General features: G+C 43.1%; 9 protein-coding genes across 10 annotated transcripts; all 9 read left to right on the top strand.

The window, feature by feature from the left end:
* The first annotated feature begins 55,613 nt into the window (after positions 1–55,613).
* On the top strand, positions 55,614–128,932 carry ASIC4 (acid sensing ion channel subunit family member 4). The gene is made up of 10 exons (XM_053471668.1): positions 55,614–56,189; positions 124,294–124,438; positions 124,955–125,082; positions 125,911–126,070; positions 126,394–126,450; positions 127,150–127,303; positions 127,492–127,583; positions 127,829–127,908; positions 128,106–128,210; positions 128,419–128,932. The coding sequence occupies exons 1-10, from the start codon at positions 55,614–55,616 to the stop codon at positions 128,530–128,532; spliced, it is 1,611 nt and encodes a 536-aa protein (XP_053327643.1). The 3' UTR covers positions 128,533–128,932.
* Positions 128,933–138,610: 9,678 nt separating this feature from the next.
* RETREG2 (reticulophagy regulator family member 2) lies at positions 138,611–143,393 on the top strand. The gene is made up of 10 exons (XM_053471754.1): positions 138,611–138,705; positions 139,180–139,682; positions 140,012–140,118; positions 140,383–140,413; positions 140,613–140,757; positions 141,013–141,097; positions 141,186–141,317; positions 141,599–141,693; positions 142,048–142,183; positions 142,495–143,393. The coding sequence occupies exons 2-10, from the start codon at positions 139,408–139,410 to the stop codon at positions 142,968–142,970; spliced, it is 1,482 nt and encodes a 493-aa protein (XP_053327729.1). The 5' UTR covers positions 138,611–138,705; positions 139,180–139,407; the 3' UTR covers positions 142,971–143,393.
* A 6,606-nt stretch (positions 143,394–149,999) lies between these two features.
* Positions 150,000–157,645, top strand: ABCB6 (ATP binding cassette subfamily B member 6 (Langereis blood group)). Its single transcript, XM_053471372.1, has 19 exons — positions 150,000–150,528; positions 150,871–151,008; positions 151,100–151,283; positions 151,503–151,595; positions 152,186–152,378; positions 152,605–152,726; positions 153,465–153,574; positions 154,091–154,156; positions 154,515–154,640; positions 154,723–154,799; positions 155,049–155,112; positions 155,515–155,600; positions 155,701–155,758; positions 155,890–155,994; positions 156,260–156,434; positions 156,640–156,752; positions 157,018–157,112; positions 157,251–157,319; positions 157,443–157,645. Exons 1-19 carry the CDS (start codon positions 150,010–150,012, stop codon positions 157,597–157,599), a joined length of 2,550 nt encoding a protein of 849 aa, XP_053327347.1. The 5' UTR covers positions 150,000–150,009; the 3' UTR covers positions 157,600–157,645.
* A 1,986-nt stretch (positions 157,646–159,631) lies between these two features.
* On the top strand, positions 159,632–165,755 carry CNPPD1 (cyclin Pas1/PHO80 domain containing 1). Its single transcript, XM_053471435.1, has 8 exons — positions 159,632–159,849; positions 161,233–161,335; positions 161,889–161,970; positions 162,213–162,333; positions 163,240–163,368; positions 163,498–163,559; positions 163,818–163,935; positions 164,468–165,755. The coding sequence occupies exons 1-8, from the start codon at positions 159,751–159,753 to the stop codon at positions 165,122–165,124; spliced, it is 1,371 nt and encodes a 456-aa protein (XP_053327410.1). The 5' UTR covers positions 159,632–159,750; the 3' UTR covers positions 165,125–165,755.
* A 2,822-nt stretch (positions 165,756–168,577) lies between these two features.
* On the top strand, positions 168,578–178,508 carry TTLL4 (tubulin tyrosine ligase like 4). The gene is made up of 19 exons (XM_053471188.1): positions 168,578–168,624; positions 171,434–172,843; positions 173,129–173,238; positions 173,457–173,517; positions 173,812–173,927; positions 174,285–174,395; positions 174,534–174,610; positions 174,839–175,033; positions 175,199–175,281; positions 175,495–175,623; positions 175,716–175,838; positions 175,926–176,024; positions 176,191–176,325; positions 176,523–176,660; positions 176,983–177,082; positions 177,334–177,544; positions 177,722–177,789; positions 177,959–178,035; positions 178,295–178,508. Exons 2-19 carry the CDS (start codon positions 171,516–171,518, stop codon positions 178,443–178,445), a joined length of 3,312 nt encoding a protein of 1,103 aa, XP_053327163.1. The 5' UTR covers positions 168,578–168,624; positions 171,434–171,515; the 3' UTR covers positions 178,446–178,508.
* A 3,991-nt stretch (positions 178,509–182,499) lies between these two features.
* Positions 182,500–189,881, top strand: PRKAG3 (protein kinase AMP-activated non-catalytic subunit gamma 3). Its single transcript, XM_053471175.1, has 13 exons — positions 182,500–182,639; positions 183,253–183,292; positions 183,771–183,877; positions 184,433–184,514; positions 184,836–184,894; positions 185,349–185,394; positions 185,770–185,824; positions 185,914–186,040; positions 186,461–186,626; positions 187,067–187,104; positions 187,765–187,911; positions 188,689–188,782; positions 189,793–189,881. The coding sequence occupies exons 1-13, from the start codon at positions 182,610–182,612 to the stop codon at positions 189,813–189,815; spliced, it is 1,014 nt and encodes a 337-aa protein (XP_053327150.1). The 5' UTR covers positions 182,500–182,609; the 3' UTR covers positions 189,816–189,881.
* Positions 189,882–192,781: 2,900 nt separating this feature from the next.
* On the top strand, positions 192,782–202,991 carry SLC23A3 (solute carrier family 23 member 3). Its single transcript, XM_053471704.1, has 12 exons — positions 192,782–192,934; positions 194,017–194,168; positions 197,360–197,451; positions 197,905–197,978; positions 198,742–198,923; positions 199,089–199,209; positions 199,300–199,495; positions 201,351–201,604; positions 201,808–201,913; positions 202,131–202,298; positions 202,383–202,478; positions 202,682–202,991. Exons 1-12 carry the CDS (start codon positions 192,836–192,838, stop codon positions 202,921–202,923), a joined length of 1,782 nt encoding a protein of 593 aa, XP_053327679.1. The 5' UTR covers positions 192,782–192,835; the 3' UTR covers positions 202,924–202,991.
* Positions 202,992–204,152: 1,161 nt separating this feature from the next.
* NHEJ1 (non-homologous end joining factor 1) lies at positions 204,153–246,796 on the top strand. Its single transcript, XM_053471792.1, has 8 exons — positions 204,153–204,170; positions 205,387–205,585; positions 206,072–206,281; positions 207,333–207,471; positions 207,953–208,011; positions 243,928–244,036; positions 244,352–244,476; positions 246,456–246,796. Exons 2-8 carry the CDS (start codon positions 205,400–205,402, stop codon positions 246,534–246,536), a joined length of 909 nt encoding a protein of 302 aa, XP_053327767.1. The 5' UTR covers positions 204,153–204,170; positions 205,387–205,399; the 3' UTR covers positions 246,537–246,796.
* A 10,557-nt stretch (positions 246,797–257,353) lies between these two features.
* Positions 257,354–282,085, top strand: IHH (Indian hedgehog signaling molecule). 2 transcript variants are annotated; one of them, XM_053471079.1, is made up of 4 exons: positions 257,546–257,969; positions 271,309–271,570; positions 273,600–273,771; positions 274,658–276,010. In XM_053471079.1, the coding sequence occupies exons 1-4, from the start codon at positions 257,673–257,675 to the stop codon at positions 274,881–274,883; spliced, it is 957 nt and encodes a 318-aa protein (XP_053327054.1). In that variant the 5' UTR covers positions 257,546–257,672; the 3' UTR covers positions 274,884–276,010. The 2 variants fall into 2 exon arrangements, with proteins under 2 accessions (XP_053327055.1, XP_053327054.1); XM_053471080.1 differs by lacking the exons at positions 273,600–273,771; positions 274,658–276,010 and adding an exon at positions 280,994–282,085 and having other exon boundaries at positions 257,354–257,969.
* The last annotated feature ends 6,273 nt before the right edge of the window (positions 282,086–288,358 follow it).

The following is a 288,358-nucleotide window of genomic DNA, read 5'->3' as shown; positions in this document are numbered from 1 at the left end:
ACAATGATCTCTGCAAAAGAGCTCCAATAACAAATAACTCCAATAATAATGAGAAATGTTAAATCTGAAGTAAATACAGCTATTTACTAAGAATCACTTACCGGCAGGGATGTTTCTACAGGTGCCCCCCACCCATCACATTCACTAGCTTGCCAACATCGGAGAGTATCTGGTGCCCCCTACCATGATGTATTCTTACCTTGGCCAACTAGGCCTATGGTGGTAGATTAGGGTGGAGGTAGTTACAGACCAGGGTGGGAGATTGCCAGCCGCTGGACTTACTTGCCCTAACTCCTAATGCGATAGATTTATTAGGATGTACCTAATAAAGTGGCCAGTGAGTGTATATATATATATATCTATATATCTAGGGTATATATAAATACTGTCTATATATAATTTAATATATAGTATATATATATATATATGTGTGTGTGTGTGTGTGTGTATTTGGCAGAACAGTGCAGAAGACAGAAGTATTTAGTTATTCCCTACAGACACACACCTGAAAATTGCAAAGGCTGCAAGAACAAACTGAAGTAATTTCACATAAAAAAAATATATGTCGGTCAGCTATTACTAGAAATAGAACATTTTTACATATCCACGTTGACCTTTTATGGAAAAAGAAATTACATTTGTGCCTCTGGGGATGATCCAAGCTGGCTGTAAAGGTGTTGTATAAAAGCAGGTGGTTTTCCATCATTTCCAGTGACTTGACTTCTATAGGTATGCATAGTCTTACCCTATAGATATAGAGGCTGCAGCCGCTCTCATCTTCTGTTGCCCTTTAGTAAGATCCGAACATTGTCATCCTCACACCCAAATGCAGCTTGTCAGCGGCGTCACGTTAAGCTCTTACTTCACGCTCACCTCCATGTATATTGATTTCTTGGACTGTTTTAATCATTTCATTGAATCTCCCGTCAGTCTTGACCTCCCTGATCTTACGTGGGATGAACAGATCGTCCTGGATTATCCCAGCAGTCAAGGGGTGGTAGCACCCGAAAGCCATCCTTAAATGTACATAAACCAGAAATTTGCTGTATATTCGTTTTTAGATTCCTGGCTTGGACTTGATGAGGCGGACTGGTAGGGGGGCTGCTTATCATTTCACATATGGGCCAAGTTTTACAGATTTACATTTATTTGCCCCAGGTCAGTTTTAGCCAAGCTGTTCTGGTCCATTGATATGCAAGATGCGTTATCTAACAGTAATTATTTGCTGCTCTCATACCGGCAGGGCAGGATTCCCCATATGCCTATAGTGATTGTAGACTGGGAGTCAGGGCAGGATTCCCCATCCGCAGTTATTGTAGACTGGGAGTCAGGGCAGGATTCCCCATCCGCAGTTATTGTAGACTGGGAGTCAGGGCAGGATTCCCCATCCGCAGTTATTGTAGACTGGGAGTCAGGGCAGGATTCCCCATATGTCTGCACTAACCTGCACTAATTGTAATCAAATTACTCTCACTTCCGAGTTGCTCTTTCCTTTGCAGTACCTCTTACTCACACCAGACTTATGTCTAGAAGTTAGTGTTGCTTTAAGTCCTTCCACGATAGTGAACGGAACCTTTACAAAGTGAGACACGATTTCATAAAGATGGCACTGCATATAAACATATTCAACTTTTTAGGACCCAGGTGATTTTGGAGGCTTGAATCATAGCATGTTAGGGAGGTAGGTATAGAATGTTACACATATGTACAATATCATACATCCCTTCTGTGGATGTAAAGAGACAGTCGTGACTATTTTTCAGTGAAGCAAGAGACTGGTAATTGTTTAGGTTCTTTTGGATGAAAGCGTTGCATGCATTATACTCGCTGAGAGTGTGAAATACTGTCTTTTATTTATACATCTCTACCATAGACCTTTATACGAGCTGACACCTACATGAATCTCATTACCATTCACTGCTTTTTAAGGTTCTATTTAAATGTAAATAACATTATACAAAAGTTTAACACTTCCTGCTAAGAGACAACAATCACTGATAAAACCCAATATTACATGTTGTCATATTTATAATTTATAAAATTAAGCCAAGTGCTACAAGAGAATTATTTTGAAAAATAAGGTAGCGATATATACCTAGGATATATATATATATATATATATATATATATATATATATATATATTGCATATATACCGTATATTTATATATACCGGTATATGTTATTGTATTTGTTTAGAAGATATTTAAGTTAACTATGGACTATTTAACCTGATAGAAGCTATGATATGTGCCGAAAGGCCACAGAACGAGCAAATGAATGAATGAATGAATGAATTCATCATCCCTTGCCTTTACAAGATTGTCTGAACCTGAAAATCAGCAACAATCAGCAACTTAACAATATGAGAGGGATAACTTACTGGAGAGGAGTAATCACGCTGAGAAGAAAAGGATGTTAAATTGGCTGCTCCCACGGTAAATACGTGGCAGATGTGCTTTAAAGGAAATTAATATAGAGCAAGTTGGAGAGGAATTCTCCTTTATGAGCCCCAACGCAAGCCCCCATTGACATTAACACCATAGTCATTGCGTGATATGTCCTGCATCACATCATGTCCTTCTTCCAATCTACGTTCAGTTCGCTTCCAGACTCTCTACCGAGAGCGAATTGGTTCAGCACCTTGGACAGCGTTCTGACTCATTTTCTGTCAAGCCGTGAAGGAAAAACATAACGTGTATTTGTTCTTCAATGATAAAGGTGCACAGAGTCCTAAGCATCTATGGATAATCTAGCTGGTGTTTTTAAGTAGCAACTCCTATCAAAATAAACCACCCCTGGGGTCCCTATACATCAGATTCTTATACTACCCGGATCTTTAAATGGAAATTGTGCGCAAAAGACAAACGAGGCCTAGGTGAGTTTAAGCGTGTAAAATCTATACTGTTACCGTTCCTTTTGATGGATTCGGTGCCAATCTCACTTCTGATAACAGCACTCAAGCTCCCGCTCGAGAGGATGTTCGAGAAAAAGCAAAATTACCGCTCCCTTTGCACTTATTGTGATGATTTTGGTAACTAACATCATGATATTACAGCTGTGCCCATCAAATAGCTCCGTGACAAGGGACCCTACACTTTATTTAAAGTATCTAACATAATCTTCAAAGACTGTTTCGTAACACAGAAGGCTTCTTGTAGGATTCTCATGTGTAAAATCACAAAAAATGGCAAATAAACAGAAGTTATCATGGTTATTTTAAATCTAATTTATTAATAGCGCACCAGTGTATATATTTTGTGTCTGCCTGTAACACAGTGCTGTGAAACAAATTTAAGCATATATTCATTACCATTCAAAAGTTTGGGGTCACTCAGCTGCTTTCATGAAAAACAAGGACATTTCTGACTGTAACATAATTGCTAAAGGGTTTTCTAACCATCAATTAGCCTTTTAAACTTAAACTTGGATGAGCGAACACAACGTGCCATGGGAACCCAGGAGTGATGGGAGTGATAAAGGGCCATTGGAACACAGGAGTGATGGGAGTGATAAAGGGCCATTGGAACACAGGAGTGATGGGAGTGATAAAGGGCCATTGGAACACAGGAGTGATGGGAGTGATAAAGGGCCATTGGAACACAGGAGTGATGGGAGTGATAAAGGGCCATTGGAACACAGGAGTGATGGGAGTGATAAAGGGCCTCTGTATGCCTATGAAGAGATTCCATTAAAAATCATCAATTTCCAGCTACAATAGTCATTTACAACATTAACCCCATCTGCTCTGGATTTCTGATCCATTTCATGTTTTTTTAATGGACAAAATGTACGTTTCTTTAAAGAAATCACTAAGTAACCCCAAACTTTTGAATGAGTTAATGTATAAATAAAGAGAAAATATGAAAAATCGGCTTGTCATTTGCTTGTTTAACCTAAAATCCACAGGCAAAGCATATTCTGTTGTTTATATGCAAAATAGCGCGTCCGTTACACACATATGTTGCCGTAACTGTGTTGCCCACGCCTAGGAAACAAGATGTTTAGAAGACCAGTCATTTATTTTCTCCCCTGCATGTTTAGTGAATATAAGCGTATAAAATGACTGCTGCAAAAATAAAACAGCTCAAGCTAATGTCTCCTTTTTGTCCTTCCATGCCTTTTTTTGTCCCTTTTCTCCCCCCATATCTGCTTTTTTGTTCCCACTGCCTGTATCTTATCTGCCTCTCCTCTCTCCTCTCTCTACGATATCCCCATCCTTTCCCTCTCCCTCTCTTTAGAGGAGCTGGAATAAATTTGCCTTCTTTGCCGGCCGGCTACAGAGCACGTCTCACCGCTGACATTATTTAAAGACGTACGCTGGGGAAATCAGCCAAGAGCCCTCTGATAAAGTGACCTGTTATTTATATTATACAGATACATTTAGTTAAGGTATAGCGGGGATCTTGCAGGATAGCATGAAGAGGTGGGACTTCCAAGCGTTCACACTCAGCCGTGTATATCTTGTGATGTATTTGCACGTCACATACTCTGTTCTGCACAAATTAGGATTCCCTAAAGCGGTTTAAGTTATAGAGAATAAAGCACACGATCAGATCTTAAAACCGGATGGATGTGCTCGTTCCACTTGAATGTAAGCGCTTTTATAACTAAATTAAACTCCACTACTGATACTGTTGAATGTCCAAAGCCTTCCCAGAAATTACTCTTAAATCATGGAACATTTTGCCTCGTTCATCATTTTTTCTGGAAACACCATAATCACCATATGACACAAAAGCAGAAACTGATATGTTGTTGCTATAAAAAATCGTGAGGATTAAACGTTTCTGTGTTGTTTATGTGATTAAAACATTAGAGGAAGGAACGCAATAACGGATCTGCTAAAGTTTCTTTGTTTAACATGCTAGAAAGTGTAATTAATGTTCTACATAAGTGGAACTTCAGCTTTAATACATGCTCTCTTATGTACGGCTAATTCCCTTGGAGAACGGTGTGCCAAATATGACACGAGACAAGGACCCTCAGCCGCTCTGAAACATCCTTAGGGTTTAGTTTAAAGGGTTTTTGCCCAATCTTCCAAGAACACTTTTTACATGTAGTTCCACATAAGGCCACAAGGGGAGCACAGAACACCACAATACCGTATAGAATATAATAGAATCACAATAGTAGCTGATGGGGAGATTCATGTGACTTCATTTAATGTATGTGTCTTGATTTATCACTGCCTGCTGAATTAATTCTATAGGCTAAAGTTGGGTGAATTGATTTTTGTCTCTCGTGGGATAATCATCGCTCTCTTTGTAATTCTTACCTTTTGCAAGGACCTGGATGTTTAATGGGTTGCTCATGGACTGCCTTGTTTTGATGAATTAGTAATTGCTTATTCTGTGTGTGACGATTTGGGTTTTGAGTAATTTGGACCATGAACAATTTGAGTGGGGCAGGTAAGCATTCATGCTGGAAGTTTAACCCCCACCTGGCACTTACCCAGTTAATAAAGGTGCCCATCACAGTTCGCATGAGATCATAACATTTTGATTTTTAAACTTGGGCTGAAAATAAATTTTTTAGTTATTTTCTGGGCTGTATAATGGAGGAGAAAGCCCTTTATAAAGCACCTGGCCCCTTTTTTAATTTAGCTTATTGCCCCCCTGATGTCCTGATTGGAGGCAGAATTTTACCACCGTAAAACCACCTTTATGTAACTCTTGACATTAAGCTCGGCTTCCCTTGTTTCCGGTGCTGAGTTTAGGTTTTGTGCTCTGAACTCTGGAGCCGTCCACTTGAGAAAAATAGGGAAAAGAACTCTGTGACCTCCAGTGCTCTAATACAATACATTTACAAGGCTTTTAGCCATAAGCAAAGAAAGTGCAGAAAAGATGGAAATGGTTAAAAAAAACCACTGCCAGAAATGAGCAGAACATAAGCAGGAGTGAACAATTCCCATCAAATGGTGTTCTGGGTATAACTCTGCCATCCGCCTCATACAAGATGCCGCCATTCAGGTCTACGCTTCTTACTCTCCAATTGGTCTCCTTTCCATTCCACATCTTCTTAGCTCCCTTTTGTGCTCTTTGGTGTCTCCATTCCCTAAGTGATGTCATCTCTTCCCAAGTTATGTTATCCTGAAACCTTCACACCTTTGGTTGGGTATAACAGCCCACTCTGGATAATGCCACCTGAGGTCATGACCTTAAAGTACTGCCAGCGGGACAGTTATGAGGTCATCATACTGACATCACCCAGCAAAACAACTGAAATACTTAGAAATAACCAATTCCCACCTCCCCTTGGTTAGTCCACAAAGCCAACAATGCCCGGTGGCTGAGGAACATTACGCATCATGTAATTTGCTTTTAATTATAGCCCTGGTTATTTTTCTATTATCTTTCTTCTGTAGAACCCCGTTAATAATATACGTTTTAGGAGGCGTTTATTCCCGCACACCGTACATCAGTACCTGATCTTTAACGCCACGAGGCTCGCTTATTCTCCAGCTCACATTTTCATATCCAATATATTTATCTAAAGAGGTGCGTGACCCCTGTCATGGTGTAATTCCTATAATCCATTCGTCTCGCTAACCTTTTTCCCCGGAGCCTACCTACCTGCAGTCTCCCGCCACCCATTTAAACCATTCTTCTTTTTCGTTCTTTTATTCTTCTGCGGTGCGCGATATTTACAGTTTTTGAAAATTCTTTTTAGTAGAACTTTGCCTTTATTCCCAAATTCTACAGACACATGCCCAACGTACTTTTATAAACGCCGAGAGTGCCGTATATCAGAATTGCAGACTGGCAGACTTGGCACTAAAATTATGTTAAAAGAGCGATTTTTAATTTGTCTTTCAGCGAAAATTTATCGCACTATTTTGCATCAATTTCGCTTGTCCAACGACAGCTATTAAGTTGAATGATTTTCGTACACAGCAGTTATTTGAATGAGAGGTACGGAGTCCTGCATCGGGGAAAGTGTTGTCTATACATTTCACATTTTTTTTTTTTTTTACAGCATTTTGGTTTATTCTGAGCAATTCCTGCCGGGACTATAAAAAATATAGATTATGCACATTTCGGTTTTGCCTTGCATAGTCTAATGGAATTTTCTCAAACTGTGACCGAAGATGATTGACTTAATGACGCTGACGGGAAATTGCTCCCCGAGAAGCTTTAGGTAGATGAGTCTAGGATCCCCAGACTTCATCCAGAGGCAGAGCGTCGCCTACGTCAGCCGTCTACATGCGCAAGGTCAAAATTTACTGCTCACATTTCTGTTTTTGGATGATACCTTCTAAATTCAGGCTCATCTCCCATTCTGAGTTCTGATCCCCACCCCCACCCCCTCGATCTCATTGCCAAACTCCAGGCTCCGTTAACGCGCCGTATCCTTCCTATGCTGAACGATTTTGCTTTGCAAACAGCTCTGTCATTTGGAATCCCCCGGCTCATATGTCACCGACCTGCTCCGCTTTAGGAAATATTACCTACTCCTCATTTCCATATTGATGCGTTGTCCCCCGTCTGCCCTGCGCTTTGCATGAATAATGTCACCCCCTCTGCCAGACAGATGATTTTTAAAGATTATTTATTATTAAAAAAGGAGCAAAGTGGGACGCTCCATTTAAAATACAAACACATTTTTTATGACTGCTATTTCCCTCGGATCGTGTTTCCTTTTACCCCGGCGTTATTGCAGAGGCTTCGGCTTGTAGGCATTAGATTAGATTTTAGGAGTTGTTCCATTTTTTTTAATGAAAGGCCCCGCAGACGTTGAAGCACCTGCAGTTTCTAAGACGCGTGGAAAATGGATTTGCATTTCTAAATATCTGTCCGTTCCGTATTGCCGTTTTCTTAGGAATTTCTAACAAGTAAACATGTTGGTTTTTTCTTATCCATGTCTTTAGAAATCTCTGTGAGAACCAAGCTTTGCGGCTACTTGTGACCAACAGGATCACGATAGTCCTGCTATACGTGGATCCTCCAGACAACGCGCACTTACCCACGCGAGATCTTATATCTCCACATTCATACATGTCCTGTATGTAACCTTGGACGAGTCCTTGCTCCCTAATACTGCTTTTAATATATTTTAGATTACTAGATGTGCTCGTTTGTAAATCAGCTGCGTGATCTGTACTCCAGCTGTCTGTATGTTATGTTTCTATTTGGAAAGGCGGTAGGCAAGTGGAACAGTCTCCCAGCAGAAGTGGTAGAGGGTAAGACGAGACCGACGACTGATGTATGGAACACAGATCCTTGTGCTAAATAAGTTTAAAGTCACCTAAACAAGTACTTATCTAATATATACAAATGTAATAGAATAATTGCATGGGGTACTTAAGAATGCATTATTATTAATTTAGAAAAATGGTATCGTTATCCTTTAATGACATTGTCGTGGAACTGTCTGCAATTCTGCTTGCACAAGATATAGGTTTTGTCATTTGCTTTATAGTAGCACTGTAAGCAGTGTTTAGGTGACAGAGCCCTGTATTGTCATCTAAACCCATTTAACTTCCATCAGTAAGAAACCATTGGGTCATCTGCCGCTATCTATCTGTGCCAGATCATAGAGGGGCCAAACAGGTCCGCATTTCATATAGAAACACTCCGCAGGGCACAAAAATGCGTGGAGGGTCTAACATCAATAAAAAGGAACAACCATGTAAAACCCCAATAATTAATAAATATTATTATTAATAAATATAATAATAATAATAGACTGGCAACGATAAGTCCTGTATAACCCACCTTGTATGGCCCTTCCATCTCACCTTTTCTAATGATCCTTCTCCCCGCCATGTAATAACCTACTAATGATTTAACAGCCTGATTATCTGCCAATCACTTTTCAATCCACAGAGCTGATCCCCCTTTCTTTTCCCAAGTGAGGCAGAGACAAAGTGAGTTAAGAGGCATGGTGACACTTTTCCTCCCTCCTTGTTCTCGTTCTGGTTGAGTTTTCTTTTATTGGAATCGACGTTGAGACAATTATGTGTAACAGCTATTAGTGTAAAAACGGCTTTTAAGAAACTTTGCATTTAAAAATGGATCCCTCGCTATTGTTCTTCTGTTGCTGAGGCTTCGAGAAGATTGTCTGCTTCTTTGCAATTCAGATTGTAAACTTCGGAAAGCCCGTGCCTGCTGCTATCCTCTGCTCTCCGCTGAATATCAGGGAGAATTAAGAGGAACAAGGGCACCTTTTGTTAAGAAGGAAGACAATGGCAGGTTATTTAATGCTTTCCGCCTGCTCCCCCGACACTCACTTCTCAGCCCTCCGCATCTCTTCTCTTAATGTGATGTATCTGGGTTTTAATAATTTACAGCCCATACAATCTGTTCCAGCGTGAGTGTGCGTGTGTGGCTGCTCTGTGGATGTGGGCATTGCTTTTAATGTTTTGTCCTTCTGTGCCTTTCCCCCCTTTATTTCTAATGCACTTTGTATAAGCCCACATACATTCTCGCAGTAGTAGCATCTTACAGGCAGGATTATGTCTTTACCTAATTATCTAGGTCCAATTAAACCTAACGAGCGGAGGAATCATCTATTACAGTTCTCATGAACTAGAAACTGGTATTGATTTTATGAAGAAAATCATTTTTTGGCACAACAGAAAACAATCAATACTTGCCTTTTCCTTGAGACTGGGGTATAACGCCAATGGGAGTGCTGAGAGTTATACTCTTATATCAGATGCAAAGTCCCATGTGCAGGTCTAGGATCTCTCCAGGTTTGGCCTGGAGTCTCAGAGTGAAGCCCTGCTTTCCCCGGTGTCTCCAGGTCAGTTTTGTCTTTCCTCAGGAAGGAGAGTGGTGTTTTTCCATGCACACCTACTCCCTGCCCACCTACTCCCTGCCCACTCCCCACCTACTCCCTGCCCACTCCCCACCTACTCCCTGCCCACTCCCCACCTATTCCCTGCCCACTCCCCACCTATTACCTGCCCACTCCCCACCTACTACCTGCCTACTCCCCACCTACTCCCTGCCTACTCCCCACCCGCCTACTCCCTGCCCACTCCCCACCTACTCCCTGCCCACTCCCCACCTACTCCTTGGCAATTCCCCTCCCACTCACTAAAGGTTATCCCACCTCTCCATGCGCACCAGGTAGCCTACTCTTGGAAGTTCTCAAGGATGCCTATGTGGCTTGGTTTGAGGATTTCTCTGGGGCTAATCACGTGCTAGCAAAGGATTATGGGAGTTATAGGTTAACAACAAGTGGAGACAAGTCAAAAGTACCCCGCCAATAAATAAATTGTTTCTTATTCGGAACCGTCAGTTCATTATTTGTTCACTTTTACGATAGTTTTTGGAAGACTTGGAGTTAATTGTTGAGCTAAATGTCCTAGCGCCAGGATTAGCACCGGATCAAACTGGATTCTTTGAAGGTTATGATGTCTTTTATTGAACAAACATAAAAGTTATTTATAGAGGTTGTTACATTGTAGCTTTTAAAAACCACACACACTGTAGAAGTCAGCATGAAGAGTCATATGTAGCTTTCAAAGCTTTCTTTACCACGCTTAATCTTCTTCTGGGTCTGGTAGCCCCCCGGCAGCCCTCAAGCTGTTTGGGCATATAACGCGCCATTGTTTTAAATGAGGATAAACTATTCCCGGCATTAACACATTTCTTCATGTTTATAAATATCTTCTTTTTACCTAATTTCACCTTTTTGGGGTAATTGAATTCACAAACCAAGTGAATGGTTCTCAGTTCTCACCTTCTAGTACACCAGGGGCACCATGGAGGTCTCAGCAGCCTATGAGGTTTAGGGAGGGGGGTCCCAGGGAACCCCATAGTTTTGATGGCCCCATCCGGCCCCTGTCTGGTCACCCGTTTTTCCTGCTGTAAAGACTCAAACGTTAATCAGTCGTTGGTCTCGTCTTAGATTCAGGAGCCGTATGTCTATCCCATGCATGTTTAATACCCTCACTGTATTACCCTCTACCACTTCTGCTGGGAGGCTGTTCCACTTACCCCTAAAACTGAACTGTCCTTTACAGGGGTGCCAATTTTTAAGCCTGTCTTTTTCATGGCCATAAAGCCAAGACCACCAGCAGAGCCCAGTTAGAATTAAAGGAGGTGTTTGTTGAACTGATCGTAATGTAACATTTCCTCAGCATCTATAGAGCCAAATATAACGTAGCAGGACTATGGAAGGGAGCGGAGGAGGAAAAACTGATAGTTGAGAAAAGTGTGGGACGGCGTTCAGCATTCCGACTCCAAGAGTTCTATTAAGACTAGAGCGTTAATTATTAATGGCTAAATCCCTATTTAGGAAACATGGAAAATGTTTCTTGTTTTTTTTGTGGCCATTGTCCGTATTCCAGATCTGCAAACAGGTTTTTCGATTTGTATTCCGTGCAGCCGTGTTTGCGGCCGAAAGTCCGCGCTGCTCTACTTTGCATATAGACCATAGAATCGCCTGCTTGTCTCGGAATCACCGCACACGTGAACACGGGCATTATTTATTTCCATTGTATTGTTAAAAGCTTGGCGCTCCCTAACGATTCGGGGGCATCCCCTCCTGCTTTCATCCCTTTTATCCCTTCTTAGTCAGTCCTTTCCTATTGTTTGTTTGTTTATTTTTTTTTACACTTGTTTGGCAAAATCAGGAATAAAGACACAATATTCCAGATACGGCGTCTTTACTGGGATTTCACTCTGCTGGGAAGGTAACTCAGCAAGCGAGCCGCCTGCTCCACGCAGATAAAATCTCTTCTTTGTGGACGGAGATTGGCTTTTTATCACTCTTCTCTTTTTTTTTCCGTACCCCCCCCTTTCTCCTCCCAGGCAGAGCCGTGGGCCGGAGCGGTTATCCGGCTAAAAGGAATGAGAACATTTCCCTTCCTGCCATGTAATCAAAAGCAAAATAGCTCAATGCTATCAAATAGCACACAGAAGGCAGACGCTAAGCTGCGGCGGCCGGAGAGGCCATCCCGTCTCAACGCAGGAACGCCGCGCTGGCCTTCGTGAGATGGTTTTTAAACTGACTGCAGCACATCGCAGCAACTGCTCCACAAAACCTGTTGCATAAACAAGGCATCTATATACGAACCGAAAAAAGCTGAGAATTGGCCTCAACTCATCTGTAAAATTGTATATTATTATTATGCAGAACTGCGCATGAACGGTTCAATTACACAGCCACGTTCCTGGCGATCAAACCGAATCTTGAATTCCGTATTGACTTCCAAACCAGAGCGGCAGTAAACCTACAGATTGCGTGAAAAGCCGCCTGCGTAGGTTCATCCCTCACAGGCGTCCTACAGGCTTCAAGCCCTTTGGTGAGCCGTGCCTCCTGTACACTTATTCATGAAACATATAGGTTAACGAACATATAAAAAGTGCAAGTCCAGCCACGCGGCCCAGGAACAAAGCAACTGGAAAACCCGCTTGGCAAGAAACACATTCAATAAAGTCCTGCATCAAATACACGTAAAGGAAAAAAAAACCACATGAATGGAGCAAAGAAAGGATCCAGTCTGGTAGTGTTACTTGGAATTGCAGCCTAAATCATGAGTGACCCCCTTGTCAGCACCTTTCCTGGTGGCGCCGTAACAGATCCATTGCAAGGTGTATAAATAGTGATAGGAATAAAGAGTGTGAAGCTATAGAGTCCTGCGTACTTTGATAAGAATTATCCTGCGAAATGTAACGTTAAAGAGTGAGTGGTGTTACCGGCCTTTTCTATCATGGGATATTAATGTGGATCTCATTTAATTCAATGGCACAACACATGTTATTACATCAACGCATGCAGTATTTATCGATCTCATATTCATTAAATCACATTAATGGAGGTGCTAATGCTATCCCTACGTGGGGACGTTCTAATGGGTTCTTCAAGTTCACGATGGATGTGACTGTAATGAAACACAGAATGCTTTACAGGATAAAAGTATCAGCAAAGACTAAAGGATCACAACATCTATAACATGAGAGAGAAGAGAGAGAGAAATGGGAGAGAAAACATTTAAATTACTTAATGAGATTTAACAAAAGTACAGGAGGAGAGCAGGAGACCAGAACCGAAAACCAGAGGGTCAGAGACTTGTGTGATGTAAGGAGGTTTTATTTCACTGGGAGGATGGTAGATAACATGCGCGGGATAGACATACGGCTCCGGAATCTAACGCAAGACCAACGACTGATTAAGGTTTGAGTCGTTACAGCAGGAGAAACGAGCGACTCGACTTGATGGCAGATCGGCCCCCATCTGGCCCCCATCTAGTCGCCCGTTTTCCCCTGCTGTAAAGACTCAAACCTTAATCAGTCGTTGGTCTCGTCTTAGATCCAGGAGCCGTATGCCTATCCCATGCATGTTTAATACCCTCACTGTATTACCCTCTACCACTTCTGCTGGGAGGCTGTTCCACTTATCTACCACCCTCTCTGTAAAGTAAAACTTCCTTTAATTCCAATTACCTTTTTATGAATCAGATAAAGTCTTTTTGCGGATGCGTGCATTTGTATGACTCAGCTTTGAGGTCTATGAAGTTCGCCCCATTTCACTCCCTCGGCACCTGCTGGGGGAAGCGAATCCCCCCGGAGCGCCGTATACTTCAGTGTATTTGCTCACACCTGCTCCTGCAGCCATATGTTAGGAGAGTCCGGCGGTGACGCTCCCTCGCGTCGCACACAATGTTCCGATTCTTTATGTGGCTAAATGGAGCTTAAAAGGCGCGCTGACATTTTTTTGCCTGCAGGGGAAGTATACGGCGCGATGACAGAGCAGATGTCTGCCGGGGAAGAGGCGATGCTGAACTTGCAGGCAGAAGCCGGGACTGGATTCAGGTGCAGTAAGTGAACTTATGAGACCCGTCAGCCGGAGATTATCCAAGTACAGAGCCCTGTCAAAACTCGTGAGCAATGGAAAAGTCATGCCTGTATTTTTCACTTTCTCTGTAAGAACCATCGTTTCTGGGTTTTTTTTCTCACAACCTTTTTAGTAGAGATATATCAGAGATATATTTATACCTCCCAGCTGCCCTGATTTCAAGCATGACAGTCCCGCCAAGCTGTTTTACTGTCCTGCTTCTTTGGGCAGCGGAGGTCATGATCAGAGGATCCCCCCTGACCGGCTCTGACCGAGCTGTAACATCTATTGGAAAAGCAAATACAAGAGATTTAAAAGAATAATGGGTTTTATTTACACAATATTTGGGGTTTTAGGGCTGTAGACCCCAGCAAGCATTCTGAGCGCCTACAAAAGGGATGAAAGAGGGACATCAGGGATTTGGGTGCAAATAAGGACTGTCTCTCCTAAAGAAGGACACTTGGAAGGTATGCATGGATGGAAAGTGATAGATTTAGTGCTGATATTGAGCAGGACATCAGGCTTGTTATTGATTTGGGCTTCACACCTAGGTTGGGCTCTTGCTAGGACTATGTGCACCCCCGCCATCGCTCTCCCTTCTGTGGCAGAAGACATATGATGTCACGCCCCGCTATCCTGTTTTTCGAAACAAAGTCAATATACTTGAATATATTCTGTAAGGGTTAAAGGTTTACATGTGTCAGCCGCGGAAAACGCGCAAAGTCAGCATCCCCTGACAGCGATTGACTGCCCTGTGTATGTGTCGGCTGTCAGTTTAAAGGTACAGTGTTACCTAATGAGCACCGGTCCCGTCTGTGCATTATATTTACCATCTGCTTCCTCTAACAAACAAATCTGTTCTCTGCTAAATATTCCCAGCTTTATTTTCCACTTGCAAAATCTACAATACCTGCCAACTGTCCCGAATTTAGAGACAGTACATGGTCTAGTTATTTTTTCTCTGGTAGCTATGGATAATATACAGCTGAACCTACTTATAGATTACTATTATGACTTATAAACCCTAAAACAAGATAACCGGAAGCTAGCCACATTCTCAGTATGGGTTTGTAATAAGACATCTGTGTTAAAGTAAGGATATTCCTTGAACCGGTGCCCTTAGTGATACTATCACAGTTCCCAGAGGGCAATTTCAGATACAGAGGGGTATTTTAGATGTCAGTGGAGTACGTTGTTAGACACGGTCATGTTTTCAGGGTTAGGATCATGTTTTCAGAATGCATGATTACGTTTCATGATCTTAGGGTACAGGGACAGGGCATGGTCCGGGGGGGGCAAAAAAAGATCTGAATGAATCGAACGTTAGGGTGTTGAGAATCATGGAACGGTTGATTGTTAAGGTGCTCTGATTCATTGACAACATTTCATGATGGGGACATAACCAAATCATATTCTCAGGATCCCAGACTCAAGTGATCCTCAAGTGTACGGCCAGATTGTCAGGATTACCCGAGCAATAATGCCACCTCAGGACCTCCACCTGGAGCTGGAACTGCATACATACATACATACATACATGTCCTTGGAATCATCATTCAACAAGAGCCAGAGAACCCCAGATCAGCCAAAAGGATCTGATACTTCTAGATGCCTTACCTGTTAGAAGACTATTAAAAAGAATTCCTTCTCGAACACAGGTGATCCAATTAACACCTGGTTGATTTCTTGAAGCACATGTTTAGGTCTCTGATATAAAGCATCTCGATTCATTCTTGATAACTGCAGTCTAAGCCAAACCTTCTGTGACTTCATTCTAGATTCATTGTGCATGACCAATACTCAGTGTAAAGCTCCCATATGTATTAGTTATATAGGCATCTGCCACTGGGTAAAGCTCATCCCGGAAATCCCGGTAGAGACAGGGAGAATATATTTTTACACGTTGACTCAATTTGAAACTTTTTTTTTTTTTACCAAAGTAAAGACAATGATAGCCCATCACCCAGCACAAAGATGTCCCTTCATAGAGTAAAGCTGGGGCTGTCCAGCTATTGATGAGCAACAGGTCCTATGATCTTCCCTAGAGCTGCAGGTTGTCTAGAGAATTCTTCAACTCATTCTTTGTTGCCCTTTTGTAATGGAAGCAACAAAAACAATAAGAAAACATGACAAGTTTTTTTTCTTCTCATGTTCATGGGCACGTTAGGAGACACTTTGCTATTGTCATCGCAGAGCAGCTGGTGACATTAAAATAAAGGCAGTCATCGCAGGAATCATCTCGGAAGGATAAAGTAAATATAAACAACTAAAAATGAAGCTTCCAGATTGAATTGCAATTTTACAACAACAACAGATGGAGATCTTGTGTTTAAATGATATTTTTAGCTAAAATACAGGTAACTCTTATAGGAGTGAGAATGAGATAGCGTTACGTGTAGTAGAAAACTTTATGTCTTGACAGAATGTTCGGTTTAAACCTGGAATTATCTAATGCAGATAACACCCATGTGTCTTAATGTCACAGAGAGTTCCCCGAAAGGACTCCCCCTGCCTTCAACATTCCGACGGAGCGCATGAAAAGTGGCCACAAAGATTCCAACTTGTATTATTGCACATCAAACGCCAACGAGTTCTTCCTGGGGCTGTGCCGGCATAATGAATAGTTAAACATGTGAGTTTTGAATGTCATCTCGTCTACGCATCATCATCCTGCGTTATGCAGGGACAGGAGAGGCGCCATAGAATAGTGAGGTTGGTGAATTGAAACGTTGATATAACCTGAAAAACTCATTAAACAAAGAAGAGGGCATCCTACTTCTTGGTTCCATCACCTACATTGGTTCTTCCATGACCCAGGTGGTGGTAATGGAGCTGGGAGGTCTGTGTCGGCCTCTCTTGGAATAGCTTGGTGGGTCCATCGACTAAAAGGTAACGGTATATGATTTAATAAGCCACCGCCATCAGTGTCAATAACTAAGGACCAACAACAGACCAGAAGAAGAGACGTTCGTGCCAAAGGAGGGCTCACTGCTCAAGTATCAGAGAAAGCTGATGTTTCCACACATCTTATGGTCATCACAAAACAAAGCCATCAAAGACACAGCTGGATAGGAAGGGGTCATTTAAAAACAAAACATTGTCTTGACAGCAGAAGGTTAACGGGCGACATGTAACTCTGGCGTCATTGGTCACTTGGTGACTCGGTGAGTGGATTTTATTACAATGTAACATTTTTAGATAGAGTTTTGTTCTCATTAAAGTAATTGTCTGGTAGCAGGCAGTGCCTTTATCTTCAGTACGGAATGCGATTATTTGTCATTAATCCTAATTTCAAAAAAAGCAGGAAAAAAATGTTCAAAGTGTTTAACCCATTCCTTCCTAAACACTATCGTCCTCCACGTGCAATAAACATTTTAATGCGCCTGGACAGTATAGGTTCCGGAACTTTTGTATTGCGTTGCTTTCTTCCCTGGCACTCAAAAAGTTAATAAAAATTCCTTTTGTAAAAAAAAAACTTGTTTTGCTTTCTTTGCAAACAATCTAATATTTTAAAACAATATTATATAATAAACAGAGCTTACTGTTTAAACTATATAATAAACCATTGATGCATACAATATAGTGGCCAAATTACAGGTTTGTGTGTGTTTTGTTTAACCCTGCGCTGATTGCAATATCAGCATGCCAAATATTAATTTGCATATTTGTTCCTTATGTGATCCTGCATAGGCAACGGACTTTAGTTTTATTGAGTCTCTCGATCTATACATACGCAAATTACACATTATGGAGATCATTTCATGTAATCACTGTTTAGGTTGCGGAATCCCTTGAAGAGTCACGGAGCAAAGGAACCATTAACAATGAGATATTTGTACAGTATTCATATTTATTCACCTATAGAATCAATAGTGCATTTTAGACTCAAAGCCAAATGATGATCACACAGCATAAAATATGAAGCTTCATTAGCAGCTTTTATAGACTCTTTGGTTGTGGTTTTCTTTGTAAAGTTATTTCTGGGGTGTTTTTCATGCAAAACCCTTCAAATACTTTAGAAGCACCGCTTTATATATCCGGCTTGTGTTCTTTTATTGACAGATCTGTACATTTTCACGGAAACAATTGCGCAATCACAGTTTTGTGCATTTTTTCTCAAGTTTTCATGCCCGGGATTCCTTTGTAAACCGAATCGCCCCCCCATGAAGAGTTTGATATTCAGCATATTCCTCACAAGACGCTTTCCAGCAGGATTTTCCTGCCTTGATTCCCTTTCTTTTCCATCCACAAGTGACAAATTGCACTGATTTATGGAAACACGCGAGGGTATTGTCCTTTGGGCAGAGAGAGGGGTTTTTCCTCCTCTGAGAAAATTAAAAGGATTGTAAGAAATTCCTTTTTTTTAACCGCTTTAGTAGAAGGATTGACTTAACAAAGGTCTGGCTCGACGGACAGGTGCGGCTCCAGTATCGGCTGCTAAGGAGTTAACCCTGCGTGTTCTCCTGCTCCCGCAACAGTAATTGTCAGCGTGCCCCTGCATTATGAAGCCTGGCGGGCAGCAGGTGTGCGTTACAGAAAGTCGTTTGCAAAGATGTGGCCTCTTTATCATCTCCATCTCCTTCAGATGGCGCCGGCGGGTCTCTGGAACATGACTGCAGAGCCGGCGAGGTGATTTGTCCTCATTGGAGGCCTGAGCAAGAGGCGCTGAGCTGCTCGCGAGAGGAGCCTCCATCCCTCACCGAAACACATTAGAGATGAGACCGTGCGCAGTTCCTCATCTGTTCTATTAAGGCCGCTCGCCTGCGCGAGCAGAAGACACACAGAGTGACCTCAGAGACTAGAGGTGGCTCCATCGAGGCAGATTTAGGTTAAAATAATCACTCTTAGAGGCTATTTCCATTTTCCAATCATTTGCAGACGCGAAACCCACCGCTTGTTTTCCAAACAGGAAAATAGCAGATATGATGGCACATTATTGCAGAAACTCCCATAATCTGGCAGCTCAGGTCGTTCTGTAATATTAGATTTTCTGTTGAAGGATCTTATTCCTGGATTTTCTGCACTGACCAAAACACACAAAAAGCTGCTAAATTCTGATGGGATCCGATGATCCTATAAAGTAAGCAGCCATGAAAGCTGTATCACAAGGTCACCTGTTCTCGGAGGGAAATTGGCATTGTTTGTAAAAATATTTATTTTAAATGTTCACTGTGAGGAAGCTGACGTCTGTGGCAGAAGGTGGCACATCTAGCGTTATATAATCAATTGCCTTTCCTGAAGGTCTCTCCCTTCTCCTCCTGCCACCCTTACAAAACGTTCCTAAACCAATCAACAACAATCAGCAACTTAACAACAGAGGAGAAACGGGGAGGAAGAATCGCGTGAATCCTAAAATCTGGAAGTTTAGACGGCTGTTCACATAAGCTGGGTTCCAAACTCAAATTTATTACATATTTGAATTGGTAAAGACCATGTGTTTGGTTCATTTTGTGTATAAAACAATAAGATAAATAATTTGGGGAATAACAGATCTGCTTTAATGTTCCACAGTGATACAATTTGGTGAGCGCAGAAATCATTATTACTCATGCTCTATTCTGGGTCACTATTCATTTATTGGGAAAGCTGTCCATTTTTGCCCAGATGATGACTAAGTGCCATCATTATAAGGTGCTGGGGCAGAAAAACTGAACAAAATTAACTCATTCTTTTTCAAATGATGTTTAGTAGAAGCGAGACCAACATGATAATAGAAATAATAAATATATATATATATACAGGATAATATAAAACATACAATATTGTACCTGCATCACTAGTGTTTATTCACTTAGTATTTTGTTGCTACCTAAAGGATTTATCAAACCTAGGAATGTATGGATTCCACCCTGAGAATTAAGGTTTTTATTCCAGTTTTGGGGTTAAATGGGCAGATTCTATGGGTTACATTGGCAGGAGCTCGCACCATTATACAATGGACAATGTGCAAGTATTTGGTCCTTTCACGTCCCAAACATGCTTTTGTTACTAGTATGATAAAATGTAATCGGTGAAAAGTTAGAATGTCTGGTATTAAAATTGGGAAAGCACCATGACGATTCTTTATGGTGGGCTATTAAAGGGACAGCATTGAGAACCCATATTGGCTTATCTAGAAAGTTTTTACTGTAGGTATTGGGGGCCACAAACTTGCCCTGGTAATAACCTGGTAGTAACTAGGGCAAGTGGGATGGGTAAACCCAACGTTCCAGGTGTCTAATAATAATAAACAGGCTGGTGTATTGAATTGTTTGTAAAATTACAGGACACAAGTTCTTCTGAACCCTCTGGTTCTCAAAGGGTTAATATATGATATAAATTATACGTTGTCATTTTTTTGATAGGAGTCTACAAATGATCCCTTGGGTCCCCTTATCTTTTTTATAATCGGGGTTTCTGTAGATCTCTATTGTTACAGCCTTGGATATAATTAATATAATTAATATAAAAAACAGTTACTTTAAAGTCAGATTTGCATAGGCTCAGGGACGCAATGCAGCAGTCCTTGACGGGATGTATTTTATAGGTGATAAAGATGTCGCTTTGGGTTTGATTCACTTTTTCCTCTGTCCTGATGATAAATTAGGTCTCAGAAAAATATGAGAGCGAAAAACAGGCCTGAAATTGAACTCCCCTTTTTTTTCCTGTAAAATTGTTGTCGGGGACAAAGAGGTGGAATTTTCAGAGATCTGCGTACATTCTATGCAAAACCCCTCGGCAAGGGTTAAAATGCCTTTTTTTCTTTTCCACACGTGGAAGGTCCGTGTCTGGAGCTCAATTAAGTTAAATGCCCCCTTTTTTTTATTAGAGATAAACTTTATGGTAGGTCGTAAGGCATAGTGGGAAAGAGTAATTACAATCATTTTATGATGAAGACTTGTGATTAAGCTGTCATTTTTTTCTAGCTGTATTAACAATAATACAATGATAATATAATATAATTGTGTTCATAGTCAATGTTAAATTCTGTACCTTTTTTTTCATAATCTTTCTCTAATTCTGTTTTTAGTCCTTGTCTGAAATTCTCTATTCACCATCTTTAATGTAGTATTGTTTCAATATTGTATCATAGTTGTTACAGCCGTAGTGTAGCGTTCCCTGCATATTTGATGCTAGTTATAGTTTAAAACAGGGTTTTAGTTTTTTTTTTGGAATGCAATAACATTATAATTTGTGGAATCCATATATTTACTACTCTTACTAAATCCCCTTCCCTTAAAGGTGCTGTTGTCTCTACACTAATGATTTTAACAATTTTGGAACTAAATCCAACGTTAGAAGCGCATTGTTTCTCAGGGTCTCCAGGTCACTTTCCTTCTTCTCTAGGAAGGGGTATGGCGTTTGATCGTGTCTGCTCCACGCACACTTCCCTCCTACTCCCTACTCACTTAAGACTGCCTAGGGCCAAAACTATCTCCATGGATGCCTAGCACCACATCTTCTATAAGGCACTCCATCATAAGAGAGAGAACGTACCATGGGAAGCCCCTAGGTATGGAAGTTGGGTTTTTGATATATAATTTATTGTAATCTGTAAACACCACTTCGTTGGTTTCATTCATATACAAAGCTGTAAAATGCAGGAATGTAGACGTGCAGATTAGATTGTAGCGACCCATCTTGCCTTTTATGTTTCTCTCTCTGCTTCTCTGCTCCGACCCTTCCTTCTCCCTTTGTAAGCTGATTGTCCTCTTATTCTCTTACATATTTCTTTATATCCCCTTTCCCCCAGCCCTGTTTTCTTGCTCAGTTTCATGCCACACAGCTGTTATATCTATTCTTTATGTGATCACTTTCTTCCCTCTATCCCTTTTTACCAGACTCACGTCTCCCTCTATGTTTGTGACTTGTTTAGCTGGTAGATAATATAAACCTCTCAAACAATGCACCGGAGAGCACAGAATTACAGTTCTGAACTTGCAAACAATGGCTGTGAGCCTATGAGTCTGTGCTCGGAGGGAAGACACAGCATGGATACAGTATTGGAAGAGACCAAAGGCTCGTTCTAAGCATTTCCCTCCTTTGCTGCGACACCAGCAGAGTAGCCAGAATCATAAAGGTTGCGCCCGTGTGCCGGTTGCCTCCATACGGTGTATTGAAACCCACAACAGCTTCATAGTCCTGGCAGGGCATTCAGTACCAATGCCTGATGTCATTCGGCAGCTGGCCCCCTTTTGGGTGGAAAATCAATCGGGGAACTTGGATAAAAGACTAAAGATGTAAGAATTCCCTCGACTCAAGAACAAAGCAGTTTGCAACTGTAACTGTGGCTTAAACCTTTGTTTGCAACTGACTTGTTTTTATTTTCTTCCATGTCTAGTACTGGAACCGTACAAGAAGTGAGCTTAAATACATTATTATCTATATAAAGTATTCTTCGGCTTGGAACAAAGTTTGTTCTCACAAATGAGTTTTAAATATAATATTCAACATTTTAAAAATACAATGCGTCGTTGCTTTCGTGTGCTCCCTGCAACAGTGAAGGTCTTTCAGTGGCAATAAATGTTCATCTCATTCCTGCAGCATAGATCGGCCCCTGCTTAGGGCCCAATGCTGGAGTCTAGCTTGGTACATCATGTTTTATCAATGTTTAATACTGAAGTTCTATCCCCTCACCTAAAAAATGAAGATAATATGGCTACTCCCGTGGCTTACGTATACAAAGCATTTCTAATACATTTATATCTTATTTTGAGCTCTAAACTCCATTGCTTGGGTTTGCTTAGCATACAGAAACATTAAATGCTGGATTAGGGAAAAGTGATAAATTCTCTAAACAATTTGTCTCACTGCTTTTGTTTGTTACGATTTTCAAAAAGTAGTAGGAAAGAAACAAACTCCAGTAAATCTTACAAAGAGATTTGTGGCTTGTAGGAGAGTGGTGAGTTTAGTGAACATGGTTTATATGAATATCATGCTTAGGCTGATGTTAGAGAATGCCACCTTCATCAGGAGTTCTCACATGAGGGCATCGCTGCTGAACTGCTTTTGTTGATGGTGTTTTATGATTATAGTATTATTATTACTTTAGTTGTAATTCCTCAGGGAGCCACTAGGAGCGCCAGAGGAAAAAGTCTTCTCAACATTTCAACTGAGTGGATCCTTTTCATGTTTCTCCTTCTAAGGATGCCCTGCATATTAATTGTCTGTAAATACATTTTGGACAGGACCGGATAGTGCATAGTGAGCAATGAGCATGTCTAATGCCAAAATTTTGGGGGATGCACTGTTACCGCTTTCATGCGGGCCAAATTCTGTCACCTCTTCCCTGACCTTCAGCCCAGGTTGTGCAATAGTACCCTTTCCCAAAGTTGGATCAGAGTTTCCAAATCCTCCATACCTCTTTCCCGTGTCACTTCATTCTCTGGCTTTCGTACACGGAGGCTGATAGATCGCACCAATAAATCCCGCAGTGTGTAAGCGGTAATATCCAATATATTTTCAAATATAGTTCAATTATTTTTCACATATATCATCGCAAAATTGGTCTGGCGTGAGGCAGAATTAAGGTCTGTGAGCAGAGTGGGGAAACCTTAATGAGTTTTTTCTGTGTGATATTATGCATGAGGTCAAGCAGGACACAGAGGTGGGGAGTTTTAGACTGCGATGGCCGCAGCAAGCAAAGCAGAGCTCTGAGCCGTCTCTGGCTGCGGTCCCTGCAATAAAACCCCAGCTTCGCATTAGCATTTGATGCCGTCCTGTCTAATTCTGTTATCCTTATATTGACTTCCCTAAGCTGTTGGCTAACATAAAATTGCTTGCATTTGAATGTTCCTCGCACGGCTCTGCTTAATCATTTTATCCATGGCCTCTGAAACCTCTGCGGTAAATCTGGCAACTTTAAAACCACACCTAGCAGCCAATACAGTTAAAGGGGAACTATCCCATTATGGATTATCCGCAATCTTAAATCTAACCCCTATATTAAACCTATTAAACATGTCTATTTCCCTTTTGACTTAAGTCATAATAAATATTCTTTCTCTTCTTCTGTATGAAGGAGTTGCCGTCTTGCCGCTAGCTCATGTTTTCATACCTTCCAAGGTCCCAAATGGCCAAGGTGGCAACTTTTAGGTCTTATCCAACCTCTCTGCTCAATAAAGATTGTCTGAGGTTAGCCCCTAGGCATAGCTAACCTCACGCATGGATGGCTAACCCTGCCTTCGCAGTCTTTGATATGGCTTATTGTTATGGTCTGGCTTTAGCCAGGTATGTATTGAAGCTAGCCACCTGGAGAGTTCAAGAGGGCCAAGCGATTGTCATATTGTGTTTGTAAAGCGAGTCATATTGTATTTCAAATGTCTAATTGTGTGCTGTGTTAACATCTTATAATCTTTTCTGCATACATACCTGTGCTTTTTCTGCTTGACTGTAACACTGGTTTTGTCTAGTGATTTAGAGGTACGCATTCGTCGTACCAGGGGTTCTGTCACAGTCCCAGCCTCAGTTCCAGTTCACCCGAGTCTTCCTTGGTGCTAAACTAAAGGGGACGTTGGGTTCCATGAGGGAGACGAAGAATGGAAGCACAGGAAGGAAATAAATGTGAATGAAGTCTAAAACACAACAGATAACCCTCCAACTCTCCAACATCAGGTCCTCTGACCCTTATCTCCAGCACAGGCTGAGGTTCATGGACATTGTAACTCAAAAACATCTGAAGAGCTACTTATTGGCTTCTGCTACCCTAAATGTTAATATTTTCCAAGTCCCAAAATCTGCTGACGTTCTGCACATTTCCAGACTCGTTAATATGAATCCAGAACAGATCCCCTTTGCAAATGCTAGGTGGGGATGAAGGCTGACATTTTAGGGTGCTTGTAATCCAGGAGTTTGTGCTGCCAATAAAAATAAATGCATTTCCCAAAATTATAACAATGAAGTAATTTAAGAAATAGACCCCAAGTTCATGCTTATTGAACAACCAACAAGAAAAGGTTGCCAGATACTTATATGTTTTAATCTGTAACAAATTATATGCAGTGTTGTTACTAAGTATCACTGGACTAGGTGATACTAGGAGAACACTCAGTTAAACCTGACCTGTTGCTTAGCCATACTCAGCATCACTATGACTGCAGCATGAATGCAACGGCAAGCATTCTCCCAAATACACATTGCTATTTCATTACCATTATCCGCAGTTATAAGATCACCTCTCCAAGTCCCGTCTTCCCATATATAATATCATCTATCTCTTCGTCGAAGCGCTCAATCTTCCTCTCCTGTCTTTGTTTTCCGGTTCTCTCTCCACTCTGTAGATGTGCAGACAGACAGGCTCTGAGACGGACGTAATTCTTCAGCTCGGGGTGCTGTGATTACTGAGGGCAGGACCGCGTCTTTACAGCCTCTATGAATATTTATGTAATTTGTGCAGCATTGCCTGGGCTATTGAAGATGGAAATGTCAGGGGACTCATGCCTTTAGTTTATCTCTGCCCTCAAGGCCTATCTATGCTCTGCCCTCTTGTCAACCCCATTTAAGGGTGCGAACACATCATGTAATGCGGGGGCTTCATGGCGGGGTGGGGGGTGTGTGTGTAAGTTTTAAGATTTACATATGATAATGAAAGTATGTAGTGCCATTTAAAATCCCTCTACAATGCACTTATACTGAGGTTCCTTTATTTAAGTGTGTGACACGAGCCTATCATCTGGTTACATTGTCTCCACCATATAGATGACCCGTAAGGCCGCTAGCCTTAACATTTGAATGCATAGTAAATATATTGATTCATGTCTGCATTAGAAAAACAAATCCTCATGGTGGGGTTGGCTTCAGCGAAGGCTGTCTCAGTTCCCATCCATGGAAAAGAAAAACCTGCCTACCACGGTCCTTACAGGAGTCCTATTGGGCTGCTCTTTGGCAGGGGTGGCAATTTGCCGTCCATGGCATGTTTTTTCACGATAGATTAGTGGAGTTAGAGAAGCGTTTCTGCACATCTCTTTCTCTGTGAACCTACTTGCAGTATTCTGGTCTCTTGGTGCACTTCCCCAAAAGGGTGGAGCCACAGGGACAGCCTCTCCCGTGTTTCTCCAATCGGTGGAAGCTCCACCCTGTTGCAAAAGTGCACCGGGCAGTCAATTTCATGGAGGGCAGACGAAGAAAGAAGAAGCAGATGAAGATAGAAGGCAGAAGAACAAGAGGAGGCAAGAGAAGTAGCGTAGCTGCAGGAAAGGAGAGAGGGACACAGAAGCAGTCAGGAAGACACTGAGAGAGCATGAGAGTGCAATGTCTTGGGCCGGCCTGGTCTTGCTGGTGCACCATTTACTATCACCAAAATTGAGCCATGCTGGGCTTTTAACTTTTTTAACGCTTACTATCGACTACTAGCACCAACATAGGTGCCCCGATCATATAAGATCACTTAAGTCTCTTTAGAGCCACCTTTAACTTGGTGACAAGCGTGTGTTCTTTGTGTCACCTTCTGGTACTGTTGCTATTACACCTGAGAAGTACAGAGTGAGCCATACAAAGAGATAAAGTGCTTTCTCTGGGCTTTTTCTATGGTAATTTAGGGTAGATGTTTTTTTCTTTTTTTCACCCACATTCAGCCCTTTCGGCACTAGCTGCATTTTTGTCAACATTGCTCTTTCCCCCCACTCTATTATCGCTGTCCCTTATTAAGACTGTGAACATTTTGCAGCGCAGCAAAAATATCAGGAGCCGTGCCATCGACGCACAATTAGCTTAAATACATGATAGCAATTTGTCACACTAAGGGACAATGGGCAAGGAGATCCCCAGCTCGCTGCAAAGATGTACTGCAATAACTTCTATTAAAAGAAAGGAAATAAAACATGTTCCTAAATGACCCTTTGATTGAATGAGAAAACCTGGACGCGATTACATGCTTTAAGGCAATGTTCTGCTTTCATTGCAGACGTACAGACCTCTTCGTTCAGTTATTATGACTTTCTCTCTCCAGTCGAGTTTAGGTGACCCCTCAACAACAGTACAGGTTCCAGGTGCGATGGCATGCGCATTATTTTGGGTACTCTGTAAACGGTCTACATCTAGAAGTTTATTTGTATCAATAATAACATGATAGGGATTTTGAGAAGGGAATGTGGCCAGCGGCAAACTGTAACGTTCCATAAACATTTGGAAAATGGTTCTTTTCTTTGGAACTCTGGGGTATATTCCCATCCCGCTGATGTGTCTCTCACTCCACTGCTGGCTGCTATCTCATAGATACGACGGTTATCAACTAGAATGTTCACCAAAGTAAACTCAACCGCAGTGAAGATGGCTGGTGAAAAATTGGGCTTTGATGAATTGGAATGTAAACCCTTTTGAATCCACCGTATGTGAGTTGGACCATCTATGGGGTGCACTGAATACGGCACTGGGGGGGGTTATGCTCAAAGAGCAAAATATGTTTTTTCTATGAGACTAACCCTTCAAATTCAGACTCTGTATAATAAGAACTGCTCTGGATTCTCATATAAATGTTAGCAATTAGCTAGAATGTAAAACTTATCCGTAATGACAAAGCTCTGCTGCCAGTAGGGCTCTGCTACCCAAGATGTTAGAAAGCCCTGCACGTTATAATAAACCAGCCTGCTGGTCACTCACAGGAGCCGTAAATTCAAATCCAATTTCCTTTCTCCAGAAACCCCGCCATCTGTGCCCTGGGCTCAAACTAAGAGATAAACGGAAAATAAATATATTTGGTTTCTATTTGTGTTTCCATGATATGTTTGGTCAGTGCATTGTTCGGGAGAATGACCTTTATACAACGTATATATATATAAATATTATTTTAAGTACTGCAAGGTCTCATTAGATTAGATTATCATTGGTTGTATCACTATTTCTTTGTCGCAGTTTAATTTTTTGGTAATAGGTGGAAACACGGCAGGGGCTGCAGTCAGAAATATTAACATTTACGTAGAATAGGAAATTGCATTTCTTGATCGTTGGCAGGGGTGAAATCACGATGGAGGCTATTCTCAACATATCACCAATGGTGCCAGTTCATGAGTGAGAGCCTCTTAAGGCGTTGCTCAAAAAAGAAATCAGTCACCGGAAACGAGTTGTCAGATGCGATGTGTCATAAAACTGAGACCGGTACTAATAAATCACTTTTGTTATTATGATTATTATTGTGATTTCATTTGTTTTGTAGTTATTCAGATTTTTCTTTCTAACATTCATCAAACCACAGCCAGGGCTAATCCGTAACCTTCCCTGAATGTATTATGTAATGAATGCTGTGAGTGGACCCTACTTATGACGTATGCAGATTCACCCACATGGGTCAGGGCAGTGCTCTCGCATCTCCCCAATCCCGTTATTGAGAAAAATAAAACTCTATTAACACACCGGTCTGATCCTGCCCAGAAGGAGAGTCCAGAAACAAAATGCAAAACTTCCGACAATGTCTTCATTAAACATTGTTTTCAAAATCTTCTCATTTGCGTCACCTGTGAGATCCTCCAAACCAAAACCAACTGAATCCATGCTGGAAAGTAAGGTAAGGCTGATTTCCTCCGGCCATTCAGGAGAACGTAATAATGACAAACTAGAACACGGATAAATGTGGACTGAAGAGGACACCTCCGAGCTCTCTCTGGTGACCTGCTGACACTGGAAAACCCAACAGTAATATCAACTTAACGGTGCCTGAAGGCAGCTAGAATTCTTCATAAAGTCCTTGTGCTTGGGGGAGGACTGTATGATATTCGCCGGTACCTGTGGGAAAGCACAGTAGGTAGAACAAAATTTAACAAAGCAACATGGGGTTATAAAGAGCGATTCTGGGCCGCGGAGCTGACTGTGGAGCAATTTCTATAGCAACCCATGGAAAGTTCTACCTCTGTTGGAATGCTGTTGTTAAGGAAGTTTTACATCGTTATTACTCTGTTCTACGTTGTGTAAATTCTATTCGTCCCTTTAATAGGAAATAAACTTGTTGATGCCGTAACATAAAATAACATCTCAAACTATTTGTGTGTCTAAATTAAGAAAGCAAAATGTGTTAAAAATACATGAATAGAAACTAAATTTTCCAACTTGGTTCAAGAGCTGTAAAAATGTATAAAAAGAGCTGAGAAGGGACCGTGGGGAGGAAACGCTTTAAAGACATTTGCCTTTATGATGCTCGTGGGAGCGCTTGTTTAAAAACAGAAAGTGGGCATAATAATGAATGAGGCGTAACGACGATGGTAAGATGGACCTTCAAACTCCAGCTTTAGTCAATAAATCCCTACGATATAAAAAAAATAATAACAGCGTGGACTTCTGGGTATGAGGTTCTGATCCGTGAGAAATGACGCGCTCGGGGTATTATCCACATGGGCTGGGCGCGCGTCTGTGTATGGTTTTGCATAAGATCTTCTAGACCTTTGGTAACGGGGCTTGGCTGTAATGTAAAGTCTATCTAGTTTTCTAGTCTCTCTCGCAAATAATGGGCACAACCTGCTTGGGGACCTCAGGGCTTGACATGGAGGTAAGCAATGCATATGTGTTTATGTTCTGAATATAATCTGCATGCGGGAAGGCAAGGTGGTGATCCCCCCCCCTCCAAGCAGAACATGACCAATCTTTTGTACTGAATTTCTGAAATGTCAAATTTCCATAAAGATGATACACGAGAGCCGTAGAACATGCATTCAATTACAGAGTAAAAGCGGCAGCTCAAGCTGCCCCCCTCCTGCCACCGTTTTTGGAGCTTGCCAGCTATTTAACCCTTTCATGAGTTCTATTCCGAGGCCATGTAAGGCTAGCACCCATCGCTGACAAAATACCGCCTAAAATCCAGGCTGTAGCCTGCATCGTATGACCTGGAGCCTTCATCAGGTATCACGCATGCATTATAAGCCAGTTAGCCACATTACACCCCACACTAGCATAGCTGCTTCTCATCTAGCATAGATTAAGTTATGATACAATTTCACTTAAATATTACATTTTAAAAGAACCAGAAACTAATTTCCTGCATAGGCCCGCTATGACATCACTCACCACACAATCATCACTTATTTCACTTGGCAGTTATTACTTCACAGATGTGGCTGAGGGTCACTTGTCCTTCATCTACAACCTTTGCCAGGAACCAGTTTCTGGTTTTGCCTATTGAAAATCCATACCGCTTACCACCTATACAGACAGGGCTATGACATCAACATATACATTATACTTACATCATGGTCTGGTTGCAGCTTTTTTAACCTCTGATGGTTGGCGCTGGCATCTACTGATGGCCCTGTGGAGTCCGCTAGGGTCTCAAAGATTTTTTAATCCCTTTCTTATTCCTCTTTAAACCTCTAATCCCAGAACATTGAGTAAAACGCCAACCTCTGGCAAGCAATGAGTTACCTTCAACAGGCAGAAATGGCTTTAGTGAATCAGCCTTTTCTTTCAAAATGCTCTTTGGTAATATTTATTTTATCAAGAGATTGCATTATACCTTCCAAAAACAAATCTATTTACTGCATTCCTTAAAAGAAAGATAAAAAAAGGGTCCAGAATGCGTAAGAAAAAAAGAAGACAGCAGAAGAGTATTCAAAAAAGTCGGACACTCGCGCTTGGCTACGTGTCACTTTTGGCAGGCTCCCTATGGCCCAATTAGACCCCAAGGCCAAGATATGACCAGAGAGTTAACTTTGTTGATTTTTTTGCCGGATCTTCGCGTCCTGCTATATCTGTTCAAGACGAGGCTTCATTGATCGGAGAGAAACTGGTTAAATAACCATTCGAGATTCTCAAAGTGAATTTAAAAGGACAATATAAATCAGCGGCTCATTGCTATACTGCCAGCATGTGCTATTCACAGCCCTTCAACACTTTCTCAAGACTACCCTTAAGCCCCCCAAGCAGAGGCAAGAAGGGGTTGAGAAGGGACAATAATTCTCGGCATTATTCCTCTGTCCTAATTTATATCCGGATTCATTCTTGTTTTTCTAGCGCTTTTCCTTTTTTTCTCATCTGTTATTTATATTGATTTTTCTTTATTATCGATTTTTTTTCTTGATCTTTTTTTTTCTTTCTTGTTTCTCACTGCACAGAGCCTGTAGTGAGAGTGGCCGAATGTGGGCCGTGGGCCACTGTTCCAAATAAAAGACCATTTTTCCCCATTGTCATAAACTACCCACTGAGTGACAGAGGGCGCGGCAGCCCTGTTTCACGTGACTTTAACTACTTTACACGTCAAACATGTGCCTGGCGTTTTAATACTCCGTGCACGTACATTAAAAAATGCAAAACATAAAGTGCCACGTTCCTCGCTATGATCGACTTGCCTGTCCAAAATCAAATAGAATTATAGGCGCATTAAATATATATTAAACATTGATCTTTACCTTTAATTATACAGCTCAGTACAGTAAATAAACCTATAATATTATTTACAGACTAAAGTGAGCAATAGAAATGTATTAAATCCCATTTCTCAGGATCAGCGTGATTGTTGCTGCTCTTTTTGCTGCTCACCTTTGTTATTATCCGACTGGATCTGGTAGGCAACATTTCAGAATAAGAAACTAAAAAGATGTTAGTTTTGCCTCCTTTTGCCACTTTCTTCCCTAATTAAAGCATAATGGTAACGTTTGTAATCGTTCAGCACTTTGTGACATTGTATCCGGTAACAATAGAGTTAAGGAAACACAGGGAATAAGTATCATGTCTCCAAGTTTGTGTTGATACATGTTGTGCCATAATGCGAACAGGTAGTACAAGACGAGCAGTCACAGTAATACAAGTAAAAATCAGGGGGAAAAAAGATACAAAAAGATAAACAGCAGATCACCGACTTCTTTTTGCACATTAAGCGTCTGCCGGAATCCATTCGTGGAATACACGGCAACTGACTGCGGCTGTGGAGTATATCGCGATACGCACCATACAGAAATGTACGGGCTTCTACAGAACAATGCCCCAAACAAAAAGTCCTCGCTACCCCACTTTCTTCTCTTCAAAAACTTTTTATTTCAGGACAACACAAAATATACAGAGCATCAGGAAAAATACAGGCGTCCATTTATCCAACGATGAAAAGCGGTGTGGTCCATGTTCTGCCCAAAGAAGAAAGCTCTGGACGTCCCGATACACAGCAAGAGATACATTCAACAAGCTCCCTTCCACCAATAAAATGCTCTGCCTGTTTAAGGAATATGTTGTCTTAACTGAGGTCCTAGGAACCTCGAACTTCAACAAAAACTCAACCCCCCCTCCAGGGTGTTACCCTTACCCCCCCATACTGGCTACCGCACCTTTAAAAAAATCAGTTATATCTAAGCGGAATATCTCCCAAACAACTACTGATTGAAAAACAAAACTATTCTATAGGTATTTTGGTAAATAAATGTTATTTCTTGCTGTATTCTCCTCTTATATATACAGCATTTGGTAGAGCATCTGGAGCTTTAACAACATCACACATTGCAGCCTCTAGATATGAAATAACAGTTATTAAAACAATACCTAATTATGTCATATTAAAATATAATGCCGTTTGTATGATTCTCGCTCTGTTATCTGAGCCCTAATCTATTAAACACCCCGACTCCTTATCATACTGCCTGTGGGAAACAATAGAATTACTCAGTCGTAATCACCTAAATAGACACAGTGACTAATTATTGTCTATGGAGCGACAGACTTCATTAGCATCGCCATAAAGCATCAGCTCAGTGTGGTGTTTGAGCCGGGAAAGTCAACCAAACAAAATGGGATGAAACCAGGTTTTTGTTAATGCTGACCAGCATTACTTTATACAGCGCTGAGGTTTTTGCTCATGGAGAAAATGGGTTTTGTTCTGCTTTCCCTTTAAATAAAAGTTACAATGTCAATGATTGTTAACAATATTTAAGAAACATGCTAACCCATTGAAGGCTTGTGCAATATATACATTTCTTTTCTGGTTCATTCACTCACTTTTACTTCTGTTGCTCACATGTTAAACTTATAACCTTCTCCTCCCCACTTTTGGTGCTATTACTGCCTTACTCTTTAACCAGGAGTTCATGTTGCAGTAAAGCACTCATATTGGGAGCCCTTTCTGTACATGCACAACGGGGTCCAGTTTGACCCTCGTTCACAGCGTCCGCCGAGTCAGCGTTGGAGCTGACCGATTGTAACTATATGACTTGGCCGGAGAAGTGCTGCTGATAAATTTAATTTTACACATTTAGAGATTTTGATGACATTTAACCTAATTTAATTATTATCGCTTCCAATGAAAACCTTTTAAAAACTATGCATACATTACCGGGAACTCAATGCAATGTGACATTTTTGGTGGATGGGGAATATTTAATCAAATCCATATATAAGCACGGCTGTGGAAAAGGAGCCAAAAAGCCAAAGCTTCACATTAATCAATAAAACATAAAAAAATCTATATACTTCGGCAGTTTTAAGGTGTTTTAATTAAATGTTTGCACTTCGTCTATATTACCTGCCTCTTGTCTTTAGGAGATCATTTTTTAGCAATATGCAGCTTTCATCCCCTTCTTGATTGGCTACTTAGATTTTTTTAATCATTTTAAAGCTGCGTGAATTGTTTTATAGCTGATACCAGGATCATGAGAGAAGAGGCAGATTATATATAAAAGGTTAAAGGGAAACTCCCAGCAAATGTTTTTATTGCTAATATCAGGTTAAGAAATAGCCATTTGTATAAATTCTGCCCAATCTACTAGACAAACACCCTGACTCCTACTGACTCAGACTCATACTGCCTGTGGGAAACAATAGAATTGCTTAGTCTTAACCACCCAGCCAGACACTCTGACTAATGAAAGTCTATGAAGGAACGGACTTCATTAGCATTGCCATAAAGCATCAGCTCAGTGTGGTGTTTGAACAGGGAAAGTCACCCAAAATATCACATGACTGACAGCAACGGCGGCTCCAGATCTGCAGATAAAGGGGGTTTATTGGGACTAAAAAAGAGAAAAACAGGTTTTGCAATTAACATTAACTTATGTTATTTTCATTTATTTATTTTTCACCTTACTTTGAATGACAAGAAATGACCGGCATGTCATTTAGAGAACGCCACGTGTAAAAATATCTTTGCGTTATATAATCAATCGTATTGACCGGTTCAGTCTGACTGTTGGCACATTTTTTGGGTGAAATTAATCATTAATGTCATGTGTTTAGCTCTATAGATTGATAAAAGTAAAATTCCAGCCGTTGCTCCGTGGATTATGGATCAGTTATTAAGCTTAAAACAGAATAGCTAAAGTCGGAGTAAGCGAGGATCACGGTGGAATTGTTTTGCTGCAGAACAAGAGAAATCATTGATCGGTATCGCTTCCGTTCCTCGGTTTTCAAGGTGTGGTGTTTGAGGCATAAATCATCGAGTTCAGGGGAACATCATTTGTAATTGACAAACCCCGGAACTTTCAGAAAAAATATCTATTGCTTAGAAATACTAACAAAATAGAAAGAATACGGGAATTGAATTGACAACCCAACGGCGGAAAGCTTGGAGGTCACCGTTCATTCATCAACAACTTCAGAGGGCACTCGTAAAAATCACATCTTTAAGGATGTCCTCCTGGAAGAAAACATCTGTTAAGGGATAACAATGCTTCCTAGCTCGAATCTACACAAGAATACAGAAAGAGAGCGCTGAAAAGATAAATCAGAGGTTCTTACGTGGAACAGACAGCACTTCTTTAGTTTGGGTCTAATCTCAGACCTTCTGGGGAATGATTATAGCATATATATATATATATAGGGGATTTCTTTAAGAAGACAAATAATAACCATGGTGGAAAATGATTTTTTTTTTGTTTGCAGAGGAAAATTGTTGCAACCCGATGAAATGCTGAAAAGAGAGAGACAAATGTGGTCTTAATAGACCACATGATCACCGCAAGTGTAAAACGCTTTTATCTACTCTTAAAGTTACAAGAACATGAACAAAAAACATGTGAATTTCAAAAAAAAAACTGGCATTAGAGATCTTTCATACAGAAATGGCCACGTTGTAACCCATATTAAAAGGATGACATTTAAAACGCCCACAAAGCCCCCTTCAGCGCTGAGATTTGACCAGATGATGGCCCCCGGCACAAGGGTTTCATTTTCTTTGCTAGCTTTGGCTTGAGATCCAGGTCACTATAACCTCCCATTAATGTCTCGACATCAATGCTCTCTCTTCAGCTGCATCAAACCTTTGGATTTCTAAGAAAATAAAGTGTCTACTATTTAGTGATTGAAAAATCAAAGAGAAATTCTGAATTTTCAGAATTTCACCACCAATAACAAAAACAACATGTTTTATGGTATGTTTACTCAACCAACTATGGACTTTTTCATTTATTTAATCATCAAGATTGTAATATAGGGGTCCTTTAAGGAACCCCTGAGTTTAGCCTAGTTAAACACTGGGATACTCTCAGAAATATCTTACATTTCACACTTCAGTATGAAAGAAATGGACTTTACAATAGAACTGTGCTGTTTAAACCGCTTTAATGAGCGCCCCTAGTGGCGGAGTGCAAGTAATACACATAATTATCCATCAAATAAGGAGCTGGATTGAACTTCAGAGATACATTAAAAAACAATGAATTTAATAGCGATCTTCACAGATTGTAAAGGAAAAATAGTTTATAAAACAATAAATTAGCCCTGATTCTTAAACAGTTTTATTTATTTTCATTGGAATCAATGACTCGATTGCTAGTTAATTGCTTGTGAGAGAATGATCTCTGGCATTGCATCCGGTCCTTTTATATCATAGGCCATGTTGGGTTTTAAATACCATCTTCGTGATAAAGGAATGGAATATTTTTTTAGGGCAAAGTACCCCCTCTAGTGGATTCACGCAAACACTTACCCCACCATGAATATATTTAAATCATGTGCTTATTCTCACTAATACCCATAAGGATAATAAGACCCCCCCCCATGTGTTCCGTCCATGTCTTTAGATACAGTTCAGCTGTCGTGTATTGGCATGTACATTTCGAGAAAAGGCTAGAAGCGTTTTGTCTCTATCTCTCGTTGACCAAACAGCCGATCTATATTTGTAGAGATGACTTATAGATTCAATGCAAGGGGGGAGGACTGTGATAGGGGAAGAGTTATTGGCTTCTATTGATCTCCCGCTGACCCCTTAATGCAGAATCATTGACAAAAGCTAAAGGGTTGTTGGATGGGGAGGTTGAGTCAAGGGAAAGGAGACTTTTTTCTTGGTCGTAACATAGGTTAAGATATATTTGCTAAAAGACGTTGAAGACTAATGATAAACCAAAGATTAAAGTACGTTGACGTGATCTTCGGGTAATCGAGATATTTCTTCAATGAGTAGAGTCTTTGTCTTGTGAGAACGGAGAGTTATGATATCCTTGTTGAACGTGGTTACGTTGCCCAATATATATCTAAGCTTTTCTCGCTGTGTTTGCATCAGTTTGTCAGGGCCACAGAAAAATAATTTGTAATTATTATTAATTGGAAGATACCCGGGCCTGTTTTTTTGCCAACGGCACCAGACTCGGAATTTAGAAGGGGTGGAAATAATATTTATAACTTCTCTTGCATCAGTGGCCCTCGGAAAGCCAGCGGTGGAATTCATTTGCATCAAATCAATACGTATAATCAAGACAACATTGTAAAAGCCGTCAGTGAGAAAGAGCCGTTGCGTTGTTACTACTGTAGAGCGCTCTTCTGGCAGAATCTTGTGTGATTTTTCCTTTATATGTAATTGTGTTACAGGTTTGCCCAGAAGGGGAAAACTCAGATCCAATCTGAAAGAAAAAAAAAAGAAAACAGAAAAGTGAACGAGGCAGAGGATGGAGGTGAAAGAGGCATTTTATATTAACCCTTAGAGTGAAAGACGGGATTGAAATGCGTTACTTCTCTAGCAGAAACGTAACATAACCCTAGTACACAAGATTAAGATAAAGACAACGGTGGATTAGAGTTTAGTTTTCCCTAGGGGGCACCCCCGCAAGCCCCCGGGACCTACCTTACTGGCCCTCATTGCCTTTACTGGTCTGGTACCTGGTTTGCAAGTGGAAATGTTAGGATATAAATACTGGTATATTAGAATTTGGTGTTGCCGTAGGCTCTACCCAGGGCAAGAACCCCAGAAGCCCCCCATGACCTACCCCAGTGGCCATCAATCTCTTTACTGCTGCAATAGATGATGGAGGGTATAGAGCGTCATAGTCCTAATGTGTCAGATGGGGAGATCGGCCCTTGTAACCGGCTCCTTGGCCTAACTGGATAGAGAGACAACTCTTTCTCATCTTTCTTCTAGTATGCTATAGACCGGGGCTCTGTCGTCGACCTGTATTTTTGCGTGTCGGTGACCACCAACCACCTCCCATAGTGCTACCCTGTAGCATGTGTGATGTATAAACTCAGAAAAGGAAATCAGTTAATTATCTGAGCTTATACATCTCCCATAATGCAGGGGTGCACTTCATAGGTGATCAGCAACATGTAAGCATTAGGAAAAAAATGCTGATATGGCAATCCTATACCCACAGCTATGTGGAGTCAATAAGAGAAAAGAAAATGGGGAAATGCTTCAGCTTTACTAGAAATACCCCAAAGATGCCGTGTATCTATTATGGAAAAATGTTACAGAAAGCTGAGGAATTTTACTTCTTTATAATGAATTAAAATATAAATTGACCAATTATTTCAGCGGGCGCGATTGGCTTCACGAGGTGCTGGCTTCGTAGTACTGGCTTTTGGAGGATATCAGTAATCATCATACTGTTTTGGTCGTTGATATGTGGAAGTTCGCCGATGTCGTAGTTTTGCGAATCATTCCGCGTTTCTCGAGGTGACCTGATGTGAAATGCAATATGCGTGAACCCATTCTGTCATCTGTGCTCGCAACTCATCCCAGAGGTTAACGGGATCCTTCCAAAGTGCGTTTGTTTGCCTATAAACTCCGCCGCTGCTGCTGGTGCTGAACACCGGAGCCTTTACAAGGTCAGAGATACCTATTTCTGAGGACAAAAGGCTCCAAATAAACACAGCGTCCGCTCCTGACACCGCTACATCGGATTTCATGTTTCTAGAATTCTTGATTCAATCTACGGTGTAAGCGACAACCTGAAAAATATTTCTCAACCACGGAAACACAGAACCTGCCGGCCCCTGGTCGGCCCCCTTCGGCCCCGTCTAGTCTGTCTTTTTTCAACTGTCATGAGGCTGTGATCAAAAACAAAAGTTTAAAAATCAAGTAAACACACTCAAGCTGTCTGTAAAGGGTTAAAAACCCAAAAGGGTTTTGAATTTTCCTTCAATTCACCCTTTTAAAGACTCTTTTATACGGCTGCCCTAGCTAAAGTTTGAAGTTTGAATCAGTTTGCACCAAAATAAGTAGACTGCAATAAATCTGACGTATTAGAGTGTAAGCTCCGGTGTCTTTCTATATAATACTTTTTCACCCATTCTCAACATGAAACCTGAAACGCTCACAGATTGTTTGACATAATAGAAAAGGGGACATCGGGGGGCGATGGAGAGACGGGGTTTAAGACCAAACGAGGAAGGCTTGAGAGATATGCATTATTGTGTCTTTCAGGGTTGGAGAACCCTGTCATATGTATAACATCATGGCCTCAATGGTCGGTTGGGTTGTACGGCGTCCACGAGGCTTCTCTGCGCTGTGCTTTATGATCCAGTTTTAATGGTTGTCAGTTTAATGTATACAGAGCAATATTCATTTTTTTGATGTTTTTCAATTGGATCTTAATGATTAATCTAGCTTTATTTAGCTCTTTCATTTTAGCATTGATCAAAGTAACATAAAATCATTGGAAATTCATTGTTTTTCTATGTTTTCAACCCTTAACTCTCAGCATCCTTCCTGCAGTAATGGAAGAAAATGCAGTCCCCACGCTGGCCGGCTGGACGTGGATTTAATAGGATTTATTTTCAGGTGCTGCGCATGCGGCAAAAGCGGTGGAAATGGGGCATAGCGCCATTAGAATGTCTGTGATGTCACAACACTGTCATCATAATATGAGCAAAACGTGATATCACTACCCAAATATGTGCAATAAAGGATCCTAAAACAACCCTCCACGTTCACATTAAAGTAACCAATGTTGCTATATATATATATATATACGGTATATATACTGTACACACACACACACATATATATATATATATATATATATATATATATATTTACACAATTATTTCACATTACAGCCATGGCCACAGTAAATATGAAAGCCTTTTTATTGCCCGTTGGGGTTCATGGAAGGGTCCTCTCCCATTTAGGGACCCTGAGGAATCGCTTATGTTGCCTTGTGGTTTAACCAACCTGAGGGCCTTTGAAAGCTCCGCGTAATAATTGCATTTCCTCGTTTAAGGGGTATTAAAGAGAAAACTTAAACCTCCCAGTTAAACCAGCGTGTCGGTTAAAGGCTTTTTAGAAGCCGTGCCCTTAAACGCACCGGGTCCCTGACTGTCTCAAGCTCGATGCATCCATCATTCATTTTTAGATAAATGGGGACCTGAGTTGCTTCCCAAATTGCGAGCCCACACGCTCTTTGCGGTTACTTATGTTCCACCACATCCCGTTAGGGCCGCGGAGCTCGGGAGCCTTGCGGGAGTTATATATCGGTCCATTAAAAGACTGAAATGTTGGCCCTATAAAGTAACTTAATAACACTGTAAAAAGAAGCTTAAACACATTGAGGTTCATTTTTAATGTTTGGTGTTTTGGCTTCTCCTGAGGAATAATCGTTTCATTTTTTTTCTCTGCCGTTTAAGCCTGAAGGACACACATCAGAGGACAATTCTGATTTAAACTTCTTATTTTAAGCCAAGTTCCAATTTATAGCTCGCACACACGTTTTACCTTCCTGCAGATTCCTCTATCAAGTTTAATACAAAAAAACGTTCAGTGATCCATCCTAGCTTCAGAAAAAGCACAAAGAGGGAGCTTATAACTAATCCAGTCAGGATAGGAATTGTGTCTTTAGACTTGCCTATAAACTACCCCGGATGTCGTAATCTAATGAGTCACTGCATTAAAAAACACATTCATTTGTGGCGTACTTGACCATAGAAGGTGGTACGTTGATTTATATAGGAGGACTCCTTTGCTGCTTCTCACTGTTCTGCTGCCGTTCTGGAGCTGCAGCTTCTTCAGAAAGTTACTTACATTCTGGGGAAGCTGCAGCTCCAGAACGGCAGCAGAACAGTCAGAAGCAGCAAAGAAGTCCTGCTATGTAAATCAATAAGAGTGCTTTCTGCACATGAGCATAGGGGGTCTTGTTAGACTCTGCACCCTTTAGCTGACAAGTGCCCACGATGGCCGCAGAGTCCTTTTAAAGAGTTAATTAGTTTTATGCTCGGTCAATAACTGTTTCCAAAAACAAAATTCAAGCTCCTTTCCATTAGATTCCCCTTCGGTAACTTCAAGCTGGGGGGGTTCATATTGGTTACCAAGTCTTCTTATCTTGAAGATATCAAAACATTTTTTCCTAAAGTTCAGAATCAGTTTGGGGGGAAAAAGTTAAGAAAAAAAAACTTTTTTGCTTAGAAGAGATCCTAAAAACCTTTTTTCTTTTTAAGTCTAGACCGGATATATTGAAAACTGAATCTTAAAGTCTAATAGATTGTAAGCTCATGAGGGCAGGGGCCTCGTGCCCGCCTGTACCTGTATGTCTGATTGTCCATAGTAAGATATTAAAGTAATAGAAACATAGTATCTGCCGGCAGATCGGCCCCATTTGGCCCCCGTCTAGTCTGCCCAGTTGTTAATCAGTCGTTGGCCTCGTCTTATTCTCAGGAACAGAGAAATGGGTTCAAGGAATTTTAACAGAAAACAAAACACTAGGATCTCATGTAGACCCCAAAATCGATACTAAATGGACTTGAAGTAATCAATCAGCTTTTGTACAAGAAATCAATATTAAATACGACCAGGTGTCCTCGACTTCGCGGCACGGAAAAGGTCACGCCATGCACGATATGTCATATCTGAACAATGACATCACTGAGTCAGTTAAGGTGTTATCTTTTGCGAGGAATGTGATCGGAATAAAAGGCTACATTCATTGATTCTTTTATTGTAAATTGTTTAAAGAGCTCGCTATCCGGTAAACACGGCGTTCCTTTTTTGTATTTTCATTTGTTTGGTTGGGGTCCCTCCTCGTTTTTGGACATTTGAATGAATTAGTGAAATTGGCAAAATGTGTAAAAACTTGCACAAGTCTACCACCTTGCCCCAACCACAGGTGGCAATACCTCTCAAGTGACTCAAGTCCTTATCCCCCCATGTGCCCTTCTCTCCCCCCGTCAAGCCCCTCTCTCCTCCCCTGATGCCCCCTCTCCTCCCCCTGATGCCCCTCTTTCTCCCCTGATGCCCCTCTTTTCTAGGAGCGCAGAATGTTTGCTGGGTATGAGGGGATCGCAGGGTTCTACAGCCCTAAAAGCCCCGATAATGTGTATAGAAACAGCAGAAAACGGCTTTATAAATTAAACGGGGTAAATAAACCCCATTATTCTTCTTGAACATTCTTTCTAAACAACGATCAATAGGTCACAACAGCACATAAAAACCACACCCCTGACCACACCCCTGACCACACCCATAACCACACCCAGTCACACCCATATGACACAAGTGTCCCTTCTTGACATGTTGGGGGTATGTATATAATATTTCTCCAGGGATAAGGATATAAATTTAATCCTCTTTTCTAGAATATATTCTCAAAAAAAAACCCTTATTTTGCGAAGTTCTTAACCAAAGTTAAAGATCTGTTTAGAATACTGACTTGCAAGTTTTTGATCCAAAATGGTATAGATTTTTTTTTCTCCAATTAAATTAATATTTCTTTACCATTATCATCCCGCTCACATACCTCGCAGTGAAATCCTCCACTCGTCATTCTCCTTTGGAGAAATTTCAGGAGTAAAATAATATTTGCTGGCCTCATTAAATTACAGCCTCCAGATGACCTGATGAGCTTCAGGTTTTGTAATGAGATTGGGGAGTTCTGAATAATAAAAAAAAATATTGGCGGAGATTTTCATATTAACTCCTTCACGGCCAGAACCCATGTTATAAAACCTGCATGCCGGGACTCACAACCAGACGGTATACGCATTTCACTTTTTTTTTTTTTTAGTTTTTAATATTTTTGACACCGCGTCTGTTCGCAGCGGAAGAAGTGAATGTGGACACGGAAGAGCTCCGCGGGAATCGGGTGTATTTAGGAATGGGGAAAGGTAGCAGTCGATATTTCCTTCTTGCATTGTAGTCAGCTTAGAAAAATATATACTCTCGCAGAAATTTAATAAGGAAAAAAACTAAAAAGTCAATGTTTTTTTGTAGACATAGTTCCTAGATACTGATTCTCTTGAAAGCAGCGGCTTCCTTAACAACTTAAAGATACTGTAGCCAAATCATCTATATTCAAGAAGGAAATATATAAACCATGGTATAACATTAAGAAAAATGTATAAGTAAGAAAATGCAAATCTGATGAAATTCGTGCAGAATGTTAACAAGTCCACAAACCTTTAAATTTTCCTTCTTTTTGATAAAAAAAATGTTTCTTTTCCCTTTCCTAATATTTATAAAATAAATTAAAAAAACTACATATGCATTCTGGAAACCTGCTTTTCATTAATACCATGGGAACAGCCATCTTAACTTACTGTTCTTAAAATCTGCATAATTATTCCTCCCCATCAGGTTATCTCTCCCCTATTGTCATGTTGCTGGTTGTTGTTGATTGGCTCAGGCAGCCTTTGTGGGGAGGAAAAGGGAGAGAACATCCGGACAGGGAATTGATCGTGCTAGCCCTGCCACATTCGGCTTCCATTAGGTCCTACTTTGAAATAAAACATCTCAAAAACGTTTAAACTGATTGAAAAAAAACATGCGCAGGCTATAATTATATAAATTACTTGGATTATCATAAAATATGTGACTGTGATAGTTTAAAATTCATAATAACATTTTTGTCTTAAACAGTGGTAAAAATGTACCAATTTACACCATCCCAATATTTTTACTTAGATACAGGATAAAAAGTTTGTTTTTTTTACGATTTTTGTTTAAATTAGTGGCTAGTGGGAAGAATTTTCTGTGCCCTCCTATGAGAAAGAAAAATATCTCCTGGATGGAGACTGAAGTAGCCATCGGCACGGATCCCAAAGTACAATGAACCTCTTTTCAAAGCTTTTGTGACATTTAGGGAATTTTACAATAATCGGCGTTAGACAAACTACGTAACGCACATACCGCACAGAAACGATTTAATGTAAATATCTGTATTTTTATGATTAAATTATTATAAAGTAATAATTCCTTATCTATACGTAAAAAAAAAAGTTTATTTATAGAAATGTATATAGAATGAATATATTATAGGTGAATAATAACATTTAGTCATATTTATTTATATATAATGGGCGCGGTGACACCAGTTAATAATCATATTAATAAATATTGGAACCGTCAGTTTTTTTTTTTATGTCCTCATAAATTTTTTAACTTGTTAGGTGCCAGAAAGGTTTTGGCATAGACGCCCCGGACCCCCCAAAAAGTGAAATCTTCATATCCGCGCGTAACCCAGATTGCCCCGCTGTGTTATCTTTAGCCAGATGGCGGCAGTGATGGCTGCGTGGAAGGATGTGTCGGGAACGTGTCTGTCGGGGGGTTCGGTGGTGGGATTTAGCCGGCAGGTTGCCAGTCAGTGTAAGTGAGAGATAAGTCTCTTGGACTGGGAACAAAGCAGGATTGCTGGCAGAGAAGCGCAGAGGGAAGGCTTTGGAAATCAGGAGGGTGCAGGCTCCATGAAGCTCCCCAGACAGAGTCACGCGTAACGAGATCCGAGCCAACAGGGAGGCTGAGCTCACGAGGCTCACGCTGAGCCGGCTACATTTATATGTAGAGAGGATATTACTGACTGGGTACTGACGAGATAACGAAAGAACTGGGGAGGAAAATGGCAGGAGCGAGGGAGTAACAATCAGACCGAATACTAGAACAATGTGAGAAATGGACAGGGTCCTCTTTAATATTATTATTATTTATTGTTTTATATAGCGCCATCAAATTCTGTAGCGCTGTACAATGGGAGGACAGGACATAACAAGTAGTATGTAACATCACAATTTGATTTACAGAAACAACAGGTGTGGAGGGCCCTGGTCAAAGGAGCTTGCAATCTAGAGCTAGTATCAATTTGTATTTGAATGTATGGACTGTAAGAAGCGCTCGCTCTATAAATAAAAGATCATTGGAATAATAATATAAGAATATAAATTAAAAAAGAGAATGGAACTTGGGATAGAAATGTCACGGAGACCGTTCAGTTATTAACCCTTTAACACACCTCCCAACATTTTCAAATGGTCAAAGAGGGAAAATGATGGGGGGCATCGCATGTATAGGGTGGGGCTTTACCAAGACTATTTATGTGGCATTGTGACCCACTGATATTTGTGTAATTGAGTAAATATTAGTCATTTATAAGTAACTACAAGAGTAGTGGCAAACCATTCAGTGCCTTGGGTAGTAGGGGCAAGACAGGTTGCCCTTAGATATTAACATAAAGGTGATTGTAGGCTGTAAGTGCTTGCGAGTTCACAAAAATGCAGATTTCTAGCAGAAAAAATAGCCTTTTTTAAATTAAGAATCTCAAAAATAATTATGCTGGTTGACAAATAAAAAGCGTTAGCTATAGATGGTATTTATGAATTAATGTCGTTAAACTGCCAGCTTTGGGGGTGAATCAGTCTATACTTTAACATGAACATGTAACATGCGCGTTCAATGAAAAAAATATCGTGTTTTCTCTTTTTCCACTAAGATGTAAATTAGAGAACTCTCAGAAGCCGCCATTCCAAACGTCGTGCCTTCGGAAGAAAGTTCACGGTCCTAGGTTTCTAATGGAATTAATAAACTGCTTTTATCCAGCAATTTTCAATAAACATTAAATAAAAATATCAAATAAAAAGAATTTAATTAAAATGAAACTTGGGCCTTTTAATGGGCTTTCTCACACGTTAAAGGGGCAGAGTAAAAGTGATAACCTGAAAGAATAAGCGTCCCTTGCAGGATAATATAAACGCCCATAAAGTGCAGACAGATGCTTCATTAAAAAAATAGCTAATAAAACTTTAAAATATGTTTTTGTATGAACTGGCTGAGCTCTCCTAGGCAGCTCCAGCGCTGGCCCGGCAAGCGGTCCGGTGGGATCTGATGACTACCTCCGTGCTAATCTGATCAGGTGAGTGAAATGACAGACTGTGGAGAAGGCTTCCTGCTTCAGCTCTGGAGCTGCAGCTTCTCCCTAAGGTAAATATGTTTTTTTGGGGGGGGGGCCCAGGTTTAAAGAATGCACATTCAATGACTTACAACGTACTTCTTTTTTTCGGATCGTAACATAATTATTGAGCACAACAAGGCACACAGAAGAAATAACGGACAATGACAAGAAACTTTTCCTGCACGATCATTAAGTGGTAGATATTATCATGAATATACAATATATTTGTGTGTTTATCCATGAAGAACAAGTCAAAACCTTTGGATGACAATCAAAGGACAGTCACAACACGCCAACAGCGCATGACATCATACATCAATTACGCAACAGGCTAAATTCTATTCTTACTAGCAGACTAACAATCAATAGCCACAATCACATTAATAATATGTGTCTCTGAGCTCGAGGACGCTGAGTAACTGACTTCTTTAGCCACATACTCACTAATTAGCGAGATCTGTAGTTACCTAAAAGAGCATTAAGCTCCTTCGGAGAGCAAGTGGCTCCTTGATCGGTTTAAGAGTGGGATAAGATAGCAAATTATCTGATCAATAAGCTCTCACTCCAATTACTGGGATATTTGTGTATACCAAGGCCGGTTAACATGCATTTTTAAACTTTCAAAGATGCTTAGCCTGCCTTCGGACCTTGTAATGTTTAGCCCAAATTGCTTGAGTTTCTGGCTGGCTAAGCATCATGGGAGTCGCGGTATAGCAAGAAGCTGGCGAGTCTCGCATTACTCAGATCTTACTGTAAACACTTTCCATATTAATATGTTAATGGGACCAAAAATGACAGGTTAATTAGGTCAATCCCAGTAAAGAATTTCAAGGAGCCGGTAAAAGGACTCCCCGCTGAGTGGATGCTGGGAGGAGAGGGAGGCAGAGAAGCCGTCCCTGAGCCCACCTGCTGGTTCATGAACTGATTCCGCTGCGTGATCAGGATTTCAGCAGATTTACCAAGTTTGGAATAATTGCATATAAATTCCACGCTACAAAGAGATCAGTTCTAAATTAGCTGATTGGACCCTAAAGTACTGGGGGGCCGCATGAAGGTACAGTGGGTACCCAAGGTCCAGTACTGACTATTGCATGGAGACTTGAAGCCCCTCTCTCCTCCCCTGATGCCCCTCTCTCCTCCCCTGATGCCCCTCTTTTCTAGGAGGTCAGAATGTTTGCTGGGTATGAGGGGATCGCAGGGTTCTACAGCCCTAAAAGCTCCCGATAATGTGTATAGAAACAGCAGGAAACGGCTTTATAAATTAAACTTTATTATTCTTCTTTTAAATGCCCCACTCAGTCACACAAATACCCAGCAATGGGGGATAAAGTCACATAAAACATTTTGATGATCCAACAAGGTAACTTTTTCACTTTGAAAATCATCATCGCTGCCCGTTATGTGGAACGAGAATCGAGTTGCAGAATAAGTTTGTAATTGTTTGGTTGGTTGTCACTGAATGTGGCAGATTCAGGAAGACCGGAAATGAGACGATCTCGGCTTCTAATGTACCTTTAATTGGTTGTCTGAATTGACATGTAGAATAATAACGGAGAATCGATGTTAATTCCATAGACAACTCATTCCACCAGGGAGCAAACTTCCATCCACATCCGTACCAGCACATAGTTAGGACGAGCCAATGTATCTTCCTTCCCGCTTCTCTCGCCATCAGTGCACGCGGCAACTCATTTATCTTTCATAACAGGTATTGGTAGATAAGTGGAACAGCCTCTCAGCAGAAGTGGTAGAGGGTAATACAGTGAGGGTATTAAACATGCATGGGATAGACATACGGCTCCTGAATCTAAGACGAGACCAACGACTGATTAAGGTTTGAGTTGTTACAGCAGGATAAACTGGTGACTAGACGGGGGCCGAATGGGCCGATCTGCCGACAGATTTTCTAAGTATTGAATTATTACAGAACATCAAGGGCCCAGTCAATATATTTCTGAGCAGTCACTTGTTGAGAAATACTTCGGCCCCTGGGTGACTCGTTTCATAACACAGGCGATGCACAGATATCTATTTGCCACAGAAAAGAGGGTAACTCTGGTAGTCGGGGGAGGTCACAGACATATCTTTGCCTCTCTGATAAATCTCCCGTCAGTCCGTCACGCTATGAGTGATATGAGATGCCGGGGGCAGCGTATTGATACATTAACACAAAGTGTTTGTCACGTGCAAATCAATAGGGAGATTGAGGACGCGAGTACACGAGAGCAACCATGACAAAGAAAAAACCCTGAACGCAGAGGCAAAACCGCATCTCGTTCCTCGTCAAGTGAAGGACTCGTCTGCTTCCCTGCCGGACACGAGGAGAGTCTACCTTCTACCCATTAACGGCCAAAACCAAAGGAGATCCATGAGAATAAGATACATAGTAACAGTGAAAAAAGACCAAAGTCTATCAAGTCCGTCCCTTCTACCTCCCTCCCTGGTTTTGATTAAGCTATTTGGGGGGGGGGGGGATTTTGTCTCTTTGGGGAAAAAAATCCTTTTTGACTCCAATCAAGAAGCTCTAAAATATTAATTCAGTGCATTCCCGGTGAATGCCATTAAAAACCACCTATTAAAGGCATGAATATTGGGATCCTTGCTTTGTTTTGTGTCCTTATTGGTTATTATTCTAGCGACAACTCGGGAATCTGAATTTTTATGCTTTTTTATGCTTTTTAGGTTGTGTGCTTCTCTATTTCTTTTGTCTATTTTTGGCTCTAAAATATTAATGTTTATTCTGTTATTTTTAGTCCTGTATGTTCCGCTTTTTACCATTTTTGAAGGCATCCGTTGTGTCTGATAGAACCACCTCTCTTGACCATGAATATCATACCTTTGTTGCACTCGCTGTAAAGAATCCCTTCCCGTCCTGCTGTAGGTCTCGCTTTTGAGGGCAGAGGGGATCACGGTCCAGTTGGGGAGATCCTGACCATCCCGGGGCAGCTCGGACATCAGTGGAGGTCTGTTGCAGCGTAGACCTCCATTGCAGATTCCACATGGCCTCCTCGCGATGCTCTGCAGCTAAGTAAGGTGTTGGGCGATGTCATTCTGACCATGCCTATCTCAGGATGACTTCATCCCCTTAATGTCATCCATGAATATATCACCATATTGTTCAAATGCTTCAAGAGGAGCACCGGGGTGTAGGAACGTGTGTGTGCGTGTCTTGGAGTAACTTTATGACCTCTTGCCCAGATCTTCGTTGTAGGCGGCTGCCTAGGGCTCTGATGACCTATTAATTGTCATTTATGCAACTGCTTAAGTTATTTAGAGCACGTCGATAGTATTTTATTGACACAGACTAATTTGTAACTATATTTACTGCTGCGCAAACACAAATTATTGCGGTTTTTAATGCTGTAGGGTTCTGTGATTTAAAAGGCTGTCACATTTAAAGGGGAACTGCTGCCAGAAGAGCTTTTAGCGCAAGTGAATTTGTTTATTGAAACTACCTATACCTTGCGCTTTTTGTTTGTCGATCAGTTTAAATGTTTTGGAAATACATGGTGGCAACCTGTGGCAAAACCAGATCTATGTAATTCATTTTCTGGCCTTTAGTAGTTTCCAGTCTTCCACCCTTACAAAGGCTGCCTGGACCAATCAGCAACAATCAGCAACTTAACACCAGAGCAGAGATAACCTAACGGGGAAGAATAAGCAAAAGGAAACAGCTTTATACACGCGGTTTCATGAAATAATTCCGGATATTAATATAGAAAACTCCACTAGTGGCCTCCAAGACTAAACTCATCCAGGGGGTTTGAAATGTATCTGAATTCTGTGTAATTCCTCCCCATCCCTTTCACCATTAGTATCAGTTACCGGGGGTATGAGTTTGAGAAGTAATGCCACGAAGACCTGGCAGGCACTGGAGTTGTCCAATCGCGCGTTAAATAATAGGCGCATTAAATAGATAACGTGTTTTGCTATTCAGTAGCCTCCTTTTAATATCACATTAAGTAACACGCAATGCATCATGTTAATAGAGATTGTAACATCCACTCTGGCTGTGTGGGAGCCTCGGGGAGGACAGGAGAGGAGGATAAATGCACCTTTTTACAGGGCAAAAAAAAAAAAAAGATCATGGCGTTTAACCATTTCGCTGCCAGATCCTGAAGTTTGCAGCTGTTTTGGCATCCAAAGGGATTTTTCAAAATATCGTTCAGGAAAGAACTCCCACAAAGCTCAGCCAGCACCCTAAAAGGTACAAAGTATGCCCACGTCTAGCTTTGTATGATGAGTGTTGAAGAGAGAGGACCCTGAGTCTACTGAATGATATCAAAGAAGTAAAAAAAAAGAAAAGAAATCTACATCGGAAGAATACAGATGCAATTAAGCAGCCTTAAAAAGCAGCGTTAAAAAAGAATAAGTAAATCGATATCTTATTTACACAGACCGGACCTTGTCTGTGTATCAATGAGATGGCAATGTCTGTATGGATTTAATGTTCCTCCCCTCCTGCTTCATCCACTCCTAACTCTTTCTGCACCAGAAGCGTCTGATCTACAAGCGCTTAAGGAGTTAACAGTCTCTCTGTCCAGACTCTTTAAATATAATTCTGAATACATTGTTATCTGTCTGATCAGCACATCCATCCCCTCACCAGGAAATACCATCCTATCTAGAAACATAGAACCCGCCAGCAGGTCGGCCCCATTCGGCCCCCGTTTAGTCGCCCATTTCTCCTGCTGGAAAGGCTCAGACCTTAATAAGTCGTTGGTCTCGTCTTAGATTCAGGAGCCGTATGTCTATCCCATGCATGGAAATTGGTTCATAGATTAAACGGGGTAAATAAAACCCATTCTTCTTCTTCAACGTGCCTCGGTTACATAAGCAGCTTTAAAAATGCCAGATTAAAAAGTTTTGATAAAGCCCTGCCCCAGCCACACCTCTAACCACACCCCTTAAAACAAATATGCCCATTCTCAACCAATCAAAATGTTAGGAGACCTGGCAATATACTGTAGAGAGGCAAAGAGTGATATCTACAAACAAAATTTATGGCTAAAGTGGCTCTACAGGTAAAAAGTAACATAAATCAAAACAGCGTAATACGACAAACAGCGTTAACATTTTTTAACAGATCATGTGGATTTTATATCTTTGAAATACTTGTAATAAAACATTTAAACAAATCTACTGAATGTCTTTAGGCACACAATCTGAAAAAATTGTTAACGCTGGCATTATACACATAAATAATATTAATAAACAATAATAATAATAATGATAATAATAATAAACAATAATAATAATCATAATAATAATAAACAATAATAATAATGATAATAAACTATTTGTATTAATAATAATAATGTATTCATAATTAATAATAATAATTAATAATCATTAATAATAGTCATTTTTTTTGCTCTATTTATTTTGGGGGGGCATGGCTACTTTACTTTAAGGAGACCCCAGCAATCTGGTTTTCTGGCCTCAGATTTTCTACTTAATCTATGCAGCGTCCATTATACATATGTACATAATCAACGTGATTTCTTTTAAATGCCAAGAATAATCCTTGCAAATGCCAGTACGACGGATCGTAAGACACGGAGCTCTCCAGCTGATTTTTTTAGACCGTTATCAGCGGTAGTTTTTATAATCACGGTTTGAAGCCGGCTCTGACGACAGGGCTTGAATTCACAGACACTGTTAAATTCAAATGCGAAAAGGGCTATATCGCACCAGAAGCTGTCAGTGGCGGAATATGCTGAATTATGGATGCGTATAATACGTGCGAACTTCAATTTTAACTACAACATTGGGTGAAATTACGCGTGTGAATTATGCACAAGTGCATATTACATTTGAGATTTTATGGGACAAATTTCTGCGCAGGAGAACATTAAGCAATTAATCAGACATTGAGAAAAATCTTTGCCCCGAAGATCTGCCCCGTAAGATCATACTCAACACATAAGGCTCACCTAACACAATCCCATACAGGATATAAATGGAACTGCCTCCCAGCAGAAGCGGTAGAGGGTAATACAGTGAGGGGATTAAACATGCATGGGATAGACATACGGCTCCTGAATCTAAGACGAGACCAACGGCTGATTAAGGTTTGAGTCTTTACAGCAGGAGAAACAGCGACTAGACTGGGTCTTATCTTTATGCTATGATATAGGAGCCTGGCAGGATTTTTTTTATCGTCTCTAAACTGTATGTTGATGCATCAAAGCCTTTTTAAGAATGGATCTTCCTGCAGAGATGTAGATCAATCAATAGGGGGATCATTTTCAATAACCTTATCTCCTTTTTTTCTTTTTTTCTCCCTATTCACGCCATGACGTTTTTATCACTCACTGAACAGTCGGCCATCTTTCCGGGCCAAGACTGGAAGCCCAGCAAACCCATCTCTCCCTTTTTCGAAATCTGAAGACAATCAATGGATCAAATTATCTTCAAACTCAGATAGTTTCAGGTCTGCAAAGGTCTTCTTCTTCCAACCTTTGATGGAGACTTCACTCTTCTCCTTTAATATATATTAGGACCATAAATGAGAAAACCATCCAATGAGATAATTCGTTTTAATGCTTTAACATTTTATTCTTTTCCAGATGCAAAAAAAAATTAAATAAAATTTCTCCAAAACAATGACGCTTTTATAAACCAAATTTGGCAATCCCAAAAGCCGAAATGCCAAAAGCCAAAATGGCGGGCGGTTCCTACAACAACTCAAAGCCGGAGAGCGTTTTCAAATTTCAACCCTAGACGAGGCTACGTGGCATTATTCTAGTAAATATTTATTTATAGCGAATCTTGGAAATAAAGGAATGAGTTCAGTTTAACACATTTTGGATGAACTGAGCTTGTTTCAGGATTTTTTTTAATTTTTTTTTTGGCAGCAAGCGAGTTAATCAGAAACACATAATTAAAAACAAAAAAAAAATAAAAATAGGCACCATAGAAAAGGAAGGAGAGAGAGAGGGGGGGATATGCGATAGGAAGAGACAGCTAGGAATATCGTCAGCCAAAAATAGAATAAACAAAACAAGAATACAACAGCGGGGGTGGATTAAAATATCGAAAAGGAGGGACGAGAAGTTGAATCGGTAAAAGGTCATCGATATGTCGCTTTCACTGTGAGAAGGATTCACGGCTTATGATTGGTTATAAATCCGAGCTTGTCACAGATCGACATTACTCTGATGTACATACTACATACATGTATATCTTATTATACATGGATAGGCAGCTCCTAAAACCCCCTCTGATAAAGCCTCCCATTTTGGTATTCATGATTTAGGCTCTGGAGGGCCCCCTCGCTTTTATGGGGGACACTACCGCTCACGCCTACAGGATTTGTTATTGTGGGATAGTCTCTTATGCAATTTAGTCAAGTTTTTGGGAAATTGTCTACCTCTTTTAAAGAGGCTGTCTCACTGCCAATATGATCAGCCCATGGGGACCCACACACATTGTAATTGAACAGAGGTCTCGCTCTTGACCATACACCCGATCATTATGGGGTGTTTTCCTTCTCTTTCTTATTGCCGCTCATTTGTTTTGGCGATATTAATAGCGTTTGCATGTAAGTTGGTAAATTCCTCCATTTTCTAGCCCATGGTAGAAAATTGCACCTGAGGAGGAGGCTTGGGTTTTTAGGAGGCCTGTAAGGACCAAACACAATCTTTTCTGCACTAAAATGTCCCTGCCTTAATGATATCAGAAAGTAAGTGGTCAGGTTGAAGTCTCTATTCAGGGGCAGGATCAGGCTTAGCACCTGGCTGGAGGAAGACAGGGATCGCTGTGTCGAATTGCAGACCACTGTCTTCTATAACCTTGGACTTTCTTTTTGGCACCATCTGAAGACACAACTGGGACGTAGTACCAAGAGGCAATCAGGATCAGCGTCAAAGTCTATGCCAGGGGTCAAAGCCAGAGAACTGCAATACTCTGCAAAAAGGCTGGGAGCATGTTCAGGTTAAATATGCCCTTGATTGAGGGAATGAGGGACATGTGTGAGTCAGGAGCAGGCAGGCATCATATGTCCATGGGGAAGCACAGACTCTCACAAACCAAAAGCCACCTGGTGCTGTAAGGTTAGGTGTAATACCTTCCATACGGAGGGGTCACTGGTTCAAACTTCCATGGCTCCTGACAGTGAGTGTTAGATTTAGATAAAGAGTAGTTGGTGGTAAAAACCTCATCAACGTTAAGGATTAGTTTAGCCTTTTTCACAAGAAAGAGATACATGGCTTTACTATTGTTCCATTCCTATTGTCATCGGTAAGTCTTACTGACCTACGCCTACTGGTTATGAGTTGCACTCATCTGAAGGCATCCACTTATTGAATGTCTGTAACACTCGTACACTCGATCGTATTCATTGGAGTTTCTCCCTGTTGTAGTTGACCTTATTGATCAGAGGAAGGGCATAGTCTTGAGTGCCATTAAGTCCGGAGTATTATTTTTATGGGTCTCATTGATCCATGTACTGTTCGACTAGTACTAAATCTTTTTAATTCTTAGAAAGAATGGTTCTCTGGGTACATTAAGTTCACCGGCAATCAGGACCAGCAACTCAGAGCGAGTGTCATTGATTGGAATGCTACTTCTTTACCGTATGGAGTGAAGCCTTAATGGGGAGCTCCACTCCCGTTGTGAACCTAATTCACTGGAGCGTGTATTCTCGAACTGAGTGTTGTTAATTGCTGGAAGAGCTTTCTTTAGAGTGAGGTCCATTCAATTCAGTTTCGGTCTGTGCTAAACTCTCCGAACTCCATTGTTTTGGCCCTTGTGAAGTTGGCTGGAAGCGAATGTCACTCATTGTAAGAGCGTTGCTTCTCTCTCTATATTGAGTCTCTCGCATTTGAAGACAGTTCTCTTACTTTATACGGTCTCTCGTGCTGCTGAAGGGCATTGCTAGACAGCTGCTGTCATCTCAGATAAATCTGCGATTCACAAAATTATACCTCACAGGAGACAGACATTTTCCCTTAAAGTATTATTTATTTAAAAAAATATATATATATTTTTTAAAAAATTATAGTTTAGCCGGCAAGCGTCTCTCCAGCTGGTGTTGACATTTCAATGACATGAAGCAACATTCGTTCAGACGTAGGCTGGCTGAGGGTAGTTAGAAGTGAAGTTTAAGAACAATCCCTAGTATCTGTAATTATTATATTTCTCTATCAATTTTATCACACAGTCCCAAAAAGTCTATCGCTAGTTTATTCGCTCAGCCTCTGTCTCTTTACTGAACACGTAGAGTATCAAGAAAAGGTGGAAAAATCAGGACAATGCCCGAAACTAGACATTAACCGCTTATGAAGCAGTGATTAATATATTAGTATGCCTAAAAAATACAAAAGCTGCTTAACTTTTTGTTTTGTTATATTTTACTTTTTTTTTTCTTAAAATCCTAGAGTTTTTTAAATCACGGGATACAGTGCTCTGCAGAAATTGTTCCATTCTATACCCCTTTGGAGACCTCGGACCATTGAAATTTTCTGTGCAATTAAACTATTTTTAAGCTAAACTCTGAAAGTTTGATCATCATAGGCATCCAGAATGTCAGTAGCAAGAACTTTTCTTCTTTGTATACAATTTAATTCTATCAATTCAACGAAAGAAAATGTAATTCCCAAGGTAAGCGTGATTTAAAGCGCGTGTATGGACTTATACTACATCTTTATTACGCTTTACAGGTATTTAGCGCATTCGACCCCTAGCGAGGTCTGTAATTCTCACAACCTTTATGGAAAGCAACAATATTTTATTCTTGGTGATTTCAACGTTGGAGTCAGATGAAGACCGAACTTTCTCGTCTCCGAATGTTCATCATTTACAGAGGGCAAATGTGAATTAGATGGGAAAGAGAGATGAGCGGGCATCAGAGACAGAGGGATGTGGTGGTACCAAGCTTGAGGTTGGCACTGATCCTATGAGCTGCCAGCGAGGGCCAGGCTACGCCAGTACAGCTATTCTAACAAGTACATAGCGTGAGTCTCGGGCTCACTCCGCCTGCCTGCTCCTCGCTGCCCAGTGCTGCTTAAGGCATTTCATTCAGAATTAAGCTGCTCTCTCCTCTCTGTCTCTCTCTCTCTCACACAAACATACTCTTCTACATTCTACTCCCTCCCTCTCTCCCATGTAATATGGGCATCCCTTTCCCTCCCTGAGAGAGAGGATTGTCTCAGCTCTCGTTTAAAGGCTCGTGGTCTACGCTGAGTGAGAACACACCAAAGAAGACAAAATTTTCATCCTTCTCGCAGCTCTGCCTGCCGAGATAAGCGAAGTCACCGGGAGACGGACCTTTAAGGAGAGAAGGACCGCACAGGCTACATCCGACACAACGAGCGGAGAGACCCACCGGCTTTCTTTATTTTTCTTCTCTTTTATTTTTTCTTACATCTTTGGGTTTCTTCCCTCTGTTTTTTCTGGCACTGTGTGTTTTGTTTTTTTCTTTTGGGTGGGGGGGAGCACACGGAATAAGACGTGGGGTGCAAAGAGGATAATTCTGTACTTTTTTGGGGGTAAAAACAGAGTGATCCGGGAAGCCGAGAAGGGGAAAGGGGCAAAGGGGTTGCCCCAGGATCTCGGACGCCCCTTGTCTCCCCAAACTTGATTGCCAATGCCCATCGAGATAGTCTGCAAGATTAAGTTTGCAGATGAAGATGGGAACCAGAAGGAGAAGGAGGAAGGTGAAAGCGAAAGCTTGATTGGGGACGAGATTCCTGTTGTTGGAAGGGACTTGGCAGGTTTTGCTAGCACAAGTACCCTGCACGGCCTGCGGCATATCTTCCGAACGGGCAGATTGGGCATCAAACAGACTCTCTGGGCTTTGGCATTCTTGGCGTCGCTGTTATTCTTTCTGTACCAGGCAGCCAAATGTGCCTTGTTTTACCTCGAGCACCCACATGTCACTGCCTTGGACGAGGAGGTGATGAACGAGATGATGTTTCCAGCGGTCACCATATGTAACATCAACCGTTTCCGGCACTCGGCTCTCACCGATGAAGACATTTACCACTTGGCCAATTTGACTGGACTCCCACCAAAGGACCGGGATGGACACAAAGCATCGGATTTAATGTACCCCGACCCTGACATGCTGGACATAGTGAATCGGACTGGGCACCAACTGGGAGAGATGCTAAAAAGCTGCAACTTTAGTGGGGAAAACTGCACTGCTCAAAACTTCTCGGTGGTGAGTCTCCGTTTATCTCACTTATTGCCTTTCCTACACAAATGCATGAGATTTACAGTCTGCAAACAATTATATATGCAAGGTTTCCAGTCCCTGTGTGATCGATGGAGGGTCCCAGTACCCCCCAGTGAGAAGGAAACTGTCACTGGGCTGTCAATCTACTGAAGTCTGTTCCCCGATAACATCATTCTGACAGGATCACTGCAGAGGGGACATGGAGAAAGTTAGATTGTGAGATCAGACGGGGGATTCTAGCGCTTTAGATACATTTTATCATTGGGTCCCTTATGAATTCACTCCGATAAATGATTATCAAAGCTTTTAACCCTTTATCTCTTAAACGAAATCCACTAAAAGACCCCTTTGTGCTTGTGAGGGTCAGCGATCGTTCACCGGCTGCAGAATGTTGACAAGACTATCAATTAACTCTCGATTTCGGTTCCTCTACATGTTCCTGCGCTAATTAAAGATGGAAAAAAGAATGTATGATGTGGATGAAATCCCTGTTTTAGGGGATTAATTAGATGACATATCCATTATTTTTTTGCTCTTGCTTAAGTTATAATTTTTTTTTTTTTTTGCTTAAGTTATACGTTTCTATAAGATTACATTAAAGAGTTCATGAAAACAGCGTTGGGGATACATTATTAACCCTCGAGTGTCACATTGCTGTGCAAGCACCTAGCACTTTAAACTTTAACCCTTTATGTCATGAAAGTCCTTGCAGCATTCAGCAGTCATCCCTGCCCTGGTGGCAGCCAAGTGGTTAATTTGTTTCACAGATGATTCTGTTAACCTGTTGTGGTTGTTAAATCTGAAGCTACCCACCGGAGGGGGGCAGAATCTTAAAAAAAGAAAATGTTACCGTGCAGGTGAACGAGTGTCCGAGGGACTTTGATATTTTAGTGGCACGGAAATCATCCACCAGGCCAACAAAACACAGACTCTGAAAACGTTTATAATGCAGATTAAATCAACGGAACTCTTTTTAACCATTTGTTTGCCTTTTGCTACAAAAGAATATGTAGTGGGGCATTGGTGTCTTTATAGCTATGCGTTTTTTTGTCGCAAAACTGAATAAAATGTTGTTTAGCTTTAAATAATAACGTAGATTCATTTTCTGATGTGGGCTTTGTGTGTAATATTGTGAGCGTTACACAGGTCATTAGTTAGATAGGTTTATTCCACTCAGTCGGACAGACGATATTGACAAAAGGGAATGGGAACGCTGCAGCGGCAAATTTGATAAATGCCTTTTGAGGTGCACTGCGCTTTCAAAGTGTTGATATTCTTCAATTTACACGATAATTCATCTAGAACAAACAGATGGACAGTTCTGAGACACTTTGCCTAAACTGTAGGTCAGATATATGTCGCCGTATGTTTTTACTTGCAACTGTGGTGAACATAAACAGTTACCAATAAGAGTCCAAAAAATTAACTCTTTTGTTGCTAGCATGGGGTAAGAAACCATAGTGGCCAGCAAATGGCGCCGTTGCGTTGGTTGTATATGCAGGGTGATGCTACAGCTCCTTCTTGTGGTGTTTTGGGGTATAGCAAGCAACTTTTAGAGAGCCCAGAAGCTGTGGGGTACATTGATTATAATTATATATTTTTGGTGCCGACAGATTTGATGATGCACACTATGTTATATAGACAATAAAAAATATAAGCAAGCATCGATAGCGGGTGTGAAGGGCAGGGGTGAAGGGCCCTTTTAGCCTCTAGTTAATTGGTATTAAAAAAATAATATAAATATAAATATGTTTAGAGTTGGTGTTTGGGTCATCAAGTGAGCCTGATCTGCGTAGTAATGGTTTCTTTGATGCATCTGGGTTGGATTTATTAAATGGAAATACCTTGCAGAACTGACGTGAGATCTCTGATTCATATGTTAGTAAATCTCTCCCGCTAGCACATTAGGCATTGGCTCAACTTACCATGCATCATCCGGCTTACATATCGGGGAAAAAGTCAATTGTTTAACCGGTTTTTTTTTAGAATTTTGTCTGACATTCTAAAAAAAAAATAAGAAAAAATCATTTTAATCCATAAAAATATTGGTTCTGTTTGTATTGATTTGCTGTGCGTCGGTGCTGATTATAAATGCATTGGATGCACAAGCCAACACTCATTGCTCATGTTTCATACGACAAAGAACAGCTATAGGTAACAAAAATACTGAGCGCTTTGCCAAAGGGGACACCTCCATCAATACAGACCTCCACGTACGATCGTTTTCTATCGCCTGTGTGTTCGCTCGGAGTATACGTTTTCCTTTTATTTGTTTAGTTAAATATGAAATTTACTATATTCCTTTAAAAAATGTTGCGGCCACCGAACGTGCAGCTTTTACTGACCAGGGCAGCAGATGGGAGGCTGAAAATCAGCAAATAAAAACCAACGTCAAGGAAATAGATGCCTACGTTTAAGAGAGATGAAAGCCGAAATGATAAAAAAAGGAGGATTTTAACTATTGAATTGCCAGAGGATAAGTAATGTATCCCGGGCTCTTTATATTCCAGACCTGGCCGACCCAGCTATTATCCATAAGGCTTATTCACTAAGCAGCTGTTTGGGGAGAGGTTAAGAAAATAAAAAAATCTCATCTTGCCGAATAAAATGTGTACGGCCACTTTGTCCCATTCTTACAAGAAGAAGTCACTTGACTGACCCGTATTATTGCCTAAAAAATACACATTTTTCACAACTCACAAGCAAATACGTGTCTGTGTTACCGAGGAGTTTATTGGGGAAAATGACAAAGAAATATGTTAAATTATCCCTGAATTGTTCCTTTTAGTTGACAATATATGTTATTTTTAGAGAAAAACAGTACATGATTTTTAACTGGTCCCAGATGATTAAAATTGCGTTTCTTGATATGGTTATGACATGTGGTCAACATTATGACATCATAAATTAGCTTCTTTGTTTATATGATTTGGGTTGGAATTAAACATCAGAGCCCGTTTTGACTCAAAATCCAATGAGGGTCTTTAAGATTTTTATCTGGTTTTATCAGATTGTTCTTCTTTCTTTATAAGAATAGAAAAGTTTTAGAAATAATTAGTTAGGGTCAATTGCTTCCCTAGCAGAATTGTATCACAAAACCCACATGGTTATCCGCTAAAGACCCTTCTACTTAACCCTCCTTCTGTTGGGAGCTGGGATATAAACAAAAGGAGCAAAATTAATTAATGGATCGTCTCAGGGAAGAGAGGATTCGAGAAAGTCGAAAACCAGATATCGATATAAAAATGTCCCTAACCGGCACTGAAAAGTCACCCAAAACAACCTAGTGGAGGTTCTTTCATTTTTTGATGGAACAATATTGTACCAATCACAAACCAATGAAATAAAGCTCTTGTTCCACTTGTTTCATTTTGTAGGCTTATAATATAGACATGTCAGATAAATAAAAGCAGCAACTCCTAACACTCACAGGCAGCGCAGGGGGTCATTCTTAGGAGGTGGTTTAGTTTACATTCATTTTTCCAATACAGTGAACATTTTTAATGGCATTGACCGCCTTTTCCTAGATTCCGGCACGGCACTGAATTAGTTAATCCGGTGCCTAGCGTGACTATTATAGGCATCAGCAGAAGTTTCCAATCCATAGTCCTTCCCTTGGGTAGAAAGATTCAGCTCCAGATCAGCCAGGGGATATTAACAACAGCGCACCCCTGCCTGGAGAGGAACTGCAGATTCCAGCATCCATCCGCTCCAGCGGGTAACTCACCCCCCAGGAGACTGGAGACTGGGGGTAGATGCCGGAGGGGAAATTCTATTTTTTTTAGTTTTTCTATTAAGAGCTTTTTTTTTTTTGCCGTTGCCTGAACATAGAAGAATAAAATGCCATTTTTTCCCCACCTCTTTTAGTGATGGCCTGTGGAGCATTATTATCCTCCTGACCAACGAGGGGTTAAATATATACATATTGCATTAAGTACTAGTTCCATGTTTAATGTACATGCGCAGAATCCAAAAATAGTTGACCTGCGGCGTCCTGCTGCTGCAAACTACATTGACTTCATTTTTGATTCACGAGAATCCTAGACCACAGCACCTGGATTAGCTGTAATTTGCATGGAGGCTGACTGAGGATCATGAGAATTGTAGTCCACTACATTTGGAGTTTTTTTGTTTAAATAATAAAAATTAAATTAATTATTATTATATTATTAGCGTTTGTCCATTACCCAGATCAAATAATTTTAAAGTACTTCTAGTTACACCGCGACTATCAACCTTTTAGGACTGCAAGCATCCGAGGGAAGTATCAGACTTTGTTCCTGAGTCTCAGGGTTTTTACCCCAATCTCAGGGTGAGGGGCAGGTTCATAGGGTCACATAGTTTGGAGCCGATTGCTACATATTATACTCTGATTTAATTAGATCTGAGAATTTCAGTTAGTGCTCCCAAGCGTCTCTCTTCTAGGAGGAATGGTCCTTCTTTGGGCTCCTAATCCAAGTACCCATCTTCCCTCCCCATTGCCCTTCAGAATGTTTGCTGGGTATGAGGGGATCGCAGGGTTCTACAGCCCTAAAACCCCCCAAAATGTGTATAGAAAAAGCAGGAAACGGCTTTATAAATGTGATTATACTAACCCCCAGCTCCTGAAGCTGCCCCTGGGCCGGGTATAACGCTAGGCCAGCGTGGTGGGCCATGTTCACTCAGGCCCAGCAGGTTGAGTCTGAGCACTGGAAAATGACATCATTTCCTGGCGCTCAGACACAGGCGGTGTGTGAGGACCATGAGGGAACAAAAGAGCTGGCACAGGCCTACCCCTTCCTGAGCTGACAAAGGTAGGGGTGAGTATGTGTGTTAGTATGTTAGCGTGTCTAAGTATGTTACTGTATGTGTGTTAGTATTTTAGCGTGTCTAAGTATGTTATTGTGTGTGTTTATGTTAGTATGTGCGTGTAAGGATGTTAGTCTGTGTAAGTATGTTACTGTGTGTGTTATTATGTGTGTGTTAGTGTCTACACCCCTGGAATAAAACATGTCCCTCTTTGGCCATTGGAAGGGGACGGCATCAGATCCTTTTTGCTTTGTACTTTTTAGGCTCTTGTCAAAATGAACCTATTACGTGATACCCGCGTTGGCCATTACGAAGCGTACATATTTATGCGAAGCGCGACGGCCTTTCGCGGGGAGATCTGTTTGCTTTGTCCTCTGACATGTTTGCTGAAGACGGTATTTATTACGCAGCGGCAGTAAAGACGGTGATATTGCAGGACGCTCGTCCTCCTCGGGCAGTTTAATGGCACGGGTGATGATCTTCCTGTCTTTTTCTCTGCATACATTTCTGAGATATCCTCTGAATCTGAAGGTTCCCCCTGCTGAGCCGGAGAGAGAATTCAATCAGATACCCCCCCCGGCCGGCCACTTACCTGGAGAGACTCGGCTGAACCCTCGTCTGGAGTGGCACGTTTCCCTGCTTATGACATCCCCTTTCCACTCTCTCCCCAGCTGTGAGAGTTGCGCATGCTTCTCCGTATGGTCATGTACAAACCCAGCGTTATTAAAGCAGCGTGATAGCATTGCTGTGCTGACGGCTGGGATGTGACTTGGGTAATATGCGCTTCTATTTTCTGATAACTTTTTTTCCAAGAAAAATGTGTCTATTTGAAAATTGCCAAATTTAAGACAATGAAGACTTTTACTGCTGGAAAGATTACTTTTGGTAAAAGCCGGGCTTCAAGAACCGCAAGTGCCCAGGAGCGAAAGACGTTTCTTTTTCTCTCTTCCAAGCCGAGCGGGTGTTTCATTGAATAGGATTCTTATTTATTCATTAAAGAGGGAGTTTGGGGGAGAGCTGAACATTTCGGTTTCCCCCTAAGGCTTCGTCTCTCCTGTGGAATGGCGAAGCTGGCCCTGCATAATGTATAGTAGAAGAACGCTCCCTGTTCTAAGGATACATTATACTGGCCAATCTCTTAACATTTTTCCTTAGGTTACCATCATGGTGGCTTTATTTTAACTTTTTTTTAAGTATTTTTTTCTGGGGGGGCACAACTAGTGCCCATAAATGCGGTCCAGCCTCCCTGACTTGTCACGGGGCCCCTCATTGGTCCTCATAGCCTTCTACATGTGTCTGGTGCCTGGCACATTTTGGGGCCAACGTGCTATGAAGTTGGCCAACATCAATCAAAATGACCAATGCCTGTGTAAGCCAATGAGGCCCGATTCTCAGAGCCCCCACCATGGCCAACAGTGTGCTCAAGGTACATCCAAACCCCAAGTCCATTCGACATTCTCCTCCCGCTGCGCATGTATTAGAGACAGATTCCCTGAATCACCAACGTCCGCCATCTTCCCTCATACTGAACGCACCTTGGAGCTGTTCATACACATCACAGCCAAAAATAATTCTTGCGCATTAGTAAATTACCTCTTGGCTTTCCCTGTCCCCTCTAAGATTTATTCCACCCCCACTTTCCCCGTCTTCCAATCCCACATCCCTCCCTGGACATCTCTCATTCCCTCTGGTCTGCTTTTCCTATATTTTTCCCTGTAATTATATATTTCATACATTTATTCCTCTTCAGTCATTCATTTTTTCCCTGTCTCATTCCCTTCCCTCGTTAGCTTATCTGGAATCCAACATCAGCACAAAAATTAACCATTTCAGTAACAAGCTGGGGGCTGCCAACCCTCCTGGCTCCCACAGGGTTAAAATACCCGCACAGCACGTTAATCAGCTCACAGTCGCTGCCCTGACTTGTGCAGAGCAGGAGCCGGCGATAATGCCAAATTAAATCTTATTAATTATAATAATTGTCAGCTTGGCCTTTTCCTTTGTTAATTAAATAATTATGGGGCTATTGTTTGACAAATAAAATCGTATCATTACGCTTGTTCGCAAGATAAATATGGGTTTAATAGTTCGGTTCACCCACCTTCCTGTTCAAATGTATACTCGATACTCTAATACGGCTTCACAACCTGCTCATGGATACCCGGTATTAGTCCGTGAATAAGCAATATTTTGTGGTTCCAGCAGCTGCTGGACTAAAGAGACCTGCCTCCTTCTATTGGGGTGCATGCACAGCTGGCAACACTCCTGAATTTACATAGAAAGTCCCAACAATTGGGCTTCTGTTCCAGATGCCCTTGAAAATGTCTTGTTCGTTGTCAGCGTAGCATACAGGTCCGAATCCAGCTGGAATATGATATCATGCTATTGTCCACTTATTGTAGGCAAGGCTGGGTATGATGTCACTTGCCCCAAGCGTGGGGCATTAGAAACTTGGTATGTGAATGCAGCCCAAATTCATGCATTGGGAAGCCTGGCAAGGGGGCATCAGGGTCATTGCCTCTTGAGCTAGGATTGCCTCATCAGCCAATTTTTCCAGGACATCAATTAATTACCTATCCACGGCAAGGATCATCTAAGAATTATCTTAAGTAACTGACTCCATTCTCTGACTTTATCCACCCCACATACTGCAAGACGCTGGATGAAAGCATGTGAAATATATGTGGGTGTCACAACAAAAAAGATTATCGATGTGCCAAGATTGTTGCCAAGACAGACTTTTCCTTTTTTCCCAAATATTTTAACTTGCAGTGCCACTCGTATCCAGCAGGGGGTCAAGCGCAAGGTTTAGGCACCATTGCACCCTGACTGGCTCCTTACTATGCTCCTCCTGTGGGTTTTGTCCTTTTGGCGACTCTGTGTGGACAGGGTTAGATGCCGTTTTGATATTCTTGCCCCCACCAGTTACATATTGCCAAATCATTTTCCCGCTGTTCACATTGGTTCTTAATATTAACATCTCCTGGAACTTTGTGATTCTTTTTTAATCTCTTCTTTCTCTTATTAACTTTTATCATTCCTGCCTCGAAAGATTCTTCCTGCCAACGCGCTCTTCTTTCTAGTCTCTTCTTTCTTGTCTTCTGCTGCAGACCTCAGTTCCCTCCTTCTTACCTTCTTATCTTTTGTCTCGTCTGCAAGGCAATCCTTCTCCCTCTCAGAACCCATTCTTCGTCCTTTATTCCGGCCGGTAGTCTCGGTCTAATCACCGGCTCGTGTTTCTCTGCACCATTAATATCCCTGTTGATAGCAGCTCATTCCATTTCGTTTTGGGGATATTTCAAGAGTCCGCAGCACCATCGGAATTGCCAGCCATTCCCCTAAAAGCAAATCCATGCCAAGACTTATTCTGCACCCAGAACAGGTGAAGAACAAGCAGAGTAACTCTGTGTCATCCGGGCAGAGACATGTCTACATACCACACGCTATTCAATAATCATGGATTCACAAACCATGTGCCACACAAGCAGTTATAGTACATTTGGCTCCATCTTCAAGACCTTAATACATTGTATCCGGATAAATGACATAAAACAAACAAAAGAATGTATTATTTTTGGGATTCTTTCCTTTTCGCCCATTTTCTGTTTTCAAACAAGTAAAGGTTACTAGATTAATTGCAACACAAAAAAAAACCAATGTTGCAATAGATGTTGATTTATAAAACACCAAGGTTTTCATAGAGAATGTTCAATATTTGATGCATAAATAATTATATTTATGTGATATGCGAAAACCACAAATTGAAACATGTTTACACTGAATATTGTACCAATACTAAAAAATAGATATAAGGGGGAGGGACTTAATCAGTAAGAGGTGTGGTCAAAATAGGGTGTTTCTAAGGGCGGGGCATCACCACAGGGGGGCAATGGCTTTTTGTGGCCTGGGGCCCTGGATGGTCTCAGTCCGTCCCTGGTGTTTATAGATTAAAATAGGCAATGTACATGAATTAAAAACTCCCCCTATGTGTATATGAATTAAAAACTCACCCTATGTGTATATGAATTAAAAGCTCACCCTATGTGTATATGAATTAAAAGCTCACCCTATGTGTATATGAATTAAAAACTCACCCTATGTGTATATGAATTAAAAACTCAACCTTTGTATATACCTTCGGATCTGCTAATATCTTCCAATTAAGTTATCTCTCTCTCACAGTTAAGTTGCTGATTGATGTTCATTGGTTTGGGCAGTCTTTGTATGAGCGGAGGGGGGGGGGTCTTTATTGGAGCTCTTTATTTATGAATAAAGTATTTTTGGCCATGTCTTCAGACCTAGGTAGTATACATGGTATTTTATATGAAATGTTATACTGAGTTAAGCATTCAGAGAAGTGGGATACACTATTCCCTGACACTGCCGGCCATAGGAAGCAGTCGTGTCAATCGGTGACGTGGCGCGTGAATATGATGAAAGGACTCACAATGTGCGGTAAGGAAGGCCTGGGGTTTAGCGATGTGAAAAATGAATAGTCCAGATTTTCAAGGCGAGAATTAAATCCAATTAATTTAAGGGGTGTTAGGTTAGCTTAGTAATGATGCTCTGTCATTTCTCAAGGAGCTGTCACCAGATGACAGATATAAGGTGTCCTATGGGAGTGCTTAATTAACTAGGCAAATGAGCTGTGAGCATGTTAACGAAGAGATTATTAGCTTCTGGTACATGTTTGTTAGTGGAGGGGGGTGATTTTCATTGGGAGGAGAACACAATGCAAGTAGGTAAACAACAGAGATACACGTTCATACACATACACATTCTCTCTAACCAGGTGCCCTTAGGGGGGCAATAAAGGGCTGAAGCCAATCGAATCTCTGTAAGTTTGTAGCCCGACTTATTGAATTAAATTAATAACTGAATTTATGTTTGTCTATATACAGTATGACTGCTTGGTTTATCCATAAATACAAGGAGGGAAGTGATATGTTTTTCTGGCGCAAAATAAATAAAAGTGGAGTAATTACCATAGCAACCAATGCTCTATAGAAATAACGCAAAATAGACCTGTTTTAATAAAGTCAGATTTATTCGTTTTTATTTCTGAAAATAAGTTTAATGAAATAAAAAAAATTCCCAGGTAAAACACAAACTAAAAAAATAGCCCTCTTACCATTTGGTTATTAGATGCAGTTCTTATGGAGGGACAGCACTTAGTTAACGGGGCGTCGAAGCCTATCTCCCTTTCCAGCGGCCACTAATGTGGGAAAGAATATTTTAGGATCCAGTTACATTTATGGCTGCCTGTCTCTGGGGGTAGTCACAACGTGGCATCTCCAAGAGAGGAGTGCATGCCCTTTCGGTGGGAGATTATTTCCCCGGGGTAATGAGAGTGGGTATCACTGTATGCGGCGAGTTCATCGGAGGAAGACACATCTCTCTATCCCTGATTCCCATCAGGACTGTCTGCTAATTACATGTAATGATTAGACTATAAAAGCCTTTAACAGCTTATCTGCCACTAATTTATTAGGCTGTAGGAGACAAGCGGCGCTCACCTTTTGGAGATTCCCATCAATGCTCAGGGCGATTTCAAGCTTTGACTGCCAAAGGCATATACATTATTATTATTTATTGTTTTATATAGCGCCATCATATTCTGCAGCGCTGTACAATAGGTTTTGTGTTGTCTTCCATATCATCAGTCCAAGAATTACATTTTATTAAATTTAATTCATAGCACCGAAGAACGGTATCATGTGTTTGTCCACACAAAAAAATATATAAAATATATATATATATTCTATGGACTATCCATCTTCTCTTCCTGTCCTCGGGATCTGCATGATTATTTTCCCATTAAGTTATCTCTTCCCTGTTATTAAGTTGCTGATTGTTGATTCAGGCAGCCTTTGTAGGAGAGGACATTGATCATTTATACGTTTGCTGTATGGAGACACATTATGGAGACATTGTATCGTGAAAGGAGATATAACCCCAATAAGCAGAGAGTAGGAGTATGCCTGTGTTCTCTGTACATAGAGCCATGTAATAGTTTGAGATTTCCTGCCTGTGCTGTGAGTGATGATGTCATACAGCGGCTACATCACTACACGCTTCAATCCACAATTTAAACACACGGGGTTATCTATCATCACAGAGTCGGGGAAATTATGTACATACAGAATATGTGAGGAATTGCTTCACCATGAACTGTTTCTGTGTAGCAAGCAAGAATGCATGAATACATGAGCCCTGGACGAATCCCAAGGACGTGGTTTATGGATTGTAGTTAACATTAAAGGAATTCTTTCTAAATTGCCATGCAAGGTCACGTGAAATCTATGTGCAGTTTTAAATTTGCCAAGTAATCAAACTATAATACAAAATAATACAAAATTATATTTTATATACTATAGAAAACAGTATTTGTTGTTTCTAAAATGGAACTCAGGCTTTAACGTATTAAGTTAACTGTTACAGTACTAAAAAAAAACTACCAATAATATGTAACAATAAAAATATGTGGTGACATCTCTAAATCTGCTTACCTAGAATAATCAATGTTATTTAATGCACAGAAGAACATAAAACACAATTCAATGTATGGGTTAGTTTAAGGCTGAGATCTGCCATCCATCACATCCTTCACTTAACGTACCCCAAACTCGTTTTGTGCAGAGGCAGCCTCGCACTTAACGGTGAAATGAATTATTCCTGCGTATTATTGTGTACAGTTGGCCATTTTACCCCAGAACGCCTATAGATTCCCCACGTTACTGACGCCTACATGTAAAGTGCTGCCCCCTGCAGTATGTGGGATGTATAACCTCGCAGACAGGAATCAGTTATACCTCCCACATACTACAGGGGGCAGCACTGTAAATGTACTGGTAGATGGGGGGGCTAAACACTAAATGGCTATTTAATGTAACAGAATCCCCTATATATGTATCTGTTGGGCGCATGCTGGTTTCTTGCTCGGTTGTATAGACCGCAGAGCTTTCTGCTACGACGATCACTAGTAAATGGAGCACAGTTTGCACATTATTTTGCATTGAGTTATGACACAGACTGTTATCCGATGAGATCTAGTAAGCAATCCTCATATCTGGGAACTTTCCAGGTTTCACCCAGAGTCTCAAGTTAAAGCTCTGCTTCCCTGGGTCTCCAGATCAGCTCCTTTTTTCAGACAGGAGAACGGCGTTTGCCCCTACCCACTGTTACCTACTTTCCACCCTCAACAAATAAATATTGTCTGGGGATAGCCCCATCTCTACACGTGGGTCGAAGAAGAGGGAAATTTCCCGGCAGCCTACCTTGGAAGTTCCCAGGCACGGCTATCTGAGACCAAACTCAGCCAGGTACTAATCAAGTGTTCCCTCATCATAAACTCCGCCACTCAGTGTGGCCCTATGCTGTTTGCATCGGCCCTTCTTCCTCTCAAACCCCTATGGGTTCTGGTTATTAATATGAACAGGTTGTACATTAACCCCTTAATGGAAACTACATGCATGTTGACGTGAGAACATAGCAGGGATTGTGGGTCATCCCTCTCGCCTTAACGTCCTCCTTATAGCATCTTACATTAATATATTAATATATTTAGGTATAAAGCACATACATAGCTTTAACCGGCAGCGTCCTCTTAGTATAAATAGTAACTTCTATAGTTGAGTTACGCGTTTGGTGCTCCTTTCTGTAAAGGCACATTATATACAGCGTGGAATCGTATACTGTGTGCCTATAGCTAGAGAGCGTCATGCCCGGAGATCACTAACACCCCGCGGAGTTATTATGTCTTTCGGCTCCCTTCCCCCTTTTGCTATAAAGCATTCTAATTATTGTTTTCACTTTAAAAACTATTAAAGAGTCGCGCGTATTGGATACAGAACCAGCATGCGTATGTTTTGTGAAAACAAGAATTACAATTGTAGCTTCCGGAGCAGCGTGTTGGTCGTTTTTCTGGCCGTGAACGTGTTAAACGTGTGGAAATCCGAAAGAAGAAAAGCTACTTTGGGGGGGGGGGGCGTAGAGACAAATTTCTGGGATCCCTAGCCTGGCGGGTATGAAATTTGACTTCTTTGGAACTTGATTGTGATGTTGAGTCCGATAGAGGTACATGAATAAAGACGTTAGGGGGAGAAGCGATTAGACTCAGAGGAACCTCACGCGGATCTCTCCTCCTGACTCATGCGGATGGAAAGACGTGGATTTTAACTTATACATCAAAAGCTAGAAAAAAAAAAAACAAAAACAAAAACCACAACTGAACAGCAGGTGCCATGTTCAAAGGGCTACCCCATTCTGGTAGTCAATAAAACTCCTCAAAAGGGATCCAGGTCGGCATTCTCCTCCCTTCCTATTGGAGGAAAGTAAAATATAATTGGAAGAGATTATCCATTCTCAGTGAATTGGGGAGATCATGCAGGGTCACATAGATTGGATCCCCGAAGACCAGACTGCCTTCAATGGTGAGATACATGCTTGTAAGTCCATCAAAGGAGAACTTCATCTCCAGAAGCTTAGAGAATGATCACAGAGATACACAGCGTTTTACCCGATGCGATCTGAAGATGTACAACGTGTCCCACTGATTCTACAGCCAACCAACTCCTAAAACAGTCCAGCTAAAAGGAAGACACAGGACGCCGACTTGTTTAGCTTCTGCCTTTGTGTGGTTTAGGATATCTCCAGGATATCTGTCCAACTGGTCCTCCAAGGACCTTCCAGATGCCTAATAATAATCGGTCAGTTAAATCTGCTGTGCGTAGGATCGGTTTATGTGTTTATGAGAGACACGCTGGGTGTCTGACAAATGCTGATACTTCCTTATAATGTTTATTCGAAGAGAAAATATCATTAAAGTATTATCAGAGAAGAAATGAGATTAGCTCTTAGTGCATTTATCTTCTTTTTCGGTTCTTCATTGGAGTTTAACGCTCGTTAATGAACTTGTTAATATTCTTGGGCAACAAAAGCAATATTTCACTTTGGGAATTGGGACTTGACTCCCCCCCACGTTACTGGAGGGTAGTAAATCAGGTCATTAGGAGATAGTTAACTTAGATGGTAGAATTCTCTTCCACGGGTCGAGGTCAGGAATGGATTTCTGTAAGCCTAAGCAGAAGAGCCATGTTGGACCACATCCAATGCGGTTAGTCATGGCGCCCGTCATATATCCACTCAGGTTAACAATTCCTCGAAACAATTCTTTAATAATGAAAACATTTTGTGTTGTTTTTTGGTGATTAAACCTTTCTACAAAAGAACAAAATGAGATACACAACTGTCTCTAAATGCAACCTGATGCCCGCGGGGGCCAGCATGGCCAGAGTGGGCCCTGACTGGGCTCCCGAGTAGGGCCAGGCTTTGGAACCAGTTTGGGTAAGTCGGGTGTGGGGTTTAGGGGGTAGTTATTTAAGGGGTTGTGACATGAGGTTTAGGGTGTCACAGCCGGGTGGGTAGCTTACCAGGTATCTTGTGGGTGTGAATGCTCTGGAGGATAGCGTTTGGCGGGGGGTCCCGGTAGGTGGTGCTGGGAGCCTCAGGTTTGTGTCTTGTCCGACCCTGTGTGGTGGTTCCTGATAGACTTTATGGTTTTTGTTAATTATTTATGTTTATTGATGTTATTTATTATATTTATGTGTTCAGTTGGTAGTCCTTGCCCTGTTAACGCAATGAGGTGTCGGGCCTAAGGTTGCGTGGCAATGACTTGGTTAATAAATAAAATTGGCTGTGGTGTTATTGGGTTAAGGTAAATTGGACGGGGGGCCGGACTGGAGATTGGGGGTACTTCAGTCATTTATTTTCTTGTTACTGTCTCTTTCTGTCCTGACTGTAGCGTCTCGTTCTCTGTACACTTGCTGCTTTCCTCCCTAACCTCATTCTTTTCTCCCCATCTGTATAGTCTCTCCCCCGTCTTTACCCGTTCTCTCATTATCTCTCTGTTTATTTCTCTCCCCCCTTCCTCCTTTTCATCTCTCCGTGGTTTCAGGCTGTTTTATATTTCATAAGGAGAAAGAGACAGACCTATTTTAAACAATTATTGTTTTTTCCACCTGGATGAACAGAACGTGTTCATTTTTTTATGTCTGTGTTATTGTATAAACATTCTAAACCCTTCTAGATAAACTTCTTAGACATTACCTACCAGCATCCCTCCCGTAAGTAAAGGGTTACACACTAATTATGCTAATCGGGTCTGTATCACATAGCTTCATGTTTCACATCCTTTCTTCTCTAGAAATAGAATTCTCTACCTAATAATCCCAAAGTTATTATTTTTAAACAATTAGTGCTCTTAAGGGTCCAATAAACTCTATTTCCTTCTGAAATTACCTGGAGCTGCGGTAACCCAGGCCGTCTCCGACATACTCTTAGGGGTAAACATGCCACCAGATATACAAAACTGACAAAGAAAGCCAAAAGTGTTTTCATTTCATGTATTTAATATGTATTTTTATATTAACATATTTTAAAGAGGGTTGTGCTCTTAATTTAGTGAACCTTAAGCCGTTTTATAGGGGACAATACCAGCCGCTCCCTGATGACCTGTTCATAAATAGGACTCAGAACAGAACAAGAGGTCATCCATTTAGACTCAAAGAAAGGAATTTACACTTTAAGCAGCGGAAAGGGCAGTAAAGATATGGAATCCGCTCCCCGCAGAGACTGTGCTTACCCCCCCACTTTGCGGCATGCGGGCAGGAAGTCTCGCTGGTCTCGCTAGGACGTACCACTGTTTAAGGGGGGAATGGGCAGGGAGTGGGGCATGTCAGAATGTCGATCTCGCGACCCAGAGTTTTCCCGTGGCATCTCTGAGACCCGGAGAAGCAGCTCTTCTCCCGGAGTATCCGGGTAAACCCAGAGAGTTCCCAGTTATGATATACTAAGGATGGGATTAGTTAGAGGATGTGGATCCAGTAAATCCGATGCCAAGAAGGAATTTTTTCGGTTTTTGAGGCACAATTGGAAATCGATTCAATGTGCGGGTTTAACCTTCTGTTGAATGAACGGCAACATTGACCTTGATCACATTCAACCTGTGTTGGAATAGCCGGCAGAATCTGTCAAATGCCAACGACACATCAAAACTAACATCACAAATATACACAGATCAAAACTAACATCACAAATATACACACATCAAAACTAACATCACAAATATACACACATCAAAACGAACGCGACTCTGACAAACATACCCCAATCAGCAATGATGTGACAAACGCACAGCGATCCGCTCTGATGTGACAAATATTCAGTAATCAGCATTAATACGATGGAGCTGATCCTAGCGGCGCTGATCTGGCAAATGTAGAAAACTGTAAAATAAAGTGTTCGTTATTATAATTAGCCGTCCATGAGGATGGAACCAATAATATATATATATATATATATATATACATACAGTATATATATATTTATACACAGGCATTTGCACGCCTCTTATGAATGAGAGACCTTCTTTTCCCTTGCAGTTTTATAGAGTTGTTAATAAAATAGGTTGCATGTTTTGCTCCTGGCCATGATGTACCCGGTTGGCGCATGTCTGGTGTCTCCGTCATTAACACTCCTTTTTTGCCAGTCCTAGCGCTAATATAGTCGCCTCTACAAATGCCACCAAGCACATTATTATCCTCGAATAATAAAAGAACTGCCCGCCGGAATGTCAGAGTAACATCACTTTCGTCCCCTTCGTCCGCCAAAAGCTAAGCATTTCAAGATATCAGTTTTGACATCATTTCGTTTGACATCTCAAATAAAGAACTGCAAACATATTAAAGGTTTCAGGGGCCATTTAATTATCTGCCGGAGTAGTTGTAAGATCGCATTATCCATCGGAAAGAAGCAAATCATACAATATTAATCTCCCATTCAACAAGATCCTCTGTATACAGCTCACTAAACTCTGCACTGACACGCGGTCGTTTGCAAGGCTACCAAAGGGTTAACCTCATTCTCGCCAATGATGGAATCCAAATCCATTTTTAGCGGGCGACAATAAATAACGTCAACGGAAGCGCATCTGTTTTATTTGAGAAGAAAGGGTCACTGGTTAAACAATTATTGATTGTTATTTTTAATGACAAATTAGGTTTTTTTTTTTCCCTTCTCCGCCTCCGCTGTGCGAATTTTGAAAAGTAGCCAAACATATTAAGGAATTGAAGATATTTATCAAACTCTCGCCGCGTTAGCAGACTCCGTGAAATGTGTCGGCTAGATTATCCTAGATGGTGGGTAAATTATCCAGATCTCTGCAGGAGGGGGAATCCAAAAAACTGTTCTGGCTGCATTAAGGACGAGCAGAAAAAATAAAAACAGGAGAATAAATTGGATTTGGGTCATTTTAATACACGGCTCGGCTACATTTGTTTCCCGTGTTTTTCACATTCTATTAGTTGACTCCCTTTTTATCGCGGCTATAAAATTGAAGAGCTCATCAGGCGACGCGCAGAAACAATAGCGCCGTTTAGGAAAGCCGGTGGCCGCACGCTCGGGACCAGATGATTGCGCAGGACTTATTGAATATTGCTGAGAATTACAATGATTTACGTGGAAATGTTGTTGCTTGTAAAGCCTGGTTACCTTTTTTGCGATTCCCAGACCATGGGCTGATCCAGAGTCTGATCTCCAGATCAAAATTGGGTGTTTTTTTACAGAATGGAAAATGTTTTTAGGAGTATCCTGCAGTCTTTACGTTGTTAATCAGAAAGTAACGAAAGGCCGTTTCATATTTTTTAATTGTGTTTTGATTTCAAGAGAAATACCAGAACATTTTTACAAGCATTGTGTTTTCTTTTTAAAACACTTGTATTTTTTCCCCATAATATAATGTTTTCAGGCAGCTGTGTATTAGCCATTTGTATATGTCCTTGTTTTCATTGGAATCACCCAGTCTGACCCTCTGACTAATGAAAGTCTATGGAGGAACGGACTTCATTAGCATTGCCAGAAAGCATCAGCTCAGTGTGGTCTTTAAGCAGACAAACGACTGACAGCAATGGCGGCCTCCAGGGGGTGCAATTGCCCCATTTCTCCTCTCCTGGATCCATACATGTTCCATACATTGTCAAAAAGGCACTTCTAACCACTGTGTATAGTAAAGAGATTTTTTTCTGCTGTAAAGACTTAAACCTTAATCAGTCGTCGGTGTCGTCTTAGATTCAGGAGACTTATCTGCCACCCTCAACATCGGATCCCTATTATATTTTGGACACAAAAGGGTTGTACAGGAAGGGTACCAGTAATTTTGAACATGTGATATATCATAAAACACTGGAATCACATCTAAAACTATAATGCAGATAGACACTGTCAGAAATGAAGGAAATTGGATATTATCAATTGCAAAAAAAGGGAAGTTAGATTTTTAGGTTTTTTTTCATCCCCCGTACCGAGCGTTTATTGAATATGTAACGGAGTTATTGTAAAGGGATAATATAACTTCACCGCTTTATCTAAATGATATCTCATGTAAGAATAACGCAAGGAAAGTGTGAATTAATCATCTTTTTTCAATTGAGTAGCCACGGCGCATCAAACACAATTTCCAGGCTTTGTCAGAATCTAAAAAAAAGAAAGGGTTAATTCATAATTGAATAAATTAACCTTTCCTCTTTTTGTAAAAAAAAATGAAGCCCTCTGCATGATTGTTTTAATCTGTGGGTTAATTACGCAATTAATATGTGAAGAGTTTAGAAGAGTGACGTTTAATTGAAGAAAAAATGTAACATTTTTGAATGCTTTGTTCTGACCTCTTAACCCTTACATTTCTGGCCTTCTTGCTGCACAAAGAATAATGATGATTATCACCAGGGCACAATTAATATTTTATTTTGGGGCATCTCTTTCTTCCATGTGTAACACTCAGGGAACGGGGAAATTCTTGATTTGTTTTCAATGAGCTTCTTGTGTGGCAGTATCTCACATGGGAGTAACTCTTACTTGCATTATTATTGGCCATTATGACCATGCATGGTCAGGCATGCTGTCCCCCCATGAAATGACTCTTCACTTTGCCACGTGCCACCGGGAGTAGCTTTGATTGACTCCCACAGCATCTTATTATATAATAATATTATTTATTATAGTATTCTTTTTATGTACTGTATGTTGTGCGAGGGGGGTCTCTAGCACCTTCAGCTTGTCTGAGACGCTATTAGGCATTTTCCGGACGAGCTTCACCTTCCATCTCTATAACCGCCTCCTTGCAGCTGGTGATAAGACTGAGGTCCGCCAGGCGTCCCCGGAATCAGTCGCGTGACTTTGATGTGTAATAGTGTGAGAGCTTAGGGCTTGGGGGCACAATTTGCCACACACACAGCTCCCCTCCTGTTCTATTACAGATACAAACACTTCTCCCCGAGGGTTCGAGGGAAACAAGAAGGTAAGAGACAGAACGAGGAGGACAGACACTGCGCCAAGCAGAAGAAACAGGAGGACGTGACATCGAAAAACAGTGCCGAAAAGTCAAGGACGTCAACGAAAGACAAAGTAGGGCATAAAAAGAGACTTGGGAAAATGTGATAGGAAAGAATATGAAATAAAACAGAAAAGAAAAGGAGAACAAACATCTACATATCAATAGACCAGGCTGTACATGACAGAAAGCAATTTGGGGGGAAAAGGGTCAGATTTGTAATTGACCCATATTATTTTAATTTGTATATTCTGTGTTGGTTCCACCAAACTGTTCCCACTCGCCTCCCCCCCCCATAAGGAATCTGTTTATATCACCGTCCTATTAATAGGATAATTAAAGTACCGACGGGTCTGATTATAAGCTGAAATGGAATATTTAATTACAATTAGAAGTTGAATTAACCGACGCCATGTGATTACAATGTAGCGCACGAGGCAGAGACATCCTGTTCCGTTCAAACAGCGGTTCAGATCCGGCTGATGTTTCGGGAGATCGGCCCCAGGCTTTTCTTTTGGGAAGCATTTTTTGGCCAATCTGCAAAAAAAAAAGTTTGAAAATAAGAACGAAATAAGAAAAATAGCAATTATAATAGGCTGGAGGGGGGGTGTAAGCTCAGCTAACATTTATCACCAATAAAATAATAAGCAAAAGGAGAATTTTCCTACAAATTAATAAATCCGTGGTTCAGAGGTGGCGCTACTTTATAAGCAGATTAAGAAGCTGCCTAGGGGCCCCGTTATTGTAAGGCAGACGATGCGGACTGAGTGAGACACGGATTCCTCCTAAACTTATCTCGTTATAACGTATCTTGTTCCTAAACAGAATATTGATTATTTATTCTATTTCTTTGCTTACTTACATTTTTCTCCTAATTTAGATGATGGGGCCCCTTTACATTTTTCTGCTTAGGGCCATTGTATGTATGATTGAAAAATAGACCCCCCTAATGTTTACAATGAAATGCAGGGACACTGGTATTAAGTGTTATATATACAATATTCTATACGGGGTATTCTAGACAAGGCCAACTAGGTCCTGTGGAGTGGAAGCTGTTTGGGGCGATGGGTGCTCTGCCCAACGGGCCGGTTGGGAAGATTAGAGGTCTCCTTCCCCAACCCATTTATACAATGGAGGTCTGGGCTTGGCCAACAAAGCCTTCATCGTATTCCTTCACTGGTGGATCTTCTAAGGGGATACAGAGGGCCCTTCTTGCATGAGAAGCCCACCAAGGTTGCCCCTTCATAACGCAGTGGGGTTTATACACTAAAGGGAGTGTTTTTTTTCTCCAGTGGGAAGGGTTGAGCTGGCCCTGTGTAATGTATAACTCAACGGGTGAGAAGAAATCTCATTGATTTAGCTCTACATTACACAGGGGTTCTGGCAGCGGAAGCTTCTTGAGAACGGACCTCCGTAATGTATAACGAAGTCAAGGAGCTGGTTTTTGTTGGAACGCCCTTTGGAACGGCTTCACGTATGTTCCTTCTGTCCTATGCCATTGTGATTGCAGCCCATGATGCTGCGGTTAATATCGTAAGCTCGAGCTTGATCGCTTTATTATCGTTATACTGCATTATGAGGTAACGCTGTCAGAGGTTTTACTACTCCTCTTTATTAAAGGTGGATATAATAGAACTAACACAGAGTTATTATCGCTATGCAGCATTAAACATGTTTCAAATTTGCTGAGCATTTAAAATCCACAGTTAAACCCTTAATATATGATCAGTAATCCGGAGGGTATAAATAACAGTCCTTCCGCTCTGAAAGTAAAGCAAACTGATCTGCCTTCTGTGCTTCTTTACTTAATGGGTACGTTGCGGGGAATAGATGGATGGATGGATAGATGATAGATAGATAGATAGATAGATAGATAGATAGATAGATAGATAGATAGATAGATAGATGGATAGATAGATAGATAGATAGATGGATGGATGGATAGATGATAGATAGATAGATAGATAGATAGATAGATAGATAGATAGATAGATAGATACCTATATGTATTTATATTAAACGTGCAAATGGGCCAAAAATGATTCAGACAAATTTTGTCGGCTCATGTTTGGCCCGTTCCTTTTCGGACAACGAATTCCGCTTTCTGCCCATCTCTTTTCTGTCTTCTGTCTTCTTATTTTTTCTTCGGCCGCATCTCTGCAGACATGACCGCAAAAATGGCGGCGCTTCCAGGAACACCCAATCGGAGTAGAGGGCATCCCTGGAAGCTCCTCCATTTTTGTGGAAGTTCAGTGGGAGGTCATGTCTGCTGAGACGCGGTCGAAGAAAAAAGATGAAGACAGAAGACCAAGAAGAACAAGCAGATGAAGAACAAGAATATGCCAGAATATGTGCAAGACACGGAAGCGGTCAGCGGAGAAGGTAAGGAGACATTCAGAGAACATGAATGAGTGTGTGAGAGTGAATGAAAGAGCCCACGAATTCCGAAGGAAAATTCAGAGCTCTTAGCGTGTGTTTTGTTCATTTCGGACATTCATATGAATTGCTAAAATATGCACATTCCCGTAAATAGTAATTTGTACGAATCCGAATGCACAGGTCTAATGTATATATTTATATATGTAAGAATGTAGCATATAATTAAAAACTTACAACTGCTGTTGTTTTGGTAATCGTGTAACACAAATTGTGAGGAGTGTTCCTTCAATAGCAAAGGATACATTGATAAAGAGTTAGAAATGGTTACATTCGGTGCAATTTACCCCTTTTTCCTCCTACCCTTTATCTTAGAAACCCCTAAAAAATCCATCCACCGGCTGCGAGCTGCCCACTAGTGGGGTATTATAAGCTGAACCCGACTCTAATGCTATTGGTGCCGCGTCCTCAAAGTGCTTTATACAGAAAGAGTAAAATTAGTAAAAGTGCGAGCGCAGGTGATGTAAGTTGTGGGGGAATGTTATACCCCCCCCTCTTTTTCATAGATTGACTTTAAGTGCTCGCATTAAAATCAAAAAGGGAAGAAAAAAAATCAGGCAGAAAAAACTAATTGTTCTTTAATTAGTTTGCCAGCGTGACAGCGGCTGCCGGGAGGAGGGGAGCCAACAGGGCTCCAAACTTCAAATCCGCTTCCTAACAAGGGGATTAAGTGCTTTAACCCTCCGATGACTGGAAACTGGCGCTTGATGAAACTCCAGGCGTACGAAGTGAGATCTGCCCAGAGCAGCGCCTTGATACATAGGGGCGCTTTATTCCGCAAGCGGGGAGCGGGAGACGCCGGTGAAGCGTCGGGGGGCGAGGAGGTGGATATATGGAAGCTAGTCTGGGATTTGTCTTCCCTGCATTCAGCCAAATAAAACATATAATGCGGGGAGGTCAATTTTGTATACGCGAAGGGTTAAATAGTGTGTATAAATAGCGCTACGTGTCACAAAGCCAAGGGGTAGGTTCTACTAATCACATCACGCTCAGCCAGCAGTCACTGGATGCCAGCTGGTGGATGATAGGGTAAGCCACTGCATCTGCTCAGATTTGCTACGCAAACTTTGACTTCCCCGGACTGCAACTCCCAATTTTATTCTTCATTTTTGGGTTAATTGGTTTAACCCCCGATGACATTTCTAATAAACCTTCCAATAGAAATGCTTTGATCGTCGCTTATATAATGCGCTATAAAAAGATTTTATTAATCTACCGATCAATACAAGAATTAACCCCTCGGGTAAGCGTGAGGCAGGGGGAACGAGGAGCTGGGGGGGTTAACGAGAAATGTCCCCGGTTTCTGCGGCTCAGCGGGAGCGATAGTAGCAGAGAAGGACACAGTAGACCGGCCTGTCCATATTAAAGTGAAAGATAGCCGCGCATGTTATACGGAGAGAGCCGGGGGATATTGCCGATCGATAGCAGAATGGCCAAGCCATTTACAAACACAGATCAAGAGAGATAGCGCGGCCTTTAGAGATATCCACTCTTCTAAAGAGAGAGAGAGGAAGAAAATCTTCATGCGCAAGCTCAAGTTCTCAAGAAGACAGCTTTATTACTGCCTCTGCTAAGTGGGCTGCTTCTCTTTCTATCACATACTTAACCCTTTCAGCTTAGGGTAGGCTATCAGCGAAATAATCCGGTATTATTAGTGATATTTACATCGACAGCTCGCATGGGGAAAGGATCATTGGTGACCACAAGAAACACAGAACCTCCCGGCAGATCGGCCCCATTCGGCCCCCGTTTCTCCTGCTGTAAAGACTCAAACCTTAATCAGTCGTTGGTCTTGTCTTAGATTCAGGAGCCGTATGTCTATCCCATGCATGTTTAATACCCTCACTGTATTACCCTCTACCACTTCTGCTGGGAGGCTGTTCCACTTATTAACCACCCTCTTAGTGAAGTAAGATAAAAGTAGAACTTAACTCGAATATGTAGGTATTGTTTGGCTGAATCGAGTCCCTTAGTCCTGTGCCTTGTAAGGACAGCACTGAAAATCCTGAGATTGTAATTCACGGCAATAATTATAATCCTTAATCAACGTTATTAATTAAGATATTATGGAGATTTAGCTGGAAGCCGGGATCAAAACAGCGCCCGGGGTTGGTTGGCCAAGAAATTTACAGGGGATTATAGTAACAGGATTTCCACAAATATCTTCTAGTCAGACCCAAAAAGTGTAATGAAACTGTGTTACATGGGGAGACCAGTGACATCACGGTGACATCATGGGGCACTTTTCCCACAGAATGACCTCCTCTCCCATTATTTTCAGGCATAGAACCTGCTAAGCTGTTGGCGGTCCCAATAAAACATGATACAAACAAAGAGTTGAGACTGTTGGGAGCTATGATAGAGAATTGTGATATTCATACCTGGCAAGTTTCTCAATGATCAGACCCTGAGACCCTTGGAATATTAACGTTTAATAGCCCGTCGGGAAGATTCTATGCAGCAACTCAAAAAATGGCTCTAATACTGATCCCCATGGAAACCTTGACTTGTCATTATTTAAAGATACATTTGTTTCACACCTGCATTCAAGCAGGGATATCAACCATAACATACTGGGAGAAAAAGCACCAACTGGGAGTCACAGCGGGGGGGGGAATAGGAAGAAGTCAGCTCCAGACTGTGTGACCCCAAGAATCTGCCCCTTCACCCTGAGATTGGGGCAAAAACCCTGAAAGTTCCCAGGAATGGTGATGCTCCTTGACAACAGTTATATACGGCCAGGAAACGATCAGATGATAGCAGAACGAATATCACTTCCATGCACAAAGTGGAGGTCTGACCCACAGAGCTCACAGTCAGCAGGGCATGACAGTAACAACGGTCTGAAGATAGATATAAATTTAAAGACGAGGGGCGCAGGGCGGCCCCCGCTCTCCGGCACGCATGCAGTTACCCCGTCTGTGTCCAGGGCTCCCTCCTGCTCGGCCTCCAGCAGTAAATTGGTGTTTGGAGGCCGCGAGCTGCCTCTCTGCCTCTCCGGATAAATTGTTAAGGAAACAAATGACTGCCCGTTTGTTCTGTCTAACCGGGCCATAAAGAACGAGCCTCCCGGTGCAAATCGCGGTTGAATTGTGGCTCGCTCACCTTCAGGGGACACCGTGATGGATTGTACCGGGCGCAGAAACGCCGCGCGCATGAAGGTCCATCAAGGCTCCGTTTCAGGTCCTGCTTCTTTATGGTTTCGAATATTCGGCTGACGCTCGGCGTTCCTACAGCCCCCTGCGAAGCTCAAAGACGGGCGACCGGCCGCAGATCTAAAGCAGAGCTTATTCACTATCATGGAGATAAAATGCCGTTTACGTGAATATTCGCACAAACACCGGCAAGTCAGACATAGGAGCTATTCTTCAAATAATAATAATTGATCGTGTATTTGATGCACAAATGTTTGCATCGTATAGAAAAGTCCAATTTTAATATATTTTTTCCATCATTTATTATAATAATTACCCCGCAGACTGTGATTGGGGAAAGCTATATCCGATACTAATAAATTGTGATACTTTTGGAAAAAAAGTTGCATTTCTACAAGTTACTAAGTTACAAAGTTACAAAGTAAATAAGGTTTAAAAAAAGTCCATCAAATTCAACCCTTCTACCCAACCTTCCGACTCCTGATCCAAAAGAAGGCAAAAGACCCCTCATTAAGCTCCTTCTTGACTCCGAAAGACAATCGGATTTCTCCTTGGATCAAGAAGCTCTAAGATATGAAGTTATTCTATATAGCCCTGTAACAAAAGAGGTGTAATAACGTACTTATACGTCTTATAAGCCATGCTTTACCATACAGGTAGAAATTTAAAACGACTGTCAAATATCTGAATAAATAAATAATAAATAATAAATAAAATAAATAAAAATAAACATTAAATAAACCCCCCACATTTTCTTTGGATTAATGATTTTGTTTCACAATTTGTTTAGGTGGCAGCTACAATTTAACCATGAAGTTTCCTCTCCTAGATTTGTTATATTATGAGGTCATTATGCGCTCTTGGTGTTTCCTCTACAAACTTTTCTGTCAAAGGCATCCAGGAGAATGGCGCAGCCGTCCTGCTAATAGCAATGAGAGGTCTGTTAATTAAACGCGGTCATTAACGCTGAAGGAATTCCACATAACGAAGCACCGTGATTGATACTTGAAGTTTTTATTGTCCCGGGTCAGGGAAAGGACTCATTAGCAGAAGTAAGGGAGCTTGGTGAAAATGGACATCGCCTTATCTCCAGCTTTAAAAAATGTCAAAACCCCTTTTCATATAACAACATCTGGAGATCAAACTCAGGAGAAGGTTTTCTCAGCCAGAGCCTTAAAACACCTACAGTAACACGTAGTTCAGGTATCATTTGCAGCATGGCTGGATCCTTTCTGGGCTTCTTCTCACAAGTCCCTCTTGGTGAATGTGTGTTGGCTGTACTCCAAGGACTGAGCGTTGCCAGCTCTTATGCTGCTTATTGCATAATTAAACTTTGTTAACCTATAGATCCTGCATCCTATAGATCTGCTACCGCTGTCAGTCATGTGATATTTTGGCTACGTTCCAAACGCAAACTTCAAACTGGACGAGTTCTTTCCGGGAATTCTAATACAGTCCCTTTCCCTTTACATCTTAATTAATCAGTTGGTCCCTTTGGTGATTGAGACCGAGATATTCTATTTGTTATCAAAATATATATATATATATATATTTGCATATATTGGGTCTAGCTAACAGACCTAAACACAAATAAAAGATCATTATACAGCTGGTACGTTCATGGTATTTTGTTAAAATTCTTAGCTGTAACCAAAAGTGACATATCTTTTAAATCTCTTATAGTAAAAAGATAAAAAAAACTTTTTTGGAAAGTCCCCCTTTAAATATATCAGGATTTCTGGATCTCACAGCTATATTCTATTCATGTATAAAGTATATATATATATATAAATATACACATACAGAGTGACGGCTTAGATTTATGAGGCTTTATGGTGCAGAGAATACAAGTGTGCCTAGGGTCAGTGTCCTATTCAGATCGGTGACACCGGGGGACAGCTCCGCGTCTCGCTGTTGACTTGGAGCGCCGTCACTGAGCTGTATATAATCAGACAAGCGAAACCATCGGATCGCAGGTCAGCGTCCGCCATCCACCGGCATTGTGTTAATTATCTGCCCGCTGGAGACACAGACATTATTTATCAGAGCAAACAATGTTTAGAACACGAACAACAAAGGGCGCCTTTCTTCCTCCTACGGCGGCCCCTCAGCGACTCCTTCTTACATCTCCCGATCCGGACACAGATCCCTTGTCTCTCCCGGTGAAGAATTTAACCCAATTTACTGTTTCAGGGACCAGAAGCTCCTTCTGCTGACTACTCTGACAGCAAACACCTTATATCACTATTTATTTGTGCCGAGAAGCATTTCTATCAGCGAACGCCGGAGAACGTTCAGCTCAAGGTCGGGACAAGGTTATTTAGTTGACAGTAGGATGTTTGTAGAGATAAGTCACCTTTTTTCAATCAAACCACAACTTTACGTTAAGTAGAGTAACATCGCCTAGGCTGTCCATACCAGGCACTAATGATGACATCATATAGAAACATAGAAACATAGAAACATAGAAAGTGACGGCAGATAAGAGCCAGAAGGCCCATCCAGTCTGCCCAACCTCTGAGTACTCTCCTTTAGTACTTGCCCTTATCCTATATCTAGCTTGGCATTATGCCTATCCCATGCTTGCTTAAATGACTTTACTGTATTTACTGTATATAATAATAAAAAGAACGGGACACCAAAAAGGGTCAAAACGTTGGCATCTGACCCGCGTTTTTCCGCTCCTCTTCTATGAATGTTCGTGTTTGAATTTAATTCCAGTTTATTTTTTGCTGTTTTGATGCCTTTTGTGCTATTATGCTAATAAACCCGTAATGCTTTTGGCGTATATTTTTTGGAGTGCACATCCATTCACTCATCTCGCTAACGATGACGTTACCCTATGACCAGCACTGCATTATCCGATGGCCAACGGAGATCTCTGCTCATGACCCCTCTATAAAAAGATGCCCCGTTGGCCGAGCTCTTGTCTGTCGAGGGCCGATCAGACATGAGAGCTTCTACATTTTAATTTTCTCTTTTATAGTTAAATGAAGGTAATTTAAGGACAGCAGAAAAATATTAAAATATATTTATCAACCAAAAAGAGACTTAATGAATGGGGACAGAGGAATGGACGATATCATACAAAACAGACGTAAGATATGTAACATATGAACATTAGTATGTTCTATAGCTGGGGATAGATTTACACTACTGGGGTCCCTGATTGGTGCCTTTAGTATAAATCTATCCCTGGCTAAATGGCAAAAAGGTTTGGACGGTGGGGACTACCCCTAGGTGGGGAATAGTAGGAAAATGCATAAAAAGTACATGAGATCCACCCTTTAGGGGGTTTGAAGAATCTTTGGGGCCCCTAAGAGATTTCTTATGATTTAAGAAACAATTAGATATACCGTATTTGCTCGATTATAAGACGAGGTTTTTTTCAGAGCAAATGCTCTGAAAAATACCCCTCGTCTTATAATCGGGGTCGTCTTCTAATCAGACCTCAAATAGAGGTCTGATTAGGAGACTAAGATCCAGATCCCCCGCACCGCTGCAGGGGACCTGGATCCTCCTGTCGTCGCCCCCCCCCCCCACACACACTTACCGGTGCTTCCGGAGGTGAAGTTGGCAGCGGGGGTTTGTATGCGTCCGTCGCAAATACCTTCCCCGACTGTCAGAGTTCAGAGTTCCAGAGTTCCTGATCTCTGACAGCCGGGGAAGATATTTGCGACGGACGCATACAAACCCCCGCTGCCAACTCCACCTCCTTCCGGCTGCCGCGGAATGAGACGTCAACCCGCTGCCCCGGCAATACAGCAGGAAATTGGAAGCACCGGTAAGTAAGTAAGTGTGTGTGTGTGTGTGTGTGTGTGTGTGTGTGTGTGTGTGTGTGTGTGTGTGTGTAGGGCATTTCTGGAATGCCTTACACCCCTATATGCCACTCTGGCACTTAGGGGGTTAAAAGGCATATTATGGGGCAGAGTGGCATATAGGGAGGTATAAGGCATTTCAGGAGGCAGAGTGGCGTTAAGGGGGCATTTAATAGTGCACTCTGCCTCCTGAAATGCCTTATACCTCCCTATATGCCACTCTACCCCATAATATGCATTTTAACCCCCTAAATGCCAGAATGGGATATAGGGGTATAAGGCATTTCTGGAGGCAGAGTGGCACATAGGGGGTCAAAAGGCATACCATGGGGCACAGTGGCATATAGAGGGTTAAAAGGCATATCATGGGCCACAGTGCCATATTGGTGTGGCAAGCCTGGGGGCAGATGTGCGTAACTGGGGGACAGGTTGGAAAATACAAGAAATAAAAACAAAAAAAAAATATTTTTCTCAATCATAGCTTTTATTAAAAAAAATAGTTTACATGAATTAACATTTACTGGTAAAACTTTTTTCCTTTAGGGTCGTCTTATATTCAGGCTTTTTCTTTTTTTCCTAAGTTAATATTCAGATTTTGGGGGGTCGTCTTATAATCAGGGTCGTCTTATAATCGAGCAAATACGGTACTTATTCTTTAGTTTATGTATCCTTTGGGTCCCTGGAAGATGCCGACGGCTCAGAAGAAATGGCAATAATCTCTCTCTCTAATCATAGGCAGCTGCTTAGGGGCTCCATGATACACTCAGGAAAATCAATGGCGTTTGGTAACGTGTAATAATGGCAGATTAGAACTAATTGGAACGCGGAGACGGGATCTTCGGAGGAACGTGGAGAGAGATGACGGAGAAAAGGAGCACGGAGGGGGAATCGGAGCGACGGAGACAGAGGAAGGAGTCAAACAGCTTGTATTAGAAGGAGGAATCGCATTAAAAGACTCCGGGCAGCCAACAGCAATCTTTTCTCCTGTGCGGTAATTCATAATTTATCGAAGTGCCAGAGGCGCGCAGGTTTAAAGAGGTGCGCTCAATACCTCTGTCAAGTTCAGCCGTAAGAAAAAAAAACCAGCGTTCTTTAGCATCAGTGCGACTTTACAAATCATGAAATGTGCGTCTTCATTATTGTCATACGTTTCATATCTTTTTTACAAGACTTATAGAGTTCATAACAATCAATGTAAATCCTGAACCAATCAGCAATAATCAGCAAGTTAGCAATACATGAGAGATTATTCGACGGGGAGGAATAATCCTTCAGCACATAAATTCATCTATTTAGCGTACATAAATACAAAATGCAATATGGCACTTTTACACATTTAATTCACATAAACATGGGAAAGTCTAGGGAAAGCACATTATTGGAAAAGGCATTTACTCTGTGGATCGGGGAGATTTGAGAAGAGGATCGGTTCTGGGTCCATTGACGTCAAAGCGGCTGACCCGAGTCGTACGTACCGGATGAATCTTCCTACAGAATGGAATCCTCAGACACGCCATGACTCAATCGGTGGGGCAAATTCAATTCCAGAGCTGCTCTTACTGACGTCCAAAGACCCCAAATGATCTCTGCAAATGTGTCCAGCATGCATTGCTGAGTTTCACACTTTAATGGGATCAAAGGGTGGGATGGCAGCGTTACCCTTCCATATGAAAGCTTTGCCAGACTGGGGACAAAAGGGTTAAAGCTGTGCACAACGGCCTGTGTTCCAACGGCCCTTTATCACTCCCATCACTCCTGTGTTCCAACGGCCCTTTATCACTCCCATCACTCCTGTGTTCCAATGGCCTTTATCACTCCCATCACTCCTGTGTTCCAATGGCCCTTTATCACTCCCATCACTCCTGTGTTCCAATGGCCCTTTATCACTCCCATCACTCCTGTGTTCCAATGGCCCTTTATCACTCCCATCACTCCTGTGTTCCAATGGCCCTTTATCACTCCCATCACTCCTGTGTTCCAATGGCCCTTTATCACTCCCATCACTCCTGTGTTCCAATGGCCCTTTATCACTCCCATCACTCCTGTGCTCCAATGGCCCTTTATCACTCCCATCACTCCTGTGTCCCAATGGCACGTTGTGTTCTCTGATCCAAGTTTTAGTTTAAAAGGCTAAAAACCCGTTTGTGATTATGTTACAGCCAGAAATGTCCTTGTTTTCTATGTAAACAGTGAAACGACCCCAAACTTTTTAGCGGTAGTGTGTATAGGAGCGGGCTCTCAGAAGCCCCCTATTCTTGCCATGAACTTTGTATAAAAAAGCCATAAGGCTAAATGGCAGCTCATATCCTCAACTGCTATAATTCTTTGTGTACGTGTATATATGTTATGTCTTTGCTAACTACCCCATATTTAAATTGTACAGCGCTGCGGAATATGTTGACGCTTAATAAATAAGGAATAATAATAACATTGGCATTGTGGCATGGTGGATTCTCCAACTTTACTGCTCTTACTAAAAAGAACTTTCAGTTGCAGAAGGTAAAATCTTCTCGTTAGAACTCCCCATAGAATCTTTTATAATGACCTTTAATATATTTTTGTATCATTAGCAAATTAATGCTCAGATCCTCGCAGTGCAAACCAAAGTAATTAAAAGTTTGGGCATTAAAAAGAAAGAATGAGAACTTCTACATTCAAGTAATTTTAGCCCTTCACAGTAGCACAGAATACCAGTGCGTAATTAAATATTTTGATGTACGCTAATTACGCTCAGAGTTCAGGCGGTCGGCTTGTTGGTCATTTGTATCTCTCGCTAAGGCAGAGCTCAGAGACCTTAAGAGTTCAAAATTGTCTTTAATTCCAGAAATATAAGAGAAAAAAAGCAGCAAAATCCCCTCCAGATTAACGCAAAGCAGAAAAAAAGCTACAAATACTGTCCCAGATCTGTTGGTCGGGATTTATTCCGTGCTACGTGGATTTACTTGAATTCTGATTATAATATTTATGTATTTAACCATATTATTAATAATAATAAATAATATATTAATAATTACTAATGATAATATAATTACAATCTCTTTAGAGCAGGGGCAAAAAAAAAGAAAGATTGAAACAGACTCGCGTTAGATAATTAACATTCTTGATCCAGGTTGGTATTCGGAACGTAGGCTGGATTTATTTGTAATTTATTATTTTAGTGATTTTATTATTTAAGACCCCTCATGTCTTGTCACCCAGGTGATAGGCAGTGTGGGGGAGTATAGGTGGACCCTATACGATTCCAATGTTATTTAATTACCCCCTTTGGTTAATAGGTCCAGGGAAACCACTGACCCCAGTTTCTTTTTTAACCATTTTTTTATTTAATTATCCATAGCTTCTGCGAATTGTTCCAACCTTTCTGACCAATTCCATTTCCACCACCCTTGAAGGTCGTGACTCCCTCTTCTAAGCACGATATGGACGTCAACATCCCAGGTGCTTGGAGATCATAACTGCCATTGACGGGAGGACAATTTAAAGGCACCCTGTCTTAGAACAAAGAACGGTGGAATCTTAGAAGTTTAGTCTGATTTAAAGACATGCTGGATAACATGGCTGTAGGATTTCCTACATGAACACGTCAAGTCTTCAAAGAGAAGGCAGTCACTTAAGGTTATTATTAAGTCCCACCGTGACCTCTACTCCTTGTAGAATCTCTGTTATAGGATCAGCAGCTCGTTCTTCATCTAGCGCATGTTTACCCCCGTCATACGGACATGCCCTTGCCAAAAACAGCTCATCGCAGCCTCTCTCTGTTCATTTCCGCTCTCACCTCCACTCCCTCCTGGAAATATTTGCATTTTAAGGATCTATAGCTGTCTTCAGTAGGAGGACAATGTCATCGTAGGCCAAGAGAATTCTAGGGCACACAGTATGTAGCTCTCTTCTGCTGTCAAACTGTCCTCTCGCGTCATCTCAGAGTTTGTGTTTCACATTTACATTTTATTCCTCATTTTTTATTCCCATCCCCATAGAATTTGCCTGTAAATAAGACCCATTCCGCCCAGTCTGTATTTCTTGCTGTAAATACTCAGACCCTCGGTGGGTCCCAGATTCAGGGTAGCTTTATGCCAATTCCTTTTATATTTTATTGCCTCCATAGAAATATTTGATAAAGTGCTATGCTATCAGAGAGGAGTTTTGTAACAAAGTATCCCATCACCTTTGTGAGTCAGAGGAGCTGACGATTCAATAAGAATTCATGATTGTATGTCATGGCTGCCTCTTTACCAACAGTCCCCTAAGACGTTGAAGGTAATTTGCTGTAACTGTGAGGTTGAGCTTGATGGACTTTTTTTCCAACCGAAATAACTATGTTACCGTTACAATGTCAAGGATCATATCCAACATACTGCACCGGCCATGTGATATAAATTCATTGAAGTTAAGGGAAATGTCACCCAATAAATTGGCCCCCCGGCTCTTTTTGGTCTTACTGGCTGGCCAGGAATATACAGGAATATACAGGAATATACAGGAATATGTAGAAATTATGTTCCAACTCCCTTATGCCCTTTTAATGCTGAGAAGACAGACTTTTTCCCTTCTCTGGTTCATTATATTCCTGGTCTATGTGACATGTTAACTTTGCTGGTCTTAGCAATGAGGAAACCAAGTGCTGAGGTTTCTTCTTCTTGTTCTCCTTCTCCTCCTCCTCTTCCTTCTTCTTCTTCTTCTTCTTCTTCGTCGTCTTCGTCTTCATCTTCTCCTTTTCTTTCTTCTTCTTCTCCTTCTTCTCCTTTTCTTTCTTCTTTTTCTCCTTCTTCTCCTTCTTCGTCTCCTTATTCGTCTCCTTCTTCTTCACAGAAAGATACATATTGCCCATACTTATACATTTATATGTAGAGAGGGAGGGAGGGAGTGAGGATCTATCAATCTACCTATCTTTAAATGCAGATAGCGCTGTGCAGAGACCATGCTGGCATTTGGCTCGGTGTTACAGGGCGACGTGCGTTGTTAATAATTTTGCCTCTCAGATTGGCCTGACCTCTGATTAAAGTTGATAGGGCTCTGGCGGACGCCTCGTTAGCCGCGGGTTTAATTTGCAGAGGAGCGCTCTCTGAAGGACGTCGGCTGCCTTTGATTGGAGAGTCAGGGACAGCTCTGTCGGAAGTGCAATCAGCGGCTGCATTTCTGATCTCTCCCTTTTCTCTTCTAATAATCAAAAGAAATACGAAGGGTCCTGGATAATGCAAGCCCTGACCTTGTGTGGTCCGTGGTTAACCCATCATGGGCTAGGCCTCAGTTTTAGGGTTAAAAAAAAACAATCCTTACATAGAATCATAGAATGTGTCGGCAGATAAGAGCCATTCGGCAAATCTATTCTTCCCAATCCTTGGAAGTGGCTTTGTGGTTCGGTACAGAGCCAGAGATCTATTAGTAACCGGGCTGTCAGGTGAAAGGGTTATTAACTATTCGTTTGGATTCTATACACTCTGGGGTGACATGGTTACCGTAATTATTCATTACCTTTATATGCAACAAATGAAAATCTACAGGAGACCATGATTGCTATTAATATACTTATTATAACTTCACTGGCCTTATATTCATATTCCTCGTGTATTATTTCTGCAATTGAGCAAAATTGTTTTAACCCTCAAATGCAAGCATTCCAAAGGTTGGGAGCTAAGTTGACTATTATTCCCCGCAGGCAGTATGATAAGGAGTCGGGGTGTTTAGTAGATCGGGGCTCAGAGTGAGAATCATACAAACGGCTGATCTGCAGCTGCCCGAAAACATTATATTACGGGGCAAAAACTGCAACCGTTTTAAGAAGAAAATCAGCGCAACATTGTTTTAGAACCCAGAGATCTGTTACGTGTCATCAAAAATAATCGTGGAACCATTAATAGAGCCCCCATTACCGAGCAGCAGAACTTTGTGAAGGGAGATTGTGAACTGAATGAATCTTTAGGTAAAACCTCAACAACTAAAAACATCAATAAAACTTCAATCCCAAAAGCGAGGTGTTTGCCAGTAAAAGGTTCGCCTCTCGGCTGTCGCAGCTTTGCAAACGGCATTCACTCAAAGATATTTTATTTGCAGTCAATTTCCGGATCCCGAGCGAGAGATCCGGCCCCCGGATTCGGTAAAAGAGCAAATGTTCTGCCGCAAGTAACTCATCGGGACCCCGAGGATGATATTGACTCGATGTTCCCGCACACACTGAGTGATGGATCCAGACTCTGCGGGACCCCCATATCGACAGCTAACCCAACATGGTGGAGATTATTGCTTCACGTTATGGACGGACAACCCGCAGGCTTCCAGCAGCTGCTAAAGTGCAACTCCTGCCACTCTCAGCCAGGCGCTGCCTCGGGAAGTCTGTAGGATACACATTTCCGCTCCTCCGACCCAGTGGTTAGAATCGTCAGACGATGGAGAAGGTGGGGATCTGCACCTCTGGAGCTGCAGCTTCTTTCTAAGTTAAATGCTTTAATCTTTGTGACCTTTAAGGAAACACATATTCAATCACCCAAGGTATAGAGCTGGGGCTCCACAAAGAGAAATCTGCATGCATATTACCCATATCCACCCATATTAACCCATGCACTGCCGCAGGCAGCCAGCACAACCTGTGGCAATAGGCTTTAAGCAGATGGCGGTGTGATCGGATCTGTTCTGTACCCAGTCTGGTAGTGTCCATGGTGCCCACGGGGGGATAATCTTTTAGCAACAATTTTGTTCCTGGGCGGCGATGTGTTTTGCAGATGACAGGTTTTTGGCTGGCGTGTCCCTGGCATCCCGCTGCCGGCGCTCACACTCAATCTTCCTCTATCGGTGTGCTGTCTCCTGCGCGACGCACGGCCCTGGCCTCCGCCACCCCATTCTTTCTCATTAGGATTTTACTTGCTCCTCCTCTGGCTCTCCCTTTCGCCTTCTGTTTATCTATTTGTCTTCATCTCCCCGTAAAAAGCTATTTGCTAATCAGAGAACACAGCCGATCCATTATGTTTAGTCTATGGAATCGCAATATATAACAAGCGAAGTGTGTTGGCCGCAAGACCACCTGGACTTTTGCCTAGCATCCCCTGGCAGAGCCTGGGTCCCAGCCAGGGGCCAACGCACTGCAGGCTCCGTTTATATGAACTGCGTGCGAGGTGGAAGTATATCGGGGATTACATACATGTTTGTTTCCATTCATTTATTGGAATTGCAGAACGAGACATTGATGCAGGTGGGACGCTTATTTACGCTGCCCATGCGCGGTAGTCTGTAACGGCTCCACTTGCACCCCTAAGCTGGGCTTACATTGAACTGTAAAGCGCCGTTGCTGCGCATGCGGGGGTAACCCCACCGAAGCATAGAACACTACAGGAGGTTGGGGAGGATAAGTCAGCTATGGTGGGGCATGACCTGAGCTTCGGTTCAGCCAGAACATGGCCTGGCTTCACCAGCCAAGATGGACTCACCCCGTGGATACCGGGCTCTAGAAGAACCCAAAACCGGAAGAGAAAGGCATCCCTGGTCCGGCTCACATTCTCCCCGTTATGACACTGAGCCAAGTCAAGCCAAGTGTAGCTCCTGGGCCTGCTTACCCAACAGATGCCCTTTGCCACCATTCGATTGCACCAGCACGGTCTTCGGTTGGGGGCGGCCAGGCTGGATCCTCCATCTATTCCTTGGCTCTTTTTCATTGTATGTCTTCTTTTCATTCTCCATTGTATGGTTATTACAATAGCTTTTTTTCCCTGGCACTGTGGTTGTCACCTGTGTTAATGAATCCTCTCTTTGCTTAATTTGTTCTTTGATATCGTTGAAACTGGAACATTGTAACATTACATTAAATTCTGAATCCCGACCTGGCGTATTATGATATGTAGTTCCGCAAACGCATTGAAACAAGACATGAAAAGAGTAAGTGCACGTGAAATTATATCAAAGAACTCACATTAAGCAGGACTTGCAGCGGGGAGTAATGTGATTGGCACGGTGTGTGAAAGCAGCTCTATGAAACCGTCAGATGACCTATTCCACCAGGTGTGTGAACGCGCACCGCGCAGGCACAGTGCACCAGTACACTCCATTGTTAATTGAATGAGCCATTGTTTCAATGGGAATTTCTCAGAGCTGATCCCCAAAGCTCCGCACCTTGCTCCTTCGGGGAGGGGGCGATTCATACGTGGGAGGCGGGGCTAGCTGCACAGTGCCACTCCTATAACCCAGAAATCAAAGACCGCCCCTGAGGTTCAGTAACGTGATCCCTCAAACTAGATTCAATGCTGTTTCTAGTTTAATGCAGCAAATACATTTCAATACTCCAGATCTCCCTTCCATCTCTCCCCTCACACCACTCCAACTATCTCACCCTTCTCACTTTCTTGCCCCTAACCTCTGTATCCAGTCCCGGATAAATTGTCACAACAGGAATAATTGACTCCATTCTGTAAATGCTTCTGGCAACAAAAGAAAAGGTTCCATATTTAACCCTCTTTTATCCCTCCGTGTTTTTCTAGAACTTGCTGATCCATTTGCATTAATAAACGTAAAGATTCCTTGGGCCCGGGGCTAAAAACCCAAGGAAGCGCATGCAAAGTATCATCGTACATCCGGCATGATTTGTGGGTCTTGTTCTACATTCCAGCAGGAAAGATAACTTTTAGAAAAGAGACAGAATGACATCATATCTCCCAAATGTCCCGCTTTGCGTGGTTCAGTCCCGATTTTGCCATTTCGATCCTGCTGTCCCTCTGAGCTCTACTTCTGTCATTTCGGGAGAATAATAATGCTTGGCAGGACAGCGGGATTCCGGACTGGAATCTCACGGCCAAGATTTGTAACCGGTAGAAGTTGGGAGGTATGTGGCCTGGATACAGCTGTCCAGACCCAGACCGGCCCTCTGGCCAAATGCCTAGTGGCCCAGTGGCTCTTAGGGCGATCAGCAGCTGGAATGGCAAGTATGTGGCCCTACTAGCCACCGGCCCGCTAGGCACTGTGTCTGAAAATGTAACTTATGTATCAAGCTGGTGGCCACAGATACAATATTTGGTGACGGCGGCTGGCCATAAATTCTCCGGGCCGCCTAATCATCGCAGTCCGGCCCTGCAGATATCTGTGACTCTCAAAGAGTTAAACATTGAACGGGGCAGACTGGAACTTTGTTATAATGCATTTTATTACAATGTTTCATCGGCGCGGCAGACAACACCACACACTGTTATTGGGAATAATTACCGCCAAATCCCCCGACAGACATTTTTAGAAGTGCAGCTTTATTTATTTATTTCTAGAAATCAATATTACTCTGAATTTGAAAATTACCAGAGGATTTAGCGGCTGCTGTTTGATCAAAAGGAACAAAGTAAGTAAATGAGATTGATATTTAATCTACGCAATCTTTACATCGCGAAGCATTGAGAGCAGCCGCGATGCCGTAATTATTCTTGGATCTGAAACAAGAAAGTAGAAGGTTTTTAAAAGATATATTTTATGCCAAATATTAGGTTTTTTTGTAGCTCTGGGAACTGGCGTGGTGTTTAAAGGCAAATCGCAGTCCGAGTGTTCATGTCACCTATACCTTTAACTCTCAAGCAAGGGAGATTACATAGAATCTTCCAGCAGATCGGCCCCATTTGGCCCCCATCTAGTCGCCCGTTTCTCCTTAATCAGTCTTTGGTCTCGGAGCCGTATGTCTATCCCATGCATGTTTAAATTCCTCACTGTATTACCCTCTACCATTTCTATTGGGAGGCTGTTCCAGTTATCTACCACCCTCTCAGTAAAACCTAGACCCTAGCCATCAACTGTGAGGGGCATCAGGGAAGGAAAGGAGGGCAGAGGAATTTGGGTTACTAGATGGCATCATCTATAAAGATCGACAACGACAAGAAGGACCTGGCAACATCATACTGAATATATAACACAATGAAAACTGCTCGGTGACGCACAGCCCTGATGATAAACTCACACTGGATGAGAAGTTTCCATCCCATATAATAGATACACACATATATATTTATAAGTGTTAGATTGCGCTGGTGTGTTGGTTTTGTTGGTTGTGTTGGTTGGCAATGGAAGGTATAATTGGAGAAAAGGGTTAACGGGTTAAAGAATGTCATGGAAAGGCATGTTTTACAGATTGTGAATTATTCCCAAGCCTCAGATCTATCATCTATCTTGACACGAGCTGGGGCATTTTTCACTAAATATTCAGCAGCAGTGGGAATACCTGCCAAAGAGAGAGAGTGAGAGAGAGAAGGAGAGAGAGAAAGAGAGAGAGAGTGAGAGAGAGTGAGAGAGAGAGAGAGAAGGAGAGAGAGGGAGAGAAAGAGAGAGAGAGAGAGAAGGAGAGAGAGAGAGAGAGAGAGAGAGAGAGAGAGAGAAGGAGAGAAAGAGAGCGAGAGAGAGAAGGAGAGAGGAGGGGGACAGAGTGTGAGAGAGAGAGAGAGAGAGAGAGAGAAGGAGAGAGAGGGGGGAGAGAGAGAGTGAGAAGGAGAGACAGAAAGTGTGAAGAACAGCAGGAGAGAGAATGAGACGGGGGAGAGAAAGTAGAATAGAACAATAGAGACAGAAAGTGATAGAATAGAACAGCAAAATAGCAAGGAAATCAGATGAGGCAGAAATGGGAAAAATGGGTTGTAAAATTCTGGCATTTTGATTTTTTTGCCCCATTGGAGACTTGTTTACCAATCTCAATCAATAAACCGCACATTGATCCATTTACCAACAAAATGCGGGTCTCCCTCCTATAGAGAAGCGGCTCGCTTCATCATGAGATGATTTGGTGGATTTTCTGCCACCGGAAAGAAATGAACCAGAAAAAATATTTAAAAAGCTGTAGAGCCACGAAAAGTCATCCTGCTGGTCTCTCCTTTGGCATTGGGAGGGTTAACTAATTTAGAATCAGTGATAATTGGATTCCCGGCACCGGCAGGTTAATTCTGAGATATGCCGATACCAGACGCAGCCCGACGTGTCATCTCCAGACTCCGTTCCTTTCATAATATTCCGCTCTGCCCCGAAACTTTGCCCCCAGACAAAATAATGAGGTCTCCTCCGGATCCTTCCCCCCCCAAGACAAACGATAAGCAAATTCATCATTCTTATCCAAAGCGGTGATAGAGTAACACCAGGGGCAGGTAATATCGAATGCCACATTCTAATTCATAGATGCTTTACACGCTATAATCTTATCCGAATCACGTCCCGTCCGCCTCACGCCAGCCAGTGTCAGGGGAGCAAATCTAATCAGCGCCCGCGTTATGTGAATAAATTCATCTTTCTAACTATGACCTCACTTTGTGCTGAGCAATGCAGACCTGTGAGGTAATCAGCACATGCCGGGGAAATACACCATTAATGGAGAGACTCTTATAATATTGGGGTCTAGAACCTTTCGGACGTTCAGAAGAACCTTAATGATCCTGACCACACAGGCGTGGAGAGGACGCCCTCTACACCCCCATGTATACCTCATACACAAACCATTCACACGCACCGCAGACACATAGCATCTCTTCCGTGTGTAGTAAATATTACCCCGTGTGTCATTTTGTCTTCCCGTTACACCAGATTTTAACGCACTGGGGCTGAGAGTAGCCTGAACATGAGGACAGAAGGACGATGGTCCCGGAGCGGCACTGGTTTGACCAAGATCTGCCACTATCTGAAGCTATTGGTGTTTCGCTTGCAGTTTCTCGTAGGGATATCTAGAGCAGCTTAGAATTTGGCAGCACTTACACCACAAATGGATCCTTTATGTGCTCTTTTTGTGGACTATCCATTTCTTTTTTGGTGAATGCGTTAGGCGTAGACACAATGCCCATTGTTATGCAGAGGCTTTTAGTAGTGTTTTGAGCCACTTGGTAGATTTGCCCCAATGCTGGAAATTACCAGCCGTCCTTGGCGTGTCCTGAGCTTCATCTCAGGGTGCACTCTTTGGTTTATTTAATATACCGCTCATGGCAACAGGTCTGAAGATCCAATGGAGAAGAGCCATTTGTAGCCAATTCAACTCCAACTTGTGCCTCTTCTTCATGATGGTCCAGGCTCAAAATCGACACACGAGCCCATGGCGGCTCTCCCAGCTTCATGTGCATGATATTTATCTTCCATGACACTCTGGTATCCTCTTGAGTAACTGAGCATCACTGAAGGTCTACTTCAAGGACATGAGGGTAACTCGTGCTCTAATACCTTAGGACTCGCCTCCCAGAATAGGGGATAAACATGGGGCGTCATCCCTGTTATCTCCTTAATCCTCATCAATTTAGTTAACAGCAACAATGTAATAAAAAGCAATATGCGGAATCCTTTGGTGCTAAAACAATAACCTTCCATGGTCTGTAGACGAGCGAGAAGTGGCTCCTTAGCTGGTTTTGTTTCTTCTCTATGTAGAGAAATAAGTATCTAAAAAAGTAAAGTTTATGTGAAGTTTTCAATTCAGATTTTGGATATAAAATAAGTTTGTAGTCTCGCGATACAATGTTCATTTCTGTTTAATTGCGTTTCCACTAAGGTGAGATCCGCAGCATCCGTGGACAGAACAAGTTAAACGGTTTCCAAACTGCCGGTTTTCTGTTAGACTTGGCGGCCGTTTTTTGATGCGTTTCCTGCCGAGCCCAGAGGTAATCATTCTTCACAAGTGAATATTTGTAGAGTTGGAGGGTAATCACTTTAACTGTTGTTGTAATTTAATAAGAGGTGAGGTTCGGGAAGAAATGGAATGAAAGGAATTGATTTGAAGCTGAGAGGGATAAAGACTGAAAAGTGACATGAAAATACCATTGAACAACAAAGATTAAGACAGACGTGGAACAGCCTTCCAGCAGATCTGTTAAGGGCAAATGTGGACATGAAAATATATGGTTAACATGTAAGATTATCCTGAGCAGATTACGTGGGATACGTGTTTCTTATCTAGCCAGAGGCTAGGGTTAATATCAAAAACATGAGGTGCCAGGACACCTGTATTTGGGCCATCACCTTGCGCATGCTTAGCTTCCATGCAAGCTCACTGATGTCCTATGTGTAGTAAAGTCTGATTCAGGGAAATATATGGATGCCGTTTTACAGTTTGTTTTACAACAACCTATCAGTGCCTCCTTTTAGGTCCCAGGTCACGATTAAAGGTTCTCTAAAAAGAAGAATGATGCAACATTTTATATGACTTAGGAATCATTTCAAGGAATAGTTTGGGTATTCTCAAATACTGAAAACAATATTAAGCTATAAAAGCGTTACATTGAGCAGAGTAGGTGGGAAAGCAGCTTTTAAACGATTTATTGCACCGGGTGTCTTTCTGGGCTCCTCTGATCCCCTCTGTTTTCCTTCTGATGAAGTGTTCCTGCAGCAGAGTATAAGGTGCCGTACGTTTAAGATAACACGGTCGCGCATTAAGGAGCAGGGTAATGAGGGGCATTTCTCTGAGATAAGCTCCCCTCCTAGGCTTTGATCTTTGATTGCCAATTTCCATTTTTAAATAACTGTGACTGAGCCCAGACCCAAAGCTCTCCTTCTGCATCTTTCTTTTTTCTAGAGCTGCCTCAAATGTGCTGTCTGTATATTCCCTGTTTTTCCATCCCCTGAGGTTTATAGACCGTGTTTTCTTTGTGCTTATCTGTTAATCCCTACAAAAGCACCGGCTTCATATCCGTGCACCCACTTCCCCGGCTTCCACGCTGCAGATTCACCATATTAAGCATCATGAGCCGCGGCGTCCTGCAGGCGTCTGGCTCCCGAACCGTCAGCTATTCACTCCTGTAGGTAATTTCAGTGCCCCAAATTACTGATTTGGAATTTTTCCACCAAGTCTATGGGATACTCATTTCGGCATGGGTTATGTGTGCTTTAAAAATCATGTAAAAAATATATATTTCCAGGGTTACAATCTTAGCAAACCCTTGGCTGTAATTATTATTATTATTATTTTCATATAATAATTGATATTTTTTATTATTTTCATATAATAATTTATAAAATGATTATTATTTTTATTATTATTATTATTATTTTTATTTAGTAATGTCCACAGCACTTCTTGCAGTCCATACACTTAAAGGGTCTGACAAATCTAGAACTGACAGACTAAGACGACTCAATACACTAGGTTACCAGGGCCCGGCTCACAAGCCTACAAGATCCACCAGAATTATTTATTTCTCGCGCTAACAAATTAGAGCCAATACCCTTTGGAAAAAAGCCAAAATGAAGCCCCCACAGAAAGAAGCCTCAAACCTCCTTCTATCCGCAGAATATTCTGCACCTCTTCCTGAGAGGTTACTTTATGGGACAGAACTCCGCAGATCAGCCTGCAACAAAGGGTAGCAGGGTAACTACAACCGTCATACAAGTATTGATGAGCTCCGGGCGAGAGCCTGCAAGGGGCAAGGGGTTAATGAATATGGGAGGCAGACTGACAGGTAGACAGAGAGAGGTTAAGGGCACCTGTCATAACAGAGAAGGCTTTTACCATCAGCTGTTACGTACACCGTAGGATTGTCCATCACGCTGGGCATCCAACCTCTGGACCTTTCACCGCTTTCTGCTGCAGTCTGGATGTTCCGGAGATACGAGCAGAATGGGAGGATAATTTTTCTTTAGTATCTACTCTCATTCATGAAGGGGAAGCTTCCGGATGGGAGTAATAGGCATTGAGGTTGGACAGAAGCTGCACCCTTGGGTGGAGATACTGCATCCATGAAGAAAAGCCAAGGTTCCTCCGGAGAAATACGAACTGACGTAAAGGACACAGATGCCAGGGAACAGATTGAATTGTGCACGGAGAAGCCTTGATTTGGGCATATAATTTTTAATTTGATCATTTTTATTAACAATAATTACAGTATAAAACGGAAAATGAGATTAGAACTTTAGAGGGACTTGTATCCATTGTTTGGAAAACTAAAGATGATTTTCACAGTCTACTAATAACCGGCGGATTAAATGCAGCGTGGGATCTTTGGAGACTCCTTAGGCTGTTCTCTATATGTAGGTCAAGGTGTCGAATTATTGTAAAGGGCAGCGAAGTTTCCAATAAATATTAAAAAAAAAAACATAGTTTTGTGCATTTTGGTTGTCAGTATAACTGTCTGCTTTCATAAATATAGTTGACCTTAGCGGAGACTTGTGTTGAAATGTGGCAAAAATAGCATAAATTAGATTCCTACCCGACGGGTTCTCCCTTCTCCTCCCCAACCCTGAGCCAATCAACAACAATCAGCAACTTCACGATACAGAAGAGATGATAGAACGGCGAGGTTAAAATGTCTGTGTCCATGGCATATTTACCAAGTGTCTTTCCTTAAATGGACCAGTCTCTCTATGGTCTCCAATCCCTCATGCCCCTCTTTCCTCCCCTGATGCCCCTCTTTTCTAGGGGGTCAGAATGATTGCTGGGTATGAGGGGATCGCAGGGGTCACAATAGTGAATAGGGCACAAATTGTGTTTATATATTAAATTGTTTAAATGAAGTAGATTATTTTTATTGGAAATGTTTCAGTTATATAAATAGCTATTATTAAGTCATAGGTAAAGTCTTTATTTTGGGGGCTATGGGCACAGTGTGTATATGATGCCTCTGTATGTATGTATGTATGTGTGCCCAGGGGGGAACTGGCAGGCAGGGTGGGAGATCAGTTGCCCCTGAAACATTTTGGGCCATTACCTGAAGCTTTTTTTTGTTCCACTTGTAAATTGTCTTGGGTCCTTTCTGTGCTCTTTTTGTTGTCTCTCTATGAGTTTCCTTTCTGTAAATCTGTTTCAAAAAGACTGGATAGCAGTCATTGAGCCTTTGTCTGACAAACAACTATTTTGCTGCTTTATTACTGGGCCACGTAGTGTGCTGGCTGGGTATGATGGGTGTAGTGTCAGTGTGCTGGCTGGGTATGATGGGTGTAGTGTCAGTGTGCTGGCTGTGTATGCTGGGTGTAGTGTCAGTGTGCTGGCTGTGTATGATGGGTGTAGTGTCAGTGTGCTGGCTGTGTATGATGGGTGTAGTGTCAGTGTGCTGGCTGTGTATGATGGGTGTAGTGTCAGTGTGCTGGCTGTGTATGATGGGTGTAGTGTCAGTGTGCTGGCTGTGTATGATGGATGTAGTGTCAGTGTGCTGGCTGTGTATGATGGGTGTAGTGTCAGTGTGCTGGCTGTGTATGATGGGTGTAGTGTCAGCGTGCTGGCTGTGTATGATGGGTGTAGTGTCAGTGTGCTGGCTGTGTATGATGGGTGTAGTGTCAGTGTGCTGGCTGTGTATGATGGGTGTAGTGTCAGTGTGCTGGCTGTGTATGATGGGTGTAGTGTCAGTGTGCTGGCTGTGTATGATGGGTGTAGTGTCAGCGTGCTGGCTGTGTATGATGGGTGTAGTGTCAGTGTGCTGGCTAAGGCTATGTTTACGCAGCACAGAGAGCAGATAAAGCCTCGCAGTTGGTTCGGTGGATTAATCCTCAGAGTTTAATCGGCCGGGACAAGGCAGCTTATCTCTCCGCACCAAACGCGGCCTCAGGGAATGGTGCTGTTCACACATCAGTTAATATGTGTGTGTGTGTGCGTGTGTGTGCGTGTGTGTGCGTGCGTGTGTATGTTTATATATATATATAGACAGAAAAAAATACACACAATGTGCTATATATATAAATCTATGTTAATATTTATTAATACATCCTCTTCTACTATATCCAGGTCTCTGACCCTAAGACTCTTCAAATATTGGCCCTTTAATAACTTGTTACAAAGTTCTATTACAGCGACTCTTAAATGGCAACCAAATGTCAGGAGGTAAAAATATTATATTATCTGTATTAAGTCACCTGTATTCAAGCAGCAATTTCAGATGTGATATAGATGTGAGAAAAGAACCAATCGGAAAGCTAGGATGTCATTAAATTTGAGTGGAATATGAAGGTGTCGACTCCAGACTGTGTGACCCTGACAGCCCCACTCCTTTACCCCAAGACCCCGAGACTGGGGTAAAACCCAGAGACTCAGAGGCAGATCCTGACACGCATAATCACATGGCTCGCACACACGCGCTCTCGCACACGCGCTCTCACACACACGCTCTCACACACACAATCACACACATGCTCTCGCACACGCGCTCTTCCACACACACTCTCGCACACACAATCACACACGTGCACGCGTTGAATCACAGACAGGCAATGAATCCGTGAGAGCCTGACTCGCTTAATAAATTGCAGCTGGCCGTGTATTGTCACTCTGGTCACAGCTGTGGCCGCGTCTCTCTCCGCATAACCACCTCGCTCGTCCTTCCCTGAAAATATTTAGTGCTGACCTTCACATCCCATTATAAGATTGATTTTGCGCACCCACCCATTGTATGCTTACAAAGTGTCCCTTCCAAATGCCTTCCGGGGCAAAACAGGAGACGTTTCAGCAACCAGCATGGCAAAAAAAAAAATTCTAAACCCATTTTTATGCTCCGCAATATGTTTCTAGACAAAGCCCATCTTGCATTGTTAAAGAGACTCCCGAATCCCAGGGATTGCAATAAGGATTATATATGAATAAGAAGCCAACTTTATGCGTATACCATGGCAACAACTATCTTAACTTCTTGCACAATTATTCCTCCCCATTAAGTTATCTCTCCCCTGTTGTCAAGTCGCTGGCTGCTGTTGATTGGTTCCGGCAGGCTTTTTAAGGAGAAGAGAAAGAACTCCAGGCCGACATCATGGGAAATGAATGATAATTGGCTTCAAATACGCTGGCTGTGCCTTTGGTGGATATCAGCCGTCAGTAAAATATATCTGAACTAATTTAAAACAATTAATTTGCTAATTAACTAAATAAAGACTAATAATACGACCCGGAAGATATGATTTTGGGTACCGAGAGCTTCGGGACACCTTATATTTTTTAATTCAGTGTAAAATATGATGTATCTTAGAGTTAAATAAATGGAGCTTTTGTTTCTTCTCTTGGCCGATATTACATCGCCGGTGAGATTTGGGTTTGGATTCCTCGATGCCTCTCCACCGACGGCCATCTATCACTTAGAGGAAGGACAGTCTGGATGACGGGGAAAGGATAACAAACCCCCAGAACAAGACAGGTCTGAGAACAGACGCGGTTAGATCAAAGACGGAATAGGCATACAGGATAAGAATAACCTCTAGGACTAAACCTTAAAAACCTGCATGAGTTGTTGCCTGGAGCTCTTGGGGAGGGTGCGCTCAGAATGATACATTTTGGCTGCACTTTCTCTCTTGTTTCTTACGGCACCGACAGATGTAAAATATTAAATATTAAGCAGCAGCCGTCTGTTTCTCGGCCTCGCGCGGTTGTACCGGGCTGGTGAATTGTGGAGAGGATAAAAGGCAGGACTTTCATGGGGGGAGAGATCCCGGCTGCGCTCGAAATAAATCAAACATTGGCACGTTAATCACTAGGTGCGTCCTGAATATGTGTAACGTAGCGTATATTTATTTACCTGTACGCTGTGTTTTTAGATAATGGACCGTAGACACGCTTATCAAATACGGGGATATGAAGACACAAACATGGAACAGCGCAGGTCCTAAGGGTCCTCGTGGCCCCGGTGCTCTGTTTTATAACCGCAGCTGGGAATTCACCAGGCTTCACCCAAAGTCTCCGGGTGAAACACTGCTTCTCCGGGGCTCTGGGTTAGAGTCTTCAGTCTGTGGGGAGGAGAACAGTGTTTGGTCACGCCCACTCTCTGCCCACTCCCTACCCTTATGCCTGATTAGCCCTGCCCCTTGGTCACAGCCACACCTTGTCCTGCCCCCTATAAGAAGCAGTAGAGAGGAGCTCTGGGCAGTCGACAATGGGAAGTTCTCGGGGTCGTTAAGGACAAAAGAGAGGACTGGGTGGTGGCTCTGCCTCTAGTCTGCTCAGCTACATAGACAGTGACCTAGGTCTCCTTCATACCATGGGTGGCCCTGAATGTAGCTTTATTTTTGGTGGTAACATAGTATCTGTCACCAGAGCTCAATCCGACACCATGCTGTCCAGTATAACCTGAAAGACCTGCTCTGGTGACCCCAGAATAATGAGGATCACCTCCACTTACCCGGTGGGCCACAATTTCCCGTAGACAGCTGCTTCACCAGCTTCATTCCTGCCGTTGTTTTCTGTGTTGATCTGGAGATGAAGATTAGGAATTAATGATTTCATAATTTGTTAATTTTTTTCATGGACATTGGTGTTTGTGATAGAGAGAATTCTTCATCAGGAGCTCTCCTAGTGGGGCGAGGTTTTTGGGTCGCCCCATCTTCTCATAGTATCCACTCTTTGAGGATACCCCCCCATACCTTGCTCACACCTTTAGGGTAAAATATCCTGTCCTTTAGGGAGCATCAGACACCCAAAGCAATAATACAGAATTATAGAATTGTGAAACTTTTGAGCCTTCCCTCCCAAGACGCAGTCTCTGCCATCGATCAGCGAGTCTAATAAACACATATATCAACAGGGCTATAAATCCAACCAAAATAGCTTGGTATTACCCCTGAGATACTTAACAAAACTGATAACATATCTTTTTTGCTGACAGCTCCAATTTTTTTTCCCTGCAGAATTGATCAAGGTTTGTCTTATAAATCTATCCAAAACTATGTCCCGGAACAGGTTAAACTATCACACAGACCACGGCCTGATTCCGTGTTCACTATAATTCTATATTATTATTATTATAGGCATTGTAGGAGGGGCTTCATGGTAGCTCCGCCCTCATCTACCTATGGCCATCACTTCTGACCAATTTAGAACAATCAACATCAGTTTAGACAAGATTTTGCAGGTTTTAGCCCATACCCCACCCCCAAAGAATTGGGGTCTGCTTTGTCCCTAGTGGTACCCAGAATTGAAGTCACCCCCTGATAAACGTGTGAATAAAATCCATTCTTCTTCTTCTAAATCCCTTTCTTGGTTATAGAAATAGATGCTGAAGGATCAGAAAGTCATATAAATAGTCTTGACGAAGCCCCACCCACTAGCCACATCTATAACCACACCCACCCAGCCAAAGTCCGCCTCTTTGACCGTGTGCGTATTGATGGGTTCATTGGCGTCTCAGCATTTCCAGTTCCCGTGCCTTCGATGTAACGGCTTCACACGCTCTTTCTTATCTCTCCTTGTTGTCGGATCCGGTTATCTTCTTCTAGTTTTAAACGCAGGTGACAGCTCCAGAAGATGGTTTCAGGGATGAGCAGCCTGCTACATGTTACTGGCGTTATCTCGCGTTGCTCCAAATAAGAGCGGCACGGAAAAGAATGTGACAGCGGGGACGTAATACATGACTGAATCCGGTAGAGAATATTAAATCCCCAATCAGCAGGTGCAGTGGTAGACGTGACGGTTTATGACATCACCAAATGAAACGTATGACACAATAGAGTAAGTCTGGCAATCAGACGGTAAGATACCTTGCTTGCCTGTATCAGAGGATCTCCCTGACTAGCCCACGATGCCAGATCCCCAGGACAAGGCTTTAAATGGGGGACTGTCGGGAGGTATGAGTATTAATTCCCCAATGAACCCTGAGTCCTCGGTATTATTTAAACACCAGCGGCGTTCCTTAGGGGTCCCCACTTACCGTCACGCAGTGGGAGGTTTGGTGTCCCCTACATTTAGGCGTATAGATTGAGCGCTAGACATCGCCTAGAGGGGACCTTTAAATCACAGCTGCCCAGTTAGAGTCGTAGCTTGTCTTTAATTAACATGCAATTAATTAATTAAGGCTCAGTGGTATGTATGCAGCAAGTTTTGATTAACTGCGTATTAATTAAAGAAATTCTAAAACTCAGTCAGAACTGTGATACCTCGTAGGACCGGCGTGACAGCCGCGCGTTATTCTTCCGTGTGCACCTCAGATTGGGCTGACAGCAAAGTAATAAAGTGCCTTGTCCTGTTCACACTTACCGGGGGGGGCACCGCTTAGGAGATATTGCCTCCTGCCCCCTAATTTAAAAGCAGACGGTCGTTTCCTCACCTAGTCTGAAGATGTTATTCGGAAGGAAAAGATATCAGGGGAGGAAAAAGGGACAGAGTGATTCAGAGGTGCACTAAAGGGGTCCCACGGTTGCAATGAAGGCAGGGCTACATAAGTAGAGGGAGAGGCAAGGCCAGATGAAGGGCCATGGAACATTTATTCCGGATGGGCCCCTTCTCTGGATTTACTACCGTTTGCAAGCAGTTTTCTTTTTTCCCCTTTTTCTCTGCTTTTTGGAGTTAGCGTGTGTGTGTGTATTAGTGTATGGTGTTAGCGTGTGTGTGTGTGTATTAGTGTATGGAGTTAGCGTGTGTGTGTGTATTAGTGTATGGAGTTAGCGTGTGTGTATTAGTGTATGGTGTTAGCGTGTGTTACCGTATGATGTTAGAATGTATTTGTTATTGTGTGGTGTTAGCATGAGTGTGTTAGTATTTAGTGTTAGCACGTATGTATATGTGTGTGAGTGTTAGTGTGTGTGGGTGTTAGTGTATGGTCTTAGACTGAGTGTTTGTCAGTGTATAGTGTTTGGGGTGAGCCTAGGGTATGTGGTGCAAAAGAGACAAGGAAGGAGTGTGTTTATTTATATTGTCGTTAGAGTGAGTTGGTGTTAGAGTGAGTTGGTGTTAGAGTGAGTTGGTGTTAGAGTGAGTTGGAGTGTTAGTATGTGCAATGTGTTTTAGTTACACTGAAGAAATGCTGCACCTACGGAGCCTCTAACACCAGACTCACCTCCGAAGAGATTTGAGCCCCAAAAAGGGGCTCCTGGGAGTCATGACTCGGTTAGGTGGATTCTGGGAATTCAGGGTAATTCAGGGTAAAATTCTAAGCATGGGTGACAGTGAGCCAAGGGGGTGAATAAGAAATAAAAATGCTGAAGTGTTTTACAAATTGTTAACATGATCGATACATAGGCATTCGTTTTATAACCCGTTGATGGATGTGAGGGTCCCTTTTCAGTCTTGTACTTTTTATTTTTCTCGTTTGGCCGTCACGGGGCTGATGTCGGAAAGTTAACGTCGTTTTACTTGGAATCATTCCAGTTCCTTGATTACAAACGGTGACTCTTAAGCTGTTGATGGAATACAAATCCCACAATCATCCGTTATGTTTTTGTCTACGTCGTGATAAGGATGACATTGTTCTTACCAACCTTTGGCTGCCTTTTTCAATCATTTATTAAAGTCTGGCTGAGAGATTCCTGAGAAAAATAGGACATTGATCCAAAACACCCAATATTGTTTCTTTTTCACATTTAATATTTTTGTCGTACGCAGAACACGGACGGCCAAGCACGTCAGACAAACGTGGGGGTCTCAGCAAGACGTCTTGTAGAGACCATTTTTATGACCTTCTGTCCTCTCTTTTCACACGGGCGAATCCCCAACGCTAGACCACTCGCTGAGACCCCTGGTTCCCTATTTCTAATGGTTTCCCCTAGCAACAGAATGTTGTGTGTGACAAAGAGGGAACTTTAATTATAATCCATCCAATTAACCTGTGCAACCAAGCTATTCTTACACAGTGCTGGGCAATGAAGAGCCTACGGTGGCTGCAGATGACGTTGACTCCTTATTTCCTTCCTTATTTTTGCAGGGATCACTTAATTGTCAAGTGACAGAAAAGCAAGCGCTGATAGGTTGTTGCCCTGGAAACTCAAAAAAGCCTGTTAAAGGTTTCTGTCAGTAGCTCCCTCGTTCCTCTCCTTTGCACCACTAACCCTGGGCTTACCTCAACACGCTGACACACGCACTCACGCTAACCCTATCAACTAACACTCATGCCAACACTAAGTACTAACATTATCTGTTATATATATTATATATGCTGACACACGCACTAACAACATATGCAGACAGACACATGCTAACATCATACTCAAACATCATAAAGTGACATGCACATACACATGCCAACACCATATACTAACACGTAATAACACCATATGCTCTCACATACACATGCCAACACCATACACTAACACATGCACACTCTAATGCCATACTCACACATACACATGCTAACGCCATATCTAAACACATACACATGCTAACACTATATCTTTAAACATACACAGACACACTCTCCCATCATTAGTGCAGCCCCCCTGTCTTCTCTGCGAGTGTGAGTCTGACTTTTTGCTCACTGGTGTAGAACTCAGAAGTCACAACAGGTTTGCAGGGAGGTAGGGGTTAACTCTGTGTGTGGTAAGCAAGTTATTACCACAGTGAATTCCAGGGTTGATCAGTTTAAATGAACCAATCAAAATACCTGCTGAACTTTTTTATGCTCCGTTGAATAAGCTAATCATTTTTTTTCTTAAGCTGACATGTTTTAACCCTTTCAGGGTCAAAGGTGCACCTCAGTACAGCTTCGCCACACACCGGAGCCGTGAAGATGATCGTAAAGCATGATATAAAGCCTCTCCCTTACGCCCAGTTCCTGGAGCTCTGCTGGATCTGATCGTGGAAGAATTCAATTTGTAACACATACACAGTTTTCCGTGTGTCACTCCATTTGTTAATGTCAGGCGCTCGTACACGTTAACACATACACAATTTCTGCAGTGTCGTTTCATTTGTTAATGTCAGCTATTCGCACGGATCCAAGCGTAAACAAACTCAGCAAATGCGATCCCCTTAAGCGATACCCGAGACCTGTGCAGCGATGAGTCTGTTGTCATAAGAATAACGCAGTATATTGGTAAACGGGGTGTTATTTTTTTTTAAAATAAAATAGGCCAGTATTTAAAGAGTCCAATTCATAAAGCTGTATATAGGCTCCTCGGTTCAAAGACGAAGACCCTTGTGGGTGGGACATACATGAAAAGTGGGTGGAGCCTCAGCAAAATGCTTATAAGCTACAGCGTGCTTTGAGTAGCTTTAGCTGATACCCCTTATGTGTCCTGGGGCTGGCTAAGCAATTGCGGGGATGGGGTCTGACGGGGGATGATTTAACTGCCCCAGCACTTTAGGGCCAGGGGCCGACAAATGACATATGTGTAGCCACCTACTGGACTGGCCGATCAGCTCCCGGACCGGCAATTTCGGTAATTATGTGGCCCTATTAGCCATCAGCCTACTGGGGCATTTTCTTGATGCCCAGGATGTCAATAAGTAGCGTATAGGGCTCAGATGAACATATAGTCAGAGCAGCTACGGGGTTTGTTGCTGAGTACCCATAGCATAGTAATAATAGTAATAATTGTTCCATACCATAGTAATAATAACCCGCCCAGCGTTCATACAAAAGCCAAGGGTCAACTGACGTCTTGCCTCGATTAATTTAACTTAGTATTTAAAACTCAGGCCAGGTGAATAAACAGCTTTGGCTTCCCAGTAATTACTGGGAACTGCATCATGCGCGGTAAAGGTTTGGAGTCTCTTGCAGCGAATGCACCGCAGTGCGGAATATATTACAGCCATTTAAATCGATAGCATTAATGATAAACCTTTAATATACTTCAGCCGCGAGGCCCCCGACTCAACACGCACCTTCTCCGTCACACGTGTTAACACACACGCACACGCACTATTTCTGGTTAGGAAATCTAATTCTTGCTGTCAGAGTTCTCTCCCTCCAGGGACAAAAGTAAAATAACAGGGAAGCCTCCTGACAAAGGGTTTATCTGAGGCTGTTTTGCAGGTCAGGGGCCAATGGGTTTGTGTGAACACAAAGGAGGATAATAATTATTTCGCCCTCCAGGGTGAGATGTCTCATGTCACCTTTCCTTCTCTAGCGAGGTCACTGGGCAAAAGGTTGTGCTACCTCTTACCCCTAGGACTGATGACTGGAGAGATACAAAAAGTAACAGCGCCACCTAGTGGAATCAGGTGTAAGTATGTGTTAGTGTGAGTGAGTGGAATTACACTCAACCACAGAACATTTTAATCTTGAGGCTATTAAATCTGCTTTTCTCCGTGAGATACCTGGGCTGTGTTTAGTTTGTATTCCCCAGTTTTATTTTCCTTTCCATTAAATAAATTGGGCTACGAAGCTACCTTCTAGTGCAAAACAAATCCACAGCCATTCAACGCGTGTCTTTATAATATCGCATGATGTGTGTGCATGCATGATGTCAAGCGTGAAAAAGTATGGTTTGACTTTGTTTTACTCTGGAAGGGGACAGTAATGGGGCACATCGAAGTCCCCCCCCAGCAGTGAAGGGGTTACTGGGTATTCCCCCAGCCCTCCCTCTCTGTATATTTGCCCCGGGATCGTGTTCGTTCTTGGGATTTGTGCCAAAGTTGGAATTTGCATTTTGAACGTTCCAGCTCTTCAGAAATGTGATGCGGGATCGCGATTCGTGTTGGCAGGTTTTCTCCAGCCGCTTTGCCACTTTTTGTTCCCTGGGGCAACGCAGGGCAAATATTCAGGGCTGTCTCCGCCAATTCCTAAAATCCGAACCTGTTGGTCCCCTTCCCTACCCGCTCCTGCCCCGCCAGCTACAGAAACAGAATGACAAAGTGCCCCCTACCCCCCCCAATGCAAATCATTCTATGGATTTTCTTAATTGTTGTATGGAACACTTGGTCGTCGATCAGGTCAGTCCTGCGTTAATGCGCCGTCGCTGAAAGCCTCGGTGATACAGGCTGGAGGCATCTACTGTCCCAAAGCAGTGATTATTATTATTATTATTATTATTATTCTCAGCCAGTGTTACACTATGGAGGGGCATTTAAAACACACCTAATGCAGCTCAAAATGACAGTAGCCCTTTGGACATTTTCGCCTAGGGCCAGTGGTTAGTCCTAAAGAGAAAAAATATTTTCTGGTGACGGAGGGAGGGAGTGTGCATGTGTGTTAGAGTGTGTGTGCGTGTGCAAGTGTGCATTTGTGTTAGGTGTGTATGTGTAAGTGTGTGTTTAGGTGTGTGCTAGTATGTGTGTAAGTGTGTGTTAGCATGTGTTTAGGTGTGTGCTAGTATGAGTATGTGTTAGTGTGTCTGTTTGTATAAATATGTGCAACAGTAACATTTATTCTTAAAGCGTCAGTAAAGTTTTGTTTTGCTCTAAAGATATATAATATTAACCCATTACGGGATTAAGCGAAAAAGTCCTGCCAATGATCGCTTCCTCCTGCGCAGCGCAGAGCCGGTACCGGCACCAGTCAGGTCCGTAAAGAGCTGTTGGATCCTCCCTTGAGAATTTTAATAAATAAGTCTATAAGGGGTTAAAGGCTGCGACGGTCCAACTTTAAGAATCTCTGCTGTTTAATGTCACTCTGATCATTAAACGCGACGGGTAATTAATACCAAGGTGCTTCACATCTCGTTCCTCAAATGACTTTTCGATAAACGACACCATATTTATTGGAAACGCCATAAAACCGGCGCCCGCCGTTATATGAGGGAGGCGGGCGGATTTCCCTGAACTTAAAAACAAATATTAATACAATATTTAGCCAAAAGCAATCATTGTAACGGATTTTTATTTTATTCGCAGCTTTTTTTTATGCGCATGATGCGCTCCCTGACCTTTGTCAGCCGGGTACAGATTCGGCTCCCATCTGAGTTGTAAAATCAGCTTTTTTTAGTGTTTTATGACTCGTCGGCTGCCTATTTTTTTAGGGTGAGATATGATTATTTCGTTATTTCGTTATTTACGTTATTTCGGCGTAATGCCCCCGGCTGACCCCTTCTTCTCACTATAAGTATCCGTTGTAATTAAACCTTCGTTTATTTTTGCTGTTTATTCACTGGTTTTGTTTGTATATAAATGTCACGGAGTTAAGAATGAAAATAGTGATTTTTTAATCTTCCCGGCGCTTGTTTTGCGATTGTGAAAGTCATTAATCAAGCGGGTATTGAATTGAGCTCAGACAGCGTTCAAATAAAATATCGTTAATATATTTTCAAGGAAAACGCGGGATTCGTCACTGGCGATAGAGAGTCTTCGGGCTTCCATTGTGCTAAGAAAGCTTTTGGCTGGGTGTGATAGGAGTTGAAATCCTTCAGTGCAAAATCTTCTGCTATGAGCTACAACTATGACTTTCTGGGAGCTCTTGTCTGTGCACCATGGGAGTTGTAGTACCCCTGAGTGGTGGTAGATGGCTGGAACAGCCTCCCAGCAGAAGTGGTAGAGGGTAATACAGTGAGGGGATTAAACATGCATGGGATAGACATACGGCTCCTGAATCTAAGACGAGACCAGCGACTGATTAAGGTTTGAGTCTTTACAGCAGGAGAAACGGGCGACCAGACGGGGGCCGATCTGCCGGCAGGTGCTATGTCTCTGTGTATCGCTGTTACCTGTCATTGTGTTGGTTGCACATTTGGCTAGTAATGCAGACACCGATTAGTCCCACATAATGGTGCCAGCCGTTGGATGTACACCGGCTCTGTAACCGCCAAGGTGCCTGCCCTGACATTTAAATGTTTTCTGATCCGCTGGAAGGTGCTGCCGGCAGATACAGAAGGTTAACTTCTGCAACATATGTCAGGACTTCTTGCCAGAACCCGGGAGCAAGCGTTCCTGTCGTGTTCTGCGCAGGCGGCGGATGAGTGAAGTCTGCAGGCGCTGCCTGTGATCTCCGCATGCGAAGCAGGCAGAACGCGGCTCTCTTTGTGAAGGTGAATAGGTCCTCATCAAAAGAGATTTACATCAGTGAACTGGGAAATAACAAATTATGTACAGAAATTACCCGGCATAATGGGGTTATACCCTCAACTCACAGCCGGCGGAGAGGCACGGGGAGGGAGGAGGGATACGTGGCCCCCCGGCCCCCGCCAGAGACGGCTGGAGAGAAGAGAGAGGAGAAAAGAGAGAGATAAGGAGAGATGAAAGGATAGAGGGAAGTAGAGAGAGGAGGGAAAGGAGATCGTGAGACAAAAGGATGAAAGCAAAAAAACGATGAGATACGGGAGAAGAAGAAAGGGGGATTAGAGGAAAGACGAGATAGGAAGGAGCGAGGATGTTCGCAGACAGGGAGACGGAACAAGAAGGAAAGTAGAGAAATACAGATGTTTAGCATGCGCCGGGCATCATCATCATCCCGTCACTATAAAACCGCAGCCAGAAATACCCCAGCGTTTAATACGGGAAATTTGGGATTATTTACTATTTTTATTATTTACTATTTTTATTATTTATTTAGTAATCCTTTTTTGTGCACCAATAAAAGGCTGATATCTCCAGATATCACAGAAAGATTTAGGTTGCCGTAGTTTTTGGGGTGTCAGTCGTTTGTCACCAAATTCCTTCAGTACGGATCTCATGATACCCGAGTTCCCCAACTTTCCTATCTTATATGTAAAGATCACACGTGTCGCATGTTGAGTTGGACTTCCTAAGAATCTATAGAACTATTAAGTGGGAACTTTACGAATCCCGCGATGAACGAGTGGCGTAAAGCGGGCAATTTACTAAACTGCAAATGTAACGGGGATTAGGTGGGGGGGCGCATGCGCGGAGAGATATTGGTGCGCTTTCTGCCCTTTTAGGACGAGCGATAGCCGCATGTATTCCAGATAAACGCCGAGCAGACATTATAGTATCTGTAAGGGACTGGGGATCGCGGGGGGGGGGGGCAGGTGAGGAGTGGGGAGAAAAAATGAAAAATGATTATCTGCTCTGAGACACGAGCAGAGCTGTAATGAAAAGAGTATGAGGAGCCGTCAGGGCCGGCTGGAGAAGCCTCCAGAAAGGATATTACTGCGAAATTAAAGATAGCAGATAGTGCTAAGCAGAAACATTAAGCCAATCCTTTGTGCTCATTTTGGGGCAGTTTCTTCCATTTCTTTCCTTTTTTCCCTTTTTCTTGTTAACCTCGTGTCACGGTAATTGGACGGCGAGTCGCTGGGAATTCCTGGGGCGAGACGAATCGTAGCCGCATTTTGCTAGTTTAACCCCTGCCACGGAATGCCACGGAATGCCACGTTTCCCTCTCGCCGTCCGTCTATCGCTAGCCGTTACTCACATCCCAAAAATGCCGTCGCTCGGTGCGAATTATCTTCAGGGACGAACATCTTCGCGCGATATAACCCCTAACGTAAAGCCCTAATGACCGCATGAGGTATAATTGGGCTGCTGATGAATGTGGCTGTCGCTCTTGTGTTTGTCACCTGCATCGATCTGTTTGGAATTAGTCGCTCGGCGCCTCCTTTATACTGAATTTCATTTTATGTCCTTTTATTGGCATCGTTGCCCAAACCGAGGCCGTCTGTAACAGGATTGTGCCGATTCCATGCAAGCAAACAATCGGGGGGCCGGTGGGTAACGGGGTCTCCCCAGCTTCTGAGAACTACACTAGGCTCATGTGATCCACGTGATTAATGTGTGAGCTCTGCGGGTAAAATGTCAGCGAGTTGACAATAGATCTGACGGCGGGTGAGACGCGCAGGACCGATCTCTCCCAATCAGACTTATCACCACTCAAAGCTCATTTCTGATAATTAGCTTTCTGGACCAAAAATAGCTAAAGCTCTGCGTTCAGTTTATAAAACTCAATTAAAAAAAGAAACGACGAGGCTACAAAAGAAACTGAAATGGGAATAAAACAATAGAATATATTATATATAACGGGATTAGTTAAAGGGACGGTCTGGAATCCCCAAAATTCTTTTCTCATTATTAATGCATATAATAGGACATGGGATAGTTGTCCTTATTGCCCAATCATTCACCCCCCCCCCCCCCGGTGTAAGGCCCCCGGCTATTGTTGATTGAGAACTCCTATCACTCTGAGTCTGCCAGACTGATGTGTCGTCCACAACCTCTGGCCTGAAAATTCTAAACCCCATTAAACGACGTTTGATCCCATGTAATGTGACAGCCTCTGCGAACATTCATCTCCGTGTCTGAATGCCTTCTAGCTTGTAAAATGGCCAGAAATTTAATGGGTTTTTAAATGGTAGAGAAACATGCGCGGCGCCCAGACTTCGGGTTCACAAGTTCAGTGAGCGCTGTGACTAGAATAGAAGACAAAGCTGGGGACGTAAGACCTCGTTGGGAACGTTCCTCATACACCCCGAGCATTCGAAATGAGTCGGTCGACCCCGACACAACTTTCTTTACGCTACGGGCCGTACGAGAGGCAGCGTCTGGGGCATCTGTCACTCAAACCTGGGATTCCGTTTCTGTGGTTCAAATTCTCATGTAAATTATGCAAAAGCTGGATATTTTTGTCCCAAGCGTGTTAGCGAAAGCTGATATACGTGGTTGGCGTAGCCTGTCCTGGACTTTTAAGTTTAGGATTATGCATGAGCAACTTGGCATGGACCATACCATTTCATTATATACTCTTTAAACATGGATAAATATCTGATTATATAGACAGAAGCCTACGGCTAACGGGAAGAATAGCTGGAATATCCGGCTGAGACCTGGAGCCCCCTCAGCTATGTAACTATTACTGAAAGATGAAATACGCTCTGAAATAAAGAGATTACATGACCCATTAAATAACTACATGACCCATTAAATAACTACGTGACCCATTAAATAACTACGTGACCTATGCTTTAAGGCTTCACTAGGAGAGATGTGTTACTATAAAAAGACACATAGAAAAAACCTTTTTTTTCACCAAATGTAGATATTTTACCCCGTAAACAATCACATCTGTAGGGTAACGGGCATCTTCAGATAGATTTTGGTGGCACTTGTTGCTCTTCGTGTCTCTTGGAATTTTGGCCACAGCGATGTTACCTTTCTAGAGCATTTGAATTGCAGCTGAAGCCACCAGAAATGGTGGACTTTCTGTACATGAAATTGAAAGGACATGAGTTTAACAAATAAAGTGTGCTAACGTTAGTGAAAATGTGAAACTATTTGCTAGAAAAAAAAAATAAATATGGAAAGAAATTCTGCCACTGCCCATATTGTGGCTGGAAATATGTTTAGTGAGCAGAAGCTATTGGGTGCGGAAAAACCTTAATGACAGCCGGACCACCCAGTGATCTGTGCTGCTTTTTTCTTTTCCGGTGAAATTGTTACATTTTATATGAATCCCCCAGAAACAGTTTGGGGGGAAATACCTTTTTCTCCTCTTTTCCTTTTTCCCGGGGTCTGTGTCACACCGCCATCTAGTGGTTATTTTCTGAACTGACAATCCAACGGCACCACTGCTAGGCAGCTTTTAAAGCATTTCTGTATCAAATACCCTGCATGCTTTCTATTTATTATTAATCTTTATTATTATTAATAATTCATTTTAAGAACACCCACAATTTCTGCAGCGCTTCTTACAGTCCATACAACATGCCTTCATGTCTACAACATTGTGTCCAAAACAAAAAGTTTTTTAAAATATTTTTGAGGACCCCTTTTTCCTGCTGTTCACCAAGGGTCATCATTAATATGAAAAGAAAAAAAAATAATAATAAAGTGGAATCCATAATGTTTTTTTAAGGTCAATTCATGGCTGTTAGTGACCATTAAAATGACCACTAGCGACATTTTCGCCATGAGTGGGAATTATACTTTGGGAAGCTTGCGTGCCAAATTATGGGGTAATTTCACTCGATTTGGCTCCTTGGCTGTAAGTTGCCACCCGTCATGGTAAGGAGGCATTAGATGAGCTGGTTGTAAACACAATATGTGGAGTTCAAAAAACCTGCTTGATCATTAATAGAGCCAATTACTTAACAAACGTCCTAAATATATAACAAATAGGCAGTTAATGCACTCAAACCAACAACCTTTCCCTCTTAATCTCATTTATTTAAATTGGAAGTTGTAAAATGTTTAGTGCGATAAAAACAATTTAGATCCTAGAAAAAAAAAATAAAACATAATTGTGGCTAGAATAATAATATTAATACATTATCTTGGGTAAAATGCCAATTGGCTGAGAGGCAAGTTTCACTTAAAATTACAATCATACAGATCTGCAATTCATAAAAGTAATAGCCACATGTTGTATGAATGACTGTGTTTTAATCTCCGAGCGGTCGGGAAAGTCCATCGCTCAATAATATGTATCTGTCCAAACACAAAAGACAAATTGAGGATCTACCACTGCTGTATAATAAATCAAACCAAAAATAATTGAATAGAACTTCCGATTCTTTGGATTTTATAAAGCCACTGCAAAAATGTATCAATGTTTCATTATTTTTGAGCTTCGGTGAGACTTGCCAGGTTCTGAACAAGAGACCCCGACGCATTCATCCTGCAAGAAAGGCTGAGTTGGCCATTGACTCTGTTTAGGGATTAGGCGAAGGGTTAATGCAGCCATTGATTTGATTTTTTTTTTTTGGTGATAAAGGAATTCAACATAATATGTAAAATAATAATTATTTTTTTTAACTCTTTAGATCCTTTGGGGACACCTGGATGTATTACCTAACTGAAATGGTAAAATATGGTATATTCAAATATGGTTATTTATGATCCAAGGGTGGTCACTGCAGAAGTGGCAGAATTTAAGTGGTTAATGCTGCATTCCCTGCGCTGGACATCATCCTGCATGGGTCAGCTATTTGGGGCCCAGTGATTCTCTGTCCCTTCAATGTGTTTATTATGCAGCTAGCGGCGTCCGGGACAATCAATATTTCACAATTAACGCTTCACATTAAACGATCGTTAGCAATGTAATCAGTACGGGGGCTGTGCATCTCACTCCGGGCAGCACGAGCTGTTGGGTGTCCTCTTAAGAAGGGCAGAGGGAGTTTCAATCGCCCCCATCTACAGCATATGATGTATAACCTACGTGACCCGGCATTACAAGCATGGCAGTGTGTGTGTGCGTGTTGAATTGATTGCGTGCCAAATGCGTTTTGGGATGCTATAGAATTGGGCCAATGGATGGAAATTGCCCCTTGGGCCCAGCCCTGATGTCACTGAACTACCCCTTTGACCAATTCCAATGTAAACAGAACAGGCAGTGGGGGTCCCCGGTCCCAATTACTTACACTCCGGCCATGACATGGCTACAAATATTTTCATTAAACCCTAGGATTTGTTCTAGATATTTAGGATAGTGCGGCATATTGTTGTGAAGATACAATGTATCTTTATTGTTTTCTTTCGCTCCGTTGGGCAGCTGCACTACCAGACGTCACCAGTAGGGGGCATCCATAAAGTCTCTCAATACTGTTGACTGGATACCCAATGAAAATTCAATATTGTCTGCTGTTTGTGATATTATATTAAACTAAATTAAATATAGATTTTATATCTGAGCTTTCAGGACCACTTAGCCTTTCCCAGGGTTAAACCACTCCCGATTCTGGACGAATAAACTGAGAAAGGGATTACATTGTGCGGCCTTTGTGTGCAGTTACATTGATGGATGAGCGCGTTCCGTATAAAGGAAGCCGCTGCATTGTGGTTCATAATACTGCAGAAAGCCGATAGAACGTTTGGCATCACTAATACCAGATTGGAATTTTGTTTTTAGACAAAAGGTGAACATAAATGTCAACTGAAAATCCCAATCGTAAGGAACTTGGATGTGGTTTTGGGCGAAAATCCCTGGGTTTGATTATGAAAGACTCATCCGCAGACTGGACGCTGAATGCTCGCGGTTAAGTTGGGTTTTGCCAAGTGTCTGGCAGGGAAAACATCTCATAGACACCACATTCATCTCTGGGTGGCCTGCGCTTTACATAGAAACATCTGCAGGCATATCGGCCCCATTCGGCCCCATCTAGTACGCCCAGTTTTCCAGCTGTAAAGACTTAAACCTTAATCAGTCGTTGGTCTCGTCTTAGATTCAGGAGCCATGCATGTTTAAATCTTTACCATATCTGCTGGGAGACTGTTGCTCTTATCTACCACCCTCTCAGTAATGTTTTGCCAAGCCTCACACATGGAGGTGAATTACAGCTCAAAAAAAACTCACCAGATGATTAAAGCAACACCAAAAATCCTTAAAGATACACAAAAACATTCTGTAAAGAGAGAGAGACCTCTAATTTGAAATGAGCATTAAATATTTGGGGAGAAAAGGGGCAAACTTGGTGTTTAACAGCCTCGCGACGTTGTTAAATCCGGTTCTTGGACCGGCTCATTCTCCTGTGACTTTATTCATTCTTCGCCGGCTCCCTCTCTGCGCTCGGTCAGTGCTTTCCACGGCTCGGTCTCCTGTGTTCACGGATCATTTTCTCTTCGTGCCGTTATCCCCGTCCCGCCAGCCGCGCGCACCGAACGTGGCGAGCCGGTGAGCGAGATGGCTGGCTGCCTGGGTACACACGGAGCAGATGTTCCTCTCGCTCGCTCATAGTAACGGCGATACTTTTCCCGGTGCCAGCAGTTTGGCAGCTCCAAGCGCCTTTTTTTGTTTGTTTGTTTATTTTTTAGAAATAATTCTTCAATTCGATTAATTCTGATTGCTTTTTTTAAATTGATCTTATTTGGTGATCCCACTTGAATGCAAACACTAAAAAAACTAAACCAAAGCCCCGTTTCAGGGAAATCTATCCACTGGGTTGGAATTCAAACAGCAAATATTTGGAGCGGCGCGATGGTAAATTTCCTGAATATGGAACCTGTGCGCCTCGAACATTAACGGTGCCAACCGCTGGCAAAGCCCCTTCTCGGATATCTTATCCCTTGGGTGACACAATAGACGAGCAGCGATGGCCGATGCCCCGACTCGCTCTAATGCCCAGGACTAGTCTGGGAATCTAACCCAGAAGGATGAAGACGCTGGACCCGGGGGTCCCTGTGGTCCCAAAGCCAAGAGAGACAACAAAGACCGGAGGGGGGTCTTCAAAGGTCTGGCTTAGTTGGGTCAGCCGACGGCAGCAGAATAAGCCAGAGGGAAATACAGAGAGAGCCAGGATTCATTTTATCAGTTTTTGTAGGTTTTTCACTAATTATTATTGCCCTGGGAGACCAAAAAGAAATATGGCAGCTACGGGGTCCTGGGGGAAGGGAGGGTCTGACGCTCTGCCCGTATTTCCATATTATATATAATAAGGTTATTTAAATCTCCTTAAAACGCGACACCGTGTTTTGCATATCCAAATAAGAAGATCATTTCCATAAACTGGCAGCCTGCTGCGGACAGAAACATATTTTATTTCCAACGCTGCGGCCCCCGGTATGAGAAGACACGCGTACGGCGAGATATCACATCTCAGAACGCTGGAGAACGGACCGGAGAAACCGCCGGGTCTGCGGTGAATGCAGGATTCTTAATATTTGATAAGAAAAAAAAAAAACGTGCCGAGGGAAGAAGCTAAATAATGTCTTTCGACTACAGAAGGCACCGAAATGACATTTAACCCCTTCCCAGCAGAAGTGCAGCGAGTGCAAAGCGAGATTATATTTCCTTATCAAATATTCACAGTCACTTTCATCCCAGTCGTCTGGAAGCCGTTTGATTCGTCTCATCCTCTACACATCTAATAATTCAGAAAAGCCCCGCCACGGACGGAGATATCACAGTGTAGGTAGATAACCGGGAACTCACGGAAGTCCCTGCGACAGAAACCTAAAAGGGAAAGAACCTGAAAGCAATATTTTCACTCTCTGTATAATGTATACAGCGCTGTATACAGTAATATAACCCCCAGCGCTGTATACAGTAATATAACCCCCAGCGCTGTATACAGTAATATAACCCCCAGCGCTGTATACAGTGATATAACCCCCAGTGCTGTATACAGTAATATATCCCCCAGCGCTGTATACAGTAATATAACCCCCAGCGCTGTATACAGTAATATAACCCCCAGCGCTGTATACAGTAATATAACCCCCAGCGCTGTATACAGTAATATAACCCCCCAGCGCTGTATACAGTAATATAACCCCCCAGCGCTGTATACAGTAATATAACCCCCAGCGCTGTATACAGTAATATAACCCCCAGCGCTGTATACAGTAATATATCCCCCAGCGCTGTATACAGTAATATAACCCCCCAGCGCTGTATACAGTAATATAACCCCCAGCGCTGTATACAGTAATATAACCCCCAGCGCTGTATACAGTAATATAACCCCCAGCGCTGTATACAGTAATATAACCCCCAGCGCTGTATACAGTAATATAACCCCCAGCACTATATACAGTAATATAACCCCCAGCGCTGTATACAGTAATATAACCCCTAGCGCTGTATACAGTAATATAACCCCTAGCGCTGTATACAGTAATATAACCCCCAGCGCTGTATACAGTAATATAACCCCCCAGCGCTGTATACAGTAATATAACCCCCAGCGCTGTATACAGTAATATAACCCCCCAGCGCTGTATACAGTAATATAACCCCCAGCGCTGTATACAGTAATAACCCCCCCAGCGCTGTATACAGTAATAACCCCCCCAGCGCTGTATACAGTAATAACCCCCCCAGCGCTGTATACAGTAATATACCCCCCATACCCCCCCAGCGCTGTATACAGTAATATAACCCCCAGCGCTGTATACAGTAATATAACCCCCAGTGCTGTATACAGTAATGTAAATCAGCAATAACAAAAACCTGGTTTAATCTCATTTCTTTCCAATAAACTCCCATGTGATATTTTTAGTGACTTTTCCACACTGAGCTGACGCTTTATGGCAATGCTAATGAAGTCCCTTCCTCCATAGACTTTGATTACTCAGAGAATCCGACTAAGTGATTAAGACAGAGCCATTCTATTGTTTCACACAGGCAGGATGATAAGGAGTCAGGGTGTTTGTCTTAAGGGGTGAGAGCAGTTAAATGGTTAAATTTCTGATACTGTAAGAGTCCACTTCCCATAACAGTCATATGTGCTAAAATGCATACTTTTACTCAAACAAAGTAAATTATCCTCAAATTATGACGCTTTAGGAATCTTCCCATAAAGAGTCCATTACTGAGTCATCTCCTCATTTATTACTCAATCAATAACCGCAGAAATATTTAAGTTCGTGTTGTGGAGAGGGGTTTATTAGAGAAGTTTTAAATACTGGTGTAAATTGCATCTGCGTGTGCACTGGAAGGGAAGCCGTCCATTAGATGACGCCCTCCTGTTTGCTTTCCACTCCCTTCTGGGACATTCGTACGGCCGCAGATCGGTATAAAATCAGGAAAAGACGCAGGAACGGAATGTTGGCTCAGTCCAGACGCCGGGAAACCCCAAACAGATGACGACCAGGCGGAGATGGGAAACGTCCAAGGAACAGACACTGAAAACATGCTGTGACCGACCTCCTCTGCCAGCTGATATCGCGGGACGATACGCGTTCCCGTAACACATTGCCTACTTCAGAGACACCAACATACAAAAACAGAAGGCACTTCTGGATCGTCTCCCGCTTCTCCTTCTCTGGCGAGAATGGCAAATGACTTAAAGGCTGATGACGAGGCTCCCACTCCTGGAGTGACAGATAATTTTTTGGGAAGTACTCAGATCCACGGCCTACGCCACCTGCAGTCAACGTTCCCCACTCTTCACCGTTTGTTCTGGGCTCTGGCCTTTTTGGTCTCCCTCGGTCTAATGGCCACATGGTCGTGTGACAGCATCGCCTACCTTCTTTCTCACCCCGTCCATACCAACATCAAGATGGTTTGGGCCAGGGAGCTAAAGTTTCCTGCCGTTACTATCTGCAAAGTTCAGCAGGTGAACGGAGCGAACACTTTCTCTGAGTTGTCTCCAACCTTTGGCCACCACCGCCCAGATAAGATGAGCAGCCAAGAACATCTGAATCTGGGCAGCCATGGAGTGTACGATATCGATGACCTTTTGATGAGATGCAAGTTCCGTGGGCGCAAGTGTACGAGCCATGACTTCACGCCAGTGAGTCTGACCAAATCCACAGATAGTTTCTGTCCCTGTCTTTCCCTAAAATTCTTTGGCTAATTCAAAGCCCCTGTTCCTTACCAACAGCATTTCCTCTAACATATCGGACGTTCACCCATAGAAATAGAAAAAGAGTGTGGAAATATCCAGTGTTTTAAAGTATAAATCGATGCCTAACATCAAAAATGTATCAGAAATGGTTCCACATCTTGTTAGAATAATTGGTAGAGTTTAAGTCGGGTTCACGAGAATCAGCAGAACCAATCCTTGTCGATTCATATTCTAAAACACCAGACCGATGCACGGCTTGAAATTCCGCGTATCGGAGTCCCCGGGAAGAATGACGTAAATGACGCAAACCATTTAAATCACGACACGCCTCAATAATCCATCGTCACCCTGTATCGGAAATGGGTTTATAAAACAAAACTTTGTATCCGAGCAAAGTTTCAGATTTTTACCCAGCCGCAGTACTAGAGATTAATCCAGACAGGAAATTTAACCATTTATGGGACAGGCTTAGGGCTATCCTGAAACTAAGACCAAAGGTTTGAGGTCTTACAAGAAGAAGAAATACAGGCTCATAAAATTAACCAAAGGGAGGCTCCTGCTGCTGCTAAATGATCTGTTCCTAATTAATGAATTCTGCTCAAAGCTACATATAAAGTCACCGATTTCTACATGAAAAGTGGGCAATGAATCCAAAAGGTGGTGTCGCCTGTCTCTGCCTAGAATTTTATGAATTTGGAGCAGGATAATTGTTAGATGCGGCATCCGAATAATACTTTTTGGGCTGTACTGTGTAGTACGTACTGAATATGTGATGAAATACTATAACATGTAAAAATACACAGTCACACGCACAGAAAATAAGAGATGAGAGATTAAACATTCCAGAAAGGATAGTAACAGCCCCCTGATCAATATATTCTGGGGGGTACACGCTCTAAACGTTTCACCAAAGCTCATTACCTTTGTTTGCTGTCCCCCAGTGATGTCTTCTGTTCCCTTGTAGAGTTTATCTGTGTTAATTCTCTATAAAAGTTTCACAAGTAATTATTATTTATAATAATAATAATAATAATAATAATAATAATAAAAGTCATTGTGAAAATATACGGGCATGGAATGGATTTATCGTTAGTGCTGAATTATCTCATGGAACGTGTAATATGTTTCAGAGTTTACCTGTCGCCAAACTGGGGTAAAGTATAATCTGTTACCTAGTAGAGTCGGGGTAACTTTTTCTACCTTTTTTCAAATATTTTACTAATCAACTCACCTGCTGTAAACTGATTTAATATCAGGCGTTCAGGCTGAGCTTTAGGGTAACCTTTTTTTTTCCTGATCTGGTTCTAAATTACAACCATTCTTAAAAAAGAACTGCAGATCTGGACCTTTGTGTAGAGTTTCCAGCTTATTTCTAAAATCACAAACTAAACTATAGCTCCCATGACTCCCAGCCAGCCAGATAATGGGAAGCCTGCTTGCACAAGTCTCCTTCACCAGGTGTGTGATATTTTGGGTCACTTTCCCTGTTCAAACCCCACATTGAGCTGATGATGGCAATGCTAATGAAGTCCGTTCCTCTGTAGACTTTCATTGGTCAGAGTGTCTTGGTGGGTGATTAAGACTGAGCCATTCTATTGTTCCCCACAGGCATTATGATAAGGAGTTCGAGTGTTTAGTAGATCGGGGCTCAGATAACAGAGCGAGAATCATACAAATGGCTGATATGCAGCTGCCTGAAAGTATTATATTATTGGGGCAAAAACTACAAACTGGGGTAAAAAAAAGAAAACAGCAGAATCTTTGAAAATTTATTTTTATCCGATACTAATAAACATTTTGGGGGATTCCCCTTTAAGGTGAGAGACCCACTATCTGCCTACCCCAATAACTAAAAGTGATGTTGCTTATTTTTACAGGTTTTCACCAGATATGGGAAATGTTACACTTTCAATACCGATAAGAGGAAGCCGAAGGTGACCAGGCAGGGCGGGATGGGGAACGGACTGGAGATCATGCTGGACATCCAGCAGGAGGAATACTTACCCATCTGGAGAGAGACAAGTAAGACTGTGGGGGGCTCATTCATCAAAAAAATACAAGATTAACATAGAAACATAGAATATGCGGCCCCTTCTAGTCTGTAACGTCTCAAACATTGGTCTTGTCTTAGATTCTGGAGCCGTATATCTATCCTATGCATGTTTAATACCCTCACTGTATTACCCTCTACCACTTCTGCTGGGAGGCTGTTCTGCTTATCTACCACCCTCTCAGTGACAAGTAAAGTTTAATTAAATAGCATCCTGTTGGATCACAATTGCAACCACTGCAGGGATGTGGTCAAAGATCACAGATGTCCCAGCAACGCAAGAGTTAATGTATTTAATATTACTTTTGTTCCACTTTGGGTTTGCTGTTGAATTATTTAGTGTTGCGCATGTACGACCAGTGAAAGTAATTACCGTAACGCTAATTGTCCAGAAGCTGCCTCTGTGCATTAAAGAACCTAAATGGAACCGCAAGCTGGAACGAGACGGCCTCGTTGACCGGATCTGGTGCCATTTCTGTGTTTTGCAGATGAAACATCATTTGAAGCTGGCATCAGGGTGCAGATCCACAGCCAAGACGAGCCCCCTTATATCCACCAGCTGGGGTTCGGAGTGTCTCCGGGATTTCAGACGTTTGTCTCTTGCCAGGAGCAGAGGGTATGTATCGGGGTATCAGGAATGACATGAGAATTTGCTAAGGGGGCCCCAAAGCTGTGATTTGGTTTTGTGTACATTACATATACATATACATACACACACACACTATATGGACAAAAGTATTGGGACACCTGACATCACTTTCTAAATACAGAGACATTAATATGAAGTTGGTGCGTCCCAATACTTTTGTCCATATAGTGGTGCACAAAAAAAAGGTCCAAAAAAACACGGTTGGATGAGTTTGGTGGGAAGAACTTGACCGGCCGCACAGAGCCCTGACCTCAACCCCTTCAAACACATTTGGGATGAAACCCACCACAGATTGGGACCAAAAGCTATGTGGTTTATATGCGTAACGGGGCGAGAACGGAAGAGACTGAAAGCCTCGGGAACCGGGCGGACCGTCCTGCTTCAGTATTTAAAAAACTTGCGCCAAATTTCGAAACACAGATGAAGTTATTGGCCGCATTATAAAGACGCATAAATATTTCACATCGCAAACGGAGCATCTGTGTCCTTTCTATAAATGATGATTCCGCCCCCCGGGAGATACGTTTCTTCAGTTATTGTTCATTTTGCATATTGTTAAAATAATATTCATTTCTCGTTCGCCTCCTGATTGTAATAGCGAGTACAGATGGTCTATAAATGAAAGATAATACTCTGCGTATATAATAATACCTGCCCTCGGTATCACCCATTGTACAGCGCTTCGGAACCTGATAGCGTTATATAAATAAAAGATAAAAAAAGATCAATTTCTGTAGGATATAGTAAAATAAATATGAATAATGCTACATACCGGTTTGCTGCCTTTTTCCCCAGCTTACATACTTGCCCCAGCCGTGGGGTAACTGCAGAGCCAGCGTGCCGGGGGAGCAGTTTTTGCCGGGATACAACTCGTACAGTATCTCTGCGTGCCGCCTGCAGTGCGAGAAGGAGGCCGTGCTCAGAAGATGCGGATGCCGCATGGTTCACCTGCCGGGTAAAGCGTTACAACGCTAGCTCTGCCTTTAATATATACTTTATAGCAGCAAGAGATCCATATAGCCAAAGACCGTTCAAAAGCCCCAGTGATCAGCTGCGGGGCTGATACAGGCGTTTAGGTGTCTGTTACCTAAACGGCGCCAGGTATATTCTGCCCGCTTCTGTATTGAGATTCCAGTATTTGCCACCTTGGGCACTTTTTCCTGGATGCCCGTTACCGTCATCTGTTATTTACGATCATCTCTTCAGAGCATTGATATAAATATGTGGTTATCCTGGAGATGTTTGATGTTTTTGTGTATAAATTATGTTTTCTGACAGGCAATGAGACCATCTGCTCCCCCAATCTGTACGTCGGATGCGCCGACCATACCCTGGGTAAGAGTCTGGGTCCTGCTGACGGAATAAAATCTTGCCATTATATATAAATTATAACAAATTATATAATATATTTCTACACGCCTAGGGGCATCCTGGAGTGTGAAACCTGGCCCTGAATAAACCTTTTTGGACCCAATAATTGTGCTAATGCATTCTTTGTTAGAATTATTGATTACAAAATATGAATAAAACTGGCAAAAAAAAAAAAATAGCCATTCTTTATTTCAGTGCCTATTGATGATTTTCATCTTCTAAATTAAACAAGGAGAAATGTATCAATAAGTAGCAGAACTGGAAATATAGAATAATAATAATCTGTATAATAATAATAAATAATAATAATCTGTATAATAATAATAAATAATAATAATCTCTATAATAATAATAATATGATAAATACAGGTTCTGTTTTCACTCACGCTAAGAAAATATAAGCAGAAATAAATACACGCATCACAAGGCTCCTTTAAGAGTCGATCGTTTTGTGCATAAAACGTTTAACATTTAGTCAGATGAGAACGGGTACCAATCTGCTATTATGTAACAGCATGGAAAAGGCAGATACGGCAGCTTCATATCATTAGAAACATAGTATATTAACCAGTTAATGACCGGTGACTGCGTAGGACCACTAGGGATCTGGCCCCTAATCCCGTGTAAAGGTTCACTCTCATTCACCTCCGTGTCTCTCCTCAGACTCCTTGGTGGAGGACAGCGGCGACCGGTGCTCCTGCCCCACACCGTGTAACCTAACCCGTTACGGGAAAGAAATCTCCATGGTCCGGATTCCCAACAAGGGATCCGCTCGCTACCTGGCTCGGAAGTACAACAAGAACGAGACCTATATCAGGTAACATCTACCAAACGTCCAGATGTTCCCTGCTACTGTCCTCAGCGTTACATTTTCACAGTTAAATTATCATTTTCTCCCCTTTTTTACACACGAACCCCCCCCCCCCCACATGCCTGCACAGAAAGCGCTCGGAACTGTGAAAAAGGGAGATATTAGTTTTTTTTTCTTCTTTTCCCATCAAACAGAGAAAACTTTCTGATCCTGGATATATTCTTTGAAGCTCTGAACTATGGAACAATAGAACAAAAGAAAGCCTACGACTTGGCCAGCTTGCTCGGTGAGATTTGCAAACCTCTGTGTATCTTTAGATTATAAAAAGTACAGTTTGGTGGAAGATTTGTCGCCTGAGGCTTGAACGGATCCCACGTATGCCTGCTGGACCAGCCAAAGGGAGTAGAGAGGTTTATTCTCATAATGGGCAACCCGGGGACCTTCTGCCTGGTGGCTCTCATGGCCAGGAGTCCAGTAACATTTTCTTTTAACACTTGTACCATTGCTCATCCCATTCATCTCTTTCACCAGGGGACATCGGAGGACAGATGGGTCTTTTTATCGGTGCCAGTTTTCTTACCATCCTGGAAATTCTAGATTACCTGTATGAGGTGAGTATTAACCCTATATATTGTTATATAAGAGTGTGACTGTCTTCAGCTGATACATGAGTAACAAATAGAAGAAACAGTTTCAAATTATTGTTCTATTATAGACCAGCCAGACGACCGCGGGAATATCTCCTGCGATAGCAGTGTCCTTATTTGACATTTTCTAGATGAAATTCCCTTTCTGACTCATGTTTCAGGTGATACGAGATAAAGTTAACCGTGTTTTTAAGAGGAAACCTTCCCCAGCCAAGAAGCCAACTGAGAACATTGCAACACTTGTGATGGATGACCTGAAGGATCAGGTACGGGGTTCAGTGAGATCAGTTGGAAAGAAGAACATTAATGATGTAAAGAGACACAAATCAGGAGATCCCTCCGTAAAGGTCTGGGCCACCAATGTGTCAGAAAAGATTATAAGTAGAATATTATACAAAAAGTTATTTCCGAAGATGCATTGAGGCGGGATTTCAAAATCCAAACGCTCAGATTGTTTTCTTCTTTTATGTTTAGGGCTCCACTGAGGTACGAGGAAGGCATCCGGAGGGAGCCTATGCCACCACGATGCTCCCAAACCACCATAGGCATTACACCCATCATGGTGTATTTGAGGACTTTGCTTGCTAGATACCAGAATGACGGCGTTTAACCCACCACAACCCAATGAGATTCCTTGGTGGTAGTAAAGACAACATCTATGGATCGCACCCCGGCTCACAGTTACCCCCCAAGGAAACCCAAAACCCAAACATTGTTTAGCCCACAGAATGTTGATGGAGAGGACGCATTCACAATTATTTAAGGCCGGGAGAACGTGGGAAGACATTTCTCTGCAAATACAGTAACTCCTTTCTATGGTCTGTCTGTTACAGAAGAAAGCCGAAAGTCCACAAACCATAGAGAGGTGCGACGACTCATCTGTCTGGGACCCTTTCTGATCTGATCTCTTGGGGGGTCTAATGTGCTTCTCGTGGAAGATTAAAATGAGCAGATAGAATTTAAGGAAAATGTCCTTTTCAAAACAAAATGAGATGAGTTGATATTTTTTTATGAGAACAGTTATTGCGGGGTTAGAGGAAGAGATTGGGGCGGAATATTTGGTCTCAAAATTGGTCAGGTATAAGGGAGATTATTTTGAGACAATTTTGGTTTGGAGCAAATAAATCAGGTTGTGGTTGATCATCACATGACAAAAGCAGTTTAAATTTCTATGGATTCCTATGGAGTGCTGCCACGATATACAGCACAGGCACAATATCTCCAGATCGCTTGCAAATAACATTGTCAGGCACTCAAAGCACAGTGAGATAAAGCAACTAACCTAATATCCTATTAAAGCCAAATCCAATAAGGTGATCCTGGGTGGGTTTTCTTCTCTGGTATTTATCATCCAGTTTTGCACAGGACAAGCAGGACATAAAAGCCCCCGCGATCTGCCAGACTGTTTAAAACTGAATGCAGAAGAGTAGGACGGTCCCTGAAACTTTATCCATGGGAGGCAATGAATAAAGTATCCATAACTAACATATAAATCAATACACCTTTAATTAGTTTATTGCACAGTGTTCCGTGGACCCCAAACTAGATAGAAAAAAAAACTATTGTTTAATACAACATAGGTGTATAATATGCATGAAACCAACCACATGCCTGGGCTTGGTTGTCATTCAGGAATAGAGAATTCTGCAAGCAGACGAGAGAACCTTCTGTGTTTGGAAAGCTTCACCTGCGCTTAGACAGAGAACGCGAACCCAGAAAGTCGTTTTGCTGACACAATTTAGAGTAGAGGTTCGCTTGGAGTTCTTAGGTTCGCTTCAATGAATGATGAGTGTTCACTCGGCCGAACAAGCTTGCAAAATGAAGACATTTCATAGGGGTTAAAAAGCCAAGCCAACTGTTGTCCTGTCTGTCGTGGGACAGACCTGTGGGGGCAGTAGGTGGATCCACATGGAAACAATTAGACTTAATATAACCAGTCTTAATTATGGTGGAACATTGGCATTGAGAGGGTATGTTTGTTAAAGAAGCGTAGAAATAAATGTAGGGTCGGACAGCTCGATTGGATCTGATTGGGGTCTTGCATGTCTGGGAGGTAAGAAAAGGGACCCCGATACCCTCCAGCTGTGCGCCTCCTGCATGCCGTCCTATGATAGGCATTTAAATCCAGCAATTAACCAGTTAGGGAGGATAATGGTTGCCCAAATATGATTTCACGCATAAAGACACGAGGAACATACATCCAGGTCCATACATGAAGATGGTAGATGATGAACCTCATGGAAGGTCCTGTTAGAGGGACTGAGTAAATCTTACTCACTGACCCAAAACTCATTGTTATCCATAATTGGATTCCAAATGTAAGCATATCTAATCATATAGTACCATGTATTTATCATCACATTTTAATAATATTTAAGCATATCACCATTAAACACATATATTCTGATATATTTATATATTTATTCTTTTGGTAAAAGTCGCCATTTTTCACATAGATTTTGTTTTAAGATAAGAAGAGATTTCGTGTTATTGACTGGCCCCCGTGTTGCGGAGCAGGGACACGTCTGTTTATACCGCAGATAGAAAGAATATCCGTAACATTAAACGCTGGTCCGGAACCGGGGGTGGAAGAGAGAAAATGTGCCAACGCTTTTGGTAAGAAGTTCAGGGAGTATGTATGAAAATCCCAGCTTGTATCCTTTATCAAGATGGAAGGAGAAAGGACATGTGGCTGGGAGAAGCTTCCTTGGAGTCCTTCATGTTGGTTAGGGCCCAGGAACACCATGGTATGAGGTCATAGGATGGTTGATTTGAGAAAGGGAGAAGAAATCCAGAAAGGATGATGGGAATTCTTGCCCAAACCCGATATATAGCCCAGGTTACCCGTCCTGTGCTACAGTATAGGCAAACTCAGGCATTGTACAATGATATAGGTAGAGCAGAAAATTAGACGTGTACCCAGTGTGTCCATGAGGAGAGCCTCCCTAAACAACTCCCCAAATCCTCTCCTCCTGTTAGAAAGAAGTGTGGAGTCAGTACTGTCCTTCAATGTGGGTTAAAATTCTGCAGGTTTCATGTTTCTTCATTAACCCAGCACCCCAACCTTCAGGGGCGTCTCTTGCCTGTCAACGGTCACTGGGGGCTGAAAGAAAGATATTATCCGATTGTATAGTATTTTAATGTCAAGCATTAAAAATAAAAGGTATTTTTAAGCGTGGTGGTCTTTCATTTAAAGATGAAGCTCGTTCAAGTTTTTAGATCCACATCTAGATCAACGGAGCGACCGACAGGGTTGGTGCCTATCCTCACTTCAGCTCAAAAACAGTAAGATACAAAACATGCTGGTTTTATCTCGTAGACAGAAAAAATATGACAGATTTATAAATAAATACATTAATCCATGGCAGCTAAAAACATATTTTGTGAAAATGGAAAACATGCAACATTTAGAACAGTTTTTAAATTTGTACCAATTAACCCAAAAAGTCAGTTAAAAAAAAAACAGAATTAATTGAGTAATGGGTATAAAATATAATACTTTTGAAACTTCGCACATCTATGAGAGTTTATGCAAATCATTTTCTTGAGAACAAAAATCTTCTGCTAATACTTAAATTGGATTAGGGAAAAAGTAATCCAATTATTCCGTGGATTTAATTAAACAGAAAATGTTGCTTCAAAAGTAAACTCCAAACAATTGAAAGTCGGAAGGAACGGACTTCATCAGCATCGCCATAAAGCATCAGCTCAGTGTGGTGTTTGAGCAGAGAAAGCCACCCAGAATATCACATGACTGACAGCAATTACCATCAAGGTTCAAAACCAGTTGAATATTTTCAATATTTCCCGCGTACCCCTCTGCTCCCGCGCTGGACTTATTCCATATTAACCTTCACCTTATATTTCCGCGTCCCTAAAGCTTTCCTAGTCCCAAGGAGTCACCTCCTAAAACCTCCCATTAAAGAGCTTTCCAAATAATAATAAATAAAATATTTTCACAAGCAATTATTTTTAAAAATATATTTTCAAAACTAGCTTACTATATATTCACCCGAAGCAGACATTTAGAAAGAAAATTGTACAATTCAGACCTTCTAATGGGTTAAAATAAACACAGAATTTATGATAAAGTAGATTGTGTTCTGCGGACCATATGACAGCGACGTGATTACAGGAGATTATTGCAGAGATGGAAGCAGATAATTATAATGCCGTTTATTATCTCGGCGACAGCGTCTCAGGTTGTTTAGAAAATGTAAGCCCAGCAGGCAGGAATTGATGAGTAGGAAGACAGCAAGACCCCTAAATGTTCCTCGTTATGGGGTCAGCGCCTCTTTGGCACCCCAATCCTGATGCCCCTCTCTCCACCTTGATCCCCTCTCTCCTCCCCTGATGCCCATCTTTTCTAGGAGGTGAGAATGTTTGCTGGGTATGAGGGTATCGCAGGGTTCTACGGCCCTAAAAACCCTGATAATGTGTATAGAAACAGCTTTATAAATTAAACGGGGTAAATAAACCCCATTATTCTTCTTTTAAATACCCCCCTCAGTTACACAAATAGCTTTGGTCATTGGAAACAAAGACTACAGATTCAAATCGCTGTCGTATCGCCGTATGCTGGCAAGACCTCTCTGATCATGAAAAAGGGACTGTGTAGAAGGGGGTAAGATGGAACACACAACGGATCAGTCCTGATGGAAATGCTGGCTAAAGACCTCACTTTACCGATTACTCTTCAGTCCAGGAGTATTGCGTGAAGTGAATGGAAAACCAGCAAAGAGGCCGGAAAGCAAACTGCCCCCCCTCCCCCCGACTGCTCTGATGTAACATTTCAAATAAAAAGTATCCCCTTAAAAGAGACCCAGTGTCACTTTCTTTTGAAACCGAACAGGTATCATCGAGGTATAAAGGGGGATTCTGGGGTTGTTTTTTTTTTAGAAACCTTTTTTTTTATATTTTTTTTTAGAAAATACTGTAATTGTCATAATTTCTTTTCCAGTCATTTCAATTAAAACGATAAAGTGCCCATTATGTCATTTTCTCTGAAGATTCATTACCTTCCTGTTGTGTTGCGGATCCTGTTTAGAATTTCAATCACTTTTTCGGTGCATTAAACACCGAAGTTTTCATTAAGAAAACAGAACGGAGTCTAATGGAAAGGATGCGAAATATGTCTGGATTCTGACAAATTCAGTAAGTGCCGATCTTCAGAAGGGTCATGCGGGGTTAATAACCCAGGATCTTTGGAGACAAACTGGCGAGGAAAGTAAACCGATAGAAGAATCGTTCCCTTAGAGCGTGTGCTGCGTGCATGAGATCAGAGAGAGGGGATGTACGATGCAAAAATATTTCTCTACTTGAGCATAACCCCTAATGCTGTATACAGTAATATAACCCCCCAGCGCTGTATACAGTAATATAACCCCCCAGTGCTGTATACAGTAATATAACCCCCTAATGCTGTATACAGTAATATAACCCCCAGCGCTGTATACAGTAATATAACCCCCAGCGCTGTATACAGTAATATAACCCCCAGCGCTGTATACAGTAATATAACCCCCTAATGCTGTATACAGTAATATAACCCCCAGCGCTGTATACAGTAATAACCCCCAGCGCTGTTTACAGTAATATAACCCCCCAGCGCTGTATACAGTAATATAACCCCCCAGCGCTGTATACAGCAATATAACCCCCAGCGCTGTATACAGTAATATAACCCCCTAATGCTGTATACAGTAATATGACCCCCCAGCGCTGTATACAGTAATATAACCCCCCAGCACTGTATACAGTAATATAACCCCCAGCACTGCATACAGTAATATAACCCCCAGCGCTGTATACAGTAATATAACCCCCAGCGCTGTATACAGTAATATAACCCCCAGCGCTGTATACAGTAATATAACCCCAGTGCTGTATACAGTAATATAACCCCAGCACTGTATACAGTAATATAACCCCCCGCGCTGTATACAGTAATATAACCCCCCGCGCTGTATACAGTAATATAACCCCCAGTGCTGTATACAGTAATATAACCCCCAGCGCTGTATACAGTAATATAACCCCCAGCGCTGTATACAGTAATATAACCCCCAGCGCTGTATACAGTAATATAACCCCCAGCGCTGTATACAGTAATATAACCCCCCAGCGCTGTATACAGTAATATACCCCCCAGCGCTGTATACAGTAATAAAAACCCCAGCGCTGTATACAGTAATATAACCCCCTAGTGCTGTCTACAGTAATATAACCCCCCGTGCTGTATACAGTAATATAACCCCCTAATGCTGTATACAGTAATATAACCACCAGAACTGTATACAGTAATATAACCCCCAGCACTGTATGCAGTAATATAACCCCCATTGCTGTATACAGTAATATAACCCCCCAGCGCTGTTTACAGTAATATAACCCCCAGTGCTGTATACAGTAATATAACCCCCCAGCATTTTATACCGTGTTAACCCCTAGTGCTGTATACAGTAATACCCCCCCCCAGCGCTGTATACAGTAATGTCAATCAGCATTGACTAAAACCTGGTTTTATCTCATTTTGTTCCAATAAACTCCCTTTATCTGCAGACCTGGAGCCGCCGTTGCTGTCAGTCATGTGATATTTTGGGTGCCTTTCCCGGCTCAAACACCACACTGAGCTGATGCTTTATGGCGATGCTAATGAAGTCCGTTCCCTCATAGACTTTCATTAGTCAGAGAGTCATTCTATTGTTCCACACAGGCAGTATGATAAGCTAATATGCAGCTGCCTGAAAACATTATATTATGGGGCCAGAACTACAACTGTTTTTTAAAAAAACAAAACAGTACAAAACAGTAAAAACCTATTAATCTAAATAGTGAGAATTCCTCTAGTCTTGGGGCAAAGGGTTTTAGGTGCTAGAGAAGGACTCTCTTCTAAAGATGGACACTTGGGAGTAATAAAGCAGAATAATAATAATATAATATTTCTCATATATGCCAAAAAATCATCTTGTCTTGTTACTGATTTGTAGAAAGGTATTCGTGGAGCTTTATTGAGGGCCCCTCGCCGATCACCCCGAAGCCGCCATGACATCTTAAGAAAAGAGAGGCAGTCACAACACGGGAGTAAATCAAAGATACTGAGATAAAGCCAGAGGGCAGAAATAAAGCCAGAGGGCAGAAATAAAGTCAGAGGGCAGAAATAAAGTCAGAGGGCAGAAATAAAGTCAGAGGGCAGAAATGTCTCAAACATGCCCCCCTCAGGGTGGGCTGAAGATTTGCTGATGGTGGCAGGGCAGCTTTGGGGATTTAAGATGACTGATGATTTGAAATTGCTGCAGGATCGTAATGCCTCTGTCTCCCTTCTGGCTTTTCTTGGGTATGCAACCAGCAAGAAACCTTTAACCCTTTCACTGGGGCAAATGCATATCAAATATGTGCGCTGTATGCCCCTCAAGCACTGAGTATTAGACTTGTGCAAAAGGACCAAAAAAGGATTTGGATAAAACGCATATTTATGTAAAATAAAACGTAACAAATACAATGGGTTTGCTTTGGGTCACACACCTAATGCACAAAACAAGATGGGCGGTAGGAGTCCAAGCAGATGCTCAACGTGTGACTGCCATGAAGAGTTAGAGGGTTTTAAAGCTCCCTGCCCGATTCACTTGAAGGGATGACAGAGACATTTACCGAAAGTCGAACAGCTTTAATGAGACATATTATTGGATTTTGTACCAAACAGCTGGGGAAACCATAACAGGTATCTGAATATCCATAGGTGAATCATATGGGAATACCTGTATGCCATTAAATGGGAGACATACAGGTGTGAGGTTAATGCTACATAAGTAACCCAAATCCTGGTGCGCCCGCGCCACCTAGTGGCAGAATTCAAAATCACTATAAACACAATTCAAACGGAGATCAACAAATGCTCAGCGGGTCCTGTGACACGTAACGATAAATCAGACAGAGCCACACAGAGGTCCCGTTATACCAGCAAACCAAAAGCTGGGAATGAGCAGGGAACTGTGGCCGACTGGGTAAAGCTGATGGTTATGTTTTGGGCTCCTACCATAAGTGTTCTTGTAATTCCGCACATAGCCGGCAGGATGCTTAAAGTAATAAGACCTTCAGGCAGCATTTACTCGATGAACGGACCCTTCTAAACACCCAATACTCTAATTAAATGCACTGTATGAGTGCTAATAGCAGCAATATGAGTGTAACTAGAAAGTAACGGTAGAGAAAACCTGAAGCCTCTTCCTCGGCTGTTTTCAGAGCGATCATTGGAAGAACCCAAATGTTTTATTTCCTTTTTGATCCATTAGTTTTCAAACAACGAATTTCGATTCCTGCCTTTTCGGTTCGGACTGAATTCAGAAGGGTTTTTCCATTCGGAAACAAAATTCCTTGTCACTCACTTATGCTCTCTCATTCACACTCACTCTCATTCACTCTATCTCAATGTCTCCTCCAACCGGTTCTGCGTCTCCGTCTCCACAGCTCTACTTTCTCTGTTCATTTCTCTGCGGTGTGAGCTTCGTTAACCAGCCCTCCCATAGAGCGTCCACGCACACCATCGCCCCCGACTGGAAGCAGTCAGCGGAGACATTGAGACAGCGTGAGAGTGTGCAAGAGATCACGAGAGAGTGCGAGATCAACAAAAGAAACACAACGAAAATGAGAATTCTGAGCTTTCTGCTTCGTTTTCTTTTGTTGGGCTCCCTCCTTTAAAGTTATGTTTTATTCTAAGATTCTCAATTTTTTTGGTTTCACACCCAAAATCAATCTCTGCTCAGTAACAAAAGCAGTGTAAATTGTGTTTCCGTTAGTTACACAAACAAATAGCCGTAGCCCATTTAATCTGCATTATAGTCCTGGCTCCGGTCTGAGTGACCGTCCGGCGTTTTAGGATTCCCCGGTGAGCGCGGCTTACTTCTTCTTTCTCCATCGAGCTGGCACAAGATCTCGCCGTGGGATCAGCAAATTCTTGAAATACTGATGAATATTTTATCTCGGCAGACAAGAAACAGCCACAAATCTAATGCCTCCAATCTGGCTTCAGCAGACAGGCAATAAAAAAATTATTCTCATAAAAAAAAAGAACGTTGTTTCCTGCCAAACCTGCGCGGCCACTTATCACAGCAATGATATCGAAGCGCTTTATGGTTACCGATCAATGAAATCATTTCCAAATCCTAGACGTGAAACTGTATCGTTTGGACGGTTTTAGGGGTCATTTTCATTTCTGTCTCAGTACCGATCCGGAATTAACAATTATTGACTAAGTCGGCTATTAAAACAGAACATTCAGTAACTGGATGGGGTTTAATGACGTTCAAAAGCGCATTAGCGTTCCAGATCGCCATCGAGCCAACGCGGACCTTCTGATGTCCTGCAAACTCAGACGCTGGTTATTTTATTATATTATTATATTATTCTTATATATTCTAGTAAAACGCTCGTCGAGTCCGTTAGGAGATGTGACAGCGAGTGCAGCCAACTCCGGCCGAGACAAAAGCGAGGACGATTTCTACGTATGGATGAAAAGTTGATCTTAAAAAGTTTGGCACGAATTCTTCGCCAACTTATCATTCTATAATAACTTATATAGCGCCATCATACTCTGCAGCGATGTACAACGGGTAAACAAGACTGAGTAGTGAATCACATAACAATTTGGGCTTACAGAGACAAAACGCTCAAAAGAGCTTGCAATCTAGAAGGACATGGGGTATAATATACAAGTGGTGAACAGGCAAGCGTTTGAGGAGGACCAGCCAAAGCTGCATTTCTGTGTGAACGCTAAACAAACAACATTCGGACCTGGGAACCCTCCGGGTCAACACCAGAATCCTCGAGGTTGCAAAAGTGTGTGTGTGTGTGTGTGTGTGTGTGGGGGGGGGGGTAGTGTGAGGGTCTCAGTAATTATGGAGCGGGGGGCAAAAGTGTGTGTGGGGGGGTAGTGTGAGGGTCTCAGTAATTATGGAGTGGGGGGCAGTGTGAGGGTCTCAGTAGTTAGGGAGTGGGGGGCAGTGTGAGGGTCTCAGTAGCTAAGGAGTGGGGGGTAGTGTGAGGGTCTCAGTAGTTAGGGAGTGGGGGGGCAGTGTGAGGGTCTCAGTAGTTAAGGAGTGGGGGGCAGTGTGAGGGTCTCAGTAGTTAGGGGGCAGTGTGAGGGTCTCAGTAGCTAAGGAGTGGGGGGGCAGTGTGAGGGTCTAAGTAGTTAAGGAGTGGGGGGGGGTAGTGTGAGGGTCTCAGTAGTTAGGGAGTGGGGGGGCAGTGTGAGGGTCTCAGTAGTTAGGGAGTGGGGGGGCAGTGTGAGGGTCTCAGTAGTTAGGGAGTGGGGGGGCAGTGTGAGGGTCTCAGTAGTTAGGGAGTGGGGGGCAGTGTGAGGGCTTCAGGGTGGAACAGAAGGGACCAGGTTGTTAGGGCAGCACAGGAGGGGCCGGGGTATCGCAGGGAACGGACTGCAAGATGCCGAATTAACAAGCAGCGACCCTCCTCCCTACCCCTGAGCTATGCCCTTCTCCCCCGTAAATTCAATAAAATGTCGCCGACACAACATATAACCACGACACTCCCACAGCTCTCCGGACCACGTGATCACTGGAGTCACCTGACTTACTGACGTCAACAGGTCCTTGCGCTGCATGGGAACGAGCGGCTACCCCGAGCACGGCCAGCTCCTGTCACAGCAGCGGAAGTACTTCCGGGTTGTGACGTCACCGCCGCTCAGCTGACGCAGCACCATAACAACAACATCCCGGAGCTGTGAGGGGCCGCTGTACCGTGTGTCAGGTGAAGCGGGGGTAGATTCAAGATTCACCAGGAGGTATGGGGGGGCGGGGTAAGGAGGAGGCAGGCGTGTGAGGCCTGTAAGTGAGACAGGGTACCATAGTGACGGGGGGGGTACTTGAAGTCAGTACAGGGGGATGCTGAGGCCTGACAGGTAAGGGATAGATATAAACCAATCAGAGAGCTTATTAATACTGGCGTAGCTCGTCACTGTTGATTGAGGGGAGGGGGCGTCTGGGGCAATAGGTGAAGTAAAAATAGGAAAGGCAGGAGTTAATAATATATGGGAGGAGAGAAATATGTGATCGGGGCAGAAAAAAAGAGCGTCACGGGCTGGGCTGAATACTTCTGGGTGACGGAGTATTAGAGCATTAAAGAGGAGAATGCGAATATCTGATACTTTGGGCATTGGGAATTCTGCGCGATTCCGTGTGGATCTAACGACATCATCAATGTGCTGCTGTTTTGTTTTCCTAGATGAGTGTGAGCCGAGGGAGATGAGAAGCTGGCGACAGGCCGGGAAATGAGTCGGTCCGATTGAGCGCCTGGGTCCGAGAGGGAGCTGTCAGGGGGATCTCAGATTAAAGGGAATGTTGCGGAGAGACTCGGGGGGACGCTTGTTGTGTTTGATTCCTGGAAGTTTACCGGAGCCGGGGAGTAACAGAAGGTGCTGAAGAAGATCTGAATCTTACGTCGAAGCCGACCATGGATATCGGTGCTTGCGATCCCCAACTCTCCGAGTTCAGAAAGATGCAGCAGGAGGAGGACGTGCCTTGGCCTTCGGTGGATCAATCCCTGAATGAGGACCGGAGTGGACGGGTCGCTGGAGCCTCAGAGGAGGACATGAAAATCTTGGAGGCCGATCTGCGCCTTCGGCTGCATGAATGGGGACCTCTGCTTACCGCCGGACAGCGACTTTTGGTCTGGGAGAGGCCGCTGCCCAGTCTGCTTACGGCAGCAGCCCTGCACGGCACATTCTGGTGAGGTTCCTTATATTACTCTCTTGACGTCCATTTAGGTTTAAAAAATTAAATTAATTTATACGTTTCTAGGAGAACGACCTATCAGAGACTGTTTGTGTGTCACATGACAATTAAGCATTCCCTGGCGAATAATAAATAATGCAAAAATGTTACATGATCAAACAGTTATTTCTGGGAAGGGAGTAGGTATCCAGCGGTACTGCAAATGATGTTACCAATGTCACATAGTTCTAGAAGTGTTAATTTCAGCAGAGCGGGTGGAACAGGACCTTTAACTACCATTGGGTTCCTGTTGAGCAGCGATGAAAGTCTCCCCTTGTCCGCAGGCTGTTCTCGTATCTGTCCCTGCGGCCGGTCTTTTTGCTGAGCTTGTTCCTGCTCTGTCTCCTCGGCGTGCAGCACTGGAAGCCGTGGCTGCTTTCTCACTTTAAAGGTAATGACCGCCATCAACTCATACAATTAAAGAAACTTGTTATATAAAAAATATGCGCTAAAACCGTAGAGACTTCACTGATTTCTATGTTCTTATGCAACCCAGTTTATGATAATGTGGGGGTTCCCCCAGTTTAAGTCCAAAGTTTGTACTCCTTCATGTTTTATGCATTTCCAGGAATCTAAAAGTATTAATAATTAATTCATAGATTAATCTGTCATTGGGAACCACTTTGTTTAATGTAACTGTCTTCTTTTTGGACAGTACCACCTCGGGGGGAACCTTCCGGCGACAGGTAAGAACCATGTTTAGGATCAAGCAGGTGTGCCATTCTCTGCCCGTACTGCGCATCGATGCTGATCCGTATACATCATTCATTCATTCAGTCAAAAAAAAAATGACTGCTGGTGACTTTTTTGCTGATGTGACCTCTGATGCCCATAAAGAGTGAGTCCGTCTTTTGTTTATTAATGCTATTTTTGTTTTGTATGCAGCGAGGGCCTGGGAGTTGTGGGAGGCGGGGGGCACCACCGCCTGCTGACTGTACCTGAGCTGTGCCACTACCTGGCAGAGAGTTGGTTCACTTCCCACCAGTACATCCAGGAGGTCCTACTGTACAAGAAGCATAATCCTGGCAAGGTGTGTGGGAACTGGGACTGGAATCAGGAACGTTGTACCTCCGTCTCAGTCTGTTTTGCGTTGTTCCCCTTGGCTTTTACCAGTTTGTGTCATTCCTGTGTTTTATTTGTGTCGATCAGCAGAATTAAATGACATTTTGTATTAACGTCAATAACAAAATCAGTTGGGCGCTCCATACACACATTGCAGGTTTTTAAATGTTAACCAGTTTTGTATTGCTTTGGGCTTTGACTGCTCTGACTCTTTCTACTCCAGTTCTGTGCAGCAGTTTGCTCTGGATGTGCTGTCCTGACGGTCCTCGGTTACTATGTACCCGGCATTATGATATCTTACATTATACGTGAGTAAGAGACATTTGCGAGTAGCATTATAAGTGCCTTCTTCCCCTCCTAGATCATTCTCTCTCTCTCTCTCTCGCTTTATCCCAGTGCTCAGTGTCCTGCTGTGGCCCCTGGTTGTGTATCGTGAGCTCATCCAAAGGATGTACACTGCTCTGGAGCCAGTTCTGATGAAGCTGGAGTACAGTATGAAGGGAGAAGCCATGCCTCGATCACACAAAAGTAATTCAGAATACTGGGGTTTTAATATAGTAATGTTTTTATAGTTTTGTTTCAATGGAAAGTCAAATAAAGTAAAGTAGATGTCCTATTTGTGGTGACATCAATGTTCAGTGTGATGTCGTCTTTGACATTGAGATTGGCCACTAATATATGTATTATTTTAAAGAACAGTATATAATACAATAGAGTCTGGTGCAAGCATTGTGTTTAGCATTAATAATTTAATTTAATTAAAGCACCAATGGCTTAAAGGTCTTATTTGTCGTTATTCTCTCTTTCAGAGCGACAGGTAAAGAAGGAGCCTGATGAAGGAGAGGAGATTGTTGCTGAGACAGACAGTGAAAGTGAGATCGAACTTCCAGGGTTCTCTCCTGAGGTGAGGCAGATATGGCGGCTCAAGATAGGGACGGTTATACGATTATGGAGGGGTCGTTTCACCATGGTGTCAACTAATGATCTGTAATAGAATAGAGTGGGGAAAGAAATGCACATCTATGCCATGTATGGATCAAAAGAGACATTTATACATGTTTAACCAGACCCCATTTCTCTTCATACAGTATATCTAACCTAGTAGAAAAATAAACCATGGTCAATATTTAGATGTCCCTAGGTCCAAAACAAGTGACGTAAAACAGAAGTAAATATTTTGTAACATCCCGTGTGACATTGCAGGGAAGGTGCCCCTCGGACAATACAAAGTTATTGTATATGACTTGTGTCCATACAGCTGGACGTAAGAATTACCGCCTTGGCTCTGTCCATTACTGACTCGGAGCTGTCCGATGAGGAAGCCTCGATTCTGGAGAGTGGGGGATTTTCAGTCTCCAGGGCCACAACGCCACAACTAACTGATGTATCAGAGGGTGAGTTTGTGGAGCGCACACATCATAGTCACACTAAGGCCTCTTTAGCCGTGTCTTTCATTTCAGGCGTCCACAAGAACAAGCTTTTAAGATTTAATTCCAGGTTAAAGGTCAGAGGTTGTTATTTGAAAAGTGAGTATGCTTAAAAAGCAATGAATGCATTACCTTGTAGTACACGGCTGACACTTTTAAAAATGATGCCTGTCCCTGTGTCATGATATGCATATCCCCTGCAGTTCAATACTCGCACAGGTATTGAACTGCAGACTTGATGTATAATAAAAACATGTTTGCCCTCTTCTTACTTTTAGATTTGGACCAACCTAGCACAGCAACTGAAGAACCCGCAAATTCACCTCCATGGGTGCATGAGAAAAGCTTACAAAAAGAAGAGGCACGCAGTCTGCCGTCTCAGCCTTTGGCCCTCAATCAAGAAGAGCTGGTGCCCTCCCTGACCTCTCCCCTGCACTTTGTTAACACGCACTTCAACGGGAAGGGTCAACCTCCTGGACTGGAAAGCGAACTCCATCCACTGAGTGAGGAGATGGCCAACAGAACCATCTCCACCACCCTGCAGAGCCCAATAACACCTCTCCCAGCACTGGGACTTACAGCTCCAGAGACTCAAGAACCAGGGGGAGACGGGGAGGATTTTGAGCTCCTCGAACAGGGCGAGCTGGATCTGATGCGTGAAGAGTTCAAGGAGGCTGAACGATTCTTATCAACCACAAGCAGCTCGTCAACGCCAGCATCTACCGAGTCAGGACTGGAAAAGCCATCTTCATAGGGGTCTGAGAGATAGGGATGTTAAAGCTGAATGTGTCGTGTGCAGGAACAGCAGGAGGCTCCCTCCTTCGTCATGCGCATGATCTCCGATATGCAGCTCTGGGATCTTGAAATCTTTAAAAAATTTGCCCCATTGGATGTCAGGGCATTAGCGAAAAGCACAGCACATAGTCAGCTTCCCCATCCAAAAGGCATTGTTATCGAGTCAGGATTTCCTCTCTGCATTTTTTTATTTTGCCATTTGGATATGCTTATCATGTTACATATTACAATAGTATTTTTTTTCCTTCAAAAAAGTGCTACTGCTCGGAAGGGAAGCAGGTATTTAGAGTAATTATTGTTATATGTGTAGCTTTGGTTCTAGAATAGGGTACCTGTCACCTAAAAAAAAATATCAATGAAATAAAACATAGTGTTGACTGTATGTTGGTACAGCTGTTCAGCAGTTTGTAGGAAATGTTCCATAATAATTTCGACTTACCCGTCATGGCTCACATTATGTATTCTTCTCCTGGCATCGGTTAGAACACGAGCTGGAACAGAAACGTAAAGTCTTTAAAGACTCAAGCCCTTGGTCTATATTCACGGTAGCCAAATGCTTATCCAGTACATGTCTAACGTCCCTAAATTAACATCTACCACGTCTGATGGCTATTCCAATTATACACCATCCTCTCGGTCAAGCAAAACTTCCTTACATTACATCTAAGCCTGCGATCCTCTAGTTTTAGATTATGACCCAACATCTATCTTCTTTTGAAATAAACTTCCCTTTACAGATTTAAATATTTCTATCATATCCCTTTTTTTCTTCTCCCCTTCATATCTGTATATAATGAGGTTGGTTAGTCTTGGGTAGGATGCCCCAAGTACATCATTCTACATTTATAAATGTTGAAGTGCAGCTGTCATTCTAATGTACTTAAATGAATATTCATTTGGCATGTTCCACTGGGGATGTCTACCCTGTTGTTGACCATTATATTGTCTTCAACATCTAAGAGACCTTTTGAAATATCACTTATAAAAATATTAAAATGATTGGGTCTCATTACTGAGCCCCGATGCTCCCCCAATATGAATATTCACCATTACCTTCTGTCTGCTGTCACTCCGCCATTGCCTTCTTTATTCAACTATTTTAACATTGAAGCCCAAAGTGCAATAATTAATCATTCTTCTATGACAGTATCCAACGCCTTACTGAAATCCCGATGGGTGACATCTACTGTCCCTACGAGATCTCTCAGCAGTAAAACTCTTGCAAACTATTTACATCTAGATATTTAACAATATTATCCTTTAACACAGTTTCCAGTAATTACCCCACTGCTAACGGAAGACTTACTGGTCTGTAGTTGGCTGAGTCTTCCCTGCTACCTTTTAGATTCACCATACTGACGTGCGCCGACCAAGTGCTTGGTTAATATGAGCTATCAGAAGTTGTCAAACACTGCTGAATGTTCTATTTTTTAATGTTGTTTTTTTTTTTTTTTTAGATGACAGGCCCCTTTTTATACCTCCCAAAGCTTAATGAAGACAAAAAAAAGTGCTGCTGGGGAAAAATCTCACATTTGGCATACAAAATGTTTATTATAAGCCCAGCCTTGTGTGCTGCAAGTATGTCAGGGGGTATATGGGTTACTATAGATGATCATGCTGCAATAATGCTATACATGGAGCAGGTTAAAAGTGATATTTACCTCCCGTAAGTGTATTTACCAATATCTTGTAACTATTCTATTTTTTGCAAAACCCTCCAACAGGAATGTAGATGCCTGCAAAAGTAGGGCGAGACTTCAGATATCCGCTATGTCACAACTCGAGCAACATCTCTTTGGTTCCTGGGGCATCTTGCGCATCTTTACATCTGCATGACATCATAAACTGTAGAAATGCCTTTTTTTCATGAAATGTTCCATCGGGGAGGGGGGGAGTATGGCCGAACATTTTCGTCACTTCAAACTACATAGTCTTGGGAGGGCTAGTAAGGTTTTACTGTTAAAATACTTACACGTGATTTAATGTCTTGTCCGTGAAGATAAATTGCTCTGGATCTGCCATCTTGAATGAGTATTTGCTTTCTGATTTAGGTTTTTAGAATAAGCTATCCTGTTTTAAAGGTGTGATCCGCCGAAAAAGTGAAATTAAACACAAAATAAAATCTAAATGTTCTTAATATTACTGTTATAGAACATTCTCTCTCTCCAGAAACTAAAGATTAATGGAATATGCTTAAAAAGTTTTAAAAAAAACACCACCTTGGTTTCTGTCCCTATAGATGGGTCAGGTGATTTATTTGGTGTATTATAGGCTTTGTAGTCAAAAATAGCCTTTGACTGCTTTTTGTATTGGCGTGTAGAGTTTGCGGACCCATTTATATATTTTATGCTACTTGTCCTACTTAGAGCTCTTGGCATCCCTTTTCCTGTTTAAAAAAAAAAAAAACATTATTTTTAAATATTTTTAATGCCTATCGAAAAAATTACAACAGGGATATTTGACTAAGAGGGTAATTAAGCAATCTGTGCAAATACATTTTTGTTCCTTTGACTACAGCAGATTTAAAAACACATTACGCTGCTTTGACTCTCCTCCATGTTTCCTTAATATTTTCTTGGAATATTGTGATGCAAACAAGAAAGTTTTGTAGTAGTCTCTCTAAGAAAGAACCTCTGGGATCCTTTCAAGCAGTGTTCAATGTTGGGGGAGAGGCTATTCTTCCAGCCATGGTTCCCCAGAGGTTTCATTGAAGACAAGATTTTTCCTCTCTTGAGAGCTGATGAATGACTTCATGAATCCAAAGGGAGCCCCTTTAAGGATGGATATCCTCTCTGTTTCCATCCATAGGATGTGCTTACTTACTTACTATAATAATTTTGGCTATTCTCATAAAAAAATGTTGGGGTATTTATAAAATCTGTCCTGAAAGTTGCACTTGGATTGCTTAACCCTGATGTACAAATAACCCTCCTTGCAGTTATTGTCCCTCACTGTACTTTTTATGTGTTTTATTTTTTTCCTCCTCTGTGTGTGGATGACCATGTGTTTTATGAAAAGCAGGATAATGGTAGGAACAGAGAAACCTTGTCATTCCAGCTACTGTGAATGGCTGAGAATATTGAGCGTTGTAGTACCTGAAATACACAGGGGTTTGTAGACGCACGCATGTCGGCCTGTGAGTAAAGTGTGTACATCTGTTTGTATAAACACGTGTAGTTCTACATGGGTTTTGTGTACGTGTGCCGGGATGTATGGGTGCGAATCAATAATCTGTATATGTGTGTACAGTGTACAATAAAATGATTAACCCCTTAAAACCGTATTTAAATATTGCTCATTAAGATGATTAATAAAAGGTGTCACCGATACAGCAAAGCGTGTCCTGTTTTGTGCCTTTTACATGAAGACTATTTATTTAAAACAAAATCTGAGAGGGTGCGGGATGTGGCGCTGAAGGAGTTAATGTAATGTTTATTCTTCTGTGTTGCTCTGTTAATGTTAACTATGTCACTGCTGGAGAGGAGAGGGGCACATAGCGGTCGGTGTCGGGCAGCTTAAACATATGCGCTACCCTGATAAGAGAGTCACCGGGTTTAGCTGCTGCTGACTCATGAGACCCCGGGGTAACACACAAAATCTGCCACTCTGAGGGCTCTCAGCCAAAACCGCCAGACAGCCTGACGGTGCGTAAAGCGGATGAATTTAATGACGGAGATTTCCCAAATCCTACAGTTCTTATATGTGCTAGAAGTATGGAGTGGCATGTACTGATTAAGATAAGTAATGGATATACAATAAAACGCCACCACGCATATAGTATATGCCGTGGAACAGTCCGCCTAACTTCCTGGTTTAGTGATCTGCTTAATTATTCCTCCCCATTAATTGCTCTCTGCAGCATATTCAACTTTAACGGACCTGTCATTTTATTCTCTCATCTGGCACATAAATTGGCGCTTAAAGCTTTGTGCTTGTCGAAGATTGACATGTAGAATCTTCATACCTACACAACGCAACTTTTGTTTTAGAGGGTGCGGTTAGAGGCGTGGCTGGGGGCGGTCTTCACAGTTCTAGCTTTAACCTGCCCTTGATTTGGGTATTGTGTACACTAGCTGTTGCGGGACATATGTTGTCAGGACTGTACTGACAGATAAGGGATTGTTGGCAGCTATCTTTATAACAGGAGAGAGACACAGGGGCACATTCTTGGTGGGACTGAGTGTAAAATCCCAGAACTCTTCGGATCTACATTAGGGGTCCACAGATGGCGCTTTTAACCTCATGCGCATATCTGCTGCATCCCGAGGGCAGCGACGCATTGCATGCAGTATGCATTTTCCATCTGCGTGCATTTATTCTCCCCAATTTAAAGGGACCCTCCGGCCGGGATACACACATTACTGCATATGACAGCTGCGTGGCCCCTTAACGTTATTTTTGCAGAATCCCCCCCCCATATGCATTTGCCCCTTTTTTTTCTGATGTACTGCATGAATCAATTCCATTCTATAGAATGTGAACTGTGATTGGCTCAATACTTGACAGGTAAAATGACTCATGTCTCATGATTGGTTCAATCTTCAACAGCTACTCGTCTGCTGGTTAACGATTGAACCAGGTACTGGGATACCAGTCCGTGACTGGCTGAAAACCGTGCAGGTATAAAAATGCTTATTAGTGATTGGTTAATGCTCTAACAGCTAGTAGAACAGTGATTAATGATTCCTGCAGTGTCTGGCTTGTGATTGGCTCCTGCATTGATACTGATGAGTCACTGTTACAATGGATACAATGTAACAATGTCTGATCCTGCTGAGTCAGAGGCATGAGGAAGAGGGCATTAGGACCCAGAGGAGGGAGATTACAGCTGAAGGTTTGCATGCCCTGCCTCCAGAGAGAGAGAGAGAGACAGAGACATACATAGACACACAGAGACAAACAGGGTTAATCAGAGAGAGAGAGACAGAGACAGAGGGACAGATAGATAGAGACACATGGTCAGAGAGAGACACACAGACAGAGACTTACAGGGTTGCTCAGAGACAGACAGAGACATACAGAGACATACAGAGACATGCACACACAATCAGCCTGGCTGCAGAGACACACACAGAGCTACACACTGTGAGACTGTAACACAACCCACGCCAGGACAGCCCTACACGCTGTGTGTTTGTTACCCTAACAGCCCTGGGGTGCTGGTGACATCTGCAACTACTTCTAAAAGGTGAGTGTGAGGCCAGAGCTTGTGTCAAGGACACCCTGAGTATGCACACTCCATGCTTGTTACTGCAGACCAGCTCCCTCCTTAAACAAAGAGACAGGCAGATCCATGTTAGAATGTAACCTGGAGGGTCAGAGGCTAAGATGTTATGTAACAAAGTTTTACTTTATTTTACTACTGAGAGGGTGGTCGATAACTGGAAGAGACCCCCAGCAGAAGTGGTGGAGCTTAAACCAAACAGTGAATTTAAATATCCATGGGATAGGCATATCTGACACCTAATAATGATTTCCAGCAGAGTAAATGGGCTGAAAAGCATTTATCTGCCATCAAATAATATGTTTCTACAAACCAACACTTCACATGCCAGTGATTGTTCTTACTGCATACATCCAGCATAACATATGATTATAAAAAGCGATTTTATAATCCAAGAAATTACAAAAAAAAATCAGTTATTCAACAAAAAAATAATAATAGTAATTTAATATATAACCCTAAAGTTTATGGGACAAAATAGTATTAATATATTTGTTCCTTGTTGTTATTATTATAATTCATAAATAATAATATTGGTAAGAAATATATAATATTATCTCCCATAAACTTTTGAACTTTTTTTTTAATATACTGTATTGCGAGGTTGGGAACCACTAACCCTTTCCAATCCTACTAGAATAAAATTGGCAATTACCGTAATTTAAAAACTTTCCCAGCATTAAAAAAACACACAAAAAAACCCTGTTCTGAGCGGCCGAGCACTTGGGAATTAACAGATAATCAAAATAGTAATTAAATCTGTATGATCCTGTGAGGCGGGATGGTCGGTGGTTTAACCTTTAAAGGAAACACAGGCTTAAAAGCCTGGGGGCAGCAGGTTTAAAGAAATAGGGACTGTCCCTGTGAATGTGGGACAGTTAGGAGAAATGTAACCAACTAGGTTGTCATGAATTTATGTGATACTTTGTGTGTGACTTCATTTACAAAGGAAATAGAAAAGAGTTTGCGGCTGTACGATAAATGGGAAATATACATTTCTGTAGTTATTACAAATATCTTATATTTCAAATCTATTGATGTTTTTCACAGTGTTTTTTTCTGATATTTTTCCCTTAAAAGTTAGTTACCCCCTACAGCTCATTCCAATGTATAGATTAATTTTAATCAATTTAAGAAATCATACTTTTATTTCCTAATTGTAACAGTTCCCTTGTTACTTTCACACAGCCTCCTTCCTACTAAATCGTTCTGGCAGCAAAATGGTTAATATAAGCGGCTCTGCTGGAGAGACCCCTTTCCGATTTGTATCCATAACCCCCCCTATTTGTCAGAAGCAAAATAAAACCGTGGCAACCAGCAGAATATCCAGTTGGTTGCTATGGAAGCTACTCCGCTTTTGATAATTTTGCACCACAATTGCTCTTTATATATAAACCCTAAAAGCGTGGCTGGCTAAGAGTGATGGGCACAGTTAACCCACTTTAATCCGGACGCTGCTCTATGCTGCTATGAGCCGTTAGGTGATTGAAAATCAATCTATTAACTTTTTATCCACACTGTTCCATCTACTCTGCTTTTACACCTAAACTTGGCATTAAAACCCTTTTCCATGGATAATTCTTTAATCGTGTAAAATGATGTATTGTTCTTGATTTTTCAGGGAATGCTTAATTGTCATGTGGCACAGAAGCAGCCTCTGATAAGCTGTTGCCGTAGAAACTGAAAACATTTCTTTAACGTTTCTGTGTCGTTTTTATATTTTATATCGAACCTTTTTCTGTTTCAGGAACGCTCTGCTTTTTCTGCCCTGAAGATGGCGAGGCTGGGGAGTTACTGTGAACACAATGGCAGCGTGTCCCAAGCGTGGCTGGACCGCGGACTCTCGCCTTGTTTTTATTTCACGCTGGTGCCCTCCGTGCTGCTAAGCACGTCTCTGCTGTTTGGGGCTTTGCAGTCGGCCTTCTACGCCAAAATGAGTAGGACGATGGAGCCCAAGTACATCCCCAAATCGCGACTCTACCGCGTGCAGATAGCGCTGTCCGTGGTCCTGGTGGGCCAGTCTGTGGGGGGCCTGATATGGCAAGCTGCCGGCAGCGAAGTGATATACGGATATATGATAGTATACGGCTGCCTCTCGGCAGTAGCCTGGGGCTTCAGCATCTGGCTCCTTCACTTAGAAAGGACACGGGCCCTTGAGCGAGAGAGAAGCAGGGGCCACGGAGTCGTACTGCTATTGCTATGGGCTCTGGCGCTGGCGGCCGAGAACCTGGCGTTCGTATCCTGGCAAAGTCCCCACTGGTGGTGGGTGTCTATGGACAGTCTGCCTCAAAAGGTACGCTTTGTCCTCGTAGAATGCGCTCTTCTGTTTTTATTTATTCACTTAAAAGGTGTTAAAGTCGTGATACTTAGTAAAACGTCTTTCCAGGTAAAATAGCTTTAAAAGTTTATTTTATTTCTTTTGTCCCGAATGCATATTCACCACGGAGTGTCCATAGGGAACGTTAGTCGAGTTTGTTTCATTGTAGTCTTATGCCAATCAGATGTACCCCAGTTTCTGGTATCCAGGTTGTACAGCGCTGCAGAGTATGATGGCGCTATATAAATAAATAAATTAATTTAAATGAAAGTAATTTTTTCAGCGAACGCGACTGATTGAAGCGTTTTTTCGCCGTAGGTACAGTTCGGCTTCTGGACTTTGCGCTACGTCTGCTTGCTCCTCCTTTTCACGCTGGGGATCATCGCCCCGGGGCGGCCGCGGAAGCCGTACATCCTGCTTATTAACGAAGATGAACGAGATGTGGAGAACGTGCAGGTAACGGGACAAGCCGCCTCATCCGTGTCTTTCTTGCGTATTTTCCTTGTTATTTCCGTGGCTCTCATCCCCTCCCGTTTTTTTTTTCCAGCCCCTTTTGAGAAATCAAAATGAATCGACTTGGCAGGGTTTGCGAAAAAAGCTGCGTCTGCTCATCCCATATCTCTGGCCCAAGGGAAATGTCCTGCTGCAGTTGTTAGTGCTTCTCTGCATGGGATTGATGGGAGTCGAGAGAGTCATAAATGTCTTTGTTCCCATATACTACAAAACCATAGGTGAGACCGTGGAACGTTGGAATTCTGCTTCTAATTCATTCGACCTTTTCAACCTTCACCATTCCACATAACTGTCATAAGATGTGAAGAGTCACGCGATGCTCCGCATAGTGGATCCTCCGCGGGGCGTGAAGATGCCGGTTGCTTCACGTGGTGTTGTGTAAAACATTTTTTTTATATACATCACATTTCTTTATATTTTTTTTCTCCCCATCTTAGTGAATAATCTGACGGATAACGCTCCGTGGAACACCCTGGCTCTAACAGTCTGTATATACGTTCTGCTTAAACTGTTGCAAGGCGGAGGAGCAGGTAAGATTACGAAATGGTCCCCCTTTATTTATTCTATACGTTTGAATTATTCAATTGGCTCCCAATGCGCTTCCTTTTAACTCTTTCCCCTGCCGAATATACTGATATCATAAGATGATTCACATTCAGCGGTTGTGTTCCAGCGGACCGTACGCATGCAGCTGTAACATTGTTACATATCGTCGTTATCTGGTCTACAGAGCGTTCCTGTGTTTGAGGGTCACATTGAAGTCTGATTGCAGTTTTAGAGGTCCGCTAACTACTAACATTCGGTTCCCTCTGCAAGATGGACCACCTTGTGAATTTTTTATCTGCTGAGAAACCTTAAAGTTTCCCACGTTGAAGACCAGAAATGGCAACAACGTTCTCCAGGTTAAGCAGTTTGAGATATGAATTATTGAAGGACAGAGGCTGAAAGATGTTGATGACTTTCTCCACCAACCTGGCCTTGTAGAGAGTTAGTGGACACCTGAGATGAATCCATGAAGCTCCCCTTGGATCCTATTGACCCCTTTGACCCTCCTTGGTGATCTGGATGGAGTTCCTGCTGTGGGTTCCATGTATCACATCACCCCCTTTTATTTTTCTAGGTGCAACTGGATTTGTCAGCAACATGAGGACCTTCCTATGGATCCGGGTTCAGCAGTTCACCAACCGCCAGGTGCAAATCCGTCTCTTCTCCCACCTCCACTCCCTGTCTTTGCGTTGGCATCTTGGCCGCAAGACCGGAGAAGTCTTACGGAGTGTGGATAGGGGAACCAGTAGCATCAACAGCCTGCTTAGGTAATAGAGGAACCCTGGCAAGTTACCCCAGGTGAGGGCATCATTCAGCCCTCCTTACTGGCTAAGGATGAACCTTTATCCAGTAACTTAGACTGTAAGCTCCATGGGAACGGGGTCTACTTTCCTACATGAGCTAGCTTTAAATAAATAAAAATATATATAAAAGTTATACATTGGTAGGAATGTTCCAGGTCATTGACTGCTCTGCTTTCCTCCTGCTTTCCAGTTACATCGTATTCAGTATATTTCCCACCATTGCTGATATTATCATCGGAATTGTTTACTTCACATCGTCCTTCAATGCTTGGTTTGGGCTGATCATCTTCGTCTGCATGAGTCTTTATCTGAGTGAGTATCGGTTTAAATTACTGGCAGGTCATCACATTGTTTCTTTGTGAATAATAAATTAACTTCAACCATTTTTATTACTATTCTCAGAATAAAAGCAGATTTTTTAAAACCAGTTGTATATTACTGTATACAGCGCTGGGGGTTATATTACTGTATACAGCGCTGGGGGTTATATTACTGTATACAGCGCTGGGGGTTATATTACTGTATACAGCGTTGGGGGGTTATATTACTGTATACAGCGCTGGGGGTTATATTACTGTATACAGCGCTGGGGGTTATATTACTGTATACAGCGCTGGGGGTTATATTACTGTATACAGTGCTGGGGTTATATTAATGTATACAGCGCTGGGGGTTATATTACTGTATACAGTGCTGGGGGTTATATTACTGTATACAGCGCTGGGGGTTATATTACTGTATACAGCGCTGGGGGTTATATTACTGTATACAGCGCTGGGGGTTATTACTGTATACAGTGCTGGGGGTTATTACTGTATACAGCGCTGGGGGTTATGCTTATTAGAGATTTATTTCTGTCCATGAGTCTTCCCATTGAACTTTAACTTGCAGACATAATATATATATATATATATATATATATATATAATATAATATAATATAATAATATATATGATATAATACAGCTACATAGATATCTAAAACGTGTAAAACTCTTCTGCATGAGCTGGAGGATCCGGCCCCTGAGCCTCTCACCTTCTCGTTTCACAGCTCTGACCATCATCATCACTGAATGGAGAACCAAATATCGCAGGGACATGAACACAAGCGACAACGAGGCCAAATCTCGAGCCGTAGACTCTTTGCTGAACTTTGAAACGGTGACTAAGAGCTTGCGCCCCCCCCTCCCCCAATGGGTGCCGGTTACCTGCTTGTTGATACAAAATAAATGAAACCTGGTGTCCTAAAAAAATTATCCCTGCTGGGTCTGATCTCCTAAATGTTCAAAAGCCAGCAGGAAAAGTCAGTAGGATGTTGGGCCATATAGGAAAATGTATCAGTCGGAGAAAAACAATATAGTGTGGGCACTTTATAGAGCCCTGGTGGGACCTCAGAGGCTTAGAAGTGATGTAAAGGGGTTTCACTTTACCGAGAGGATGCTAGATAAGCGGAACAGCCTCCCAGCAGAAGTGGTAGAGGGTAATACAGTGAGGGTATTAAACATGCATGGGATAGACATACGGCTCCTGAATCTAAGACGAGACCAACGACTTATTAAAGTTTGAGTCTTTACAGACGGACTATCTGGGCCAGCTGTCTGCTGTCCTCTTCTTTGTATCCCGCTTTTGTGGAATCCATTGATGAATTGAAGCTAATTCCGACCTGCTTTATTTCAGGTGAAATATTACAATGCAGAGGAGTACGAAGTGAACAGATTTAACGATGCCATTGTGAAATACCAGGTAAGATATTCGAATAGCCACAATTCACCATAACCATGCAAGTCAATGGTACATAGCGGGGACGTTGCGGCAATGGGTGGGCGGCCCTGGCATGCGATGGCCGACAGCTGGAAATGCGACTTTTTTTTTTTTGGCCCCCTAGCGTGTGGCCGGGGATATCCAGCCACACATTCCATCACCCGATCAGCGGGACAGATCGGGCGAGTATGCGGTTGGCATTTGCCCGACGTGCCAGATGGTCGCTTTCCAGCAATACTATAATTCTGTTGCGCCTCCCGCGGTTATTTTAGTCTTTGATATTATTCCGGTTTTATATTTCTTTAAATGTTTCCTGTTTTGCCTTTTTTTTTTTTTTTAGGTGTCGGAATGGAAAGTTAACGCAACGCTGGCCTTGCTGAATCAGACGCAGAATCTCATCATCGGACTCGGGTTGCTGGCTGGATCTTTACTCTGCGCGTATTTTGTAACCGAGAATAAGTTTCAAGTGAGTCGGGATGTAAAGCGATCCTGTATTTATATCCAGGAATAACGGGCAACTTTTAACCCCTCGCTGCTTTATCCCACAGGTAGGGGACTACGTTCTATTCGGAACTTACATTATCCAACTGTATACACCTCTTAACTGGTTCGGCACGTATTACAGGTAAGCAGGAACCTCCACGGGTTTTCTTTAAAAGGTATTTAATAATCTAGTCGTCGGCGGATATCGCGACTCTTGAATCCGCAAATTCCAGGTATTTTACAAAAAAAAGTTTTTATAAGATATAAGAAGAAAGTCTGTTACTTTGTTCATTAAGTTCGCCATGTAGCTTTTACATGGAATTTTATGTATCTGGTTAATAAGCACTGTTGGGATGACCATCGGGATTCTGATACTCTGCTCACTCATCAGGATGATTCAGAATTCCTTCATTGACATGGAGAATATGTTCGAGCTCTTCAGCGAAGAAGAAGAAGTGAGTGTAACATTCAATTGTACGCCTCTGTAATCTACGCCCTGATCCTTGTTATTTTTCCCCCAATTCATAACGTCATGCTTGCTGTGGCTCGGGCCTCCAATGAATTACACGCGTGGGCTCTGTTGGAGATGTACATTGCTGGTACAGAAGGGTGATACTGGCTCTGCCTGAGACATTGGGGGTCTCATAGAGCTGTATCAGCTGTACCCCCTGAAAGCAGCCCTGCCATCTGAATGCATGAACAGGCGCATTATTAATAATTCCGTTTATAGTATTTTTGTGTTAAATATGGCTGTTTGAATTGATGTCACCTGGAATCTGACATAAATGGTGTTTCCCCCGATATCGCTGTAAGGTGCAGCTAAACACACGGGTGTAAATCTCTCTTCCGTGTCTCAGGTTAAAGACGTAGTGAACGCCCCCGATCTCAGGTTCCGTTCCGGAAGAATCGAGTTTGAAAACGTGCATTTTAGCTACTTGGATGGGTAGGTGTGGATTTGTACGTGTGTGCGTGTGTCACGGCTGCGACGTCATCTCTGTTGTGCCTCTTAAGCTGATATCGTCTTATTGTTCCCCATGTGCCAGAAAGGAGATCCTGCGCGACGTCTCGTTCGCGGTGATGCCGGGACAAACCGTAGCATTGGTGAGCACCTGGACGGATATTGATGTCATCTCCATGACTTATTGCTGTCTGAAAGCGGGCGATGATGCAATATTTTATATCCGTGTTGCATTAAGGTGATCAAAGTAAACGTATTTTTGTGGATTCCTTAGGTTGGTCCATCTGGCTCTGGAAAAAGCACCATCATACGTCTTCTCTTCCGTTTCTACGATGTCAAAGGAGGAAGTATCCGGATAGACGGACAGGACATCTCCACAGTGAGTGACGACAGTCTGCTGTTAGGGGAGAAAGTCCTGTCCCTGATGGTTAAATGTCCTGCAGTTTGATTCATCTTTATCCCTAAACTGGAAATTGCTGGATTTTTTATACCTTTTTTTATTGGGGCGAGAATTATAGAATAAGATGTTAGATAAGCTTTCAAGACCTTCGAGGTCTCTTCTTCAGATGTAATCCTAGAGGAGCTCTGATGCGACGTGTTACTCTGCGAACACTGGGAATTTTATTTCTTCTTTCTGGTTCCAGGTCTTGCAGGCGTCCCTGCGCTCTCACATCGGGGTGGTTCCACAAGACACCGTTCTTTTTAACGATACAATCCGGAACAACATTCGCTACGGCCGCGTAAGCGCGTCCGACCAGGAGGTGGAGGAAGCCGCGGCCGCCGCCGATATTCACGAACGCATTCTCTCGTTCCGCGATGGTGAGTAATTCTTGGCTGCATTCCGGGTGGTTTTACTGGTCTGTGGTGGGGAAGGATGGCAGGTAGGGGGCTATTAGTAGGTAATTACTGCTGGGCATGTCGTGCGTGGAGACCGCCAAACAAATTCCCCGCTGGGGATAAATCCGCATCCCCACAGCCTTTTAGCGTCATACCGAGAAAAATGATCTTCTTGAATGTTTTGCAGGATACGACACACAAGTTGGGGAACGAGGTCTGAAGTTAAGCGGAGGAGAAAAGCAGAGAGTTGCCATCGCTAGAACCATTCTGAAAGCTCCGCAGATAGTCCTGCTGGACGAGGTGATGCACTCGGTGCTCGTCATGCCCTCCTTAAACGATAATTGCTTTTTTATTTATTAAAACGTCAGTTTGCATAAAAGGTGCAGTAAAAGGTGCAGTTTCTACTCGTTATGCATTATGTAGAGTGAGCTGTCATAGCACGGACCGAAATCAAGGAGGTGAAAAGGCTGCTTTCCTGTAAACCTCCAATTAAGTGAATAAACCCCAAAAAGGCATTGCTTCTCTCTCTATTTCCTAAAAATGTTTTCAATGTTTCGTCTCTCAGGCCACCTCGGCACTGGACACAGAGACAGAACGCAACATCCAGGCTTCTCTGGCCAAAGTGTGTGTGAACAGGACTACTATTGTGGTGGCCCATCGGTAAGAAACGAAATGTCTCTTTGATGATCTCTCTCCCGGCCGTCTCGGACGAGCTCTGGTCACGTCCTAAAACCAGTAAAGAAATCTTTCTATGCATCGGCGTTTCTTTTTTAATTGTTTTTTATTTTTACTTTCCAGGCTCTCGACTGTAATAAATGCCGATCAGATCCTGGTACTCAAAGATGGACAGATAATAGAACGAGGAAGGTAAACTCTCATTCTATGTGCGGAATGCAGTGAAACAGTCGCTTTGCTGAGGTTCTAGATGTTTATTAGAACATCTCCGGGAACAAAACCCATCCCTAACCCGCTAGCTTCTTTGTCTCGTAGGCACGACGAGCTTTTGGCCAAGGGGGGTATCTACTCTGGCATGTGGCAGAAGCAGCAGAGCGGAAACGACGAGTCCTCTGATTCAGATACAGAGAGAAAAGACAGAAGTTCGGAGAAGCTGCAACCCTCAAAACCAGCTCTTAGGAAGGGCCACTAACACAGAAGTCCTATAAGTGACCTCAAAGAGCGAGGCCCCGGCACGGACACCATCCCGGGACAGACGGAACCTCTTCTAAGCGCCGTGTGCTTTATAGTCTGGGAATTATATGTGAACACATTGAAGGTGCTTTTGAGACAAAAACACCCAACTTCTCCAAAACCTACAAATCAGAGCCGAGGAGACGAGCCTGGGGGGAACAACTGACAACCCATGCTGCTTCTCACATCACCCTCAGCCAGCACTTTCTGCCGGACTAGGGTACCTCTGATAAATCCCGTCAGTCATCGTGGATTGTGCTTGGGTCATATTAGTTTACGTAGCCCCCCTAGGTGACTACAGCAACTTAAGATGGGAGTTCTAGTCCTAAAAATGTTTTGTTAACCCTGAATTATCCAAATGCCCCAGTTTATTGCAAAATAAGTAAAGCACTGGAAGTCGTAGCTTTAAAACCAGTTAAGGGGGATTCAAGAGATTAAAACTGATTTTTTTTTGCCCTGAAAAAATAACGACGTTAATTGCTTCTATCGCATCTGTACAGTGTGACCTCTCTTCTTCCGAGCTTTTCCCTAAAGATCAGTAAACGTTGAGCTGGTTGTGAATATTCTATCGTAAGAAAGTATAAGAAGCTTTAGGGTGTGAAGATTTTATAAGACCATCAAGCCAAGAACCTAGAATTCCATGTAAAGTGACATAATGTTTGATGTACAAATTAATGTCATATTTAAATATAAATAATTGTAAAAAAAAATATATATATTAAATTCTACAAGTCATTTGCTGCTAAGTTCTACCTGGTTTTGGGGACGGCTTTTTGGGCCGAGCTCAGGTTTAATAATAGTGCCATCCGATCAACCTTTAACCTTTTGATTTCCAGAGGGGTGAACAGTAGCAGTTGCCTGCCTAGGTGGTGAATGGGTTAAAGGAAAGTTTTTTTTTTTTTAATTTAAGATTCTGTATAATTACTGAGGATTATTGAAACATGTTGGGGGGGCTCTAGCTGTATTTATTCTGCATTGTTTATGTATTAAGGGTTTTAGCTAGAATTTCTTTACAGATATGGACGGGGAATTAAAAGATTCTGAACAAAAGGAAAGTATTCCAATATATCTAAAGTAGTTCAGTAGAACAAAAATGTTTTTTTCTTTTCCCAGTGGCACTTGATAGATTTCTCTAATCTCTTCCCCAAAGAGAATAATTCATTTTCTCCATTTTCTTACATATCTTTATAAATGAACAATTGCGCTGAGATTTTCCAATATTTAATTGCATTAAAATATGAAAAAATATAGAATTTTTGAGAAAACTGCCATCTGTTTTCCAAAAGCACAATTGTACGATGATGCGAATAAATTCGTAACACCAGCAAGTTTCCAGCTACTGTTGTTAAGGGTTAACCCTTCAGGTGACGGTGGCCCACGCCAGGGCCGGACAGGTCCCAGGAAGCAATTGTGACTCATAAATGTCTGTTGTTGGCATATAATTTTTGCTTTGTAGTAATTATAATCTATTTGGATGGGTTGCGTTGTCAGCGCAAAATGAAATAAAAATCTTAACTCTTAAGAGCGTCTCTGGCTCCTTATTTTGAATACATTTCTCTTACCCCTGAGACGTGAAGTGACTCAGATGCTGTTGTACTGCGCTGCGGAATCTGATGGAGACATATGAATCAATAGTGTTGTGGGGGGAGGGGGGGGTTCATGTGACTTTGTACCATATTGCTGGGGTTTTTTCTGTGAGGAATTTTAAGAAAGTGATTTTATTGTATCATTTACCTGGGATACCCAGGAAACATTCTGAGCTCCCAGAAAAGAGGGGCATCAGGGGAGGAAAGGGAGCACAGTTGGCGGGAAGAGGGGTACAGGGGAGGAAAGAAAGGGCCATTGGGATCTGGAGCCCAGAGAAGCACTGGCTCCCCCAAACAGTGTCACTCTGCACATATGGCGGGAGAGCGTAGCCTGCTAATGTTTACCAGGAGCACAGCCAATCAGTGATCGCATCGGCTCACCCTCCCCTCGCAGTTCCGTCAGATACCGGAAGAGAGGCCATTCTAGCGGAGGCGCGCGGGGTGAGGCAGAGCGATAGGAGCGACGGGGACCTGCGAGGACTCGAGGGATCCTCTCAGCACTAGCCGGTTGCGCCAAGGCCGCCATGGAGCGCAGAATGTCTGGGATATTTCGGGGTCTCACCCCGCGGGACGACGGCAGGTTCCACCTGCCCGGGGCCCGCCAGGACTTCCAGGAAATTCCGGTGAGTAAGAAGAGGCGAGGGCCTCATCCCATTCTGACACTCCACACCCCCCCCCCTCGCCTGAGTGTCAAATAACTTATGTACCTCACGCATTAAACTACCAACAGGCAGCAATACACACCGGAAACACACCGACACATTAACTGCCCCTCGGTGACTGTAACACACACCGACATGACAACATTAACTGCCCCACAATGACTGACACACACCGATAGAGATCATGGCCTATAAGAGGCAGTTGACTAAGCTTGTGATTTCTCCGGTAGGGTTTGTGTATGAAATGTTGTTAAATGACAGGCCCGCTTTAGGCTGTGCTCGGGGGGGATCACACAAAGTTAACAACCAGGTTCGCTTTAGTGACAGCCTGGCGAGGGTTGCGGTTGAGCGCGTTAGTGTCAGTAACCTAGTGGGGGACAGAGGCCGGTGGTTTGATGGCCCAAACTTGGCTGACCAGGCAAACCCTGCTGTATAAATCGCCTGGAGATAGAAGTTATATGTTTATAAGCACATCAAGTTTCAAATGAGCTAGTGAAAGGTAGATTTTACACTGTGTTCCCATGGAAACACCAGACTATTAACATAACTGCCTTATTTCATCTATTCAAATTATTCACACCATGTTGTTGAATTTAAATATCCACTACAGTTTAAGGTTTGGGGTCCCTGAGCTATTTTCATGGGAAACCAGGAAACTTCTGGCTGTCATAAAATTGTAAAGGGGTTTTCTGACAATCAATTAGCCTTTTAAACTTAAACTTGGATCAGCGAACACAACTTGCCATTGGAACCCAGGAGTGATGGGAGTGATAAAGGACCATTGGAACACAGGAGTGATGGGAGTGATAAAGGGCCATTGGAACACAGGAGTGATGGGAGTGATAAAGGGCCATTTGAACACAGGAGTGATGGGAGTGATAAAGGGCCATTGGAACACAGGAGTGATGGGAGGGATAAAGGGCCTTTTAAGCCCAGGAGTGATGAAGGGCCATTGGAACACAGGAGTGATAAAGGGCCATTGGAACACAGGAGTGATGGGAGTGATAAAGGGCCATTGGAACACGGGAGTGATGGGAGGGATAAAGGGCCATTGAAGCACAGGAGTGATGGGAGTGATAAAGGGCCTCTCTGCGACTATGAAGAGATTCCATTAAAAATCAGCCTTTTCCAGCTACAATAGTAATTTACAACATTAACCCCGTCTGCTCTAGATTTCTGATCCATTTCATGTTATTTTAATGGACAAAATTTGTTTTCCTTTCAAAAGCGAGGACATTTTTAAATGACCCCAAACTTTTGAATGGCAGTGTGTGTCTACGTGTATAATATATATATCTCATATTTCAACCTTTCGTTGTTTGCTACCTTTTTGTTCTCTCACAGTTTCTTCCTGGGCATCCTCAGCTGAGCGAGAGGGTTCGGAAACGTCTTTACTACAGCTGGGAAGGAGACTGCGCCATGGAAAATCTCTCTAGCCCAGTGGCTGGTTAGTCGCCCATCTTTTGTTACATTTAAGACTCCAGAGGAAATGTCATTTTGTGGCTACAATAAATCATTATTGTGTGACTAAGTAGTTTAGAGGATGCCTTAAAATAGGGAGGATGCTGTTCTTGTCAGGGTAGAATGGTGGCCACCTGGTTAATGCCAACAGACGTCCTAACCTGGGACTTTGCAAGAGAATTGAGCCCCTGAACCCCTGATGTCACTAGTTGAAGTGGAGAGATTTCTTGAACGTCATCTCTCTGATTTATCTGTGCATTCTACGGGGCCGGGATAAAGTCAAGGGTGTCAAGGAGATGAAATGTCCAGGCCAAGTGGCAAACTCCCAGTTTAGATCATGCGCCCCACAGCCATTGCTATGAACCGGATAAACATTGTGCTTTGGATGCGGGGCCCCTGTTAATTTAGTGTATAACGGTGTATTCTGCTATATAACTATATGTGGATTTCTAGTAAATAAAGCTATTCTGAAGCCTCTTAAACCTACTGTTGATGTAAAACTGCAGGCTGATTATTATACTGGTCTCTCCATCTCTCAGATATTGCAGTGGAACTGCTGCAAAAAGCGGCCCCCAGTCCCATCCGTCGTTTGCAGAAAAAATATGCAGCACATGTGTCCAGGTGAGTTTTTATATCAATTTCCCCCAATTAAATTGAGGCCTGACTGCTATACAAGCCATGCAGTCAAATCAGGTTTAAAATAATGGAGCAGTTAATGGGGAGGAATAATCACACAGACACTGAAAACAGGATGTTTAAGATGGCTGCTCTGTTGTATACACATATTTTGGTAAAACATAGGATTTGAGTTACTTAACCACTTGAAGTACTAGATGTGTGACCTCTTGTTCACCTTTCGACAGGGAGGCTTGTATCTCTCCATGTTCTATGATGCTGGCCTTGGTTTACATCGAAAGACTTCGGAACAGGAACCCTGAGTACCTTCAGCAAATTTCATCATCTGATCTGTTCCTCGTATCCATGGTGAGCGATGTCATCAGTAGTAGAACGGTCAGCTAATCAGTATACGCCAGGTAACATTAGCTGCTGTGGAAACGGGTTTCTGTCCCAACTGGTTGTGAAAAAGGACAGAGGGGTTCCAGGACCCTTAGTTTTTACATTTCACAGGCAACCTCTTTACCCTGCAGGGAATGATCACAAGATATAGCGCTCACTTTATAAACCCGTTTATCCAGTTAGTGGATACATCGCATTCTTGGAAATCATGTGAGAACAAAGCAGTGAGTGATTTATTTTCAATGCTTTACTGCCAGGAAATAAAATCTTTGCTCCTGACCAAGCGTTTGTCATGACTGACTCAGTATAGCTGTCATAAATGACAGTACAAATAACTTTATTTATTGCTGGATCTTAGTTGAGAACCAGTTAACCCACAATGCAATGTATTTCTCCCCGTCTGGCACGCTAATGGTTAAATCCAAAACGATATTTGGTATAAAGCAAGTCATGCATCATTACGTTGTCAGTAGTGACTCGTATAGAGAGAAAAAAGTCGCCATATGCCAATTGCAGTGGCTGGCTTTCATGTGATGCCCCATGATGTCATAAACCGGGAATGGTGTAAAATAAAAAGCTCATGTTCCAGTGATCTAGAGTTTTAAGGACGGTGCAGGTTTTTAGATGGTTGTTACAAAACTGTGAACAGTTTGTAATGTTATAATGCGGATTGTTTGCTAATTTGTTGATGTCTTGGCAATGTCAATTTTGAAGTAGCAGCAAGTGTTTGTCTTCCTACTAAATAAACTGCCTGAGGTATTACCTGCTATAGTTATTTTGGAAACCACGTGCATTGAACTAGTTAGTGAATATGCCCCCCTGGCGCAGTGGAAACGTATCAATTCCAAACATGTTTTTTTCTTTTCTTTGCAGATGGTAGCCAGCAAGTACCTGTATGATGAGGGTGAAGAAGAGGAGGTATTTAATGATGAGTGGGGGGCAGCTGGAAGACTCGATGTCCAAACAGTCAACACGTTGGAGATGAACTTCCTCCGAGCCATTGTAAGACCCTAATGCCCCTGGATTTTCATGATTTAGACTCACTATCATTATTTGATTTGTAAGAAATAACTTTGCATTTTACTAATGGCTGGTGATCTGATTTCCATATATATTTTTCTCATACAACAGGACTGGAGTTTATACACTCACCCCAGGGAATTCTTCCAGGTGCTGCGATGGTTGGAAGGACGGTGAGTACGGCAGAAAAGTGGGCCCTTGCAGCAGTTATTTTATTTTAACTCTCTCTGTTAGAGTCCTATACTTGCCCATGATATAAAACACAATCTATGGAATCTTGAGTCACCAATCTTTTTTCATTTCTCTCTGTAATTTAAACTTTTTTGAATGCTGTTTATCTTGACACATGTTGCATGCACTCTGTGTTCTGTATATTTTCTCCCCCTTCCCCAGTAGGTGTTCATTGCATTTTTTTTCTGTCCCTTCCTTAGGGTGGCAGAACAGCAGGGTATGAAGAGGGGTTGGTTTACGTACACAGACCTGTGTGTGCTGCTGGAGCAAAGCCTGTGGCAGAAGGTGTTCGGTGACTTCTGTCAGCAAGTTACCAAGGTAAGCTCTGTTATTGCTGCATGCATATTCTACAGAGATCTGCTATTTTATTTATTTGCACTTTTTAGCCTCATTAATCACCCTTTATAATGCGCTCTCTCAATTGGTATCGAAACTGATTATTGTTACGAGATCACAATTATAATGAAACAATTTCAAGAAAATTTCACCACAAAATAGGTTACGGAGATCTTATGTTTTTGTTGAGACCTCACTTTAATCACATAGTTTACCCAAATGGCGTCATGGACAGTGCATAGCTTAGCGACTGCCTGTGTGTTTATAAAAAGTAATGGGGCATTTTAGGTGTGAAAACATGTGGAGTGGAGTGCATACATTTATTTATTGTGATTTGAGAAACAAACTCTTATTAGCAGGAAAGTTTCTTTACAGTACAAATTGTAAACCTTTGGTATCTTTGCAACTCTTTAAAGGAATTGACATACAGAGAGGAAACAACTGATTTGAATGCAGTTTTTGCACAATGAATGATTGTATTTATTCATGAATTGCTCTGTTTTGTGTTCCACAGCTTGCTTGCATTCTGGGCCTTGTGTATTTGACGGGAGTTGCCACCTTGTTTGCTTCGGTTGCTGTATTGCACAAGGCGACGTGGGGGATCAACAGCACGGAACTGCTTCCTTCAGCTACAGAGCAGAGCCCAGATGGAGGAATCTTTATACCGCTCACTTTACCAGCATCTGTTTCCCCAGAAGACAGCCTCGGATCTGCCACGCCGGTTCCTCCGTGTTCTCTGGAAGAGCAGTCCTTGGAGAGACGGTCAGGGGTTACGGCAACGGCTTTCTACCTCTGGGGCTCGGTGTTAACAGCACTTGCCTACAGTGATACAGGGGGCTTTGGCGGTGAGGAATCCCAACCTCCGGACCAGCATTGTCCTTACTGCTCCAAAGCCAAAATATCCACATGGCCCCAGACCAGCAAACACAACAGCACTTGGTACAGCTCCAAACAGTATAACCGTGCCTTCCGTGGACTAGCCCACTACAGCTTTCCTGATACTCTCCTTTGCTCAAGCTGCCCAAACTCCTGCTCGGTGATAGCCGATGATCCCATCCTCTTGCCAAGTCCTGTGCCCAAGACAGACTTATCTGGCCCTCTGGAACTAAGGCAGTCGTCCTGCGCAACCACTGATATTGCTAGGTTAAAAACGTTCATTGTCCCAGGATAGTCGCTTCAAAAGTTACACGGGCTCCTCCAGGCAGAACAGACAAAAATGTAACCCTATTGTTTTAGAGATGGGGCAGGTTAAAGCCTTCAGGACTTGATGTTATGTCAATAACATAGTATTGTTTATGCACTTTTTTAACAATCTAGTTCTTCTTTTAATGCACAAGTTACTATTTTTGCCATTTAACAGAAAATTGCATATACAAACAGGAATGGATTATTGGCCACCACTGAACAAGTAGGTTTGTGAAATGCTTGTTCTAACAATGAATACTTTTTTAAATAAGAAACAAGTTGTTCCTAAGAAGTCAGGAACATTTATCTAGTTAAGATTGCGATTTAAAAGGTTGTGTTCGGTAACCATTGCCTTTGCACATAACGAATGCCACTTAGTTTTCCATGCACTCTATCTTGGATTTAGCCATCATATGCACTCTAGCAAATTGATATGTTTTCCTTTTTCTTTGGCTATTCATCTTTAAATTGTATTATGTACTCACGCAGTACTTAGCATTGAAATGCTATTTTTAATATTTGCTCTAAACAGTCACTCTCCGCCGGATTATATTTTTGCCTATTTGTCCTGGATTTCTACAGTTCTTTAAATAAACAAAAATGCACAGTAAAGTGCTGCCTCGTGGGATCTCTTCCTGAATGGAATCTGCTGATTCCAAACCGTACATAAATTACGAATTACATAAAATGAAATGAGTTACGAGTCAAGTAGGGTTTATATAGTATAAGTGGATGTGTGTTTAAATTTAGTTTGTGTTATACCACGGCTGTGCGAGGACTGCAAACAGGCCACAATTTGTGGGTATCCCAGCTTCAGCGATGGCAAAAAATACTTTAACTATGTGCGAGGATACACAATTCCTGGCCTTTTTGTGGACCATATCGGTTTCCTTATATATGGTAATACCCAGTAATGGCTGCATTTATGTCTAAAGGGAATCTGAAGCCCACAGTTTGAAACTTTTATATGATGCATCTTATTTGGAAAAATGGAGTCTTTAGTAGACCGCGTGGTGTCTCGGTGCTATCACTAGAGGATATTCCAATCTGCTGAGGTCTTATGTACCGCAGCATGGCTTCCGAATAACTTCACTTTCCAATCATCTCAAACATGGGGCACGGCTGTTAAAACTGGTCATGTTAGACCCAGCAATGTAGATGGCACTTGTTTGATTAGTTTTATTGAGTTACGAGGACCTTTTTTATTTCTTGTGTGATGCGTGTTTCACCTGCCCCCCCCCCCGGCATTGTGGGCCATTAGTGAGCCACAAGATAATTTCACATCTTTTTGTGCACAGATCTGGTTCTTGAAGTAGCATAGATGTTTCAAAGCAATAGTGCAATATTGTAGCAGTGCCAGCGATGTTCTTGTATACAGATACATGACAATACAATATAACCTTTTCTCTAATCACATGTATTCAAAAGGAATCACAACCAATCTTTTTCTATCTTTTGATATTTACAAAAAAAAAAAGTTTCCAAGGCTATACGCTTCTATTAATTTTGCATAAGAATATTAGACTGGTAATGCAAAGTGTTGTCGTGAGACTATAGTTGTTCTCTGTAAAGGGCAGGGTGCAGGGCATGTGTACGTTGGTGATTACGATAATGGAGAATTTGGGTTATTTGAGAAACAAATGGGTGGAAAAGTGAAGTTGATAAATTATCAGGATTTGGCCGAGAGACTAGTTTTACGGAGATATATATTTGGGAACGTGGGGCAATGCGTCAATCTGACATACATCTGGTCCTTTATTGTCATCTAAAACTTGGTAGCGGCTGCTCTATAATCCATTAGTTCAACCATCCAAAGTCCGGCTGATCGGTATGGGAGCCGCTGTTTTATATGTGATATAAATTATCCTCATATTATGTTACACTAGGGCCCCTATAACGTTACGTCTTTTGCTCTTGATAAAGCTAAGGGCAGCATGATTCTTTAAAGGGAACATTCAATGCCTGCAGTACTTCTTGAAACTTCTAATTAAAGACAATTATGTCTTTTGCCCTTATAAATCTACAGCGCTGTTTAGAAAGGGGTCGCTCGTAAGTCCCAGAGGCTGCAGCAATAAGTGGCGCACTGGTCTCGGCGGTCCCTGGGTCTTATTTCTCATTGTTCTGCTTTGCCTTCTTTTGTTTGTAATGGTATAACCTATTTCACCATTTTTGTAGGAAATACAAATGTACCTGTATGAAATAAAAGCAGCATTTTACCGCAATCATCCAGTCGTGGCGTGTTCAATATACGGGTAGAAGAGAAATATGATCTGTTTGCGATGTATTAAAGTCACAAGCCAGTCTGTTACTAAGGATTGTGGCAATTGTTAAACCCAGCTAGGCATTTATGGAAAAGAACAAAAAACAGGGCCATGTCTTCTAAGCGTGTGCAGGATGCTGGCCAGCGAGCTCCCGATGCCTTCTCCCTAGCAGCTGAGCGCAGAATGCTCCCCTGGCGTGACCCACATGTGCTGATGGCACGATGAGAAAACTGATATTTCAAGGACCCGGCTCACAAGCTAGAGGGAAAAGGGAACGGGCACGCCACCCTGCAGAGCGTTTCACACAGAAATATTATTCGAGAGGGTGTTGGTTACTGTATGACGCGTGTTACTGGGGCACATGGCAACAAGTGTAACCCTACTACCATGTAAACCGAGGAAGACGTAATAAGATGTCACATTGGTGGGCACGTTAATGTTTCATTTGGTGTAACTGGTAGGCTGACGCACAGTGGGTAACACTAGAGAAGTGAGGGTTTATTAACAAAACAAATGACATGATGGGTTCCTGATTACGATTCAGAGGCACAAATAAAAGAAAACCAGCGACTGACTCCACGTGGCCGAAACTCCACCAGAGACAACGAGGCTCCTGGCACATGCTGCGCAGCTGGGGGTACCAAGATGGCGGCGGCAAGTCTAACTGAACGCATGAGAGCGTTTCCCCGCCTCTGAACTTCAGTAGCTTAGGTTCCAGAATAATAACAGTAATACGAAAAGGAGGTCATGAATGAACGGCCGGCGCTGACGAGTTCACTGACTTCAGCCTCTTACCAAACCCTGTCAGCGGCTGGTGTACCAATATGGCCGGCGCACACAGCCCAGTTCCCCGCCCTCTCTGGCGCTCAGCTACACCATCCTCTGATTGGCTGGCCAAGTGAGGCAGAGCGCCGCGTTGTGAGATGCGCGCTTGCTGGGAGGTCACATGATCTGCCGATGTCACCAGAGTCCTTCTACTGGGGAGGAGTTAGCCGCCGCCGTTTGTAATCATTTGCAATTCCCGCTTCCCTGCTTTTTGTAGTTCTTTGTACCATGTGATCGCTAGCGGCCACATGGTCTGTTGACGTCACCGGAGTCCTCCTACTGTGTAGGAACTTGCCGCTACAGATGCGTGGTTGCTAGGACAGCTGAGGCCGCCGGACCCGGGAGCGGCGGGTGGAGCGGGCACGGTGACTTGAGGGCTCCCAGGAGTAGCGCTAGGCCGGTGAGTCCACAGACAAGTTGGACCGAACCGTACTCCGAACCGACACTTCATTGTGAGGCTTGTCAGGGCAGAGGAGTGGTGCGGTCGGGGGGCAGTTAACACGCTTGCCCTGTTGGGGAGCTGGGGAACACCTTTAACAGGCCGAAACGTAGCCTGAGCTCGGACATGTGACCGAGCCGCGGCCCGTTACTGAGGTTATTGCCCCAGAAATGAGCTCTCAGTCACTTTGTTACCCCGCGGGTTATTCTAACTCTGTGAACGAGGGTTTTCTGTTGGAAAGTAATTCTGACAGGAGAAACTCTCAAATACATAAAGGACAGGAGGAGAAAAGTTACAAGAGACCGGAATCTAACACTAGAGGACCAGAGATGGGATAGAAGGAAGTTTTACTTTACTGAGAGGATGTAGATAAATGGAACAGCGTCCCAGCAGAAGTGGTAGAGGGTAATACAGTGAGGGTATTAAACATGCATGGGATAGACATACGGCTCCTGAATCTAAGACGAGACCAACGACTGATTAAAGTTTTAGTCTTCACTGCAGTAGAAACGGGCGACTAGACGGGGGCCGTGTGTTTCTCCTGCACAAGGACTGCCTGTAAATGAAAGACGCGGCGATTATAATAGAAACGGAGTTATGTACAAAAAGTGATACTAATGCAAAGTTTCAAGTTGTTTATTTCACCATAGCAACCGGAGGGATGCGCCTGTCAATTGAAGCCTTGTTGGTTGCTATGGTGATATGGACAGTTTAAAATCACTTTTTGTACAAAGTATCTGTTTTTGTATCATAAATAAAATGTTAGTGTTTTATTTATTAAAACCCCTTTAACCCCTGCGAGTTTTCCAGGATCTCTGGGATGGATGTATACTTTAGCTCCGTATGGATGCTGTGGCTCCCGTTACTCTTTTATATATATTGGTTGTATTGTGAGCTGGATTTTAACCCCTGGTTTGCTAACAGAAGCCGCGATACATCGCAGGCTGATTAGAGGGAGGTGGCGGCGGGAGGTGTTTGGGTCGGCCCAGAAATACTAAATGGGTCTTTGTGGCCGAAGAACTGTTTCCTTGTTCAGGTACAACAGCCGCTGTGTATCAGAGCGGCGCATGTTCATACACGTCTTCTTGATCAGTAATGTAAATATTGTTTTTTGGTTATTCTTTGAGATTTCTCAAGCAGGGAGTGTGAAGTTTGTCTGTTCGGAGATTATGACCATAGTGACAAATATTCCTTCGTATACCTACTAGCCGATACCCGCTTTAATGGTTTATCTCTTTAACGTATACAAAAGCAGGGGCCGATGAAGGGGCTTCCTCCCTAAATATAGAGCCTGCTTCTGAAATAGAGACTTATTGGAGTCATTTTGTGAATATGACATCATCTACAGAAGTAAGCATCCCTCTTCTACTACAGAAATTAGCACTTTTGCCCCTAATTAACGCATTGTATGTTTTAACTCTTTCTTCCTTTTAATGTAATTTTGCTACTTTTATTGAGAGAGTGGTAGATAAGTGGAACAGCCTCCCAGGATAGGTGGTAGAAGCAGGCAGGTGATAACAAATGATGTTAATGGGAGAATATCCCCGGGGCTTGGCCGCTGCCCAGTGCGTTGTACGGAGTCAGTAGGTAATTCTGCTGACTCGGTCCGATGTCATTAAATTAACGCTGACAAAACGCTCCCGTTTCCTGAATTTTGTTTATTGTAACCGGCGTCCGATACAATCCCCAACTTAATGATAGCGGAGAGAATTATCTGCATTCTTTATTAAGGGTAAAAACTGTAAAATGCAGGATTTAGGGGAGAGAGACAACATAATGGGGTGGAATAATCCTGTGGATCATATATAATTAGATGGATCTTTGGCTGTTGCTGTGCTAATTACACCGCAGCCGCGCTCCTTTCACGCTCAGCCGGTTCATCTTGCGCTCCTTCGCTGTCGTTGGATCCGATGTTGTCCGGGTGAGACATCGAGGCTCCGAGCCAGCGGTCTAATTAAACCGAGCCTGCGTGCATTATTAATGCGGTATTAATCACCGCTACCGCCGATCCACGGCTCCTAAAACTGCCCTGATGGCCGTATCCGTTTCTTGTCATCGCTATGGATACGTCTTTCTGGATACGTTTTGTCAGAATGTAGCACTCGCTTGGCATCGTTGGTCTTGGTCCGCAGCGATGAGACGTTTCCGTAGCTTTGAATCTTCTCGGGGCGTTACGCTTGTTACCCGCCAGCTCCTCGGATGTCCGTGGCTTCGCCATTTGATACGTTAGACGGGGGTCTGTAACGTTGTTGCACTCGCTGACGTCTGTAAAACTCGACACCGTCGTGTATTTAAAGGGGACACTCGCGTCCTGAATGTTTTTCCAGGAATCGGCAAAGCGAATGTTTACTTGCAGTAAGACGGGGACAGACAAACAAATAAGTATTTCGTGGAGGGGCGCCGTCGCTCCCCGGAGGATGCCACCGGGCGGCTCTTCTGCGCATGCACGTCCACTCACTAAGAGTGCGAGTTTGTACTCATCTCCCAAATTACCCAAAAGCGCACCTTTGGTTCCATCAGCATCTTATCCAAAACGATGCGCTGATGCCTCGGAATATTTATAAAAAAAACAAGAGGAAAAAAAAAATAAGCTTCCTTGGTTTCCATAGCAACTTCTGACATTCATTTTTGTATCTGTTTGTAACAAATGAAAACTCATCACCTCTTCCAGCTCGGAAAGTTGTCAGTTTTCTGTTCTTTTCTGTGTAGAATTTTGAGGACATTACAACATGCAAAACACGATAACATTTTATTATCATTTTTTTTTTAGGTCCATCAGAAATGTTGAGTACCGAGGCACAAGTCGCTGTGTTTAAGTCGTCTGGGAGTCAGGCCTAGGGGCATGGCTGTTCATGGCATCGGCAGAGACAGAGCGGTACGCCCCACGCTTAGGACATGAGACGCGGAAGCTGTTGATACCGGCTGATCCAGAGCGACCCAAGGAATTGAGCAGCGGTGTTTATAGCGGCCAAGCCTCGTCCGTATGGAAGCAGGAGAGAAAGTGTGCGGATGTGGCCTGTAGACACAAATACTCCCGCTGCGTAGTCCCCCAAGTTTATGATTTGATTTCCAACGCTGCACATCCGATAGTACCATCTCCCCCACAGACTGCGCCCGGAGGGGCTACGTACCACCCGAGGACGTCAAATAATACTTCTGACAGGACGTTCGGTTTCCAGCAGCCGGTGAACGGCCATAAACCTTATCAGAAACTTGATCCCTTGTTTTTAAGGCCAAAGTATTTGGGTCAGAGGCCTTACTCCTCTTCGTTTAGACATCCCACCAATACTTCTTCTGCTCTAAAATTGTCCAAGACTTGCAGTACCATGACTTCTTCGTTGATAGATCAGTTTCATTTGCCAAGTGCAGCTGGGGAACCACCGGACTATAACTCAAGGAGACCCTCGAGTGTAGCTGCTAATCCACCTTGTGACTCCACAAGGCCAACGCCAATCTCAAACTCATTCCTGCGGCCCAGCAGTGCTAAAGTGCCTTTGCACCCTCACTCGGAGAACAAGAAGATCAAAAGCCCCTGCCTTGTTGGTTTAAAATCGGTTTCTTCTCAGTGTGACCGGAAACCCGATTTCGACCAGTTGAACGGTAATGCCCAGTCGCTCTACCACCGCTGTCCAACTACTGTGAAGATTCCTCATCCACCTGCCTCACCCGGCGTGCTTCAGGGGTCCGGCAGAATGGTGCCTATTGCCTATCACATACTTGAAAATGGTGAAAAAATGGACAGTTTGGCACATAAGGAGGTCTATCTAACAGAAGCTGTGCAAAAGTTAACTGAAAACCGAAAATTATTGCAAAGAGACTCCGCTCCGCCGTTTGAGACTTCGCTTACAAATAGTTCTCCTAAGGACTTGTTGCTCGTCAACTCCGATAAAGAATTTTCTGGCTTACACGCACCCGGCCAAAAAGATGAGGCGTCAGGCGGTCCCTGTCTACACGGGCATGTTATTGCCTCCGCCAAAATGGGTATTGCCGCTGCTGCCTCTAATCCAATTATTTCCGGGCAAACGGCGCATAGTGCTGCTCTGAACAGAGAGAGCCAACGGCCCGCGATGGTGAAGTCCCAGGGAGAGAATATAACGGTGATGGCCACGCAGATCTCAACCATCCAGCTGGATAAAACGTGTCGGCAAACTCCTGCTGAGCCCAACGGAAACCAAGTGAAGTAAGTGTCAGGGAGTCACCTGGAAAGTGCAGGAACGGATCGCTCCGGGACCTTTCTTTTCTGTCTGTGTCCGAAATAACACCGGTTGTACGGAGAGGCCGTTAAGGAGTCTCGTTTTACTTGTCTATAGATTTCATAGATACTCGTAGCATGCATTGATCCTAATGTTTTCTTAGGGGTGGGGGAGCGGCTTGGGGTTATGTGTATTGAAATGGACTTTGTTGACCTTTGAACCCTCTCTTGGATTTTTAAGTTGTGTTTTTTTCCCCTCTTACCGTGATTCAGGCTAACGTTACCAGCCCTTGAACATGAATGCACTGAGGAGGATCTGCCGGATGGTCTGGACGATAGTCAGAATGAAGGCGAAGAGGAGGAAGAAGAAGAAGATGAAGAAGGTAGTTTTCCAAGAAGAGACCATTTTCATTAACTTGAATCTGATTCGTCTGACAGTAGATCTCTTCTGTTATTAGTACAGGAGTACAGGTTATGCCTTCGGAATCCACTTGGCTTCTGAGGTTGCTCTCCACCTGCACAGCTTGCATAACGGTAGCGAGAGGAGAATCTCTTCTGATCAGCATCCATAATATGCATTTTGTTTCTTTCTGATATATAGGGTCTGCTGCCGGCTTCATGTTCCACATCTCTGCCAACGCATCCCTGTCTGCTGCGCCCAGGTAAAGGACAGATACTTATTGTTATTCATGTTTCTACACCTTTGGGCTGCTTTCAGAGCGACGTGTTATGTGAGAGGCATCTACACTCAGATTGTGTTTTTAACCTCTTATAGTTTATTTGCCCAAATTCCTGCTGAGGCAGCCGCCTTTAACTGTTTAAACTGATGAGTCTAGTTCTAGTCCGACGTTCTTGCGCTCCTCTTGTTGTTCTCTGGTATGGTTTTTTTTTTTTTTTTGTTCCGTTCCCGAAAGTTCTTTTCAATCAAAATTTCTTTTTATTTCCTCTCCTTGTAGTCAGGTTGCTGAATCGGTTCCTGTAAGCGGAGACTTTGTCGTGAAACCTGCCCTCACCCCCAGTTTGTTCCCCAATATGCCCCCAACGATATATTTTGGCACCCAGGCCGAAAAGGGTAAGATCCAATGTCCTTTCGCAGCAGCAAATGTTACCAGTATAACCATCATTGACCCATATACTAGGATGCTGTTAATATCCAGAGCTGTTCAGTTTGTCCACATCATCCTCACTGTATTCCCCCCCCCTTCTGTGGCCGCTGAGGAGGAGGATAAATGTAGGAATGTAGACTGGATAGTATATGGTTTTTGGGGGATTTTCACATACAGAACCAAATACTTCATACAATTACGCAGGTTCCGAATTAAGATTTGCAGGTGCGAGAGAAGTGTTGATCCTTCGATGACTACACCTTTAATAAGGAAGGATACAAATTGTTTTACCCAAGTTTGCCACCGGATTCTTTTATTTGCAGTGGAGACGATGCCGCTGGCGCAGAGAAAGCTGCTGAAATGGAGAATGAGCACCGTGACCCCGAACGTTGTGAAACAAGCCGTCGCCAGGTCCCACTTCAGAGTCACTAAAAGTGAGCCGAAAAGTGTTCTTTTGGTTAATGTTAAACCGGCAATGATTTAATTTGACAGCTGCAGGTCCGTGACTTGTATGTCAGCGGTTTTAATGCTAAACCCTGAATAATAAAAAATATTTCTCTTTTGTCCTACAGAAAATCATGATTGGCTGGGATGCTGGGGGCATCATATGAAGTCTGCAGCCTTTAAAGCCATCCATGGATATCAGAAGGTAGTAAATCTATGGGGTATTTGTGTACCGGGGTCTGAATAAAATCCTATAATCTGTATCAGACTGTGACATGCATTAGACTTGTGGAGCCATAAATATTTGCATTAGCTGATTATATTTCATGCCCTGCGGCAAATATTTACACCAGAAATAAAACGTAGCAGTTTTATTGCCCGTCGATCTGCCCTCCGTGAGCTTTTCTCACTGAAACATCTTCTCTCCTTCCAGCTGAACCATTTTCCCGGCTCCTTCCAGATCGGCCGGAAGGATCGTCTGTGGCGCAACCTCTCCAAGATGCAGGCGCGTTTCGGAAGGAAAGAGTTCAACTTCTTCCCCCAGTCGTTCGTTCTTCCCCAGGATATCAAGTTATTGAGGAAAGCTTGGGAGGAGGGAGGCACGCGGCAAAAATGGATCGTGAAACCGGTAGGGTCCTTTATGGTATACGACGATGATGGAAGCTGGGAGGGCAAGAAGTAAATTAACGTGGTTATAGTGTAGTCGGGGTGTCCAGACATCCATAACACTTCCCAGAAGTTTCTCGGTCATCCTTTGGGTCATCTTATAACTAATCTGTTTGCTTTGTTTTAGCCAGCCTCAGCTAGAGGGATGGGAATCCAAGTTATACACAAATGGAGCCAGCTCCCCAAGAAAAGGCCGCTGCTCGTGCAGAGGTAACGCCTGTAGTTCTTTCACATATTCTTTATACCCCCCCCCTCTGCGCCATGGTTCCGTCATTGCCCTACAGACACCCCTGTGTCTTGCACGGTATGTAGGGAAGTACTTGCCTGCATCCTCCAATTTAGACGATCACGGACTCTAGGTTTTAATCTAGCGTGAGTGAGCTTAGACTTGCACTGCGTAACGAATCCCGTTTCTGCCCGCAGGTACCTACACAAACCCTACCTCATCAGCGGGAGCAAGTTTGACCTGCGGATCTATGTTTACGTCACCTGTTACGACCCCCTCCGAGTGTATTTGTTTACGGACGGCTTGGTGCGGTTCGCCAGCTGCAAGTACGTACGCGCTGGCAGACTTTCCTCTAGCGATGAACGTACCGGTTTCCATTTCTTGATGGTGTTAAGTTGAGTCTTGTTCCTATTCACAGGTATTCATCTTCCATGAAGAGCCTCAGTAACAAGTTCATGCACCTTACAAACTACAGCGTGAACAAAAAGAATGCCGACTACAAGGCAAACTCGGATGAGACGGCGTGCCAGGGTCACAAATGGTATGGAAACCCTAGATGTGTACGCATGCAGCACGTGTTCCAGTGACATCCAAAAGACATTTTAATGTTCACAACTCCTGTTTGTAGGGCACTGAAAGCATTGTGGAGCTACCTCGACCAGAAGGGATTCAGCAGCGAAAAAATCTGGGAAAAGATCAAGGACATGGTGATAAAGACCATTATTGCGTGAGTCGTGCTAATGGGGGGAAATAAAGTGCTAAATGTCGGATTTTGTGCTGCAGGCTTTGGAGAATTGTCCTAAAGAAAACTCTCCGTTTTGGCCCAAACCCTTTAAATGCTGCGTTCTGTTAAAATTGCCCCGCTGTTAATAGGTTTGTATTTAATTTCTCAGTTCAGAGCCTTACGTGAATAGCTTGGTGAAGATGTACGTACAGAGACCATACAGCTGCCATGAGCTTTTCGGCTTTGATATCATGCTGGATGAGAATCTCAAACCTTGGGTCCTGGAGGTCAACATCTCTCCCAGGTAACAGCACGTTCTATCAGGATCTGGGCAAGTAAAAAAAATAATTGTCGTTCCTTCTAAAAAGACCTTTTTTTTTCCCCCATATGGTGGCATTTTTTATTTTCTTTGTCTTGGCTTAAAAGCTTGTTCGCTATTTACGGTATTTAAAATTAGGCGCATGCTTACTGTGTGTGTGCTGCTTTTTAATGTTATTTCAGTCTTCACTCAAACTCCCAACTGGACATGAATATTAAAGGTCAGATGGTCCGGGACCTTCTCAACTTGGCTGGATTTCTTCTGCCCAGCAAGGAAGAGGTGGCATCTGGGGCTGGGAACGGCAGCAGCTCCACCAGCAGGTAAGGCCGGCAGCGTGACTCTAATGCAGCTTTAAGCGGGGGTAACTGTCGGGGATTGGGAATGGCAGCACGGCCGTGTGGCTTTACAGTTTGGAAAGCTGGCAGCGCGTTGGATTTTTGCCTGTGTGCTCGTACATGAACAGCTGAGACACCTGTACCGTGGCTCATATTACCACGGGAAGACACCGTTAAAGCCGTGACAGGTGCATGCTTCTGGTGCTACGTGCTCGAATCCAAGGGCACGGCCGAGGCGCTGCTGGCTCTGCTGACGCAAGATGAAATTCATGGAAATAATTAATAGCCTGTTCTTCCTTTTGCCAAGTGTGACAAGCCTGGGAAAGGATTGTGGCCGTTCACCCGAGATCATCAGCGCGGAGAAGATGAAGAGGGCGCGTTTCATAAGTCTGAAGGTGCCCGACAAGGTAGGGACGCTTACTTGAGTAACTGGTATCTGGCCATAGATTCAGATGGACACTTTTTGGTAAATAAAGGTTACCAAATCATGCTTTCATGATATTAAAAAATATATATCCTCCACTACTGTGGTCCAAAAGGATCTAATTCTTTGATATCCACTCGTAGCACACTCAGCCATGTGGACCGCTTCATATGCGTCTCTTACAGCCTCCCATCTCTTTTTGTTTTAGATCTAATTTTTTTTCCTCCCCTGCAGGATCTGTACGCCACGGTCCTGGACCAGCTCACCCCGGAAGACGTGAGAGTCCTGGCTGAGACTGAAGATGAGCTTTCACGTTGTGGACAGTTTGAGCGCGTTTTCCCTTCCCCCATCTCGTCGAGATACCTGCGATTCTTCGAGCAGCCCCGTTACTTCAATATACTCACAAATCAATGGGAACAGAAATATTACGCAGACAGGGAGAGGGGTAAGGATGATGCCGATCAGCGCCCGTAAGAAATGACTTGGCTTCTTGAGCCTGGCCCCAGACTGCGCTTCAATGTACCTGCATGTTCCAGTTATAGCCGCTACTAACGAAAATCCACAGCTCATCCGCTTCCCATTAATTCCTGGCAAAACTCTAATTGTTCTTTGTCTTAATTAGGACGGGACCTTCTGAAAAGCTTGTGCCTGATGAATTTCCATACCGGTTCAGCCGCTCACGTGACGGTGGTGAGTATATAAAGGCTCTCTATCTGCGGGGATCCAGGTTCGTAACTTTGTATCAGTGACTGAGTGTCGATCGCTAATCGTGTTTGTAAGATACTTTAAATGCGCGTCTCGAGCTAATTCCATTCTCTGAGAACGTGTACCTTATTGCATTTCTCCTCTTCTCATGCAGCGGTCTCTGCCGCGTTCTCCTGGGCAAACGGATCATCACTTGAATGGCTTCACTAAATCCGAAGTGATCAAACACAGGTGGGTCTGACTATTCTGATCTCGTAGGAAAAGCTTAGCGATTTATGAAATGCTCTGCAGAGCGTTTTCTATGTGAAATACTTTGCTGCGGAGCCCCCCGGCTGCTCTGTGTACAATCATATTTTTATTTTCTTCTTTTTTACGTTTCCTTGACTTCTATTTGAATTTGTAAGAAATTATATTAAAATTTAGAAGACGGATATGTTGGACATTGTTTTAAATCTGTTTTTTTTTTTTTTTTGCCCACCCCCCACTCCAGTAAAGTGCCTCTAACAGCGGAGGGACTGAAATCCTTTAGCGGCTCGGCTTTCCATCAGAGCTGCGACGTCCGCCAGCAGGCAGAGCTCAGCGAGAGACCCTCGTTATCTCAGCCATGCGCCGGCGTGCCGGAATCTGCCTTGGTTATGTGATGAGCCTCTTCCTCCTTCTCTCGCCGCAGCAGCCCCCCTTGGCACCAAACCTACCTCAAAACCGGAAACCGGGCACAATGAACATTCAAGCCTACGGCGAGAACAAAGCGAGCGCCGCTACTGCTGTACTGTATCAGGCGGCGCCTCTTTAACCTCCTGTGATTACCCGAAACGTCAAGAGCACCCGCGAACCTTATCCACATATATTTTTATAACTTCAACAAACTTTGGTAGATCCCAATTAAAATAAGTGCCTCTAAGGGAGCTCTGGGAAAAAGAACATTTTAGAATGGTGGCGATTAACGAGTTAAGCGCGGCTTGCAGCCATATCCGCGACCTGACTGTTGTTCTGGCCAAAGTAAAGGAGGATCGGATGAGGGTCTGACCTGCTTAACGGTGCTGAGAGTAGTTACTGAATTTATGCACAAGAGCGCACAAGTGGGGTTTATTGCGGTAATGTTTGGTACTCTTATGGTTGAAATTTAGTCTTTTTGCCAAAAAAATAATATATTAATAAAAAAAGCATCAACTTAAAAAACAGTTGCTTCTGTCTTTGTTTAGGCACCAAAGAAGGATTGTGAGAAGTCTGGTGTTTTAATTCTGTTAAAAAGGCATCGTTGACGCAGATTTGAGCGCTAGCGCTAAAGGTTTAGAAATTCATCTAATCGTGGAAGCTTTAAATTTTTTTGTTTGTTTTAGCGCTCGGGGAAAAGCGTTGGGTAATAAGGCTTAGTAGGGGTTAAAGATTCCTATGAGGTCATACATTACACAGAAATGAGGTTAGCTTTCGCACCTGCCTGCAACCACCCGGGGTTAAGATAATTTATCTGGGATCAGCCGCTCTCGGGGTGAATGTGCAGATTATAAGCGTCACACGTATGACGTGACCTCATATCAGCCATCGCAGTTATCCAGCTTCGCTCTGATGCCTGCCACGCCGTCTCCGGCAATTACTATACCCGCGGCTGCCATTACTTTGAAGGCCAAAATATACCCCAACACCTGCAGTAATGGAGAGGGGTCCGAATTATGTGACGCACTACTTGTGATGTCCCGTTGACCCGTTGTGCAACTACAGATCCGCTTGTGCAAACTTTTTTTTTTTTTTTCCTCGGCTGTGAACGGGTTAAACTCCTCGGCAGAGAGTATTTAGAATGAACTAAAATAAGTCTGGCCTGAGCGTGCCCCCCCCCCTGCATGCACAGCTGGGAGCTCGCTCTATATCTTCTGGGACATCAGGACCTTCCAGCATGAGCTGTGTGCGGAGCCTGGAATCCTGCAGCTGTCACGGGGCGAGACCTCCACGTTCCGACGCTGCTGTCTCCCAGGCAGTCTAATGCACCACAAGGAAACTTTGGTTTAATTTATTGGTGCTATTTAGAGAATAAGCCCCTTAAACACAGAGTGGTTTAAAATGCTGGTTGCCATAGCAGCATAAAATATTAACCTGTTCGGGAAAGAACTAGATGACAGAACCGATTCCTTTCCTGTGTAAGGCATTTAGAAGCTGCGAATCAATATGAGAATCGATGATGTCATTACTTCTTACAGATGCCGCTGTGGCTGATGATAGCTTTTTGGGATCATTGATAAAACTTGGCAGATTAACCTGGCACTGGTGATTGGGACTGTTGGCAGCTATGACCCTCTGTGTATAAATTGCCATCATCCTCTGATCACATCTCTAAGAATAGCCTGACATTCCTGGGAGAGCGGAGCGGTTTCAGCGGCCGATGTCTCCCGACGCGTGGATTTGTCTCTGGTTTGATTAGCGTTTGGCTTCTGATTACACACTTAGCAAGCGAGTGCCAGGCTAGGGCACGGTACGCCTAACCAGCGCTTGCCGTGGCAGTATATCCCTGTACCAGCCTGGCATCATCCTATTCTTACACAGATGGTGGGCTTCTGAGGGCCCGGCTCAAGAGCTTACAATCAATTAACTTACCAAAATATTCCAGGGAACCTTTCTGGAAGAATTTTGGGAATTCTAGACCCCAAGCCACTGCTTTGGCACTGAACATGTTAACTTGTCTTTATTTTTTTTTTTATTTTGAGTCGATTTGCGATTTAGTTTTTTTTTTTTTACCCCCCCCAGGTAGTAAATGCACAGAGTGCGTATATACAGCATTTAGTGACATTAAAGAGATTCCCGGCCGCTCTTCAGGGCGGCTAAAGATAGCGGCGGAGACCTGTGTGTTTGGAGTCGCTGACCCCGGACGCGGAGATGTTGGGACTAATGACAGATTTAGCAGGTATCGCGTTTTGCCGGCACCTGTCACCCTTTATTGAGGTTTCAGCACCGCGGCTCCCGGTTCCTGCTTCATCTTTCTCAAGGCGGACAGGTGTGAGCATGATGGGAGTTGTTGTCCCACACAGTTCCAGTTTTTACCGCCCTTTGTCGACAGCCACCATTATACATTATAGACTAGAATTTATCTTTAAAAAATTCCAAACTGCCCCCCCCTCGTGAAATAAAAAAAATATTAAATATAAGATGTGGAATTTGATTGCTCTTTGGGCTTTGCTTGGAATCGTAGATCAGCTGCGTGCTCTGTACATCGAGCTAACGTACATTTCACATCTATTGGGCATTTTACCTGGAGGGTTACTGCCACAAAGCGAGAAATTTGGTGAGCCTTGTCAGGACTGCTCTAGCAAATTTGGGACTGTTGGCAGCTATGCATACCAATTGGGGGTAGATAGTACATACCCCTTTACTTTATTGTGCGGGAAACACAAACTTATGCTTCTTTTGGTGACTCCAGGCAGGGCTACCAGTGACGCTCAGCCCCTAGGCCCTTATAACCCATAGGCTGAATCTATTGGATTCCAGCAGCAATGAAGGCAACACAACCAGGTCCTCTCCCAACAGACTAAGGCCTGTGAGAGGCTGGGGAGGACAAACTCACTACTGACATATAATCTTGCGCTAAACAATGCTTTGGACTCCCCTCCATTGCATTTGTTGCTGAATCCTAGGAAATGATTGTTTTTCCACCCCTACCAGGCTCTAGAGGGTTAAACAATCTCAAGAGGATCTCTGAACATGCAATTTAACCATGATATAGGGATCTGTGTTTTTTTATTGAGTGCTAAAATAGATGTTTTTGATATAAGCCATATTCTCTTCGTAATAAAAATAATAAAAATAAATAATAATAAAATATTTTTTGGAATTTTCTTGATGCTCAAAAAACACAATTCATATTCAGAAATATTTGTACATTCTATTCCTTTGTGTTTTTGTTTGTGTTTATTTGTTGTTTTTTGTGTGTGTTTTGTAACTAATAATAAAATAATATTTGTAAAAAAACTAAGAAATTTGTTCTATAGAAGGAGAGAGCTGGTGCTGGCGGAAGGGACTCTCCATGCAGAACATGAAGAAACATTCCCAGCTCTGACATTCAATCTGAGGAGCAAATGTTATCTGCGCAGGGGGGAGAGCGGCAGGTGGGGAGAGACAGGCAGAGGAGGATGAGGAGAGAAGGGGAGAATCTCACTCAATGAAGCACAGGGAAGATACAATGTAACAGCTCAAGGGGAAGAAAGCGAAACCTTTGGATCAGAGTTAAAGGGCTCTGCTGGAGAGGGGGGAGAGATGTGAGGACACAGGGGGGGGGCTGACAGGGTGACCCACTTTTGGGTAGAATCAGGAGCTGTCACTTATGTGTCCTGTGCTGTGACTGCCATGCCTTCTTACTTGTCACCTCCAGCCTTGAGCTGCAGTAGATCTTCCTGTCTTCACTTATATACTTAGCAGCTCCTGTGTGGGCTGGTGGAGGGGCTGCTGCTGGTGGTGGAGGGGCTGCTGCTGGTGGTGGAGGGGCTGCTGCTGGTTGGGGGGGCTGCTGCTGGTGGTGGAGGGGCTGCTGGTAGTGGTGGAGGGGCTGCTGCTGGTGGTGGAGGGGCTGCTGCTGGTGGTGGAGGGGCTGCTGCTGGTTGGGGGGGCTGCTGCTGGTGGTGGAGGGGCTGCTGGTAGTGGTGGAGGGGCTGCTGCTGGTGGAGGGGCTGCTGGTAGTGGTGGAGGGGCTGCTGGTGGTGGAGGGGCTGCTGCTGGTGGTGGAGGGGGCTGCTGCTGGTATTGGAGGGGGCTGTCAGCATGGGCTAGAGCCAGGGGCAGAAGAGGAAGCTCACTGACAACAACCACCCCCCCTGGGACACAGCATGGAGCTTATGGAGCAAGAAACCCAGCAGGTGAGAGGGAAGCCCAGCACTGTGGGGGTTAAGGATTCTGTTTGTTTGATTATACATAGAATGTGATGGGTATTTAGTTTTAGTATTTAGTAAGGGGTTAACCCTTTGCAATATTTTGCAGATCTGTGTGACCCACCAAAGGGGGATTGTGACCCTGCAGCAGGGGGCATTTAAAACCAAGTACTGGCAGTGGATTAGCACTGATGCTATTATTCTTGCTATTTATTATTATTATTATTATTATTATTATTATTGCTATTTATTATTATTATTATTATTATCGTTATTATTATTGTTATGATTGATAGTAGTTGTAGTATTTTGCTAAAGCCATAGAAAGAGAGGAAGCAAATTTGGTTTGAGGATGATACCGTTACTGGGTATAACGGATTGCAAGCTTTTGAGACTATTTGGGTCTCTTCTTCAGGCATATTATCCTAGTTAGACTCAAAAGCTTGCACTCTGTTATATGTCACTCACCCAATAAAGGAATCATCCTTACCGGGTTTGCTTTCTAGTACTTTGCTGTGACTGAAGCTTGTTTTCCTCCCTTAGGGGCTTCTTGTTATGAACATGCGCTAATTGTACCTCTTTTTTTTTTTTAACTCTTCAGCAGCTGATACCGGAGGAGTTACCCCTGTTTCAGGCTCCAGGTAATACCCCCCAGCCTGCCCGATAAACACCCCAATGCCACACACACCCCGGGGCAACCTCATAGGACCTTCACTACAAACTCCCAACACCCTTTATTACAAAACAAACACTAAAAAAATCCTTTATACAAAAATTGATAACCCCCTATTATTTAACCCTTTGAACACCTGATGTTAATGGATACAATTCTGTATATATATATATATATGTGTGTGTTATATAAGATATCAGCGCCTCCCTTCCCCCACCTCCGCTGGGTGCCAGCTCTCGGTACATTACCTTAATATGTCATCAGAAGAGCTTTTCCTAGAACGTGATCCTCTGCCAAATGTCTGTTAATCTCAGTAGGAAGCTGGATGGATTTCCCGTCTAAATGCCCTTAAATCTCAATTTAATGGATATATTGTGATTTTGCCCATTTTCTGTGTTTGACTCTTTTTTTTTGGGGGGGGGGCTGGCTTCGCGCATGTCCTGCAGACCTGGGAGAAGATGCCGGCCTTTACATGGAGTTTATGATGAAGAGTCCCTGTTACGACGCTATCCCGACAAGCTGCAAACTGGTCGTGTTTGACACGTCCCTCCAGGTGAGTCCCAACTACAGCCCATAACCCTCAGCCAGCCAAGCCGGATTAGAACCTGTAACGTATGTCCTGTAAGCCATTGATTTAGTTAGTCCAGGGGGCCAGCGTGTGTCTTCACAGGCTTACGGATTTAAATGGCTGATCTGGCATCCCTAGGAAACATCATCAAAGAGTATCACTGGTCACTGCGCAGGGCATACCTGCCAACATCCAGTCCTGGTGCATGAAACAGGATGGGGCTGTGATGTCATTTTCCCCATGCTGTATGATGGCAGAGTACAGACTATGCATGCTATGCCATCACACATGAGCGGTAACCTTAAACCAAGCCAGTATCACAGTCAGGACTTGTCAACCAAAACAGGACTGTTGGCAGCTGTTATTGCGTGTAAGTCATTTATTAATGAAAAATAAAGAAAAAAGTGAAACAGACATTGATTCTGGGAACAAGTTTTATGTAAATGTACTAAAAACGGGGGGATACCGGGACCCCCAAACAATGCTTGAAGGAAGCGCCTGCAGGATTTGTCGGGACTCACATCCTCTTCCCTCCCGCAGATAAAGAAAGCGTTCTTGGCTTTAGTGGCTAACGGAGTGCGAGCCGCTCCTCTCTGGGACAGCAAAAAGCACTGCTTCGTTGGTAAGTGGCAAAACGTGGCAGCGCGGACACCCTGATCCCCGTCACAGGCGGCTCCTCGGGGCTTTGAGGAGGGGAGAGAGAGCGGGGGGGGGATTATATACATCGTCTGATAGATTATGAGATCACGAGTTTATGTCACTGTTATTTTTCTATATATAATAATAATCCATTATTAGAGGGGGGCCTTAGGACCCCTACAGCAAGCTAGGGGCACCCAGAATCCGGTTACCACCTGCAGGGGGAGCCACGGAACGAGAAGCCGTTATTATTTGCCGTTATGATGTCATTGTTACATGGAGCTGATACTTTGTGTCTCCCCAGGGATGCTGACGATCACCGATTTCATTAACATTCTGCACAGATATTACAAGGCCCCGCTGGTAAGCATGTGCATGTATGTGTGTGTGCGTGTGTGTGCGTGCATGCGTGTGTGTGCATGCGTGTACGTGTGTGTGTGTGCGCGTGTGTATGCGTGTGTGTGTGCGCGTGTGTGTGCGTGTGTATGCGTGTGTATGCGTGTGTGTGCGCATGTGTGTGCACCCGCGCTAAAACCCCGTTCTTCACATACATACTCGGGGCTGGCTTGGGGTGGAAGGCAAATGGGGCAATTTCTACTAAACTGGGTCCGTTCTATTGTAGCAGTTATGCAGTAAGTTAGATGATGCGCTGCTCATTATGTTCCGTTTACCTATTGTACTGCTCCCTGGAATATGATGGCGCTATAGAAATCGATGAATAATAATTAGGTGGCCCCCCCGTATGTCCGGGGGGGGGGGTTGAGTCTCTGTGCGCTTGGCACTGATCTGTAACGCAGGTTTTTTGTGTGTTTTCCAGGTTCAGATTTACGAGCTGGAGGAGCATAAGATCGAGACCTGGAGAGGTAACGATAAGGGGTAGATTTCAAATATCTGCAGATGTCCTCAGAGTTTTTCCACCCCGTAGGCACAGAAGTCCCTTAAACATTTTGTCACAATCAGCTCATCTTTTTGGGATTACATGGATTGTAACAACCTAGATGGTGTCACGACCCCCCCAGTTTTTTGGGGGCATATTCACTAAATTGTCTCCAGCCAGACCTGACCCTATTATATCGGTAAACCAGACGACTCTAGAGACCCCCCAACATTTCAAACGGCCAAAGAGGGGTCTTTACCTCTCTAAATACACAAATAAACGGACAAACCGACCGACGTCCGGCCCGAGTGTTTTTTGGGGTAAGAAAGATCTTTTTTCTCTAATTTCTTGTGTCTTTCAGACATTTACTTACAAAGTTCCTTCAGGCCCCTGATCCACCTGTCACCTGGAGACAGGTAAGTGAGCAGGGTGAAGGCGACCCGCCGAGGCCTCCCTGGACAGAAAGTTTGCCGTTAACTCGAAGTTTTAACTCTTTCCTTTCCAGTCTCTTCCATGCCGTGTATTCCTTAATCAAGAATAAGATCCATCGCCTGCCTGTGATGGACCCGGCGTCTGGAAATATTCTGCACATCCTGACTCACAAGCGCCTGCTGAAATTCCTGCACCTTTTCGTGAGTACGGACTAAGAGCCCCCCCCCCACGGCCGGAGGCTATTCACTAAACGTGGGGTTTTTTATCCGCCCCGGTTCGGCAGAGCTACAGCGCTCAGTGGAACATTAAAGAAGTACATTAATCTTGTGCAACATTCTCCTATATGATTATTCCTCCCCAGTAAATTATATCTCCCTTATTGTTAAGTTGCTGATTGTTGTTGATTGGTTCATTGGAGCCTATGTAAGGGGGGGGGCTAGGTATATTTGAGGGGTTTCTTGAGATCACCCCTTTAATATTGCCCCCCGGCAGGATTTTGGTGACTGATATTACGGGAAGGTAGCGGTCGTTTAGTGGATAAGACCCTAAGTGTTTTAAACGGGACTGGTTATGATGTCATTAAGCGTGTCATGTGACCGCCGCTCTCCCCGTGCCCGCAGGGGGACACTCTTCCCAGACCCCGTTTCATGCGGAGGACCATTCAGGAGCTGGGAATCGGGACATTCCGAGATATCGCCGTCGTTCAGGACACGTCTACGGTTTACAGCGCCCTCGAAATCTTCGTGGAGAGGAGAGTGTCCGCCCTCCCCGTAGTGAACGAGTCGGGTGGGTGTCCCGGGGCTCAGGGGCTTCTTTAAAGCTGCCGTCCCACCTACTCTGCTGAATTCAGAAACATCCTTCCTAAAACACGAACACCGAGGAGAGAGCAAAACCGGGGAGCATAGAAGGAGCAGACATGGATGGTTGGGGGTGAAGGGGTTAATCGGTCGCCCGAATGCTTTTTATATAATGTGAAGCTGCTGGGAAAATATTAAAATATGGAGCCGGATGCCGGACTTCCCGGAATGCAATTCATAGCGGGGTCAAGGATGAGGAGGTCTCCAAGGACGAGGTGGGAGAGGGCTGGGAGGGGGGAGAGGAAAGGGGGGTGCGGGAGAGAGGGCAGTAATATGAGGGTTTAACTCTTTCAGTTCCAGGTGGAGGGGGTCTGGGAACGTCTCCTTTCCCTGCTCTTTGCTGTAACTCGCTGGTTATTGTCATTACAGGGCAGGTGGTCGGACTTTATTCCCGTTTTGATGTGATTGTAAGTATGACATTTTTTTATTGCCTCTGGAATTTAATTATTAACACTCAAAAGGCACCATGTCTAGGCTTCTGATGAGGGTGATTAAGACTGAGCCATTCTATTGTTTCCCACAGGCAGTATGATAAGGAATCGGGGGGTTTGTCTAGTACATTGGGCTTAGATAACTGAATGAACTGATGCAGATCAATAAGCTGTGTGAATGAATTAAACATCCGTATAGCAGAGTGGTTTTTTTTTATTGTAAACTCAGATTTCTGACATTATTCTGCTCTTGAATGTTTAAGGGCACGCTGGCAATTAAATCTGTCATAAGCATCTAGATTGTCAGCCCATGAGCCAAGCCCTCTTTGATGTATCGGCTCGTCTCAGTCTGTCAGGTCTAGTTTTGTTGGACCCTCTAAATGTATGGACCGTAAGAAGCGATGCATGAAATAACGCTATAATAATAATAATAATAATAATAATAATAAAGATAATTATAATATTGGGCATATTTCTATCTTGAAATATGCCCAATAAGAGCTGTAATTTGTAGTATAGCTCCCTCTGCTGGCCATCAGCCAACATGCAGCACAATAGTCTCCTAGTCGTGCGAGGGGATCCATTAACATTACGGGTTATTCTGAGACTCGACTAACATCTGTGGCTCTCCTGCAGCACTTGGCGGCACAGAAGGTGTATAATAATCTGGATATAAGTGTCGGCGACGCTCTGCGGCTCCGCAGCCTGTGTCTGGAGGGCGTCCTAATGTGTTACCCGCACGAAACCCTGGAGGTTGTGATTGACCGCATCGTAAGAGAACAGGTATCGTCCCCTCGTCTGTTATTACCGGATATATACAGCGCCGTTCAGAAGTTTGGGGTCACTTAGTGATGTCCATTAAAATAACATGAAATGGATCAGAAATCCAGCGCAGACGGGGTTAATGCTGTAAATGACTATTGTAGCTGGAAACGGCTGATTTTTAATGGAATCTCTTCATAGGCGAACAGAGGCCCTTTATCACTCCCATCACTCCTGTGTTCCAATGGCCCTTTATCACTCCCATCACTCCTGTGTTCCAATGGCCCTTTATCACTCCCATCACTCCTGGGTTCCAATGGCTCTTTATCACTCTCATCACTCCTGTGTTCTAATGGCCCTTTATCACTCCCATCACTCCTGTGTTCCAATGGCCCTTTATCACTCCCATCACTCCTGTGTTCCAATGGCCCTTTATCACTCCCATCACTCCTGTGTTCAAATGGCCCTTTATCCCTCCCATCACTCCTGTGTCCCAATGGCCCTTTATCACTCCCATCACTCCTGTGTTCCAATGGCCCTTTATCACTCCCATCACTCCTGTGTTCCAATGGCCCTTTATCACTCCCGTCACTCCTTTGTCCAAATGGCCCTTTATCACTCATATCACGTACATGTGGCTGCTCATGTATGTTTCGCACTCTTTAGACAGCAGCCTCGCTCACAGAGCTTGCATTCTAATGCATCTACATTTAATGGAATCTTCACCCAATTTATTCCATCCCTTTTCTTACCTGCTGTTACCCGGATCACCCATCACCTGCCTCGTCTGTCCTTTAGGTGCATCGCCTGGTGCTGGTGGATGAAGCGCTCCGTCCTCGTGGGATTGTATCGCTATCGGACATTCTCCAGGCTCTGGTTTTAACCCCCGCAGGTATTGATGCACTTAATTCCTAACCCTGCGAAGGCTCTTTTCTACCTTCACCCTGCTCCTCGTTCTCCTCTGTGAGGCACAGGTACGCTCCTCAGGTGTGAGAACGTGCTGTGAGAATTTGTCTGCACCGCTCGCCGCTGTATTTGCTCCGTGCACTTGGCGACTCAGAACCCTAAACCGACGCGTTTCGGACCCAAGCCGTTCCCACGTTTGAGCCCAAATTCCCTGCACTTTGCACCTTGGGTTTTTTTTTCCGCCTCTCAGAATTTCACACCTGTGTATTCTGTACCTGTGTGCTTCACACCTCACGAGAGCACTCAGCGCTTCTGCTTTTGCTATTCTGTTCCCCAGCTCGTCTCCGCGGAACCGCCGGGGTCACAGGTGCACGGCCCCGATTCACTGCCCATGTCCGCTAAATGGCTTCCTTGCCCCGCACATGCGCGTCTTATTTGTTGTGCTGTAACCATAAACAGGACACAATTTTGCTTCACAAATCAACCGGAGGCAGAATTGTGCATTTAGCGTGTGTCTGTATCCCAACTTATTCTTATTTATCAGTTTTTCATTGTAAAATAATGTAAGAAATATTATTATTATTATGCATATTATTAGTATTATTTTACGTATTATTTATTATTATTATTATTAATATTCATTATTATTACTATAAGTATTATTATACATATTATTATACATATTATTATTAGTATTATACATATTTATTAATTATTAATATTTATTATCATTATATGTATTGTTATGAATTAATATTAGTATTATACATATTATTAATTATTATTATCTTTTATTTATTTTGCACAACAATCTTTTTTTTCCTGTTTCTCTCCCCCAGTGATGAGCTCATTATTCTGCCACAAAGAAATTCCAATTATTATTATTATTATTATTATTATTATTATTTATTGATTTATATAATGTATATATCCTGAATTCCGCATTTTATTTTTCAGTACAGAACCACTTTTTCTGTTTATTTTTCTTCTTTTTAGGTCTAGACCGGAATAATCTGTGATTACGGAGGCAGAGAGTATAAAGCCTTCTGCAGCCGCGGAGATCTGGGGTCAAAGACCTTTCTTTTTTGGGCAGAAAGCTCCGTTGCTGGAAGAACAGATGGGCTGGAAGCGTAAACGCCCCGCTGACGCTGGAGGAAAACATTTATCACCCGATCGATAACCCGGGTTAATAGACTTTTATACCAAAGACGGATGCAAACCCCTGGCTTTCAGAATAATTGCCCCGCCGCTCCCACTTACCCCTCCGACCCCAGCTGATACAGCGTTCTGGGGCAAGAATGCTTGGATGCCTAAATGAGGACAATTCCGTTGGTTTCCGATACGTCTCCATTTATGGTTTAGTGCCCGTAACCTTGGGAACGACCGCGTTAAAGACGAGTGAATGGACTGGCGCACGTCTGGCGCACGAGTGGAGACCATTCCGCCATCACAAATCCATTACCAAAGAGCTGCGAAAGAGAACATCCACTGGGGATTGCCGGTTTTCTCCTCTCTTTTCATCGTTATTCACCCGATTCCCTTAAATATACTCATTTTTCACTTTCACCAAAAGTCATTTGGGCAAAAATAAATTCAAGGATCAAAGATCTTTGATTATTCCGCCCCGGTGTAATGATCACTTTCTGACAATTTTATAAGCTCCTTATTTATTGCGATGAGATTTCTGAGGCTCCGCACGCTACCCACATGGCTTAAAATACGACAATCCTGTCATTCATTGTTTAATCCCGTCAAATAATCCTCCGTTCACATTTGTTTTGAGGAATGCAAAAATGTCACATGACACAAAAAAGGAGCCACTGATTGGTTGTTGTCACAGACGCTTATTCTGTTATGTAATAATTAAACCTTCATATTCGTGTAAGTGGAACGGCACCTTTAAAGGACACACAGGGGTGAGATATATGAAGGGTTTTTTTGTGGGGGTTTTTTTTTTGTGGGGTTTTTTTTTTAACTTTTTACAAATATTTGCATTCTCTGAGAGGATCTGATGTTGTTTTGCTGTTTTTTTGTTGCTTGCGGGAAGCAGGATGTCTGAGCAGGGCGTCGCTTTATGGCAAAGCTGTAAATATGGAAGCGGCTGCCTGATACTTTGTATTCACAGATGGATATTATAAAGCGCTCTGGCCGGTGGCAATTGGTAAACGGGCCTGGGGTCCAGGGGGTATTAATGTTAATATCAGGGCCGATGATTAGTAGTCAGCCAAGCGGCCACCAAATGACGTTAAGGGCAGCCACGGGCCGGACTCACGGACGTTTGTTACGTTGTACACTCGCGTAGCCGGTAGCCGGGGGAATGTGGCGCTGTCAGCCGGTGGCCCACGCTAAAGGATTTCATCATCGGCTGAGTCATGTTTTGGGCTGTGATGTCATAACCTTGAATCTCGCATCACTGCTTACACCCTTACTGGGTAGCAGGGAGGAGGCGGAAGACAGACCCCCCCCCCCCCGCCAAGCAAAGATTGCCGGTCAATAAAACCATTTTCTCCACCAGCCATGGGCTTTGACGTGAAAAATATCCGGTTTATAGATAGAGCCGCGATGAACGTTCCGATACCAACCACAAAAACATGGAAGCTGGAATTTCCTCCGTTTCGGGTCGGTTTAGTAAATTAGACGTTTCTGGATGTCAAAGTGCAATCCCCCGGCTTTTAGTGCTGAGAGTTTGCTGGCGCGTGGAGTCATCCCGGACGTTATCGCTCTGCAGAGGGGTTGTGACTCGTGAACCGTAACACTTTCGGCACGGCCGGAATTCTGCCGATTCTGCTTTATGACGGCCCCCCCCGGCCCCCCCCATCTCCCTTAATCCATGTTCCAAATAAAATGTATCTTGCATTTCCAAGAAGTTTCTCGTTTCTTGATTACATTCCCGATTTTCTATGTCCTGCCAACCAGCAGAGAGGTTAGGAGAGAACATCAGCCCGTCAGCACCGTCAGGAATTGGCCCCAATGGACCGAAAGTGTTTGGAAGGCTCTAAAGTTACCCCCCTCCCCCCCGCCATGCTTGTTAATACCCAGATCGGGGGAGGAAAGCGGGCCAGGGATTTGGGATTGTCCCAAGGGACACTTGGTAGCTATGGCAGGGGCAAAAATGAACTTAGTGAATCAGGTCCTAAACCCAGACAGTCCCACGGAACCCGACTGAGGTGCGATGGCCGCAGATTCCTCATACTATTCCCCAAGAAATAAAAACGTAGGTCCCTACGTCGGAGGGGGTCTCATCAGCCTGAGAAGACCCCTTACTGCAGAAGCTCCAGGGCGTCCAATGGAAGATCTTTTCTTTACCTTGTGGTATTTGCACACCGTGGGGTAGATTTACTCAACTGCTACAGAGTTACAGTTCAGTCCACTAAATACCCCCATATAATGCACTAAATAATAAATACCCCCATATAATGCACTAAATACCCCCATATAATGCACTAAATAATAAATACCCCTATATAATGCACTAAATAATAAATACCCCTATATAATGCACTAAATACCCCTATATAATGCACTAAATAATAAATACCCCCATATAATGCACTAAATACCCCCATATAATGCACTAAATAATAAATACCCCTATATAATGCACTAAATAATGAATACCCCTATGTAATGCACTAAATAGGAAACTAATCAGATAACGCTGGAACTGCCACAGGCTGCCGCATTGGTGACTCCGGGTTTAGTCGATCGCCGCCAGTTTGGTTGGTTTTTAATGACTATGTCGCCGTGTAACGGGTGATGTAATTAGCTTTAATTAGCGTTCCGTCCCTCGTATCATTCCGTTTCATTACAGCCCCTGTAACGGCTCTCCTGATCCAGGCTCACACGCGGTGCACACGCGATGCGGGTTACTGGAAAAGCCCTGAGCACGCAGGCGGAACACCAGGGTTAATGACTGATCCGGTGGGAGATTTTCAAGAATCAGACAAAGGTCCTCCTCTAAACCTGTTGACATGTATGAAGCTGCGATGGGTTGACGCTCTCCAGATGTGCTCCAGGCGTGACCGGTGCCGTGACGGGAATGTCGTGTGTCTGCTGCGGTACCAAAGCCTCGAGGCTTCCCTCGTTTGGACTCCAACACAGCCCTCCTTGGCTCCTCAGCTTCCTCTTCGCCCTTCAGGTAGGAAATGGCCCAAAAAAGCCCCCCTAATCTGAAAGGGGCGACCATGAATCCAACCAGCTGATGGCCACGGATGGGGACGGCCGTTGATGCCACGTTGAGTATCGCCCCAGGACAGCTGCTCTCCGTCGCCCGCTTCTTCCAGTACACGCAGGAGATCTCTGTAGTTATTATTATTATTCATTGTTTTATATAGCACCAGCATATTCCGCAGCGCTGTACAATGAGTTACGTCAACTACCTCCCACTTTTAGGAACTTTCTTCTCTTTTGGCATGTTTTATTTGAAAAGATAGCCCGACGGATGAGTAACAAGGAGTTTAGGTGACAATTTCCTCCCATTCTAGATCCTTTATCGGTTTTCACCCTTCTGGTGAATGTATGTTGGGCAACTTTGGATAATGCCGCTTTTTATTAACTAACTATGGCCGGCCTGAAGCTGCCAGACCTCAGCGATGTATATATATATTATATACATATATTTTTAGAACAGTGATTTTCTCTAATTTTTATGATTATTGTATATTATTATTGTATATAAATAAAATATAATAATAATCATAATCATACATTATTGGTATATAAATTAAAGAAAATAATAATAATAATAATAAATCAGTATTATCATTTTTTTATATAGTGACATTTCCACAGGACTTTTACAGTCGGCAGAACTAGAACTGACGATCCGATGCATTGCGTAAAGAGGGCTCGGCTCATGAGCTGACAATCTAGCGGAATTGCATAAAATGTTCTTAGAAAATTCCAGATTAAAAAAAAACGCAGTGAATAATTTAACAAACAGAGCTTCGTGGAATGATTAGCTTCCTATACTGTAGGGTTTGGGTTTTAAACCTTGGATTGGCCTCTCGGGGATATTAATAGGTGACGCCGTCCAACATGAACGCTTCACCTTCACAGCGTTTAGTATAACTTATTGGGGAGGAATAATCATGGACAAAGTTAAGATGGCTGCTCCTGTATATATACAGTATATATATATATATATGGTACTGAATAGTATAATGCAGGATTTGGGGACGATGCACATAGTCCTAAGCATCTGCTTGCTTTCACCCGCAGCACCTCCTGGTTCTGGGATCCATGCTATGTACCTGCCACTACCTGCTTCTTCAGAGTCGCCCATTGGCCCCGACGGAGCAGAGCCGGCTCCTGGCCAGCAGTCTGTTTGCCTGCGGTATCGCGACAGGTCTGCAAAGTACGGTGGGAACCAGGTAAGAGACCAACGAGGACGACGAGGGTTATTACTGTATACAGCGCTGGGGGTTATATTACTGTATACAGCGCTGGGGGTTATATTACTGTATACAGTGCTGGGGTTATATTACTGTATACAGCGCTGGGGGTTATATTATTGTATACAGCGCTGGGGTTATATTACTGTTTACAGCGCTGGGGGTTATATTACTGTATACAGCGCTGGGGGTTATATTATTGTATACAGCGCTGGGGGTTATATTACTGTATACAGCGCTGGGGGTTATATTACTGTATACAGCGCTGGGGGTTATATTACTGTATACAGCGCTGGGGGTTATATTACTGTATACAGCGCTGGGGGGTTATATTACTGTATACAGCCCTGGGGGTTATATTACTGTATACAGCGCTGGGGGTTATATTACTGTTTACAGCGCTGGGGGTTATATTACTGTATACAGCGCTGGGGGTTATATTACTGTATACAGCGCTGGGGGTTATATTACTGTATACAGCGCTGGGGGTTATATTACTGTATACAGCGCTGGGGGGTTATATTACTGTATACAGCCCTGGGGGTTATATTACTGCATACAGCGCTGGGGGGTTATATTACTGTATACAGCGCTGGGGGGTTATATTACTGTATACAGCGCTGGGGGGTTATATTACTGTATACAGCGCTGGGGGTTATATTACTGTATACAGCGCTGAGGGTTATATTACTGTATACAGCGCTGAGGGTTATATTACTGTATACAGCGCTGGGGGTTATATTACTGTATACAGCGCTGGGGGGTTATATTACTGTATACAGCGCTGGGGGTTATATTACTGTATACAGCGCTGAGGGTTATATTACTGTATACAGCGCTGAGGGTTATATTACTGTATACAGCGCTGGGGGTTATATTACACGTCATGTATCTCCATGCGATGTTAAATGGAATCTGTAACAAGCAAAGCTGCGCATTTCTGATTTAGATTTAAAGGTCCAAAGAATGATCTCGAGCTGCAGAAAAAACCTCCGTTTACATTTTAACTTTTAAAACACTGAGTTTAATATTTTCCTCCTTTCTTGGCACGCGAGACTCTCCTCTGCCCGGGAATCTCGCTCCGGGACGCCGGGAGAGCCGCCGTGTAACGATCTGTGATATATTTCTGCTAATAAACTTCATTACATTCCAATCAGACAAGGTGCTGATCATTCTAATTAGCAATTCATAGTTTAGTATAATAATCCATGAATGTTAACGACATCGAGCGATAAAATAACCCCCGGCTGCCCTCTACATACAGAAATATCAGTTATGGTGCAAAGTGGGGGAATAGAGTGATTGGCACAAATATATATATATATGCTGGTATTTATTTTCCTCATAGTATATATTATATACTCTCCGGCCGTATAACTAATCCCGTCCTTATAACCCGTTATATCCCTGTATATTCCTCATATTATATATTATATACTCTCCCCCGTATAACTAATCCCGTCCTTATAACCCGTTATATCCTGTATATTCCTCATATTATATATTATATACTCTCCCCCTCATAACTAATCCCGTCCTTATAACCCGTTATATCCCTGTATATTCCTCATATTATATATTATATACTCTCCCCCGTATAACTAATCCCGTCCTTATAACCCGTTATATCCTGTATATTCCTCATATTATATATTATATACTCTCCCCCGTATAACTAATCCCGTCCTTATAACCCGTTATATCCTGTATATTCCTCATATTATATATTATATACTCTCCGGCCGTATAACTAATCCCATCCTTATAACCCGTTATATCCTGTATATTCCTCATATTATATATTATATACTCTCCGGCCGTATAACTAATCCCGTCCTTATAACCCGTTATATCCTGTATATTCCTCATATTATATATTATATACTCTCCCCCCCGTATAACTAATCCCGTCCTTATAACCCGTTATATCCCTGTATATTCCTCATATTATATATTATATACTCTCCCCCGTATAACTAATCCCGTCCTTATAACCCGTTATATCCTGTATATTCCTCATATTATATATTATATACTCTCCGGCCATATAACTAATCCCGTCCTTATAACCCGTTATATCCCTGTATATTCCTCATATTATATATTATATACTCTCCGGCCGTATAACTAATCCCATCCTTATAACCCGTTATATCCTGTATATTCCTCATATTATATATTATATACTCTCCGGCCGTATAACTAATCCCGTCCTTATAACCCGTTATATCCTGTATATTCCTCATATTATATATTATATACTCTCCCCCCGTATAACTAATCCGTCCTTATAACCCGTTATATCCCTGTATATTCCTCATATTATATATATATACTCTCCCCCGTATAACTAATCCCGTCCTTATAACCCGTTATATCCTGTATATTCCTCATATTATATATTATATACTGTCCCCCGTATAACTAACCCCGTCCTTATAACCTGTTATATCCTGTATATTCCTCATATTATATATTATATACTCTCCGGCCGTATAACTAATCCTGTCCTTATAACCCGTTATATCCCTGTTGGCTTAGAGAATGAGAGTGGTAGTTCAGTAGACCTTGTTGCAAACCATTAGACCTTTTTGGAATGTTTTAAAATATGTTTTTAAACCATAATATTTTAACGTTATATATGGAATCTGGAGCATTTCATGGTTGGAAAACTTTTATTTTTTTTGTTCGAAAAACATGTCGATATTTTGTTGCCAGATTTCACCACTTATTTTCCCACCAACCGAGCAATTTTTAACCATACAGAAAAACAAATGGACAGACGACATAAAAATACCCGCGGTTTGGGCGTTTTTGTGGCCGTCCCCTCTACTGACGTCTTTTTTTAATGCTTATAACTCATTATTACTATTGCAGGATATACTGGATTTGGCAGAAACTATGAGTCCAAAACTTCTCCGTACTTTCAGAAGAGCCCCTCGGGAGACAGGGATTTTTTTTTATAAAATATATTTTGCCCAATAATTAAGTCTGTTTTGGGAATATTAGAATAAAATATTAAAAAATATTTAAAATAAATAAATAAATGCAGGAGCCAAATTCTCATTCTTTCACCGCAGTACAAAAAATCTTTAGTTTGTTCCTGAGGAGAGAGACATATTTATAATGTTCTAATTCTGCTGTTTTCCCCCATTTTCCCCATTATTTAGGCTGCCTTTGGTACAGACTCCGACCTTCGAACTTCTTATACCAGCCCTGACTCTAAGCCAGCATTTAGCGGCAGAGAGGACCCCCGGAAATGGTGAGTTTCTCGACAAACTGCCAAAGGCTTCCAGTAAACGGGTCGGTTTACAGGTCCAAATAGGACTGTCACTCCTTAAGTGGGACACTTGGGAGCTATGACCTTTAACTAATATATCGAACAGATATTTGTATCCGCATTACCAATAAAGCAAAAAAAATTCACGACAGTCCATGTTTTTGATGCCTGTAGAGGTCCCAAACATAAAAGCAAACGAAGTGGCGGCTTGGGGGCCAACGTTGGCTTAAAGGGCACCTCTTGTAGGGGTAAGAAGCAGATCACTCATAATAAATTCCTTTTTTTGTTGCAAAAAATATAATTAGCATTTTTATAACTTATATCGAACATGGCGGCCCTCAGAATATTTTCGCTCAAGGCTCCTAAAACCCGAGAGGTAAAGAACTCCACTCGCTACGTTGTTTCCTGACAATATACTCTTTTTCCTCCTTCCAGATACTCAGGGATCCCCGTACTGCGCGGGCAAAGACTGCGACCGGCCCCTGAGCACCCAACATCTAATTACACAGGTTGGTGGGGCACATCACGTGCAGCGGGGGCATTAATTAACCCCTTAAGGACGATGGGCAGTCCCTAAACCCATTGGAAACAATGCATTTTGCGCCCGTACGGGCTTTGTCATTAAGGGGTTAAAAATGGCAACCTCATAACCCAAGAAACACAGCAAAGCTTTGAGGACCTCTTTCAGCTCTCCTCTCATTATCTCTCCCCGTCTCCTTCCCCCTTCTTTCTCCTCCCCTCTCTCTCTCTGTATTGTTTTTTTACACCATCAACTTTATCTGGAAACCACAAAAATGGTCCTTGCGATGAGGTCATAGGAAAAACATCCGCGTTCTCCGTTATCGTTTAGACAATGCTGAGCCACGGGAAAAATATGGCCATGAAAACCAACGCTGGCATCATAAAATGTCAGACGGGGACACGGAGTTCCTAAATACCGGTTATTGGGGGTACCTGTTGGAAAAGATCTGTCATTAAGGGTTCTCGGTTTGGAAGAGGTTGGTCAATTCAGAAATAGTGGCTGAGAGGCGATAAGACCCGTGGAATTGTGTAAAAATGTTGAGTTTCCATGAGTTTTTGGTAGAAAAGTGCCTATGCCGCCCAATAAGCATACATTGTTTGATCCATACATTGTGCTGGCCAAATAATAAAATGGTAAATCCATAGGTAATAGGATACATGTGCCAATATAAATAATGGAAGGAAAGGAGGGATTTGGGTGACAAAGTAGGACATTTGGGAAGGACGCTAATCACTCTTTTTCCCACGCAGGTGTCGGGGGCCGTACTGGTGTCCGGGGCGCTGCAGATGGTCTTCGGCGTCTCCGGACTCTTGGGGTTGATCCTGAGGCGCTGCGGCCCGATGGTTAAAGCTCCTGCTCTCTTCATCATTGGACTCTCGAGTTACAAACAGGCCGCCCTGTTCTGTTCCTTCAGTTGGGTCGTCTCGTTACTGTAGGTACCCCAACCCGCCATCGCTATCGCCAAAGCAAATCGATCATTTCAACTCGATTGGAAACCAGGGCCATTGTTGGCGATGACGCTGTTGGCCCCTTGGTCACGTGATCCTTGGATGAAATGGACACGATCGGCCCTTTAAATTGTCTTCATGTCCTGCAGGGTCATCTTGATAACCGGGTTATTGTCCCAGACCTTCCGCTCCTGCCACCTGCCCATCTACCTGTGGAACAGAAAAAAGGGGGAGACGAAGCAATATATCCCGGCGATGCGCATGTTCTCGGTACGTCCGCACGCCACACGCTATCGCGTACGCACGTGTTTATTGTTACTCGCAGGAATTACAGTCACGGATGTTTTTGTTGGATTTCAGATGTTCGTCCCGATTTTGTGCACGTGGGGGGTCTGCAGCGCCCTCAGGACGGTTGCGGAGCGTGAAGGGATTGCGGGCGCCGTCAGATCAGCAGGGAACGGATCGACGTCTCTCGCAGCCAATCCTTTTATTTCTTTCGCTGTCAATGGAGGGAATTCTACGGATCCAAGCGCCTGGTTTCAGATCCCTTCTCTGGGTAGGAAACGATCTTCAACTCCAGTTTGGTAATAAAGCGGAACAAAGATCCCCCCCCCCATAGTAATATAAAGTATTTACTAACGGAGGCCTAAATCCAACACATGGTCATTCCCCGCATTAACTCAACAAAAGCCCAGCGCTGTATACAGTAATACACCCCCCCAGCGCTGTATACAGTAATATAACCCCCCAGCGCTGTATACAGTAATATAACCCCCCAGCGCTGTATACAGTAATATAACCCCCAGTGCTGTATACAGTAATATAACCCCCCAGCGCTGTATACAGTAATATAACCCCCAGTGCTGTATACAGTAATATAACCCCCCAGCACTGTATACAGTAATATAACCCCCAGCGCTGTATACAGTAATATAACCCCCCAGCGCTGTATACAGTAATATAACCCCCCAGCGCTGTATACAGTAATATAACCCCCAGTGCTGTATACAGTAATATAACCCCCAGCACTGTATACAGTAATATAACCCCCCAGCACTGTATACAGTAATATAACCCCCCCAGCGCTGTATACAGTAATATAACCCCCAGCGCTGTATACAGTAATAACCCCCAGCGCTGTATACAGTAATATAAACCCCAGCGCTGTATACAGTAATATAACCCCCCCAGCGCTGTATACAGTAATATAACCCCCAGCGCTGTATACAGTAATAACCCCCAGCGCTGTATACAGTAATATAACCCCCAGTGCTGTATACAGTAATATAACCCCCAGCGCTGTATACAGTAATATAACCCCCAGCGCTGTATACAGTAATATAACCCCCAGCGCTGTATACAGTAATATAACCCCCCCAGCGCTGTATACAGTAATATAACCCCCAGCGCTGTATACAGTAATATAACCCCCCCAGCGCTGTATACAGTAATATAACCCCCAGCGCTGTATACAGTAATATAACCCCCAGTGCTGTATACAGTAATATAACCCCCAGCGCTGTATACAGTAATATAACCCCCAGCACTGTATACAGTAATATAACCCCAGCGCTGTATACAGTAATATAACCCCCCAGCGCTGTATACAGTAATATAACCCCCAGCGCTGTATACAGTAATATAACCCCCAGCACTGTATACAGTAATATAACCCCCAGCGCTGTATACAGTAATATAACCCCCAGCACTGTATACAGTAATATAACCCCAGCGCTGTATACAGTAATATAACCCCCCAGCGCTGTATACAGTAATATAACCCCCAGCGCTGTATACAGTAATATAACCCCCAGCACTGTATACAGTAATATAACCCCCAACGCTGTATACAGTGATATAACCCCCAGCACTGTATACATTAATATAACCCCCAGCGCTGTGTACAGTAATATAACCCCCAGCGCTGTATACATTAATATAACCCCCAGCGCTGTATACAGTAATATAACCCCCAGCACTGTATACAGTAATATAACCCCCAACGCTGTACACAGTGATATAACCCCCAGCGCTGTATACAGCAATATAACCCCCAGCGCTGTATACAGTAATATAACCCCCAGCACTGTATACAGTAATATAACCCCCCAGCGCTGTATACAGTAATATAACCCCCAGTGCTGTATACAATAATGTAACCCCCAGCGCTGTATACAGTAATATAACCCCCAGCACTGTATACAGTAATATAACCCCCAGCACTGTATACAGTAATATAACCCCCAGCGCTGTATACAGTAATATAACCCCAGCGCTGTATACAGTAATATAACCCCCTCTATTGTTATGTCTAATAAAACCTTACTGTGGAATCAGTGATAGCGGCTGGCTGGGAGTTGTCAGAGTTGTAACAGCCACTGACCCGGCTCTTTTATTCCCTTTTCGTGCAGGTGGCTGGGGTTGGCCGCAGTTCACCCCTCTGTCCGTCTGCGTGGGGGTAGCAATGGCCCTGACCTCCAGTCTCACCTCTTTCGGATGTTACCTCCTATGCGATCGGATGGTGAGATGCCCCTCGGTCCCCTCCCAAGCCTGCAATCGGGGGATCTGCATGGAGGGCGTCGGGAATATTCTGTCCGGATTGCTAGGAAGTGTTTGTGGCGCCGGCTCCAGCATTCCCAACATCGGCATGGCGGGAATCACACAGGTACCCCCCCAAATAATAATAATAATAATAATAATAATAAATAAATAAATATATATATACAGAATACGTTATAGATTCTCATAAACATACATTAACTGTTTGTTAACTGTATTCCAAGCCAGCGTGACTTCCTGACATAAGATAGAAATGATGTCACCTTGGTTCGTATTGATGATGTCATTTTGTTGGATTTGTTTTTGTAGGTGGGATCCCGCCACCCTGTGCAGCTCTGTGCCCTGCTGATGGTGGCCCTCGGCTGCTCTCCTAAACTGGCGGGATTACTGATGGATATTCCTTTCGCCGTCCATGGTTAGCGACAAATGATATTTTTGGGGAAATAAATAAATAAATGTGTCCACCTAAAAATAAATAAATAAAAAAATTAAAAAAAATACCCACAGCCTACAAAAAAACCCAAAACACGTGAAATTAAGGAAAATATGGATTTTAACCCCATGATATGCCTGAGCTTCTCCTGCCAGCCTGTCTTACATGAGTCGGCCATCTTTGTGTTTGGTGTCTGCAGGGGCCGTCCTGTGCCTGACCTACTCCATGGCGCTGGGTGGTGGGATCTCCTATTTTCAGTACGCGGACATAGACTCCGGGAGGAACGTCTTCATCGTGGGGTTCACCACGTTTATTGCACTGCTGGTCCCTCGGTGGCTGCAGGCCGCACCAGGAATATTGTTAACCGGTGAGGATCCCGTTATCAAACCCCTATCGGCCCCTTTCCTGTTCCACAGAGCTGACATTCTACTGTTCATTATTCCCCCCCCAGGATGGCCGCCGCTTGACCTCCTCCTGATGGGACTTTTATGTGTCCCTATTTTCCTGGGTGGATTATCTTCTTTCCTTCTGGATAACACCGTTTCAGGTGAGATGAGCAACTTAGCCATTAATGTATCTACCGTATATATATATATATAGCTCCATGTAACTCTACCGGAAACCATACCTCCCAAGTGTCCCGAGTTTTGGACGCAGTCACGCCATTCTTAAAGGATGGCTGGTCTTCGCTGGCCCTGGTTCCTGATGTAATTTTTGCATTCAAAAACTATCTTCTCTCTTTCCACGCAGGATCGCTGCGGGAGCGAGGTTTGCTATCGGGTCTGGCATTTGGGAATCCTGTGCCACAGGATCAGGCGGAGGAGCTGACACACGCCTATGGGCTCCCATTCCACCATTATTGCCTCTTCCCAGCAGTGTACCCCTGCAACCAGCTTTGCCCCCGACCTTTAGAAAGACTCGACCCGGCGGAGGGCGAAGAAGACAAACTCCTGAAGACAGCGTTACCGGTGACCGGCGCGGAGCGGGGATGAACTCTGCACCCGGACTCTTTCACCTTAAAAAAAGCAGTTTTTCCACTAAGATGAGCAGTCCGGCACTGAAATAGTTTAGGAAGGACTTTCTATGTATATATATATATATATATATATATATAATTATATTGGGGTCACTTCCATGTTTTTGAAAGAAAAGCATGTTTTGCAAATTAAAAAAACATCAAATGGCTATAATGTTATAAATGGCCCTTTATCAATCCCATCACTCCTGTGTTCCAATGGCCCTTTATCACTCCCATCACTCCTGTGTTCCAATGGCCCTTTATCACTCCCATCACTCCTGTGTTCCAATGGCCCTTTATCACTCCCATCACTCCTGGGTTCCAATGGCCCTTTATCACTCCCATCACTCCTGTGTTCCAATGGCGCTTTATCACTCCCATCACTCCTGTGTTCCAATGGCCCGTGGTGTTCGCCGATCCAAGTTTAAGTTTAAAAGGCTAATTGATCGTCAGAAACCCTTTTGTAATTATGTTACAGCCAGAAATGTCCTTGTTTCCCATGACCCCAAACTTTTGAAAAGTGGATCCAACAACTGAGACAGTCATCTTCTTTCCGCGTTGTTATATTAAACTCGTTACTTGAATTAAATGCTTGTCAAAATATTGCATTGTATATTACATTACAATTATTCATCTAGCGCCAGCAGATGCCGTAGCGCTGTTACGATAGGTGGAAATATTCAATAAAGACAATTTAAAATGCCAATAACATTAAAGCACAGAAGGAGGAGAGGGCCCTGCACTTGTGAGCTTACGATCTATTTGGTGGTTGAGGGGGGAGTGGAACAGTAGGAGATTTTTAGCGAGGGCGATATGGAGAACCCGGGTCTGGGCATGTTGGGTGGCTTCTTTAGGATGCTGGCTGAGGATATTGGGAGGGAAGTCACGGGTGGGGTTTTCGTAAAATGTTTAAAATTGCAGTAAATGGGAGAGTCTGGTAGAATGGGTGGGGGGGGGGACATAGAACCAGAAATGCTAACAATTCCTTGGGGGTTTCAGGTGCAAAATATCCTTGGCTGTGAAGGGGTTAATGCTCTGCAATGAATCTAGGTAGATGCGCAGTGACTACGGCAGTAGCGCAGTACAATAGAAGCAGGCGCTGCAGTTATTACGTTTGCCAGCAGGTGGCGCTGTTACACACAGCGCTTACTGTTCGTGAGGAACGAATGTTTCTGAGTGTTTCTGCCCGGAGGATTTAGGAGGCGGACTGGTTGGCGACAGGTAGGGGTGTGTGGGGGGTATAAGTGCTTGCGGACTACGTGTTGGGAGCAGTCGGATAAATACATGTTAGTTATTGCTAATAATTATGGCATAAGCTTTCAGGAAATATTCTTGTGGCCATTACTTTATTATTAAGCCAGTGGGGGCGGGGGTTATGTATAAAAAAAAGAGATTCCGGTTCAGTGTGTGAGAAAGTGGTCTTATCACCATAGCAACCAGTGAAAACCTCGTATAGTTACATTATGTTAGAATACATAAATAAATAAAAGGTTGACATTATGGCAAAATACTATGTATTGAGTAATCAGAATAATATCAGAAGAATTTATTCTAACCCTCGTTTATTAAACATGCGATACGGCAGCCATATCCGTCTATTCTAAAGCTAGAGAGCCATCAGCTGCTGTATGGAGCATCTATTCAATTTCCAGGACATATATAGTGAACATCTACATTATCAGAAATTGATCTATTGTTAAAGGGTTAAAATATACCATATTGTCTGGATTACAGGCTTCACTTTTTTCCTTCTAAGATAAATCTTTAAATTAGGGGTGTGACCTATAGATATTTAGGGGTTTAGATCAATGTCTCCCTATCTTCTCCGCCGACCGCTTCCATGTCCCCGTCTTCTTTTTTTCCCGCAGCTCCGCTTCTTCTCTTGCCTCTTCGTACTCTTTTGTCTTCTTTCTTCGTCTTCCTGGTACCGGCTCCGTGAGCCAGTCCTCCTGGAGCGCTTTCTCCAAAAGGGGCAGGGCCTCCACCCCTACTCTACCGCTATTGGAGGAACTGAGGAGAGACTGTCCACGTGGCTCTGCCCTTTTGCGGAAGTACTCCAAGACGCCAGAATCTGAAAGAGGGATTTGCGGAGAAAGAGAAGCGTTTCTTTACCTCTCCGCGAATCAGAAGAACAAGAAGAGGCAAGAGAAGAAGCGGAGCTCCGGAAAAAGAAACGGGAACACGGAAGCGCTCAGAGGAGAAGTTAGGGAGAGAGTGCAATATGAAAATACTGTTTTACCCTTCTAGCGATACGCTTTTATATTTATTTATTACATTTTGTTTAAAATGACGCCAAACTATAGGGGTGTGCCTATAACCGGGGCAATATGGTAATTTTAGGTGTCCTTATAAATCCGAATAGTTTACTAAAGTTTCTTTGATTATAACCGTATTCTAAACATGATGTTAATATTGTTTATCTGGTCCCGTTCCACAGCCGGGTAGAGAGTATGGCGCTCTCACACGAGATGGAGGGCCACCTTTTGAAGCTCCCCTGGAGGTCTCTGCTTATAGGAGACAGCAGCTTTCTGGGTAAAGTTTATTTCACCGACTCATCCTACGCTCTGCTCCTAACCGACCTCCACAGCGTGTGGTGTGAAGAGGCACAAGGCGAAGTTATACAAGAAAGGTCAAGGGTAGGTGTGGGTTTAGGTGTTTGTAGTCATAACCAGTATTATCTCTTTGTGTCTGTGGTCCTCAACATTGTCAGTGCCTTTGTGCTTCTTCAAAAGAGCTTCAAAACATCCAGAAGCCCCTGTCTACCTTGATATTTTAGCCTGGGAGAGACCGCGCTGACGTGGTGTAACTACCTTGTGTCTTGTTGCTGTGCTCAGTGTTGACGCGGCGTATGACTTTTCACATTAAACTGTCTTCAGCAACCTCACCTTGTCTGTTTCTCACCCTGTTTTTTTTCCAAATATTGATTTGATTTAGATTTTTCTTCTGTGCACTAACTTTGCAATTTTTATTATAAAAATAAAATGTTAATTGTTTTTTTCCATACCTAAAACTTTTGCACAGTACTGTATGTTACGTATTTGAATGTGTTGTTATGATCTGTTGGCTTGACATTGACAATGAATAATTGTGAATGTGTTAATGGCACCTCACTGTCTTTGCAGGAGCTGAATAAACGCCTTAAAGCCCCCATCTCTTCATTCCTTGGCCACTTGTCCCAGCTCATGTCTCCATTCCTCGAGTCCATGAATGACGGTCTAAGCGGATTTACTTGTCACAGGGGTGATGGCGAGTTGACGCTGAAAGTGAAGAGTCAGCTTTCAGGGCTTCCTTTTTACTGGGATTTTCACTGCAAGGAGGCCAGTGTCGCCACGGTAAGAATTCTATCTCCTGGGACAGCCCGGGCTAACAGCATCCCCAACAGCAGTTACTGATGCACATGCTTTCTACGATGCAGTGCGCCATTTTTTTACAGGGCACATGCATTCCAGAAATACATTACCATAAAATCCAAATACTCTAAATGTGAATAGAATAGGATTTTATGATTTTGTAGTTCTATCCAAAGAAGAGACTAAGTAGATAACGCAGAGAGCGCAATACCTTTGTGATACACTAGAGGGCGCCGTGTGTAAGGAAAATAGAATTTAAAAGGAATCAGAAAGCACAAATAGAACAATGCAAATAATTTAATATACTTAATGATGTCAAAATACATATTTTTATTGTATTATTTACATATAATATATATATATATATTTCAGGCAAACGTGCCGATTGCATAGATATGCCAGAGGGGTGAACTTAAAATATAATGTGGTTTGTTTAGTAATGCTGTGAAACGAAGATCACTATTTCTGGATCCATACGAATTTGACACCTTTTTTTTATTATATCAAACTGGAAGTTTTCACTAATCCATAATTTATGGCATGTAAATAAATCTAAGACACCAGTAGACAATTGCATACCTGCGCGTACTGTTGGCTGGGCTAGTAACTTTCCTATGTTGACTTGCATTTTTATTTCTGAGCTCGTTTGTATATAATACAGAGATCAAAGGCTTCTAAGTTTAAAAAAAAATAATAATAAAAAAAAATTGGCAGCGCCCCTTTTCCATATTAACGGAGTCGCTGCGAGTGTTTAAATATGGTATTTAAAAAGAGCGTATTATGTAATCCCGCCGATTCTCACAGGCAAAATTTATATGAGTTGATAGTTTATTTTTTATTACAATTTCCACGTAACAATTATCTGGCTTCTCCTTGGATCTGGGTATTATTTGGCCCAGTTAGATTCACTAAGAGGTGAAAACATGATTGGAAACTCCTGTGGACTATTTGAACAGACTCGTTAGAAGATTGATGGGGGGGGTTCGTAAGGAAAAGTCTTGTTGTAGAATTTTATGGATATTTTTTTTGGCAGGTCTGTTGTCATTTTGTGCGGCCTCTGATGTCCGTGGCTGAGGCCCTAGACCGGCAGACCCGGGAGCTGTGTGACCTGCTGGGGAGGAAAGATGCAGAAATACAAGATTACCAGGAGAGCGGAGCGGTGCTGACTCGAGGTGAGTTTAGGGAACTGCCCTGGGGTGAGTGTGACACCTCGATGGGAGCGATCTTTAGGTCTGTATAATATCCCGTGTAAAAGCGGCACAGGTCTGCTGTACCCTGTTTGAGATCAACTCATCATATCTGTATATACTGGGTGGAAACGGCATCCATGTGCAAGACCTTAGGGACAAAATCCTTTTTGCCTCGTTGCCCTGCCTGTGCGTAGACCCATGGCTTGGACTGTGCGTTTCTTCCTGTTAAAGCTCCTCTTTTCACTTATAAATGTTTACCGTGTAGATATAGAAAGAAGCTTTCGCTGCTAATCAGCAGAGGTGGTGCAGGGAGCTTTATAGTGTATTCTAAAATGCCTGAGATATATTCTATTGTTGCTGTATTGCACATCCTGGATTAAGGGGTTGCTTTTGTAGTTGGGGAATGATCGGACCAGGTTGGCTGATCTTTCTGTGCTGATCGAGGAAGCTTTGTGTTTTTTAGGCCGTCTGAAAACAGAGATTTTTGACGAGGTGTCGTTTCGTGAATCTTTCCTGGCCCAGGTAGGTGAACACACTCATAATTTTAAAAATGAGCGGCAACCCTGCTTCCAAAAGTCATCTGGTTTGAGACTGTGCCGATGTGGCTTACCGGGCAGAAGAAAAGGTTGCCCACCCCTTGGCACAAGACGGGTTTAGCCGCAGTGGTGTGAAGCATTTTCCCGGAGCTTTTTAGACACCCGGCAGACACATTCTGTTCACAACGCCACAAAAATCCGCAGGAGGAAAATGCTAATGATATTTTGGGGGACTTTCCCTGCTGAAACACAACACTGAGCTGATGCTTTATGGCAATGCTAATGAAGTCCGTTCCTCCATAGACTCCATATTCATAGTGTCCGCTGGGTGATTGAGACTAAGCCCTTCTGTTGTTTCCCACAGGCAGTATGATAAGGAGTCGGGGTGTTTAGTAGATCGGGGATCAGATAACAGAGCGAGAATCATACAAACGGCAGCTTTATGAAAACATTATATTATGGGGCAAAAACTACAACTGGTTTAAAAACACGTTCCATACTTTTCATATAATTTCACCCGGTGCAGAATATTTTCTGTAGGGATCTAGTTCTCCACGGGCTTTGTTGCAGTAGAGCTCTAGTCCACACCTGCGGTAGGAGTGTGTATAAACATCTTTGGCTGCCGTGACTTGCCGTCTGCCTCCACGTTCCCACAGTGGCTGATACCGGCCTGCGTTCATTAACCCCCATTAACCCTCCAGCACCGACAGTTTGCAAGAGACATTAACCAAACATTACATTGACGCTCTTGTAAACATTTAAATTCTAATACGCCTCATCCTGACTCATCTCTTGGTAAATCTCTTGAATGTGATAAGTTGCTCTAATCGCATCTGTATGCCTGCCCATAGACTGTAAGCTCCAAGGGGCAGAGACCTCCTTTCCTAATTTGTTTTATATCTATTGTAACCCAATCAAAAGGTCTTTAGACTACAGATCTTATTATATGATGAGACTTATTGTACCATCTTTGGCTGGCATCCATCACCCGGCAGAGCTGGTTCTGATCCAAGCCAAGATCCGTTTGTACCGCTTGCACAGTAGCCAGCTAGGCAATCTAACTACAGTATACAATACTAAAGGTGTCCCGCAGGTGGTTTCTCATCTAAATACCCCGCAGGGTAGGTTTCAGTGGTTGATGCGTAGATGACCTGAGACAGTCTTGTTGCAAAAGGTAACCCGTCTGTTGAGAAGCGATGAAGGTTTTACTTCTGTAGCCGTGCCAGTTTATCAATAAGGGGGTGGATAGTGACATCATCTTTGGCCCCTTGGGGCTGCTTTGGGTTCTCTCACAGCACAAATAAGAATTGTCTTGTGGGCGTCTTTCCCACGGTCTCTGAGACTGCTGTTGTTTGAAGATGCTCGGTGTAGGTGCGCGTTTACCTGCGCGTTTACCTGCGCGTTTATCACGAGAGTCTGCGTGTATTCGATGCTAGACTGGTTTGGGCTCTAAGTACACATATGGAGCACACAAAATAAAGAGTCTTTTTTAATTTATTTTTATTACATTATTATTTGTAAAAATGTGTTTTTCAGTTATTTTGGCAGCAGGAGCCTATAATGGGAAAGTATGAATTATATTTTACTATAACGTGTATATATATATATATATTATTTATTATTATTATATGTTTTATATAGCGCCATCAAAGCGCTGTACAATGGGTAGACAGGACGTAAGAACATATATAACATAACTATATGACGTACAGAAACAACAGGTGAGGAGCGCCCTGCTCAAAGGAGCTTACATGTGTGTGTGTGTGTATATATATATATATTACACCATATATATATATAAAGGTGGCTGAGCGGGGTATCTTTTCAGCGTGTCGCTGTTGTTTACCCATCTAAACCTTTAGGAGCCCCCGCGGCCGACCTGTGCCTGGACTACTTTAGGACTGCATTTAACACCTTTAAGGCTACCGTGCCCTTCACACCGGCATACAGCGTCTGTGTATCATATAATATTTGCTTAAGCTGCGATCTAATTGTGGAAGCCAACGTACATCTCGCGTTGCCGTGACTGCGTTGACACGCGTGCTCTTTTCATGCTGCGTGTCGGGTGTACTGCGTGCCACCGACTGACGTGCTGGAGAACAAAGAGAAGGATTAACGGCCCCTTCGCCCTTTTCACGCTTGGAAATGTCGCTCGTAATCCTAGTTGCGTAGTTGCCGGCTGTTTGGCGTAACTGTGTGTGAAGGTCAAAGCACTGCGCGTGGCCAGGTGCGGGCTCCGTGGGACCCGGGTGACGGCCTCTACCCGCCGCTCCTTCCTCAGAAACCCGCTGCTCTGTCTCTTCCCTTCACCACGAGAGGCTATCGTCCAAAACGACAAAGTATTTCTGCACTGAGAAAGTAGTAGATAAATGGAACAGTCTTTCAGCAGAGGTGTTAGAGATTAATACGTTGAAGGAATTTAAGCGTGAATTGGATATGCGTACGGTTGCCGTGAATATAAGACAAAGCAAAAGACCAATAAAGGATCGAGATCATACAGCAAATAGAAAAATGGCTGACCAGTTGGGGCCGAAGGCAACTATTTGTCTTCAGATTCCCTGTATTTTATTTGTTTCTAAAATCCCGCCACGTCTGAGTCGCTGAGAGCCAAAGCTTCGTTTTTGATAGTGTGTGGCACTTAGCAGTTCCACCAGCGGGGGGCAGTGTCTGACAGCTGCTTTTAAAATCGGGGAATCGGGATGCTGGTGGGCAGCGCTTGGGAGGTTGAGTGTCACTCAAACTGGCAGCGCTACTGTGCATGCGCAAAACAATGCGTTCTCCGGTGTCTCCGGATCCCGCTGAGCTCTTCTTCTGGGATAGTGGGATAGAGTGGCAAAATCGGGACTGTCACATGCCAAGCGAGACAGTTGGGAGGCGCGTAGACCCCATAAGAGACCGTGTTAAAACCGTGTGAGACACAGAGCCGCCGACCTACCGCTCAGCGACGGGAGGGAATTCTCACCAATACTTGGCTCTCGCGTGGGCTTGGGAGAAATCGAGATCCTTATTGTGAGAGTAAACAAATAAAATGTGGCTCCCATGCCCCGCCAGAATTAACAACCCAAACAGTTTTAATTAGTCGTAACTAATTTTTCCGTCCCGAATCACCTGTTTATGAACGGGTCGAGCTCCGCTCTGTTGATCTTGGTTGAGAGTTGGACGGGGAGTTATTTGCAGCGAAGGCGTTTCTACCTACAGAGGAATTAAAACGCTTCCTAGGAGAACATTGTGTTTCTGCGCATATTTTTATCTCAATATTCATTGCTGTTTATTTTTTTTGTAGTTTTAACATGTTTTACCAATTCCTTCTGGATATACTTTTAAATTCCCATCTATTTGTAAGTCACCTCTCTAGACTCTTATCAGCCATTGGAACACAGGAGTGATGGGAGGGATAAAGGGCCATTGGAACACAGGAGTGATGGGAGTGATAAAGGGCCATTGGAACACAGGAGTGATGGGAGTGATAAAGGGCCATTGGAACACAGGAGTGATGGGAGTGATAAAGGGCCATTGGAACACAGGAGTGATGGGAGTGATAAAGGGCCATTGGAACACAGGAGTGATGGGAGTGATAAAGGGCCATTGGAACACAGGAGTGATGGGAGTGATAAAGGGCCATTGGAACACAGGAGTGATGGGAGTGATAAAGGGCCATTGGAACACAGGAGTGATGGGAGTGATAAAGGGCCATTGGAACACAGGAGTGATGGGAGTGATAAAGGGCCATTGGAACACAGGAGTGATGGGAGTGATAAAGGGCCTCTGTACTCCTTTGAAGAAATTCCATTAAAATTAGCCATTTTCAGCTACAATAGTCATTTCCAACATTAACCCCGTCTGCGCTGGATTTGTGATCCATTTCATTTTTTTTTAATGGACAAAATGTACTTTTCTTTTAAAGACAAGTGGCCCTGAATGTATATATTCCGTTTCCACCCAAAATGTACAGTACTCACTACTCCTATATAACACGCAGTGCAGCCACAAACCGATTTCAATGTCCTGGGGTATCCTTTAAATCGCATGGACTCAGCAGCGCCATCTGCTGCCACGAGCTGTGAGTTGCCAGCTGTTCACCCGCCGCCCAGGCAGCGCTATTGTTTTATCTGTTAAAGCAACTGGAAACCAGTAAAAACTTTTACTTGTGAATGAAGAGCAGAGAACACCCAGCGCGCTACAAAATGAAAACAGCAATTAATTTTAATAGAAAACATTTTTTTTTTATGAGTTACATTTCTGGGATTTTTTTTTTTGGCCTCTGATCCTATTTGTCCTTAAAGACGTTGATACCCAATACAGGGTCCTCTGTCTCTGATACGGGGCCGATCATATCGATAAATATTTTTTTGCGTCAATATATATATATATTTTTTGCTCTAAATTTATATGCGCCTGTGTTTTTGTTTGCCTATGTACAGAACCCCGTCCACACTGGCCATAAACTATTAAAATAGCCGCTTTTCCATATTTAGCGCGCATGTTGAGGCTCAGAGGTAAAGCTAATAGATGCTTAAGTGATGTTTTTGGCTTTGAAACGACTTTAAAATTTGTTCTCGGGAAACCTAAGGGAAAAAAAAAAGCAATTGGCCTCCTGCCCGAGCTACTGTACCGACCGTTAATAAAAGTCCGTGTGTATACGTCTGTATGTATATACACGTATATAAATTTTATTAGTTAAAGGAGCCTGTTGAGGTATGCACGCTTGGCTAAGGAAGCATTCACAGCGCACGCGGATCAGAGGAATAGCTGGCCGGCCGGTGGCACTCAATTAGTCGCTGGAAGGAGACATGTTGAAAAATAAACAAATTAGGGAGGAAAAAAAAGTGAATATTGCCGTCTGCGCCCGATCTCCCCGGAGAGGAAGGTGACAAGAATGAGCTGTTAGAATGCATCGGCGTGCGCGCTGCCCCCACAAGGCATTACCGCCCCCCCCGGCTGGGGCTATTGGGCAGAATCTAATTCTAATAAAAGGACAATTGGAAGCGATTGGAATAATTAACCCCCTCACTGCTGGGTGCAATGCAATCAACTATTAACCCCTGTCACTGCTGGGTGTAAGGCCAGAAACCATAAACTCCTTTCACTGCTGGGTTTAATGCAGTCGACTATTAACCCCGGCTCATTGTGTAATCCAAGATTTTATTAACCCCTCTCGCTGCTGGGCATAACGCAAGATACTGTTAACCCTTGTCGCTGCTGGGTATAATGCAAGAATTTAAGTGAAGAGGACACATCCCACCTGCTGCGCGCGGTACGAGAGCCGAGCGATTTCTCTCCCTCTCTAATCCAGCTTGCGGTGATCCAAGTTTTCCTGAAAGGTGCGCGGCTGCGAGAGTCGCTTCTGTTTACCCGAGAGGCTGGCACAAGGAGGGCAGCGAGACGTTTTATGTATACACCTTCCCCGGCTGGGCCGACGGAGACGCAGCCTTCTTGGCACCTTTTCGGTTTTTTACATCTTTTTACAGTTTCTATTGATTTGAGATTTTGATTTCAGTGTATTTTTTTTTTTTTTTTTATGAAATTGGTTAAAAAGTTGGACTCGTCATGAAGCTGACTTTGTTTTAGGGATGTAAGCAACACAACCTTAAGCCGGCAGCTGGTGTATCCGAGTTTGGCTGCTGACAAGAAGAGCCGTTTACTAATCGCTTGCTTTGTCCATTGTTTGTATTATAGAATAAAAAGTGCTGACTACGTTGGATATTTCCAAAATTAGGTTTAAAGGAGAAGTCCCATGGGAGAAATATGTCTCCTAGAGAATAACCCCCCAGCGCTGTATACATAAATATAACCCCCAGCGCTCCATACAGTAATATAACCCCCCAGCGCTGTATACAGTAATATACCCCCAGCGCTGTATACAGTAATATACCCCCCAGCGCTGTATACAGTAATATAACCCCCAGCGCTGTAGACAGTAATATAACCCCTGTGCTGTATACAGTAATATAACCCCCCAGCGCTGTATACAGTAATATAACCCCCAGCGCTGTATACAGTAATATAACCCCCAGCGCTGTATACAGTAATATAACCCCCAGCGCTGTATACAGTAATATAACCCCCCAGCGCTGTATACACTAATATAACCCCCCAGCGCTGTATACAGTAATATAACCCCCCAGCGCTGTATACACTAATATAACCCCCCAGCGCTGTATACAGTAATATACCCCAGCGCTGTATACAGTAATATAACCCCCAGCGCTGTATACAGTTATATAACCCACAGCGCTGTATACAGTAATATAACCCCCCAGCGCTGTATACACTAATATAACCCCCCAGCGCTGTATACAGTAATATAACCCCCCAGCGCTGTATACACTAATATAACCCCCCAGCGCTGTATACAGTAATATACCCCAGCGCTGTATACAGTTATATACCCCCCAGCGCTGTATACAGTTATATAACCCACAGCGCTGTATACAGTTATATAACCCCCAGCGCTGTATACAGTAATATAACCCCCAGCGCTGTATACAGTAATATAACCCCCCAGCGCTGTATACAGTAATATAACCCCCAGCACTGTATACAGTAATATAACCCCCACCGCTGTATACAGTAATATAACCTCCACCGCTGTATACAGTAATATAACCCCCAGCGCTGTATACAGTAATATAACCCCCAGCACTGTATACAGTAATATAACCCCCAGCACTGTATACAGTAATATACCCCTAGTCCTGAATATACAGTAATATAACCCCCCAGCGTTTTAACACTGAGTAGGGAATTATAGACATTTTGAAAAACAAAAGTGGTGTTTTGTAAACCTTGTCGTTTCTGAATAGCCTCGCGTTGTATCTTCTTCTTTTTTGCCATCACCCGTTAGGACCATCAGGGGTATATTAATGAGCAAACAGAATATTTCCATTAAGCTTATTGGTCAGATAACATAAACATCTTGGGGTATTCCACGGGCCAGTGGATCATGACTGCTTATAAAAAAAACATATTGATTTACCCCCCGTGGCACTCGAAGGATCAGCAAAGACAGTGGAGATCTCTGTATGGAGAGCCTCGCGGTGTAGACGGGTCGGGTCAGCGCTCCTCTCCGTGAAGCCCTCTTTAAAGCGCGTTATTCAGACTCCCAATGTGCTCCGTCCTGGAAAATGAAGAAATGTTGGTCAGTTAAAAACAGCATCGCCGTCAACAGGGCATTAAACGAGACAGGAGCTTTATTTTCTGACCACTTCGAGGAGCTTTCAGCTTTACTTTGGGTTGGGACTCTGCCTGACTGTCTCTCCCAAACCAGAAGGACTAATAAGTGTCTCTTTGTCATCGGGAGAATTCTCAGAAAGGCAGATCTGGGGCTGCTTGTTGAATTTGGGGAAGAAGTATTAATAATTGCTAAAACTAATCAAACCGATATACATTTAGCGCGCGTTCATAGTCACATCTGTAGATTCCCGGGCATTTAAATGACTCGAAGAGAACGTTTGCAACTTCGTATGCTGTTTTGTTTCTTCTTTGATACTTTCAGTGGTTCTTCTGCAACAATGTTCTTCAAACACGTTGATATCACAGCTTTTTATTTTTTAACCCCTTAAGGGCAATGGGCGGTCCCAAAACCCATTGAAAACAATGCATTTTGAGCCCGTACATGTATGGGCTTTGTGATTAAGGGGTTAAAGAGGGATTGCAAATGCTTTAGGTGAGCAACGAACTGAAGGCTTCTCGCAAGGTGTAATCATGAGGTGTCAGCCCTCCCTGCACATACATGTGGGGGTCTTAGCTTAATGCTCCTGTTTATTGGAAAGCGAAGGGTATTAAAAGGTGAGTAGTAGGTATTAACAGGTATATATTAAAAGGTATTAACAGCCCCCTCCTGTTCTGCTTGTATTGCTCAGTTTGTCCTGCACTTCCACTTATGGCCACAAGGGGATCTAGACTACGCTTTATGGCTTCTTCTGACTTCCAGCGGGGTCCCCTTTAATCCTTTAATTAAAAGCTGGTGCATATAGGACAGGGCTTGCCATTGTTTATTGGGGGTCCTCTGGTATTCTCTGCGTGATGGTTAGACCTCGAATGGTGAATCACGCACCAGAACACGACTGTCTCGCAGCAAATGGACTGTCACATCCAGATTACCGACATCTGCATGGAATCGGCCTTGTCTAACCTGACCATTTTTTCCTTAATCAGTCGCCGGTCTCGTCTTAGATTCAGGAGCCGTATGTCTATCCCATGCATGTTTAATACCCTCGCTGTATTACCCTCTACCGCTTCTACTGGGAGGCTGTTCCACTTGCAACTGATATTTTCACAGTTTCAGTTTATTATCATTGATTATGGTGGCTACACAATAAGTCGACCTGTTAAAACACGAACGCAAACCATTGGGTTTCTGGTCACCGTGAACTATTGCTCCGTAGCTAGAAGGCGATTCGTTGGTTTCTGGTTCTTTTCTATCCATGTTTACGAGCAGCGGCACACTGATGTATAAACACACAGATACTCTCTCATTCACCCATACACGAACATGCTTATACTATGTAATTAGGGCGCTGCGATGAGGCTGATGACAGGGAACCGTGCCAAGAAATAGGGGAACCTTGAATTAGGTGGTCAAGGCATTTACGGTGAACAAGACTGACCATACAAGAAGACCGTCTCCCGGTGGGAAAATATATCTATATTTTGTGGTGCGGAAAGATTGGCTGCCTACGTAGAAATCCCGTTCTGTGTTTGGTTTCTAGAAAGGTTATTTTTTTGCTAAAGTTATAAGGTAAGGCTGAAGAAGACATAACTCCGCGGAGTATTATGTGATCTGGTTCTTCTTTAAGTTGCTGTATGTTTTGAAGTGATGGCCAATTCTTAACACGCAGGTGTTTTGGGGTATTTTAAGGACTTTATAGATTCTCATATTATGGATCGGATTATAGATTCAACGCACACTTATAGCGACTATGCCTTTCTTCTGATTTTAGGACAATGTTATTGAATAAGAGAAACATCACAAAACATCATAAAAAAAGCTAAATCACACATTTTTTGAGTTTTTTTTCTAATCAAATTTTGAGCCAAATTCTTGTTAAAACAGATCTGTCCCTTTTCCAAAAATATTAAGTTTCACAGTTCAGTGCGCTAAATAATCCCATGTTTACAGGTTAAAATCACCAACGTTTGTATTTAAAGACCACCTTTTATGTATGCGATGGGAGCAGTCACATGATTATTCCTCCCTGGCCGGCTATCTGGCACACGGGGGCAAATGGGGCTCATATGACCAGCCACAGGCTACATGAACGCAAAAAAGTAGCCGTCATCAGGCTGCCTTCACCTTAAAGTGCCCGAGTTGCCTGGCCCTGATTCCTCCCCATTAACGTCTCTCCGCTCTATTGTTAGGTAGTTGATTATTTTGGGAATCCCAGGCACTATCCTGGTCACATCGGGACACACATGGAGCATACGTGGATTAGCCGTGCTTTGAATCCAGAATCTGAAAACCGTATTGGCCAGGAAAAAAATGGATGTCCAAAAATTAAGCTTTTTAATAAAAATAATAATAATAATTTGGGAATAATATGTAAAAATAACCCAAGCTACGCACTGCTGCTTTTGTAAATAAATAAAAGAAAGTTTGGTTCGCTCGTCGGCTCAGACATTCTCTTTGTTGTGGTTTGGATGGCTGGGAGCAGATCGTTGTCTGTCTCCGTAATATCAATGCCCGGATTATCGGTGTACACCCATTAATTAATATATTCTTTGGCAGCACTTGAAATACATCAGGGGAACCACGTGTCAGTCGCTCTGTATCAGAGTAATCCCCAGAAGCCATGTAATGTAAGGAAGTTTTACTTCACTGAGAGAGTGGTAGATAAGGGGAGCAGCCTTAAAGCAAAAGATGTAGAGGCTAATGCAGTGAGGGCTATAAACATGCACGGGATAGGCATATGATGCAAAAAAGGACTGACTATGGGTTTAGTCTTAAGTAGATGGGGACGAATGCGTCATATCTGCCTATAAAACCTATGTTAATGTGTATGAATGAAAAGGCAAGAATGGCACTATAGATTTCTTCCAAGTTTGCCACCCTAGAAAACCCTCGGAGCTTTCAGTATTGAACTTGCCTGTTTTTAGCTCCTGAATGAGGGGGGATCTTTGTCTTTTAAAGCTTTAGAATGGACCCCTATTTAAAATCCTATCCCGTAGGGACTTATCAACGTTCCAATGCCCTTCTCTCTTGGCCATTCTGTATCCGTCATTCTGCCAATGTTTCTAATCCATTCTCCCGTTTCTCTTCTCCTCTCTGCCTCCATCTTTTCTGCCCTTTTCACCTCTCCTCCAACTTTCCCTTTTTATCCCCCCCCGTCCAGCTTTTCTTACTTTCTCTCCCGTCTGTTTTTGTGAACTCCAATCTAGCTTTACACGACTTGTATTATTGAAGTGCAAAGCTCAGGATCCTGATGTCACGACGTTACAAACTGAGCGCAGAACTATATATAGAGCTGTCTCTTTCCGTTTGTGGAGTGACCTCGCAGTCGTCCCTCCAAACCCATTAACCCAGCTTGTAGCCGTAACTCGCACTTGTATCGAGTCGAGTGAGGCGAAAGGCTGCGTTTCCTATCATTTGTCTTCTCGTTTCTTTGGCTGCAGTTCCCCTGTGATAATGGACACAATGACAGGACTGTGGTTACTGTAACAGGATAGTGGCGAGAGCGACAACACAATGAAACAGAGTCAAACCCATTGTGGCAATCGGGCGTTCCCGCAGGGATGCTCCAATGCATTATGTAGCTCGCTTACAGCGCGATGACAACTATTTGCCAACACCGGAAACAATTATATCATGTCCGTATTGGCTAATAGGACCATTTAACCCTCTAGTGCCATGTTATACGTTATGTGTGCTTTTTTGTTTTACCTGAAAAGTAAAAAGATCAGAGTTTATGGGTTCTGTTGACCGAGGTAGGAGTGCTGAGATTCCCCAAATCCGACCTGTACTCTCCACGATGGGGACGCGGCTCTGCGGATGAATTTGCAGGAGGGTCCCTTTCCCAAATTGACTCCTTGAAGCCACCAAGTTGCAGAAACCAAAAGATCTTTTTGAGTTCAACAGATAAATCGTTCGTAAACGTCGGGGAATCCAGAATGAGTGTGAAGGTTCCAAAAAGGTCTAAATGGTGGACCAGCCTTACCTTTAACGCGTTCCTCTAGATTTGGTTGTGCAAATCGGAAGAAACTCGGTATTAGGTGATGGGATATAATTTGAAGGAACATTTTTAGAATTTTAAGGAACATACTTTTAGTTTTAGCTTTTCCTTTGCCATAAACATTGTCTTGACCCCGTGTTCTGTTGTGTCTTCTTATGAAATGCTGTGCACAGCTTCATGACCCCATTCCTTTGGACTGATAGAACGTTGGCCTGTAGGGTGCCGTTGGCCCAAATGGGTCACAGTAGGGTCCAGGCCGTGTACATGCGCCCAGCAGACCCCATAGTAGTTGCCATGGAAGTAATTCCATTTGTTAAGCTTTGACTGAGCCCCAAAACACGTAACTGTTCCTTTAATGATTTACAAGTAAGTTTTTACCAAAGCTTCAGATTCTTAAGGAACCTCTTGTTCATAAGAGCCCTTGTTCTTTTGGCTTTACATAAGCAAAGCAGTGGCCCTTAAGGGCCTTCTCCATGTATCTTATATCCATGTAAAGAAAAAGTGAATATTATAAGAAAGACAGAATCATCAGACAAACCGTCTGTGGGCACGCGGTACTTTAGTGCATTTAACCGTCGACGTCCTGAGTATACAGTAAGTATTCTTAACCAGCAATTGTAACCATTCCATAATAACACGTCCTCCGTGATGATTCCCGGTCATCTCCGAGCCACAGCCATTACCGAATAATTGCTCCATTATCTCTGTCGTGCTCCAGGACCTGATTCTGGTTAGGAGAAAAAAAAGCCAGCGGGAAACGTTTTTCACTAATGCCTTCCAGCTACGTTTTTAACCCTTGGATTACCGAGGGACGGCGCATCGCATTGCCGTCTATCCAAAGCCTTTCCTGAACAAATGGTACGAAAACAACAGACGAAAAGTATCGTCTGACATTTCCATGTATCGGGCCGCAAAACTTTTAGGACTGGTTCTATTGGGACCTTAGACTCATGTGCCTAAAAAAAAAATATATATTAACCCCTTAATATAATAATAATAGATTCGACTGCAGTGACTCTTTAATGGAGGCAAACAAAATGTTCTAGTAATGGTTCCTCTGAAGACCATGACTTTCCGAGAGGTATAGATTTCTGAATGAAGTCACCTGTATTCAAGCAGGGATTTCTACTGTGTTATAGCGGTGAGAAGAGCGTCAAGCGTAGAGAGGGCAGGCAGCGCGCCCCAATGGCGAGATTCCCTCACATCAGTAGTTGAGTTGCATGTTAAAAACTTTTACAAAGTGGGCCCTGAACTTGCAAATACGAGATGTCCTAATATTTATTCCGTTTCCTAAAACAGGGGCAAAATATCAGCGTTTTATAGGAATTCTGTAAAATTCACTTGTAAAACTTTTTTTTTCCTTTTTCTCCTTTTTTTGGCATATATCTTTTTAACCATTTCTGAGTTCATTGGTAGTTTTCGCCCGATCCGTTTCCATGTAAAAGCTGCTTTAGGTATCTGATTGTCTTTCTTAAAAACAGAACTTTTATAAACCTCAGTAAAGCGAGTTTCAGATCTCTCTAGTAACCAAGACGTTAATTCGAGGCTCCTCTTGGACGACATGATTGCAGCCCTTGTTTTCGGTTCACAGAGGAAGCTGCCTTGCATTGCTGGAAGTGAAGTGCAAAGTCTGGCCGGCCTTGTTTGTAGAAGATAACTCCGTGACCCTAGAAGTGTCCTCTGTCTCACCCCTAAAAAAAACCTGAATGAAGGGGTTTGGAGGTCTTCCGAGGTCTCACCATTTAAAAGTTATTGCCCCCCCTCCCAGCCCTGTACGCGATGAGTTTAGATGTATCTAGATTTATCGTCATTGTTTATTGAATGTGTCGGGAGTGAGGCCGGTTGACCTGGGAGGAGGTGGCCCGGCAACTTGTATTGTGTTCTAGGCAAAAAATAGCCGCGCGTATTCTCAGGGGGGCCGGGAAACGTCCTCGCTCAGACCATCCGAGAAGCGCGAGGACCTTGTGTCGCTGCTGGCCTGGTCCGTAGTGAATCATGGAAGGAGGAGGGGAGATGGAAAAGGTTCAAACAAAACTTTTTTTTGGGGGGGAAGGATGCTAATGCAATATTTTACTCGCGGTCTACTAAAGGAAATGTGCTTTACTTGCGCCATGATTGGTCCCCGGGGGAAGAGGTCGGCATAAATAAGACCGAACATAAAATTAAATGTCTCTCGTCTGGTACAGAAGATGACTTTGCTGTCACAGTCTTTGATTTGGTTAAGAACTGAGGGATGCAGTTGGTCGGATTCAGAACACAAGACTCATGTAGAATTTAATCTAAATTTAAATCTTCTGTGGTCTAAAACTTTTTATAATGGAGAGCCACCAGTTGGACAAAAGTTTTTTATCGATTCTGTCCTCGGAAGCCCCTTGTTCCTTCGTTAACCCTGTAAGGGTTGATATCTCCCATAGGTCCAGCCTCAGCAGCATGTGATGAACGTATAAGCATTACTATGAGATACCGTTCAGGCTCTACGCTTTATAATTTTACAAGCCGTGCTTTCCTGGTATTTACAAGCTCTAAGAGCTGCACGGATGATGGGAGAGAGTATGTATGTATGTATGTGTGGTGTTAGAATGAGTATGTGTTAGAGTATGGCTGTGAGCATATAGTGTAAATGTGTCTGTGTGTCAGCATATGACTTTAGAGTGCACATATATGGTGTTAGAATGAGTATGTGTGTTAGTATTTGATGTTAGAATGAGTATATGTGTTAGTATTTGATGTTAGAATGAGTGCGTGTGTTAGTATTTGATGTTAGCATGCATGCATATATGTATATGATTGTATGGTGTTAGTATCAGTGTGTAGGTGTAGGTATTTGGTGTCAGCATGTGTGTGAATTCATGGTGTTAGTGTAAGTGTGTGTCAGCATATGGTGGTCGTGTTGGGGGTAAAACTAGGCGTAGTGGAGCGAGGGAGATAGTGTGTGTATTGTGCTAGAATGAGTGGGTGTTTTGAATGAGTTTGTGTTAGTATGTGCATGTATTTTAGTTACAGATTTATGCTCACCCCTATATTTCTGGGCTGCTAACCTTAATCTCCAGTTTGGCCCTGTTGACTTTAATCTCCAGTTTGGCCCTGTTGACCTTAATCTCCAGTTTGGCCCTATTGACCTTAATCTCCAGTTTGGCCCTGTTGACCTTAATCTCCAGTTTGGCCCTGTTGACTTTAATCTCCAGTTTGGCCCTGTTGACCTTAATCTCCAGTTTGGCCCTGTTGACCTGTGTAATAATAATGCAGATCCTGAGAACAGGAAGGTAAAAGACTGCTCCCATGGCATACACAGAAGGTGTTGCCTGTTTTAATAAATAAACTCTGTTCCGTTGATTTGTTAAGCGTTCTATACTATAAAATATAATAATTAGGAAAGCAGCAGCTCTAATACGATCCTATTTCTCCTCTGCCCGTCCTGTGTCATCACGTCTCTGTGGTATGAACAGTAAAGCTCCATCTCTTCCCTTTCTAACCAGTAATTTCATTAAAGGTCCTGATGTGGTCCAGTACGGACCTGCTTCTTCCATGATGTCATGTAAATTACAGTTTGCACATAAGAAAACCAAGAGGGGCTTGTAAACAAGGGAGTGCCCCCTGCCCACGAGCCACATCCCCTTCTAAAGGTTACCCCTCGTCTACGACAGGGACAAGTGACTTGGAACATTGGGCTTTGCCGGTGATGCAATTATGGTTTGGTTGGGAGTTACGCTTTAACACATTTATCTCCAAAGAGACCAACAAAGAATTGCTGAACACCTTGCTGCTTTGTGGGGGGGAAGGGGTTAAATTGTAGCAGCTCCCAAAGCGTGGTTCCAGCTCATCGTAGTGAAAACAAACACGGAAAAGGGTGGACTGTTCCCAGATACGTCCTGCGGCTACCTGTAGGGTGATTGAGGTGACTTGCGCCTGAATCACAAAGCACGGCAGTGAGTCTGTATCCTCCTTGCGTGAGCCTCCGAGCGGTCACTCTGTTTGTCCTCTTACTCACACCCAATATTAGTGGTTCTGTCCTCTGCCCCATCCTGCACCGATGTGACCTGTTCCATCGGAAGATTCTGGGACACATGGAATCCTCCTGCACTACGGAACAAAATACGCACTCACCCCTCCGTGCTCAAACCAAACTTTAACAAAAAGGAACAAGAAAGAGGAGGTTAAGATTCTGTAAGCTTTCCAGCGCCGAGTACACGGGAAATGGGGCGCACTGCGTGGAAAGTAATGGGTACCCCTAAATATTTCTTTTTAAATGTCGCCCTGGCCCAACAAACACAACTCTTTAACTTATTAAATATGGTGCTTCATAGAATTATATGAATGTTGGTAAATATTTTGTTTTATAAAAAAAAGAAAAATGATATTCCACATCACATCCATTCGGCAGTACTTTGGATCGGTTTACCATAGTTTGTATTAATTTATTGGTTACGGTGCTGGTGGGCACACCATGGATGGATCAACAAGAGGGCCGAGTGGGGGGGGGCATGAAGTGGTCCGGCGCATGCCCTCGATTTCTCAAGCTCCTTCCTCTTGGGGACTCCTTAAATGACAAAATTCTCTAGTAAGATTTTGTTGTTGGTGCTCGTGGGTGTCCTGGGACATCAGCCACCGGGCTTTTGGACCCGACGGGAGCGCAAGACGCAAATCTCATTGAAGGAAGCTTTCTTCCAGCAGCTAGTGGGTTTTTTTGAGCACCCGGACCAAACGCTGCATTTTAATCTTGTTACCTAGATGACCGACTTTGATTTGGGCTCCATAACCCGATGGTAACCCCCTCTTGCACATGTCCTCGCAGTGTTCAGATGTGAGGTGCAGGAACTCTGAATCCGAGCTCTATCTTCTGTTCTTTTGGAACATTATGATACATTTCTACATTGTCATGCTTTGCATATTTTGGCTTTCCACAGTTCACATTGTGACATTAAGCCCTAGCTGTCTGCCGACCCGGTTCTGTCACCCAATTACCCCCCCCAGTCCTTTTCCTGTATATACCACTCGGCTCGTTAGTTGTTGGGGGGCTGTCTGCTTCTCATCTCACAATCAGACCCCCTTCCGTTATGTGGCATGGCACCAGCTCAGAAGAGCTTGATGGGGTAACCAAGCGGTGGTTTGGACCGGCGTCCCGTTTGGCTGTTACATGGAAGTTGAAGCAGATGCTGGTTACAGAATGCGAGTCGGCTGCCATGCTGTCTGATGTGATCCCTTTAATACAGCCCTGTAATCACCTCGCCAGCGGTGTCCGCCTGCCTTGTAATAAGGGCACCCTATGGTTCTACTCGCAACCTCCTCTGTAATAACAAGAGGGGATGACTTGAGCCTTTGGGATTTCTGGTCAGGTCTGTTAAGCATTTTGGGGGGGGGCGGGGGGGCAAAGGTAAACAGATACAAATGTCTGCATATTCTGGTGCCAAACTGTGCCAAGAATGAACTGAATGCAGACGCTGCTCCAACGAAAGCCACACATCACATACACAAACCCTCACATATATATTATATTTCGGATACGTCGTATATCCATGAGTAATGCTGAATGTAATATTGGGATATAGGATGACGGCACGTGGATCCGGAGGTTTGAATATACCAAGGTAGGGATAATAGCGGGATATTTCTGTATTGGTTCAAGAGAAGATGGAGTCTTTAGTCGAAGGGGAAATCTTTTATTAGGCCAATGTAGAAAAAAAAATTTAAACTCTGGGCTCTCTTCTTCAGATTGAGTAAGAATGTTCATTTTTTGGGACATTTGGGTTCTTTTGTATTGTGTTTTTTTTCTCATTTATTAATATTATGATCAGTAGTTTTTCCCTGGTGTTTTTATGTTTGGAACGTAATTGGACTTTCAATGTAGACCTTTTCATTCCTAACATATATTTTTTTATTTGTGTGTATATATATATATATTAGAAGCAGGTAGAGGTGACACCATTTGGTAAGGATGATACCTTTATGGATTAACTGAAGTATAATGGATTGCAAGCTTTCGGGGCTATCTAGGAAAATGTTTGGAACCATTTGATTGCCACCGTTAACGAGTCGTGCCAATAGAAGGTTAATATTTGAAGAGCCTCGAGAAGCGATATAATCATCATCCTATTGAGCACAACGCTCGCTGCTGTCCTGCGGTGCTTTGATCTCCTCGGCAGCGAACGGGTTTGGCTCCTCGCGTCATTGTGTTGTGTTTTGGTGGAGTACGAGAGCTCCAGCCGCTGACCATGGCTTATCTTGGACGCGACCCAGCTGGGAACACAATGGGCGTGAGCGTAAAATGCCAGGAATGTTGTTTTAAAACATCAGCAAGGGGAAGACAGGGATGGTCGTCCCGTAAAAATAGAACTGGCAGAAGTCTGGCGCGTTACTGTTGCCGTCGAGGGCTGCCAGCCTAGGGGACTGGCTCGTGTTCAGCTAATATGAGGGCTTATGGGTGCGGACTGTAGGGAATTCGCACCCCGTCCTGGGAACAGTTGTCTCTCCGTACAAAGAGATGGGTTAGCTAAGGAGTCGGTAATCATTGCATCGCCGCTGCCAAACATCTGTTACACAACAAGACGTACTTTCGGAAATAGCCACAAAAATTTGTTTAAAAAATAGTCTTTTTTTAGAGAAAACGGGCCATAGTATAGTGTGATATATCCGTATGTAAGGGAGATGCGCCGTCTGCTGATCCGAGGGATTTTTGGACTCTTTGCGCTGTGAAAAGGTTATTATCTTCTTGTTAAATATACATAGTTATTTTTCAAGGAGAAATTCTCCGGCACGGACAGATCTGGTGGGTTTTGTTCTTCACCGCGGTGTTACGTTCAGGGAACGTTTGCTTGTTTGATAGAGATCTGAAGATTGAGATGATTCGGTTCAAAGACGGAGAAAAAATCCTCGATTCAGGTCTCCTTCTGTATAAACAAGCTTACTGTGCGTGTATTAAACGTTCTGACGATGGATACATCGCTTTGCCAACAAGGAATCCAGCTCTCGAAGCGGTCTACAGGATTTAATAACATGTGTGTGCGGCGGAATCCGTCTCTTTACTGCTCTTACTGTAAAGAACCCTTTTCTCTGCTTGAAAGGGGAACTTGTTTTTGCGAACTTGCTTCGGACTCCATCCTATCTTCTGTACAAAGTTTCTCTCTCAATCGCTCTTTCACAGCGTTGCTAAACTGATTACGTGTAGCAAAACTAGCCGTAGCTTGTACTTTATAAGTCAGCGTAACCATTTAGCGGGAATTTAGTTTAAATGATCTGTGGCATCAATTGATTTATAAAGGCAGACTGAACCAGTCAACAACGATCAGCAACTTAACAACAGGGGAGCAATAAGTTACTGGGGAGGAATAATCACAGAAATTCTGAGGACAGGGTGTTAGGATTGCTGCTCCTATCTTATACACATAAGGCAGGTTTCTTGGGTTTATTTGGCATATAGAACTGTAGCGTGTAGGAATCGTGGGTTTGAGATTATTCATGCCCAAAAATTAGGCATTTTTTTCCTGTAACATTGTATCTGCGATAGGATGAAATCCAACCTTTTTCACTGTAAATACCTAGTTCCTGTGCCAATTAAAAACCTCTAACCTGATGTACGGGGCTGGCACATGATGGCTATAAGGCACAGCCAGTACAAGAGCTCCTCCGCGCCCCATAGCGCCCTCTGCTGTCCCCTGCGCTCCCTGCTATAACCCCCTTGGTTCAATGTAGAGCTTCCAACCAGTGCAGCAGATGAAAGGTCTAAGTCATGTATTTAGAGCCGGGATTAATGCTGGTTGTGTGGCTTCGCCCAGCCACACGCTGCTCACCTGGCTATTCATAGCTGCCCTTTCATGAGAGCCTGCGCCTCACGGCCCTTTAGCCCGGAAGGCTTGGTGGCCGCACTGTCTGCCCATCCACATTGGCTCCCACTGTTCACCTCTCTGTTTACTGTTCTCTGTGGGATTTGGGGTTGGCCCTGAGGACGGAAGGCTTGTAGAATTAGGAGCGAGGAGAGGAGGCGACACGCACTCACACACAGCCCAGTCAGGATAAATTGGACGGTGGCAGGGTAAATAAATCACTTGGCCTGCTGGAACACAGGTCACCGGGGGTCAGAGAAGACCTATCTAGAGAGATATGTGTCTTTCAGCGTCAGGGAATAATATAGCCGTGTTTCTGCACACCAAGTGTTTATATACATGGTAATAAAGTAATAAGAATTTCTATCAACCCTTGGAGACTGATGAGCGAGCGTCAGGGGTTAAACCACATATGTGTTATTTAGAGAAGAACTTGTATTTTGGATGGTCCGGCTGGTTCTTCTGCGTTGGATTGTAAGCTCTTTCTAGAAAGGCCCTCCTCATGCCTTGGTTCTCAAGATGAAAAAGGTCATTGCGTGATAAAATGTGTAGATGGAGAGAGGGGCAGATTGCTTATTATTATTATAGTTATAGGTAAAATAGGCAATAAATTATTAATTAAAGGGATGATATGATTGTCATGTCTGGGTTTGTGCCACCACTGACCAGCTGCTCATTGTTCCGAGCTGATGTTTTGTTGCTTTGTGTAATACTTTATATTATATACTTTATATTATTTACTATTATTTGGTACATAGCGCCCAGCCTGAGCGGGACGAGGACGAGCTGAAGATTAAAAAACGTCATGTAGATGACTAAGAACAGCCAACTACTACTACAACCTATCAACTTTTGTTGCATAGCAGCTGAAGGCGACTCTAGCGTACCCCCTTCACCCTGTTATACCTAAAACCGCGCAATTTTACCATCCCTCGGCTCCGTGGATTTGCCAGGAATGTGTCTCTCTTTCTAATTACCTCTCATTGAAAATGCGCTCCTTTTCTCTCTCTCTTTTCCCCTCTTTCTTGCTTCTTCCTCTAGTGGCGGAAAACGATTAAACTGTGGTTTCTCTCTCCACTTTTTTTTTTGTTGGGCTCATGGCAGGCTTATTTTTGAAATACATAGCTCTCTGAACGCTGGAATTCCTTACCCAACCCGCACTTTAATGTAACCGGCCCTTTCAAGTGGTTTTGCCGTTACAGGTTTGAGGGCACAGCCTGCTCTAGCAGTTTCATTTAATTACAGGGGCTCGTTCCCTAACTCCTATTACTCTTCTGAAGATTTCTGTATGGCTTTTGAGAATATATATATATATATTTTTTATATGTAGTTTAAGGCTGAATGAGGTTCTATATTTTAAGGGATTCTCGTCCTGCAGGATCTGCCCGTTCTAAGATTATAGCCTTTATATATTCGGATAGGAAAATAATAATAAAACAAAATATACTCTGACACAATGGTAAAACTATTAACTTGCAAGGTTGCGGTATAGAAAGCGAGATTTGTGTCGAGAAAATGGCCTTTGGAGTTTGTAAAGGATTGTTAACCTTGGTTCACTCCTAGCATAAGCTAGTGCATTGTGTACCCCGGGTAGAGAAATGGTATGGTCCAAACTTTGATACTCAACCAGTATACCAATAGGCATGTGTCAGGGCCCTTATATATATATATATATATATATATATATATAATATATATATAAAAAGAGGGAGCAATAGATTTCAGAATGTAGCAAAAAGATACTAATACTAGAACTCAATGTCAAACTTTAAAGTAACCACTGGTTTTTCGAGCAATTTGATACTTAATCTCCGTATTTTTTATTATTTTTGTTGAATGTTTCAAACCCATTCATTTTCTACTTGCCACAATTCAGTAATAAGGCACATCCATATTGTAAGTTAAGACGTATTGCATATGTAGCTTGGATTCATTGTTAACCCTTTCTTTTTAACGTGGATCAGCTCGCGTGCCAAAATCTGGCCTCCCTAAACGGCTATGCTGCACTGGCCCCCCTTCCCTATGACACATAGAATTTTCGGATATTCTACGACGACTCAGGTCACCCCTCCACCCCATCCAGAACCTCAACCTATTCTGTCATCGGAGACTCTTTGCCTTTTTCCGGTAATTATTCCCATGACCAATGCGTCTGTGGCTTGCCCCGTGGTTTGTCCACACGGCTGGCTCCAGCTTCCACCTCTCCAGATGCTTCTGTGGGTTTTTTTTTTTTTCCTGGCCCAAGCCGGTCTCTGGCTGTTAAACCCAAGGAACAAATAAGCATATCATGGCAAGGAGATGCTAACGGACGGTGGCGATAGGGCAAATAATTAATGATTGGGGTGTGATGGTAACGTGTGGCCACAGGGGGTGGAGGACCAGCGTCACTGTCCTTATGACATTTGTCTTGATTATTTTTGAGGTGATTAAGCGCTGTTAGTTTTCCAGTTTGAATCCTTGGAAAGGTTTTATGGTGTGGGCGGTTTTTGAGGTCCAGCGATGGCAGAATGGCTTTCTTTGTGCCTTGTGTGTATTGGGCGGTTGATTTGTGGGTATGTTTATCCCACAATTTGTGTGCCTTCCGTCGGACGTACTGAAGAAGCCGTGTTACATAGACAACACGCAAGCTGCTTTCCATGGTCAACAAGTCCAACCATTTTGGAGCACAGAGGTACTTTAGTCAAGGACATGGCTTTGCTGAGGTCACACTGGCCTTTATTCACCCAGATTTTCTCGCCTTCAAGGTTTCATCTCTAGGTTTCAGTATTAATGTGAACACAGACAGTCTTAATGGCGTATGGTCTCAATCCATCTAGAAAACCTGCTTAAAAGGTTTAAAAGCCAAATCAGTGCCTGTAAAACCTAAACGTTATCGCTGTAACATAGATGAATTTTGTTCAAGAAGTCGGCTCTTGAGATAAGAGCCCAACCTTAACCTTCTGGATTGTGTCCCAAACCTGTAGAGAAGTCTACGATGCCATCGGGATAGTCATACATATGAAGAGGTGAATATTGGGGACTTCCAATTAGGGGCCATTTTAGAGCAGGCACCAAAATTTAGACTTAGTCCCTTTTAAGGTTTAGGAAAAAATTGTTCTTGAAAGGTATGTCAGGACACAGTTTCTCCTAAAGCCAGATAGAGAATTGTTTTGCGCGTAAACAAGTAGCTCATAGTTTAGAAGCAATACTGGATTTATCAGCTTATTCTGCTTGGTTTCTAGAGGTGTCTAGAGCTTTTTTAGATTCTCGCTTTGTTTTTAATCAAGAAATACACATTGTTTTTGAACAAATTCCATTTTCTTGACATCATTAATAATTTATACCAGTCCCATTCCATGCCATTGGGTTGGGATTGGAGATTAGCTACATTTATAGGTTCTAGTTAAATGTTCTAGGTTCATCTACTTATTTTTTCCCTTCCCTCATAAGATTGGCTGCATTTTGCTCTTCTGTAATGAAAAAAGACAATTCCAAGGATGGTTCCGCGCTACTATTTTATAGTAATTTCAATTATTTGGATTAAACACTCAAAGAATAGAAAGATAACGGGCTCACTTAAAGGAATGTAAGTGCACCTTATCAAAACCCATCCGTAAATGAGAGTAGAAGTCTCAAGACTTACAAATTATCCTTCAATGTATTCATAACTTTATATATATATAGAACATTTCTCAAATAACCTTCTTTTATGTTACTTTATCAATTTGTTTTTATAATTGCATTCCCGTTAAAGCAAAATGTATACATCCCTCCCCCTGTACATTACAATAAAGATACCTATACAGTGAGAGTGTTTAAAGTAGTAACTCTTTGGATGCCACGCAATGGATAAATGGCCCTGTGCACTTATCCGGTTATCAAGAATTCTGACGCAAAGCACAATTTAATCAAAGCAAGCCTTTCAAATCAACAGCACAGGTAAAGAGTATATATATATATAAGAAATGGCTCAGAAATCCAGCGCAGACGGGGTTAATGTTGTGAACGACTATTGAAACTGGAAACGGCTGATTTTTAATGGAATCTCATCATAGGCGTTCAGAATGCCCTTTAGCACTCCCATCACTCCTGTGTTCTAATGGCCCTTTATCACTCCCATCACTCCTGTGTTCCAATGGCCCTTTATCTCTCCCATCACTCCTGTGTTCCAATGGCCCTTTATCACTCCCATCACTCCTGTGTTCTAATGGCCCTTTATCACTCCCATCACTCCTGTGTTCCAATGGCCCTTTATCACTCCCATCACTCCTGTGTTCCAATGGCCCTTTATCACTCCCATCACTCCTGTGTTCCAATGGCCCTTTATCACTCCCATCACTCCTGTGTTCTAATGGCCCTTTATCACTCCCATCACTCCTGTGTTCTAATGGCCCTTTATCACTCCCATCACTCCTGTGTTCCAATGGCTCTTTATCATTCCCATCACTCCTGGGTTGCAATGGCACGTTGTGTTTGCTGATCCAAGTTTAAGTTGAAAAGGCTAATTGAGCGTTAAAAAACCCTTTTGCAATTATGTAACAGCGAAAGATTTTGGTGTAAAAGCTGAGTGACCCCAAACTTTTGAATGTTAGTGTATATATATATATATAATCATAAAGAAAATAAGCACACTGGGAATTTTATAGAAAAAAAGGTTAAATATTTACACGGCAAGATAGAAAGTAATGAATTTGTGATGTTGTGTTACTGTATACACATGTGCACCCCTAACCACCACGAGTAAATTAGTAGCCAGACAGAGAATTCCAGCAGTCAGCGTTATTTTTTTTATAGGAGCCGGGCAGGGATGTATCCTTAGAGATGAATATAAAACAACACAAAAGTTAGGCGCCAGCAGTAAAATTTCCGAGGCCATGGCTACCTGGCTCCTGGGAATTGTCCAGCCCGGCACGTAGGTACACAAGGATCCTCTGTTCTTTTTATCAGTCTGGTGGAAATTGTTAAAAGCAATAATTTTATACTGAAACACCACGAGGAGGAGTGTTGGCAGCTCCGCTGTTTCACGGGACGGACAGGATGCGGTGACACGCGTGTGTGTGTGTGTATGCGTGTGTGTGTGTCCTGCACACAACCCTCTCTATTGTTTGCCTGTGACAGCTCCGACACCTTTCACCTTCCTCGCCGCTACTGTAGACTTCTGGCTGCCGGCCTGGCCCATTAACCCTTTCAGCTCTCTGTGCCATATGGCTACGGTGATGCTTTAGCAGGAAGGTTTTGCGTGTGTTTACATTTGTATATTGCCGCTTATCTCACTATATCTTACTTTATTCCACAAGTCTAATGGAAGAATTTCTTCAACGTTGTCTGATTGATTTAACTATGCTTGAGACAGAGCCAGCTCAGCTCACTGGCGTTTGCCCTTCACGATGCATAGGTGTGTATTCACTAAACATTTGGAGGAAAGTGAACATCTCAACTCCGCGACTTTTCCTTTGCATGATGAAGATCTGACGCCGGCGAACTTCTCCGACGGAGATCGATGACCTGGTCCTTTATAAGACGTTACAGCGAGGAGGCTGAAAAATGATAGGAACGTAGAATTAAACCTAATCAGCCCATCTATTCGGCCCGTTCCCGATATAAACACTCAAACCCTGATCTCATCTTCAGGATATTCAGGAGCCGTATGCCTATCCCATGCATAAATTCCCTCGCTGTATTAACCTCCACCACTTCTGCTGGGAGGCTGTCCCACTTATCGACTGCCTTCTCAATAAAGTAAAACTTCCTTACATTACGTCTAGGACGTGACCCTCCAGTTTTAGATTATGTTCTCTTGTTCTCTTTATTCTAAATCAGAACCCCGGGAGCTGGGAGAGGGTCTCTGATCGGACGCACGGATTTCCACCATTCTCCCTGACCTGGATTATAGCGTGATCATAGAATGCGTGTTCAGTGTATGCATGTAATACGGCGAGGGGATTTAAACATGCGCAGGATAGACATACGGCTCCTGAATCTAAGACGAGACCAACGACTGATTAAGGTTTGAGTCTTTACAGCAGGAGAAACGGGCGACTAGACGGGGGCCGAATGGGGCCGATCTGCCTTCTATGTTTCTAATGATTCAATGTCTGAACATCCAAATTTTTTTGAAAATCCAGCCCAAAAGAATTCAACAAACGAGAGCGGCAGTAATATGACTTTGCATCTAATGCGTTCCGCATGATGTGCATTATAGTCGTAGTGTCTGGATTGTTGGTGCCGGAAGACAGGCCTAGATACGAGGCTGTGCAGGCAGGCAAAAACTGTTATTTGTATCAAGAGACCGGGTTTCGAGAAGGAGGAACAACGTACAAAGCGGTTCACTAGAAACGGGAATAAAAACCTTAAAAGGGGTTGTTTTTTTTTACATAACCAGCAGTGGAAATCCATCAAGTTTTCTCCTTCGACGAGATAGTTTTAGTTTTATTTAGCCTTTTTGGTGGCTTCACAAGGAAGAGCTGGGGCTCTCGGCATCTGCAAATGGTGAAATATACAGGTCAATATTGGCACCGTATACCTAGATCAGAACCTAGTCTGTAGCCAATGGCTGGCTGAGTGCCATGGGAGTTCCGCAGTAGATAACAGAGGTACACATTGACTGCTCGTTACTTTGATACTGCGTTATTATATCGAGTCTAGGGACGGTGTCACCCCGAGGACACAGGCCCTTTAAACACTATGTATTGGTCTTTGTGGCACCAAGGTTGTCAATTACCCCATTTTGGTGGCTTTTCGTGCAGACTGCTCCTTGTAGCCCCCCCCCACCCCGTCCCCGGTCTCGTCCTGCGCTGCTTACCTCGTTAAAGCACACAATTGCAGCCATTGTTTACGTCTCGCTAAACCTATCACTTCCCTGACAGGGGCTTTTCGCGGCCCCCCCATATCCCTCTCTTGTGTTACCTGTGCTGCGGGTAACGCAAGGCGTCCTAAACGCCGCTCTGCAGTGAAAGGCAGCTCTGCGATTGGCAGCGATCCAGCCCAAACATCCCCGCGCCCCGCTACCGGGACATCAAGTGACATGAAGCAGGGCAACTTCAAAGACCTCCCCTCCCTCTCACGCGCACCCTTAATCCCGTACTATTTATTAGCTGACCCCGTGACCCTCGTAGAAATAGGACTTTTCCAGGATTTTGTTTGCCTTCTCATAATACGCCGTATTTTATGAATGTATTCAAGGCATAACGGTTTTTTTTTTTCTTCCTCTTCCCCGTTTCCCATTCAACGTGCGGAGTGAGTCTCTCGCTCGCTGCCGACAGGCGCCCTGTCCTCCCCACGTCTGCCTCTTTATCTGTCCCCTTCCAGGAGCTCGAGGTGTTTCTGCTTTCTGGGCTGAGGGTAATAAGGAGTCTGGATGGTACGACAGACAGACGCTTTCAGCTCGCTGCTAACCAGAGTTATTTTTGCATGAATACAGGGGAGTGTCTCACCTTTTATTATGTTTGTTTTTCTGTTTGTGCGTGCGCGTGTATTTTTAGTTTTAAAAGGCGGAAAAAAAAAAAGTGAAAAGTCCCCCTTCTTTACACAGGGCTTGCTCTCAGTCGGATTTTGATGGTAAGTCCCTGCGGACTCCCGAGAATCGGGTTTCTCAATAAAAAAAAAAATACAAAACTGCGTCCCAGCCAGACTGGGGCGAAAGCCGATTCCAGTCTCCTAGGGCGCTATCATCTCGAAGCATAAAGCCGCGGAGGGGATGCCCCCCGATAATCAGGCGTAACAAAAAATATAGGATTCTTCCAGTTGCAGGATATCTCAGAAGTGACCCATAAACCCGTAAGAGGGTTTATAAGTCATTGCTTGGGCATCGAAAGAGTTAATCATCGTTGCTATGTTGGATAAAATATAAGATAACCCAATATTCTTCAATTTTCGGAAATTAGCGTAATATTTTGGGCAAAACTGCACATTAATCGATTTAAAAGAAAAAAAATGCTGGAAACCTCAGCTGCTGCAGAACCTTTGCAAAAACAGCAGTCGATCTAAATTAAAACAAATATTATAGAAACAATGATATTAGGGCAATAGAAATGTTAGAAAAGCCTATATATTATTGAGTCAACAAAACATTACTTTCTATAAGATGTGGCCAATCGTACCGTACAGCAAAAAAAAAAAAAAAAGAGGGGCAAAGATACATAAACTTCTAAGAATAATTATAAAAGTGTAGAATGTTACGTTTCGGGGACACCGTAAGTGATGTATATGCACTCATAGGGTTTAATAATATCTTGGCATGTAGTAAAAGGACCTAGGGGTCTTCTGGGAAGTCCAAGGTAGGTGACATGGATACAAAGATCTCAGAGGGTTGAGTGTTTGTTTTATTACCAGGGAAGTTATTCCTCCAGCCCCAGTAAACTCACCTCAATAAAAGGGATTATTCGTTGCAGGTGTGAGAAGACCTTTCTAAACCATCTGGTCTGATTTGGGCCAGCCCTTCCCAATATAAGGTTGACTAACGTTGGCTCTTGCCGTCCGATTGAAGTTGTCGGCACACAAAGCTCCAAAGCCACCCCATGCCACGTTCAACAGATATTCGTGAACATCCCGTTGTTGAAGCCACGCTGGAGGTATGAAGAACAGGGAAAGTAGTGAAGATTCCTTTCCAAAATCCCTCAAAGAACAAAGATGTAAGAGCAGACTGGAAGTCACCAACGTCTCCAGAACATCATCTGAGGATCTGCGGGTCTCCTTCGACTCAGCTAGAAGCTGAAGGCAACGTGGTGGAAACCACCGCTGTCTGCGAAGAACACGAACCTTCTCTAGTGTTTGACAGAAAGCACCAGGATTATCCTCAAGGGTTCTGGAAAAGCTTTCTGTGTCGAGATTAAATAAAAGTGGAAGATAAGAGCTTCTTTATGTCGGAGGGGGGGGCACTGCACTCCTCACCTAATTCCAAGGTGACTCTGAGGCCATTACTTTTTTTCACTACATTTTCCTTTTAATATAAGGATTTAGTTGGAAATCAAATAACCTTCAGTGCCAAAAATATGCAACAATGCAGAATATGACGGGGGGGGCAGTACAGCTTTGCCATGAGTTCTATCTTTGCATATTAATTGGGTTGAGAGACATAGATAATGTTGCAGTTGTAGCTCTCCAAGTTAAGCCGAACTACAAGTCCTATGATCCTTTTGATGGACTAACCCTCAGCTTTGCGTCCATGCAAACAGACGCCCAATACAACTACCTGACCAGGCGTGCTTGCTTTACGCAGACTTAGCTGTTTTTGTACAAGTTATGATAAAATGTAGAAGTCTGTGAAGCTTAGAGGAGTCTGACTCTCCTCAGCTACCTTGGCCAGCGTTAGACTATCTGGTTGTATACCTAGACACGGTGTAGTATTGCTGTCGCCGAGCTGAACGCGTCCTAGTAGCCTTAGTCCCAGATGTTTCATGTCAGTCCTGACCATCGGGAACGCGTCCAAACTCTGCCAAGCCACAGTCAGCCGGAGACCTGAAATCCGAAATGTACATTTTTTTTTTCTGGAAGTGCAGGAAGTGGCATATTTTAAAGAGAAGACTCTCAATCCTCTCATTGTGATGGGGGTTCATGCCCTCCGGCTACCTTAGAAGGTCCTCTCTCTTCTTCTGCTTCTTCTTAGCAAGATCCGATCGCTGGCAACCGAAATACCGACCTAAGAAAGGATCCCCTTACCTTGCTTGTTTACCAGGCTTGACACGTTCCACCTTGGTCGTCGGCACCCGGTTTTTATCCGCAACATCATTGAAGCCCTTTGGAATACGAGCTTTACGGTTAACACCTTGGGTAACAGGGGGTTAAACAAGGCACTGCTCGGCCCCTAGGGATTCGTAGGGCTAACAGCGGCATAATGTTCTACGCACAGACAGAGATCTTAAGATCTGGAGAGTAAATATTCTTGTGCATCTTGGAAAGAGGAATATCTCTTAGACCAATAAAGTCAAAGGAATGGACGGTTTCGGATAAAGTTACTCAAGGAAGCGAGGGCCCCAGACTGCTAATTTTTCACTTCCCATAGCGCGAAGTGCGGCGCTTTCTTCATCGCAAAGAAAAAGGGTTATCACGGGGTGTATTTGGAAAGTGGCCAAGCTCATGAGTGTCACTGACTGTTCCCCCTGGCACACAAGGCGGCTACACATTGTGTATGGCACTATATGGTCCGCGGCCAAGCGCTGCGTAACCTGGGCACTCCGCGCGGAAGATAAACACGTAGGCTCTGAAAGATTCCTTCATCGAGGCTCTCTGGATCGCAGCTCGCCAAAAACGACACCCTTTGGGAAGAAAAGCCAGTTTGTGATGCAGGTTATGGGGCCGTTTTGTATCCCCTTGGGCTTTCGTAAAACTCAGTGATGTGAAACCTCGGAAACACCTAAGGTTCCTATTAGTGGGAAAATGGCAAACTCTGATGGGGCGGGGGGTTGCGTTTCCTAATTTTCACCCCAGTTTTGCTGCCATTTACTCCGCATCTACCCCCTTCCTTCCCAAATTATTTAAAGTGAAATCCAAACCTAGACCTATGAAGGCAAATACATCTCCTTTAGGGTGTCTTTGTTTCCATGACCTCCTTCTGTTTAGCGTCACCGGTTTCGTTATTTCTCTCCATCTTGGGCTTTCTCGTTTGGTTACCGGATCATGGCGGCCGCGGCAGCTGCTCTGAAACTTTCTGAAATCACGTTTGCTATTCCTGGGTCCCGAGATTTATGGAACATTGGGGTTTCAGACGACGTCTAAGCCTCGGCCTTTATCTCTCTATCACTTGCGTGCAAGCTTTTGTCAGACAGATATCATGGCTCCTGGTATCTGGATTTGGTTTGATTAGCGTTAATGCTGCGGGGGAACATGTATAAATAGACGCCTTGCTCAATTTGTGTGAATGGAGATAACTCGTTACTACAACAGCTGAGTGGCCTCCAGTCTCCAATTCAATGAAACGTTAGGGTTGTTACAGATCACGTTATTTTAAAAAAGAAGTAGTTAAAGGGGAACTGTCTCCACTACAACTTTTAGCATAAGTAATTAGATATAAATTGTGCTTTTTTGTCTTAATCTGTGTCATCGTTTGGGAGATTTTCATCTTAAAAGTTAACTTTATGGGAGCTGAGGTCAGCGGCAGTCTGTGGCAGAACCAGCATTATCTGGTCGATCTCCTGTCCTTAAGTTCTCTTTCCTCTACTCACCCCCTGTCGTCGCTAAGGCTGCCAGAACCAATGTTCAACAATCAGCAACTTTACAATTGGGGAGATGTAACTCAATGGGGAGGAATAATCTCAGATCCTGGGCACAGAAGATGTTTTTTGTTATAAATCTGTAAACATCGTAAGATTTTATTTAATGTCTAAAAACAGTAAAACATGGGATTTGTTAAAAGTGACATCTGCTTTTAATCACCCAACCTTTTGGCCGTGGGCTTTAACAGATACGTTCTCTATTGATCAAGAGCTGGATGCATAGAAAAGGTTGAATGTCAACATTCATCATACATTTTTATTTTTTTTATTCCCAGGAACAATATTAACGCTCAATTATTCCACGACCAATAATAATTTTGTGGAAATAATTACACGGTAGTAAAAATAATGTGTTCCTTAGTTAAACATTGTGGTAAAATCTATGGAGTGAACATATTATTAGTGGTGTGTAATAATCCCAATAATTGCTTTAAACATTTTCAGGAAGCCGTTGTGTGTAAAAATAGCATGGAATGACTTTCAATGAAATGTATACCTAAAGTTGGTCCCTGTTCCTGGCTGGCTGGGGGTGACAAGAGCAGTTCTTCAGCAAGCACTTAGGATCCGTTAATATTTCACAAAATGAATCAAGTTTCTTGTTAATTATTTCAGCTTGAAGAACAGATTATTTTTCTCATTAACAAAATGCATAACCTTATATTTTTGCATGTTGAACTCCATCAGAACTTAGATTTCCAGTTCAGATTTTGTCCCCCCCGGCCAAGCTATCCGATGAAAGCACATGCTTACGATGGAGAGATGTATGGCATAGGTTCTTCCATAGATAATGTGCCATTAAGGCCGTAATACTGCAGTGGAGAGAATAGGCATCGAGGTTTAAGCAGGAGGTTGGAGCTGTCGGTACCCAAAGCATCCGCGGTCCCTTCCAGATGGCTTTGGTCCCACTCGTTGGGCGCCAGCCTGTGACCTGAGTTGGAGTCCTTTCATTCTTTTAACCACTTCAGAGCGTCTGCCACCGTTTCATGCCCGTTGAAGTAGCTTGGCAAACTTTGTTTTCCTGATATTCTTCCCCCTTTTCGGATAAATATAAAGTTGGGGAATTTTTAGACCTGGTAAAAAAGGTGCTCTTTGGGTCACTGGAAGCCACGTCCCTCCGTCTAGATAAATAACGCGCGACGTGGCTTCCAAGAAGCTTGCCGCAGCTTTTTTCTGACTACCCATCAGAAGTTGATACTTCAATATTCAAAATTGGTTTGGGGTAAATTCCAACCCACACCTATTCCTGACATGCTGACCATTTATAACTTAAACAAGCAACATTTGGCCCCTTCAACATCCAAACCTTGTTGTTATACTGAAATGTGCAAACAAGAGATGTTACAATTCCCAGCACCCAGGGGGGGCCCTAGGAATAATTTGGCTTTAGTCATAATCGGTCTGTTCGGTGCTTCTAACCGTCTGGCCGCATTTTAATCTATTTGTAATTCAGGGCTTGCGGGTTTCGATCCATGACACCGATTGGTATAAACGATTGGACGTGCTGTTTGAGCAGGATCGTAGTTTGCAATGGCGGACGAGAAGCAGCCAGCCCATAGTCTCCAATATAACGAAATAATCCAGACTTTCCTTTGTCCGTTTGCCTTGTGTAATGGCTACATTTTGTTCTATCAGCTTGATCACTTCTGGAAGAACGAAACTTTTAAATCATTTAATTTATAATCCTTTCGTGGTATATATCTATATAAATATATATTTATCAATTTACATATTTAGGATTATGCCCAGTGGGATAAAACCAGTATATTTTTTCTTCCCTTAAATTAACTCTTTAGTCGTTAACTATCCATATTTTGGTTTAAAAAAAAAAAAAAAGTTGAACATTAGATCCAATCTTTGGGACCCAAAGGTTTTCCGTACCCCAAATAGTTCTTTATTGAGGGCAGTATTCCAAGAAAGAATACCCGGTGAGCTGAATGGGCCTGTAGGATCTATGAATCCAGGTGAGTAGGTCTGCTGGTGTTGTTGGTTTTATGGAGAGGGACCAGTAGAGGGTGCACAAGCCCAGTAACAGCCAGCTATAGCCAAACGTCCATGGGGTATTTATTCCGAGGACGTATTTACAAAAAGCTTATTCAATAATCATTACAATCAGTCTTCACAGCAAATACTCCAACAGTTTGGTCTTTTATGGACAGAAAGTTCAGAACCTGGCTTTCTCGGAGCCCCATCTCCTCCAACTCAGCCAAGGATCCCGGGAAAGTTTTGTTTTTGACGTAACAGCCGGTTAATCAGGTTTATCGAATGGGAACCGAAAGGTCATATTTCTCAGTGTTTTCGTTTTTTGATAATTCCATGATTTTTAATAATTAGCTGCCTGTGCTATGTGTTGGTTTGAGAGATATCAGCACGAAAACACGAAGGAACCGGCAGGTCCGTGACTCATTTTACAAGTAGGGTTTGATACAATGTAGCCATCGGTTGATCTGTCCTGAGCTACAATTGATGTTCGCCCTCCCAAATGACGTACGCCATTCTTCTCATATCGCTCAAAGCTGGTCGTCGCGGCCATCATGTCTGAAGAATTCAGTCCTGTGGATAACATTCGCTCTGCAGCATGTGCTTAAAACCGAAATGAAAAGGATTTTGGTTCCGCTAAACGCCGGGAAGGCGACTGTTCCCCTTAATTGTAAGTGTTCAGCGGTGAAGAGCGTTGAGTTGTATGCAAACCAGCAGCGCTGACAAATCACATGTTTAATGGCTATGTGTAAAGGTAAAGGCATTTAAACTATTTTAATTAGAAATTCCTTGCAAGGGGTTCTTATAACATGGATAGAGGAGAGGTGGTATAATGAGAATGCATATTTTACGTATGGTATCCCAGAATCCATCGCTGCAGTGGAACAAGCCGCAGTGGATCACCGGATCCCAAATCCTCTTTTCTGGAGCTGAGATGCCCAAAGGTCCCCTTCCTTCTCGACCCAAAATGCCTTAAGGCGCCTCTGACTTGCTTGGTCCTTCAAGGGCAGGTTGGAACCAAAACTACAACCCTCTTCCATCACCACAAGGCCATATTGTAAGGGTTCTGGCTACATTGTTGCTTGCATTCATACATAACTGCATCTGTCAACTATCTAATATTTTGATAAAAACAAAAACTGATAAAAACATGGGCACAAAAACTTAAATTAGTGCAATTGTGAGGGCAATTTAAACCCAAGCTGATTGGCTGCCATTATAAAAATTGTCGTCCATCTGCCAGCCAAATGTCAGAGAGGCTCACTGAGGTTGGCCCCGCAGGATGATGTCCGGGACCTGAAATGTTTAATTTCACGGACAACCCCCCACCGCAGGTGCCTGATGCTTCTCTGTGTAGAGGTGCTGCTATTCTTAGCCCCGTTCAGCCCTCGCACGTTTCTTTCATAGTTCACCGATCCCATAATCACCATTTAGCGGCTATGGCCCTCTGAACAGTTAAGTCTTGCGCAACCATCGTCTCTGCTGGAAAACACTCATTAAACTCGCAAACCTGTTTCATGAGTTAATCAATACATCGACAGCTCAAGCCTTGAAGAAGCTGCTTTTCACGCAGGTAGTGATGGTGTGTACAACGTACACGGGTGCCAGCTGGCAAGAAGCAAGCCCTCGACGCCAACAGCGAAGTCTGCCAGCTCCCTCGGCTTTATGGGCAATCGAGGCTAAAGTCCACCTGCGCGCCCGACATTCTTCTGTCTGAGTAGCTGGTAGACTTGTGAATTAATATGTAATCCTTCAGTAGACGTCTTAAGTAACAGATCCGTTTCTCACTGAGCAAGGACTCACATGCATGGAGCAGAACGTATGGGGCACACTTCACCATAGGTGCTCAAAAGCAGATAGCAGATGAGACCCCATCATCCCGTCCAGTCTGTCCGAAAGTATCACGATTATTTGCGGGTTAGGATTATTACTTTTTTATACAGTGGATCGCTTTATATATTGTATGGTGTGATGCACCTCTTAATACTCCAACGCGGCCAAAAGTAACAATTTACCAGTAAGAGGTAACCCATCTCATAAAGTGCCGCATGGCTTCTGATGTAGAGGCGCGAAGCACGGCCTGGCGGGCGAGGAGTAGTTATTCTTAGCGATTGTCTCACCTGCAGAGGATAAAATAGCAGAGAACGGAGATTGATTTTAATGATGCACAGAGATATAACTGGAAGTAATGGGGGGGCGAAGTGCCCAAAATATTCCACCCCCGCGGCCCAGCGGACACATTAGTAGAATATTGCACATTTAATGTGGGAAATGGAGAGGCGGAAGATGTCCTAGTGCTCGGAGAGGAGCTTGGATCCTTTTACCTGTCTGGAAGTGATGACCTGATGATGTTCGTTCGCTACCCCGTGTCTGGTGAGCAGCAGAAAGCAGGAGCAGACAGGTGGTGGGCTTTAGCGGTGGGTCGACGGCCATGACAGCTCCTAATTGCAGGATCAATACATCCCCTCGATGAACAAGCGACGAAGGGACAGATATCACTCAGCTGATCAGTGCAAACAAGAAAAAATATTAGCACAGCCTGTTTGTTAAAAAACTAAAGTTTTTTTTATTGTATTCCAGACGTTTTTTGTGAATTTCTTAGACCGGTCCTTACGTCCGCAGAGTAAAAATATTAATTTTCAGTTTTGTGATAGACGACGGACACCGTTCTGCTTGGAATTAAGACACAGACGTCACGGTGAAGAAACGAAGTGTCGTTTTTGGGTTTATCAGCTGTTACGTCTCCGGCTCGGCCTTGAATAGTTGTTTGTAACGTGCAGGGAGCCGGATGCCGCGTGCCCCCTCTGGGAGCGGCCGGCCGGGAATCCTACTTTTGGTACCCACACCTGTACCCCATCACCGGCTGACCCCCATCAGAAGCCATGAGGAGAATGGAATCCAGTAATGTCTGTGGCAGGGGTCCCGTGTATAATGATAGCGTCCACCTATCACACCACGGCTGCGGACCTCATACATGCTACAGCACGACGTGTTCTCCTTATTGTTATAACATAAGAGTCATAGAATAGGAATTAATCCGCCTGTCTGATCTGCCTATTTTTTTTTTGGGCGGTAAAAGAACCCATCGTCTTATTCCTTGGTCTTGTCTTATGTTCAGGAGGATCTTGCGCCCCAACCCATGTGACTTTAGACCCCCCACTGTGTTATCCTCCTCTACAGTTCAGTCTTCTCTACGAATATTATTAGACTCCTTTGATGATGTCATATTTACAAAATCACAGCTCACGATCGCTGCGTGAATGAATACAATGTATCAGCGTTTTACTGTTCTGGCTGTGCTGGCTGCATGGATGTCATTGACTTGTTTAAAGGAATGTAATAAATCGTAATATATCAGCCTAAAAATGTTATCAAGGACATTGCCAGATAAAGCAATTTCTACACATTCAAGCAAAGATATTGGCATCTCGGGGAAGCTGTGATTTATTCGAGGCAGAGCCTGCATCTGTTACTTCGTCCCGAAGTTCTCTCCCTGCTTCTCCCGCCATCCTTTCAAAGGCTGCCTGAACCAATCAACAGCCATCAGCAACTTAGCGATAGAGGAGAGAGAACTTAACGGGGGGGGGGGTAATCAAGCAGGTCCTGAGAACATGAAGCCATGGTGGCTGCTTCCATGGTAAACACGCCACATGTGTTTCTCATGTATGTAGGATTTGCTCTCACTCTTAATGCATCTCAGGGGCACATAATTCAGTTTTATTCTTATTTTATTCGTTTTCTCTTGTTATAGATGACGGAGAAGAGAAACCCAAGGAATGAGTTGGGATTCAGTGAGCATCTGCAGCAGCTGTACCACGCTGTGACTACCCCGGAGCTAGAGCCGCATCCCGTGGGAGGTGGTAAGGTCCAGTGCAGTAACAAGCAGGAAACTTTCTTATCTCTTATTCCATTAGAACAAAGTTAAGCTGTTCAGGTCCCTCAAAGTTTTAATTTTAATTTATTTATTTGACTTTACTGAAAGGGTGGTAGATAAGTGGAACAACCTCCCTACAGAAGTCGTAGAGGAATATGGGATAGGCATATGGCTCAAGAATCAAAGATGAGTTCTAGGTTTCCAGACTTTAATATGATTTAATAGGACGCTATTTCCGAGCTCACGTAGTGAATTGTTGAAACCGTTCTTCACCCGACTCCCACCGCTGTGTATTTGCCAGGTGGAAGTCACAACGTCCCTCCGGTGATGGGATCGCTTGGGGAAGACACCAGTCAAGCTGCTGAGAGAGATCCTTCGCCAACCCGAGGAGAACCCGTCCAAGGAGCCGGCCAGACTGAGCCACAGGTGAGCCCATCTCGGTGGGGGAAGCTAGAAGCAGCAAAGTACCCCACACTGTAGCTTATTACCCACCAGGATCCGCGTGATAACCGGTATATATATATATATATATATTAGAACTTCATGCTTGTCAATAACGAACAACCTTATTATATTACCCATGAGCATATATTCCAACTACTCCCATTATGCCCAGCGAGTACATTATGAGCGCCTCAGAGAGAGAGCGTGCGTTGGCATGTTCTATGTTACCATATTATATGGCTGGCTGCTGGCCTTTGGCTTCTAGGTTTATGTTCCAGCCGCTCGTAGGAAAAAGCAAAGGCCGCTTCGGTTTCTGAAGGGAAATAGAGTCCATCCTGTCTTATTTTGGTGGATGCGGCCGCCATACTTTTGCTCTGGCTTGCCTGCGGAGACTTTACAGACGACGCGGGGTTAATTTATTACCCTGAACTGTTCGTTTACAATCCAATGCAATTAAACGCCCTTAAACCTGACAGCAGAGTCCCGGTCGGGACGCCGCTCTCCGTGTCCTTGGATGGGGCTCCGTATCTCCCGATTTGTGCTAAAGTTGTTTTTAAAGCATTTTTTGTATTTCGCCTTCGCAAACAGAAACAGAAAGTGTCTAAAACGCGAATCTGGTGCAAAGTTTGAGCCGTGCTCTTATCACCATATCAACCAGCGGACCAAACTATTGGTTACCATGGTAATAAGAACACATTTCAAACTTTACAGCAGAATCACTTTTTTATACTGGATCCCAGTATTTCTCTTGTTTCTGCGGGAGATACAGAGAGGGTTAAATGTTAAAGTCTCACCCATGCGCAGGTTCAGGCAGCCGGGGTGTAGCTGTGCGACTGGGGACCTTGTACCAATACACCCCCTTTACTTTGTGTGGGATATTAAGGGTTAAGGGGCACAAAGGGGGGGGCAGGGGCAGAGATCTCTTTCTTCCTCCTCGTCTACAATCTCTGTGGGGACCCAGAATTAAGATGTCCAGGCGATGGGGGGCCCCGGCTCTACCCCTTGTTACCCCTGTTCCAGTGTCGGGTGGCAACCAAGTTCCATCTATCCATTGTGCCAAATCGCTACTAAATGAAGAGATAAAATTCTTGTACCAGACTTTCGGCGAGTGCAGGTAAAGGTGATATCCAAAAACCCTTATTTATTATACTGTATATATATATATATATATGTGTGTGTGTGTATGTGTGGATGTATATATATATATGTGTGTGTGTGTGTGTATATGTGTGGATGTTTATGTGTATATATATATATATTATATGAAGGAGGGTGCCGCGTGTTTGAAGGTGATTATTTTTGCTCCGTGCGCTACTGATCAGCAGCACCTGGGGCACTCCGACCCGGCCGGTGCTTTGATCTGCTGCCCGCTCCGGTCCCATGATCAACGCGGCTCGTCAGGTCGCCGCGCTCAGGAGAGGATGAGAGGCGAATAGGCAAACCTGCCTCAGATCCGGGCCGCGAACAGCGAAAGCAAAGCCGGCGCCGGCCACGCTTTGTGGGAACTTCCCTCCGCCTCGGTTTTAAAGGGCAAAAAAAGTTTAAAAAAATAAATTCTGCTGGAACCCTCCGACCCCCCCCCACGCAGCTATAGTATTCATTACAGGAGGTATGGTGGCTGGAGTGTCCCTTTAAATCAGATTTGGTGAAAGATTCGGTAAAAGAGGTTGTGCGGGGGGGGGTTGAACAGATTTGTAATAAAAATCCAACTTTTATGCAAACGGAGCAGTTGTAAGAAATCTGTCTTTTTAAACCCCCAGCTGTTAGGATAGGGGGGGCTTGTTTTTAAGGCGCACTGCTCACCTCCGCTCACCTCCTGCCCGTTTCTGATCATTTCTCATCCATAATTCCAGTCGTTTTCATACAAGTCAGCAATTTCATTCATCTTTCTGACGCAGAGACCAGCCCTGCGCACTCCTCCACGTTAATGTAAATATTAATCATTTTAATTCTTTCCCCAGGTGCCCCCGTCTCCTGCGAGACGACCCCCCGTGGCGGTGTCTAAACCCAAGAAGAAGAAGGCTAAGGGTCTCTTTACGTGACAGGATCCTCCTTTCCGTCCTGGGAGGCACATGCGATTTTATCTCCGAGGGAGGACGTGCGCGGCCGCGAAACGTTAGAAGCAGTAATATCGATACACTCTGGAGAGTCTCCGTTTTATAATCATGAAGATAGTGCTGGCTGAGAGTGATAGCCCCGGAGTGTTTGGTTGAGGGCGGTTAATGCCCCCCCCCTACTTTAATGATTAAAGATCATGACGCCATTTATCCAGACAAACTCTTATGGAGGGATTTTAATTATATTCTGAGTCTTGTACATTGTGATACTATATTTAAAAGCAGGTAAAGATTTCTTGAATCTAATGTTTTTTCCAATAAATCTATTTTCTATGTAATACAATTCATGTCCCCAATCCCGCATGCCTCCCAGATGTCCGTCTTTATCACTCTGTCCGGCCGAGCAATACTTCTCTCTAGCTTTTGGGACAGAGGTAGCGCTCGTTAGGTCAGCTGGATTCAGAAATCCAGCACAGACGGGGTTAATGTTGCAAATGACTATTGTAGCTGAAATGGCTGATGGAATCTCTTCATAGGCGTACAGAGGCCCTTTATCACTCCCATCACTCCTGGGTTCCAATGGCCCTTTATCACTCCCATCACTCCTGTGTCCCAATGGCCCTTTATCACTCCCATCACTCCTGCGTTCCAATGGCCCTTTATCACTCCCATCACTCCTGTGTTCCAATGGCCCTTTATCACTCCCATCACTCCTGTGTTCCAATGGCCCTTTATCACTCCCATCACTCCTGTGTTCCAATGGCCCTTTATCACTCCCATCACTCCTGTGTTCCAATGACCCTTTATCACTCCCATCACTCCTGGGTTCCAGTGGCCCTTTATCACTCCCATCACTCCTGTGTTCCAATGACCCTTTATCACTCCCATCACTCCTGGGTTCCAGTGGCCCTTTATCACTCCCATCACTCCTGTGTTCCAATGGCCCTTTATCACTCCCGTCATTCCTGTGTTCCAATGGCCCTTTATCACTCCCATTACTCCTGGGTTCCATTGGGACATTGTGTTCGCTGATCCAAGTTTAAGTTTAAAAGGCTAATTGATGGTTAGAAAACATTTTTGCAATTATGTTACAGCCGGAAATGTCCTTGTTTTCCAAGTGGCCCCAAACTTAGTGTGAAAAATATATATATAATTAATATGTTAATGCAGCGGCCACAAACTGAGCAGTCCGCTGCCCCCCCCCTCCAGGTCATGGGTGTAGAGATTTCTAAATTTCTAACCACAGAAGGATCTGAGCGGCTGAGAGCACCGCGTTATAATTATGGCCGCTTGTCCCGTCTGCATGGAAAAATACATTCGTAAATATATACCTTTTTTTATAAACCAACATCAATTTTTTAGAGCTGATAAAAATAAAAAGTACAGGAACTGAGCTCCTCTTGTTGCGCTCGTTGGGAACGGAAATCTATTTTTCAATTAACATGAAAAATTAACATCTTCTGAGATCAGCGAGGATCACGCGGAGCTGATTGTCCTAGAACAGGGGAAAAAAACGTCATTCTTCACTAATGTTTAAGAAAACTTTGGGATTATTCACGGAATCAGCACGATTACGAGAGCACGGCAGGCTGATCCGACCCTGCATAATGTATAGGTAAAGGGGAGCTGCCGTCAGACTTTATATACTTGTGTTATTGTCCTGTGGAATGTATATATGTAATAATTGTCACAAACATCTCATAAATGGAAACATTATCACAAATAGTAACATTGTCACGAAGTACGGCTAGGAAAGGAGACGATAACTCACATTTATAACGCATGTTGCGGGGTTCCCTACTGACAATATAGATATAAGAAAATGTGGCCTTTTAGGTGGAGAAGGTCTCTTGAAAGTCATGTCACTGATTGAAATATACATTATACGGGGCCAGCTCAGCCCTTCCTCTGAAGAGCAGAATTCTAAGGGCTGGAATGTTTATTGCTTACAGCAAAGAGACATATTAAATCAAAATTACATCACATTTACGGTTAATGCCAGCGTCTGGAGACAGATATACACCACAGGTTGTATAAAAACATTTATAACATAAACCTCAAAGATGGAGAAATATAGTAAGAAGGGGAAGCGTGAATCCGTGTGTGCAGCGTGTGGGTCTGTGTGTACCGAGGGGCCCAGGGCCGTGTTTGGCTCTGCGTGGTGCAGTTTTGTGGGCTGTGAGGTGGAACGTGCAGTGGTTGAAAAAAATGATGCAGTCGCCATAGCAACCAGTGGAATTTTCCTGTTGACTGTTCCACTTTTATCACAGAATTGGTTTTTATGCGTAACCCCTGTAGTGTATTGTTCAAAACACCGACTGAATGACGAAAATAGCTGTCAGATACCGATCCAAATTCTACTTCGATTCTAGTTGTTGCCCCATAATATAATGTTTCAGGCAGATGCATTTTAACTGTTTGTATGATTCTCGCTCTGTTATCTGAGTCCCGATCTACTAAACACCCCAACTCCTTATCATACCACCTGTGGGGAACAATAGAATGGCTCAGTCTTAACCACATAGTCAGACACTCTGACTAATAATAGTCTATGGAGGAACGGACTTCATTAGCATTGCCATAAAGCATCAGCTCAGTGTGGTGTTTGAGCCGGGAAAGTCACCCAAAATATCGCATGACTGACAGCAACGGCGGCTCCAGGTCTGCAGATAAAGGAACAAAATGAGAAAAAATAGTTTTTTGTCAGCGACCGACATGACTATTAATGTATACAGAGCAGGATTTATTGTTCCAACAAAAATACTGTTTTTCTCATGGGTTAATATTTAAGGATTCTTGTTTAGAAGACTCCCAAGTATGCCTGACACTGTGCTGTTTGTATAGCAAATCCTTAGAAAAGTGAAAACATGCCGGTTGCCATAGTGATTGCACAGCGTTATTACTTAGCCCCCATTGCGGCAGGCGTGTAACACGCATGTATCGGTTTAACTCCCTGTTTGTCGTAAAGGTTCGTTTTCATACAAGAACTTTTGCTCAGTTTTTATGCCCGAAATGAATGGGAATAAGCGAAGAAATTCCTCTTCTCCCCGTGAAGTGTGCGGCACAAGCGATAGAATTCCTCGAGGACTGCGTGATTAACCCCTGAGGGTAGGAAGCGCAGAGCCTCCGAGTGACGTTTTAACCCCTGAGGTTAGGATGTTTTTTTTGGCAGGCCGCATTTAACTTTATACCAACAGGAAAGTTCGCCCCGGGTTGTAAATAGCGGCTTTACTGGCTTTCTGTTTAGTTTGCCCAATATTCCAATAATCCGGCCGTGCAGTAAGCAGCCCCTCGCCGCTGCCCCACCCTGCTAATTTGTCACATTTTTTATATCGAGTGGTTTTGGGGGAGCTGGGCTTGTTTAAAGGCCTCTTTGATTGGTTACGGAGTATTTTTAGAATGGGGATAACAAGGGCAGTGAATGAACAAGGCATTCGGAGAGTCAGTCTCGCTGCTGGCGGGACCCGGTGTCCCCATCTTTCCGGCTGCCCCCTCATTAGGGTGCCCCCTCCTCCCCTATCGGAGACGGCAGGGCTGGCACTCAAGGCATTGAAGACTGTATTATACAGCAGCACTAGAAAACAGGTCAAGGAGGGTTTTATTGGGGTTAAACCACACCGAATAATGAGCCATTTATTTACCTACGCCTTCTTAAACATTTATTGGCAAGCGGGTCCCACAATGTATCCAAGTGTAATGTGTTGATTGCCCCTGACAAAGAAAGGGTTAATTCCAGTTAGTACCCTGATAATGTCACACAAGCTTTCCATTAAACGGTTCAATGGACATAACTAATCCAGTCAAGCAGAACCTCTCCATCTATCAAATGGTTAATAAAAAAGCATTATTATTAAATATAATAATAATAATTATACGTGTTAAATGTTCTGTTTTCCAGTGTTAAACAATTTTTAAGTTTAAAATTGGGTCAAATCATTGCTGTTTATTTATAAATAAATCAAATCACTTATTAAAATGATTACTATTAATATTATTATAATTATTATTAACACTTACTCTTCCTGTGCCTGAGTAGAGAGTAAAGCATAGCATAGTATGCATAGTACATCTCTGGCACTGAATAGGTTAAATGTGTTTTCTGTTCATTGCCGGTTGGCTTCTGTTGTTCTCAAAGCATTAGGAATTAAATGAACTAAATCTCCTTCGTATCCAGAGGAGAAGGAACGTGGACGGCGCATTGGATACTAATAAGGTTTGCCACATTTTGCCACTTTGGGTTTATCCACAAATTGCTGGTGAGTAGAGATGTATATAAAAAACACACAATGCCCTTTGGGGTCCATTTAACGAGAGTGTTGGTCACCTTGATACAAAATTGTCATGAAATCCTGAGATTTACTTCTAGTTGCTGAGATTGATACAAACTGCTGGAACATCTAGATGGGTTGCTCGGCGGCTGCTATAGTAGTAAATGGTCTTTACAGGGGTCATGAGATCTTTCAGGATGACCAAAAGGTCACCAAAGTCCTCGTCTCAGCTCAAAGAAAGCAGAGGAGAAATAGGACCAGAGGGAATTGCGTAATTCTGCCTATGAAACTATTAATGTTTTATATTGATAAAAGTTACTTTTAGTTTTTAAACATTGAACTAATTGTAGAAGTTTTGGAAGAAGCTGGTACTCCGATAGCTGGAGTAAGGAGACTCCAGATGGGCCTAGCTTCCTATTGGCTGGTGTCCTTAAAATCATCCAACAGCCAATCAGATCCCATAGATCTTGGCAACTTTTGAGTGCCATCCAGGACAAATTATGAGAATCTGGAAATCTGGGGATTCTGGTCCAAACCGGACCAACCAGCAGGGACATTCTGTAGCTTCCTAAAATGATCACAAGAAGCTCTTTAATTTGTAGCAGAATGGCCAAATCTGCCTTTTTTGTACGAAATGAAACAAAGCACCTGATATAAACTTTAATCCCTCCACGTTCGGATAGTCGTCGATGTATTGTGAGGTAGCCAGCCCCGTGTGTCTACAAATTAGGGAGCTGTCGGCCCCCGTGGCCTCTTAAGTGTTTTAAGGAGTAAAAAGGAAGTAATGTCCCAATAGCGACGTGTGCACAGGAATCATACTCCGCTCTGCCACCGCACCGCGGCAGATCCTGGAGATTGGGGTTATCACCGGGGCACAGCCCTCCATGCTTCCTGAAGGGCCGGGATTCTGCATCCACCTCTCACAGATAATGCAACAATTCACTTTATCAGAAACCAAAGGGCATTGGATGACCTACAAAGGGTTACTTTAACCCCTTGAGCGACAAGGAACAAGCAACCCATTCCTTAACTTTTTTCAGGTCATTGTCCTTCTTGATATCATGTGAGATCACTAAGAAGGTTTATATTGTCATGGAAATACATAGATTTTAATTTAAATAACTTTGAGGTTTTTTATATAGACTTTTTTTAATGTTATAAAAAGTAACATTTTATTTTGTAAAACATTTCCTCTGCACAATATTTTTGCCACCTATTGATAAATAATATCTGTTATTTTGTTTTATATATATATTTATATATATGTACAGTACTGATGGCTGCTGCTCTGAAATTCAATTATTTTAACGTTATCACTAGTATTGTCCCTATAGAAACAATACTATGAGGCCTCTAAATGTAGAGGGTATTTAAATTAGTTTTCTGTATGTTAAAAAAAGGTCTTTAGATAATGTAGGGAATAGAGAACTATCATGAGGACTCATCATTCTGCCCCAGGCTGCAGACCCCAGAAGGTTAGGGTGACCATGACATCCATTTTTTTTCCAGGATGCATATAAATGTCACATGCTCCTGGCTGGCACACGTAAGGTGCTGCCCCCTACAGTTTGAGGGAGGTATAAAGTCAGAACAAACACAGAAGGCAATCGGTCGTTCAGCTTTATATCCCCCCACTGTAGGGGGCAGCACTTTACAATACAGAAACCTGTGACAGGTGCCCTGGGTATAATGGCTAATTTATTCACCCTACCAAGGGTAATATTTCCTGCCCTCCTGTATCCTCTTAGATCCCAAAATCAAGGCTTCTGATGAAGGATGCACAAAGTCGTATGCACCGCTGTGGCATTGAAATGGTTAACAGTCATGAGCAGTGTCACTAAGCACCATTACGGCCACAAAAGAGTTAAGGAGTTAAAATGTCCAGCTTTCCCTGTAAAACATTTAAATAATTGCTGACATCACATTTTCTGCCCAAGGAAATCACAGAGAGGGGGGGGACCTGCTTGCCACAAGAGCTTGCAATCTATAACACGCTATCTTCATGATTCATAACATGGCAGAGCAGCTGGAGGTCCTGGTTTTAGGGCAATTGGCCTACAAACTGTGCCAGATGAGGGGAGGGATTCGTCTGTCGGTGGCACATTCCAGGATATCAAGGGTTAACAGATTAAGCCGCCATTCTGTATAGACCCTGGGTGTTTTACTATTATTTTTTCACGTTGGCAACTCTAAAGGGAAGCCCATCCCTGCCCAGCATTGTTGTTTAACAGAGTTAATCAGATCATTTAATCCTGTTGTGGAAATACTAGGGCCTCATATCAAAACAATAGCGACCGGAGCATTTTCTGGTTAAATTTCAACCAGCATCCAAATGTTTGGTTCGCAACCATAACCTTTATTCCAAACAGCAGAGTCCCTCGCTCTGTTATGTCTGCTGCAGATAGAGCTCTGATAAGCAGGAGGGTCGGGGTAAAGTACTGCCCGGCTTAGAGACGCAGGAGGGTCAGCTTAAGGTTCTGCCCAGCTCTGAGTGAGAGGAGGGTCAGGTTAAGGTACTGTCCGGATCTAAGAAGCAGGAGGGTCAGGTTAAGGTTCTGCCCAGCTCTGAGTGAGAGGAGGGTCAGGTTAAGGTACTGTCCGGATCTAAGAAGCAGGAGGGTCAGGTTAAGGTTCTGCCCAGCTCTGAGTGAGAGGAGGGTCAGGTTAAGGTACTGTCCGGATCTAAGAAGCAGGAGGGTCAGGTTAAGGTTCTGCCCAGCTCTGAGTGAGAGGAGGGTCAGGTTAAGGTACTGTCCGGATCTAAGAAGCAGGAGGGTCAGGTTAAGGTTCTACCCGACTTTTATTGGCAAGAGGGTCAGGTTAAGGTACTGTCTGGATCTGAGCGAGAGGAGGGTCAGGTTAAGGTACTGTCCGGATCTGATAAGCAGGAGGGTCAGGTTAAGGTACTGCCCGGATCACAGTGTCAGGAGGGTCAGGTTAAGGTACTGTCTGGATCTGAGAAGCAGGAGGGTCAGGCTAAGGTTCTACCCGTCTTTTAAAGGCAAGAGGGTAAGGTTAAGGTACTGTGTGGATCCAAGACGCAAACTTTATGGCTTGTGTGGAACGGAGTGATATCAAGAACGTATATCTGCTTAATTAGGGTCAATGCGCTCTAGAATAGGGGGTGAGAAAGTTTGTATTGATTTTAGACCAAGATATGGAATAAAACGAATTCTAAGTCAGAGATCGTGAGCCCGAGGCCGGAAATCTTCCCAGGATTTGTTGCACCAAAGCAGCTAACGTGTAAACGAGCGATTAGTGTGATGATGGATCACAAAGCCCTTTATTATACTAAAAGCTGCGTTAAAACCCAATTCACTGTCCTGCTGAATATCCGAACCTTCCCGGAAAATAATTCTTTAATCAAATAAAATGTAGCTTCTTTCATATTTTTGTCATATAATTGTCATGTGACATAAAAAGCAGGCACTGATAGGCTGTTGCCGTATAAAAGGAAAAAAGTTTCTATGCTGTTTTTATGTCACATAATCTTCAGTGAAAAGAATAAAATAACAGACAGTGGCGGAAAAATGATTTGCAAACCGGAACCTGAACGCAGCGCTGCAATAAAGAGACTAACGTTCCAAGGTTTGGGGTCACTGAGACGATTTCATGAAAAATAAGGAAATTTCAATTAGTCTTGTAAACTTAAACTTGGATCAGCAAACACAGCATGCCATTGGAACACAGGAGTGATGGGAGTGATAAAGGGCCATTGGAACTCAGGAGTGAAGGGAGTGATAAAGGGCCATTGGAACACAGGAGTGATGGGAGTGATAAAGGGCCATTGGAACACAGGAGTGATGGGAGTGATAAAGGGCCATTGGAACACAGGAGTGATGGGAGTGATAAAGGGCCACTGGAACACAGGAGTGATGGGAGTGATAAAGAGCCTCTGTACGCCTATGAAGAGATTCCATTAAAAACTGGCCCTTTCCAGCTACAATAGTCATTTACAACATTAACCCCGTCTGCACTGGTTTTCTGATCCATTTCACTTTATTTTAGTAGACAAATTTACTTTTCTTTCAAAAACAAGGAAATGTCTATGTGACCCCAAACATTTGATCGGTAGTGTATGTATATATATATATATATATATACATACAGGTCCAGACTGGTCATCGGCGCCCCATACTGTGCTGCTCCAGTGGCAGGTCAGGTGCTGCAGCATGCGCCCAGGGGCTGGATTTTCCCCGTCACACGCACTGCTTGTTATGTCATGTTTACCTATTGCACAGCGCTGCGGAATATGATGGCGCTATAGAAATCAATACATAATAACAATAAAAGGGTCGCAGAGGCTGGAGATGGCTGTCGGGTGGCTCTAGCAGGTGCAGTGTAATGAAAGCGGGGTATTAGGAGAGCCCGGGGAAACAGCAGGCAGATGCGGGACCGGAGGGTAGGACAAGGAGCGGCCCCAGCGTGATCCTGAGTTCACTCCTAATCCAGCCAGAAGATGATGTGATGCAGAAGCGGAGTTAACCCGCCGCAGCTCGGCGTTTGCAACACAATAGAGAAAAAACAACTTCTAGAACAAGAATTAATAATAAAAAGGTGATAAAAGGGCAATCACGTCCCCCGGGGGTCATTTGCATTCTGCAGAAAGGATGTGTTTAGCCGAAGCGTTACAAATAATCACTGGATAATGCTGAGGGGTATTAATATGACTGCTTATTATATCATAAGGGCTATTAATTTGGCTACAATACTCCCCTGCCTCCTGGAATAAGATTTGACAACCAGCCATGGGCTCAAGAGAATGCAGAGACACAAGGGGCCGAGCCAGATTAACACTCCATGGGTCCTTGGCCAAATTACCCCCCCATCACTTTATATAGGGGGCAACTTATTCCAGCCTCGCAAGACTCGATCCTTTAAGCTTCGGACTGGGCTGGAGACCCCCTGCCGGTACCTTTTAAGCAGGGGCTGCACACTATGTATATAACTCACACACACATTATATATACAGAATATACACATGGGGCTCCTAGGCAGGTTCCTAGGTCGCCATCTGCATGATCTGAGTGCCCGCTGGGCATGACAGGGCAGGGGGGGCCGAATCACTAAAATAACAAAACACCTAACAATAAGATGCAGATGGACGATTCATCGGGATAACCGGCACGAGGTCGGAGGTCAGAATCAGTAAACGGCATGAAACGTGCTGGCGGCCGGTGCTGACCCATTGTACTGCGCTACGGAATTTGGTGCTATATAAAACAATAAATAATAATAATAGAGGATTAGCTAATTAGTAATAATAATAGTAATAATAGTAATAATAATAATAACAAATAATAAATAATAATGCAATAAATTAATAAAAATAGTAATAATAATAGTAATAAATATTAAAAAAATATTAAATAATATAATAATGATAGTAATAATAATAGTAATACTAATAGTAATAATAATAAATATTCTGTGGCTGAGCACTTTGGCTTGAGAGAAATGAGGACTGTGGCTGGGGGGATAATAATAATAATAATAATAATAGTAGTAATAATAATAATAATAATAATATAACAGATACAATGTGACAAGGTGCAGGGTAACAGACGCTAACAGAGAAGAGAAACAACGTATCAGAAAGCATGAGGGACAGGTATACAGAGTGACAGACAGACAGACAGACAGACAGACAGACAGAGAGACAGACGGAGCGACACCCGGACGGGCAGAGGGACGGGGCCGGATCCCGATCCTCACGGACTCCGGGGGCGCAGGAAGGACAGACACCTATCTGGACAGACAGATAACAGACAGGGGCTGTCACAGAGACGGGCGGAGTGACGGTCCCTGAACTGAGAAAGCCTCACTAATGTGAGAGCTCAAAGTCCGATATTATAAAGTAGAGCAGGCAAGAAGAGACAGACACCGGGGAAAGAGTGACAGAGAGACAGCTCACTGACAGACAGTCCGCTGCCACAGAGACAGCTCACTGACAGACAGTCCGCTGCCACAGAGACAGCTCGCTGACAGACAGTCCGCTGCCACAGAGACAGCTCACTGACAGACAGTCCGCTGCCACAGAGACAGCTCACTGACAGACAGTCCGCTGCCACAGAGACAGCTCACTGACAGACAGTTCGCTGCCACAGAGACATCTCGCTGACAGACAGTCCGCTGCCACAGAGACAGCCCAGTGCCACAGATTTCGCGCAGAGAGCTCCCCTCCCTCAGAGACTCTCAGCATCAGTGGCATTCGCCTGGAGACAGCCTTTCACACACAGAGAGAGCGCAGAGAGACAGCCTGTCATGAAGTGGGCGTGAATCCGGGTGAGTGCGAGCTCCTGAGACCCCGGTATAAGGACCCCCTCCTCCTGCTCGCCATGTGCCAAAACAAACCGGCTTTCCTATTTATTGCAGGCTGACGGTGGGAGCTCAGACAGCGGCTCCGGGACAGACACCCCAGGCGCTGGGCTTCACCCGGAACCCGGTACCGACTCTACCCAGGACCCCCGGCGCTGACTCTACCCGGACCTACACAGGCACTGACCCCCGGTACTGACTCTACCCGCACCCCGGTACTGACTCTGCGCGGACTTACCCAAGACCTCCCGGCACTGACTCTGCCCCGGACTCCGGGCACTCATCCCTACCACCGGGACTCGCTCTGTCCAGCAAGCTGACACCGGGATCCCAGGCACTCCAGGCACCTGCTTCCCGGACACACCGGCCGTTCCTTCAAGGACTTAACACCCAGATCCCCGGGTTCGCAGGCTCAGCTACCCAGCACCCAGAGCATAGACCGGAGTGCCCCGGTTCCCCGTGGCCGTGGGGTTGGTGGTGTCGGGCGGCGGATGGAGCTCCCGTGATCCGCACCCCACGGAGCCCCGGCCGCCCCATGCAGCTGACCCCGCTCGTACTGCTCTGCGGCGCTGCGCTGCTCCTGCTTCCGGCGGTGCGGGGCTGCGGGCCGGGCAGGGTGGTTGGCAGGCGGCGCAGACCGGCCAAGCTCAGCCCGCTCTCCTACAAGCAGTTCAGCCCCAATGTGCCCGAGAAGACCCTGGGAGCCAGCGGCAGGTACGAGGGCAAGATCGCCAAGAACTCGGAGAGGTACAAGGAGCTCACCCCCAACTACAACCCGGACATCATCTTCAAGGACGAGGAGAACACCGGGGCCGACCGGCTCATGACACAGGTGAGAGGGGCACCGGGGCAGGGAGTCTGGGCGAGGGGACACAGGTGAGAGGGGCACCGGGGCAGGGAGTCTGGGCGAGGGGACACAGGTGAGAGGGGCACCGGGGCAGGGAGACTGGGCGATGGGGTACAGGTGAGAGGGGCACCGGGCAGGGAGACTGGGCGAGGGGGTACAGGTGAGAGGGGCACTGGGCAGGGAGACTGGGCGAGGGGGTACAGGTGAGAGGGGCACCGGGGCAGGGAGACTGGGCGAGGGGGTACAGGTGAGATCATGGTAGGGTGAAATTGCCATTAGAGACAGCTCACGACTCCGTACTCGGGCAATTATGTCAGATCCACGATGAGGGGTTAGAACCGCAGGGGGCTCCTGACAGGTGGGACACACAGGACAGGGGTCGGCTCATTTTACCCTGTCTAGGGGCAGTACAAAGCTTAAAGGTGTAAGAAGATCATTAGATACCCCCTTGAAATGCCCACTTTGTATAGAAGGGGGCAGTGGGGGGGGGGTCTCATCCTAGAAGATAGTCAGTTCTTGGTACTGAGAGGGTTAACCTGTTAAAACTTGTGCAATGTCACCTAAACATGAAGGCTTAATGGTTTAAAGTGGTCTTTTCTACATCCATGCACAAACTAAGCTACAGCTCCTATGACTCCCAGCCAGCCAGGTGATGGGAAATCTGTTTTCTGAGGTTTCTTTCAGCAGGTGTGTAAATATTATCAGGTGACCGTTCAGGACCTCAAGAAATGTATCTTATTTTCTCCCAATAAACCCCCTTTATCTGCCATTAGCCGCCATTACTGTCAGTCATGTGATATTTTGGCTGGCTCAAACACCACACTGAGCTGATGCTTTATGGCAATGCTAATGAAGTCTGTTCCTCCATAGACTTTCATTAGACAGAGAGTCCAAATGGTGATTAAGACTGAGCCATTCCATTGTTTCCTCACAGGCAGTATGATAAGGAGTTGGGTTGTTTGTCTAGTAGACAGAACTCATACAAATGGTTAATATGCAGCTGCCTGAACATATTATATTATGGGATGAAAAATACAACTCGGGTAACCCCCCCCCCAGCAGAATATTTAAGAAAACATTTTTTTATCGAATACTAGGAATCAAACATTTGGTAGCCATTCTCAGGCGATTCTAATTCTAAGTGTAGTCCACAAAGATTGTTAGCTCCGCAGAGGGGAGAGTCCGGGGAGGAAGAATCGTTCTTTTCTGATTCAGGAAGCTGCTTCCAAGTTAAAGAACTGAAAGCAGAGCCGTGAAGGGTGAGGACTGGAAAGTTAAGGCTGAGCAGATCCGACACGATCGCCGGCTCACCCCGGGGGCAGGAGATGACGCCAAGGGAAGGGGCATATAGGATGCTGGCTTCATGGGGTACGAACTGGGGGTACTTAAATCTCTGATGCCCTCATCCTTCTCTCATGCCCCTCTCTCCTCCCCTGATTCCTCTCTCTCCTCCCCTGATGCCCCTCTTATCTAGGAGGTCAGAATGTTTGCTGGGTATGAGGGGATCGCAGGGTTCTACAGCCCTAAAAGCCCCGATAATGTGTATAGAAACAGCAAGAAACGGCTTTATAAATTAAACGAGGTAAATAAAAATAAAACCCCATTCTTCTTCTTCTAAATACCCCCCTCAGTTACACAAATACCCCACAATACAGCACATAGTCTCCCCACAAAACCCCACTACAGCCCCGCCTCTAAGATATTATAAGCAGTTATTGAGACCAATGTGCTTTGATCTACACATCCTCTCCCCTATACAGTAACGGCACCTATAAAACCACGGATGAAATATAGGCGTCTGAGCCTTACCGGGTCGCTGTAACGGAAGCAGCCGGCAGTCGATTGGAAATGGACTCGGGGGATCTGATTGATACAGAGCAGTGATGAAGCTAATTGTTAAATGTGGGGGAAACAATGGTTTCCATGGTGATTGAGCCAGAATGGCTCCTTATAAATAAAGCCCGGCGCTTTTTACTTTATACACAATTTTTTTAATAAATACATTTGTATTTAATTGTTATTTTTGTTTGCGTGCTGCGTGATATACATAGAGATTTATAGAGGAATCTAAAATAATGCAGCGCTGGTTTATAAGATATATATATATATATAGCGTGGCGAAGACACTGTAGTTGCAGGTCCAGCATTAACCATTAACACACCGGCCGCCTCTATGCCGTAGCCGTGCCGTCCTAGGTCCTAGCTCCTTGCGCTTGTTGATGATTATGGGGCATCCAGCAAGAAAGGTAATCAGAATATAATAAGTGGGAGAAAAGAGAGGCAGAGGGACCCTGGATTGTAAGCTTCTGAGCCGAGGCCTCTTTGTCTAATGTATAGGTTTGTCTTAGTCTGTCGGTTGTAGTTTTGTTGGACCCTTTGAATGTAGGGACTGTGAGAAGCGCTGCAGGAATTGTTGGCGCTATAGAAATATAATATAATAAAGAGGCGAGTGTCTCTGCGTCGGAGCTGCAGGATCGTGGGGTCATACTATGAGTCGAGTACTTGAGAAGTTCCCAAATGGCCAAGAATCCCGCGGCACTCCTGCTCTGTCCGGACACGACTCCCCGTTTGATTTTGCTCTGAAGTTGACGTCGGGAGGAACTGAATGAGAAGCAGCTTTTAAAACTTGGAGGGGACCCAGTGAGTTCAGCTGGGTGAACGGGGAGGATTTTAGTTCAAGTGAATTCTGCTCTATAACTCCCATCACCCTCAGGCTGCATGCGGAAGTTTTTTTTAAATACCCTCAAACCTTTCAGGTTTTCGCATATCTAGAACCATAGAACCAGTTGATAATATTAATGTCTAATATGCTAATCGCCTACCAAACTGGCAACCACAAGGCGGCCGCCGGCACTTTAAGGCCAATGGCCGAGGTGTCAAAAGTCACCAAAGCACCACTTTTTTCTTTTCCTAAGCTTACCAGGTGACTTAAGGGTTTAGGATTTTCTGGATAAACTGCTTTATATCCTTGTGGCCCCTACAGCCAGGTACAGGTAGAGAATTTGCATAGATCGTTTTATTGCAGTAGATCAGCGACGAGCTCTCCGGAACGTCGCTTCCTTCTACACGATGTTGGAATTTTGTCATAAAATGATTTTAAGAAGGGAGAGAAGAATCTCGGAAAGGTCAGGCTCGATACGTTTGTTGGCTTCCGCTTTCCACCTGTGTTAGCCAAAGGCCAGCTGGGTGAAGTACGGGCTTTCTGAGGAGACCTTAGTGGAAACTCAAGCTTAGATGCTGAGGCTGACCTTAAAGGGAGCAGAAGTCAACTCTGGGAGCTGTAGTCCCACCTAAGACCAAGACCAAGGTCCACAGAGACCACGCTTGACTTTAGGTTTAGAAATCAAGGCTCCTGCTCAGCCCTACAGACCAGAGCTCCTTCTCCTGCTTCCGGAGGTTGTTCCTCCAATTCACGTTCATAAACAATATGGGCTCCGGTGAACGGGGCGCCGGGTCTTAAGGGTGTTGAGCGCTGGTAACATCTTCTGTAATTATTTATTGCCGAGCGTATGCAGGTCCCAACATTCTGTGTCCCGCGCCTGATCCTGTCCTCCTTATTCACGAACTTAAATCAGACTCTGAACGTGCATCGCGATAAATTCACTGCAATATACGTTTGGGGTCACATTTTATCCAATAAATGGATCAGAATGGAACATGAAATGGATGAGAAATCCAGCGCAGACGGGGTTAATGTTGTAAATGATTGTTGTAGCTGGAAACGGCTGATTTCAAAGGAATCTCTTCATAGACATACAGAGGCCCTTTATCACTCCCATCATTCCTGTGTTCCAATGGCCCTTTATCACTCCCATCACTCCTGTGCTCCAATGGCCCTTTATCACTCCCATCACTCCTGTGTTCCAATGGCTCTTTATCACTCCCATCACTCCTGTGTTCCAATGGCCCTTTATCACTCCCATCACTCCTGTGTTCCAATGGCCTTTTATCACTCCCATCACTCCTGTGTTCCAATGGCCCTTTATCACTCCCATCACTCCTGTGTTCCAATGGCCCTTTATCACTCCCATCACTCCTGGGTTCCAATGGCACGTTGTGTTCGCTGATCCAAGTTTAAGTTTTAAAGGCTAATTGATGGTTAGAAACCCTTTTTGTAATTATGTTACAGACAGAAATGTCCTCGTTTTCCATGAAAACAGCTGAGTGACCCCAAACTTTTGAACGGTGGTATATATCATGATATACAATGTGTTTGGGATATCGGTGATAATAATAATCGAACTCCATCACAGCGCTGATACATCCAGAATACAGATATTAGAAGCCGATGATAAATAATTGAAGTTGTGCTTTTTTGAGAATACATTTTTCTTGAGTTTTGTTGCCGTTCAGACCGTGGGGAGCGGCTGTTCCCTGCGTGTCGCTCTGTAGCGAGGTGTGTATGTTTTGGAGGGGGCTCAGATGCTGTTATACGGAGAGAGTTATGTGAAATATGCATCGGACGCTTGGTAAAATCCAAAGGAACGGTCCTGCAGATTTTTCATCATTAACTCTTACATAGCTGGGCGCGCGGTGCTGTTCCCCGGTTTGGTACTCAAATGGTTAAAGCGCAAGACCCCCGTATTGCATTAGTTCTCAGCAGCGTACCCCATCGTCCGCTGTGGCCGATATTACATCCGCACCCAAGTCGCGGTGGCCGCCTTTTTACAAAAATAAGCTATTTAAAGTAATTGGGATGAAATATCTGGAAGTTAATTTGTAATTCAAGGTCATCCGTAATACATACAAAGCAAACAGAACACGGCTGATTCACGCCGCGGCCGTCAGGGCTGTAGAGGAAGCCTCGGGTTGCCGGGGGTCATTCAGAAACAACAAGGAATGTTTAGATGTTGCATATATAATAAACGTACAGAGGAGGCAGGAGGCCTGACGGACAGTGTGGTAGAGACGCGTCCACACCACCCAGCAGAGGAGCTTTTGTGCGCCTTCTGGGGTATATTAAAAAGAAAATCATTAGCCTAATGCTATGTATATGTATATGTATATAGTCATAACCCCCAGCACTGTATACAGTAATATCCCCCCCCAGTGCTGTATACAGTAATAACCCCCAGCGCTGTATACAATAATATAACCCCCCAGCGCTGTATACAGTAATATCCCCCCCCCAGTGCTGTATACAGTAATAACCCCCAGCGCTGTATACAGTAATATAACCCCCAGCGCTGTATACAGTAATATCCCCCCAGCACTGTATACAGTAATATAACCCCCCCAGTGCTGTATACAGTAATAATCCCCAGCGCTGTATACAGTAATATAACCCCCCAGTGCTGTATACAGTAATATAACCCCCCAGCGCTGTATACAGTAATATAACCCCCAGCACTGTATACAGTAATATAACCCCCAGCTCTGTATACAGTAATATAACCCCCAGCTCTGTATACAGTAATATAATCCCCAGCGCTGTATACAGTAATATAACCCCCCAGCGCTGTATACAGTAATATAACCCCCAGCGCTGTATACAGTAATATAACCCCCAGCGCTGTATACAGTAATATAACCCCCAGTGCTTTATACAGTAATATAACCCCCAGCGCTGTATACAGTAATATAACCCCCCAGCGCTGTATACAGTAATATAACCCCCAGCGCTGTATACAGTAATATAACCCCCAGTGCTTTATACAGTAATATAACCCCCAGCGCTGTATACAGTAATATAACCCCCAGCGCTGTATACAGTAATATAATCCCCAGCGCTGTATACAGTAATATAACCCCCCAGCGCTGTATACAGTAATATAACCCCCAGCGCTGTATACAGTAATATAACCCCCAGCGCTGTATACAGTAATATAACCCCCAGCGCTGTATACAGTAATATAACCCCCAGTGCTTTATACAGTAATATAACCCCCAGCGCTGTATACAGTAATATAACCCCCCAGCGCTGTATACAGTAATATAACCCCCAGCGCTGTATACAGTAATATAACCCCCAGCGCTGTATACAGTAATATAACCCCCAGTGCTTTATACAGTAATATAACCCCCAGCGCTGTATACAGTAATTTAACCCCCCAGCACTGTATACAGTAATATCCCCCCCCCAGTGCTGTATACAGTAATATAACCCCCAGCGCTGTATACAGTAATATAACCCCCCAGCACTGTATACAGTAATATCCCCCCCCCAGTGCTGTATACAGTAATAACCCCCAACGCTGTATACAGTAATTTCGGTCAGTTTGTCCTGATGAACTCCCTTTTCTGCAGACCTGGAGCCGCCGTTGCTGTCAGTCATGTGATATTTTGGGTGACTTTCCCGGCTCAAACACCACACTGAGCCGATGCTTTATGGCGATGCTAATGAAGTCCGTTTCTCAATAGACTGTCATTAATCAGGGGAGTCCAGCTGGGTGGTGAAGACTGAGCCATTCTATTGTCTCCCACAGGCAGTATGATGAGGAGTCGGGGTATTTAGTAGATCGGGGATCAGATAACAGAGCGAGAATCATACAAACGGCTGATATGCAGCTGCCTGAAAACATTACATTATGGGGCAAAAACTACAACTGGGTTTAGAACGAAATCAGAGAGATATTGTTGGAAAATTACTATTAAGGAGCGTCACATGTAATTTTTTAATACTGTGTGAGTTAGAACTCTCCGTCGCTTTCATTTCCTGCTATTTGGAAAATTCCCCAAATTCTCACTAATGCCCCACTTTTATTAGCAGCATCTTCCTGCAGACTTTCTGCGCCCGGCCCCCCGACTCACACGTACGCCCATATTTATAGAAACACGAAGTTACATAAAGTACGTATTTCAAGTGCTTAATGCCTCTAACTCAAGTACCTTGAAAATCCTCAGCGTTATTTGGCATAAATCAAAGAATAAATTAAATAAAAACTTGGTACTTTGTGCCAATCTGTCTCTTTTTCCAACAAGCAGCCTGATTATGCCAGATACCAGCGCGCAGGCATAACAACGTATAACAATAATTATATAATATTATACAATGATAATAATAATAATAATAATATAATAATATAATATTATCCAATGATAATAATAAATATAATAATAAAAATAATAATATAATATTATACAATAATAATAATAAATATAATAATAAAAATAATAATATAATATTATACAATGATAATAAAAATAATAATAATAATAATAATAATAATAATAGATATAATAATAAATAATATAATATTATACAATGATAATAATAATAATAATAATAATAGATACAATGTGACAGTAAATGTATCCAGCACAGCATGCAGGTGAATGGATTCTGATGCTTAGCGTGTTCTGTGTTCTAAAAACAATCAATCACATAAAAAAGACTATTTTCTATATAATAATGTTTCTTAAAGTGGGTGTTGAGTCTAAAAGGTAAATATGGTGCAAATATTAAAGTGATCTGATCACCATAGCAACCCATGAACATCCTAGTGCTTTGGTGATAAGACCAGTTTCCAAACATTGCACCAACGCCCAATTCTTTTGGGGGGCTTTAATGTGGCCCGTTTTGGTGTGGGGGGGTTCTAACCTGCTGCTGATTGGGCCGTGCCATAGGTTCAACAAGCATTTAACCCTTCAACTGTCAGAGTGTTACCCCCCCCTTGCTAGCAATCAGAGAGGGCTCAAAAATGTTACACCGTTTTAAACCTGCAAAACACTCCATTTTTTTACGCCCCAAAAGGTATATTTCCTGATTTTTTTGTTTTGTTGAAATACCAGAAAAAAGCAAATCCTCAGTGAAAAGTTGTCAATAAACTTTTATTGTTGTGCGCCTGGTTCCGGGTCATCGGGAACGAAACCACCCAGATTGACTTTTAATGCATGACTTCATAGAACATGCGGCTGCCTCCTGCACGCGGACGGCAAATTCCAGCACCTCTGTTAATACAGCAGCTACTTAATACTGGCAGAGGGTGATGAGAGTCATACTCCAAAGTCTATTTGGCTTGCTTGAGGAATCATCTATTGGTGGAAGACATATAGGGACTGTGACTATAGATGATAGATACATAGATAGATAGATATTAGATATATGTATATAGATGCCTGTGTATCGATATCCATTGAATGTTTTACAGATGGCCCCTAAGTTGTTTAAAAATAGAGCGATCCTCATAGTGTGTTATTTAATCCGATTATTTTAATTACGTTACATTTATTTATATAGCGCCAGCAGATTCCGTAGCGCTGTTTTTATAGAAGACATTGAACTTAATTAACAAAAACAATTTAAGATAACTCACGTTAACTGCGACAGAAGGAGAACAGGGACCTGCTCTTAGGAGCTTACAATCTACTGGAAGAACAGATGCAAAGCCCATGTTACATTGGTTGCTACATTGTAACATTCAACGCTTTATGATGTTTTGATTTGTTTAACACAAGCGCTGCTTGGCTACGTAATCTTATTTTATAGCTGGCCTTCCCGTCGCAGGTAAAGGTTAAAGTTCAGCAGGTAGGAGCTGCCCAGGAAAATCCCATATTACCCACCGCACAGGGGACGCAGACGGCTGTAAACGGTTACTGGTACGAAAGTTTATCCCAAATGAGGAGATATGTCAGAAGAAGAGGCCGTAACAAAACAAAAGTTTATTTTATGGAGAGGGTGGTAGATCAGTGGAATAGCCTCCCAGCAGAAGAGGTAGATTTTAATACAGTGAGGGAATTTAAACATGCATGGGATAGACATACGGCTCCTGAATCTAAGACGAGACCAACGACTGACTAAGGTTTGAATCTTAACAGCAGATAAAGCGGGCCAATTAGACTGGGGGCCGAATGGGGCCGATCTGCTGGCAAAAGCTATGTTTCTATAATGGATATGCTACATGCTCACATGAGCTCCAGTGATATAATCCTTTCCACCACATTACTTTTGAGATCTTTTGGGCCAAAGTAAGAGATTTTTGTAAATAAACTCAATAGAATGTCAGGGAGGATTCTCTAACGCCGGCACGTGGTGGTCTCGGGGGTCCAGCCTAGGTCAGCATCCAAAATAAATCCAGCTCCGGATTTCAATTTCATCATTAGGGCTCACCATTCTGCAGGTACTGTAAGGGTTAATAATGTATAGCTGGCCCTTTGGGTTTTCCCTGAAAAACAGAACATTTTCAAACCCGTGTTTTGGAACAAGAAACGTAGCGTGGAAAACATCTTATTTACATGAAATTAATCATTAACTAAGAAAAAAAAAGCTAACATTTAGAAGCCCGGAAAGTTATTTAGAAATCATAAATTTTTAACAATAAAACCGAATCTGGCAAAAAAACCGCGGCATAAAACCGCGCGAGAACCGCGTTTACCGCCTCGGCTGTACGTTGCTGCGCGGGATTCACTCATTATTCCCGTGTATTCGGTTTATATCAATGTTTATAAATAAATAATACAAATATTTTCCTGTTTAAACAAAACATTCCGTGGTCCTTCTTCCTTTTAAAACAGTCAGCGACTATCGCGAGTTCCTATTGGCTGGCGGGTGATTTCCTTATTAGGAAATTATAACGTTACAAACCTTAGAATTAGTACAGAAGATTCCATAAACATCATAATAATTACATCATAATAAGTGTGATATCGGGCCATGAGCTCATCGTGCACCCAGGGGCACCCGGGGCACAAGAAACCCAGGTGGATGGGGCCAGATACCTAGGTACATTTTTTTTTTAAATATTGAATCTGCCGGCAGATCGGCCCATTTGGTCCCCATCTAGTCGCTGTTTCTCCTGCTCAAACCTTAATCAGTCGTTGGTCTCATCTTAGATTCAGGAGCCGTATGTCTATCCCATACATGTTTACATTCCCTCACTGTATTAGCCTCTACCACCTCTGCTGGGAGACTCTTCCATGTGTCTATCAGTAAAATAAACCTGACTTTCATTAAAACCAAGCCTCTGACCCTCTAGTTTTATCTGAGAAATCTCCCTGTCTGCCATGCGCAGCTTCATTATAAATATTTGGGAACCGGTTGGGTGCCGGAAAGGCCAGAGCTTCAACGTGCATTAGAATCCATTGTCACTGCAGAACCTCTTGGCTGAGAGTGCTGTCAATCACTGCTTAGTCACGACTTAGTTCTTGGCTCAGTCTTTGGTCCTAATATCTGGGGAGAGGGAGGCTTATGGCAAACGGGATGCTTTAGCATTCAACAGCAAAGACGATCAGCCCATGATGATGGGAGTTGGCATCCTCAGCAGGGTTATGTGGCTAAAGTACCCGCGGAGTCTTCCTTACTGGAGTTTTTCTCGGCAGAAACTCCTCAGCGAGCGAGTTGGACTTTTGAACTTAAATGAAGCATGAACCATGGCGAGGGTTGCGTGGCTCTGGGGTTACTAGGTGGGTCTTTACCTTTAAATATTGAACAAACATCAGGGTTGCATTCCACTCGCCTCAATCACCACTGGGGTGAGAAGGAGGTAGGAGTCATTGCGTTAACCCCTTCTGTGCCAAAGGGTCACTAAAGCCTGAAAACGCGGCTGGTTTCCAGGTGGCGGACCACGTTTCCCGACGATTTAATTAGCAGGACGAGATTGCACAACCTCCTTACAAAGGAAATGATTTATAAAGGAAGGGAAAGAAACGGAACAGGTTAATCGGAGGATTTCAAACGCACGAAAGCAAACATTCAAAAAACACCTTACGACTGATTCTTAAATGCAAATATTATTTGTTTAGTTCGGGGAAAAGTCTTAAAAATATCTTCTCATGAAACCCCCTAATTTTCGGCCAAACTGGATTGAACAAAAAATATAGACCCTAAAATGAAGATGAAATATTGGTGGTGGATTCACTACAACTCCCAAAATCCTCAGGATTTTTTTGTTGGTTTGCTTTGATGTCGTGGATTTCTTTTTCTTTTTTTTTACCGTCTTTATTATTTTGGGTTTTTTTCCCAATAAAATATAGAATGAGTTACGGGGAAGCAAACTTTTCCATTGGTTGGTCAATAAAATCTGGTGGCCGTTTCATCAGCGGCCAAAGCTGCGAATTCCAAAGAAGGATTCCGATGCTTAGAAATGCTAATCAATAATAATAATCTAATTATTTAATGACTTCATGCATTCCGGAGAGAAACATTCAGACCTCCGAGTGAAGCCGCGTACACAAAAAGTATGATTTCTGCCCAGGACTCATTGCTTCTAAACCTTAAAGCTACTCTTGTCTGCGGGGGGGGGGGGCTTTGGGGTGGTAATATGGATGCCCCCTCGACGGGTACAACCGGGGTTCCCTGAAGCCCTAGAACTCCACATCTCCTAAGAGGCTCTTTTCCCAGAGCCGAAAGAGACAGCGTTCTGTCCAAAAAACCCAAAATATACTAGAGTTCTACTTTTTGGAGTGTGCAAGACGGAGACCCCAAGACGCACCCGTAGAGAATGCCATAAATAATGGATAGAATGTAGAAGGAGCCATAGAATGTTGACCCAACTGAGCAGAGAACCTGAAAGCATTTAATTTATAGACGGCTCCGTCCTCGGGGTCTTACTACGTATTGTCCGCGTTGCCACCACTTAGTACCCAAGTCCCTGCCGGAGCGGAGCGCCGGAGTTTGCCTAGGATGCCCGGCCGGCCCTGCCCTTCCCATGGCATTTAATATGTTAAACGACTAATAATTATAGCAGAAGGGCTCTCCGTGCTTGAGATACATTGACGGGACGCCGGGTGGGTTTGCGGCAGCGCTCCGTTATGTTTCCGTTGTAAGCGTCAGCATCAATATCAGAATTTGGTCGGCCGGACGGGGGTAAAACGCTTTGCGAAACGGTTTGGCACCAGAAGTGTTAAATCTGGGGATCCGGCGCACCATTTAGTCGTGCCGTGGCGGGCGAGCCGCTCTCTCGATATCTACCTTCTTATCGTATCCCACAATGCCGTTCTCCCGACAGCTGTGTTTGCCCAGCACTGCTGTACTTTGGCGAATTCTAGATAAGACTGTGTGCAAAGGTAACGTCCAGCGCCTTCTCCTTCGCGTTTCCGCTCGATGTTCTAGATCCTTCCTCCGCGTCTTTAAGTTTTCTGTTTCTTCTCCGGTTTTTATCTCTGCTGATTGCTGCGGAGTCCTCGGTGACTTCTTTTGAACTAAAAATAAAAAAATAAAAACATTTTATCAGGTACTAAAGCCTTATATTGTATGTAACATTTTATTAAAAGAGCTAACAGATTCTATAAATTTATTAAAGTAGGGGAAAGTTACAAAAAAAGTGAGGCATTGAGAAGAAGAATGAGGTTTTTTTTCACCCCGTTTAATGTATAAAGCCGTTCCCTGCTGTTTCTAGACACATTATCGGGGCTTTTAGGGCTGTAGAACCCTGCGATCCCCTCATACCCAGCAAACATTCTGACCTCCTAGAAAAGAGGGGCATCGGGGGAAGAAAGAGAGGAATCAGGGGAGAGGAAAGGGGGACACATGGGAGGAAAGAAGGGTACAGGGGAGGTATGAGGGGGCATCGGGGTGGGGGAAAGGGGAACTGAGGAGGAAAAAGGGTAATCAGGGTAGTGAAGAGTAAAGTATTTTATGAGAAAGTCCCTCGGCTAAATCATGCTGGTATAAAGTTCCATGCCAACTTCATCTCAAAAGTTACTTTCGTAGCGGGGTCCTGTTTTTTAATTTTATTTATTTTGGTTATTTTATTGTATTTGCTACAGACTACGCTGCCCTCGTTTTCTTGTTAAAATTAGCGAGTAAAATGGGATGCCTATGGACTGGTGAATGGTTAAAAAGGAATTTATTGTTACCGGGCCTTAAAGCGTGAAGGATGAGAGGGAATTGTTTTTCTCATCGCCACATTTATGATGTTAAACATGGCGAGATGGGATAAAATATTAATCTGACTCTTTATATTTAGCGACGCAGGCGGCAGCTCTCTGATTGGCTGGCGCCGGCCCAGACTGTGCATCCCAAGGGCCACATAGAAAGTATCCTGTGCTGGATACTAGTATCAGGATTGTTTCAGGACCAACAAGGAGTTAATGGAAAACTAAACTACAGAGGCACCACCTGTCTCTAACAATACCCCACTTAAGGGTTATTAAATGACCCCTTGGGGTGCCAGGCTTTTACCCCATTAATTAACATATCGGATCACAGTTCAGCGCTATCCAAAAATCCCTTTTTTTTAAAAAAAATACCAATGAATCTCAAACAATTGTGAAAATGAAACTAGAATTAATTTTGACTCTAAATTTTGTATTTCATAGAAGCCTCCTTCACTGTGATGAAAATCTAGGAATTTGGAGTCTTTGTTGGGTTTTTAAAGATAAAGGTTTTTTTTGTGTGTTTTGTGGATCGGAACATATTTTTAATCATTCCCCCCCCCCCCTGCAGCGTTGCAAGGACCGGCTGAACTCGTTGGCCATCTCTGTCATGAACCAGTGGCCGGGCGTCAAGCTGCGAGTCACGGAAGGATGGGACGAAGACGGCCATCACTTCGAGGAGTCTTTGCACTATGAAGGCCGCGCTGTGGACATCACCACCTCCGACCGCGATCGCAATAAATACGGCATGCTGGCAAGGCTGGCGGTGGAAGCCGGCTTCGACTGGGTCTTCTATGAGTCCAAAGCCCACATCCACTGCTCTGTGAAGTCAGGTAAGAGCAGTATATTGACTATGCCAATATCCCATGACCCTATGATAGACCTCTTGTTTGTTCTAAAAGTTGCCATCTTGCTCTCTGACCTAAACATAGAGGGCAAAGTGAAATTTGTCTTCTTCTGTACAAATCTGAGACCTGAAGGAACCCACAAAGCCTAGCACAACACTCAGAACACTCAGCCGTAGAGCTTTTGGGGTGTACGCCATGCATGGCCATCAGGTTCTAAATGTCCGAGACAGTAATCGGGTTCTCCTTTCCAGACTGGCCGTTCCTAGCTGGTGGAGCGGGACTCCTCCATGATATCGTGTTACCCGACCCGTGGAGGTCGGCGTCCACGTTCCTAGATTACATCTTCTGAGAGTTACATTTAAAAAGACACTTACACCATAACGTTAAGATCTGTTTGAAAGACCACGTTGACAGCAGATAACATATAATAATATATATAATTAAAAAATTATAATTTATATTTATATCCCAGTCCCGTAATATCGATTATTAAAGAGACTTTCGCTTTGAATGATCATTTATAGGGGTTTGCGTTGATATTTACACCAATTTCCAATCATTTTGTAAGATATATTAAATGTATCTCTTTAAAAGAAAGTAACATTTTCAAAAGTTATTTACAGCTCAGGTATAAATTAACCTCCAAAATATTTTTTTACTGGGTATTCCTCGTATACATCACACCTTTGCACCTTAATTTGCCGCTGTTTAATGAGCCTGTGTTTTAACTTCTAAGACAATTTTTTATTTCTTAAAAATCATTATTTGGGCTATTTCTTGCATATATTTGTGTATATAATCCAAAATGAAGTTGTGTGTTTTTTGTTTGTTTGCTTTTTTTTTTTTTTTTTTTTTACATTTGGTATATATGAATTTTTTATGTTTTTTTTGCACTTGAACCATCTCCTTATATACATCGCTGTTAAAGAATGATTTCGGGGGACAAATCAAACTTTATTTAGCAGAATAACTGGAAAAATCTATATTTTATAAAAAGGCAAAGCTTTTAAAATCACCAATAAAACGAAGGGAAATTGTGAACGGGCGGAAAGATCCCTTACAACGGGAAGCCAACTCCCATTATGCTCACCTAGAATCTGAAACGGAAAGGAGACTGCCTGTCTCTGGCTGAGCACCCTGGGAGTTTGCTGGAATAATGCAGAAATGGTTATTAAGCAAAATTGGGCTGCATTACACATTTTCGGGGTATTTGATCTGATTTATAATTGTATTTTCTGCTCCTCTTTGGGTCTGTATGCGTAAATTTAGTGCGGTTATGGTGTGAGTTACTTGACTGTGTGAAGGATGATGGGGCCCTATTTGAAGCTCTGTTTAGGGCCCTGGAAAGTCTAAGGCGATTTTAGGTGGATGTTGATGTGATTGAGTCGGACCTATTGCTGATGTGATTGAGTCGGACCTATTGCTGATGTGATTGAGTCGGACCTATTGCTGATGTGATTGAGTCGGACCTATTGCTGATATGATTGAGTCGGACCTATTGCTGATGTGATTGAGTCGGACCTATTGCTGATGTGATTGAGTTCGACCTATACATTCTGCTTGTGCTATACATCCTACATTTCTCGCATTGATGTAGAAATCATGATTGCGTTCCTCTGCCGGGCTGAACACGCGGTAAAGCATGATTTTCATGCTTTTAATACTATGGCTTGTTGAATGGACAAGACAAGACAACCTTGTGGTCCTCACACCCCACTGGGGCCTCACATGGACATCGCCGTAGAGTAATGGACCCAAGAGCTGACACACCAGTGTGTTGGGGGACTATGGGAGCAGCACAAAAGCTGTGCTGACAAACTTAGTGGGATTCGTCCCACGGCCATCTAGGGCTGTCCTTTTAGTCCTCGTCTTAGGATGATCCTCACAGGGGTGCTCGGCTGAAGATCGACCCCTTTTTCTTGGTAAGTATGTCTCGTTTTAGAGTTTCACATTATTCTCAGTTAGGCTCGCTGACTGAGAGTGGCTCACGGATTTCTGTCTTTTCTTTCGCCAGACTCCTTCTTCAGCGGGGTTCAGGCGGCCACAACCCAGAACCACGCGTGGAAAGCACCGGTCCACAAGAACCGGCTTGAGAAAGCTGAAGACCCATACTTGGACTGGAGGACCCAGGGGGTGGCAGACACGCAGGGAGAGCGTGGCTTAGACAACTGGAACAACTACATGAGGTGAGTGACATGAAAGTAACTGCCTGTGTGCTGTATCGAGACTCTACACCAGGGCCATAGTATAGTTGGAAATTATATATTAAAAAGAACGTAAAGCAGTTTTAATGCTGTATTGATTGACCTCTATTTTTTAGATGACAAGGTCACTTTAATGCATGTCTTTACCCTAAACTAGATATTTACTATTTGTACTATAAGTAGCACATAATATATATATAAAATATAGATTTAAAAATTGTGAAACCTAAAAACATTGACTTTTTAAATGAAAAAAAATAGTATGATAAATAATAATAAAATACAAATACATTCAGAATTAAAGCAAACGTAGCAAACAGTGTGTTCTGAATGATCGCAGATTATCCAATATTTGATAAGCGAAGTTGCTTTATCTGGATGAAAAGGGAAAAATAAGAATTGTCGAGAACAGTGTGTGAGTTTAGGGGTTTTTTTAATCTGTATTCACACATTACTGAAATGAAAATTATCTAAATTACAAATTAGTGGATGCAAATTGAAGTTGGATACATTTTATTCTTCATTATTTTTGTCTTTCAGGCAACATTGTAACTTATTGTTTTTTACAAAATTAGAAATTAGAAATATTTTGGCAAATACAAATCAAAAAAACTTTTAAATACCAGTAAGACATAAAATGATGTGTTTTATCAGTTGTGTCATTTCAGTGACATCACAACCTGAATCACAGTCAATAATTCTATTATTAATATCTATTAAAGGAACCAAATAGGAAGTGGAGCAGCTGTGTTCCTGAACACAACAAATTTCAATCAGGGGTACTAAGGGTTATTCGGATTTATTGAAAAATGTCAAATTAGGTTAATATAACTGCGTAAATGATGTGTTTGTCCGCTACTTGTTTCAGGGGACCTGGCACAGAAGAGCTGGGGTCCACAGCCTGGAAAACGAAAAATAAGAAGAAGAAAAAGGAAGACAGACAGAAGAATAAGAAAGAATTGAAAGTGAAAGACGGAGAGGAGAAGAAAATGAAGAAAAGGAAAAAAAAGGGCAAAGGGGGTGGTATGAATGACAAGATTATGGGAAAAGAGGAGAGGAGGCAGAGGAAGGCGATGGAAAAACAATTGAATTGAGACCCAGTAGACTGGCTCAGGTTGTAAGGCTTGAAGGCCATGAGAAGGTAGAAAGTACGGGAGGCTGGACCTTCCATGAACAGGGCAGTGGGTTCTGGATCCGACAACGGTAGCAGATGGTATGGCATAGTATTAGGTAATAACTGAATAAGAAGGGAGAGCGTGAAAATTCTGAGACGGTGAAACATTGGAGTGGGTGAAGGATAACGATATAAGAAACCAAATAGGGAGGAATACAACGTTGCGATGTTACTTTGGTTCTTTATTGAGAATCGTCATAACGTTAAGGAAGTCAGTTTAGGTGGACTGAAGGCTACTAATAAATGAGTTTGGGAAAGTGGAAAATAAACCATAATGAGATTTAAAAAAAAAAAAAAAAAAATCAGAAAATGTAACTAAAAATCACACGTTTAAGACAAGTAATTTTGCTCCATGGAATATCACTCAAAATTGGAAAAGAAAAATGTGAAAATTTGAAGCTAACTGGTGCAGCACTCCTCTCCGGTACTCAATGGGTTAAGAGGGGGGAAAAATGTTAAAAACAATGTGATTTTGGAAAGCATTCACATGTCTTTAGTAAGCATTAAAGTCACTGTGAAGTCCGTTTATTAAATTATTGCATTCAGACGGGGACAGTCAACTAGAAGCTCTCAGGCTGTTGGTGAATGAATGAGGATAAAGTTTTACAACAGCAGTAAAGCGTTCAGTTGACTGTCTGGGTATCGGGGTGTCAGCGATCTGCTGTAACAGGACTAGGCAATGTTGGGGGGGGCCCCGTCATCTGTTTTGGACTACAATTCCCATCATTCTTGTACAGCTCAGATTAAGCTGAGGCTCATGGGAGCTGTAGTCCAACCCGATTTGGAGACAGAGCAGACACGCTGCCGAGCGCCAACATCCTGACCGCCGCTGTCCCAGAGACCAAAAAGAGACAGAAAACGCTATTTTTCAAAGATTGTAACAAACAGATGAGCTAATATATTATTGTATGCCAGTGTATATTTGTTGTTTGTTTTTTTTTAAGTATGCGACAGATGTTTGGTTATTTGGTACTATTGCATCGTAAATTGTATATTTTGCTTCTGTAAAATTGTATAATGTATTTAAAATAAACAGATTCAACGGAACTCTTGGCACGTGTGCTGTTTTCTATATTCTAGTTCCCATTTTGTTTGTTTGTTTTTATTTTTTTGTTATTGATTCTTATCGGAGTCCGTTGTTTAACATGTTAATACCTTCATGCATTATTTTGCCATCGGCGTTACAAAATCAGATTTTTTTCCTCTTTTTACTCCTCCCTCTGCCAATCTCTACTGGAAACAGGAAGTGTATTTAAGTACACTTCCTGTACATGCACAGTTTCTCTTTCAAATCAACAGACATTGAGTCGCAGCTCATCATGTTGTTTCCCCAAAGTGCTGTCTTTGTTAAAATACCCGCCCTTCTTCGCCAGACATTGCTATGCATATCCCCTCTTTACCAAGGGCCCCAAATATTTAGAACAATACCCAAAACACTGTTTTCTCCGGGCCCCCCGTGTTAAAGAGATACGGCCCCTCCAACCCTAGGGACCCCTGCAGCAAGCCCCATCATTTTTCAAGGTGGAGATGTGGGTGGAATACAGCAGTGTGGGACTGTGGGGGTCCCAGGCCCCCTCCAGAGGCTTGGCCCCATACAGTTGTACCAGCTGTACCCTCCTGATGGGGGCGTTGCGTTAAATTAGGGAACGGATTGTAATATGGCATTTAAAATGTAGGGTATGTTATGCCATAAATACCCCCTCTATTTATTTTATGTAGTTTTTTTATATAAAATGTTTGATCACAACCATCTCTGTCGGGTGACAACTCCCTGGTGAACAATTCTCACGGATACTTTGTAACTTGTGCAAAGAATTCCGAGGATCAGCTCCATAACTCACGCTATCATTTCCACTGGAGGAACAGGGGTTAACGATGTCAGAGAGCTAAGTGTTTGGACTTTACGGCATATCCGCATTCTTCACAGAATCTGTGGATTTAACCCCATTCTTGCATATCTAGATGTTTCAGCCGTTAATGGTTAATGATTATTCCTGGCGCTGCTTTTCTTGTGCTGGAGTGAGCTGGTCCCGACAGGCGCTATCCTGCCCCGCGCCCCTGCTGAGATCTTAGACGGCAGCCCCGGGTCAAGAAGGCACTTGGTGGCATTGCCCAATTTAAACGTCATTACCGAGTACAGCAGCCGAGCAGTTTTGAAGGTTCTGTCCCATCAACTCTTTCTTTTCTCGAATGTGTAACTAAATGAAGAAACCTTCCCAGAATTAGTTGTTTTTTGTTTTGTTTTTTGACACGGGAACACTAAATCGTCACGTGACACAAAAGCAGGCACTGGTAGGTTGTTGCCATAGCAACTAAAGAAATAACTAAGAAGGTTCTATGTTGTTTTATGTCAGATCTACTGAGGTTTCTTTGGTTAACATACTAGAGGGTGCCGTTAATGTTTTTTTGTTTTTTTTTAACAGAGCATTAGAAAGTTTTACTTTACTGAGAAGGTGGTGGATGAGTGGAACAGCCTCCCAGCAGAAGTGGTAGAGTCTAACAGAGTAAGGGAATTTCATTTAGAGATAGAGGACTGATTAAGGTTTGAGTCTTTACAGCGGGAAGAATGGGCAGACTAGACGGGGGCCAAACGGGCCGGAAAATTCTGATAGAAATCCTGTTTTGGTGATTCTGTAGCGTCCCATTTTTCTCGATCGGACTTTTATGAGTAACCTCCTTGTAGAGGTTGAAATGTAAACGGGGTAAATGATGTAAATGTGTATAAGCGTGCCTCTCGTCAGGCCGCGAGTGGGGAGAATGCACAGGAAGGTACAATCATTACCGCAGCGCTAATTGGGCATTGCCCTGCCTCTGATCACATTGCACAAGGTAGGCAGAGGGGGAGAGGCAGGGGACGGGGAGGTTAGGCAGGGACAGACACTCAAAGAGAGGAAAGAGTGGAGAGGCGGAGGACAAGGTAGCGAAAGAGACGAGGTGAGAGTGGAGGGGAGGGAAGCCGTGAGATGCCAAATTGCTCCCCTCTGCGGTCACAGGCGGCATCTCGAACCCACATCCCCAACCACAGAGAACACACAGCCCAGCCCAGCAAAACAAGACGCGTATTAAAAATAATCGCCGTCAGAACCTCGGAAAAGTTCAAAACGACCCGATCACCTATATTTAAACCAAAAGCAAACAGGGGGTTTGAGGCCGAGAGGTGTGTGTGTCAGAGGGGGGGGGGCGGGGAGGGGGGCCGCTCCTGAAATAATAGCCCTGCTTTCAGAACTCCAGAAACGGAGAGCTCGCAATAAGGAGAAGGTAAAGATGGTACAGCTCAGGGGAGAGCGCACGGCCCGAAATATATATTCCTTGGAAAACTTTACATTTTAACAAAATTATGAAGCGGCTAGAATGGGACTTATTTTAATTAAATACTTTTAGCATTATTAAATGTATTAATTAAACCTAAATAAAGTTGTTTTTTTAGCGTTAATCCGCATAACGTAATGGGAGCTGAGCTGGGCAGCAGCCTGTGGCAGAGACAGCATTATCTCATCAACTTCCTGTCCTGAATCCCCCCTCCCCTCCTTACAAAGGCTGTCTGAACCAATCAGCAGCAATCAGTTATTTAACAAAAGGGCAGCATTTCATTTTTGCCCCTTTACCCACGGATCTCTGCTGCCCTCCCCTTAAATACCCCCTTCAAAACAATTACCCAGATTTAAAAAAAACCACGCAAGCTACAGATTAATTAGTTGTGACGACTCCAAAAAACTTTGATCAATTGAGCATGTGCAGCCTGTAAAGCAAAGAGGAGGACAACAGGAAGTTGATTACAGTATAACTTCCTGTTTGAGCTGACAGCAGGATTCTGGCGCTGTCTGATGACGGGAAACAAAAATTAACTTCTGTTTCCTAGAAAATCAAAATAATAATAATAAAAAAAAAAAGACAATAAATAAAAATCATAATAACGCTTGTGAAAGGTGGGCTTCGGGGCTGGATCTAGTTGGGGTCTCCTTTAAACGACTCCTCTACCTGCTGGGTTGCTGCCACCGCTCTCGCTGGCTCGTCTCCCGGCGCCACAAGCAGCCTCTGCCCAGCACAATATTTGTTAAATGATTTTTGTTTGCGTTGCTGATTTTTCGCTTGTGGATTTTGGGATGAGGGTAGAGTCGGTTCCCGGGACGGATTAATTTGTAAGCGCAGTAAGCCACCCGGGGGGCCGTTTCACTCCGCACACTCACCCTTCCCTTCCTTAAATAGCTCCTGGCTTCATGCGGATTTCTTATTTTTTTTATTATTATTATTTCTTTTTTAGAGACTTGTGGCGAGAAATAAAAACACGGTTATTACGGCGATTTCACCGAGAAGTCGCGTTATAAATAAAAATATCCACCTGGGGATAAAACCATTTATTGGTCTTAAGCTATTTTAACAAATTTGCTACATTTTGATCTTATGTGTTAAGCTTTAGTTTGAAACCCAGAGCGTTCGCGACCAATCGGTTGCCATGATGCGGACTGTATGGATCAAAGGTTTACAAAGCTCATTCCCTATTGGCCCATTGGGCTCGACGGTTATTGGGCACGTGCAAACTGTCCCGACGCCAGGACTGGCCTGAGAGCTCCAGTTTAATTGGGGAAGTTTACGTGCCCTGTGCAAAGCCTGCTGCCTGCCATGTGAGTGAGGCTGCTTTCTGGGGTCCCCCTTACGAAAAAATTACTGCAGTTTTTCTGAAGTAATACTGCAGTTTTTTGGACATGAAAAAACTGCAATACTGCACTTTTACTGCAGTATTACTGCACATTTACTGCAGTTTTACTGCATCCAGCGTCTTCAGAATGCAACTCTCATGACCCTCAGCTTGGCAATCGTAGTCCACAGCACAAGGAGTGCAACAGAGCGCCTCTCCACCGCGATAACTTGAAAATGAAATATCTTGGTGCTCAGAGGCACCATGGCGTGTTGGCTGAGTGTGATGGGAGTTGTAGTCCACAGGAGACAAGATTACGGGGGTAACAGACTCCTCTGTGTGCGTCTGTGTGAGAAGCTTTCATCCTTGGACAGCCGCTCCACCAACCTTTCAGCCGACGTCTCTGCCAAGCAGAACCTGTTATAATTACAGGGTTTATTTATACCGGCGACCTCTTCCTCCCCATGAGCTGAAGGTGCTTATTGTGCCGATCTGTCCCCGCCGGGCTCCTGCGACTCTGCGTACGGACCGCAGTCCCCTCCTGCCGCTGCAAACCTCTTTTATTTCACTATTAACCATCGAGCTCCAAGTGAATCGGATTTTAGGGTTTACCTTCCACACGTTGTGTCCGGCTGGGTGATTAAGACTGAGTCATTCTATTGCTTCCCACAGCCAGTCAGGGTGTTAGTAGATCGGGGCTCAGATAACAGAGCGAAAACTCAAAAATTCAAAATCTAAAAAGATTATATTATCTAACAATTACTTTGTTTTATATTTTTTGGGGGAAAAAAATCTTTTCACTCTGATATTAATAATAACAAGAATTGTTGTAAGTTTTTATTTAGCTGTTCGGATGCTAGTGGTTTATATACTTCCTTCCATCACCCCCTCATGCATCATTATGTTTATTGTACAGAGCTACGCAATATGATGGTGCCATAGAAAACTATAAATAATAATAATAATAGTCCCTCTGCTTGACCTCAACAGAGCCGTGGCCCCCAGGGGTCCTCCGGGCACCCATACGCTGCTGTTTTAGCACCGATGCATTTATTAGACAGACCCATTGGACCGCCTGTGTCCGCGAGAAGAGATACTGAAAACCCAGAATGTTTAGGGGACCTCGAGGACCTGACCCGAGGATGTCCTCTCTAGCGACAGGCAGCGTGGGAGGTGGACTCACGGCTCAGAGCACCATCCGAAAAGTTATATTTAGAGTTTTTTCCAGAGAGCAGAGCTTTGATGTGGTATTTATATTAGAGAGTGGCAGAAAAATACACATTCCAGGAGAAAAAAAAAAATTACCTCTCAATGACTGATACCCTGTAAAACGTATGTATGTAAAACACACGCAATAATAATTTTTTGTGGCTTCTCTACTATTTTATTTCCAGAGCATTCTGCTGCTGCGAAAACCGGTGGCTGCTTTCCCGGAAGTGCCATGGCCACCCTGGAGTCCGGCGAGAAGGTGCCCGTTAAAGACCTGCGCCGGGGATCGAAGGTTCTAGCCATGGATAGCGACGGCCGCACCACCTTCAGTGACTTTGTGACCTTTTTGGACAAGAATTCCCAAGTGGAGAGTTTATTCCAGGTGATCGAGACCGTGGACCCCCCACGAAGACTCTCCCTGACGCCTACTCATCTTATCTTTGTGGCGGACAATTTCACCGTCCCGGCTCGCCAGTTCCAAGCAGTATTTGCTGGCAGCGTGAGACCTGGACAATATATATTAGTGTCGGGAGTGTTGGGTCTCTTGCCGGCAAAAGTAAGCTCGGTAAGGACACAAGTAGACACTGGAGTGTTTGCTCCTCTCACTCAACAGGGGACAATTGTGGTGGATGAAGTGGTGGTTTCATGTTTTGCCCTGGTACAAAAACAGAGGCTAGCACAAATGGTATTTTGGCCCCTCCGAGTATTTTACGGTCTGCAAGGAATTTGGAAGAGCGAGTCGTTCCAGCAGGCCGGCGTTCACTGGTATAGCCAAGCTCTCTACCGCCTGGGAAGGTTCATACTTCGCGAAGAGGAATTCCACCCTCAAGGAATTCTCCAGATGGAAAGCTGAGTCCAAAAGACTGTGGAGACCAAAACGAGACAGAGACGGTCCCCTAAAGCCAAAAAGGGAACGCCAACAATACCGTTCTGGTATAGGGATGGCTGGAAGAGTCTGTGGACTCCAAAGAAGGAGCTAAATTGTAGAAGTAGAGGCTGTTATTACAGGACATGGAAGAGAATCCTCAGTCAAGCAGATAAAACACGTTTTAGGCTCATAATGGAGAGTAGAGGCTCTTCTACACCTGCCATGTCTATAAAATGATAGAAAATAGCCTCCGATATAAAACCCTTAACAGATAGGAGGTGTTTTCATCTTATTTAACTGGGATATCAGACTACCGCAATGGTACCACAATAGCACAACGATACTGTAGCAACCTATGGACCAAACCATACTCGTGTGGGTAACCTCAAGACATCTCACGTGTTCTGTCACTTCTATTGAGTGAGAAACTCAAGGTGTTTCTCTTGTTTCCATGGCTTTTGTACATTCCCATTACAGATTAATGAATAAGATCATGGCCGGGGCCGACAGCCAGGCTTTCAGGTAGTGCGGGCGACCACAAGCTTTGGCCAAAGCCCTGGCATTCTCTACGTTCAGTTGCAAACTCAGACTTTTCTCTGTCTTATTGTTGGCCACGGTTCTCATGATGATTAGCCAGCCAAACTGGAATGGGAGTTGCAGTCCGACACCAGACGGCCCCTGATATAGAGGTTCCATCTTTAGTTTTTGGACCAATGCATGGAAAAGTCTATTAATATTTAGGCTTAGAAAGGTACTTCGCATTGGTAGTGACATCACATGTTATATTCTTAGTGGCCATCTTGTTGGCCATTATACTTAAATTAATGACCCATTGTATTAAAAAAAAAATATTAAAACAGGTGATTTACAATAACTATAGAGTATTAAACCAAACCAAGCTCCGAAACCGTAACCAAATACTTCAAAGAAAGATGCCAAGGAGATCTAACCTAATCCTCCTTCATTTAAGATTCCCCCGGCTATAGTTTGTTCACTGGTACGGTTACAGAAGAAAACTAAACTCGTTGCCACATTTTAAGAGAAAAGTTCTAAAAAGCGATATTTTGTATTACGTTTCAAGGCTGCCACCTACAGAAAAGACACAGAGAATATGTGTTAAAATGTTAAAATGTATCAATTGTTTTTCCGTCCCGAAGAAAAGTCATCGTTCTGTAATTCTTCAGATAATCCGGTACTACAATTCCCACCATCCTGAAATTCGCTCTCAATATCGACTTTGGTTACATAAAACATTCTTTTTTTATCATCACAATTCTGAATTCATTTGATGCGGCCACCGAAACAAAAGCAAAAAGGTGTCGATATTCCAGAAAAAAGAAACTGATGGAATATTTATTACCAGCTGCTGCCAGATTTTGGGGAAATTATGCGGCAAGAACGCAGACTATTACCGATTAGAAATAGTCAGAAAGGGTGGGCTCCATCGCTCAAGTTAGGGACCCACCGGAGTTTTTCAAGATTCTTTGGTCTCTGATTAAAAGCCAAATGACATCAAAATACTATCATAAATCCTAAATTGACCTCAAAATTGCGATCACATTTTTTTTTCTAAAATATTTCAACTTTTTCACTAAATAAAGTAGGTCAAAGAGACAAGCGGGGGAGACATGGAACCCCAAAACATACAACATTGTTGTACCTTTTTAATTGTAGAATAGCAGGTAATCAAAAGAGTCCGGAGTCACCCCAGACCACCTGCTGTTTTTTGGACCAAAGTAGCGGATAATGGGAATTGCAGTTGAACAATTTGCTTCCCAATGGAGCGTTCCATTTACTGGAGGCATACGCTAAATTGCGCACTTCCAGACCACCCAGGGGGCCAACAGAAATATAACCCCCCCAAGGACTTTAAAACAACATTCTGTCCTAAAACTCACCTCCTTCCTTATTTATTATAATATGCAATTGTGTACTATAGATGTATAAATGTTTCTTGTTTATATATATAAAAAATATAAAACAAAAGATATTAATATTATATTTCTGCCAGTACTTACAGAAAGGGGGGTAGAGATTTTTTTTTTTTTAATATGAAAATTATTTAATTGATGGAAAAGCCTCATTCCTGCATATTGCTGAAGGAGATGATAAGAGATTACAGCCTGCAGGGCCTTGCGATCTGTTATGTGCAATGCTCTGCAGATGAGCTGCTAAGGATTCGAGTCTACATTTAAGTACATTTAAGCTCAGGTGTTCCAATAAAATGATGTATTTTACAGCGGTGTGTTCTTCTGTTTACTTTCTGTATGTTGTATACTTTTAACACCATTTCGACATTCACAATGCGGCACAGAAACAAAAAAAAAAGGAAAAAATGCCTTACTGAATGCCAAATGAGCAAAAAGGGACACATTTCCATTAAAAGATGCAGAGATTTACTAAAATATTTTGAGAGACTTTATCACTTTTTGCTACCTATCCCTTAAACTGGTGGTATTTATACCGTGAAAAAAAATATATATAGATATATATAGTTAGATCACATTATAAAAAATAATTACAAGGGATAAAACGGCATTAATTAAAAAATGATATAAATTATTTATCGACTAATCCCAGGTAAATGTGATGTTTGCCCCAGACAGGGGTAATTCCTGTGGCTGGATCCAGTTTAGGAATCCGATGTTAAAGACAAACTTCACTGAACACGCACAGAACTTTTAGGCGCCCGTGCTAAAGCCCGTAACCCTTCGATGCCGACCGCCTGCTTGTTACCGTTGCTTCATTTTCTTTTACTGCATCCAGAAGAGAAAGGTAATTATAGCTGAGTTAATGACTTTCTAAATGAAATACGGAATCTGTTCATACTTCAAAGACTTCTCACCAGTTGACCGTAACCAACGAAGTGTAAAAAGTCTGGGAATATAGAAAAATAGAATTTACCGGCAGATCGGCCCCATTCGGCCCCCATCTAGTCTGCCCGTCCTTGCTGCCGTAAAGACTCAGACCTTGGTCTAGTCTGAGATTCGAGAGCCAAATGCCTGCCCTGAATCTAAGACGAGACCAAAGGCTGATTCTCCCAACATTATTTTTAAACAGTAAAAAAAATGCTTTTCACGGAAATTCAGTGAATCAAAAAAAATTCTCTTTATTAATGCATCTTAAAACAAAAGCATCCAGACTTCACGGCCATTGCATCTCATCCACTTTGGTTCACGACCCTCCAGGTTCTGTTGGAGAAGACCGATAAAGATGTCACTAGAGAAGGACCGGCGGACTATGGAACTTGGGCTTTAAAAGGACCCTACTTTATTATTAGGGACAAATTTCTAAGAAACCAAATCAGATTGCCGAATAAATCAGAAGACGGCATTCTCTAGGTTCCAGTGCTGCTCCGAGGCCAGGTTACCCATTAAGAGACGTAATCGTTCATAGGGCAACGGAACAGGGAAACGGCGTCTGGCTGTCGGCCGCCAACAAAAAGTTCAAAAGTAAACGGATTTTGTATCTTTCCATAGATCCAAAGCTCTGATAGCCGCATTCACCGCGATTTCATTCCCACCATGCACTGCAATAAACCTGCCGTTAAAAGGCAACAAGGTCCTGCGCTTAGGGTCTTGGGGCATATGAATCAAATTTGGAAACAAAACACCTTAAAGCATCTTAATAGAGCCATACGAAATAATTATTATTTTGTTCTTTTTTAAAAAAAATATTATATTATTATCATCTTTTATTTATATGGCGCCAACAATTACGGCGGCACTTCTTACGGTCCAGATATTCAAAGGATCTGACAAAACTAGAACTGACGTACTAAGACGAACCGATACATTAGGTAAAGAGCGCTCGGCTCGCAAGCTGACAATCTAGAGAACTTTTATGTAAGGATTGTGGCCATCATACCTAAGAGGACATTTAAAGGGACAGTAAAACAAGGTGTTCTGAGAAATTTAAACAAGTGATGTTTTTTTTCCCAAGCACTTTGTAACAGACTTTAATTCTCCTAAAAGTCAATTGTGCTTTAAAATATGTCAGTGCTATGAAATTACAAATAACGGAACAATAATCATTATACTAAAATCATCCAGTGATCAAATACACTTGTAGAACAGCCTTACAGCAGAAGTGGTAGAGATGAATACAGTAAGGGAAACATGCATGGAATAGGGCGACTAGATGGGGGGGTAATGGGCCGTATGGGGCCGATCTGCCGGGAAATCCTATGTTTCTAATGCCGGATATAATGTAACATTTGGCTAAAATGCAGATCTCACCAGGAACAGTAGGGGGCAGTAAATGATCACTAATACTGAAACTGCTGCCAGTTGCTTAGTTGTTTAAGAGTTTTGAGTGAGAAACCGTAATAAACGTAATTGGGATCTCTAACAAGAAGACAAAAAATAAAATATTTAAATTTAATTACTCCAGCATAGAATATTATATTTAGATCCAATTTGGGCGTTCCGATTCCAAACAAAATTTCAGAATACAGAATATAACATCATATATTCATAAATATCGGCAAAAAATATATAATTAGTTTAGCGCCAACTAGTATCCAAGCTGGTATTTTTGCCCACTTACCTATAAATTTTTATTACTTATTATTATTATTTATTATTATTTAGCGCTGTACAACGGGTAGATACGACATAACAAGTAGTATGTAACATAACAATTTGATTTACAGAAACAACAGGTGAGGAGGACCCGGCTCAAGCAAGCTCTAGAGATTATGGAGCTGTAGTGGGCTTTGTGTGTAGAAGACATAGTTTTATAGTTTTAAATTGATGACCACATTTGTCCTTTTTTTTTCTAGGACGCAAAGTTACTCGTCACATGATGCTGCGCAGTCCATGTGAAGTGCTGCCCCCTACAGTACGTGGGATGTATAAACTTATAGAAAGGAACAGGTTCTTGTAATACATCACACATACTGTAGGGGGCAGCACATTGTAGGTAAGCAACACATGAAATGTATTTGTATCCTTAAAAAAACTAGACCTGCACAATAAGTTATTCGGTTATAATCTGGAGAGTGAAGAAAGAACTTAAATCTCCAATGAATTCATACTAATTCATACACATTATTAAAGCTGCTGTTCCACTTAGAGAAAATATTAATTGCACCCTCTGGCATGATAAGCAAATAAACCTTAGCCCAGCTGACTTTTTATTCTTTCCTTTGAAGGTTTAATCAGGTAAACAATGATGAAACTTCTCCGGAAAAATGGTGAAAGTGGAAAAATTTTACTCGATGAAAGAATCTGGGGAGGGTTTGGGCATTCAACATTAAAAAGGAATTATGATTCAAATGCTGCGTTTAGTTACAAATGTGCTAAATCTCTAGATAGTAAACTCCTTTATTATTATTTTATTTATTATTATTAATAATAATAAATTAATCACAATAAGTGGAACAGCAATAACCTTAACTTTTTGAGCATGATCAGTTTTGGTTATTTGTTGACCGAAATAGTTTAGTATTTTTTTTCATTTTAACCAACATTTTGCCACCTGTTGATCTTACCTAAAAAAAAAGTTATCAACGTGTCCTTTATGTTAATCTCCGTATGGAAGCATCCTTAATTTTGTCTGAATTAGGGATCATGCGTAAAAAAAATGATTCTGAAGTTTTAAAAACAGTGTTGTCACCATAGCAACCAATTAAATTTTCCTATGACCGGGCCATTCCAGTGGCTATGTAGTTAAGATAAGTATAAGTATATATAATATAAATTTATATATAAATCACCTTTTTTATACCTAATCCTATTTCTTGATTGGATGATGGCGTCGGTTGCTGTGTTGATAAGACCAGTGTTGAATATATCATCGATTTGTTTGGCTGGCTGATATAAGTTTTATTGTAAAACAACAAAGGGTTAATAAGTACTTTGCGCCTGTACTGGTTGCTCCTGGATTAGTTAAAGGGTCACGCTGTGTGAGGTAGGTAGTCAGTACAGGGTTAGATCTCCCGGCAGATAAGTCCGCTCCCTGCTGATGGATTGCTGTTGGTGGGTGGTAGGGTACGGGCGGCAAGGGGAGGCACCGCTGTTAATTTGTTACCATTAGCATGACAAAGCCGTGACAAAGAAACATTGTGGCAGAACATGACCCCGTCCTCGCCTTCCAACATCTGTGTGAGGAGGTATAGAGGAGGCAATCAGTTCCCTCACATGCCCCTTCTGTCACTTTTTACACGATGGGGGCCACTGATTAGTAACTATTGCTCCATGCCGGCCAGTGTGGGACGGGCCCAAAAAACCTGACCTTACGAGGGGTCTTCCCATATCTTGATTCTTCCCACAGTATAGATAGCTTTGTGACAAAATTCTCCCAAATCAGAGATTTGCACCAAAAAGTAAATCTGTCCACCTTTTATCTTATAGATTTTTTTGGGGGGGGGAATACTGTTGGATTTTGGAAAATTTTGCCATTTTTTAAACATTTTTGAACCTGCAACAAATGAGCCCCATGGAGGACACGCAGATCAGTGAATCAATACAATAATGCAACAGGTTCTTAAATATTATATATACGAGACAGAGGGAAGGCGAGGATGGGCCTCAGTCCTCCAGGAGCAATCTTCTGATATTATTCATTTATTAATTAATACTTTTATTATATCATATATTTTAATATTTAATATGTATATATTATTATATAACATTATTTTATTTAAATATAATTATTGCACCATGTTTTCTGTTTTGCC

This window comes from Spea bombifrons, chromosome 7 (genome assembly GCF_027358695.1).
Source record: "Spea bombifrons isolate aSpeBom1 chromosome 7, aSpeBom1.2.pri, whole genome shotgun sequence".
Classification (NCBI taxonomy): Eukaryota; Metazoa; Chordata; class Amphibia; order Anura; family Pelobatidae; genus Spea; species Spea bombifrons.
The sequence above is the reverse complement of the archived record's forward strand: the minus strand, read 5'-3'. Positions and strand labels throughout refer to the sequence as shown.

What these genes read in the sequence shown, in the direction of transcription:
- CNPPD1 (XM_053471435.1), top strand. Translation starts at nt 159,751, where the DNA reads ATGGAGCGCAGAATGTCTGGGATATTTCGGGGTCTCACCCCGCGGGAC. An exon ending in AGGACTTCCAGGAAATTCCG is followed by an intron (nt 159,850 to 161,232) that starts GTGAGTAAGAAG and finishes GTTCTCTCACAG; the next exon opens with TTTCTTCCTGGGCATCCTCA. An exon ending in ATCTGTTCCTCGTATCCATG is followed by an intron (nt 162,334 to 163,239) that starts GTGAGCGATGTC and finishes TTTTCTTTGCAG; the next exon opens with ATGGTAGCCAGCAAGTACCT.
- TTLL4 (XM_053471188.1), top strand. Translation starts at nt 171,516, where the DNA reads ATGGCATCGGCAGAGACAGAGCGGTACGCCCCACGCTTAGGACATGAG. An exon ending in GTGCGGTTCGCCAGCTGCAA is followed by an intron (nt 175,624 to 175,715) that starts GTACGTACGCGC and finishes TCCTATTCACAG; the next exon opens with GTATTCATCTTCCATGAAGA. An exon ending in TCCGAAGTGATCAAACACAG is followed by an intron (nt 178,036 to 178,294) that starts GTGGGTCTGACT and finishes CCCCCACTCCAG; the next exon opens with TAAAGTGCCTCTAACAGCGG.
- RETREG2 (XM_053471754.1), top strand. Translation starts at nt 139,408, where the DNA reads ATGGATATCGGTGCTTGCGATCCCCAACTCTCCGAGTTCAGAAAGATG. An exon ending in AGAAGCATAATCCTGGCAAG is followed by an intron (nt 140,758 to 141,012) that starts GTGTGTGGGAAC and finishes TTTCTACTCCAG; the next exon opens with TTCTGTGCAGCAGTTTGCTC. An exon ending in TTCCAGGGTTCTCTCCTGAG is followed by an intron (nt 141,694 to 142,047) that starts GTGAGGCAGATA and finishes GTGTCCATACAG; the next exon opens with CTGGACGTAAGAATTACCGC.
- ASIC4 (XM_053471668.1), top strand. Translation starts at nt 55,614, where the DNA reads ATGCCCATCGAGATAGTCTGCAAGATTAAGTTTGCAGATGAAGATGGG. An exon ending in CTGCTCAAAACTTCTCGGTG is followed by an intron (nt 56,190 to 124,293) that starts GTGAGTCTCCGT and finishes TTATTTTTACAG; the next exon opens with GTTTTCACCAGATATGGGAA. An exon ending in CCGCATGGTTCACCTGCCGG is followed by an intron (nt 126,071 to 126,393) that starts GTAAAGCGTTAC and finishes GTTTTCTGACAG; the next exon opens with GCAATGAGACCATCTGCTCC.
- IHH (XM_053471080.1), top strand. Translation starts at nt 257,673, where the DNA reads ATGCAGCTGACCCCGCTCGTACTGCTCTGCGGCGCTGCGCTGCTCCTG. An exon ending in CCGACCGGCTCATGACACAG is followed by an intron (nt 257,970 to 271,308) that starts GTGAGAGGGGCA and finishes CCCCCCCTGCAG; the next exon opens with CGTTGCAAGGACCGGCTGAA. An exon ending in CCACTGCTCTGTGAAGTCAG is followed by an intron (nt 271,571 to 280,993) that starts GTAAGAGCAGTA and finishes TTTTATTTCCAG; the next exon opens with AGCATTCTGCTGCTGCGAAA.
- SLC23A3 (XM_053471704.1), top strand. Translation starts at nt 192,836, where the DNA reads ATGTCGTGTGTCTGCTGCGGTACCAAAGCCTCGAGGCTTCCCTCGTTT. An exon ending in CGGCGATGCGCATGTTCTCG is followed by an intron (nt 199,210 to 199,299) that starts GTACGTCCGCAC and finishes GTTGGATTTCAG; the next exon opens with ATGTTCGTCCCGATTTTGTG. An exon ending in ACCAGGAATATTGTTAACCG is followed by an intron (nt 202,299 to 202,382) that starts GTGAGGATCCCG and finishes TTCCCCCCCCAG; the next exon opens with GATGGCCGCCGCTTGACCTC.
- NHEJ1 (XM_053471792.1), top strand. Translation starts at nt 205,400, where the DNA reads ATGGCGCTCTCACACGAGATGGAGGGCCACCTTTTGAAGCTCCCCTGG. An exon ending in GTGAATCTTTCCTGGCCCAG is followed by an intron (nt 208,012 to 243,927) that starts GTAGGTGAACAC and finishes CTCTTGTTATAG; the next exon opens with ATGACGGAGAAGAGAAACCC. An exon ending in GCCGCATCCCGTGGGAGGTG is followed by an intron (nt 244,037 to 244,351) that starts GTAAGGTCCAGT and finishes TGTATTTGCCAG; the next exon opens with GTGGAAGTCACAACGTCCCT.
- ABCB6 (XM_053471372.1), top strand. Translation starts at nt 150,010, where the DNA reads ATGGCGAGGCTGGGGAGTTACTGTGAACACAATGGCAGCGTGTCCCAA. An exon ending in AGCATCAACAGCCTGCTTAG is followed by an intron (nt 152,379 to 152,604) that starts GTAATAGAGGAA and finishes CCTGCTTTCCAG; the next exon opens with TTACATCGTATTCAGTATAT. An exon ending in TAACCGAGAATAAGTTTCAA is followed by an intron (nt 154,641 to 154,722) that starts GTGAGTCGGGAT and finishes TTTATCCCACAG; the next exon opens with GTAGGGGACTACGTTCTATT.
- PRKAG3 (XM_053471175.1), top strand. Translation starts at nt 182,610, where the DNA reads ATGGAGCTTATGGAGCAAGAAACCCAGCAG. An exon ending in CACCTGTCACCTGGAGACAG is followed by an intron (nt 185,825 to 185,913) that starts GTAAGTGAGCAG and finishes TTTCCTTTCCAG; the next exon opens with TCTCTTCCATGCCGTGTATT. An exon ending in ATTCCCGTTTTGATGTGATT is followed by an intron (nt 187,105 to 187,764) that starts GTAAGTATGACA and finishes GCTCTCCTGCAG; the next exon opens with CACTTGGCGGCACAGAAGGT.